This window comes from Elaeis guineensis, chromosome 2, assembly GCF_000442705.2.
Source record: "Elaeis guineensis isolate ETL-2024a chromosome 2, EG11, whole genome shotgun sequence".
In the NCBI taxonomy this organism is placed as follows: domain Eukaryota; kingdom Viridiplantae; phylum Streptophyta; class Magnoliopsida; order Arecales; family Arecaceae; genus Elaeis; species Elaeis guineensis.
The window spans coordinates 34,755,371-34,998,093 of NC_025994.2; the positions used below are offsets into that span (position 1 = coordinate 34,755,371).

Here is a 242,723-nt window from a genome sequence, read left to right on the forward strand (position 1 = left end):
CATCTCAGCTAGAAGACTTCGGCTATACTTCCAAGCTCACTCCACCATACTGTTGACTAACCAACCTTTAAGGTCGGTCCTCTAGAAGCTTGGCATCTTAAGGAGGTTGGACAAATAGGTAGTGAAGCTTGAAGAGTTTAACATCAACTATCAACCTTGAGCTTTCATCAAAGCATAGGCATTGACTAACTATCTCACAAAGTACACTATCCTTGAGGGGCAGAAGTCAGTATGGAGCCAATGGAGCATAAGGCAACAGACTTCTAGATGCTCCATGTCGATGGATTTTTCAACACCAATAAAAGCGAAGCCAGATTGATCCTGACCAATCCAGATGACATCATGGCATAGTATACTCTCTACTTCAACTTTAAGGCATCAAATAATGAGGCCAAGTATGAATCCCTCCTGGCATGTTTGAAGCTTGACCAGGAGCTTAGAGTTTGGCATCTCAAAGCTCAACAACTCCCATATAGTGGCTAGGCAAGTCTGAGGAGTGTGCAAGGCCTCAGCTCATGATAAAGTATCTCCAGAATGTATGGAATATCTCATCCTCCTTTGATAAGTTTGAGATTTTGTAGACACCCAGATCAAAGAATGCCTGGGCTGATATGTTGTCAAAGCTGGCAACCTCGAAGTATACCAACCTTTAAAGGACCACTTAGAGATGGTTGACAAATCGAGCATCAGGGAGGATCCGACCTTAATTCTATCAGTTGTTCTTGAGCCCAGCTGGATGGGCCTACTAGTTCACTTTCTATAAGAGGAAAAACTTCCTAAGTGCAAGAACAAAGCTCAGAGGATCAAAAGCCAAGCTATGCACTATATGCTGCTCGAGGAAAAGCTCTATAAGATATCCTTCTCCATGCCACTCCTTCGACGTCTCTGAACCTGTGAAGCAAAGTATGCCCTTCAAGAAGTACATGAAAGCATTTGTAGAAATCACTTGGGTAGAGCTTATCTTACAAGATCTTACAGTAGGACTACTATTGACTAAGCATTTTAGAGGGTGCAGCTGAGTTCGTGAAGTGATAAAACCAATGCTAGTGGCATGCCAATATTCAGCATCAGACGGCAGCTCTGCTCACTCCAATTAGCTCACCATAGCCATTTTCTCAATGGGGGTTGGACATCCTTAGACCTTTTCATAGGCCACTGATAGAGAAAGTTTCTAATAGTGGCCATCGACTACTTCACTAACTAGATCGAGGCTGAGCCACTAAATGATCAGCATGAAAAATGCTTGAGATTTTGTTTGGGGATCCATCATCCATCACTTTAGACTTCCTTGGATCATCATTGGTGATAATGGCAAGTAGGTTTGTTGCTTCTTAAATTTATTTTGATCATTACAAAGTATTTAAGGGGGTTACTAATAATTTTAGCTTGAAAAAAAAATTATTATATTTCAGAGGCAAAATTATAATTTTACCAAGTTCTGATTCGGAAGCCTCAAGAGCAAGAACACAAGATTTATAATCTATTGAAGGTAATTTTAATATTTTTTAATATGTATTTTGAAAGAAAATCATGTTTATATATTTGAGTTGACTCATGACAAAAAGGACTGAATGGTATGCTGAATTCTTTGGCTGGCACACTCTGTGAGTCGACCCCATAAGTCAAATCCTGAGCATGAGTCGACCCTATGAGTCGACCTCTGTTGCTGTGCAAGCCAAAGATACAGAACTGTCAATTTTTGTTCTGTGCCATATGAGCTGACCCCATGAGTCGACCCCTGTGCATGAGTCGACCCTATGAGTCGACCCCTATGATGGAAAAACTCCACAATGGCTAGTTTTTAACTCATTTTGGCTGCATTTAATGCCCATTTAATATGCTCCAACGGCTCTATTTCAGTCCAGATTACTCTCCACCATCATTTGAAGTTATAAAAGGCACATAAAGGAAGAAATCAATAAGGTTTTGAAAAGGTTCTTCAAGCATTCATTTCAACCCTAAGCAAGAGCCCTCTTAAAAGTTCAAGAAGCTTTTATTTCAAGTTCACCAACCCCTAAGAGCTCATTCAAGTCTTCAACCACCTTAAGAAAAATCAAAAAAGCTTTGTTCTTATTGTGTAAAATATATTTAAAGCTTTATTTTCTCATTAAAGGAGCTACATTTATATTTTCATGTGATTAACTGTTATACTCTATTTTTGAATTGATTTTTTATTTTGGAAGGGTTTCAAAATATGGAAAGATTGATCCAAATCTTGAATTGGATTGTATTGGATTGGCTTGTACCTCAGAAATAAGTGTTCTAGCTTAGAATAGCTAGAGTTGGAGGTTTCGATGTTGTATTCGGGTTGAATACGATTTAGTGAATTTGAATTCTCAAGTACGAGCTTGGAGAGTGGATGTAGGTATAAAGTTGGCACCCAACCACTATAAATCTTTTTGTTTGTATTGTGCTTACTTGCTCTCCTTTTAAATTTTTTTATCTTCTTGCATTCTTGCATCCAACTTCTACACCTTGCATAAATTTTACTCTCCACATTTATCCTGCTCATTGTTAAATAATCCTCATAGTTGTAAGTTAATTTTTAAATTTTTAAAAACTCAATTCACCCCCCCTCCTCTTGGGTTGCATAGCTAGACAACAAGTGGTATCAGAGCTCGGTGCTCTAGTCCTACTTTGATTTAACCATCAAAGAGCTAAAGATCTATGGCAACTCAAGTTGGTGCTTCACTAGCCGAGAGGCAGTCCACCAACCGACCTTCACTTTTCAATGGGTCAAACTATACCTATTGGAAAGCTCGGATAAAAATCTTTATTCAAGCACTTGACTATTATATGTGGAGTATCATAGTAAATAGACCACACACACCCACTAAAATAATTGATGGTGTGGAATCAACCAAATCCAAAAAAGAATGGGATGAGATTGATAAGAAAATGGCTCAACTAAATGCTAAAGCCATGAATATTTTGTATTATACTCTAGATGTTAATAAATTTAATCATATTTCAACATGCATATCAGCTAAGAAAATATGGGATAGATTAGAAGTAACTCATGAAGGAACTAATCAAGTGAAGGAATCAAAAATTAACATGCTTGTGCATAAATATGAACTTTTTAAAATGGAGCATGATGAAGCAATAACTGAAATGTTTACTCATTTTATTGATATTATTAATGATCTAAAAAATCTTAGTAAGTCTTATTCTAACAGTGATCTCGTGAGAAAGATTCTTAGATCTCCAAAGTGACCAAGTGACCGCAATCCAAGAAGCCAAAGATATGAATATCCTACCCTTGGAGGAGCTTCTAGGATCGCTGATGACACATGAGCTAAGTATGAAACAACATCAAGAAGAAGATGTCAAAAAAAAAGAGGATAATCATCCTCAAATTCACTGCTCAACCTGATGAAGAATCTGATGATACAAAAAATGAAGAGCAGGATGAAGAAATGGCCTTCATTACTAGAAGGTTTAAAAAATTTTTGAAGAAAAGAAGATAAGAAATGAGGAAGAGGCCATCTACAAAAGGAGAACATAGCAAAGAGAAGGATAAGGAGCAACCCTTTATTTATTATGAATGCAAGAAACTGGGATACTTTAAGTCTAAATGCCCACAATTGAAGAAGGATCTCAAGAAGTACAAGAAGAAGGCCATGATGGCTACATGGAGCGAAAGTGATAAGTCAAGTTCTGAAGAAGAAGACTCAAATGAACAAGCCAACTTGTGCCTTATGGCATATGAAAATGAGGTAAATACTGAAACTCCTATTGACTTTACCTTTGAAGAACTTCATGAAGTATTTTATGACCTAATTGATGAACTAAAGAAGCTAGGAATAAAGAACAAAGAATTAAAATCAAAGAATCAATCTTTACTAAAAGAAAATGAGAGTATTTCAAATGAAAAATCAATCCTATCTCAAGAAAATCTGAACTTAAAAAATGAGATTGTCAAGTTAAAACCAATGGTTGAAAAGTTCACTTTAAGTTCAAATAAACTTCATATGATACTTGACAATCAAAAGACCATTTATGATAAAGCCGGTCTTGGATATAACCCTTTAAAGAAACAAATTTTTTGAAAAATATCTTTGTAAACTCATCATACAATAAGTTTTCAAATATAACTTACTTTAAATATGATAAAATAGGATATAAATCTTATTCATATTTTTCTAACAAATCTAAAAATTTTAATGTAAAAAAAATATGGATTCCAAAAGGAACCATTATGACTAACCAAAAAGGACCCAAAAAAATTTGGGTACCTAAAGTCAAAACTTGATTCTTGTGTATAGGTGTATCTTGCATCCCAAGAAGCAAATCGAAGATGGTATCTTGATAGTGGGTGCTCAAGACATATGACTGATAATGAATCTCAATTCATCACACTTGATGCTAAAACTGGAGGGATGGTCACCTTTGGAGACAATGACAAAGGAAAGATCATCGGTATAGGTAACATTAGTATCACTCCCTCCAAGTATATTAAAAATATTTTATTAGTAGATAGTTTAAAATATATTTATTAAGTATCAGTCAATTTTATGATAAAGGATACAAAGTTATTTTTTAATCTTCAGTTTGCATTGTAACTAGTCCTATTAATGAAGGCATTAAATTTGTTGGGCATAGACATGGTAATATTTATATGATAGATTTGAATGATCTTTCCAAAATAAACATGCAATGCCTAGTAGCCTTGAATGTCAAGATTAATGAGACTAGTTGGCTTTGGCATCGTAGGTTTGCACATATTAGCATGCATTCACTCTCAAAACTTATTAAAAAGAAATTGATTATCAGCTTACCCAAATTGAATTTTGAAAAGGATAGAATTTGTGCTGCATGCCAAATGGATAAACAAACACGAGTTTCATTCAAATCTAAAAATATTGTTTCAACTTCTAGGCCATTAGAACTATTGCACATGGATTTATTTGGACCCACTAGAACTACTAGTCTAGGTGAAAAATGATATGATTTTATGATTATTGATGATTTTTCTTGTTTTACATGGATCTTCTTCTTAGCACATAAGGATGAAACTTTTCATATTTTCTCAAAATTTTATCGAAAAGTCACAAATAAAAAAAAAATTAATTCAAAATATTCGAAGTGATCATAGAACCAAATTTGAAAATTAAGATTTTGAAAAGTTTTGTGATGAAAAAGGTATTGACCACAACTTTTCAGCACCTAGGACACCCCAACAAAATGGGATAGTAGAAAGAAAAAATAGAACTCTGGAAGAAACAGCCCGTACCATGCTATGTGAAAGCAACCTTCCAAGATATTTTTGGGTGGAAGCAATTAACACGGTATGTTACATATTAAACCATGCTTTAATTAGACCAATTTTAAAGAAAACTCTTTATGAGCTTTGGAAAGAAAAAAAATCAAACATTGTATATTTTCATATTTTTGGTTGTCGATGTTTTATTTTGAACAATGGTAAAGAAAGATTAGAAAAATTTGATACAAAATCCAATGAAGTGATTTTTCTTGGTTACTCCTCTTCTAGCAAAGCTTTTAGAGTTTTCAACAAAAGAACTTTAATAGTAGAGGAGTCAATACATATTGTTTTTGATGAAACTAACGATCTTCCTTCAAGGAAGAATGAAGGTATTGATGATGCAGATCCTCTTATAGAAGGAATGAAGGAGATTACTCTAAAAGACTCAACCATTCAAGATGATGAAGAACATGAAGACAAACAGGATGAAAAAGGTGAAGAACAACACGAACAACCTCTAGGTACAAATGATCTACCCAAAGAATGGAAGTATGATCACAATCACCCCAAGAAACTAATCATTGGTGATCCTACACATGATGTAAGAACTCGCTCTTCACTTAAAGATGATTCAATCATTTTGCTTTTATCTCTCATCTTGAACCTAAAACCATAGATGAAGCTGAAAAAGATTATCATTGGATAAATGCAATGCAAGAAAAACTTAATCAATTTGAAAGAAATAATGTATGGACTTTAGTTTCATGACCTAAAAATTATTCAATAATTGGCATAAAATGGGTATATGGGAATAAATTAGATGAACATGGAAATGTGATAAGAAATAAAATGAGATTAGTTGCAAAAGGTTATAATCAAGAAGAAGAAATTGATTTTGATGAGATCTTTGTACCTATTGCTAGATTAGAAGTAATTAGACTTCTACTTGCATATGCTTACTGTATGAATTTTAAGTTATTCCAAATGGATATCAAAAGTGCTTTTCTAAATGGATATATTGCTGAAGAAGTTTATGTAGAACAACCTCCAGATTTTAAAAATCATGCTTTTTCTAATCATATTTTTAAATTAAATAAAGCATTATATGGTTTGAAACAAGCACCTAGGGCTTGGTATGAAAGGCTAAGCAAATTTTTGCTTAATAATAATTTTTCAAGAGAAAATATAGACACAACCTTTTTCACTAAAAGAAATCAAAATGATATATTAGTTATACAAATATATGTTGATGATATTATTTTTGGGTCTACTAATGAAACTCTTTGTCAAGATTTTGCTAAGCTCATGCAAGGAGAGTTCGAGATGAGCATGATGGGAGAACTTACATTCTTTCTCGGATTCCAAATCAAACAAACAAAGTAAGAAATCTCTATCACCCAAAGCAAGTACACAAGAGAACTACTCAAAAGATTTAGAATAGAGAACCCCAAAGCAATTGGTACACCCATGAACCCATCATGTAAGCTTGACAAGGATGAAGGAGGTAAAAATGTAGACTTAAAATTTTATAGAGGCATGATTGGCTTTCTATTGTATTTAACTGCTAGTAGACCAGATATTATGTTTAGTGTTTATCTTTGTGCTCGCTTTCAATCAAATCCAAAAGAACCACACTTGAATACAGTTAAAAGAATCCTTAGATACTTAAATGATACACAAACTCTAGGACTATGGTATTCTAAGGACTCATTAATTGACTTAATAGGATATTCAGATGCCGATTTTGCTAGATATATATTAGATAGAAAATGTACTAGTGAAACTTGTCGATTTTTTAGAGTTAACTTAATCTCTTAGTTTAGCAAGAAGCAAAACTAGATAGCACTGTCTATGACCGAGGTCGAATATATTATAGCTGAAAGTTATTATGCTCAAATCTTATGGATTAAGCAACAACTTGAAGACTATGGCATCAAACTCAATGAAACTCCCATAAGATGTGATAACACTACTACTATAAATCTAACTAAAAATTTAATTCAGCATTCTAGATCAAAACATATTGAAATTAGACATCATTTCATAAGAGAACATGTCCAAAATAAAGATATAATTCTTGATTATGTTTGTACTGAAAAATAATTGGCTGACATCTTTACCAAGGCCTTAAGTGAAGATAGATTTTATGAAATTAGGAGAGAACTAAAAATCCTTGATCCATCAGCTTAAGTATCTTTCTGATTTCAAATTCTTAATGCCAAAAATTCATTGAACCAAATCTATTGAGCTCAATTCTCATTTTTCTTAAGAGCTCAAAACTATCATTCACATGATCAATATTTGGGTAAACATCCTTCTCTCAGAGTTTCAAATTTTTTCGAAATTATCCCATCATTCTTTTGAATTTTTCTGTGCCATGAGTCGACCCCCAGGGTCGATCCTAGGGTAAACTTGTAATTTTATCAAAACCTTTTGGGCACTCTCTTCTTATTGAGAATTTTTTCTTGAGCCGACTCAGCCCTTCATCTTCTTCCTCCCACCGAACCAAAAGCTCTCTATCCCTTCTCCCTCAAACCAAAGATTTCTCTCAAATATCTCCTCCCATTGATTTTCACTCCTCAAATCATCCGTTAAGGAACCAACTTCCTCTCCTCTCCCTTCCTCATTTGGAGCGGTTCGAGCTTGCCCTAGAATCATGCCCTCTTCTCCAAACCGATGATTTAACTCCTCAAATCCTTGCCTTTTTCCTTCCAAAATCTTTTCCTCTCTACCTCACATTTAGTCTCCTAAGCTCCTTTCAAGTCTTTCTTGACCTAATGGCTCCCAAAATGAAGCTACTGCAGACGAGAAAATCTATTCGCAGGTTGGAAAAGAGTGTGCGCAGAAAGAGATTAGCAGTCGAGCCCTCTCCTGCTCCAATCCCTGCTCCAAGTCCTGCTTCAGCTTCCACTCAGTCCCCAACAGCCCAAGCAAGGTACCTCTCTCTGATCGAAAAGTGGAACCTGAAAAAAATATTGATTTCAAGTTTTTTGAAAAAGAAGGGTTCACTATTGGATCGAAGATTAAGTATCAAGGATGAAAATTTTACTGCTCTTTAAAGAAAAATACTTATGTCAATCTAGTCAGAAAATTTTACTTAAATTTGAGCTATAGCACTGGAACAGTAAAATCTATAGTAAAAGGTATTGATCCAGTATATTTGGGATAGATACTGCATTTGCCTTGTGAAGGCTATACCAATATGAAGCTCCCTATTAAAGAAGAAGGAATTAATGTTATCTTAGGGAGAACCTATACTAGAAGTCTAAATAAATTGGAAACAAAAATTCTTTCTGTTGAGATGAGGCTGTTACATCACTTGGTAACCAAACTGTTTATCCCTATGAGTGGTAGACACGACCTTCTATCTGGTAGAGATATTTGCATTATGTACCATGTGATCACCCAAACCCCCCTGAACCTTCCAGCATTGATGTTTGAGGCCATGAGGGAAACTCTGAACAGGTCCAAGGCTCACTTGCCTTTTGGTATGGCACTCACCTTAGTTTTTAGAAGGTTTGAAATCAATTTTGAGGGGGAGGCATTTGCTAGACTATCTCATTCTGACACCATCAACCACCACACACTGCATGGCATGGGTTTCTCTAAGACTGATGGCGGTTGGACAAAGGGTGTTGTGGAGAGAGCGAAGGATAGAGCAGAGGAGGAGGGACCATCTTCACCTCTTCGTGATCATAGAGCATCCCCAGATATTCAGTTCATATCTGATCATGATATTGGTCCTTTAGAGTCTATGAGGAGGCATGATTCAGTTCCACAGTCAGAGAGCAGGGCACATCCTTCAGAATTCAGACTAGCAGATGATCAAATTGAGATGATATCCCAGTGTGTTGCCTCCATTCTATCTCAGCAGTTTGCCACTTCAGTCTTTGCTCAGAGATTGACAACCCAGGGTGACAGACCAGACTCTGATCCCTCACATTTTTACTATTTTTTAGATGCTTATTGATCAGTCGGTATATATTAAGCATCTTAAGGGATGTATTTTGAGATTGACAAGCAAAGTATTAGACTTGCAGGGGCAAATATTAGCTTTAGCCCATCTCCAATCGTATGAGGATATCACAGAGGTCTCAGACCTAACTGCAGAGGCAGCTAGACTTCGAAGAGTCTTAGAGAGTGGTTTTAACTTCTTGAGAAGAGAGATCAGGGGCTCCAGTGAGAATGCTTCTACTCAGTTCAATACCCTGATGCAGTCTGTATCGAGAGCCTTGGATCTTTTGGACACCATCAGACTTTCTCTTATTGCACAGTCTGTAGCTTCTCAGACTTCAGGATCCTCTCATCCCTCTACTCGTGCTGGTACCTCTATCCATGGCCGAGGCAGACGTGGTCGAAGTCATGCTCGTGGACTTGATCCTACATCTCCTCACCCTATCTCTGATTCTTCAGACTCTAATCCCTCTAGCCATGACCTCTATTAGATCTAAATTAGTTAGTCTTTTATGTCTAGGATCTATCTTATAGGCCTTATATTTATTGGCTAATTAACTCTTGCATAGTTTCTATCCATGACTTTTGTATTTTGAGTTGACTCATGTGTATTGGGACACCTTTTGTATTCAGTCACTTTTGAATATATATATATATCTGTGTGCTTTGACTTTCAATGAATGTCTATGAATGTGATCAAATTGAATTATTTTAATTATGAGATATGAAAAATAACTCATATTAGTACTGAGAAATACTATGAATTATAATATCTTCTAGATGAGCAAATTGATATATCCTTTATGTTTGCTATGTTGAGAGGGAGTAGAGAAATAAGCAATTAAAGAAGGGGGCTAAAGAAGTAAAATATGGTATCAAAAAGGGAGAGTAAAAAAAATATATCCTTTTTATCATCTTTCTTTTCTTTTCTCTATCCTTAAAATCTCTTAAGATATTAATTGATGCTATCAAAAAGGGAGAGTAAAGAAAATTTATCCTTTCAAGATCCTTTAAAAAGAAGAGTAGAGAATCTTAATTGATGCTGTCAAAAAGAGAGAGTAGAGAATCAAAATCGAATTTGAGCAATAAGCAATAAAGAAATGAGCAATAAGTAATAAAAAAATTAGTAATAAGCAAAATTGTTAAGCAAATGTGTCAAAGAATCAAAATCGTCAGCTCCTTTTTTATCTAATTTTTAAAGCAAATGAACTTATAAGCAAATTTTAAATTGATCTTCAAACTGCTTATGATGCATTTCGTTCAAATACTTGGCTATGATATTGAAGTGATGCATCTTCATAAATTTAAAATTCATGTTCAATACTTTATATATGCTTTTGCTTAAATATTTTATCATCATCAAAAAGGGAGAGATTGTTGCTCCTTAAATTGATTTTAATGATCACAAAGTATTTGAGGGGGTTACTAATGATTTTGGCTTGAAAAAAGATTGATTGTATTTCAGGGGCCAAATCATAATTTTATTAAGTTTTGATTCGGAAGCCTCAAGAGCAAGAACATAAGATTTGTAATCTATTGGAGGCAATTTTAATATTTTTGAATATGTATTTTGAAAGAAAATCATTTTTTTATATTTGAGTCGACCCCATGAGTCGACTCATGGCAAAAAGGACTGAACGGCACGCTGAATTCTTTGGCTAGCACACTCTATGAGTCAACTCCTGATTATGAGTCAACCCCTAAGCATTAGTCGACCCTATGAGTCGACCTCTGTTGCTGTGCAAGCCAAAGATACAGAACTATGAATTTTTATTCTGCGCCATATGAGCTGACCCCATGAGTCGACCCCATGAGTCGACCCCTGTGCATGAGTCGACCCTATGAGTCGACCCCTATGACAAAAAAACTCCGCAACGGCTAGTTTTTAGCTCATTTTGGCTTCATTTAATGCCCATTTAATGTGCTCCAACGGTTCTATTTCAGTCCAGATTACTCTCCACCATCATTTGAAGTTATAAAAGGCACTTAAAGGAGGGAATCAACAAGGTTTTGAAAAGGTTCTTCAAGCATTCATTTCAATCCTAAGCAAGAGTCCTCTTAAAAGTTCAAGAAGCTTTTATTTCAAGTTCACCAACCCCTCAAGAGCTCATTCAAATCTTCAACCACTTTGAAAAAAATCAAAAGAGCTTCATTCTTATTATGTAAAGTATATTTAAAGCTTTATTTGCTCATTAAAGAAACTACATCTATATTTTCGTGTGATTAACTGTTATACTCTATTTTTGAGTTGATTTTTTATTTTGAAAGGGTTCCAAAATGTGAAAAGATTGATCTAAATCTTGAATCAGATTGTATTGGGTTGGTTTGTGCCTAAAAAATAAGTGTTCTAGCTTGAAATAGCTAGAGTCGGAAGTTCCGATATTGTATTCGGGTTGAATACGGTTTAGTGGATTTGAATTCTTAAGTAGGAGCTTGGGGAGTGGACGTAGGTGCAAGGTTGGCACCGAACCACTATAAATCTTTTTGTTTGTGTTGTGCTTACTTGCTCTCCTTTTAAATTTTCTTATCTTCTTGCATTCTTGTATCCAACTTCTACACCTTGTATAAATTTTACTCTCCATATTTATCCTACTCATTGTTAAATAATCCTCATAGTTGTAAGTTAAATTTTAAATTTTTAAAAATCCAATTCACCCCCCCCCCCCTCTTGGGTTGCATAGATGGGCAACAAGGTTGACAACTCCCACTTCTAAAAGTTCTACACCGATCTATATTTTGATCATTAGTTCACCTCTATTGGACATCCTCAAGCTAACAAGGAAGCAAAGGTAGCCAATAAGATGATACTATAAGGTCTAAAGATATGACTAGATCAAGTTAAAGGACTTTGGATAGATAAGCCACTATTGACCTAAGGAATAATTCTGATGAATACAAAATATTTATGTATTGGTATTAATGATTTGTTGAAGTATGTGTTGTGAAAAATTTAAAGAATCTAAAATTACTTCAAGAATGCCCAAGCAATTGCCCAAATTAAAGGCTAAGGAAAGTATGTCTTGGAAAGCTACTTTGAGAGAAATGTGATGGTTGAAGCCAAGGGTTAACCCTAAATTTCACATAGATGACTCTAGCATAAAAGATCTCAAGCAGCACAGAACTATATCTCAATCCGAAGTTCTACAAGTCGACTCTCTCAGGACAAGACATACAACTACATTCTTCAGTCTGAATCTCAAGTCGACTCCCTTAGATTGTGAGTCGATCTCTAGTCAACTTTGAGTTGACCTCGAGTTTAGCTTGAGTCAACCCCAAGTCATCTCGAGTTGATCCTAAATTTATCTGAGTAAACTCTACTGCATCTGATAGTTCCTATAGCAGATTCTATAAAAGTTGTAGAATAGTGCAAAAAGCTTCCAACAGCTAATTTTGGGCCTCCAACAGGCAAAAACTCATTTTTGAACATTCTAAGAGCCTTAAATTATTAGATGTATGTCCTAAAAGTCAATATGACTGACATATTATAATAAATCTAGGATATAATTTTATACTTAATATATTGATATGATCAATAAAAGGACAAGTTTTTTTTCATTCAAATGTGATGTGTCCTTGAGTCATCCATGAAATTAATTTTGATACATATTCTCAAGGTGTTGAGAATTAGAGACGTGTATTTAATTCCTAAATACTTTCGATCATAGGACCATCATGAGGATGGTGATAGATCTGGATAAACTAGCGCACAAATCACTTTTTTTGGGACAGACAGGTCTCTAGTATACAGTGTAGAGACACTGGACGATGAGTGCGGATAGTTGTTAGAGAACAACTAGTATTGAGCGTGACCATACGAGAGATCACTTGAATTTCTATTTGATCGTTAGTAATTATCTCGATGCTGTAGTTATGTGATTGATCTTTTGACTTGAGATGGTACTACTACTCACAGTGAGACTGTTGGAGTTTGACTGACACATAAACATAGATCTCAATAAGTTCTTGTAGTAGATATTGACGATAGTTGGTCCACTGTAGGGGTAGGATGTGCATCAAGAAGGATCTATCGATCTTGATAGAGAGGAGTAGTCTTATAAGATATGAGAGGCTAAGATCAAGAGTCTGTGATCAAAACAGTGTGATTGATGAAAAAAAGTTTTCATAGAAGTCACAACTGGACTTGAGCGAATCGAATCTATCATATGACTGAAGCTGAGGTTTGATGATTTATTCAGGATCTATCATCCAGTCGGGACTTACGATAGAGGGATTGAATCACATATTAACTACACCTAGAGGTTCATTTCAATTCTACTAGATTACCACTACATACTGCTAGGTATCACTGGTGGATTGTGAGAGCTCACTAGAATTATTTTGGATGGACAATCCTTGCTGAATTAGAATGAAATTATTTCGATCCATTGAAAAGAGTTTCAATGATATTTTGATAGAGATCATTGTATGTCTCACTACCAAATAGAATTAAATCTATGGGGTCACATAACAAAAGGATTAGGCCTGAAATAAGCAATTGAGCTTATGAAGTATTAATTAGATTTAGAAAAACTATTGAGTTCATGGTAACCTTGCTAGCACATGGTTGGACCTAATTCTTCTTTTCGTTGGGATTACTTATTTGATAAGATAATTCTAACTTAATTATCTACTAATAATCTACATGAATAAGATTTATGAGACTCTAATTGTTGGATGTCTAAGGTTATGGATCATATAAATTAAGAGTGCAAGTCCCTAATTAATTTTCTTGATAGTTATTCTTGGGTGCCACCTTAATTTGATCAAGTTGAGCATGTCCATTGATTAGAGGGCTTTTAGTTCTCCTATGGGACATCTCTTGGATATATTTTGGGGTGTCTAATTATGGGTGCAAGGGCTCTAATTGTTGGCACCTAAAGGGTCCCCTAAAGTAAATTGGATAACTTAAGTTAATAGAAAATCCAATGCAACTAGGACTGTATTATGAGATTGAATAAGATTCAATCCTTACCCCTATTTAAAAGGACCTCTCCTGAGGTCCCTAGAGCATCATAACCAACAGCCCCCATGCCCATAAAAGGTCTCCACACCCTCTCTTCCTCCCCTTTTCTCTTCTCTCTTGAGTGTTCTACACGTCCCTTCTCTTGGGATGTGCATCCCAAGGTGTTCTATGCCCAAGGCGATTGGGTGCCTCTTCTTTGCTGGTTTCTCGTATCTGGTAGTAGCACATAGCAAGAAAAAACTCTAGAAAAGAGGAGAAGAAGAAGATCAATGAAAGAGATCAAGTGTTGATTGCGATCCAGACTTCGTTCAGATTCAGCAAGCTGAATTTTAAAAAAAAAATCAGATTAAAGAAGGATGTTCCAAGCTGATCCTAAGTGGATAATTGTAGAGGCTGGACACTTGTATAGCTAAGAGAGAACCTCTTCTCTTTCAGATTTAGATCTGAAGAAAAAGATTATGAAACAGATATGTGATTTGATCACAATCTAAATTTCAGCATATATCAATTTCAGCATATGAGATAGATCTATGTAGTTTTATATTTTTATGTATGTATAATATAGATTAAAAATATTTTAATCTTATTTTCTACTATGATATTTAAAAAATAAAATTTTAAAATACATATGCATGCACCAAACTCTGAATTCCAACAGTGGTATCAGAGCCATGAATTTTCATATGCTAAATTTTGATATACATATTTTTGAAAAAATTTTAAAATTATATTTTTCTTTGATACATGAGATATATAGATGGATCTTTAAATCTAAAATTTAATTTTAGATGTAATTTTAGAACATAAACTAATATATAATTACATGTATAGATCTGAATTTTGATCTAGAAAAAGTTTTAGTTCATGTTCATGTGATACATAGATGCATGCATAAAATCTGATATTTTTATATCATCTGAATTTTGATTTATATATATGATATATATTTATATATTTAGATCATAAATTTACTTTTAATCTGATCCATGATTAGTATATGAGATATATGATATCATACTTAGATCTGAAATTTTATTTAGATCTAATTTTACATATATATATGTGATATAAATTTGTATGTTAAAATCTAAAAATTATTTTTATATTTTAAATTTTATTTTTATATAAAAAATTTAGATCTGAAATATGATTTTAGAATCTAAAATTTATGTTTATGCATAAGGGTTTTGGTCATGAAAAAATCATTAATTAGGTCATGTAATAGGATTACATTTAAAATTTTTGATTTGAGTCATATGGGTCTAATTCGATTAAGTAATTGATCAAACCTAGTCAATTATTGATTAGAATCAGATCAATTAAGTTAATGATCATACAATTATTGTTGATCAAATTAATTGAATCTCATATGTAGAATCGATTAACCTAAGGACCTAATTTGGCTCATTGATTTAAGCCCGATTTATTTGAGCTAACCAATTCTAATCAATCGACCTATTGGTATCTAAGGCAAGTTAATGAGATATAGTTATTTAATTGATTTCGTTAGCCGACTTAATCAATTTTGATCAATCAACCTATTAGTATCTAAGGCAAGTTAATGAGATATAGTTATTTAATTGATTCCGTTAGCTGACCTGATCAATTTCTTAGTGTCTAAGGAAGGCAATGGAGGGACCCCCACCGATCTCCACTTACCTGACTAATTTGAAAGATTGGGTCTCGAATTAGATTGCTTAGCGGTTTGGTTTAGCCCATGCCAGTTAGATCGATCATATGATAACTGATTAGATGAGACCTAAATCTAAACCTCTTCATAAATATTAAGTCCATAGGTCTTCCATCGTTGTAGATATGCGGGCGTGCTACCGATGTTGATTGTTCTCGATTGGTTACAGTGGTCCAGTTGCATCGAGAACATGTAACCACTCTATTAGCAAAGAGTTGCTCTAGGGTAAGGATGGGGTTGGACCCAACTACTATTAGGTGAGGGATCCAATGACAGCTTGCACCTGCTTATGAACGGTGGGTCGGACTTAGCTAAGAAGTGTGGGCAATAACTATTAGGTGAGCCCACATGACTAAGATCAAGATGCTGCAATATGCTTAGAAAAGTATTTGGACAAGAGTTACCTACGCATCGATGTGCATGTTACCAATAATTGTTAAGTATCGGTGGGACCGCAACACCCACTAGGAATCTTTCATCGCATTAGGGTTTTCATTTTCTTTTCAGAGAGTGGAGGGATCCGATAAATTAGTGAGAGTCATTGTTTGTATCTTAAAGTCCCTAAAAATAAATATAAACATTAAGTACAAAAGTCTAACTTGAATCTCTACCCTCACAGTTAAACAATCATGTCAGTCTCAAACCCTCTAGCCCGCATCTTTAAAACCAATCATTTGATCGATAATAATTTTAAAGATTGGCTTAGAAATCTCAGGATTGTCCTGACCTCAGAAAAGTTAAGCCATATTCTCAATCAGGATCTTGTGGTGCTACCAAACTGTCCTACTGCTGAGCAAAAAACTACTTTTGAAAAGTAAATAGATGAAGACAGTCGGATCAAGTGCTATGTGCTGGCATCCATGTCAAACGAGCTGTAAAGCTAGCACGAGTATATGCCCACTGTTCGGGCCATGATCACTCACTTAAAAAAGTTGTATGATGAGTGAAGCCATACTGTATGATTTGAAGTGTCCAAGAGGCTCTTCAATCTGAAGATGCGCGAGAGGTAATCTGTCCATGAGCAATGTATGACAATGATCAAAGACATTGAGGAGCTTGGAAAGCTCGGGCTTGATATGCAAAAGGAATTACCAATGGATCTGATCTTTCAATCCCTTACTAGGTCATATAGTCAATTCATTATGAATTTTCATATGAACAAACTTGACTGCACTATTTTCGAACTCGTCAACAAGTTGATCACCACGAAGGGTACCTTAAAGAGTTCAAGGGGCACTGTTCTCATTGTGGAGCGGACTTCTTCTTTCAAGAGAAAGTTTACTGTAAAGAAGAAGGTTAAATCTGTGAAGAAGTAGAAGAAAGAGAGCAAGCCGAAGAAGGATGGTCCAAAGGCAACTAAGGCAAAGGAAAAGTATTTCCACTGTCATGCTGAAGGCCACTGGAGGAGGAACTATCCAAAATACCTGGAGAATCTAAAGATCAAAAAGGATGATAAATCTTCTGAAGGTATGCTCGTAATTGAATCTAACCTTACGATTATTTTTACTTCTAGTTGGATATTAGACTCTGGCTCGAGTGCTTATACATGTATACAGGGTCTGATAGAAAGTAGGAGGTTGAGGAAAGGTGACATGATCTTTTGAATCGGCAATAGAGCAAAGATTACTGCAGAGGCCGTTAGCACTTACCCTCTTCGATTACCATCTGGTGTTAAATAAGATTTAAAAGACTGTTATTATGTTCCTGTAGCTAGTCGAAATTTAATTTTTGTGTCTATGCTAGCACAGGAAGGTTTTGAAATTAGTTTCAATAAAGATTTTTATTTTATTTATTTATAAAATAAATTGATTGTATGAGATCTTTTAATTGACAGTCTTTATCACTTGCATATTGATATGAATGTGAATCTAAATGAGCAAATAGTGAGTGCCATAGAACAGAAGAGATCCAGAGATGAAATTAACCAGAAGTACTTGTGCCACCATAGACTAGGCCATATTGGAGAGGACAGGATAAATAGACTAAAAAAATATGGGATCCTTGGCTCTCTTAACCCAGAGTCGTATCCAACTTGCGAATCCTGTCTTCAAAAAAAGATAGCCAAGTTATCCTTTGTAGGACATTGGAGCACGATCTTGGCTCCTCCCACGGACCTTGGGTGCAGCGAAACCAGCAACGAACAAATCTGGAGACTTCTGGACTCGATCAAAGGCCCTTGATGAAATCAGCCTGGTTGCTGTCTTCTTCATCAACCTTTCGTTCCAGATGAAGAATGCCTCTGAAATCACCTCTAAAAAATTCAAGATCTAGTACCCAACCAGATTAGGCCTGGACCGAGGTCTTTCAATTTGCAGATCTTGAATCAGGGTGTTCTAGATAGGAAGAAGGTAGATGGAGACAGACCTTGCAGATCTGTCCTGCTGCAGCCTTTCTGTAGATCTGCTGATGGAGATCTCACCCGTGCCTCAAACGATCTTAGATCAACTCCGGATCTAAGAGGAACTTGTACCAACCTCTTCTCAAGAGATTCTAGATCCTGGACCTAATGTTTGGATGGTTGCAAGAGAGGGAGAGAGATCTGGTTGGCGGCACAAAGGGGGAGGGGCTAGCGCCTCCCCTTGTTTCCTGCCTTTTTGGGACCTGGCGGCAAGAAACCCTAGGGTTTCTTGCTCCTAGGGCATGGAGAATGGCTGGAGAGAGAGGGAGGAGAGAGAGAGAGAGACTTGGGAGAAAGAGTATCTGTATTTCTTGACTTAATCAAACCTATACAAGTACATGTATATATAAACACAGGGTCAAGTGACCCAAACCCAAAACTCCCTTGACCAACTCTATGGGAGATTAGGTTAACCCAAGTCCATGTACACCCATGACTCGACCTAATCTCACCTATCTTGGGCCCAGACCTGGCCCATAAAGAGTTGGTCCCTTGAGGCCCACATAACCTAGACCTCAAGAACCCGAAAGACCCACAGCCGTTCAACCTAGGGCCCAACTAGCCCTAGAGTCTCCATGAAGCCCTCATGAATGATGGACCTTGGCCTTAGCCTTGGTCCTCTGGGCCTTAGGCACACCACCTGGATCACAACTCTTGTAGCACCATCCTCCAGATCAGAGATGAGTCCTCTCCTGCTCAACTCCCTCAGCCCCTTGTCACCCATGTGGCCTAGGCGGTAGTGCCACATCCTGTAAGCCCCCTGCTGGTCCTGTGCTGCAGCTGCTGCATCAGACTCTCCGGTCACCACAGATCCCTCCATGCGATAGAGGTTATTGTCCAACCTCCTGCCTCTCATCACCACTATAGCTCCATTAGAGATATTCAGTACTCCGCTTCTAGCCCTACTGCTGAAGCTGTATCCACTACGCTCCAAGTAGCCTAGTGACACCAGATTCTTTTCCAGCTCTGGGATGTGCTTTACATTTATTAATGTCCTCACAATCCCATCAAACATCCTCACCCTGACTGTCCCTATCCCAACCACCTTGCAAGGATGATTGTCGCCTAGAGTCATTGATCCCTCATCTGTCTTGGTGTATGTAGCAAACCAAGACCTGTGTGGTGTGTAGTGATGTGAGCATGCAGAGTCTAGTGTCCACTCCTCTATGTAATGCCTGTGACCATCTGATACCACAAGTAGATCATCCTCCACCTGCTGCCCAGCAACTGCACTCACTGATTCTAAGCCACTTCTTTCTCCCTTCTTGCTCTTCCATAGTGGACATTCTCGCTTGAAGTGCCCGAACTCATTGCACTTGAAGCATTTCATCTGTTTCTTTCCCTTCCTGGACTTGGACCACCCCCTGGACTTGCTTCTGCCTCTGCCTCTACCTGTCCTCTACCCTACTGCCAAACCCTCCTGGGAGCCCGATCTCTGGTCAACTTTTTTCTTTGCTCATTAGACCTCAGCACCGAGACCATGTCCTCATATTCTAGAGTCTCCTTGCCGTAGAGCAGTGTAGTCACCAAAGAGTCATATGATCCTGGCAGCGAACACAAAAGCAACAGGGACTTATCCTCCTTATCCTGCTTCACCCCGATATTCATCAACACTGTGCATCACTGGTCGAACCTCTGAACGTGGCCAATCACATCAGATCCCTCCTGCATCCGAAGACTGTATAACCTCTTCTTCAGCATTAGCTTGTTGCACATATTCTTCCCCATATACATGGTGTGCAACTTCGACCAAAGGCCCTTTGGGGTCTTTTCTTCCAGCACCGAATACAATGCCGCATCCGCCAAACATCCTCTGATCACCGAGTATGCTTTCTTCTCCAACAATGCCCACTGTCTATCTGTCATTCCCTCAGGCTTCTCATCCAAAGCCTGATCCAGATCTGCTTGCACCAGAAGATCCTCCACCTGGATTTTTCACATGAAAAAATTTTTTTTGCCATCAAACTTCTCAACATCGACCTTCATATTGCTGCCCATGACTGGATCCAAGCCAAACAAGCAATATAAAATCAAGAAGTGTAGAATATACCTTGATGGTACTTTGCTGAAAATTTTCAGCACTTGGGATCTTCAACTTCTCGTGCTTGGAACCACTTTCTCACCATCGTGGCTCTGATACCAACTATGGAGCATGATCCTGGCTCCTCCCACGGACCTTGGGTGTAGCAAAACTAGCAACAAACAAATCTGGAGACTTCTGGACTCGATCAAAGGCCCTTGATGAAATCAGTCTGGTTGTGTCTTCTTCGTCAGCCTTTCGTTCCAGATGAAGAATGCCTTTGAAATCACCTCTAAAAAATCCAAGATCTGGTATCCAACCAAATCAGGCCTAGACCGAGGTCTTTCAATTTGTAGATCTCAAATCAGGGTATTTTAGATAGGAAAGAAGGTAGATGGAGACAGACCTTACAGATCTGTCCTGCTGTAGCCTTTCCTGTAGATCTGTTGATGGAGATCTCACCCGTGCCTCAAACGATCTCAGATCAACTCCAGATCTATGAGAAACTTATACCAACCTCTTCTCAAGAGATTTCAGATCCTGGACTTGATGTTTGGGCGGCTGCAAGAGAGGGAGAGAGATCTGGTTGGCGGCACAAAGGGGGAGGGGCTAGCGCCTCCCCTTGTTTCCTGCCTTTTTGGGACCTGGCGGCAAGAAACCCTAGGGTTTCTTGCTCTTGGGGTGTGGAGAATGGCTGGAGAGAGAGGGAGAAGAGAGAGAGAGATTTGGAAGAAAGAGTATCTGTATTCCTTGGCTTAATCAAACCTATACAAGTACATGTATATATAAATACAGGGTCAAGTGACCCAAACCCAAAACTCCCTTGACCAACTCTATGGGAGATTAGGTTAACCCAAGCCCATGTACACCCATGACTCGACCTAATCTCACCTATCCTGAGCTCAGACCTGGCTCATAAAGTGTTGGTCCCTTAAGGCCCACATTACCTAGACCTCAAGAACCCGAAAGGCCCACAGCCTTTCAACCTAGGGCCCAACTAGCCCTAGAGCCTCCATGAAGCCCTCATGAATGATGGACCTTGGCCTTAGCCTTGGTCCCCTGGGCCTTGGGCACACCACCTAGATCACAACAATGTAGGACATGAGGAGAGGGCCACTGAGTTACTCACCCTGGTACACACCGATGTGTGTGGGCCATTTGATATGCAGGTCAGAGATGGTTATACCTACTTTATTATCTTTATTGATGATCTGTTTAGAAACATATATATGTATCTCATAAAATACAAGTCTGAGGCCTTTCAAAAGTTCAAAGAATTCAGGCATAAAGTAGAAAAGCAGACAAACAAATCTGTTAAGGTTCTTCGATCTGATCGAGGAGGTGAATACCTTAGTCAAAAATTTTTGAGATATCTTAAGAATAACAGTATAGTCTCTCAATAGATGCCTCCTAGAACATCTCAGCTCAACGGGATATTTGAGAGGAGGAATAGGACCCTATTGGATATGGTCAGGTCCATGATGAGCTTCACTGATCTACCCTTATATCTTTGCAGATATGCCTTGTTAACTACCATTCACTTGTTGAATAGGGTTCCATCAAAGTCCGTTCCTATCACACCGTATGAGATATAGTTTGGTAAGAAGCTAAGTTTGGATTATCTCAAGACTTGGGGATGTCTGGTCTATGTCAAGAGACAGATGACAGATAAGTTGGAGGATAAATCTATTATAGCTCACTTTATAGGCTATCTAAAAGAATCTATAGGATACTACTTCTACTTTCTATAAGACCATAATGTAATTGTGAGTTGAAACACCGTATTCCTAAAAAAAAAGTTTATCCAAAATGGTGGCAATGGGAGGTTAGTGGAGCTCGAAGAGAAAATTTTTGAAGAGCCAAGAGCTATAGATCCTCAGAAATCCATAGTCCATGAGCCAATAGTTGATGTTCCTCTACCATCTCATAGATCTAGCAAGGTCTCCTGACCTCCTAAAAGGTACATGAGTATGCTTACAGAGAAAGTAAAAAAATATTCCTTATGAGAGATAAGGGTCATACTGATGATCCTAATACCTTTGATGAGGCGATGTCTGACATCGATTTTGAAAAATGGTTAGATACGATAAAGTCAGAAATTGACTCAATACACTCGAACCAAGTCTAGACTTTAGTGGATCCACCTGAGAGTATCATACCCATTAGGTGTAAATGGATCTACAAAAGGAAGATAGGTGCCGATGGTAAGGTAGAGACCTATAAAGCTAGGCTTATGGCTAAATGTTATAGTCAGCACGAGGGCATTGACTATCAAAAACTTTTTTCGTCCGTAGCCATACTGAAATCCAACCGCACTCTGCTTGTTGTAGCAGTCTACTATGATTATGAAATCTGACAGATGGATGTGAAAACTGCTTTCCTAAATGGATATCTTGAAGAAGATATCTAAATGGAGTAGCCTATGGGTTTCACATCCGGTGATAGTGATCATAAAGTCTGCAAGCTGCAAAGATCCATATATGAATTAAAGCAAGCTTCTCGAAGTTGGAACCATCATTTTGATGAGGCAATCAAATCGTTTGATTTCATAAAAAATGAAGAAGAACCTTATGTACACAAGAGGATCAGTGGGAGTGTGATCATCTTCCTCGTATTGTATGTGAATGATATTCTCCTTATTAAGAATAACATTCCCATACTGACCACAATCAAAAGATGGTTGTCCAAAGAATTCTCAATGAAAGATCTAGGGAAGTGTCCTATATTTTCAAAATAAAGGTTTATAGGGATAGACCTAAACGGATGCTTGGCCTGTCACAAAAGCTGTATATAGAGAAGATGCTGAAGAGGTTCAACATGAAAAACTCCAAGAGAGGTCTGTTACCTCTCAGGCATGGTATTAGTCTCTCCAAGATGATGTGTCCAACTACATCTGAGGAGGTGCAGTGCATGAGTAGGATTCCTTATACCTCGATGATAAGGAGCCTCATGTATGTCATGCTATGTACTCAATCTGATATTACCCTTGCCATGAGTGTCACGAGCAGGTATCAGTCGAATCCAGATGAGAAGTACTGGATAGCTGTAAAGAATATTCTTAAATACTTAAGAAGGATTAAGAATTTATTCTTAATCTTTGAAGGTGATTCTGAGTTGCAAGTCGAGAGGTATACTGATTCAAACTTCATGTTTGATCTTGATGATAGAAAGTCTACATCAGGGTACGTGTTCATTTACAATGGTAACGCAGTTAGCTGAAAGAGTTTTAAGCAACCTATCATAATAGATTCGATCATGGAGGTTGAATATGTCGCTGCTTCAGATGCTGCAAAGGAAGGCTTCTGGTTCAAAAAGTTTGTCATGAAACTTGGAGTTATGACATCGGATCCCATACCGCTGTACTATGATAATAATGGAGCTATAGCACTTGCTAAGGAGCCGAGATCTCATCAGAGATCTAAGCACATCGAGCGGCGGCTTCATATCATACGCGACTATCTCAAAAAAAAATATGTCGAGGTATGAAGAGTAGATACTGCAAACAACGTGGCAGACCCACTGACTAAGTAGTTGAGACAACCAAAAATGAAAGTCCACCTTGAGAAGATGGGACTTAGATTTGTGGCCAATTGACTTTAGTCCAAGTGGAAGATTGTTAGATGTATGTCCTAGAAGCCAATATGGCTGACATATTGTAATAAATTTAGGACATAATTTTATACTTAATATATTAATATGATTAATAAAAAGATAAGTTCTTTTTCATTTAAATGTGATGTGTCTTTGAATCGTCTATGAAATTAATTTCAATACATATTCTCAAGGTGTTGAGAATTAGAGATATGTATTTAATTCTTAAATACTTTCAATTATAGGATCATCATAAGGATGGTGATAGATCTGAATAGACTGGCACACAAATCACTTTCTTTGAGATAGACGGATGTCTAGTCTACAGTGTAGAGATACTGGACGATGAGTGCGGATAGTTATTAGAGAACAACTAGTACTAAACGTGACCATACGAGAGATCACTTGGATTTTTATTCGATCATCAGTGATTATCTCAATGCTGTAGTTGTGTGACTGATCTTTTGACTTGAGATGGTATTGCTACTCGTAGTGAGACTGCTGAAGTTTAACTGACACATAAACATGGGTCTCAATGAGCCCTTATAGTGGATGTTGACGATAGTTGATCCACTATAGGGATAAGATGGGCATCAAGATAGAATCTATCGATCTTGATAGAGAATAGTCCTATAAAATTTGAGAGGCTAAGTCCAAGAGTCTGTGGCCAAAATAGTGTGATTATAGAAAAGAGTTTTCAAAGAAGTTACAACTGGACTTGAGCTAATTAAATCTATCATATGACTAATGCTGAGGTTGATGATTTATCTATGACCTGTCATCTAGTCGGGACTCATGATAGAGGGATTGAATCACACGTTAACTACACCTAGAGGTTCATTTCAATTTTATTGGGTTACCACTACATACTACTAGGTGTCACTAGTGGATTGTGAGAGCTCACTAGGATTATTCTGGATTAACAATCTTTGCTGAGTTAGAGTAGAATTGTTCCGACCCATTAAAAAGAGTTTCAATGATACTTTGATAGAGATCATTGTATGTCTCACTACCAAATAGAATTAAACCTATGGAATCACACAACAAAGAGATTAGGCCTGAAATTAATAATCGAGCTTATGAAGTGTCAATTGGGTTTAGAGAAATCCATTAGGTTTATGGTAACCTTGCTAGTACATGGTTGGACCCAATTTCTCTTTTCGTTGGGATTACTTATTTGATAAGATAATTCTAACTTAATTATCCATTAATAACTTATATGAATAAGATTCATGAGACTCCAATTGTTGGATGTCTAAGGTTATGGATTATATAAATTAAGGGTGTAATTTTTAATTAATTTTTTTGATAGTTATTCTTGGGTGCCATCTTGATTTGATCAAGTTGGGCATGTCTATTGATTAGAGGACTTTTAGTTCTCCTATGGGGCATCTCTTGGGTGTGTTTTGGGGTGTCTAATTATGGGTGCAAGAATTTCAATTATTGGCGTCTAAGGGTCTCCTAAAGTAAGTTGGATAACTTAAATTAATAGAAAACCTAATGCAAATAGAACTTGTATTATGAGATTGAATAGGATTCAATCTTTGTGCCTATTTAAAGAGACCTCCCTTTAGGTCCCTAAAGCATCAAAATCAGTAGCCCCCACACCCATAGATGGTCTTCATGCCCTCTCTTCCTCCCCTTTTCTCTTCTCTCTTGGACGTTCTACACGCCCCTTCTCTTGGGATGCATGTCCCAAGGTGTTCCACACCCAAGGCTGTTGGGTGCCTCTTTCTTGCTGGTTTCTAGCATCTAGTAGCAGCACATAGCAAGAAGAAACTTTAGAAAAAAAGAGAAGAAGAAGATTAAGAAATTAGATCAAGTGTTGATCGCGATCCAAGTTTCGTTCAGATTCAACAGGTTGAATTTTAGAAAAAAAAATTCAGATTAAAGAGGGATGTTCCAGGTTGATTTCGAGTAGATACTCATAGAGGCCGGCTAAGAGAGAACCTTTTCACTTTCAGATCCAGATCTGAAGAAAAAGATTGCAAAACAGATATGTAATTTGATCATAATCTGAATTTCAGCATATATCAATTTCAGCATATGAGATAGATCTATATGGTTTTATATTTTCATACATGCATAATTCAAATTAAAAATATTTTAATTTTATTCTCCACTGTGGTGTTTAAAAAATAAAATTTTGAAATATATTTACATGCACCAAACCTCAAATTCCAACATAAATACCTACCAAATATGTTGAAGAATATAGAAAAGAAGGCAAATAAAGAGAAAACTCAAGATACATCGAGTGTTCATTCAAGAGAAAGCATTTACATTCCAACCACCAAACTCTTGAGATTCCAAAGGAGTTCAAAAAGAAGAAAAAGAGCGTTCCTTATCAAACTTCCTGAATAATGATCTCTTAAGTTTAACAATTTTTTTACTTGCTCTTTAGTAGCCTTTTATTGTGTTCTCAGTTACTTTATTTCTGCGGTAACAAGTTCCAATTAGGATTGAGACTTGAGGAATAGGACAATCAAAGCCTTGAATTGGATTATATCTTTATGCAAGCCTAAGAGTGGCTTGTGAAAATAGTTTTAATTAATTTTTATTCAAAAAATCAACTAGATTTGATTGTGAGATCTAAAAAACAATCAAGCTGTAATCCTTCAGAGATTATGGTGGAATTTTCAAGAGTGTACTTGGAGAGTAGACGTAGGTACTGACTTTGGCACTGAACATTTGTATGTGCTTTTGTTGCTTTCCTTATTGTTATTGTTTACATTTTTATTTCATAGATTTAGTTTATTACCTTCACTGCATATTCGCCTTGCATGGTTTAAATTCTGCACATACTTGTTTCAATTTTTGAAAAATTCAATTCACCCCCCTCTCAGATTATCTATCTGGACAACAACTTACAGCGTCCTTTGGGCCTACCACATGACTCATCATACTCCAACTGAAGAAACACCCTTCAACCTTGTTTCAATTTTTGAAAAATTTAATTCACCCCCCTCTCAGATTATCTATCTGGATAACAACTTACAGCATCCTTTGGACCTATCACATGACTCATCATACTCCAACCGAAGAAACACCCTTCAACCTTATCTTTGATATTGAAGCAATCATCCCTTTAGAGATCAGAGTGCCTTCTCATCAGCTAGACTCCTTCTATGAGCAGAGAAACCCTGAAGATCTCCAAGCCAACCTGGATCTTCTTGAAGAAATCAGAAAATGAGCAGAGATTCAAATGGCAACTTACCAACAATGACTAGCTCAGTACTATAACTCTCAAGTGAAAATCAAATTCTTTTGATCGAGATTTTGGTGCTCAAGAGAGCCAAAGTTACCCAGCCGATAGAATGTGGAAAGCTCTCATCTGATAAGTACCATAAACATATCAATAGAAGCATCAATTTGTACATTAATTTATCTTTATTCTTTAGAAATTGATGCTTCTTTTTGCCTTTTGCAAGAAAGATGCCTACCAATGTAAAAAGCCCAATTCGCAAGTTAAAAAGACTCAAATTGGAGATCAAAAGGAGGCTTAAAGAGCTCCAAAATCTAGCCCAAATCTGATCCAAAATCAAGCCCAAAATCGGCCCAACACCACCCGATCTACCATGGACCGACCACTCCGTCCACAGGACTAAGCATGCGGTCCACAAAATTTCATTGCGGTCTTGCATGGGGCATGGGTCTAGGATGCGATGTGGGTTTGAATGTGTGCAGGTTTGGGGTGCGGTCAGGTGCAAGCACACTGAGTAGGTCTGATCAAAGGCGTGCTTCATGCAGGCGTGAGCATGGGAGCCAGCGAGTGGATGCAAGAGTGCACTTCATGCGGGTGCGAGGATGCGGTACACATGCATGCAAGTGGCTTAGATGCGGCCTGGGATGCAGACAGTGACAAGAATAGAAAGTTTTAGAGTTTTTAAAAGGGATTTTTAAGAGAGGAGTGGCTAGGTTTTGAGATTTGGAAAAAAAGGATGAGCTTCAAGAGGAAAGCAAAAGAGGCATGATAAAAATCTTAACCACCCATCCATCTCAAATCATTAGTCCCACATTGTCTATCCAATTAAACTCCTACCTCCTAGCACCTATAAATAAAGCCCAACCCTCTATCTAGAAAGCATCCAATAATTCCAATCTCCCATCAAGCTCTTCACAAATGATACTGAAGGGAGCAAAGATAAACGAGATGAGCACCATGCAAGGCTAACACTTCTATCCTCAGGGGAATAGGAGAAGTCATTTATATTTCAGATTGCATTTCTTTGCTTATTTTTTCTTGTACTTTGGATTGATGCACTTATTCAATGAAAGAATTATTCTTATATCTTTTGTTTTTATGCAAGTTCTTTATTTATGATTTAATTATTGTTGATCTATGAACAAATCTCCTATAGTTTATACATGTAGGGAAGGGTTATAATCTGAGCGATATGATCCTTGCTCAAGCATGATAAGTTATGAGGAGAGCTTAATCATAGGCACATTTGTTTATCCTATTCTATGAACATACGTCCTGATTGGTTCATGACTAGTGGAGACAGGTTGTGATATAAGGAATACAGTAAGTGCTCGATGAGATGAACTAAGTCAAGAATATATTTATAGATTTAATCTTCAAAGAACTATTAATCAAAGTACCAAATCTGACAATTAAAATGACCAAATCAAAACCCCGAGGCATTCTCTAATCTTAATTCTCTTAAATTTCAGCTTTAATTAGAATTACTTTTATAAGTCTTACTTCAGTTTTGCAAAACCCAAATCTCTTTTACTAAACCAACAAACCTTCTCAAAATGATCACCTAAGATCTCTATGGATCGATCTGAGTCATCCTGTTCTACGAAACTAAGAGTTCGGTAAAAATAGTATCTTTGATTACTCTAGCGATAAAAATGCATCAAATTTTGGCACCGTTGTCAGAGATCATTGGCATGGTTGTATTGACAAAGCATAAGAGAAAAAAATAATATTTTAGTGCTTATTTCTATCTTATATTATCTTACTGCTTTTTAGTTAGATTACTTTATTTGCATAGTTAAGTAGTTACCTTATTTTGTATAAGTAATTTACTGCTTTATATTTTTAGAAATTTTCTGCTTTCTATAACTTAAAATAATTTACTACTTTATATAATTAGTGATTCTTTGCTTTCTAAGTAGATTAGATTTTTTATCTTTTATTTAGATTATATAGTTTTCTTTTATTCCTAACTTTATTTACTATTTTTTAAGAAAAAATAAATAAATAAATTTATAAAAAAAGAAAAAAAATATACCCACCTCATAACTTTTAACTAATATGGCGTAACTAAAAATAAAAAATATATAATAATATTCTTGAACATCTAGTTTGTCTGTATTGTATCTTTATATAATTGATTTAAGGACACTTAATCCAATTAAACAAGATAAGGTAAAAATTTGATCACCCTTAACCCAAAAACCACCACCTTTCATATTGCATTGACCTAAGCCTTTAAGTCAAAATTAGTTAGATGTTGACCCCTAAAGATTTTCAAGCTCACTATGATAAAAAATCTTAAAAGTTGGATCAAGTTATGGTCAGTCAGTTAACTGATATTTAGAAAAGTGGTTTAGGGATAAGATCCTGAAGAAAAGTGGTTCTCTAATTAAGAAACATTATGAAAGCATAAAAAATCTTTCATCGATCTTACACTTACCTAGCTAGTTGATTGGCTGATCTCTGACTTAGAGTGCTCGAAGGGGATCTTGGCACAGTTAGGAGCAATCTAGCTTTAGTTAGCATTTATTTTATGTACAACTTATTTATGATGAACACTAATAATAAAATAATATATTCTTCGTACCTATCTCTTAGATCTAGGATCCTCTAAGCTCTTATCTTTACAATTCTCTCCTCGTCCCTCTTCTTATTCTTCAAAAATAATAATAATAATAATCAGAAGAAGATTATTCTGATCTAGATCCCTTGATTGCATATCAAAATAATCCAATAAATTGGATCCATGTTAGGAATATGGATCTTTACAGTAGAGTGGATGAGCTGTCTCATAAATTAAATTACTTACTGGCTATCAAATATCCTCCCTCTCCATCTTTTCTTTCTGCATAATAAGTTTGCGCAATATGTTTGAGCCCCACTCACTTTGTGAGTGAATGTCTAGCCGCACACCAATTTTTTGAGTCTATGTATGAGCAAGTTCATCAAGATCAAACCTAAATGACCTACAGATTAGAAAATAATTCATATTTTAATACCTATAATTCAGACTGAGGAGCTTAACTAAATTTTTCATAAAAATCACAACCAATGGTTACCTTAGTAACACAAGGACCTACATTCGTGGATGCATCTTATTGCAATATGCCCTACCTACAATATCAGCCTTTTCCAATTAGCTATAACCAAGCTTTTAAGAGAGATTTTAGCAAGCATTAGACAAGCTAGAACTCGGCCATCAGATCCTTCACTCCAAATTAGTGCGCAATATGTTTGAGCCCCACTCACTTTGTGATTGAATGTCTAGCCGCACACCAATTTTCTGAGTCTATGTATGAGCAAGTACATCAAGATCAAACCTAAATGGTCTACAGATTAGAAAATAATCCATATTTTAATACCTATAATTCAGACTGAGGAGCTTAACTAAATTTTTCATAAAAATCACAACCAATGGTTACCTTAGTAACACAAGGACCTACATTCGTGGATGCATCTTATTGCAATATGCCCTACCTACAATATCAGCCTTTTCCAATTAGCTATAACCAAGCTTTTAAGAGAGATTTTAGCAAGCATTAGACAAGCTAGAACTCGGCCATCAGATCCTTCATTCCAAATTAGAGATCCAAACCAGGCAGCCAGCGATCGCATTCAATAGGGAGGAAAGAGAGTTGCGTAGTCAACTCAAGAGTGACCCTGAGGGATAATATCTGGCTAGAAGTTTTCATGTCCCTATAACTTTTTCTGAACAATCGATTATAACTCTCGAAAATGAAATGATCATCGAACAATCCTACACAATCAAAAAGACCGACACAAATAATTCAACTAAGGTAGAAACATATAGGAAAGAATCGGAATGGTGGGATGAACCAATTTCATCATCACCCTACCTACCTATGATCCCATTATCAAGTGCCCTAGAATCACCCATTCCTTTTAATGAGAAGAAAGGATAAATTGATGAAATGATGGAATTAATTGAGATTTTATAAGAATTATAAATGAATAACACAATAGAGAAAGTTACACTCACAATTCTCTCCCAAAATTTGTTAAATCTTTGTCTGACTCATTTTGGGGTAAACAATTTTGATGTAGATGGATATATCACAGAAGTAAATGATCTAGCAAAAATACTCTACCCCAAAACTACCCCATTTTGGATCAAAAAATATGAGCCACGACCTCGCCCCCCCAATAGCTCCCTTGTTAGAATCACCAACTGCTCTAGAATTGAAGCCACTTCCTAACGCACCCACTAAAATTCTATCAGTAATCCTTAACTAGAAAGCCCAACTTGTAGGTATTCTAAAAGCACATAAAAAAGCTATTAGATGGGATATTGCTGATATGAGAGATAACGATTTTAAGATTTTTATGACTGATTTCTTTGTATTCGACACTACTTTCGAGAACTGTCTCCAAAATCTATCTACAGCACTAAAATAATATATAAAGATAGATTTAATATTAATTTAAAAAAAATATCAAGCTTTAGATTAGAAAGAAATTATGCCGAGACATATCATATCCGAGACAGGGATTGGGGTAGATTAGGCTATAGTTGGAGTAATTTCTAAACCACCACCCCCGATCTCAACCCAGCAAATACCATCCCTTCTTGACTTTAATATTTTTAGATTCTAATGCAACATGCTTGCCACAAATACTCTTTTGGTCCAGGATAATCATCGTAGAGCATTCCATGGATGTTTTACTATGATGATAATAAGGCCTCTTGATTGATCTTGTCCTATTGAAATCTTGAGGGACATATCCAAGTTAGTTATAAGTGAAACTTCCTCATAGCGTCCGACGGAAGATGTGAAACTTAGTGCTTGTTGAAAGATAACTCAATTTTTCAGGAATAGTTTTAATAAAAGTCTGACTGAAGACTTTAAACTTAACGATCCTGAGAGGCAATCCAATTTTTATACTTAATTTATCTTTTTAGTTTACTTATTTTTTTTAGGATAGGCAGCTAGACTAGAGGAAGAACCAAAGTTTCAAGACCCATGTTAGACTAAGAACATATTGAGTCAGATGTATTCTTTCCTATCCCTTTTTACATCTTTTTTTTTCATTGAAGATAATGCCAATTAAGTTGGGGAAGAATAATAGAATAATAATAAAAAAAATAAAATTAAAAAGTTCTCAAATAAGTTAATATTTTATGTTGAGGCATCCAATTATGCTCCAGAATCAAGTTGAATCAAGCATTTTTTTAAAAAAAATTGATCACAGCCCAAAGAGTTTGTGAGGTATCAAGAGATTAAGTATTAAAAAAATCTAATGAATAGTTAAGTTTAGAACAAAAATAATTTTTTCTTGAGCATTTCTGATTTGTCATACCAATATTAAAGAAAAGTTTACTTCCTATGGACTTGTATAGGATAACTATATATTTCTTCATAAAATAAATTATTTTATAAAATTAAAAAAAAAAATTAAAAACTTCATGCTGAGTAATCGGGGCTCTTTGCCTAAGCAAGTATCGAGTTTCACCTCAAAAAGTGTGAAAGACAAAGAAGCTCTACTATAAAGCTAGTCTTAACTCATAACCTGTTTGATTCAAGCTAGTAAGTCTAAGGGATATTTTATATCTAGTGCCCTAAAGTCATCTGGTTTGATAGTTATTAGCTGAAGACTCACTACATGGGTCGGACAAAAAGCTTAAGGCATTAAGATACTCAATAGCAATATAACATTAAATAAATTTAAAAAAATCAATAAATAATGGACGGAAGTAACACTATAGTTGCCCATGTAAAGATTAATGATTTAGAGATAAAGATAGGGGCAATTTAGAAAAAATTTAGAAAAGGTTCAATATTCTTCACTTAATTTTCATATTGGTTAAGTACTAATACTTCGATGATGTACCTCACTCTCACTCTATTGAACATCAATGGCTCTTTGAAGAAAATTGCTTGACAAAATTTGAAACTCTAAGCTAAAAGATATCAAACTCTAAATCTTTTCTTTACTCGAGGACGAACAAAGTTCAAATTGAAGGGTGTGATAAGTACCATAAATATATCAATAGAAGCATCAATTTATAGATTAATTTATTTTTATTCTTTAAAAATTGATGCTTCTTTTTGTCTTTTGCAAAAATGATGCCTACCAATGCAAAGAGCCTAATTCGCAATTAAAAGGACTCAAATTGGAGACCAAAAGGAGACTCAAAGGGTTCCAAAATCTAGCCCAAATCTATTCCGAAATCAAGCCCAAAACTGACCCAACACCACCCGATCTACCATAGATCGATCGCTTGATCCATAGGACCGAGCGTGCAATCCACAAAATTTCATCATGGTCTTGCATGAGGGCATGGGTTTGGGATGCGGTGTGGGTTTGAATGTGCATGGGTTTGGGGCATGGTCAGGTGCAAGCACACGGAGTAGATCTAGTCCAAGGCGCACTTCATGCGAGCGTGAGCGTGGGAGCCAGCGAGCGGATGCAAGAGTGCGCTTCATGCGGGCACGAGGACGTGGCAAGCATGCATGCATGCATGCAAGTGGCTTAGATGCGGCCTGGGATGCAGATAGTGATGGAAACATAAAGTTTTAGAGTTTTTAAAAGGGACTTTTAAGAGAGGGGTGGCTAGATTTTTGAGACTTGGAAAGAAAGGATAAGCTTAAAGAGGAAAGCGAAAGAGGCATGAGAAAAATCCTAACCATCCATCCACTCAAATCATTAGTCTCACATTGCCTACCCAATTAAACTTCCTATCTCCTAGCACCATAAATAAAGCCCAACCCTCTACCTAGAAAGCATCCAATAATTCCAATCTCCCATCAAGCTCTTTACAAAGGATACTGAAGGGAGCAAAGGTGAATGAGATGAGCACCATGCAAGGCTAAAGCTTCTATCCTCAAGGGGAATAAGGGAAGACATTTATATTTCAAATTGTAATCCTTTGCTTATTTTTTCTTGTACTTTGGATTGATGCACTTATTCAATGAAAGAGTTTATTCTTATATCTTTTGTTTTTATGCAAGTTCTTTATTTATGATTTAATTCTTATTGATCTATGAACAAATCTCCTACAGTTTATACAAGTAGGGAAGAGTTATAATCTAAACGATATGATCCTTGCTCAAGCATGATAAGTTATGAGGAGAGCTTAATCATAGACACAGCTGTTTACCTAGTTCTATACACATACGTCCTGATTGGTTCATGACTAGTGGAGATGGGTTGTGATCTGAGGGATACAGTTCACGTACGACGAGATTAACTAAATCAAAAATATATTCATAGATTCAATCTTTAAAGAACCATTAACCAAAGTATCAAATCTGACAATTAAAACGACCAACTTGAAACCCCGAGGCATTCTCCAATCTTAATTCTCTTAAATTTCAGCTTTAGTTAGAATTACTTCTATAAATTTTACTTCAGTTTTTTTGCAAAATCCAAATCTCTTTTACTAAACCAACAAACCTTCTCAAAATGATCGCCTAAGATCTCTGTTGATCGACCTGACTCATCCTGTTCTACAGAACTAGAAATTTAGTAAAAATAGTATCTTTGGTCACTCTAGAGCACATCATCATTCAACTAGGAAGGACCATATCATATCTTCGAGATAGCATGCCTCGATATCTATTACCTGGAATATTTTGATGGGACACCCATTCCTCAGATTTGGAGCTTTGTCAATCTCTGACCTTACTATCAATAAGATGTACCATCGAAAACTCTTGTAAACCTCTTAATATGACCTCCTTTTTCTTCTTTCAAGATATCAAGTGTTTCACATCAAAAATTTGGCCCTTAAACCAGCCACAGGTCAAACGAGTCTCACAATGACCATAGGTGAATGCTCTCTGGTATGAGTAGATGAGCCTTGCAATGGCTTTGCAGTAATATTCTCGATGTGTCCTATGATGAAAAGTCTTGAATTCAATAGACCCATACAGGCAAAATAGTCCCGCGATGGCCTTCTAGTTCTATGGGTGAAGATCGATCGAGCCAGGCCACCATGCCTACTAAAGCATTGGTGACCAGGCTTAAAGGCTTAATCCAAGCAACTATGCCTGCTAAAGCCTTGGTGCCCTAACTAGCCTCACAAGCTTTGTAGCCTAAGCCAGGAACCATGCCTCCTGAAGTCTTGGAATCCTAACTAGCCTCATAAGCTTAATGGCCTAAGTCGGATCACTATGCCTGCTAAAGTCTTGGTGTCATAACTAGCCTCCATATATTTAATAGCCCAAGCCAGACCACCATGCCTCCAAAGGCTCGATGATCGAAGCATACAAGAGTGACAGCCTATGCAACCTACTATCCGAGGATAGCATACTCAAGCACCACAGACCATTGTGCCTCCAAAGCCTCAATAACTAAATCGTATCGGAGGAATGATTTGAGTGACCTACCAATTTATACTGGATAGTATGACCCGAGCACATCAAACCACCACACCTTGAATTTTCAATACTTGATCTGCACAAGTAGTACAGCTCAAGCACTCGCTACCATGACTAAGTCTAAATAGAAACTAGCCTACACAAGTGGGACAACCTAAACACCTTGTGCTATCATGCCTTCAAGCCTCAACAACCCACTAACCCACACAAGCGGCACAACTAAACATTTTTGGCAACTACACCAATGCCTTAACAGCTCACCAACCTAGACAAGCAGTTTAGTCTGAGCAAAACCCGACCTTCATGTTGAAGAATTAGATTCTCACATGGCTTGCTCAAGATGGAGCAGCTCTAGTTGAAGCCTTTGCCAGGCAAGAGGTGACTTAGCTCTCAAAGCATGGACAACTAGGAGGCCAAGTGTTTTAGGCAAGCAAATACTAAGGCAACACCTCAGTATGCTTTTGCTAGCATTAGGGGGCAAGGCCTTTGATGACTTCCTCACATTTGACCATCACGACTAATATTGGGAGGCAAGACCCCGAGGACTACCTCAATGGTAAGCAATACAAACAAAGACAAGGCACAATCCAAGCAAACATGCAACACACATTGAAGCGCAACATGTAGAAAGTGAAGTTTCTATTAATCTGTTCTAATTACAAGGTGTTCGAGCACAACTACATCCAAGAAAATAAAAAGCCTAGTCTATGGGAGATCTGCTAGAGTAGTTGATTTGGTTTGGTTCTACCCCACAACAACAAGTACCTTGAGGATAGTCGGATCCCCATGGAGTACAACATCCAGAAGGAGTTCACCCTCGAGCTTCCTTCTCGAACAGATCCTTGATGAGCTTCCGACAACCCGGCTATCTCCCTCTCCGATCTGATCCAAGGAGCCTGCAACACCTCCAATCTCTTCAATAGCTAATACTTTGAAGAAATGTTCATGGCGATTGAAGGCTGATGATGAATCAGCAAACTTGTGGGATGGAGGTTAGTTCGCTCTCTAGTGGTTAATCCCTCTATTTATAATCCACCTAAATGGTTGATATCTGACCTCCCAGCCTTGATCTATTGCCACATGCTAAGTTCTCGGAGCTTCAAATGATGTATATCCAAAGTCAGAAGACGTTCTTCATGGAGTTCATTAATGGAGAATATCACCTTGGGTATCCACTCACATTAAAGGCAACATGACCTTTGGAGCGGAAGTCTACACCCGATGATGAGCCCATAAATCTCCTCTTGGAATTATTTGCTAAACAAGCATAATATCATCCGTCTGCTCTCGAGGACAAATGGTGACCGAGCAATAGTTTGGGATGTACGACCCTCCTATCTTAGCCGAAGGGCATGCCCTAATTGAGCTCAGCTCATTCCACCCAACACACCTATTGGAAAACAAAGATGGTCATCAATCCGAGCAGTCCAAAGCGACTGATCTGAGCAAGTTTGCACCAATCTGAATTCAACCTTCACCTTACTGAGATGCTCTGGATGACTTAAGATACTTGGCTATACTCTAGTTGTTTACATAGGTCGGTTTATTCCGAGTTGTACATTTGGTGTCAAAATACATCCAAAAATATTCATAGATGAATCAAGCATACACAGACAAGATGGAATGGAAGAGAAAATTACTTCATTTAATTCTAAAGAAAAAGTATAAAAATGAGCAAAAGGAATGCTCTTCTGAACTAACAAAATGCTTGAAGGCAGGAGTACAAAAGGACACTTATGATGAAAGAGCTACTGACTCGCCTCCTCATCTTTGTCTCTATCATCTTCTCCCCTTCTTCCTCTTCGCTTCCTCTCTTTCTTTCTCTTCCATCTCTATTAGGGAAGCCTCCTGCCAAGTAGAGCTGAACATAGGCTGGACTTCGGGTCTAAACTCTATTCATTTCTAATCGGGCTTCAGATCAGGCCTATGTAAAAATTTGATATTTTTTGGACCCAAACCCGACCCATAATCAGGTCTACCACCAAAGCATAAAGGAAATGAAATGCAAGTCAATCCAATCAATGAGAGCCATTCATCAACTCTCCTCTAACGAGATTTGAAACCAGTTTTATAAAGCCACATATACTTTTCCTTGGCCTTCTTTGCGAAATTGAAAAGCTTTTTCTCATTTTTATGGCCTACCATTGAGCTTGAAGCTGCTCTGCTTTAGTAGTGGAACCCTCATCCTTGGCAAATTGGAGAGCCATCTAAAGATGGGCAACCTCCTATTTCAACTCTGCCACTTCGTGCGGCAAATCTTTGCAGCCACTTCTCCATCTTGATGAGGACTACCTTGGGCTTGTCATTCCTTCTCGTGGAGAGACTTTGTATCTATATCAAAGTCTAAATCCACCTAGACTATCTCTACATCAACCATGTTTTACATAGTAGCTCCACTTTATATACATATTGCAATAACCATATTTTTATCTTTGCTAAAAAACCAACATGTACAATATGTGTTTTAAAAAGATTAATATTTTTTTTAAAATATAAAAAAATAAAAACCAATATTCTTAAAACCAAAAGGACTGGATGGAAAAAGAGGAAGAGCAGAATAAAGACAAATATAGCTTGACTAACATGCTGGCCATCTCATCTGTCCGCTCTGATGGAATTTTGATTATCGCTACAGAAGAGCATGCCTCATCTGATAAAAATATAACATATTAAAATTAAATATTTAAAAAATAAATTGTATAGGACAAGAAAAGACGATGGCTGCTTTGTTTGATCGAAATATTCTTTCTTTTTTTTTATAGTTGGTAGTCCAAGATATTCTAGAAATACATATTGCTAGAACAAGCTGATAAATTTGTCATTTGGAATAATTTGCAAAGAAAAATAAGATTATGAATATTATTCAAATCCAAATTTCCTTTTGGTATAATGTATTTTTAATTTACTAATATAATTTAAAACATACACAAACAATTAAATTGTCAGAATAGTTTTGTTACACACATTCTCGGATGCATCTAAGTTTGCTGGTAATAAATAATAGCTTTGCAACATGCGATAGTTCAAATATTATATATCTATTGAAGGAAACTGTAATACATTAAACCAAATTTAGCCTTACCATGTCATGCACAATGCAATATAAATGAATCTTTAATTTCTTAGTATTACGAAAACATTATTATTTTAAATTTAGTATTTCTTATTATAATTATATAAATAGTGCCTTAACTTCTCAGCCAAATCATGTTACAAGCAAATACAGAACTATTAGGATTGCAAAGGCAAACTTGACCAATTAAGAAAGAATTTACCCCTCTCCGTAAAAGTCTAGGATCCTGCCCAGACGAGACAGACTCAGATCATGCTCCAAACAAGATGGCAGCCATGAGTGATATGCCATACATATAGCAGCATGCTTGATAGAGCCCATTCAATCATAGCCATAGTGTCATACGGGGATTAACTCTAATCCCCGTATGACATCGTCACAACATTTTTTTTCCTAATCCTCCCCCTGTCCAAACAAAATAACAACAAAACTATATTCATTATCAGGGAAAACAGCAATTGTTCCTTGCACAAAGAGATCATTCCAACTAAACCTACACAAATTTAACCCTCACTAGGATAGCACCTACTTGTAACGAAAATCCCCTCCATACACAAAACTGGGCCAATTTAGCTGACAATTGTTCTGAAATGAATTCTCAAACTCCTCAAGAAAACCACATAACCCTGGTATAAACATAATCAATCTTAAAACTTGACCAAAGGAAATTCCAACCAAGAGTAGGGAAAAAACATTTTGATTAATACATTATTCAGATATTATACAGACACTAATGCACAAATGAGACATAAGGTGGAATGAGGAGCAACTGCTTGCAAAGCTTCAATATGCGGTGATGTCTTCTCTTTTGCGGATTGACCCCTACCAACCGAGGCAGCAAAATTGGCCTGTAATGGTGGTCGCGAGAAGTTATCAACATCAAAATTTCTTACATCCAAGTACGAAGATTTGATAATTCCTACAGCTATTCGTCCGGCAACTATTGCTGGCCCAAACGCTCCTGAACAGCAATAGAAAATGATGAGAAACATGAGTGGCAAGGGAACAATAAATTAATCTTTGGATGGATGTTAACAAAATGAACATTCCGTTTCATGCAAGCATATGAAAGGGCAGATACATGCTCAATTTTCAAAATGACACGTTATAGTTGCTACAAATTTCTTAGGAAGAAAAGATCTAAACCATGGCATGGTCGGCAAATTTGCCTACAATTATGACACAAGCTCCTTTAACCATCTGTCATGTAACGGATCATGACTCTCTCCCTCTCCCTCTGTCTCTGCCCATCTTCCAACCCACCTATTAGTCCATCCCATTATAATTTTCTTTTAGCAAATGCACCTCTGAGATATATGTTTAGCAACAGGGTTAGCCTGCCCAAAATTTCTGGGTCTAGCAGGGGCTGACACCAGGCACATGGTCCCCACTTTGAACACGATTACTTGCGTGCTAACCCTCTTTTATTATGGTTGGCTATGAGGGTGGTTTTTTACTACAGCATTATTCAACAGCTTTCTATCGTCATTACCAACTCAAAATAGCATTCAAAAAGAAGATGCCACAGACCAGGCTTCCATGTCAATCGTTTTCATCATACTTTCGAATAATTTTTCCATAATAAAATCCAATATCCTGCACAAAAGGTACATAAAATCCGTGGGTTTTTGTTGAAGAATCAAACCAATGTCATGCTTCTGGACTAATGTAGCTGCAAAATAAAGTGGTTTATATCCTGATAGAAGAATTTGCTATCTACTGATGACTGTACTTCATTCAATCTAACATACAGCCTACCTAAAATTGATATAACAAGTCCTGATTAATTGAGGCAACTTTTTACCTAACACAGAAAACTAATGCAGTCCTACACGAATTGGACCTACTTGAAGTGATGCAAATCACAATTTGGGTTGGGTTCAGGCACACGGGCAGAACAAAATTCCTGGGCAGGTCACGTTCCACAGCCATCAAGAATAGAGCTCTATCTCTCTCTCTCTTTGATGGTTAGGGTTCACAAACTTTAAAAACATCAGCAAGCAACACATTAATTTCTGGGAACAATATAATCAAGTGTGTCAAAAAATGGATCTTGGTCACTGATAAAGAATACATCTGATAACACATGCACAAGCACACACGCACACAAAAAAAAAGAAAGAGAGAAATAACATACATACCAAACAGAAACTATTTTGGTGGTCCATGATTGGAAAACATGCAGTTCATAAAGATAGGCAGATATTAGAAGCTTATTAAGATAACTGAGCCAACTGATATGCTGAAATGGGACTGTTTTCCTAGGACCATTGTAGGGCTTCAGGTTTATCTATTTCTAATTGGCTGGAGAAATTTTAGTTCATCTTTTGAACCTAAAGGATCTAGACAGGTCAGTTTCATGGAAGTAGACTAGTCGTGGAGTAAAATGGAGTAAAAGCTGATGTGCATTCATACATTGATGGTTCCATCTGGGTCCAAATTGATCCCAAAGTTGCTAGTTCTGATACTAGATAATATTGACCCATCTCTTACTATATTATAAGCAAACTTCAAGCTGGAAATCTCCAGGTTGAGTTTGCCAACATGCTAGTTCTGGTATTAGCTTTTTGACCATCTCTTACCACAACCCAACTCCAAGCGGGATGTCCATCAACCTACTACTACGGCGTGCTTAACTATGCCCATAAAGGCATGCCCCAGAATGTCTTTCTTGCTAACTACACCCAGCTTGGCCTAGGGAAATTCTCTCTCTCTCTCTCTCTCTCTCTCTCTATTTAAAAAAAGAAACAAGGTCATTGTGAATAACAAAATGAGGATAACATTTACCATCTGACGTACCTAAGTTAAATTGTAGAAGATCTTAAAATCATGAACATCCATCTTCCACACAAGCATTGCACATGGTTATTGGTCAGTGATGGTACATGGATGTTTGTGCAAAATTTTTCAGCATACATTATTTCCTAGAAGAGTAAACGTTCTACACCTAGGGCTAAATGGAATACCTCAATTTGAAAAATTATGAACAAAGAGATGTCGGTCAACTAGTTCTTCCATCAGATTTTGACAGCATATGACCGACCTAAAGATTTGAGGATGAGTACACTCATAACCAAACATTCTTTTCAAGAATGTCATTCAACACCTGAGAGATGCATCAATGAAGCTTAGGGTTTCCACAATTCCCCCTCATGTGCATCACATGTCATGTTCTAGTTCCACTAATGAAAAGAAGATAAAAATCCAAATAAGATGGTCTACACCCTAACATACGTATAAGCATAAATTCAAAATATCGATGAAGCTTCTAATCAAGGTTCATCGAACCACTACCAAATAGTATACTGATTGGTCAATGGTATAATACCGTACCGACACATGGTACAAGCTTGCATACCTATCATCTAACCGTTATGCCATTTTCTGTATTTTTCTTTTTGTTTTTTCAACCTTTGGTTTCCTTATTTTTTTTTCACTTATAATTTTGATGATCATAGTTCAATTTGTGACTTTGAAGTTGTTTTGATGCCTTTTTAAAATCAAATTGAAGTACAATTAAAGGATAGTACCCACTCCAATACGACACCTTAGATGAACCATATCCATGTGGGTCATAGCTTATGTGAAATAGGATCCGATGTGTGACTAAGATCCAAATGCATCCCAGATATCGCCAGCTCTACCAATGAGGGGTCAATTTCCTATATGTAACAGTATCCCCGCATGCTCTACCAGGTCATGCACCATGGTCTCCAACCTATGTGGCATGACAAAACTAAGCCACCCTCATTTTCCTTCTATTCTTCTAGGTCAATTTACATGACCATCAAGAAACTCTTTACAGAATTCTTCTATTCTAATAGATTCATTTCTAGTTGTTTGATCATACAATAAAGAATAGTTTTTCAAACAAAAGTTGGATGTGAATTCAAAAGAAAATAAAGTTAAGAAATTACCAATATAATTAAAAAATAATTTAAGAATTCCTTTTATGTATCCACAGAGGCCAATTCATCCTATTTAGAAAGTCACGATCAAAGACCTTAGGTTGCGTTTGGTGCATCATCAGACAATCTTGGAAGGTAACGTGGATTGCCTTCAAGATAGATTGCCATCATTAAATTGCCAATAATGTTAATTACTGTGTTTGGTATATGCAGGTAATGTTGTAGTAAAATTATTAAAAATCTTGATTGGCATATTTGGTATAACAATTAGATTACCGGTAATATGAAATCAAATTTTTCAAAATACCCCTAAAGTTAAATTACTGTGTTTGGTATAAATAAAGGCTGCAATGGCTCTCGCCCGAGACCTCACACCTTGAACACGGCCAAAGCTTTGGTCTGATGCTCCCCCTTGAAGTTCAGCCCACTGCCGACCACCGCCCGCCGACCAGATTGGCCGCAGCCTCACATTTGCCATGGGCAATAAGGAGCACTTCCGTGGCCTAGTCCATGGGGCCTCTGGACGAGATCGTAGAAGCAGGCAGAGGTGGGAGGACGTTGCAGGCCCCTCTTCGTTGTCGTTGCCATCTCCACGACCGTGGGAAGAATGGGAAGAGCCCATCGGGATGGGAGGCAGAGCAAGGTAGCGGTGGGGCTAGCCTTCGTCGGTGGCGCCACCGTGGTTGGAGAGACAGAATTTGTGATTTTTTTAAGGGATAATTTTGCCCAAATTTTTTTTTTGCAACATTGCCAGGTGATAATTTGGATAGCCACTCCTTCCCAAGGCTATCTAGATTGCCTCGTGGAAGGTAATGTAGATTGCCACCCGAAAAGTATACCAAACAGTAATCTAATGGGCCCACTTTAAATTGCCGGTAATCTGAATAGGTTGCTAGCTACCAAATGCAACCTTAGGGCCAAAGATTTAGATCCCAGCGGAACATTCTACGGGACAATCATTCCATGTGTCAAAATAGGCCCATCCCGCTAGCACGCCAGCATCTTGATCAAGACATCTTGGAACATCCTATCCCAAGTGTCGGGACGGACGAGACGGCAATGTCCCATTCCATAAAAAAATCGAGATAGCCTCATCCCACAGGATGTAAAACCTTACTTAGGGTTGTGAATTATATATTGTCCTACCATGTCCACTGCTACCTATCTGGCCATCAGATGCATCAATGTCGAATTGTCATCATCCCTGGTGTTGTGGACTAATCTAGCCAACGGCCATCCAAGAGCAACTGATCTCTAAATTTGTGTGAACAAGCTCCTCAACTCTCCAACATTAATTGCAACTCTCTTTCCTTTTCCTCTCTTGCTAACTAGAGGAGCTACCTTCTTTCCCTAGATACCTCTCTCTGCCTAACTCTACTAGATGGATTGATTATGCCCACTTTTTGAGTAAACCGAGCACAGTGGTAGCCTCTTCTCAACATCTTTGTCAAATTTCTAGAAGTCTCCACATGAAGCCCTACAATCAGATTAACGAAGCACCCTACTAGGGTGCTACATATGTTTTTAATTAAAAAATAATATTTAAATATAAAATATTCAGAAAATTAATTTTGCTTCAGATCAAAGTAGCAAGATGCTATATATATTTTTCTCGACATGTAGGTATGCAAAAAAAACAACTGATTTTTCAAAATTATTTAAAATTGTGCCTAGGTCTCTTTGCACATGATCATGCCTAAATTTAAATTACTGCCAAATTTAGATAGAAAATAGTATGCATACTCCCACACATGCTACCACATTTACATATTTTTTTAATTATTATTTTATTTTTATTATTCAATTTATTTTTATTATTTTTAATCTAAAAATTCATATACCTTACCAAAAATTATGATTTTGGGTGCACTGCATAGATCCCCCATACATCTATAACATATCATGAAATCATGCCAAAATCCAAATTTTGTTATGATCTATGTCATTCTCTAATTTTTTTGCCAATATTTATCATGGAAAAAAAAAGAAACAGAAGGCCCTTTACTTATTTTTGACTTGGATTTGGACCAAAATCTACAAATCTGCCCCCTTCCGATTACTGTGAGTTAAGAGGTGAAGCAAAGAAGGCATGAGAGGCCTTCTCTATCTCCCTCTAAATTATTGAAGTGGGAGAGAGGGCCAAAATGTCTTAAATAATGTTTGCCGTATTGATTGGTACCGATGCATACCAAGCGTATCATACCAAATCGGTGTGTAGAACAAGAAGGTGAGAGTGTCGATACGCCCAACCGGGTTCAATATCGGCTCTATACTGAACGTACCAACACTATAATAGGATGATACCAGTATATGGTATAGTATCGAAATGGCAAATCTTGAACCTGAATCAAGCCGAACCAGAGAATTCAACTAGATTCAAGGTTGTGTCACTTGGTTCAAGCCAGAACCAAGCAGTTTGGATCCTAATCCCAAATCGAAACCATGTACCATCCTAGGTTATGGGCGGTATGATTCAATACACCCCAAATTGTGTAGTTCAATGCAATATAACTCAGTATGCCCCAAACTAGATACTTCAAGGCAGCAATGCCTTCCTTGCATCTAATTGTACCATCCCTTAAATCAAATATATTCCATTTCACCAACACCACCTCACTCCTTGTTGGGTTCCGACCACGTAGGGGAAAGTGATTTTCAAAAATTTTAAAATCAAACAAGTTAATAGCTTTAACAATTAAAACTATTAAGCCGAACCCAAAACCCTAGAATCGAAAAACAAAACAAGCATGCAAAAAAGAATAAATTTTTACTTTCACCAAAAAGGATGAAGTGGCATGTTGTTCTCCACGAGACTCCAAAATAAAAACCCTCCAACGATAACCCACACGGAAGTTAGCCAAGATCCTTCCTAACTGGTGCACTGCCGCAGCCTTGTCTTCTGAAGAACACTGCCGGCTTTGAACCCAAGGAACGAACACACCAAGCCCAGTCGCCTCCAAGCTTGCCACCAGGATCACGTCAAGAAGACACTCTTCAGATGTCTCACAACCTAAGATTTGATTTTTGGCTCCAACATATGGAAAAACCAAACCTAGAGCACACTAGCAACTCTTGCTAAATTTCTCACCACCCTTTTTATAACTTTTGCCACTCAATTTCCCCTTGCCTTTTTTTCAAATTTTTTTCAGAATTTTTCCTATGATTTCCACATCCCTTCTCTCTGGTTTCAACCCAAAAACCCAGCAGCAAAGCCATGTGAGACATCCCATTTAAATAAGGGACCAAGGGATGTGTCATGAGACCAAGAGATGCCAATTTTTGCCGTTCCAACTTCTCACGCGGTGAATAAATTCACCGTGTGAAATTATGGCGCAATAAAGCCTTCACACAGAAGGACTCTCCCTCTTCTGCATGCCATAAAAATCCCATTTAATTTTGACGACAAATCAAAGGACTTCTGGTTTATCATTTAAGGCAACGCGTTAAGATAAGTTCCTTCTTTAAGGACTCCATCTTCACACGATAAAATGAGTAGGGCGGCATTTATTTTTTAGGTGTGGCTTCTGATGGGTGCAGAGAAGTCCTTCACTTGAAACTGTTGCAAGTTAGGTAAGATACCAATTAAGATAGACACAATCCCCTTAGATCAAAGATAACTGGTCTAAGTTAGCTCAAACACTTTAATCTAAACCAATTTAGAAACTTGAGTTAATACAATGTGCTAGCATATCAAATTAACCCATAGAATTTACATTAAACTCTAATTAAATCAGACTAAGACCAAATCCTAAAGTGTGTGACCCATTGGGTTCCAAATCTAACCAGCAGTGGCCCAAGACTTTCGACGTAACCCTAATCCGATGAGATTAGGTCATCCAAAGAGTCCCAATCAATTTGGACCCTTCCAAATTGATTCCAGAATTAAATTCTTTTAATTCTGATGAATCCACAAGTCAAGATTGACGTCTAGCAATGTGTGACAACTATCCAAAAGATTTAAAATTTTGATAAAAAATTACCAAAATACCCTTCAGTGGTAAGTTACCGTGTAATTCAATCCTTCAATCAAACATCCCAAATGAGCTGTGGGCATGAAAATATGTCAAACCCAGTCACTTATCTTTATGTATCTCGATCTGAAGGCGATTCAGTTGATGATACATTAGAAACTCTTTTCTAGTTATCATCCTGCTTTGGTCAAAGACTTCCAAATCATCGACCTATAAGATCACATAGGATGTTCGCTTTCCTTATTAGGAGTGACTGATCCCTTATTGATCACTCACAACCTCCATGCACACTTCACCACATCCAGAACACTCCATACAAGGATCAAAGAAACAAATTAGGAAGTGAACCAAAATATGGATCCATGTACACAAGGTACCATGATGATCTCAGGTCAAAAAATTACTTACACAACTCCCACTAGAGAATCATCAGTTGATATATAAATAAGATTCCATCTGATATTCTCTCAGGTCTATTCAGTGAACTCATTCTCTAATGAACACCCAAATCCTTGTATTAGTGTCACCACACAAGTGGTTGTGAGATCAACCACCCTCCTTTCTGAGCATACATAAGACATGCCAGTCTTTCCGGTATCATTGATCCCCGACGCAATGAACCGACTAAAAATATTTTAGGTCATGGCTATCATGGATTTAGATATCACCGGCGTGATCTCATCACGGCCCTAAAATCATTGCCCAGACCTGAGGTTCATTATAATCTTAAAACAATAAGATGCAGCATACAATAAATCAAAAATATCTATTTTATTAATAATATAAATATCAATTACACGAGTCTGGAAGATAAATTATAATAAACACTATCGCATCCCATATGCGATTGGTTTGTAGGACATTATTCTTTCAATCTCCCATTTGTACTAAAACCAATCGTCCCTATACTTGATACCCACGCTATCAAGGTGGCAGTCAAATTGCTACATTGACAAGGCCTTAATAAATGAGTCCACCATATTGTTCTTGATGTCAACTCGCTCCACGATCACATCATCTTTCGACTATCTCCCGAACGAGGTGGAACTGTCTTAAGATGTGCTTGAATTTATGATGAAATCTTGGTTCTTTAACTTGAGCAACTGTCTCAGTATTATCACAATAAAGGAGCACTGGTTGTTCAATTTCTGGAACCACATCCAATTCTGTGATGAATTTCTTCATCCAGACGACCTCCTTAGCAGCCTCACTAGCAGTAATACTCAGCCTCAGTGACCGAGTCAACAACAATTTACTGTTTGAAACTTTTCCAACTTACTACACCACCATACATAGTGAACACATACCCAGATATAGATTTGCTATCATCCGGATCAAATTAAAAACTAGAATCAGTATAACCTTCTAGTTTTAAATCAGATCCACCATATATTAGAAAAACATCTCTAGTCCTCAAGTACTTGAGTATGTTTTTCACAGCTCTCCAATGATCCTCCCCGAGATCAATCTGAAATCTGCTTACAATGCCCAAGACATAAGCCACATCAGGCCTGGTACATAACATAACATACGTAATCGATCCTACAGCCGAAGCATAAGGAATAGAACTCATTCTATTTCTCTCTTCAAGTGTCTTAGAAGACTTCTTAGAGAGTTGTATGTCATGACCTATGGGCAAGTAACCTGTTTTACTTCCCTCCATATTGAACCTCTTCAACATAAGGTCAATGTACCTAGACTGGGACAAGCCTAGCATCTTTTTTAATCTATCTTTATACATCTTTATACCTAGTATATAGGATGCCCCACCCAAGTCTTTCATAAAAAATTTTGTGATAGCTATATCTTGATCGATTGCAACATCGAGATATCATTCTCAATGAGCAGTATGTCGTCCACATACAAAATCAAAAAGATAATAGCACTTCCACTATTCTTGTACACACAAAGTTCATCCATATTTTTGATGAAACCAAATGATTTGACTGTCTCATCAAAACGGATGTTCCAGCTCCTCGATGCTTGTTTTAATCCATAAATGGATCTATTCAGCTTGCATACCTGATTTGCTCTCCCACTAGAGACATCTCTTTGGTTGAGTCATATAGACTTCTTTCTCAAAATTTTCATTGAGGAAAGCAGTCTTGACATCCATCTACCAGATCTCATAATCATGGTATGCTGCAATAGAAAGTATTATCCGAATAGACTTGAGCATGGCTACCGACGAAAAAAATTTTTCATAATCAACACCTTATTTTTGTCTGAAATCTTTTACCACCAGCCTGACCTTATAGGTCTCTACCTGGCCATCTACTCCAATTTTCTTTTTGAAGATCCATTTGCAGCCTATTAGGGTCACACCCTCAAGCGCATCAAACAAAGTCCAAATTTGGTTGGTATACATGAAGTCCATTCGAATTTCATGACATTGAGCCATTTGTCAGTCACTACTCATGACAGCTTCCGAATAGGTCATGAGATCATCATTCTCAATGATGTCGGATGTATTGTTATTTTCAATGACAAACCAATACCTAAAGGGTATATTACGTACTCTACTTGACCTTCGAAGAGGTATGTGTCGTGGCTGTGCCTCAACAATGGGCACATCTAGTTGAAAACCATTTTATGAATCCTGAATAGATTGTAAGTTTTGAACTTCCTTAAGTTCGACAGACCTCCCACTGCCTCGGATAAATTTTCTCTAAAAAAACGACATGCCCACCAACAAACACCTTTTGTTGAGTAGGGTTATAGTAGTATCCTATACTTTCCTTGGGATAACCTACAAATATGTATTTTTCTGATCTAGCATCCAGCTTATGTCTAACATTTTTCACATAAGCTGAGCAATCCCAAATCTTAAGATGCTTAAAATTGGACTTTTTCTCTTTCCATATTTCATATGGAGTGCTAAAAATAGATTTAGAAGGTATTTTATTTAAGATATACACTGCGGCCTCGAGAGCATATCCCTAGAAGGATAGTGAAAGATCCGTGAAACACATCATGGACCGCACCATATCTAATAAGGTGTGATTCCTCCTTTCCGTAATTTCATTTAATTGTGGAGTATAAGGAGGTATCCACTGAGAGAGTATTCCATTTTGTTTTAAATAATCGAGAAACTCACTAGACAAATATTCTCCTCCTCGATCAGATCGAAGAGCTTTAATACTTTTACCAGTTTGTTTCTCAACTATTCTTTGATACTCTTTAAATTTGTCAAAGACTTCGGATTTGTATTTCATTAAATACACATCCAAACTTAGATCTATCATCAATAAATGTGACGAAATAAAAATATCCACCTCTGGCCTGAGTCGACATTGGACCACAAACATCAATATGTCACTCGCCCTTTCTCTGTCCAGTAAATGGAGTCTTGATCATTTTTCTCATGAGGCAAGATTCACAAGTTCCATATGATTCATAATCATAAGGATCAAAGAATTTATCTCCGAATAACTTGTTAATTCTTGACTCATTTATACAGCCAAATCGGCAGTGCCAGAGATACATGACATTTACATCCTCTTTCTTTTCTTTATATTATCAATATAAAGTACATTATCATTAAGTAAAAGCAACAAAAGACCATTATCAACATAAGCATTCCCATAATATTCATTAGAAAAATATATAGAACAACCATTGTTTTTTGCTTTTATTTTAAAACCTTGTTCCAATAACAATGATACAGAAATAATATTTTTAACAATATTAAAAATATAAAAACAGATCTTCAGTTCTAAAATTTTATCCAAAGGCAACTTCAAAATTCTAGTTCCTACGGCTTCGGCCTGAATGAACTCTCCACTAACGCCGAACAGCTCGAAGTCACCTTTATTCAGACTTTTTATTTTCTGTAGACCCTGCAATGATTTACAAAGATGTAAACCACAGTCGGTATCTAATACCCAAGAATCTAAAAATGAAGTACTCAATGATAAGTTAGTTTGTATCATATACAAACTTTTAGCAATGTTTGCCATTTTCATGGTTGCAAAGTACTCCTTGCAATTTCTCTTTCAGTGACCCTCCTTGCCATAGTGATAACAAGTATCTTTGGCAGAGACCTTCCTCGCCTCTTCTTGGAGATGCCAACCTTAGGATTCATCTTTTTCTTAGAACCCTTTGCTTTTTTCTTATTGATCTTATTGATAAGTACCGGAGCCTTTTCACCCTTGAAATGGCTCTCTGCTGTCTTCAGCATGTTCAGCAGCTCAGACAGACTGATGTTCAGTTTGTTCATATGATAATTTATAATAAACTGAGAAAAAGAGTCAGAAAGAGACTGCAAGATCAAATCCTGACTCAGTTCACTATCCATGACAAAGCCCAGCTGTCCCAGACGAGTGATCAAATCAATCATCTTCAGGACATGCATTTGCACGGAGGTGCCTTCAATCATGCAGGCATGTAATAACTGCTTTGATATCTCATATCGAGTATTTCGACTTTGCTCCCCATATAACTCCTTAAGATAGAGTATAGAGAGAACATCCATGTCTTCATGCTGCCTCTAGAGCTCATCGCTCGAGGCAAGCATGATGCATTTAACAGTCACACTGTCATCTTTCCACATCTTGTATGTGGCCCTCTCCTCCTCGGAAGCATCATCCCCAAGGGAATCTGGTGCAGATGTGTCCAGAGTGCAGGAGCCTTACTCCTGAGTGAGAACAATTCTCAAGTTTCTTAACCAGTCTACGTAGTTAGGTCCAGTCAATTTGTTTGCATCTAGGATGCTTCTAAGCGATAGTGAGGATGCCATATGAATAGTTAATCTACAATAATAAAAACACAATATATGCGGACGACTCATGATGACATTCATAACTAGATTAAGATTTTTATCTAATTATGTCTCCCACTATTTTATCGAACTCATAACCCTCATCTATGTAAGTCGAGAAACATACTAATGTTTCTTAGTGGGATTGAGATCCCTATTCCTCAAACACCTTGTGGATAGCACAACAAGTATTCATGAGTTCAAGAGTAACTCTTTACCAATTGTACCTCTACAATTCTCAACATTTTTCTTTCTGGCCTCTAGATCACATATAGCCTTGTGGATAGCACAACAAACTATAGTGTTCTAGTTGACCCTTCAATCCCATATGGTCATACTTAAACAATGCTGCCCTTGTGGATAGCACAACAAAGCAACACTATTCAAAATATGCCATAAGCATCAAAATACACTTGATCAATATCATATCAATTTTTATAGTAAGCCTTGTGGATAGCACAACAAGCTCACTAAGATCTTGACATACTCTATTAACCAAGTTTGAAGGCCCTTGTAATGTCAACATCACTAATTAATCTAAGTTCGAAATTCAATAAGACCAAATTAGCCAGATCAGTAGGTGGGAGGCTCTTCATAGCTTTCTTAGACACCAATAAAGTTGGCTGGGCCAGCATACGGACCTAATTAGAAAATCACCTATCACACTTTTCTCGACACCAATTGATCTAAAAAATTCGACTTTTGAATTGAAAGTGAATCCCGACATTACAACTTAATATATTTTTAAGAGGGACTTTGAACTGATCTCTGCACATCCTAACTACATCTACATAAAATGTACTTTACATATTATGCAATATGGCATGTAAATACAAATCACAATAGCAATCATGTAATCATGCCAAAAATCAAATAAGGGTACAATTGAAATCATAACATATGACAAGCATATTGAACTAATAAAGCAACCCCTAATTATGCATAATACCCTTAACTATACATCGATTTAAGCATGAAGCTACCATGATAAAATAAATTTTAAATTATCATAAATTCATAATTCTAATAATTAAAATTTAAAATCATGATACATATAAAGTCAAAAAAATATTTTTGAGATTAAAGATCAATGCTAAAAATCAATGCAACATTTTTGGCAATATATAATCAATAACAATTCTATGCAACTACTTTGCACTTGTTTGATCGAATCAGACAAAAGTGGCTCTGGTACCACTGTTGGATTCCAACCACGCAGTGGAAAGTAATTTTCAAAAATTTTAAAATCAAACAAGTCAATAGCTTTAACAATTAAAACTATTGAACCAAATCCAAAATCCTTGAATCACCTTACCGATATCGACAAAACAAAACAAGCATGCAAAAAAGAATAGAATTTTTACTTTCACCAAAAAAGATGAAGTGGCACGTTGGTGTTCTCCACGAGACTCCAAAGTAAAAATCCATTAACGGTGATCCACACAACAGTTAGCCAAGGTCCTTCCTAACTGGTGAGCTGTCGCAGCTTTGTCTTCTGAAGAACACTGCCGGCTTCAAACTCAAAGAACGAACGCACCAAAGCCCAGTCGCCTCCAAGCTTGCCACCAGGATCACGCCAAGAAGACACTTCATGTCTCACAATTTAGGATTTGATTTTTAGCTCCAACATATGAAAAAATCAAACCCTAGGGCACACTAGCAACTTTTGCTAAATTTCTCACCACCCTTCTTACAACTTTTGCCACTTAATTTCTCCTTGTCTTTTTTCTCAATTTTTTTCAAAATTTTTCTATGATTTCCACGTCCCTTCTCTCTGGTTTCAACCCAAAAACTCAACAGCAAAGCCATATGGGACGTCCCATTTAAATAAAAGACCAAGGGACGTGTCATGGAACCAAGGGGCGCCAACCTTTGCCATCCAACTTCCCACACGGTGAATTTAAAGGGACATGTCATGGGACTGTTGGGAATAGTGTCCCAAAGCCAATTGTCAGCCTGTTGATGGTTGTGCTAATTCTTATATTAGTATATGAATTATAAATAAATAAAAATTATTTTAGCATTTTTCATCGCAAATTGTTTCATCTTCTAATGAACTCCTGTGTTGTGATGAAGTCCTTAGGACTATTTAGACTCAACAAAAGAGGATTCGTCGTTTAGTCCTTAAACTGTTTGCGATCAAATGATACGTTGTTACCAAGGACAACAACGTTTATCAAGCATAGGTCGTTGTGTGCCATATGGGTTGGTTGTCCTCTTAACCAAGAAGTGTGGAGACACTGGTATGGCATACAGATGAGATGTAAGGGTACATCTGCACTGAACGTGACCGACTCCGGAGCTATTTCTGCTGTCAAGATTTGCTCCGATGGGATATGGGTATAAATGTCCCTCCGACCTGAGACCGCCACGGTGACTTGCAAGCAACTCACTGCACTTAGGCACTAGACTACCTGAATTTCTAATTCAGTGACGGAAGGATGGTGGGTGTAGTCAAGTACTTGACTTGTCGGTGTGTCAAGATCGGATTGACCACTCCAGTTCAGGAGCTGTGTACAGTCGTGTTTCAATTTAACAAAACCTTGGCCAGGGTAGTCCTAGTGAGGAGTCACAGGACTGTTTGAGTTGAGCACGATTCGGATGATCTAACCAGGGTTGACAGTTTAACCCTGAGTCGTCCTAAACACAGAGGTCAAAAGGGATGAATTATACAGTAACCATATTCACGTAGGTTCTAAGTGTTGCGATTGCGACTATTCGACCTATCCGGACGTCAGGTACCATTGCTAGATGGTCACTTCGATTAGTACAGAAATTGGTTCCTATGCTACCGACTTAGGTTTGAACCTGCGGGATCACACACACTAGAGGTTTCTATCTGATCTGATGGCTGATGAAGAGTCCTAATGCTCGTGGACTATGAGTCCTACGTGTTTGGGACTCTATGATCGAGAATCAGGATTCTCTGATCACGAGTTCCACATATTTTGGGTACCGAGGTCAAAAGTCCCACTGATTTGGGACTCTTCGATCAAAGTTTCATATCGATGGATTTTGATATCCGATTGCCATCGGATTTGGACTCAGTATTTATGAGAGGTTTAATTAGTGATTTGATCACTAATTAACTCAATTTGATTGAGTAATTATTTTTGGATCAAGTCCAATTGAATTGGATTCAGTTGGGTTTGATGTGATTAGGTTAAGTGTTGACCTAATCGTCGAAGTGGTTTGGTCCCTGATTTGATCAGGGGTTGGACTTACTCAATTCCTGATTTGATTAGGATTTTATTGAGCCTAATTAAGCCTAATTAAGTTGGATTTAATTTAATCTAATTGTGCTTAACCTATTTTAATTAGATTGGCTCAATTAGGTTCAAACCACCTTGACTTTTCTCCCTGTGCCACCTCACTTCTTCAGCACCCATTTGAATTCACGAGAAGCAACTTCTCGTGAATTTTCTCCCACGCAGAAGGCATCTCACGCCCACTCTTGTGCGCCAATTTTTGGATAAACTTGATTTGTTAGCCATTCAAATTCAAACGGTGTTTGAATTTGAATGGATAACTTATCCCTTGCGCCTTCTTGCTTATCCATCTTGTGCGCCACTTATCATACACGAGAAAGAGTTTCTCGTGAAATCTTTCCACGCACAAAGAAGCCACGCCCCTTCTCTTCTCACGCTCAGAGTGGATAGGGATAAGTTGGTTTGCATTTGAATTCAAATTCGATTTGAATTCAAGTGTGCAACCACTTATCTTTATCCTCTCATGCGGATAAGACACATCTTGGACTGTTTTAAAAGAGAGAGATGTGGGGCGTGCGTAGAATTTTTCTGAGAGAAAGAAGGGGGCGTACGGAAGCTTTCTGCGTGAGGTGAAGGTCCAAAACCTTCCGAGAGAAAAGAAACGAAAAGAAATAAAAGTGGACGCAGAGTTTTCTTGTGTACCCTAGGGTTTTGGCTTAGGGTTCGGGAAGTGAGAACGTAAGCTACGAGTGTTGTGAGCCCACCAAACTTCAGGGAGAGCATCATCCTCTCTACCACCTTTGCTGACGATCCAGAGCATCCGAGTCGGCAGACATCGATCGAAGGAGTTCGACCAACATCGGCCATCAAAAAGGTGCAGTCACGAACTAGCATTCGTGAGGATCCGATCAGACCGGGAGCTTCGTGTGGACGATCCGCAGAGGCCAGACACGCTGTGTGGCTGCGTTGCAACGATCAGACCCTTCCGACGGTGATCAGATTGCGGCGATCGACTACCCACACAAAGGTATTGTGTTCTGAACACATAACAGTAAATTGTTTACTGTTCCAATTTGAATTTCAAATTTAAATGCATGCATGCTATATATCATATTTAGATCCTAGTGTAGGGTAAACATATATTAATTAATTTAATTAATTAATAATTTTTGCTGTAAAATAATAATTTGAAAAAATTTTAAAATTACCATTTTACCCCTGCACTCAAATTTCGTTTCAAATGATATCAGAGCAGATTCTAAAATATGATATATATTTGCATGCGTAGATTAAGTTGTAATCTAAAAGTTTAAATTTGAAATTTGAAATTCCAAATTTGAAATTTGAATTTTGAAAGTTGTTCGAAATTCAAAATTCAAAAATTTAAAATTCAAAATTCAAAATTTAATTTTAAAATTTGAAATTCGAAATTCAAAATTCAAAATTTGAAATTCAAAATTTAAAATTTGAAATTTGATTGAAATTTCAAATTTGAAATTCAAAATTTAAAATTCAAAATTTGAAATTCAAAAATTTAAAATTTGAAATTTGAAATTTATTTGAAATTTGAAATTCAAAATTTAAAATTTGAAATTTGAAATTTGAAATTTAAATTTTGAAATTGGTATATTTAGATATAATCCAAGTAGCAAGTAATCTAATTGGGTTGGTTGCCATGGTCGTCCGATCATAGGAGAAAAATAGGGTTTAAAGGCCCTCTCCTCCCATTTGATGGGGTTCTCCTATGGGGGTAGAGATGCCGCTGTAATTATATCCCATGCAAATGAAGCAACGAAAGGACTTAATTGTAAAGATTCAATTGTAAAATTTATCATGAATGTGTTAGATTAGATCTAAAGGAATATTCATGATTTATTTTGATTGAGTTATTTTCTGTTATGTAATTAGCAATAGGATTGCTATTTATGAAATGTGCTGATCTATTTGTGAAATGAGTCAACATATTTGGTGAACAGAAAATAAAACCTTTCAAATTTAAAAATTATTTTCGAAATACCAAACCCTGACCCATCAGCCCAAATACTTAATTAAAAGAATTAAGTGTTGTCAAGTTGGTCTAGAATTGTGAATTAAGACCTAAGACAATTGCATAAACTTGTGGGTCAATGGGTTAAATGGACTAGGTCCGTAATTGAGTTAGACCTAAAGTTAGCTTAAAGAAATGGACTAAATTAGAGTAATTGGTCAAATCTAATCAAAAGTTGAATTAGTTTAGATCAAGGACACTCTAGACTCAACTCCAATAGTTGTAGTTGAATGGATCCATGTCTTTAACTAGACCAAGATGGACTTAATTCATGGCTACGCGGTGGAACCCTATTTACTAGATCAAATTAAAACTAATGAACCGGTTGGTGTCTAAGTTCGGCAGTTTGACCAGTGGTTCTTAAGTGGGAGCTACTCACATTGATTCGATCTCTAACGAGTTAATGGCATATCCCCACCACTAATCTCACTTACCTGGCCAACCTGGTGAGTTAGGTTTTGATTAGATCACTTGGTGATTAGGGCTCACCCATATCATTAGGTAAATCAGTGTGACTAATTTAGGTGCTCCTAATGCCGGCTTTAATTAAATCCTTTTTAATCTGACTTGGTGAAGTCAGTAGGAAGATTGAAATTAACTGGTTAATTTCTTCTCTTCTATCCTTTAATAAAATCCTTAAAAATTATTAGGTCCCTAAAATGATTAAGTTATAGTGATAACTAAGTCATAGCCTCCCATTAAGTGAGTGATAATGAGTCCATTAGTTTAATAATCACTGGAGGTCCAAAGGCACCAGACTAATGAAATTATCATTCATAGTATGATAATTTGGTTGAGTCTTTCTGATGGTGGTCAGGTTGGCCGGCCAAAGTCGGGCCTGATCATTTATTGATCCGATTCACCAAATCAAATCATGTTAATGGTTGGACCTAACCAGATCTTTTCAGTGGAGGCCAAAGCCTACTGATTAGGTTCTGGGGCAAAATAAATTACTAGTTGTTTAGAGAAACAACTGGTTATGAACCTATCCATAGATGCACATGGGTTGACCAACCAAAGTTGGGCTCGTGTGTAGTCTGTGTGGATTCTACTACCCCCTAAAGAATTAAAGTAATTTCTCGAATTGGAGGTTGAGACTACCAGTTCGTAAAAATATTGGGCGAAACTTTAGACTAAAGTCCAAATCTTTAGTATTAATAATTTATATACTAATAGAGGTCTGGTTTTCCTTTATGCAGCTATGGCCACTATCCTGTCGCTCCGGTCATTATTAGATAATGACAAGCACATGGGACCTAATTTCGATAGCTGGTATCGAAAATTGAAAATCGTTCTTGAGCATGAGCGGATTTTTTATGTAGTAACGGATCCGACACCTGAGGAGCCAGTCCCGAACGCTAGAGGACTGGTCCGAGACACTTACCATAAGTGGTTCAACGACTGCACCACCGTTCGATGCATAATGCTGGCGGCAATGAATGATGAGTTCAGCCGTAGGTTTAAGAACGCCCAGCCATAGGAGATGCTTCAAATGTTGAGCGACTCCTTTGGCACGTCTAACGATATTAAAAGGCACAAAATTAGTTATGCCATTTTCAATGCTCGGATGAGGGATGGGGCCTCAATCACCGATCATGTATTGTACATGATCGAAATGATTGAGCGCCTAAGTAAACTGGGCTTTCCCTTACACGAGCAGCTCGGTAAGGATGTGATCCTTAATTCTTTGCCCAAGTCCTTCCTCCCCTTCCTTACTCATTTTCGAATGACAAAGCCTGTAGTGAACTACCACAGCTTGTTGGGATTGCTGCAGAACTTTGAGAAGGACCACCAGCTCCATAAGGAGCCGGTGAATGTTGTGGAAGGGTCTTCTTCTGGTCGTCGACCCTTTGGGAAAGGGAAGAAGAACAAGAAGAAGAATAAGAAGGTGCAGTCGCATGCTGGGACGTCAGCACAGGGTCAGACCAAGAAGCGCAAGCCCGACCAGAGGCAGACGGAGTGCTTCTTTTACAAGTAGCAGGGGCACTGGAAGAGGAACTGTCCTCTATACATTACCTCCTTGGACCCGAACAGGCCGAAGAAGAAGCAAGGTAATTATATGATAACACCTTACAACTTTTTCATTTGTGATACTACTGCTTGGGTATTGGATACCTGAAGCCCTTATCATATTTGCAATTCAATGCAGGGTCTGCAGGTCAGTAGGAGATTTGATGACGACGAGAGGTTCCTGAACGTTGGAGATGGAAGCAAAGTTCCAGTTCTAGCTTTAGGAATCATGAACCTTGTAATCAATTCTCGTAATGTAATTCTAAGTGAATGTCATTATTGTCCAAGCTTTTTATTAAATATTATTTCTGTAAGCCTTTTGACCATGTACGGTTATGAATTTTTAATAAAAGAAAACGTTTGCAATATCATTTTGAATGGTGTTACAATGTTTGTTGGACAAATAAATAATGGAATTTACTTACTATCACAGCCTGCTAATGTGGTTCAAACCTCCGATAAACGTCCTAGAATAGATAATGTGTCAGAAGTCTACCTTTGGCACTGTAAGCTAGGTCATATCAATAAGAACAGGATAAACAAGTTGGCTCAAGAAGAAATTCTTGAAGTTGGTGATTGTGAATCACTTGCAACCTGTGAGTCTTGTCTTTTTGGGAAAATGACCAAGTCACCTTTTACTGGAAAAGGTGAGCGAGCCAGTGAACTCTTGGGTCTGGTACATTCTGATGTATATGGATCCATGAGCTCAAGTGCAAGAAGTGGATATTTTTACTTCATAACCTTCACAGACGACCTATCGAGGTATGGGTATGTCTACTTAATCAAGCATAAGTCGGAGTCGTTTGAAATGTTCAAACTATTCCGAAATGAGGTAGAAAAATAAACTGCGAAATGTATTAAAACTCTTCGATCTGATCGAGGTGAATACCTTTCCAATAATTTTCTGACATATCTTGGGGAGAATTGAATTCTCTCTCAGTGGACTCCTCCTGAAACACCACAGCATAATGGTGTGTCTGAAAGGAGGAATTGGACCTTGTTGGATATGGTTCGATCCATGATGAGGTTTGCTGGTCTGCCGATTTCCCTCTGGGGATATGCACTCGAATCGACTTGTTACCTTCTAAATAGGGTTCCGAATAAGTCTGTAACCAAAACGCCATATAAGATATGGATAGGACGTAAGCCAGTACTCTCGCACCTTAGGGTTTGGGGGTGTCCGACTTATGTTAAACGTTTAATTACGGACAAACTTGGACCTAGGTCTGACAAGTGTAATTTCATAGGATACCCAAAAGAGACCAAAGGGTATTATTTCTACCTAGCAGATGAGCAAAAAGTGTTTATCAGCCTTAAGGCAATCTTTTTGGAAAAGGAGTTCCTTGGTGAAGGGACTGTTGCCTCTAAGGTCGAACTTGAGGAAGTTCGGCAAGTGAAAAAATCGACACAAGTAGCTGAACCTGAACCGGATTTGGTTAGATCAGATCCGGAGCCCATTGTTTCTGCACCCTTAAGGCGATCTGGTAGAGTACCACGTCAACCGGACAGATACTATGATTTCTTGATCCGAGACGGCGATCCTGTCGAACTTGATGAAAACGATGAGGATCCGATCATCTACATGGATGCAATGCAGAGACCTGACTCTGAGAAATGGCTAGAGGCCATGAAATCCGAAATTGAGTCCATGAAGGTCAACGATGTGTGGACATTAGTTGACCCACCCGAAAGAGTAAAATCCATAGTGTAAGTGGGTCTTCAAGAGGAAGAGGGGTGCAGACGGAAAGGTGGAAACCTATAAAGCCCGTCTGATTGCCAAGGGATATCGTCAACGTTATGGTATAGACTATGACGAGACGTTCTCCTGTGGCAATGCTCAAATCCATTCGGATTATACTTGCGATAGCTGCCCATCTGGACTATGAAATCTGGCAGATGGATGTGAAGACAGCTTTTCTAAACGGAGAGCTGGACGAAGAAGTGTATATGATACAACCTGAAGGGTTCATATCCACAGATGAGTCTAAGGTGTGCAGGCTACAAAGGTCCATTTATGGACTTAAGCAGGCATCCCGGAGTTGGAACATACGTTTTGATAGGACGATCAAGACGTATGGCTTCGTTAAGAACGGAGAAGAGCCCTGCATTTATAAGTGGGCTAATGGTCCAGTAGTGATATTTCTTGTATTGTATATGGATGACATTCTCTTAATCGGGAATGATGTCCCTGCATTACAGGGAATAAAGATTTGACTGTCGTCATAGTTCTCCATGAATGATCTAGGAGAAGCTTCCTATATCCTAGAAATGAGGATCTATAGGGATAGATCTAAAAGGTTGCTTGGCTTATCCCAGTCCACGTACATTGATACTATACTGAAGAGGTTCAGCATGGAGAATTCCAAGAAAAGCTATCTATCGATAGGCCATTAAATTTCTCTCGAAGAGGGATTGTCCGACAACACCTCAAGAGAGAGAGCGTATGGATAGAATTCCATATGCTTCGGCAGTGGGATCTATCATGTACGCCATAACATGTACACGACCAGATGTTGCATACTCACTAGGAGTAGTGAGTAGATACCAATCTGATCCAAGGGAGAATCACTGGAAGGTTGTTAAAACCATCCTGAAGTATTTAAGAAATACTAAGGACCAGTGGCTTGTTTATGGTGAATCGGACTTGAGACTTATAGGGTTTACAGACTCTAGTTTCCAATCTGATCACGATAACAGCAAGTGTCGGGATTTATTTTTACCCTTAATGGTGGGGCTGTCTGTTGGAAAAGTTCCAAGCAGCACACTGTGGCTGATTCAGTTTGCGAGGCGGAGTATGTCGCTGCATCAGATGCTGCCAAAGAAGCGGTGTGGCTAAGAAAATTCATCACCGAGCTCGGAGTAGCACCCTCCCTTGTTGGTCCAGTTCTGCTCTACTGTGACAGCTCTGGAGCCATTGCTCAGGCGAAGGAACCAAAGGCACACCAGCGGACGAAGCATATTCTGCGCCGCTACCATCTCATCCAGAAAATCATGGATCGAGGTGACGTCGACCTTCAAAAAATCGACGGGAAGGAGAACCTGGCCGACCCATTCACTAAAGCCATTGCGGTGGAGTTCGACGACTTCAAGTCAAAGATGGGTATTAGATACTGCACCGATTGGCTTTAGGCCAAGTGGAAGATTATTGAGATAGTGTCCCAAAACCAATCGTCAGCCTGTTGACGGTTGTGCTAATTCTTGTATTAGTATATGAATTATAAATAAATAAAAATTATTTTGGCATTTTTTATCACAAATTGTTTCTTCTAATGAACTCATGTGTTGTGGTGAAGTCCTTAGAACTATTTAGACTCGACAAAGGAATTTGTCGTTTATTCCTTAAACCTATTTGCGACCAAATGATACGTTACTAAGGACAACAACGTTTATCAAGCATAGGTCGTTGTGTGCCATATGGGTTGGTTGTCCTCTTAACCAAGGAGTGTGGAGACACTGGTATGGCATACAGGTGAGATGTAAGGGTACATCTGCACTGAACGTGATCGACTCCGGAGCTATTTCTGCTGTCAAGATTTGCTCCGATGGGATATGAGTATAAATGTCCCTCCGACCTGAGACCGCCACGGTGACTTGCAAGCAACTCACTGCACTTAGGCACTAGACTACCTGAATTTCTAACTCAGTGACGGAAGGATGCTGGGTGTAGTCAAGTACTTGACTTGTCGGTGTGTGTGTCAAGATGGGATTGACCACTCCAGTTCAGGAGCTGTGTACAGTCGTGTTTCAATTTAGCAAAACCTTGGCCAGGGTAGTCCTAGTGAGGAGTCACAGGACTGTATGAGTTGAGCACGATTCGGATGATCTAACCAGGGTTGACAGTTTAACCCTGAGTCGTCCTAAACACGGGTCAAAAGGGATGAATTATACAGTAACCATATTCACGTAGGTTCTGAGTATTGCGATTGCGACTATTCGACCTATGCGGATGTCGGGTACCATTGCTAGATGGTCACTTCGATTAGTACAGGAATTGGTTCCTGTGCTATCGACTTAGGTTCGAACCTGCGGGGTCACACACATTAGAGGTTCCTATCTGATCTGATGGCTGATGAAGAGTCCTAATACTCGTGGACTATGAGTCCTACGTGTCTGGGACTCTATGATCGAGAATCGGAATCTCTGATCACGAGTTCCACACATTTTGGATACCGGGGTTAAGAGTCCCACTGATTTGGGACTCTTCGATCAAAGTTTCATATCGATGGACTTTGATATCCGATTGTCCATCGGATTTGGACTCAGTATTTATGAGAGGTTTAATTAGTGATTTGATCACTAATTAACTCAATTTGATTGAGTAATTATTTTTGAATCAAGTCCAATTGAATTGGATTCAATTGGATTTGATCCGATTAGGTTAAGTGTTGACCTAATCGTCGAAGTGGTTTGGTCTCTGATTTGATCAGGGTTGGCTTACTCAATTCCTGATTTGATTAGGATTTTATTGAGCCTAATTAAATCTAATTAAGTTGGGTTTAATTTAATCTAATTGTGCTTAACTTATTCTAATTAGGTTGGCTCAATTAGATTCAAACCACCTTGACTTTTCTCCCTGCGCCACCTCACTTCTTCAGCGCCCATTTGAATTCACGAGAAGCAACTTCTCGTGAATTTTCTCCCACGCAGAAGGCATCTCACGCCCACTCGTGTGCCAATTTTTGGATAAACTTGATTTGTTAGCCATTCAAATTCAAACGGTGTTTGAATTTGAATGGATAACTTATCCCTTGCGCCTTCTTGCTTATCCATCTTGTGCGCCACTTATCATACACGAGAAAGAGTTTCTCGTGAAATCTTTCCACGCACAAAGAAGCCACGCCCCTTCTCTTCTCACGCCCAGAGTGGATAGGGATGAGTTGGTTTGCATTTGAATTCAAATTCGATTTGAATTCAAGTGTACAACCACTTATCTTTATCCTCTCACGCGGATAAGACACGTCTTGGACTGTTTTAAAAGAGAAAGAGATGTGGACGTGCGTAGAATTTTTCTGAGAGAAAGAAGGGGGCGTGAGAAAGCTTTCTGCGTGAGGTGAAGGTCCAAAACCTTCCGAGAGAAAAAATGAAAAGAAATAAAAGTGGACGCAGAGTTTTCTTGTGTACCCTAGGATTTTGGCTTAGGGTTCGGAAAGTGAGAACGTGAGCTACTAGTGTCGTGAGCCCACCAAACTTCAGGGAGAGCATCATCAACCTCTCTACCACCTTTGCTGACGATCCGGAGCGTCCGAGTCGGCAGACATCGATCGAAGGAGTTCGATCAACATCGGCCATCAAAAAGGTGCAGTCACGAACTAGCATTCGTGAGCCGATCAGACCGGGAGCTTCATGTAGACGATCTGCAGAGACCAGACACGCTGTGGCTGCATTGCGATGATCAGACCCTCCCGACGGTGATCAGATTGCGGCGATCGACTACCCGCACAAAGGTATTGTGTTCTGAACACATAACAGTAAATTGTTTACTGTTCAAATTTGAATTTCAAATTTAAATGCATGCATGCTATATATCATATTTAGATCCTAGTATAGGGTAAACATATATTAATTAATTAGATTAATTAATAATTTTCTCTGTAAAATAGTAATTTGAAAAAGTTTTAAAATTACCATTTTACCCCTGCACTTAAATTTCGTTTCAGGGACCAAGGGGTGCCAACCTTTGCCGCTCCAACTTCTCACACGGTGAATAAATTCATCGTGTGAAATTATGGCACAATAGAGCCTTCACACAGAAGGACTCCCTCTTCTGCGTGCCATAAAAATCTAATTTAATTTTGGTGACAAATCAAAGGACTTTCGATTTATCATTTAAGGCAACGCATTAAGATAAGTTCTTTCTTTAAGGACTCTCCATCTTCACACGATAAAATGAGTGGGGCAGCATTTATTTTTTGGACGTGGCTTCTAATGGGCACAGAGAAGTCCTTCACTTGAAACTGTTGCAAGTTAGGTAGGAAACCAATTAAGATAGACCCAATCCCATTAGGTCAAAGACAACTGGTCTAGGTTAGCTCAAACACTTTGATCTAAACCAATTTAGAAACTTGGGTTAATACAATGTGCTAGCATATCAAATTAACCCATAGAATTTACATTAAACTCTAATTAAATCAGATCAAGGCCAAATCCCAAAGTATACGACTCATTGGGTTCCAAATCTAACCAGCAGTAGACCAAGACTTTCGACGTAATCCTAATATGATGAGCTTGGTCATCCAAAGAGTCCCAAGCAACTTAGACTCTTCCAAATTGATTCCAGAATTAAACTCTTTTAATTCTGATGAATCCACAAGTTAAGATTGACGTCTAGCAACGTGTCATAACTATCCGAAAGATTTGAAATTTTGATGAAAAATTATCAAAATATCCTTCAGTGGTAAGTTACTATGTAATTCAATCCTTCAGTCAAACAATATCTCAGATGAGCCGTAGACATGAAAATATATCAAACCCAATCACTTATCTTTATATATCTCGATCTGAAGACGATGATTCAGTTGATGATACATTAGAAACTCTTTTCTAATTATCATCCTGCTTTGGCCAAAGACTTCCAAATCATCGACCTATGAGATCACATAGGATGTTCGCTCCCCTTATTAGGAGTGACTGATCCCTTATTGATCACTCATAACCTCCATGCACACTTCACCACATCCAGAACACTCCATACAAGGATCAAAAAATCTAGGAAGTGAATCAAAATATGGATCCATGTACACAAGGTACCATGATGATCTCAGATCAAAAAATCACTTACACAACTCCCACTAGAGAATCATCAGTTGACATGTAAATAAGACTCCATCTGATATTCTCTCATAGGTCTATTCAGTGAACTCATTCTCTAATGAGCACACATATCCTTGTATTAGTATCACCACACAAGTGGTTGTGAGATCAACCACCCTCTTTTCTGAGCATACATAGGACATGCCAGTCTTTCCGGTATCATTAATCCCTGACTCAATGAACCAATGACTAGGAATGTTTTAAGTCATGGCTATCATGGATTTAGATATTACTGGCGTGATCTTATCACGGCCTTAAAATCATTGTCCAAACCTATGAGGTTCATTATAATCTTAAAACAGTAAGATACAGCATACAATGAATCAAAAATATCTATTTTATTAATAATATAAATGTCAATTACATGAGCTTGAAAGATAAATTATAATAAACACCCTATCATATCCCATATGCAATTGGTTTGTAGGACATTATTCTTTCACTCCTAACATATTAAGCCCTACTTCTCTTTAATACTCTTGGAACAATAGTAATCTTACTAATTAGCTTCTTTGTGAAAAATTCCATTAGGAACTAAATTCTTTTAATTCTTCGCATGAATGTAAACATGTATTTTTTTCTGAGATAGAGGATCATTTCATCATATATTGCAACAAAGTATCATAATTCAATGTGTCAAACCTGAAGCATCTGCATTAATTTTGGATGCTGTTCCAAAAGTTGACATAGCTTATCCCGATCACTTAAGAGAGTCTGTCAAAAACAAACCAAAGAGAATTGGAATAAGAAAAGATGTCAGTCAACATAAATGACTTGCAGAACATATCTCATACATTAAAGTCAGCAAACTATATACGAGACAAACCTGAATGGCTTCAGGTGAAGAAAAGTACTGCTGCAAAGTCATTACTGACTCTTTCTGCTGCTGAGGTACACTATCTACTTGAAGATTTTGATTTTGCAGTTGAGCTTGCTCGAGCATTGGCTGCAGAGGTTGCAAAAGGGACTCCTGCTGTTGGGTTTCATAATAAAATTGTAACTGGGGAATAGGGAGGTGCTGTGGAATCTGCAAGGGATTAACCTGTACTTGGATAGAGCTTTGTTGAATTGGCATAACTTGTTCAGAATGTGGTTGTGAAACCTGTAACGGAGGTCCCATGTGCTGAAGCTGAAGACGTGGTAGCTGGGGAGGAGGTGGTGGTGGTGGTCGGGGTTGCATTGATTGAACACTAGTCTGAGAACTAGGGACAAGCTGTGAAAGAATCGATGAGTTCTGTCCATGTTGCAGGGTAGGTGCACTAAACAATGTTCCAGGTACAGAAGCCGGCCTACTTATCAGCAAAGTTGATGTAAATGCCGGTAACGAGTAAGAAGCTATGCTTGCTCCTGGTGTAGAAAAAATTCCTAAACTGGTATCATTTATAGGAGTCGAAGGTGGAGTGAACTGGGCTGCAACACTTCCCTGATTATACAATGAAGCCTGCGATCCAGAAATAGTTGTCGGGGAATGGGTAATTGGAGTTGAAAATGGTGGTGGCAGAGGGGGAAGCGGAGGCATTGGATGCGCAGATGTAGTGGAAATAACAGTCTCCATATGTAACCTACTGCCTGAAACCGAATTCCATGAGAGCTTTGGGTCCAGAACAGGCTGGGCATTTGAAGAAGAACAGTTGCCAGTGGATAAATAATTCTCTGACTGAAGCTGCAATTCAAAGAAAGAAATTCACCACTTCTGAAAAAAATGCAGATGGCATGACTCAACGCAACAAAATTGAAAAAATCCAAAAGAAAGGCTTTTCTCTCTTACATTGAGAGCTCTAACTGTATTAGGGCCATTGAAATCAAATGCTTGCAGTGGATATCCTGAAGGAAGTGGTGGTTGTACATCTCGGACAATGTTTATGTAAGGCAAAGAGTGACCTTGCACAGGTTCAGCAGTTTGAGACAGCACTGAAGAGAAAGCTGAAGGGGGCATTGGAGGCAAAGGTGGCTGGCTATTGGGAAGTTTCTGTTCACCGTACCCTTGAGATCCAGCGGTTGAACAACTGTCAGCAGTCTTCTGTGGGCTGTCCCTATGATATAGACTAGATGGTGGCAACGGTTGAACAGATGATGAGCCAGAACAAACACTAACAAAGTGTGAAGGGAAACTGGTAAGATTTGCTGAGGGCTGTGCATCAAAACCCTTTGATCGAGGAACAGGAGAAACATATTTTGACTCCTCAGATTGCTCGTGGAAGGATGTCTTGTCCGCTGCTGTCAATCTCATGTGTTTCTCTGAAGAAAATTGTTGAGCCACTGGTATTTCAGACTGAGAAATATACCGTCTCAAAAGAATATCTGAATGTGAACCTCCATCTTCAGATGCTGGTGATGTGCCTAATCGAGAAAATCGAGAATTTTCATTTGCATCTCCTTCAGTCTCCTCAACTATTGAACCTGGAGAACTCTCCCCAATGATGAGAGGGGACTGCAAATTATTGTCAGGTTGAGGAAATGGCAGTCTATCATCAGATTCTGATTCCTCATCAAAGACAATATCTATCTCCTGATCGTCATCAAGATCAGTCTTTAACTGCTGAGGTTTATCCAACTTAACAGGAACATTGTCATTTCCAAGGGCCATATTCTTAATTTGTGATGCATCTCCAACTGCAACACCCATGGGATTTTGGCGCTCCCTTTGCCTGGCCATAAACTCATCCACATGAATTGATGGAGGCCTTCCACTCGTAGATGTCCCACGCTGAGAAGAACTAACAATATTTGATCCACTACTTGCACCATCAATATTTCTCTCTCTGGCAACATAATCATCAACATGCATGGAAGGTGGTCTGCTTGTGTTAGGCTTCCTCTGACGAAAGGTGTCTCTACGTGTAGGGCCAGAAGCAACATTGGTTGCAATCAACCCTCGAGAAAACACATTTGATCCAATAGCTTCAGAACCTGTATTGTCCCGTACACATCTACCAGAGCCCTCTACTGATGCCAGTTTCCTCCTTGCAGATAAAGCCGGCACCAATCGTCTGTCAAGAGAAGAATCGGGACACTCCCACACAAACTTCTCAGCAAATCCTTCAAGCAAGTCTTGATTGCCAGCTTTTTCATCTTCTTTTAACTTCCAGACATTGGAAAGGGATAATGCAGCATCATTGTCTGATAACAACATGGTCAAAGATTGCATCAACTGGGATGTCAAAAAAATGGATGGAACAACATCAATGGAGGAATGAGAACCTTCGCTTAGAACAGTGCCTCCTGACATGGATGATGAACCAGTAGGGCTCTGCAGCAGAAACAACATGGAATCTAAAGACTCCTTAACCTGTAAAATGAACTAACTTTATCTTCCAAACTCAAATAATAACAACATGCAAGAAAAGAAAGCATAAATCATACCCGATGCAAATCGATCTTCCCAATTGTAGTAGTTAAATTCTCATCCTCGCTAATCCTCTGCTCTAATTTTTGTATCAAATCAAGCACATCATTTGACTTTTTATCAGAAGAAATTGCAGCACCACCCACATCATTCAAAAGCCCAAAAAGGCACTTCAATATCGAGATTCCATCCAAACTGTTAAGCAAATTTCATAATGTGATTTAACATTTGAAAAAACAATGTGTTGCCATATGTTATTGAAATACTTGGTCATGAGGAAAACCAGTGTTTCATGGACATGCATACAAGAAGCAGAGTTTTGGACACGCATCCAAGTATTTGACTCAGCAGGAGGGAAAAGGGAGATACCAAGATATGATAACACATATATTTAACTAAATTATATATTTATACCTTTAAACATTATGTGTTTAAACATAAAAAGAAAATATTAAAAAATATTGTTTGTTAAGATCTTTTAATATTATATGTTTTCTATTCAAACGTCCCAATTAACTCAAGGATAAAAGAAACATAATACATTGTGAAGTTGTTTCAACACCTACGTCCTAGACCAATCTTGAAAAAGAACTACTTAAGCCTTATATCAAATTAGAGGATAAAACTCATTGTCGGAGGAGTTCAACTCCCTTCCAATCTTTAAAAGTCGTCCAAAGAGCTTCATACATATCCAGGTATCCAATATATATCCAACTATGACATGTATCCAGCACTAATTGTTTTTATTGGAGCTGGAAGTGAGTGTCCAGGTAACACTAGAAAAAATTGATTCTATCGTGTAAACAGATTAAAAAAATTAAATACAATTCTTAAATACTTCACAGTGAAAGGTTCAGAACTACAATAATATACAAGAGAATTGCAAGCATAAATTTTTCTCGGAATACATTATGAGAATATACACAGATATCTTAGCCTAGAACATAAGGTGTGATGTTAGTTGACCTAATGGGGAGACCTAATTGACCCCTAGTATATATTGCACAGGTTAGTAATTGGAGCATTTTGTTTCTTTTATCAGTGCAATGACTGCACAAAAGAAGCAACAGAAACCAAATCCTAGATGTGCCCCTATGCTGCTCTACATCCATCCAGAACATGGAGGATTTTTTAACTTTCACTATTAGGACCAACTTCTTAAATACATCATCAATGTATTACACTCTATCACAAAAATTATTCACAAATTAACATCCATATGTATGGGAGGCAAAGGATAAAGAAAATCGTCATAACTTGACACCAAAAATGTCATTATGCAAAGATAGTTCACTAGTCTTATAGAACAGGCCAACAAACAAATTATCAAGAAATAATGTATTAAAGATTTTGTTTTTAAATTTAACAATAAAGCATTTCTTTTGTTCAAATTGAACAACACTAGAGTATAAGAACAAACCCTGCAGATAGTTAACCCAGCATTTCTTTTGTTCAAATTGAACAGAACTGGAGTGTAAGAAAAAAACCTGCAGTCTGCAGATAGCTAACCCAGCATAAATCTTTTTCATTAATGTATCTTTTTACAATATTCTAGAACGCCCAAGTAAATAATTCCAGCATTGCATCAGAATTCATCAGCTTTTCATATTTTTATTAATCCAGCTCTCTTCAACTGTCAAATTAGTTTCAATACGAATAGGTTAACCACTTTCTGAATCAGGTTCAACTTCGTGGCTGTTAGGAGTCATGTAAGTGGAGCTCCATGCAGCTCAAGTTACACATGTGGACCAACCCTATTGTTTGGATGCATACAACCCAAATTGCACTGTAAATTGAGTTTCTCATTGGTCTACAACACAGAGCTATCTTGTGGTAGGTAAACTCACGGTTAGAATGGCCATAAGACAAGTTGCACCCACATAGATAGGTATTTTAGTTAAACAATAAAAAGATTTTCTTTCTATTCTATCTCAACTAGGTATCTTTTTTTTTTTTTTTTTTAAAAAAAAAAGCTCCTCACCACCAACAGCTCCAATGCTGACCTCTTCTAGAACACTTACATCTTGACGTATGTCAAATGCTCTAACCTAGTGTCCACTTGCAACATGTTCAATGGAGCAGGGATTCAAATCCTAACGGGACATCCTGTGGGATATCAAGATGAGGTACCATCCCATGTGTTGGGACAAGACCGTCCCGCTAGCATCCCAATCGAGATGCCTTTGGACATCCTCTGTCCCAAGTGTTGAGACGGAGCGGGACGGTGACGCATTCCGTTCTATGGGAAAATCAGGACAACCCTGTCTCACGGGATTTAAAACCTTGCGATGGAATGTCAATTAGAGATGCTCTTTTCCAAAAACTCTCCTCCAAATACAACTACAACTTAAGTTGCAATGTAACTTAAGTTGCAATGCAATTTCAACTGCAGGGCTCCAAACAGCCCTTTTTTGTTGTCAATGGCAAAAGCATACCTTTATTTTTCTATGCAGCCATGTGACTTCAATCCTTACTCTCTATATAGTTTCTTCCATGTCAACCAAAATCTGCTACTCAGCATTTGAGTATTGCAAAATTGTAAATTTTAAACAATGTAGCATCTCCTTGGACTATATATTGTAGACACTGGAGAAGATAGTCTTCCAAGGATGAGAAGGAACATCTTCTATATAGCTTTCTTAGAGTTCACAAAAGTGATTCAGTACCCATACAGGCACCATGTTGGCGCATTGCCAGTATGCGTCAATTTCGTGTAGTGACACTACACCCTCCGAACCAAGTATTGGTTCGGTATCGGTACAATATGGTATGCTTGGTAAGGTGTGGTATACCCAACATGATGCGGTAAACTCTGATATGATGAACTTTGGTTTTTGTTTAACCTTCACCAGCCAATGTTTCTTTTGCACGTATTATTTTGATAAACCTTATGTAAAAAGTAACTCAACTTTTAACAAAGATATCAAGATCTGCAAAGGACAATCACATATTCTAAATATGGAATGTAAAGAGACCATGATCCACCTGGCCACTAGCCAAAAGTGTAGGATCTAATCCACCAAAGATCAAGGACACGAACAAACCAAATTATAACAAGTCGCCCAGCTGATGGAACAGCAGTACATAAGAATCTTTTAAGCACAAATCCAGTAACCACTTCTAGATCCAATACATATTTGATGTAGATGACTTTGGCTACAGTTTGTACATATCAAGTATCTGATCAGATAAGTATCATAAACAGTTCTAAATAGAAAATGAAGTGCGGTTTGAGAATGGGATGAACATCATGGTTCAGCGACCGTTGCACTTTAAGCAAGCATATGCAGCATGCTCATACAAATAATATTCTAAGTTGTTCCACCTAATTTTATGATTTCACACCCTTTTTTTTTACTCCAGCATTCTTAGTCCAGAACATTCTAAAATGTTATGTATATGAAAAAACATATGCTTAAATTTAGTTTCGCCACAAAGTCGATGTAAATGAGACCGCTGAAGAATAACTTGATGCACTCCTAAGAACATATAAACATGTGAAAGTTTCTAGCTTTTTAATTTAAGTGTAATATGCTCTGCACATAGGTGAGCTTTACACACAAACCATCTCAATATTGAATACTTGCTACATCTAAGAACATGACAAATGTTGCTACGTGCACATCCATGATAAATAAGCAGCACACATGTTCACGACAGGGTTTATTATTTATATATGCAACAAAGAAAGAATTAAGATCAAACCCTTAGAAACAAGCAACTGAAAAGGTCCAAAATCAAATATGCATGTAAACTCCCTGATGCTAAAGAATATATGCAGTCCAATTTCAAGAAGATGGGAGCATAAAGACCATTGAGACATTCGTGTTTTCTGATGTAATCATCCTTGATCAAATCTCAAGAAACCTTGCAGTTCCTTGTGCAAAGCAGAAAACTATTGCCGAACACTGAATCATAACCCGAAGAAGCTACCATTGGTTTCAATGTGAAATATGTCACCTTTAATCTGCATTTAAATACATTCATACCTTCTTTTTGTTGGATGTAGACATCACATGACGACAGATATGCATGCAAAAGTTTCAAAAATTTTAAAAAGTCAAATGCAGCGGAAATAGAAATTTCATATCTGAATTCTCAACATCATTTTAGGACAACCATTCAGCATAACTTTTAACCATTATACCGGGCAACCTTATATCAGAACAATTTAAAAATTCGGATCAACAATTAGATCTAATCTAACTGGCATGCATAAAGAGATCACATCTCAAATAAAACACCAGGCATCATCATTAATTACAAGATTAAAGATCTAAAAGAAAATCTGAATTTCATACCTTTACGCAGGTAGATCTTCACTGCGATTCGATGATCCGTGGATGTCTTCGAAGTTCCGTCGTAGCCGCACAAGCGTCCGGCCTCTACAGGTATCCACCGAGGCTGATCTGATCAGGAGGTCTCGATCTCACCGGAATGCTAACTCCCTCGCAGAGATCGCTCCCTGGATTATCGAATCGGTTTGATCTTTTGATTCTCTTCTCAAGAGAATCAAAACAATATGTAGGAGGATGATGAAATCAGATCACATCTGATTTCTTTTTTCACTTTTTCTCTTCTCAAGAGAAAATCCAAGATCTCCTGAAGAAGACGAGATCTAATCTCTTTCTTCTTCTATCTTGTCCAACCCTTGGACTAGATCCAAAAAAAGAGAAACGAAAACTTTTGTATCCATCTCATGGACCAATAAGGGGAGAAAAATTAGATCAAATATGATTTTATTCATGTCCAACTCTTGGACATCTTTGGGAGAGAAGAATTTCTGTCCATCTCATGGACCAAGAGGAAGAGAAGAAAAAAAATCAGATCAAATCTGATTTTATGTCCAACCTTTGGACATATAGGAGAAGATGAGGAAGACATGTCCAACTCTTGGACACAAGAGAGAGATAAGAGGTTACCTTCAACAACCAACCTTTGGTTGTAAGAAAGGAGAGGAAGAGGGGCATCCATCCTTTCTCCACGTTGAAAGAAGCCTCGCGTAAACTCCTTTGAACTTCACACCAATCCCCTTGGGCATCCCCTTAGTTGATCTCATCTCTTAGGAAGAGGCACCCCCTTATCCCTATTTAAACTTGGGGTGGTTAGGGTTTGTTGGAGATAGATAAGGACTCCCTTATGCCGCCACCTCTCCTAAAAATTAGGCGCCACAAATTTTTCTCCATGCCTAAGAATATCTCATGCCCTCTCCTTTCTCACCGTGAGACCACATGGGGCGTTAAAACATGTGGGGCGTGGTGCTTCCTAAGACTTGGTCAAAGTTGGTTGAAAACCAAATCAAAGTTGGAGTCCATGTGGATTTTGGTTTCAACATAAGTACTTATTAAGCCCAATCCTATTAGACTCATGAAACCCAATCTGAGTCAAACTCAAACCATATCTAATTAAATTAAATCTGATACAATTTGACTAGGACCCAATTCCAATACTTGACCAAATCAAATAATATGCAACAATTGCAATTAAATCCTCCTATAACTTACTAACTCTTAACAAATCCTCAATATAACTTTTACATTTAAGTCCAATCATCAATCAAATTGATAATTGAGACCACTTGCGATTCGAAATCATGATTCAACAATCCGATCAGTCAAAACCAGTTTTATGTGTGACTCCACAGGTTCTATTCTGTCTGGTAGTGAAAAATATTTTGATCTCCATCAAAATATCATTGAAATTTCTTTCAATAGATTGGAACAATTCCAACTCACCAATTGAGAATTCTTGACCATCAAAATAATTCTCGTTGGTCCCATAATTCACCAGTGACGTCTAGCAACATGCAGTGGCAATCCAGCAGAACCGAAAGATGAACCTTTACGTATACTTATCGTGTGATTCAGTTCTTCTATCGTGAGTCCCGACAAGACAGAGGTTATAGAAAACTCGTCAAACCACATCATCTATCATATGTAAGATTTATTTGACTTGAGTTCATTCATGAAACCTGATGAAAACTCCTTTCTATCATTCATACTGTCCTCGTCAAGATCTTCCAAACTCAATCTTATAAATCATATAGGACTACTTAACTAATAAGATCGATAGATTCCATCTAGATGCACACCCTATTAACCTACAATGAACCTACTGTAGCCAACATATACCTCAAGACTCCGTATGGCTAGGAGATCGAGTTATGGTGCTATCCATGATTTTCGAAACCATCCCGAACCACCCGATTCAGGGCGTTCCGAACCGAACCGATGGCCAAACGATCCGATTCGATCGTGGAAACCGGCATAGAAAAAAATAAAAAAAATTAGTAAACCGCCCGATTCGGACCTAAACCAGGCAGTTCAGCCCGATTTCAGACCGAACCAACCAATTCAACTGTTTTAAGAGGGGGAAAGGCTTGAGAGGAAGCCGAAAGGCTTTTTCTCTGTTATTTCGACACAGCAGAGGCATCTTTCGTCCCTTTTTCATTTCAAGAACAGTCGAAAAACATGCGATCAAGCTTGATTAGAGGTACATATTCGATCCTAGCTCCTGTTCTTCACTTTGCCTCTTTTTTTTAATTAGTAAAAAATAAAAAAACAAGAAAAAACTATGTCAACATTATTTTTTTGTTTGATTTTAATAGTTGTAGATCTATGAAAGATCTACACAATGACACTAAAATCATTAATTTTTAATAAATATATAATTTTTAGAATTAAAAATATATTTTTGGAATAAAAAATTATTTTAAAAAAATAAAATTCGAAAAAAATTGTAAAATCAGATTATGAATGAGGATTTTACGAGCCAACTTGTCAGGACTGTCAATCCAAATATCTGGCCTCTCCTTTGAATTATTTGTTACTTCGTAAAAAGATGGCATTTTTTTGGATACCCATTCTTCCTAAAAACACAATTTGGGATCAAAGAATAGTTTTATTAATCAAAATTTCTCAAAAAATAAAAAAAATCATTAAGTACTTAAAAAAAATAAAATTGGCACACCGATTTGACCAGCATGCCTGCCGTACCGTGTCAGTACAGTAACGAACCGTACCGATTGGCGATCAAAACGACATCCGATATCGGTTCAGAAAATCTTGGTGCAGTCAAATTACTTCATTATGAACAACCGAGGCATCGCAGGTCTAAAAACTAGTCACACCACTACAACATCGAGAATATCAATGACGAGTAGACATCCAAGTGACTTCTCATGTTGGTCATGCTCAATACCGTTGTTCTCTAACAACCACCTGCACTCTCGCTCCAATGTCCCCACACTGTAAACTTAAGACTCATTTACTTAAGGGAAACGATCCATACACCAATCTTATCGGATCAAACATCGTCCCCATGATGATCCTTCAATCGAAAAAAATTTAAAAATTAACCATCAATGACACATACCTCAAATTTTCAATTCTTAAGAATGTGTCTTCTTATTAATTTTGTGGACGATTCATGGACACATACACTATATGAATGGAATTAACTGCCCTAATTAATTAAATCAAATACAAAATTATGTTCTAGAAAGAATTAATGTGTCGGCTTGATTGGCTTCTAGGGCATACATCTAACACTTTTTACTTCTCACAATAATATAAAAAAATATAGTTTATGCTTCTCCGGCCATAGTTTCAGAATTGAGGTACCTCACTAGCATATTTTCCCTTTTTCTCAACCCAAACTATTGTAGCTACAACCTACAAGTGAAATGATCTTCCTTGAGAAAAAAATATTTCTATATCAAATTAAATAGCAAAATGTTTCAGAATGCCTATGCAATATCATAATTGCCTCCACAAATCAAGATTAAAAAATTGAACTTTCACAGACTTCCCTATAATTGCTCTTTGTAACAAATATACTGATGTTAGCAATCATCAGTATTTTCTCTATGTAAAATGGACAAACCAATCTGATTCATCAAGTAAAATTATCACACTTTAACACAAGCTTCCATGACGGTGATATAACTATCTAAAAACACCTACAAACATTCTCTTATTCTAAAAAAATAACAGAAAAAAAGTGAAAGGTTAGAATTTCAAGAAAAAATTTAGTTCTCTGTTTACCAAAAATAGTACAAGAAATCCAGTCCTTTCCTCTATGCAGTGAAGCTAGGATCATTGGTAAATCTTGCATATACAAAAGAAAAAAGTGTACGTGGTAAAGTTTAGATGATGTTCGAACACTATAATGGTAAAAATGATCTAATGAAACTAAATATAATCAATCCATTGAAATGACATGTCTGCAATATAGTATAAGAGGAAGGTAGGTAAGCAAAGAAGAAGAAATTCAACTTACGCATCATTATCCCTAGAAAGAGATAGAGCACTCAAAGACAATGCATGAGCTATTTCAATGACAAATGTCAGTGTACAGTCCTTCGATTCCAGGGATCTCAAAAGCTTCTTGAAGCAACTTAAGAATGGGGGAGGCCACCTCCAGTCATGCTCAGTTGAAGTGGTACTATCACCATATCTCTCATCTCGTTCTGTTTGCTCAAGTGTAGAAGATCGCATTTGTGAAAAGAGGGAAGCAAGAGCACTTCTACCGTGACTGCAGGAAGTTAGTTCCTTGAAAGTCACAAGACATGCTAACAATTCCTTTCCAACTGGCAGAACCTGATAAGAGCAACTTTATCAATCATGATTGAGGAAAACTAAATTAAAGGAAGAAAAAATCTTCAAGAGTTAGCAGAAACAATGAGCAAATGAAAAGAATGTCAAGGTACAATGAGTACTCTATGAGAGACGAACAATTGACTGGAATATCAAATCATGGAGATATGCAAAAGATGGTCACTGCCCACTGCCTAGAAGCCAAATGTTTTGAGCATCATAAATAAGACGAGACCATATCTCATCATTCTAAAGTACATTATTTTTTACATGAATGATAGCAAAACAATGAGGTTATTCTCAAAAACAAAAACATTAAACTGTTTCCACACTAAGAACTAGTGTTAGAATTGATCATGCAAATGAAATATTTCATCATTTTGTGCAAACTGACAGCAAATAACAATGTTACAAGTGTGGAAATAGGCTAAGCAAGGTTTTAAATCCCGTGCGACAAGGCTGTCTCGATTTTTTCATGGAATGGGACGCGCCGCCATCCCGCCCCGTTCCGACTCTTAGAACAGGAAAAGTCCCAAGATGTCCCGATTGAGTTGCTGGCAAGGTTTTCAGAATCATCCCGAATCGGATGGTTCGGGGCGTGCCGAATCGGACCGATGGGGAACCGGAACAGTTCCAGCTTGGAAAGTGGCACACGCCAGTGCCAAAGGAGAGAGAGAAAGAGAGGAAGAAAAAGAGAGAAGGATGCCGTCAGAGGCCGACAGTGGCCCGCTGCGGCAGTCGGAGAGCCGTGGAAGCCTCAGCGGCTCAATTCGCCCGATAAGGCTGTTAAAAGAGAGAGAAAGAGAGAGAGAGAGGGGAGAGTGACTCACCAGAGGGAGGACAGGACGGCGGAGGGGCTGCCGGAGGTTTCCGAACGTCCGTCGTGGCCAGCGGGTGGCAGAAACCATGCAGGTGGAGTCGCAGCCGCGGAACAGGGGTTGTCGCCCCCCTATTCACGTGTCGGGCCTTTTTTAAAAACGAAGATGAACAATGAAGCCGGCAAATGATTTGCCGGCTTCACTGCTTAGGAGATTTTTTTAAAAAAAATTAAAAATAGTGAAGTCGAGAATCGGATTGCCGGCTTCTTTTTTTAAATTTTTTTTTAAAAAAAAGCAAAAACAATGAAGTCAGCAAATGATTTACCGGCTTCACTTAAGTTCCGATTTTTTAAAAAAACCCCGTGAAACAGGAGCGTTCGCCTTGTTTCACGCCCGCAGCACTGTGCGCGTGGACTGCACCATTTGGCGGCCACGATGGCCAGTCGGAGACCGTCCGACAGCCCCTCCTCCGACTCCTTCCCCTCCCTCCTTTTCTTTCTTCCTCTCTATTTCTCTCTTTTCCTCCTCCCAGTTCCCTTCCTTATTTCGGTTCGCGCCGGTCCAGTACGGTATGGATTCGTACCGATTTTGCACAGGTACCAAGTCCGTGAATCTTGGATGATAGGATGTTAGCAGGACAAAACAAGAACATCCCGCTAGGACCTGAATTCTTGGTGCCAAGGAACAATAATTGTTTTAGTGCATGAATGCTAGCAATGACTATTGACATACTCCGTACATAAACTAGTTGTGAGTATTTAAACCTTTAAATAGTCAAAAAAGCAACAAGAATCCACGATAAATAAAGTAATAACAAACATTTCACTATTAAAAAATATGTTAATAATTGGCGATCTAAATTTGGAAACGAGTATGCATTCTGATGAGAAAATTGATGAGCCATCACCATGAAAAGAAAATGACAAAATTCCTCCCCAATTAGTTATTAGCTAAGAAAACATGTTAACCTATAAACAACAGCAATTATAGTGAACAAATACATCTAATTATTATGTCCCATTTGATTTATCCAGATTTCCTGTACTTTTCAATGTATGCATTATTAGTTTATTAAAAGATTTCATATTTTCTTCATCTATCAGGCAACCGGTTGGAAGAACCCTTTTTTCTATCATATATGCTCATTGGCCTGATTAGGTTTAAATAAAGAAAAAAAAGTAATCAACTAATGTTTCAATAAAAATAAATATTCTGTTATCTCAGATCAAGCCTAGTAGTTCTGTTGGTATTAAACAGTATAACCTGTTACTCCATGCATGTAATATGTTTCTTCTCACTACCCTTTGCCTTTTGCATTAAATATGTTAAACTTAGCTTGATGTTTTAGTTTGGACTTAACATTACTAACACAATAGTAAATCGCATTAGCTTCTCACAGATCCTTCTCACAACAAAACTTAAAAAATAAACATAAGAATAAAGTATAGAATTTTCCCCTTTCAACATTTAAGTTAGGTATAGACCACCAATTTAAAGTAGCAAAACGAATGCCTCAGCAATGGGAAGCACCGATCTCAACCTTACCTCCTAGCAGCATAAAATAGGAAAACAAATATATATATATATATATATATATATATATATATATATATAGCACCGATCTCAACCTTACCTCCTGGCAGAATAAAATAGGAAAACAAATATATATATATAACCTCCTGGCAGAATAAAATAGGAAAACAAATATATATATATATATATATATTAGGGGTGCCAGTGCCTTAGGATCTTCCAGAAGTTGGATTTTTTTTAGCTTCTAGCAATTAGCGTGTGAATAAAAGAAAAATGATTGTGAACCTATTCGTATAACAAAAAATTCTTCTCAGACATTTAACTTCCTCCAAAACTTCTTTGTGGATAAACTAGATCTAGACAAAAATAAATCTGGGACACAAACATTTACGCCAACCAGACTGCCATGCTAATTTTATACTAACTAGACTGAGCCATGTTAAACACTTGGACAGTAAACATATTTAGTTTGGTCACATTGACCAGCACCAATTTTCTATAACCAGAATTCGTCCTGTTATCTGAATGAGTCTGGATTTAGAATTATAATACAATGCAAATGATAAAAATACACATCCAAGTAATGTTAAATTGGCTAGCATGGCTAGCGTACAGTTAACCTAATCAATAGTGCTGTAAAATCTTCACAAACACACAACACAAAATGCAAGAATGCTCAAACCAAACAGATTACAAAAGCAATTGTAGGATACCATTTGGCCAAAACAGTTAGTAGTCTTTATCATCCACTTTTATTAAATTTTTCTCATAAATAAAAGTACAACTATTGAGAGAGGCGCATACAATAGCTTCCATGCACAGCTCTAAGCAGCCAATGTGCAGGCATCAAAGGCGCTACTTAGCAATTTGGTGGTGTTTAGGCATACAGGTGAAAGAAGATGAAAAGGGAGGGAAAACAGGTGATGGAGGCAGAAGGAAGGAGTGGGGAAGAAGGGAGCTACAGAGAGACGAACAAGGTGGAGGACGAAGGGGAAGAGGAAGAGGTCTAAGCAGATGGAGAATGAGGATGATAGATGAACGAGGAAAGGTGTTGGAGCAAGATGAACTAGGAGAGTGTTTAGGATCAAATTTGAACCTATTAACTAAAATAGGTTTCAAAATCAACGATATGGTTTCTAATTATAGATCATCTAAGTAGTAAGTGATTGTGATTCACAAAACACTAGCATGAGATTTAACTCAATTATGTTTGAGGTGAAAATATACACCCCAAAAGAAATAATTATGTCAACATATTATAGAGGAGGACAAATCATTATTGATCCATTTCTACAGTACAGTCTTGGAACAAATAAGCAAGTTCAGTCATGCAACAAATAAGTTCAGTCATAAGAATGAGTCATTTCCCTGCTCAAACACCTATGATGCACCCCAACATGCTACATATAAATCATAGCAGTCCAGCCTAATAGCCAAGCATGCACCTATATGCCCCCGCTCAGCACCTGTTTCAGATTGAATACATGCGACATCCACTGGTCCTTGCAACCAACCAAATCCCTTGGGGCAACCGCAGCGCTCGTGCACAACTCCATGCCACAGAAAAACTCTTCCTAACAGTGCTCCACAACCAGGCACTTTTGTGCCATTCTAAGGCTTTGTCCCTTAAGCCAAATACCGCCCACCTAGACACCACTTCCTCTAAAGCCTTGAAATCTATGAACAACCCTATCTTTCCAACTCCAAAAATCCAATTTTGGTGAAACATCTAAAGGCTCAAGGATGAAAAGAAACAGAAGTGAAAAGATGAAGAAAGATGAGGTGACAAGAGAAAGAAGACTCAGTTTTTGTATTTTCCTCCCCTAGCTAAGAAGCACAAATACGATAGGGAACATGGATACGGTACGATACTGATACAAGGATATGATAAATTCTTAAAAATATAGAATACGATACAGCTGGGATATGGTATATTAAATAATATAAAATTAATATAATATTAATATAGAAGCATAAATACTCAACATAAATTTAACATATAAACACAAATCATAACTCAAAAGCACCTATGTTTGAAAAGCATCATTAATGCATAATCATTACAAGCAAAAATTCTAAAAGATTAACATAAAAACACCAATGTTTCAAAAGTCAGCATCAAGAGCATTTATCCTATCCTATCCTCATGAACATGAACAATTGCAATCTCATCTCCTCCATTTCCATCATCAGTAAAAAGTATAATGTTTCAATAAAAAGTTCTGTGTTTGTGAAAAATTAGGAAATGGTGGCGTTTCAATGTTTTCATTAATGGCAAAATTCATTACCCAACTGTATCCCAGCCGTACCCAACTGTATCCGATGCCGAAAAAATCAGAAAAGAGAAGGAAAACAGCCGGACACGTGGTGGGTACGTATTGCACCGTGTCCCCAACGTTTCCATATCGGAAACGTGTCCGACATTGATACGGAAGCCATTTTGCCGTACCCATGCTTCCTAGTCCCCTAATTCTTTTTTATTTTTATTCCTCAGCTTCCTCTACATATTGTCTGGCTCTTACACTCATTAATACTGTGAATGCTGCCCATCATATTTCACAGCTAACTTGCATTCCTGTATATGCTAATAGGGCACTCTATTGCCATGCACACCACCTGTTCATTAAATTGCTAGTCCATATCACATGTAAACTGGTTGTGTGCAGCCCAATTCAAGCTCCCATATGCATTCAATACCCATCATATGCACAGCCCAACTACAACAAAAACTTGACTCCCCTATGAGGCCCAAATTTGGCCTTATATGACGCCCAAGTCAAACTCTGCACAGCCCAAGTCCAGTCCCTAGTACGCCCAAAACTGAATCTATGTCAGCAACCTAGATACAGACCAAACTGCTCCTATTGGTAGCTCAACAGCATCTCCAGCACACAAATCATAGTCAACAATAAGACAGGCTCGTTTACAGCCAAAATCAGTCTATATATGCAATCCTTATCCACCTCAAAAGCAGCCATCATTCGCAGCACAATTCTAGCTCCACGCTTGCAGCCCAAACAGTCCTCTTTGATCCCTCTAGAGCAATCAAAATGCAGTCCATTTATGTTGTCTAAAAGGAGCCCAGTATGGCCCAGACCTACTCCTAAAAACTGGTCATACACAATCCACTTATGCAGCAGCTTACAGTAGTTCATGTGAGCTGTTCAAAAGATAGTTCAATTAGGTTGCATTTGGTGCATTGCCAGGCAATCTTGGAAGGTAATATGGATTGCCTTCAGGATAAATTGCCACCATTAAATTGCCAGTAATATTGATCACTGCGTTTGGTATACACAGGTAATGTTACAATAAAATTATTAGAAATCTTGATTGAAATATTTGGTATGATAATCAGATTACCAGTAATGTGAAATCAAATTCTTAAAACATCCAGATAAGGGGTGTGGGGAACTGCGGGCACTAGGGGGTGGAGAGGGGGCAGGCGCGTGTGGAGCCATAGGGATGGAGGGGACGGGCATGGTGGAGCTACGGGAGGGTGGTGGGGGACAAGGGCGGAGGAGTCACGGACAGATAAAGGGAGATGGAGCCGCAGGCCGGGGGCATACACGGAGGAGGGTGAGGGTTGGGCGATGGATTTTGTGTGATTTTTTTTAGGAATAATTTTGTCCAAAATTTTTATTGCAATATTGCCAAAGAAGTAGTAATCCAGATTACCACCCAAAAAGCACACCAAACACAATAATCTAGATTACCACATTAAATTGCCCGCAATCTGGATAGATTGCCAGCTACCAAACGCAACCTTACAGTTTAGACCTGTTTCCAATGTGGTCTTAAGTCTTAACAAATTTAAGACCATATTCCTTCAAACTGTCCTAACCCAAAACCACAAGATGCAAGCAATGGGCCTATAGCCAATGTGGTCTTAAGTCTTAACAGATCTGCGGCCCTATTCCTTCATGATGTCCTAACCCAAAACCACAAGATGCAAGCAGTGGGCCTATAGCCATGTGCCTTCAAGGTGCTTTAGCCCAAAAGGATACTATTCAAGAATAGGTCCATAGCCATATGCCTTCAGAGTCGCTTGGTCCAAATTAACGAAACTCCAATATTTGAGCTCGCAACCATGTCTTCAAGGTGTCTTAGCCCAAAAGAAAAATTTCAAGAACTGATCCTTGTTTGTATGCTTTTGGGGTGGCTTATCCCAAAAGGAGAATCAAGAAGGGGTCCACAGCCATATGCCTTTGAGAAAGCCTAGCCGAAAAGGAAAATTTCAAGAATGTGCTTAGATCCATATGCCTGCAGGGTGGCCTAATCCGAAAGACTTAAATTTCAAGCATAAGCCTAAAGCTGTGTTCCTTCATGGTAGCCTAGATCAAAAGGTTCAACTTTCAAGATTGGATCCATTTCCATACATTCAGAAGTGGTCCTCAAAAAACAGCATAGAAGTCTCCAAACTGAAAAATAGATCTCTAAGTCCCTAAACTGGAAAAGTTCAAGATAGACATCCAACTCCCTAAAGTGGACAAGTTCGAGATAGACCTCTAAGCATTTAAACTGCACAAAAACAAAATAGGCCTCTAAGTCTTCAAACTAAAAAATAGATCTCTAAGTCCCTAAACTGGAAAAGTTCAAAATAGACATCCAACTCCCTAAATTGGACAAGTTCAAGATAGCCCTCTAAGCATTTAAACTGCACAAAAACAAAATAGGCCTCTAAGTCTCTAACGTGGATAAGTTTAAGATAAACCTTTAGGTCTCTAAATTTGGGATATGTCCCTCGTTAAGCCATATAAATTAGATTGGACAATAATAAAATTACATTTTCAATTTAATTTTCTTAGCATTTTCTTTAAGTATCTGAATTGGAGATGCCCGATTAATAAAGGGTAATTATTAGGGCTCTGAAGCTTGCTAGAAACCATGGACCCACATAAACAACAAGCCTTTTTTGCAATTTGATGCGATCAACTTATAAAATTAACTGGCAATTCCTCATCTCTCTAGACTCCCAAAACTATCACCAGGGCATATTTGTGATCCCATAAATTCTAGCACGCCTGATAAGACTTGGCTTCTCCTCCCTTTCGTGAGATCTCAAGAACAATGCAAAAAAGTAAAGGAAAACCTTTATTAATTGAGTTTTTTTATTCAACAAGAGAATTTGCACTCAATCAGTAATCATTGTGTATGCTAGGAGGATGTCCATTGCTGCTACACCAGCAATCCAACCTACACCATCTGCTTGTGGGCCATGTTTCATGTTTGCATGTCACAAAGTAACATTGAGGCAGGTAATGTTTAAGCTGCAATTCGGGTTGAAACCATCCATGACATAGCCCACTCAATCCTGCTACTGCAACTACAACTCGCGTATGCAAAAGTAAGGAGGTTGTCCCTACTCAAATTCCTATTGGGGAGAATATTATCATGGAAGCTGTTGTTTATGCTACAATTAGTCCGCATCTGCCAACAAGGAATAAGAGACCAAATATGATTATGCCTGTGCCTTCCAAGCAACACTCCACTACGACACTACTCAAAGGTTGTCTACTTTTGATAGGATATGTCCACTAACTTCAACATCCATGAGGACAGTTTGTTGCAACATCATGGGCTTAATAAATACTAGCCCATTCACTTTTACCACAAAAGACATAAACAATGGAGTTTGCAAAAGGTCCTCCTATGCTACGATCACTCAGAACATTGCAAGTTAGTTCATGAAAGAAGACATAATGATATTCATCATTGCACTTATGCAAATGACAACTCTGCTGGGGGTTCAAAGTCTTCTAGAAAACAAGTTCATCAAACCCGTGATCAAAGATTCAGATCCCAACGGAACATCCCGCGGGACACCGAGACAGGACGTCCCGCTAACATCCCAGCATCCCAATCGGGACTGCAGCCGCCGCGGGGTTCGAAACAGAGGCTTTGCCCCCTATTTCATCGGATTTTTTAAAAAATCTAACACGATGAAGCTGACAATGGATTTTTAACCTGACAGCCCTCCGACGGCCTCCTCCGCCGTCTTCCCCTCCTTCCTCTCCCTTCCCTTCCCCCCTCTCTCTTTTCAGTTTCTCTCACGGAGAACCGCGGAGCCCGATAGGCCAGAACGGCCCTTCGACAGCCTCCACGACCCTCCAATGGCCACCGTAGGTGTCTCCACCGACCACCCTCTCCCTCCCTCTCCCTCCCTCCGCCCCTCTCTTTTCCTCTATAGTTCATCACCCGTTTTCATGTCGGTTTGGACCCAATACGATCTAGTATAGGGAGCGTGCTGACTCGTACCACCAGCCAATCGGTACGGGATTCGATTTCGAGTCAGTGATCCTTGGTTGAGACCATAATTTGGTAATGGTCAAGGGGTGGATTTTCATCTCAACTGACATCTCAAAAGCAAAGCAAGTACCAAAACATTATTTGCCTGCCAAATCATCATTGCGTCAATCACCTTTCTCCAATCTTAAGCTAAGTCCTAGATGGCTCTTTTAAGAGTTTTAAATGGGATTCGAAATTTGACTTTTTTTAAGGGTTACATTGCATAATAGACCCTCCCACTAAGGGTGGCAATCAAGTCAGGTTGGGTATAAATAGGTCAGGGTCAGATATGGGTTTAGTCAAAAAACTCTGAACCTAGACCCAACCTGTTTATTTAAACAGATCCGGTTTTAAAATTCGAATCTGACCTGCTTAATAAATAGGTTATCCGATCCGACCGGTTTACGACCCGTTTATAATCTATTAAAAAAATTTAAAACCCAACCGGTTTAATAACCCATTTAAAAAAAATTAAAAAAACCTGAGAACAGTGCAGCTCTACCCTTGCCGCATCTCCGCTCGACCACCTCTCTGGCCTCCGTCCTGGCTGCACTCTTGGCCACCTCCAGCTCCGCCCGACCGACCGCCCTCGTCGAGGTGTCGCCTCCAGCTCTGCCCGACCGAAAGCCCTCACCACGCTCTATCGGAAGGCTCAAAAGGTCATCATCAGGAGTGGGGCCTGTTGGGGAGCTGTCGGTCGGGGGATAGGGCCGCTGGAGCCCCCAAATCAAAATCTCGTTTTCGTTCCTCCTGACTTGAAGGAGAGTTTTCCAGGCCTACAGTAGCGCTGCCATGCTGTTCGTTCAGATGGACGCCTACCGCGGCAGCCCCACCACCTTCGTCGTCATCGGCCTCACCTCCAAGCCCACCCACATCTTCAGCACCCCCTGTTCAAATGTGAGTGGGTCTCCAACAACCCCTTCGCTGCCTCGGTCTGCGCCAAGGCCTACAAGATGCTCCCCGAATGGGGCTACGGCCATGTCCATACTGTCGCCGTCGTCAACTGCACCTTCCCTTCCAACCTCCACCACCCCTCACGTGGATTAAGAGAAGCAAAGCATGGCAAGGGGATCACAGGGTGGAAGGTGAGAGGGGGGAGTAGGGGTGACGGTGGACCACAGCATGGAGGAACACGGACGATGGGGGCAGCACTGCGAAGGCGACGACATGGAAGAAACGCAAACCTCAATGCACAGGCATGGAAGAGGGAGGCAATGGGGGTGAGGTAGTGTCTCAGTGAGAAATTAAGGCCTTTTAGTTTTGAGGAAGGAGAAGAGGAAAAGGGCGAAGCGAAAAGGGGCAAGTCCCATCGATGAAATTTCATGGGCCACAGGTGGAAACGGTCAAAATTGAAACGGGCTCAAATTTGCTATAGCAAATTGAAATGGGCCACCCAAGTATTTTAAATAAAAATTATAAACAGATTAAGCAGGTTGGATAGATGAGAAATTTAAACCCAAACCCGATCTGTTTAATAAATGGGTTAAACAAGTCGACCCATTTACGAGCTGAACCCATTTAAGTCAAACCCAAACATGTTTAAGGAAGGCGAACACGGGTCGGGTTGGCAGATCGGATCATATTTTGCCACCCCTACCTCCCACCCACTCCATGATGGCAAATTGTGGACTTGTACTACAGTCTTCATAAGATCAACATAGCCTCACCATTTAGCTTCAAAAAATAAGTTAAGGTGACTGTAGAACTCCATAGCATTTTTTTCCAGCAGAGGCTCAATTTCTCCATTCTTCCTAGTTTGTGGTGGGCAATTACTTCAAAGAACAACAAAGAAAAAAGATTGTTAACAAGGTTGAAGCACTTAAGCTTCATTTGGCTTGGAAGCCAAAATTTCCCTCAAGTGGCGTGTTGTGACATTCTCTATTAAGCTTACGATCCAAAACAAACAAATAGTTGAGGGGCAACCTATTATAATAAAACCTTCAAATGGAAACCAAATTAAACATCCTTCATTGCCAAGAATACTTAGTCTTTAGGTTGCATTTGGTGCATCGCCAGATAATGTAGATTGCCTTCAAGAGAGATTGCTACCATGAAATTGCCAGTGATGTTGATTATTATGTTTGGTACATGCAAATAATATTGCAGTAAAATTACTGAGAATCTTGACATGTTTGGTATGACAATCAAATTACCAATAATGTGAAATCAAATTTTCAAAATACCCCCATAAAATTTTATGAAATTTTGAACTACTAGGAAAAGTTTGATTTTATTTTCTCAATTTAAATCAAAATTTTTAAAATACACCTGACGAGAGGGGGTGGTGGCTGGGTCGTTGGAGGGGCCGATGGTGGAGGCGAGAGAGGAGAGGTCGATGCCGACGTAGAAGTGGAGGCCATGGCCGGAGATGATAAGGGCATAGGCAGAGGAAGGCAGTCGAGGGTGGCAAGGCCTAGAGGGAGGCGGGTGGAGGGGAGGGTTTTGTGTAATTTTTTGAGGGGTAATTTTATCCAAAATTTCTTTTGCAGCATTGCCAAACAAGTGGTAATCTGGATAGCCACCTCTCCCCAAGGTAATTTGGATTGCCTCCTAGGAGGTAATTTGATTGCCACCCAAAAAGCATACCAAACAGTAATTTGGTGGGCCCACTTTAAATTGCTGGCAATCTGTATAGATTGCTAGCTACCAAACGCAACCTTAATACTCAAGTCATGGAGCAAATCACTTCTATATTAAACAATTCACTGAGCTCTGGGATCCATTATACCCGGGCTAAATTTGCTAGTCAAGTGGAGGCAGCTGCGAACGAGAAGTGATTGTCCTTTACTGCATCCTTGGAACAATCCATATGCTGGCTAGAGAAGTGAATATTCATCGTCAATATTCCATTGACACTATCACAGGGTACAGGCAGAAAGTACGCTTCTATGATGGCTCTTTGGACCAAAATGGAGGGAAAAATAGAAATTCACCCTGAAGATAAATATGTGCAACATACTTGTTCATCACAAAAGGGAAAAAGTTTTGAAGTCTCAAAAACTAGTACCCTTCTACAAACTTGTCTTCTAAATGAAAATAAATGCATGCTTAGCCCCTGGATCCACTTCATTGTAGTAAACTTAATTATCCACTTCAGCTAACTAAGAAAACGTCAAGTGATGACATAATTTCAACAATTTTCTCACCCTATAATTTCATAATAGTGGAAAGACATCAGCGGCCATTGGCCATAAATCCTCATCTATAGAATTAAAAAGTCTTATACACTAAAATAAATGGAGAAAAGGAAAAGGAAAAAGGGAAAATGATAGGATATCTCCTTCCTTAATGTGTTGTAAACAAAATTGTGCCATTATTACATCCAAAATCACATCTCCTCTAACATTCAGTGATTGACTGAAACAGCATTCTGACAATACATGACAAGGACCAGCAACAACGACATCGTCGCATTGATAGAAGATGTGCCAAATGGTATAAAATGGCTTGTGCTGGTAATACAAAATGTTTGAACATAAAACAAAACATCTTGACTGTCCTTATTATTTATGCTATCTTAGGTCATTGCATGAACTGAAAGTATCGAGCCGTTCTCTCAACATAAGGTCCCCAAAATATTGTGGATATCTTATCGAAAGTTGAAGAATGAATAATGAAAAAGGTCCAAGAACAGGCAACTGGAAGGGTTCAAAAGGCATCACCCCCCACCCCCCTCCCCCACCCCCCAAAAAAAAAAAAGGACACGACATTTTGTCCCAGACTCCTAACATGATCTCCACATAAAGCAAATATTGACACTTAAGGCACTGTGGAGGTAAATGACAGAAGATTTCTTTGTAGTTCAGCAAGGCAGTAAGCCATGCTGTTTACCGGGCATGATTCTTCTGCTTAACCATTTATTCAAAAAGAAAATGTGAGTAGCAGTTTTAAATGGATGACTTATGAATGAAACAAACATATTACCACTTAAAAATATTTAAAGGAAAATTACTTCTGAGGAATATTCAACATTGTAAACAAAGCGCACATCAAAAATAATAAGTGATGCATGCTTCGCATAATAAGAAAGAAAATTGGTCCAGAAAAAGAAAAATCATACACCATCCTTGAAATATCAAAAGGTAAGATTAATTTGGATCACATACAAATGCAACTAGCACAAATGACCCTCTCTTTGATTTGAGATATTGAAGAAGCTTTTAAAGCATGCACTTCCTAAAAAACTACATGGCATTACCAAAATAAATAAAATAAATAAATAAAATCACTGGAGTGGTAAGTTACCTGACATAACTTGAGGACATGATGCACAATCAAGGAATTTTCTTCAATAGCAATATTTTCATTTAAATACCTGATTATGAGAGTAAAAACAATTTATATTCTCAAGAAAATGCAAAATCAGAATGAAATACAAAAAATCAGAAGTCAGTTTTGGATTCACTCACTTATCAGGTACTCTTGTTTCATTTATAGACGACTGGGAATTAAAAATCAATGCCAAGGACTTTAATACAGGAAGGCACCAGCTAAAAAATGTGACACTTTTATAACTGCTTTCCAGAATCAGCTTTCCATCTGAGCTAAACACACTGCTAAATCTCTTTAGTACTTTTCCTAAAATTCTGACAGCCCCCATCTTAAATAATAATACCTGGATAAGACAGGAAGTTAAAACAAGCACATAAATGGCACATAGATTAACATGATACAGCTGCAAATTCAGTAACCTTGGCATGAGGATGCTCCAACAGATTAGCAACAAAATGAAGCAACCGAAGCATCTGAACAAAAAAACAAATCAAATGTTAGATCATTTGAAGTGACCATAACAAAAATAACAGACAATTTATCACCTTGAAAATATCCATGTCAGACAGGGATGTTTCATTAACATGATTATCCATCCATAAAACTATTGGTCGTAGAAGGACAACTGCACATTCTGTCCTTCGGCAGGCAACACGAATTATGAAAACACGAAGCATATCTTGTATGACCACCAAAGCCTGAGTAATAATTTAATTGCAACAAAGATTAACATCTAAATAATTTCTTGTGCATAATCAACAATTGATCAACTACCAACAGTTAGAAAAAGGAGGAGCAAGAGAAAGCAACATCTTAAGACAGGACATACAGTAGAGGCAAAATGCAGGACAACTTGTGCAATTCTGTCAAGTTGTGGCGTCAACCGAATGAGTAGCACTGCTAGGTGTTCTGGCTGTAAATACCAGTTGATGTCTCTCTCTGCTTGAGGTCCTAAAATCGACCCAATACTCAAAACTCTAAGAGCACTTAAAGGGGGAATCTCGTATTTCCATAGCCATATACCTTCCTCTGGAAATAGATCACCCTTTTGGTGCATAAAAGTCACATATTAGAGAATGCACTAGTTAAGTAAAGAATCTAAATAATGAGAGCCAAACGATGACTTATCTAGATACTTAAAATTCTGTATGGAAAAAGAAATCAGAAGCTCCAGGAGAGGCTCCATGAAGTTGTTAGCATTATTACCAGTAGGCAGAGCATGCTGCAGGCATCCTTTGGACCCAAGGCTAATGATGAACTAGCCTGAGCACTCTCAAGAAGACAATGAAATAGACCCGGTGTCCAACCAAATATGGGCCAGCATGCAAGTGCTGATGTAAGTAGTTGGCAGACGGCACCAAAACCAAGTGCAGAGCTTGCATATGGGAAAGACAAGTCCACTGCACAAGCTGCTAATTTTGGGCTGCAAATTGAACACTCAAGATTAGAAGAAATACATCAACCATAAAGGAACCAAAGGAAAAAGAAAAACAAAGTACCTTACTTCTCGATGCAGTTGTAGAAGTGCATTAAGCAATTTTTTGTTGCGATACTGCTCCTTTGTTTCCTACAAATGCAGTTCCTTTTTAACTTAAAAGCATACAAAAACAAATAGTGCTTATTAACCTTAATTGTTTAAAAAGCTATCAATTTTTAGGTCAAAGAAACATTTTTCCTACTAACATCACAATATTTTATTTTCAATGCAATAGAGACAGAAAGACAATGGTCCAATTATTTTGTATTGAAATTGCACTCTGCCAAGATAGATCCGATACCTTCATAAAATGCAACTCAAGTAATTTTTGATGATTCTTTTTGACAGATGCCAAAGTTAATAGCCACAAAAATGAACATGACCCAACACACTAGGACAATGGATGTCACGTCGAGTCCCGTTCCCTATCCCCTCCCGGCACTCAGGATTGTGCCCCATCCTCCCACTTGAGATGGTGGGACATCCTGCAGTCCCACAAGGACTTAAATCCGCGGATACAACATAATACAAATATATTGATATGGCAAATCTTTAAAAAATTGGATATGATATGGCTTGGGTACACTACAAATAGACACATTATTTACATATATTTAAAAAGGAACCTGCAAAGCATTAATTCAATAGAATGCTTTATTTCCATCCTGCATACAACATGTATTGGCATCCGATAAATATTGGATATAGTCATGGCATGAAAAATTCCAGTATCCACATACCCTGCAGACAAGTTGGTGTAATTAAAAGACCAAGACTGCTTAGCCTGGTCAAGACACTCGCTAAACCAGAGCTTCTAAAGAACAATTGTTAACCATCTTCAAACACTGGGGACATTCAGATACTAAAATACATATCCTTCTGCAGAAGCATGAATTTCTCAATCTTCGCAAATAACCCAGATTGAAGTTCTACATGCATGGATGAGATATCAAAGAACAGGAAGGAGCACCAATCAGTAATCAACCCCAAAGAGTCATAAAATCTATACGAAGGAGAAATTTATAGTAGTCCATGAATAGGACCAATAACGGCAATATTCTTCATTAAGGAGACTAAAGAAGTTGTGAACTTCGATAGTGGTTGTTATGAACCAATATGTGACTTTTCACTTCAATGCTTTAAGTTTAGAACATAGCAATTTCACAGTTTTGGTGCAGATAAATCAGAACGTGATGAATGCCAAAGAAGCAGTTAGACTCTCCAGTAATTATCACCAGAGAAAACCTAGTTCACAAGTCCTTGATGCAACATAAAAATAAATAAGGTGTAATTATTTGCCACCATGTTTTAGATTCAGAGCATTAGACAAGGAGAACATGCATGCTTATGCAAACACTAACAAAATCATCCATACACATAAATTCCAAGATCGGACTTCTAACATTTAGTTTCTAAGATGAAGTAAAATTTTAGCAACTCGATCAAATTATATTCTTATGAATTTTTCCTGCTGCATGTTTTATAACTGAGAGAACAAGGTCTAAGCAACCATAGAACATGAATTTTCAGAAGCATACATTGGCATCCACAAGAGTCTGCATGGTATCCATGGAACTAAATTGACAATTGCAATACTAAGTAGAATAATGAATATTTAGGGATGCAAATGGGTCAGGTCAGACTAGGTCATGAGTGACACCAACACAACCTGGTTCCTTGATCAAGTTCTAGTATTGGACCCAAGCCCAACCCAAAAGAAGATCGAGTCGGGTCGGGTCCAAGGCCAAAATTTTTAACCCAATGAATCATTTGGATCAGTTTAAGTCCATGTATAACCTGACCAAACCCAAAAACATTCGAGTCCAGGTCAAACATAGCCAACTATATTTTAATTACCACATAGCCAACTACTATTAACCAAACAAAATACATAATAAACAATATTACTCTCAAAACAAATTAGGATATATAAATAATTTTAAACATATTTTTATGTTAAAGATATTGCTCATACAAATCTTAAATCACAACTTAGAGACTCAAATATGTTTGGATCCTAACAGTATACCGAGTTCAAGTCGAGTCAGGTTGGTAAGTCCAAATTTAGTAAACCGAGACCTGATCGGAAAATGGAAGTGGTCCAATTTTAGAACCTGACCCAACCCCACGGGTCCTTTAAAATGGGTTGGATTGGGTCTAAGTGGGATGGGCCGGGTTGGTCGAGATCAGGTCATAGGTCAACCCAACCCATTTGCAGCCTTACGAATATTATCAACCTTGAAGCTTCCAGGGATTTTTAGGAACCAACATCTTCAGCACTTGGAGAGACACAGTACAGCAATATAGCAGCCCATCAGTAGAGATGTCAAAATTTTCTCAAACTAAATTTTATACCTCTACATGGACTACAAATTAGCTTCATTAACTCTATGCAGATTACGAATGTAAGGTTCCTTTTATCATATGTAAATACAGATTATGTAAAATTTCTTCCCATTTCACAAGTTCCTACACTAAGATTTTATATCAAATATATCTACATAGTAAATAGCATTAAAGCAGGGGTACAGCTGCAGGACAGAACAGTATGTGGTTTATTTGGTTATTTGGTCAGCCTTAATTATAGTCAAAGAAGTTGATTCTCCCTGCTTTTTGAACCAGATCAAATTTATCCACTTGATGAGTAAGCCGAATATGGCTAAGTTTGAGCAAATTGCATATTTGACCAGATTTGCACAAATTTTTTAAACTACTTTCTATTAGGTGTAATGAGACATTATTAGGGGAATACCGTTATCATTAGATCCATGGATTGAAGTGCCAATCAGCACAAGTCAATATAACATGACACAAATCATGCCAATGCCTTACCAATACATGTCACTAGCACAGTAGCAGATACATAACGATGCTTAGCACTCCAAGATGCCATTGTGTGCAGGCACTGCCACCATCAACACAGTACAGCTTGGTATGTGTCCTGTTAATGCTAGGCCAGCACAGCTCTGGCACGCAATGACCAGATGTATAACCTTGCTAATTCAAGTTAAGTCTCACTTTACAGCTTATAGGCAACCAACAACTCTAGATTAAAAGTAAGGGTTAGAGAAAACCACATCAAGTTTGGGCTAAACCCAAATCTAACCAACAAACTTGCATTTCTACAAGAAAATTAGTAAAATAAAGATCAACCTTTCGTCAGATCCCTCTCGATTAAAGTTCTCTATAGCCAACCAAACTTTGATTGAAAGGGCTTGGGCTATTGTTTTCTCCACCATGAGTTCTGAAAATAGATAACATCAATTGTTTACACAATAGTATTGTCTGATAAGACTTCAGATGAGATATTGCATTATGATTTCCTATAACAAGCCTTTTGCTAAAACATTAAATTAATTATGATTATAATTAATGTTGCTAACTTCAAATTTTGAAAATGCTTGATGATTATAATTATGATTATGATTATTATGATTATGTAAAAATTTTGAAACATCACACAATTGAACTTGCAATGGATTTATAACACCGATATTGATAGAACATTGCATATTGGCTATGCTTTATAGCCATATACAGCAGATAGGAAAAGAAAAATTAGGAACAAGAAGTCCTATAAGAATATATGACCAAAAATAATAAATGATCAAAACTTACATATAATATTCTCAAAAGGTTAATTAGTAAAACAAGCGAAGGAATCATGAGATCAACTAAGCTCTGTTCATGACTTCGTTCCAATAGCAAATCAGTCGTAGTGTTACATTCTGCACCTTCATCAACGAGGTAATCTGAAGATTCAAACAATAGCCAAAATTCAGAAAAATATAAGTTGGAAGAAAAGAAAAAATTATTCAACGTAAAGCATGCAAATGAAAAGAAATCACATGCCAAACAAATGATATGCCCGGTCCTAAAGGGAATTTTGCATCCAAAACAACATAATCCTAAAACAAATAAAGCATGAAGCTATTCGAGCCAGCTTATATAAAGTTATGGATTGGCAACTAATTGTCAAGTTGAGAACCTAGCATGATAAGATTAAGTACTAATTAGATTTTATGTGAAGAAATATTGCAAAATTTAGACTTAATCTCTTTCGACTAAAATGTGGCACTAGTTGAGCTTAAGTAAATTAAGCAGCAGTCAAATGCGAATTATCTCTAGTGACTTGTGTGTCTTAGGTCGTTGTCAGCAGTCAAATGCGAATTATCTCTAGCGACTTGTGCGTCTTAGGTCGTTGTCTTGTCCGGTTCAATCTTGTCAAGATTCACACGTCTAGTATTTGCATAGAGATTGTTGAGACTTAGTTATTTTAGTTATTTTATGTTGCTTTATTTACTTTACCTATCTTACCCTTGATCAGTTGCTTTGTGCTAGTATTGTAACAAAGATAACTTAGGAAGTTGTCTTTTGTGTGCTTATTATATAAAACCCCTTGGTCTGATAGCTGAATCAAGGCGGCCAATTACTTTCAACATGGTATCAGAGTGGGTTCGCCAAACCCTAGATACCTCCCTCTCTCCCTAGCCTAGCTAACGCCGCCCCCCCTTCTCTCCCTCTCTTCCAAACCCCGACTTCTCCAACTCCTCTCTCTAGCTACTGCTGCTGCCCACCTTCTGCTGCCGCTGCTATCTAGCCTCTCCTGTCGTTGCTACTATTGCAAGCCGTTGCTGCTGCCACCTAAACAAGAGAACAAGAACACGAACAAGAGATCAATTTCCTGTTGCTGCACCTAATCTTCTCTCCTATCTTCCTTGCTGCAGTCCTCTTCAAGCACACAAGGTGTTCTAATTTGGAGGTAGAGTTCTCCCATCTACCTTGCTGCTGTCTTTATCAAACCAGCATCACAAACCCTAGGGTTGCGTTTGGTGCATCGCCATGTAATCTAGGAAGGTAATCTGGATTGCCAGGAAGATAGATTGCCACCTTTAAATTGCCAGTAATATTGATTATTGTATTTGGTACACACAGATAATGTTGCAGTAAAATTACTGAAAATCTTGATTGACATGTTTGGTATGACAATTAGATTACTCGTAATGTGAAATCAAATTTTCAAAATACCCCTAAGTCAAATCTATTAAAAGTCCATATATTATAAATTACACTCAAAATCATCCTAATAAAAAATTAAATTGAGCAAAATATTTATTCAAGTATTCAAAAATCTAGCAAAATATTTTAGCAAAAATATCCATTAAATTGCATGTTAAAATATGGAGACAAGTAAAAAATGAATTCATTATAAAAAAAGGGGCTAGATTTTGTGATGCAAGAGGTTGAGGGGAGAAGAGGAGCGGCTTCACGAGAAGAAAAAGAGGGGTTTTGTTTGATTTTTTTGATGAGGATAATTTCGTCCAAAAATTGTATTACAAGATTACCACAAAAGTGAAAATTTGGATAGCCACCCCTCCCCAAGACAATCCAAATTACCACTCAAAAAGCATACCAAACACAATAATCTGGTGGGCCCAGTTTAAATTGCCGATAATCTGGATAGATTGCCAGCTACCAAACGCAACCTAGATGCTGAGTCTTTTTTCCTAGATAAGATGACTTATTTAATCATCAACAACTCTCTACTCGCTTGCTTTTGATCAAGCATCTCAAGTTATGGTATCAAGTTGCTGCTCATCTGCTCAGATTGTACCTCCTGGTGTATTTTCTTTTTCTCTTGTTCCTGATTCCACAGCCATTTTTTCTGACCCCAAGTGGAGCTCTTTGACTTCTGGTATATTTGCTATTGATTTATTGATCTCTGTTGTGAGTACCATGACCGACGACAAAACTACTTCGCCTATCATTCAGCCGTCTACCCAACAACATGAGATACTCAGATTACAACCATTAAGCTTACTAGGATGTCAAATTTTTTACTATGATCTAAGGCCGTGGAGAAATTTCTGAGTGCTAAAGACAGACTCAACTATATCTATGATGATCTTCCAGACATTACTCATCCAATCAAGAAAAAATGGAGAAAAGAAAATGATCAAGTAATTATCTGGCTTTGGAATAGCATGGAACAGAATATTGCTGCCTCTTCTATGTTCCATGACACTGCTAAGTCCTTGTAGCAAGATCTAAAAATAACTTTTGCTCAAAAAAAAAATCAAAGCAAAATTTTTGATCTATATAAAAAAGCATTCAGCAACTTGCAGAGAGACAGACCCTTAACTGATTATTTCGGCAGCATCAAAAGCATTACTGATGAATTAAATCTTTATCAACCTCTGACCAGCAACTTGAAAGAGTTAAAACGACAGCAATCTGAACTATGTATCTATTTTCCTGCATGGACTGAATCTAGAATTACACTCTATGAGAGATCAGATCATGGCCGAATCTTCTATTCCCTCTATGAATGAAGCCTTCGCTAGATTACAACGAATAGCTAAGGATCAAAAAAAATTATCCTTTGTTCTACCCTTTCCTTCATGAGAAAATTCTGCACTTGCCGAATCAACTTCCTCACATGGCAGAGGTGGAAGAGGCAGCAGTCGAGGCAGGTCTAATGAAACAATTCGTGTCCGCTCTCATTGTCAACAAAATTTGCAGGTTTAATCTAGATGCAAGAAAACTGATTGTGGTGGATCTCCTGGACCTCAGTTACCCACTCCTACCTCCACCAATCCCTCTACCAGTCCCACAAATCTAGTTCAATCTGATCTTGACATGCCTATAGCACTACAAAAATGTGAACAAAGAATCTCCCCTTATCCTATATCCCATTTCACTTCTATATCATATCTGCCCAAGAGTATTAGTTCCTTTGTATCACTTCTATCCTCTATTTCTATACCCAAGATCTTTGCAGAGGCCATTGTTGTACTAGGGTGGAAGGCCGCGATGGACGATGAGACGAAGGCTTTGTTGTCCAGAAATACCTGGACCCTTATTACTTTACCTCAAAGAAAGAAAACCGTGAAATATCACTGGGTGTAAACGGTCAAGTACCAATGTCACGCCCCCGACCCGAGATTGTGAATCGAGGGTCATGACAACCGCCGCATACTCATAGAAAACTTTTTCCATAAGCATGCAAGGCATCTCATCATAATATCTTAAAACAACAGCGGAATAATTAGACAATAATTTAAATCCAAAACATAACGATCTAAATTTCTTCTTTAATATCTCAATAAATTCAACAACAATTCATAGGCTTTACATCTAATTCAATAAGCCTTTCAACCTAAAATAAAAAGTACGAAGATTCTACTTCTGATCACTCTTCCATTCATATCTTATATCATCTTAATTCTTCAACATCTGTAAAAACAGTAAAATAAGAGTAATGAGCTAGACAGCCCAGTAAGCAATGATCACTTTTCAACAGATTTCATCAGGCATTTAAGTAAATAATCATTTATAGAAAATAAACATATAGGGTTCATCAATTCGAAATCAATTTCAATTATGCAACATAATTCATGCCAAATTTATTTCTTTTTCAAAAATTCAAGTTTCTTTCAAGATTTCAATTTCTTTTGTTCTTCAATTCTTTTCGTCAACCATGAGCTATAACCACATTTTTCCTGTGGTAAGGTCATAATACCGCGTATCTGCTTGCGGTAGGCTGCGAATCATCTGGCAGCCATGTCCTTTGGAACCGCTGGTCTCGCTGGCGGTTTGTCGCTGGTCTCTCTGGCGACATGTCGCTGGTCTCGCTGGCGACATAAACCCCAAGACAATCAATTGCCAACGTATATGTCCCCATTGGCAGGGTCCTTTACATAGTCAGATTGTCAATTCATAATGTTTCTTATATCATAATTCTTCATAAATCATATTTCATATTCTAATTTCGATAATAAAATATATAATCATGTTGTATCGAAATCAATCAATATAATGCATCATGAAATCAATATGTTCAATCATGCTTCATCATAACATTTCAAATAAGATATTTTCATAATAAAATACCATTCATCCAATTCATACATAGTTTCACAAATCATGTCAGAAAAATACATTATAATTTGCCGACAAATCTAGAAAAAGTGAAACATTACTTACCTCAAACGCATTCCAATAAATCCACATAATTCTATAAATTTTCTTCCAAAAATTTTATTCGTAGATCATATCGCGATATCCCATGATCAAACATCCACAATCCTATACAGAATCAATTTCAATAATTACAAAAAATACGAATACCATATTTCAACGGTTTAGATTGGGTCCGATCATCTAATTTCATCTAATCAAAATCTAATTAGGACCTAAACGATCCAAAGTTTGACTATCAAATCGGATTCGAAGTGATAGGACCGAGGTTTCTTCATCGATTTCATAAAATCAAGTAGAGAGAGAAAATCAGAGGAGAGAGAATTCATGAGGTACAATTCGAATTAATCAGGTGACAATCCAACATTACGATTGGTCCAATATCTCGATTGGTGAAATCAACGTGATCAAATCAAGTCATGGCTAGATCGGAATCATGGATGATCAAATCTAAAGATTCATGGTCTGATTAAGATGGGTGCCAGTACGCTGTCTGACAACCATGGATCAGGATTCTTCATTAGAATCAGATCAAGACTATTAAAAAAAATTTCTTTATTCACTAACCTTTTTTTAGAGAGAGAATCAATCAAGAGAGAATATTTTAAAGAAAAAATTCTAGAGAGAGAAAATTTTAGAGAGAGAAAACTCATCTTGAATTCTTCAGACAATATGATTCAACAAATCTGATCGATCGGATCAATTCATGCTGAAATTATCATGTAGACAATTCAATAAAATCATGAGAAATAAAATCTAAAAATACATGATCTGATCAAAGTGGATGTCGGTGTACCGTCCGACGATCACAGATCAAAAATCCATCATGAAGATCATTTAAATTCATCATCATTCTTCTCAAAATTTTAAAAATCTTAGGAGAGAAAATATACTAGAGAGAGAATTCTAGAGAGAGAAAGTAGAGAGAGAAAATCCAATTTTAGAGAGAAAATACTAGTTCAAGCTGAAGAGAGAGAGGGAAGAGAGAGAAACTCTCTTTCTCATATTTTATTATTTATATCATTATTTATTAATTAATTTAATAATTTTTCTTTTCTTTTCTTTTCCTTTTCTCTCCTTTTTTCTTCACAGAAGAGGAGAGAAAACCCTATTTATTATTATTATATTATTAATATTTTATGCTTCTTCTTTTTCCCCTTTTTTTTTCTTTTCTTTTTCTTTTTTTTCTTTTTCTTTTCTTTTTCTTTTCCTTCTTCTTTTCTTTTTCTTTTCCTTCTTTTCTTTTTCTTTTTCTTTTCTTTTTCTTTTCCTTCTTTTCTTTTTCTTTTTCTTTTCTTTTCCTTCTTCTTTTTCCCGTGGGTTCTCTGGGGCCGAAACAGGGGATCTTTAATCCCCTCATTGGTTGGCCGACCGGCGGCGCAGCCGGCGTGAGGCAGCCGTCGGCAGGAGGGGAGGCGATCCGGCGGCACTAGGAGAGCCATACCGGTGGTTGGCGGTGACCACCGGCACCGGCAAATCGAAGAAAAACGGACAAAAACAGAGGTTCTTCCGCAACAAAATCCGACGACTCCGGTCGCCGGCGAGCATGCACACCGGCACGGGAAGGAAGGAGAGAAGAGAGGAAGGGGAGGAAAGCTTACCTCGGCCTCCGATGGTCCCGCCGGCGAGAAATCGCGGTGAGTACGATCAAGGGCTGCGGCTTCAATCGGAGGAATTTGGGAGGAAAAAAGGGAAAAAGACCGGTGAGGGATCTCTTAGGAAGGGGAAGGCCTCTTTATAGAGAGCCCTAGGACTCTTGGTGGTCCTAGGACTCCGTTCTCCGAGGTTTGATCGGAGAAGAAGACTCCTACTGGGAGTCTTCTTCCCGATCCCCTGTTTCTCTCTTCTTTTTTTTTTTGTTTGGGCTGGGGGGCTATCACATTCTTCCCCTCTAAAAGAAATTTCGTCCTCAAAATTTTTTTGCTTGAGTCTTTATAGTTTCTTACTTGAATCTCATCCACAAATATTTTAATATTCTAATTCTTGATATAAAATTAATTCTTAAATTATTTCATAAGAAAAAAATCGGTACATCAATATCGATCTGAAACGGAACCATTCATTTTTTTTTATTTATCAAGATCAACATCACAAAGATTTTCAATATTTCAAGATTTCGAAATTATGATCTCATTTTCTGTAAAAATTAATGTTCAATATCTCATGACTCAAATTAAAATCAAATCTATCTCCTGTGAATAGAAGAAGGTCAATGTCTCTGTTCTTGCATAAGAACTTCATTCATCATCATTCATTTATTTATTATTTTTATTTCAAAATATTAACCACTCTTAATTTCAATCCATCATAAGATAGGAAATCATACTTCTATGAATCATATGATGACATCCCAATCAATCAAAATTCAAAAATATTCTCTTATTCGTACTTTCAAAGGTTGAAGATTTATCATTTCAATCTCATTCTCGAACTTTTGGTATTTTAATTCTCGATACAACTTCATCATTAAGTCATTTCATAAAGATCAATATCACCATTGTTGATTGAATCAATATCACTATTTCCTAGTCATCGAAATTTTCTTACTCAAACTCTTAAATATTCTAATTCTTGAAGCAAATTTTATCATTAAGTCATTCCATAATAAAAATCAATAACTCAAAAATTGATCTAAATCAAAACTATATTTTTCTTATAATCAAAATCAATGTCTCTATTCTAAGTATATCAATTTTCTTTATCTAAACATTAACAACTCTTAATTAATCAATTCATTTTTATAAATAACTCCAATCTACTTTTTATAGAACAATCGTCAATATCAATAGATAACCTCAATCTTTTCTATTTAGTCAAAGAAATAATAATGATCAAAAGAGTTCAAACTTCAAATTTTATTATATCTTGGAGCTAAATATTTGAGTATAATAATCTAAGATCAAAATCATCATTCGATAAACGATCTCAAATTTTTTTCTAATAAATAGAGAATTATAAAATTTAATTCTAGGATAGAGAAAATTGATCTCTAAATATTCTAAATCTAAAATCAAAAATCAAAGGTCCACTCATCCTAGAATTAGGATGCTAATTATTTTTGTAGCATAGTAGGTGGAAGCACTACTTTTAAAAATCACATTAGGATATCTAAAATAATTCAAAATTTTAAAATATTATTCTTTCTAATATCAATAAATTTTTCGTATCAAACCATATCATCTATCATAATTTCTTTAACTCAAAAGGTCAACACTCCTGACTTATTCAAAGTAATCCAGATTACCATGCTTCCGCTGCGCACTCTGATCTAACAGTCAAAATTTCTTAGGTTCACCAAAAAAAAGTTTGATCAAATTATTTTTTTATCTTATCAATAGAAAAGATCTAAAATTTCAAATTTCAATTGAAGTCAAAGATTAACTTTCGATTCTCATTCATACTTTTACTGGTGTACAATAATCTTGATTAACCCTTGAGTCCAATATCATATTTAAAACCATCATATAGATTTACTATAATCAATATGAATCAAATCTTAATTCTCATGTCAATTCAATTCGATAAATTTTCAAATCAAAATTTTTATAAGTCAAATCAATGAAAAAAAAATCCTTCGATGCTCCACCAAATTTGGACATAATCAGAGTATATAAAAATTTCAAATCATTATTTTTTTTTCTAAAAATTTCTATCATCAGGATCTTCAATATCTCCATTTAATAGTTGATTCAATTAGGGACCTCATTAACAAAAACAAAGGAACTCCATATCAATTCCTAAATCCAAAATTTCTAAATTGTAAATTCACATGGATCTCTTAATCTGAAATAAATATAAATCAGATCTTTTATCTTAATCTAAAGATATCAATTTTTCATTAACAACCTCAACAATAGTGTCAGAAAATCTCTTGATCAACTTAGATACGAAATTGAAATTTCATACGTATCATGTAGTCTCCAAGAGACATGATAAGATCCATTATTTAGATCTAAGGATAATGATTAAAGATTTCAGTATGATGAATATCTTACAATCTCAAAATCAATTTCATCAATAAGAAATAGACTTCTTTGCAATATCTCCAAATATGTATTCATCCTAATATGCCACTTTATATATGATCCACATACCAAGTTTACTTTCGATAAATATTCCAATCAAGCATCATAAAAAAATTTTCTTAGTCCATCCTGGAACAACATTTTATCATCAAATTTTTATCTTCCAATAATAGTCAACTTCTCAACTAGAAGTAATATCATAGTATTATTCTCACATCGAATTTGAACTTACGATTCACTTGAATAACCAATGATCGAATTAATAACTATAATGCACAATAAAATTTTATGTCAATCCTTTTGTGATTACTTTCGATCAAGATCTAACTAATCATATCATGATCTAAAGATTATCCATCATATTTCAAACTCCATATGTCATAATCTCTTACGATCCTTTTATACACAATCTTAATGTTAAATCAAAAATTATAAAGATTTCTCCCACTACAATCATTAAAGATCTACACCATAATGTCCCTAGTATCTATCCACTTACACCCATTCTATATCTGATTCTATGTTTCATAATTCATCCACCTATGCTCTGATACCACTATAATTGTCACGCCTCCGACCCGAGATTGTGAATCGAGGGTCATGGCAACTACCGCATACTCATAGAAAACTTTTCTCATAAGCATGCAAGGCATCTCATCATGATATCTTAAAACAACAGCAGAATAATTAGACAATAATTTAAATCCAAAACATAACGATCTAAATTTTTCTTTAATATCTCAATAAATTCAACAACAATTCATAGGCTTTACATCTAATTCAATAAGCCTTTCAACCTAAAATAAAAAGTACGAAGATTCTACTTCTGATCACTCTTCCATTCATATCTTGTATCATCTTAATTCTTCAACATCTGTAAAAACAGTAAAATAGGAGGTAATGAGCTAGACAGCCCAGTAAGCAATGATCACTTTTCAACAGATTTCATCAGGCATTTAAGTAAATAATCATTTATAGAAAATAAGCATATAGGGTTCATCAATTCGAAATCAATTTCAATTATGCAACATAATTCATGCCAAATTTATACCGTCCGACGATCACAGATCAAAAACCCATCATGAAGATCATTTAAATTCATCATCATTCTTCTCAAAATTCTAGAAATCTTAGGAGAAATAATCTAGAGAGAGAATTCTAAAGAGAAAAAATAGAGAGAGAAAATCCAATTCTAGAGAGAGAAAATACTAGTTCAAGCTGAAGAGAGAGGAAAGAGAGAGAAACTCTCTTTCTCATATTTTATTATTTATATCATTATTTATTAATTAATTTAATAATTTTTCTTTTCTTTTCCTTCTCTCCTTTTTTTCTTCACAGAAGAGAGAGGAGAGAAAATCCTATTTATTATTATTATATTATTAATATTTTATGCTTCTTCTCTTTTCCTTTTTTTTTTCTTTTCTTTTTCTTTTTCTTTTCCTTCTTTTTCTTTTCTTTTTCTTTTCCTTCTTCTTTTCTTTTTCTTTTCCTTCTTTTCTTTTTCTTTTTCTTTTCTTTTTCTTTTCCTTCTTCTTTTCTTTTTCTTTTTCTTTTCTTTTCCTTCTTCTTTTCCCCGTGGGTTCTCTGGGGCCGAAACAGGGGATCTTTAATCCCCTCATTGGTTGGCCGACCGACGACGCAGCCGGCGTGAGGCGGCCGTCGGCAGGAGGGGAGGCGATCCGGCGGCACTAGGAGAGCCAAACCGGTGGTCGGCGGTGACCACCGACGCCGGCAAATCAAAGAAAAAGAACAAAAACAGAGGTTCTTCCGCAACAAAATCCGGCGACTCCGGTCGCCGGCGAGCATGCACACCGACACGGGAAGGAAAGGAGAGAAAAAAGGAAGGGGAGGAAACCTTACCCGGCCTCCGGTGGTCCTGCCGCGAGAAGTCGCGGTGAGCACGATCAAGGGCCGCGGCTTCAATCGGAGGAATTTGGGAGGAAAAGAGGGAAAAAGACCGATGAGGGATCTCTTAGGAAGGGGGAGGTCTCTTTATAGAGAGCCCTAGGACTCCTGATGGTCCTAGGACTCCGTTCTCCGAGGTTTGATCGGAGAAGAAGACTCCTACTGGGAGTCTTCTTCCCGATCCCCTGTTTCTCTCTTCTTTTTTTTTTTCGTTTGGGCTGGCTGGGCTATCACAACCTACCTAATGGATCAGTTAAGAGACTCAAGTCAAGACTTGTAGCTAAAAGGTTCACACAGACATATGGGATGGATTACCTTGAAACCTTCTCACCTGTGGCTCGACTGAACTCTGTGAGAGTAATTCTCTCTTGCTATAAATCTGGGTTGGCCCCCTTCATCAACTAGATGTTAAAAAAATCTTTTCTCTATGGTGAACTGGAAGAAGAAGTGTATATGGACCAACCTCCAGGTTATATGGTTCAGGAGGACAGAAAAGTCTGTAGACTGCAACGAGCTAACTACGGTCTTAAGCAGTCACCAAGGGCCTGATTTGATAAATTCAGCAAGACCATTGGTCAATATAGTTTTATCCAATGCTATTCTGATCATTCTGTATTTGTATGTCATCGAGATATGGTGTAGTTATCCTTGTGGTTAATGTTGATGATAATATTGTGACAGGGAACAACTTGCAGATGATTATTCAAACTAAACAGTGCCTTAAGGATGCATTTCAGATAAAAGACCTTGGATCACTGCACTACTTTCTTGGTATTGAAGTTGTCCGCACCAAGAATAAACTAAATCCATCTCAACGCAAGTATACCCTTGATTTATTACAAGAGACTGGAATGCTAGATTCCAAACCTACTGAAACTCCAAAAGACTCTAGTCTTAAGCTGACAATTGAAGAGGGTGACTTGTTTGGAGACTGTGCATGCTATAGACGGCTGATTGGCAAGTTGATCTATCTTACCATGACTCGATCTGATATCTCATTCATTATTAGTGTCCTGAGCCAGTTTATGGATGCACCCAAAGTTTGTCATTAAGAAGCTGCATATTGGATGTTAAGATATCTGAAGAGTTGCCCTGGAAAAGGGCTTACTTATAAAAAAAGTGGTCATTGTCAGCTCACTGCCTTTACTGATGCTGATTGGACTGGCTCACGTGAAGATAAACGTTCCACTACAGGTTATTGCACCTTCTTATGTGGCAATCTAGTTATTTGGAAAAGCAAAAAAGCAAAGTACAATTGCTCGTTCCTGCTCAGAAGCCGAATATCGTGGTATGGCTCATACAATTAGAGAACTCATGTGGTTAAGAAATCTCTTGCTTGAACTTAGTTCCTCTCATCCTAAACCTATGGAAATGTTTTGTGACAATCAATGAGCCATCTACATTGCCGCAAATCCAATTTTTCATAAACGGACTAAACATGTCGAAATGGACTATCATTTTGTTCGTGATGCTGTTCTCAAGAAGCTCGTGACTACATTTGTTCACTCAACTGATCAAACTGCATATATATTCACCAACACACTATTCAAACAACCCTCGCAGAGTTGTTGCTTCAAGCTGGATCTGCAAGATCTATATACTCCAGCTTGAGAGTGTTGAGACTTAGTTATTTTAGTTATTTTATGTTGCTTTATGTTGAGACTCTAGTCTTAAGCTGACAATTGAAGAGGGTGACTTGTTTGGAGACTGTGCATGCTATAGACGGCTGATTGGCAAGTTGATCTATCTTACCATGACTCGATCTGATATCTCATTCATTATTAGTGTCCTGAGCCAGTTTATGGATGCACCCAAAGTTTGTCATTAAGAAGCTGCATATTGGATGTTAAGATATCTGAAGAGTTGCCCTGGAAAAGGGCTTACTTATAAAAAAAGTGGTCATTATCAGCTCACTGCCTTTACTGATGCTGATTGGACTGGCTCACGTGAAGATAAATGTTCCACTACAGGTTATTGCACCTTCTTATGTGGCAATCTAGTTATTTGGAAAAGCAAAAAAGCAAAGTACAATTGCTCGTTCCTGCTCAGAAGCCGAATATCGTGGTATGGCTCATACAATTAGAGAACTCATGTGGTTAAGAAATCTCTTGCTTGAACTTAGTTCCTCTCATCCTAAACCTATGGAAATGTTTTGTGACAATCAATGAGCCATCTACATTGCCGCAAATCCAATTTTTCATAAACGGACTAAACATGTCGAAATGGACTGTCATTTTGTTCGTGATGCTGTTCTCAAGAAGCTCGTGACTACATTTGTTCACTCAACTGATCAAACTGCATATATATTCACCAACACACTATCCAAACAACCCTCGCAGAGTTGTTGCTTCAAGCTGGATCTGCAAGATCTATATACTCCAGCTTGAGAGAGTGTTGAGACTTAGTTATTTTAGTTATTTTATGTTGCTTTATTTACTTTACCTATCTTACCCTTGATTCAAGATTTCAGAAATCGATATCGAGATCCGTACCGATTCCTGCTCGATACGATACCATACCGTACCGTACTGACCCATGAACTGTCTGGTTTCGCGCGATTCGGGCCCATACCATACCGAACCAACCGGTATGGTCCGGTTCGGGCCATGTACCGAAAAACCAATCTAAATGGTGCCGGTTCCCCGCTTGTACGATACGGTACGGGATGTACCGACCAATTCGAGCCGGTATGATATACCATGCCCTGGTTAGTTGCTTGGTGCTAGTATTATAACAAGGGTAACTTAAGAAGTTGTCTTTTGTGTGCTTATTATATAAAGCCCCTTGATCTGAATCAAGACGGCCAATTACTTTCAATAGAGATAAACCCTAATAACCAAACTAACAAGAAAACAGGTTAATACATCACCAATAGCAAGATGGATAAAAACGATATATCAAATTTTAAGGCATGCCACATATGTTAGCTTTAGAGAAAGATTTGATCTAGAAGGAGCTGTTACTTGCTCATTGAAAGAGAGAATATACATTTAAACGAAAGCTCTTCAAGGAGGAGAGGGAGGTGGGTCCCACCACATTATTTGGTGATGCATGCTTTGCTTAAAAATTTTCTACTACTAGTCCTTTGCTGCTTAGTTTCTTCTCCCATATACACAAATTGCAGTCTTTTAGTTTAGTTCATCAGTGAAACCCAGCTAAGGGAATACCATAACATAGAAAATAAAAAGAGGGTCATTAATGCCATGAGTTCCCCCAAAGCTTTCTGTTGCAACTCCTTCATATTTTCCCCTCACAGCCCTAAATCGACTTATAAGTCTGGTTTGCTTTACTTTGACTATGGAAGGAAATATGATCTATCTCATTATTAAGCGTTGAATCCCTGTAAGTGTCCTTCCTACTAGCTTGATTCTGGATCTACATATTAATTTCTTATCTTCTTTTTGCTGACTTGAGTCTAAACGGGAAGCGACTGTTTATCATTCTTCTTTGCTAGCTTGATTCCTATGGAATTCCATTGACAAGTTTAAAATAAAAGAAAGCCATTTTGAGATACTTGTTACAGGTAAGTTCAATATTCACTATGGGATGGCTAATTGATGAAGGAGAATCGATTGAAGAGATTGCCTACCCATAGTACAATTCCTTAAAAGGACTAGAGTGCTAAGCTGCCTTCCTGGCTGCACTACTATAATGAATGGCTCAAACACAGGATATGAGAGAGCCCTTTCTCCTATTTCGGAAGGCTAAGAAGTTAGTTCCTGAGAAATAGCAGGTGAAAGGAAAACCCAATCTTTTGCAGGGAAAGCTCCTATAGAATCCTCAAACCCTAGCTCTCTTAGTTAATCTCCTTTGCATACATGCCTGCCTGGAACTTCCTTTACTACAGACAAATTCACATAGAGAGCAAGTTTGACATCTGTCCTTACGATTGTTGTTCTTCCTTCAACCCTGATTCCATGACTTAGCCTTGAGCATGGAGTGGTGGGCATACCAGGAGTGAGGATGGCCTACAAGTTTTTTTTATCTGTTGGGGATTCTTTTTCTTGTACAACAGACAAGGGGCTTTCTCTTCTTTTCAGACCATGAAAGAAGGTGGAGGGAAGAACAAAAGGAATTAGAATTTCAAGAGCGAGGAGTCAATATCTTCATCTTCTCATAATGTGATTTTTCATAAAACATAAATTATTCAATCAAACTCAATATAATGCTTTTAATAATATATTTTTATATGAAGATCTTGATTTTTCCTATGTGCAAAAGTGAATTCATATTTTATTAATTTTATTTTCAAAGAGTACAGCTATTTATAATAAAAGTTCTTCAAAGTTAATATGCATTATGAATACCATAATTTATTTATAAACTTTGTAATTATATATTTCTAACTTAATTTGTTCATTATTTGTTAATTGATAAAAATTAAGACATATCATGTGATACCGTAACATGATGCACCATTATGATCATGCATGATTACAAAAAGCTTCAATAGAAAAAATAAAAAACAAAATTTTAGATGTTTATAAATAATTGATAATATTTATTGTCATCATGATGTCATGCTTTGATTCCGATTAATCCAACGGTTGAACCAGTCACCCATCACCAGGTCCTTTTTTTCACTTCAATGAAAACAATCTGGTTAAAATGGACTAGGTAGAAATGTGGACTTCATGCCTCATGATGGGGCATCAGGTAGATGCTTGGTTGGGCTGCGCCCCCCTCCCCGGAAATTTGTTTTTTTATATAATTTTTTTTCTTTGTAGCTAAGATGAATTTATTTCTTTGTGGAACTTCTTATTTTTCATTTTGTTTTTATTGACATGGTGTATATGAGAATATTGACCAATATGTTATGACAAAAGAAAATATATATTTCATTTTTTAATGTAGTGAATTTTTCTTTGAGATGAAAATTAACAAATTAGTAAAAAATTCAACTTAATCCAAGCCCTAAAATTGATGGGTCAAAGTTGGGATCATAATCTTTGAGTGGAGGTCAATTTGCAATTAAGCAAAGTATTAGTTCAATACTTCAATATTCAGCAATTTTAACTGCAATAAATTCTTCCTGTGTATTTTTCTACACTTTGCCAAATTAAAAAAGACCATCATTAATATGCTCTAGGTTCTCTGGTAGCATCAATCTATTCATACATTTTTTTTTATTTTTTCATAATTTCCTCTAACCATCTAAACAGGCCCTAAATGGTCTCCAAAACTTTTCCCGAAGCACCACTTGGGAACTACATATCATAACAATAAAGTATCATTATTTCACATCAAGTTATAAGGAAGGTATCAAAGTGAACAATAACATATAAGCTTTTTTTTCATAAACTGAAACACGAGCTTCTAATAATACCAAGAATATGCATATAAAATTTAAACTATGTTGTTAATGTACAAATTTCATCATATGTCCCCTGTAATGTATCATGAATTTTGAGCTTAACTCCATCATTAATGTTCAAAAATTGTTGTTCATAATTAATTCACAAAACAAAATATTATTGAATGGACAATCACAACTTGTAATCAACACAAATATCTGTAATGATTGATGCATCTTCATTTACATAGATGTCTTAAAAGTTAAACATATAGTTGTTTAAACCATGGTCTGCTGAACTAGACCGAACCACTCGGTTCACCCCGTACCATTCAAAAATGGTGCAGGGCCAAGTCGGTTCGGCCCTAATTTTTTGAAACCATGCTGAACCACCCGTACTGAGGCATACCACCTCGAACCAAAACATATCGCCCCCATACCATACCGCATCAAAGCATACCGATCTGTATCGAGATAAAAATTGAAAAAAATGATTTGACTCAGTCTATTGAACCAGACCAAACCACTCGATTCACCCCATACTAAGCCGAACCAGCCGCCAAATGACATGGATCCCAATACCGATTTTGTGGACCTTGGTTCAAACACATCTATGTATTAGTAGAGAGAAATTAAAATTGCCTCATGCTAAAATATGAAATGAATAGTTTTTAAAGAAGGTCAATTGTGATCTTTACAGCCTTGTGCATCTTTCCTTGACTGCAAGCAAAGCATCTGATGCCGAGCTGAAATCGAATTGGATACAAATCGGATAACAATATATCCATATTGGTTTTATTTGATGAATACGGATATGGATATGCATATTAGTCAGATAAAAAAATTCATATCCATATTTATTTTAAACGGTCATGGATACAAATGAGATACTGAAGTATGGATACAAATATGGATATAAGTCAAATAATTAAACTTTATGACTATAGAATCAAATATAGTACTAAGTGGATGGTACATCAAGTTCATAGCATATTAATATGGTTATATATCTTCCTTAAATGTTCATGAATGATCAATATGGTTACAAGTAGAATCGGATATGGATCGGGTGGTTTTCTATCCATATTCATATCCACATCTATTTTCTTTGATGGATATGGATGTGGAGACGAATATTAGTCGGATAAACAAATTTCTATCCATATCCAAATAAATTCAAATACGCAAAGGGATTTGGACAGATAATATTTGGCTCACTTTCAACCCCATTTGGATGACATGGCACAATATGCATACTATGCTCATCAAGCCCTTGAACAACAAAAGATTGAAATAGAACATTATAAACCTCAAGAAAAATTATAAGTGGAAAAAAAATCAAAAACACAAAATGAAGAAAAGGATGAGGAACAATTATCTAATTGCCTGCCAAGGTTCATTGTACCGCTTTGAACCACCTGATTCAGGGGATACCGAATCATATTGAGAGCAAATTGGAATGGTTCCACCCCTCGTCCAAAAAATGGAGCGAACCACTAGAACCAAGCAGTTCGGAGCAGTGCAAGTGCGAACTGCCTAGTTCACATGAATATGGGGTCGATTCAGGATCCATGCCCCCTTATTCAATAATTGAGAGGGAGGTGCTAAGAAGGCCCTCCATGGATTCCCAACCCCTCTCTCATTTTTTTTAAAAAATGCTGAATTTCACTGGTTTCACACAAAATCGTAGCTCAAGTTAGGTAAAATATCTCTCCCCATCCTCGTTTCAAGCCTTTGTTTGTTTAAAGACCGCAAATCAGCATTAGAATGGGAAAATAGGTCATGCCAAATTTTTCGATTTGGGCATTATTTCATGACAGTGTAGATCAATGAATGATCTCCACTATGCCATCAAAATCATACATTTTTATTAACTCTATGTTTTTAAAAAAATTAAACATATATTTTCGGATTAAAAATTAAAAAATAAAATAATTTTAGACAACATTGTAAAATGATTAAGGTATGTATGCTACTCTCTATCAAAATTTGGTGCTAGTTTATTTACGTTCGGGCATAATCATGCGCATCATCACATAGGACCAAATTTGAATAAATTTGAAAAGTATTTAGTGTTTTGTGCATGCCCACAAGCTGAGAAAAATACATGCAACATCCTTGATAGCTTGCCACATGGATCCAAGGTCAAATTAATTTTCTGAACATTTTGTATTTAAAAATTAATTTTTATATAAAATAAAAAGATAAATTATAAAAAATATAAAAAAAATTAGTTTTATGTATGAATAATTCATAAGTATTTTCTTAAGTAGAATATTAATTTTTTGCATTATAGTGGAAATTAATTATTTTTAAATAATAAATAAATAATAATGACACAGATAAAATTATATGCAACATTCCTATTAGGGTTCTACATTATAAATTTACCATATTTTTCAATTTAATATTAATTTATTAATTAAAATTAATTTAAAAATTATATAATAAAGTGTAGGAATTTAAAAAATTCATATTACATGTAAAAAAATGTATTAATTATTTTTCTAAGATAATTTCAAATGTGCTCCATAAACTTGCACAAATGGATCCACACAAAGGAGAACCTAGAACATGACATTGGTTGTGATCATGGGGTCATGCTCAAACCAGCACCATTGGAGGTGCACTAGATTGAAGGATAACTAGATTGAAGCAACATCTAGCATGTAGTTACCCTGATATCTCCATATACCAAAAAAGCCTGCAAGAGGTTCGACAGCTTATAAAGTACTTTGCCAGTTATAGGGCAACGAAGCAAAAGCAACTAAGAAAGGGCAACTGTGGAACATCAAGCAGCACAGCTACCATCATATCACTCAAAATACCCAAAGGGCACTAAGGAGTCTGCTTTATGGTGGGGGCAGATTCAAGCTATCATCCAAGCGAGCCTAGATGGCTAGTGACAGCGAGATGAGATTGCCAGGCACAGGGCTCCATTTTAGGCAAAAGCCTTCTCAGTACGAGTCAAGCTCTAGTTTCGGAACCATTAGGGCTCCGAAGTTCATAAGGACCTCCTCAATTAGGGAGGTTGTCAACGGTTAGCATCAATGTTTCGGACCTTTGGCAGCAGGAAAGGGAATAAGGCATCCAAGGAGATTCTGCCAGAGGCCACTATTCACAATTTAGATTCCCACACCTTCCAATATAAAGTCTCAGAGTAACAGAGGATAGACATTATACTACTCAAGGATAAGAATAAGGACATGCAGAGAGCCATTGCACCATGGTTCCACTTAAACTATATCCTGGCTAATGTGGCAAACAATACAACCTACGGATCTACCATCACCTCCATCTAGAGTGTCGAATCCGGTGTGGATCTGTAAGGGCCAAGGGATATCTATGGTGATATACTGGACAACAACAAAGAGAAATTGCATAAATGGATAGCCTCCAACCAAAAATAAGTGGGACACAAATGGATTGATTGTGATGAGTAATGGTTGGACAGGCCCCAACAAGTGGAGGTGGAGCATCATCAACTTTCTAACACACCATGACACGAAAACTTTCTTCCACACATCGACAGATGCTTCCAACCATTGTGCATGATGCTCAATACATCCTCAGATTGATGAATGTGGTAACTAATCAAGTAGGAGACCAAAATATCATGCAAGGATCAATAATAATGGCCCATAGTACAAAGCCATCAGAGAGAACTTGATGGACAAACGGCCAGATATATTCTGAACCCTCATATGCTGCATATGTTGATGGACATCAGAAAGATTCGTAGAGTGATGTTGGTCATGGACTCAACCCAGTCCATCACATGGTTCATCTACAACCACACATAGGTATTGGCTTTGATGAAGAAGTACACATGGGATGATAGTTTTAAGTCAACAGTCACATGGTTCGTGATGAACTACATTGCACTTGATAGCCTCCTTGAGGAGAAAACGGGCTTATGTCAAATATTCATTAGTACCACATCGCAAGGGAGCAAGCATGCCCGAGTTAGCATCAAGGGAAGTTAGATGGAGGGTTTGGTGACAAGACAACAATTTTTGCAGTGGACCCACAAGATCATATAGGCTATCAAGCCATTATATGGAATTCTAAGGGCAGTGGATGGCGATAAAAATTCAAATCCCAGTAGGACGTCCCGTGGGACATCAGGACGGGGTACCATCCCATATGTTGGGACAGAACTGTCCCACTAGTGTCCTAGCATCCCAATCAGGATATCTTGGGACATCCTCTATCCCAAGTATCAGGACGGAGTAGGATGGTGATGCATCCTATTCCATAAAAAAATTGGGACAGCTCCATCCCACAGGATTTAAAACCTTGAATAACAAGAGATATCCCCAGATGAGCTTCCTCTACCACATGATGACTATTGGAAAGCTCAAATTAGAGATAGAGAGGCAAATCCCAAGCATTCCAAGAGTATATTAATACCATCAACCATGGATAGGATTATCAAATAGGTAAGAAATAGTATCTAGCATATAATTTCACTTGTATACCTGTTCGTCATAAACTATCATGTTTTGAGTCCAATTGTTACACTAAATCAATTGCAAACTCTATTAACAGCCTACTAACTAAACCCAAGGTTCCAATACACCCTCCTTAGGATAGATATGGATGTGGAACTTTAGGTTGCCCTGCCCAATGTTATTTATAAGATGGAGCCTGATCCAAAGGTCACTGCCCCATGTTTGGAAGAGTGAGTTAACTTTGTCGACTTTGTGAACTCATGTAAACAATTGACATCATATAACATATATGATGTATCTTTTCCATGGATGAAAACATTTACGGAGGGCTCAGCTAGTTTCAACAGCCCAACAATTGTAGCAAGCAAATAGAAAATGAGTCCAAGTATTTTAAGATATGAACTACAGCTGTAACTTAGATATTATACAATCAAAATTTAGGTGTGTCTAATATGTACTTTTCTTGAATACTTTTGCAGCCGAATGGTATATCCACTTCGATTTGTCATCCAGAAACCTTAGCCACCAATCCAAATCCTCTCACAAACTATCTCCTCCGATGGTTGTGAGCACAATTGGCTTACCTTCGCTCTTATCCACAGCAAACAAAGAAACCATCTCATGTAGAAATACTTGAATGATCTTGCCTATGTCCACTACAACCTACCTCTATGGAAGAAGTGAATTGAAAAGGAAATCAAGTACAATGATCCACTCCATAATGACTTTGTGCATGTTGAACTTGGATCCGATGATTAAATGCTAGCAACCATGGATGCAATCAAACTGAGCCGAGTCGAGTAGCTAGAAGCTCGAGCTCGACTTGATTCAAAATACTTAGGCTCAAAACTCGACTTGAGATTGATCGAGCCCTAATATCCCAAACTCGAGCTCGACTCGATAAAAAAAAAAAAGAAATACTCAAAATCAACTCAAATCGATTTGAATATCAATTGAGCCATACTCGAGCTCATTAGCCCACTAATAATATATGTTGATATACATATATTACAAATAAAAATAATATTAAAAAAATATATAAACTCGAATAAACTCGCGAGCTTTCAAGTCGAGCATTTTGCTACTCAAGCTGAACTCATAAAGCTATTCGAGCTACTTGAGCTCAATCGGAGCTCAATAATAGTCGAGTCGAGCTTGCACTCGAGTCAAACTCAAGTAGCTCACGAGCAACTCGACTCACTTGCACCTCTACCAGTAACAAGAACTAGAGTTGGATAAGCTAAGATCGCCTCCTTGACAAGCTAGTTTCGTACCCAAGGAGGCTAAGGTGAATGCAGATCAATAAGCAGAACAACATATTCCACACTTTTATCCAATAAACCATAGGGGTTAGAAGGGAGCTAATCATCGAACGGCTCCATATCGAAGACACCCATCCAGCAATTCGATCGAGAGATGCTGAGAAGAGGCCACCATAGTATATGGTCTAGTTAGTAGGCCAACAGAGTCAAAGCAAAAAGGCAGCTATTCGGGCCACCAAGAAATACAAAGGAAAGGTAGTTGGATCTTCTTTGGAGAGATTCAAGGAGGAATCTTTTTAATCTGATTTGAAGACCAGCGAGCCATCTGATGACCAGTTGCCCAGATCATCACACAATACCAACAATGAAAGTTCGTCCATTAATGCATCCGGTGGCTAGGTTGGTAATGGGACATAGAGCACCAAAGTTTGACTCACAACCCTAAGATGATCTTCAATTCACCAATGACTTGTAGTTTACTCATACCACACAAAATAAGGACCATAGTGCATGATCTGGTAGAGCCCAGACACCACTGCATATAGAACATGGGCTCCTCATGGTCATTTAGGAGGTGATGCTGCTGTGGTAGATAAAAATTGCATATTTAGAATAGGGCCCAAGACATATCTAGTTCCAAATCACATATTGGATCCTATCTACACTAGCAACCTATGACCCATATGCATATGGATCATTTCACGCATCAGAGTCAAGTGGTTACTATCCTACATACCCTCCATCATCTTTAGAGTTGGATTTTGCTATTGCCATTTTTGGATAGCCAATTCCAAAGTGGTCTTAGAGTCCGACAAATAGGTCCTCCTAAAGTAGCTATCAATGAACCCCAAAAGGATCATGGAGGCCTATTGCAATATGGACCGATTAGAAAAATGGCATAATGATCCTCCAAAGTATGATTATAATCCTGACATCTATAGGTCACATCAGTACTCCACCCAAAGTTATTAAAGGCGCAAGGCGCACCGAGGCACAAAGGATGCTAGGAGCCTAGGCGCAAAGCGCAGACGCATGTCTGAGCAAGGCGAGGTGCACATTTATTAAAAGTAAGATGAAATATGCATAATATGTAAAATTATATAACTACAATCAAAATATCATTAATATTAAAATGCAAATTCATTAAAGTTTCAACACAAAACATGTAGCATACTGCATATGAACATTTAAGCACAATATTGTTCACAATAAGCACACAACAACAAAATAAAAATCATACTAACACAAGTATATAACTAAGTAGTTTAAAATCCTAATTAAAAGTTCTAGCTAATCTCGCAATGAACAAGCAGTAGATGTAATCTCCTAGTAGTCATCATCATCATCAATAATAAGATCATCTTCTTCTTCTTCATCAGACTTATGATCTCCAATGTCTTGCTTTTCTTCTGAGTCCTCTAACTTCTCATCTGCAAGTTCTGATCTTGATGCTCTAGGCCTTGAGAGTAAAGCCCCCCTCTCGATGAAGAAGCATTCGCACTAATTCTTGTGTGATAGGTAGGCTCATCAACTCCAGCAGCCCTAGCAACAGCATCCCAAGTCAAATCATCATTATCAGACACCAACTAAACATCATCATCAGAATCCCCATCCATTCTTCCCACCAACCACTCATTACCATCATCAATGTCCTTCAAAGAAATAGGGTCAAGACTCAAGAGTATCATGCCGATTATATCAATGCCTCAAGGCTCTATTATATTTTACAAATACCAAATCATTCTAACGCTGTTGAGCAAACCTATTCCTCTTTTTGCTATGAAACTGTAAGAATAAAAATATAAAATAATAAATAAAATTATTTGATAATATAACTACATCCAATCTAGAACGTCTTAAAGCTATCACACATAATAATAATAATAATAGAGTTACTTAGTACTTACATGTGAAAACACACTTCAATTTCTTTCACAACCGCTAATACTACAAATGAGGCTACGAACTCTCACTGCAAACTTTTGCAAGTTTGGAGTTAAAGATCCATATACAACCCAACACTCAGCTGTTGATTAAACAAGTGTCAAAGTGCTTTTAGATTACAAAAATAAACAAACGTACAACTAAATCTATAAAGCAAAATAAACTAATTTATTTATCCGGTGATTTTGTCTTCCTTTGCATAACCCCCATGGATATTCCAAAAAGGCTTTGAGCATTTTTATACTTGTTCAGCTCATCTATAATCTTATCTTGCACTTCAACACTTGGAACTAGCCTTTGTATACACTTGTATAAACCATCCATCACTTCTTCATCTTGCTCAATATTGGAGTTTTCATAAAAGAACTCAGGGTTCAAATAAGGCCTGCTGTGTGTAAAGGACGATGTAGTTGAGATTCCCACTGAGCATCAATAATTTTGAAGATCTCCTTGTACCTCTCTTCTCTACCACTGAAAGACTTAGTAATAGTTTCTTTTATCCTATCCATAGCCTCATAGACATATCCCATAGGAAGTTTCTTCACCCCATCCACCAATCGAAGGACACGAACAAGAAACCAGACAACTTAAGGATATAAACAATGTTAGTCCAAAATATAGGCATCAAAACAGTACTAACTGCTCTCCTGGCAGCTGACTCTTTTGCCCAAGATTTGGAGTTCCACTCTTCAGAATTAAACATCTTTCTCAAGTTGTTCTTCTGATTATGCATTGATTGAAGAGTGATGAAGGCAATTGCAAATCTAGTTTTAGCTAGCCTAAGCAACTCTCTTTGCCCCGTGAAACTCCTCATCAAGTTCACAATGCCCGTTTTGCTATAGATGTATCCATTCAAAAAAATTGCCCTCTTCAATATTTTTTTAATTGCTGGAATTTCAGCAATATCCTCCAACATCAAGTCAATACAATGGGCAGCACATGGTAACCAATATAAATTTGGCCTCTTTGCCTCCAACAATCTCCCAGTTCAAAATTTAAAATTTGAATATTAAATTACAATTGTACTAAATTTCTTAAAACTTAAAGATGGAAAAGTTTATTCAAATTGAATTCTACCTGCAGCTACATAATTAGAGGCATTGTCAGTCACCACTTGAATGACATTTGCTTCTCCAATTTGCTCCACCATGTCATCAAGCAATTTGAATAAAAGATTTTCACTCTTCACTGTATGGAAAGCATCAACAGATTTGAGGAATATCGATTCTTTAGGAGAGTTTTTGCAATCTCATCCTTCCAACCTTCTGATATAATCGAGCATCCATACCTTGCCCACTCTTCTTGGTGACCCTTTATCAAATCTCTAGTATACTTAACTTCTTTTCTTAACAAAGGGACCCTAATCTCATGATAACTTAGGAGGTTTCATGCTAGGACCAAATTATCCAATTGCTTCAATTGCAACAGCAAAGCTTGAATAATTCACAGCATTAAATGGAATGTCGGCATCATACATCCACCTAGCCAACTCTCTACAAGCCTTGTCTCTTAATTCTTTTTTGCAAACTTCATTGATAGTAGTTTGCTTTTCCTTTGCCTTCTTTTCTACTTTGAACAACCATTTCTGCATCAGGAGTAAAATACAAATCTATAAGACCCTTCTCTTTTGATTTCTTTGAGCTAGATGCCTTACTACTAGCCATAGAACTTTTGCTTGTACCACCACTTCTTTTACTACGAGGACCAACCACCTGAATTTCATCTTCTTCATCAACACCATAGTCTTCCATAGCATCAAAATCAGGCAACAAATTATCTTGTTTCTTTTCCTCCGCTTTCCTTAACATATAATCTTTAATCTCTTCACAAATATGAGGTGGATATTTTTGGCAACCTCTGGCATTTCAAAACCCTATAACTATATGCTGTTTTGCCCGACAAATCCCTCTTTTAGTCATATTTCCACAAAAATTACAAATAATATCATTTTTGTTTTTGCCCGTTGAGTCAGCCAAATGTGCATACTTCCAAGAATCTTTTTTAGATGACCCATGTGTTAGATTTTCCATGTCAGGGCATGCATGTATGTTTCAAAATTTTTTTTCTAAACATGATAACGAAATAGAAGATTAAAACTCCTTTTAATCTATATCATGCATGCATAAAACATAAACCACAAGAATCTACTTGATATGCTGAAATTGAACATATGCTGAAATTTAATATGTGATCAAATCACATACATGTTTCGCAATTTCTTTCTTCAAATCTGGATCTGAAAGAGAAGAGGCTCTCTCTTAGCCACGCAAATGCCGACCTCCACGGGTATCCACTGAGGATCAGCCTGGAACAACCCTCTTAAAATTGATTTTTATTCTCCAAAAAAAATCAACTTATGAATCTGAACAAGTCTGGATCACGATCAACTGTTTGATCATTTCCTTGATCTTCTTCTTCTCTTCTTCTCTTGCTTTTTCTTCCCTTGATTATGCTGCTACCATGGACTAGGAACTAGCACACAAAAGGACGCCCAACAGCCTTTAGACGTGGAGGAAGAAGGGACACCCAACACTTGGGCATTGATGCTCCACGGGAGAGAGAGGGAAAGGAGAAGAGAGGGGGCATGGAGCTCTCTAAGAGGGGACATGGGCTGCTGGTTGAAGTACCTAGGGACCTTAGGGGAGGTCCCTTAAATAGATATAATGTTTGAATCCTATTCAAAAACAAGCAAGTACTTAATACTAGTCCTACTTGCATTAGATTTTCTTATAACTTAAGTTATTTGACTTCCTTTAGGAAACCTATTAGGCGCCAACAATTGGAGCCCTTGCACTTACAAAATCACACCCCCTTTTGCACCCAAGGGATGCCCCATAAAAGATCCACATGCCCTCTAATAGGTGGAGATGTCCAACTTGATCAAATCAAGTGACACCCAATCAAAACTATCAAAGAAATTAATTAAGGGCTTGCACCCTTAATTTTTTTGATCCAAAACCTTAGGCACCCAACAATTGAAGCCCAATGAATCTAATTCATTTAGATTATTAGCAGATAATTAAGTTTGAATTAATCTTATCAAATAAGAAATTCAAACGTAAAGAAAAAAATTGGATCCAACCATGTGCTAGCAAGGTTACCATGAACCCAATAGGATTTCTCTAAACCCAATTAAGACTTCATAAGCCCAATTGCTTATTCTAGGTCTAATCCCTTTGTTGTCTGACCCCATAAGTTCAATTCTATCTGATAGTGAGATATACAATGATCTCTATCATTGTATCATTGAAATTCTTTTCAATGGGTCGAAACAATTTCACTCTAACTCATCAAGGATTGTCGATCCTGAGCAATTCTAGTGAGCTCTCACAATCCATCAGTGACACCTAGCAGTATGTAGTGGCAATCCAGTAAAACCAAAAACAAACCTCAAGGTATAGTTAACGTGTGATACAGTCCATCTATCGTGAGTCTCGACTAAATGGCAGATCATGAATAAATCGTCAAACCTCATCATCAGTCATATAATAAATTCGATCAACTCAAATCCAATTGTGATCCATATGGAAAATATTTTCCATCAATTATACTGCTGTGGCCACAGACTCTCGGACTTAATCTCTCGAATCCCATAGGACTACTCTTTTCTATCAAGATCGATAGATTCCATCTTGATGCGCATCCTACTCCTACAGTGGACCAACTGTCGCCAACATCCACTACAAAGGCTCATTGAGATCATGTTTATGTGTCAGTCAAACTCCAACAGCCTCACTACGAGCGATCGTACCATCTTAGATCAAAAGATCATTTACACAACTACAGCATCGAGACAATCACTGACGATCAAGTAAAAATCCAAGTGATCTCTCATATGGTCATGCTCAGTACTAGTTGTTCTCTAACAACTATCCGCACTCGTCGCTCAGTGTCTCTACATTGTAAATCAAAAACTCATCTACCCCGAAGGAAGCGATTTGTTTGCCAATCTATCCGGATCGATCACCGTCCTCATGATGATACTATGACCAAGAGCATTTAAGAATTAAATACATCTCTAATTCTCAACACTTTGAAAATATATATCGAAAAGTTAATTTCATAGACGATTCAAAGACACATCATACTTGAATAAAAAATAAATTTGTCCTTTTATTGATCAAGTCAATGTATTAAGTATAAAATTGTGTCCTAGCTTTATTACAATGTGTCAGCCATATTGACTTCTAGGACATACATCTAACATCATGGCTTTCGGAATCCATTTTAACCTCCTAAAATAGGTGCCAAACAATGATAACAAAATCAGGCCCCAAAAATAAAAATCTATTACATAATTGGGTTGGTTATGTGACCCAAAAAAAAGAAAAGAAAAGGGAGAATGTAACCCAAAAAAAACTGTTGCTGTGTTACAAAATCGAAAAAAAAGCCCAAAAAAGTTACTGTAGATGACAAAAAAAAAGAAACGTCACCAAAAAAAGGGAACGATGAGCAATTCGCGGGAACGATGAGCAGTAAAGGATGTCACCCAAAAAAAAAAGGAACGGGGCACGAGAACGATAGCAGTAAAGGACGTCCGTCATCCAAAAAATGGAATGGGTCATTCGATAAGCGGTAAAGAACGTCATGTCGACACCCAAAAAACAAAGAAACGGTGAGAAGAAGAAAGAAGAGAAAGAAAGAAAATAAAGAAAAAAAGTGAAGCCGTACTGTTTGGTGGGGGCTCCAACGGGTGGGGTCATCAATCGATGGCTGTGGGTCATCGATCAATGACCGTGGGTCCTCGATTGCATCAATCGATGAGTGGATTCTCTTCTCCGACGGCTGAGGCAGTGCTCCGATGGCTATGGGTCTTCAATCGACGATCGTGGGTCCTCAATTGCGTCAATCGACGAGTGGGCTCTCTTCTCCGACAGCTAGGGCGGTGCTCTGATGGCTGTGGGTCTTCGATCGGCGACCATGACTGCCCTCTTTTCTATCGTCTCAATCTTTTTTTTCCTTGCATCTGTCTGACTTTCCAAAACATCACCCTTTTATTTCCCTCCTGAGACTAACAGCCACCTCGCCTCAGGCACGCCTTTAGAGATTAGGTCAGGCGTGCGCCTCAAGCGCCTAGATGGCGCCTCAGCCGCCTCGCCTCGAGCCTTTTGCGCCTCAGGCACGCCTTTAACAACTTTGACTCCAAAAGATTTTAGATGTATGCATTCTGTGCTTTTAATACATTAATCAATTCAATTTGCTGTATTGTGTGTTTTTGCTTATAAGTAACACTGGATGGACAAGTCCTAGTTTCATTTCATGATAAAAAAAAATAAGGTTAAAATAACAAATTGGACAACAAACCAAAAAAAATTTTAAGTACAAAACCAACAAAAATATAGAAAAAAAAATGAAAAAAAAAAAAGATCATATGAGTCATGGGTACACCATGGCATACCAAGTGTTGGTAGCAATGTTCACCGAACTGGACAGTTAAGGCCATGCCAAACCGGATCGGTGGGATACCAATCCGATTCCGACATACAAAACGGCAAAGCAGGCTAGCAGCCATCTCAAAGAGAGAGAAGAAAGAGAGGAAGAGAGAGAGGGAGGGAGAGGAGAGGGTGAGGACGAGACCATCGGAGGCCATCCAAGCTCTTGCCAAGCTCGATAACGATGGAGAGAGGGAAAGAGAGAGGGGGAGAAGCTTATCTGATCATCGAAGGCTCTCGGAGGCCTTTGGATGGATGACGACGCTGCCGCGACCTCTCCAACGACCAACAAGCCAGCACCAAGGGAGGCTGAGGGTAGCCAAGGCCGGAGGGCCTCCGCCCTCTAGTTCGAAATAAGGGTTCGCCCCTATTTCATTTTTTTTTTTTTTGCTTTTTATCAAGCGAAGTCGGCAATCCATTGGAGAGCCAACGTCCAGTGAGGTTGAGGGCAACCAAGATTGAAGGAGGGCCTCCGCCCTCCTCTAGTTCGAAAAAGGGGTTCACCCCTATTTCATTTTTTTGGCTTTTTATCGAGCAAAGTCGACAATGTAATTGCCTCGACTTCATTGTATTTTAACCCCTATTTCGAACTAGAGGAGGGCGGAAACCCTCCTCCGACCTCGGCCGCCCTCAACCTCCCTTAGTGATGGCTCGCCGGCCGTTGGAGAGGTCACAACGGCATCACTGTTCATCCGAAGGCCTCCAAGGGCCTCTGGTGACCAGGTAAGCGTCTCCCCCTCTTTCGCCTTCCCTCCCTCCACTCTCATCGAGCTCGACAAGAGCTTAGATGGCCTCCAATGGCCGTCAGAAGCCCTCTCTTCCTATCTCCCCTCTCTCTCTTCCTCTCTTCTCCCTCTCCCCTTCTCTACCACCGAAGGCCCTCTCTTCCTCTCCCCCTCCTATCCCCCCTCTCTCTCTTCCTCTATTTCTTCTCTCTTTTCCTTCTCTGCCCTACCAGTTCAGTCTGGCACGGACCGCTACGGACCAGTACTGAACTGGTCTAGTTCCGATTTGATAGTCCTTGGTCAGTACGATACCAAACTGGTACCATACCATACCACCTACTGACCGATATGGGTCGGTCATTGTACTAGTATGGCAGACCTTGATCTAATCCACTCATGGCAAGTTGAAGACAGCCTTAGATTCAACATCACGTTGCAAGAGTTGTTTGGCAGCATTCTCCCATGATACAATGGTCACTCCACTGGCTTCTGCACAAACTAGGAGGAAACTCAAACCAAAACAATGCATACAAACCATGCAGAAGTCAAAGGAATTTCAAAGCATGAAAGAGAAGTTTATCTATCTCAATCTGTGTCATGGCAATAAAGACCAAGTTCATAAAATGAGAAAACACAAACAGATAAGGATTACATAATCATAACGATAATCATGATTGTCAGCCTTGGCCAAATTATTGGGTAACTTCTATGGGATATTTCCAATTGTTATGTAACCTAACACCCTTTTCATATGACAAACATCCAAAACTTCAAATGAGAAATAGTTTGTGCACAACTGCTAGGATCCACGATCAATTGAAGAGGCAGCAAGATGCGAGTTCAAAGATGGCATGCAAACCCTCCATGAATGGAGTTATATAAAGGAATACGTGCTTAGATAGTACTTGTCAAATAAAACAAAAAAAAAAAAATGGAGAACTCACCATAATTGTTGGACAAGCGCTCAAGCATAAATTTACAATTGACAAGTACCACGTAAACAAGAGTCACAGCACCTTCTTCGAAAAGAGAGGCAGACACAGGCTTCATCAACAAAATGATGATCAGAAATTGTATAACATCAAAAGAAAAAGGTCAACATAAGATATTTAAATAGATGGAACATTGAAACAAATATTCTTACTGTATCTTCTGAAATAAATGCCAAAATTCGAAATGCTGTTGTCAATTGAACTATAGAGGTACTGCAGAGTGTGACTCCATCAAAGTACTTATCGGTGACAAACTTTCCAAGAAGATTATCCACAACTTGAGAATCAGAGTTGTTGGTTGAATCCCCAACAACATTCTCGACATCAATTGTTGGTTGAGCATCTCCACCAGAAGCTAAAACGGCGGCAGCATATCTAAGAAGCCCAATAGCCCCATTTCTGTGATAAACAACGCCAGCATCTATCCATTCCAACAATCTTGTAGGAGCATCCTTTTTATTGGATCCTGGAGAAGAAGAGTGTAAAGCCTTATGAAGTTCTACAGCATGCCCAATCCATGAATTGAGAGAAGATGCAGTTGAATCTGTGACCATGACTTCAAAAATCTCTGCAGCTGAATGGAAGATGGCAAGACTCAGTGGAGAAGTTCCTGAAATTCAGAACTTAATAAGTATTCGCACAGATTAAACAAAGAGCCACCAAGCTGGGGCCAAAAAAAATGAAGCAATAGAACTTAATAAGACAATTGTAGCAAGAATTGACTTATACTCTACCACTGTTCATAGCACTTGGCTCTATCTCTTTGAAAGAACGCAACGCATCTAGAAGGACCAACATTGCCTGTAACATCAAAGAGCATAATTATGTAAACTACAACAGCTGGGCAAAATTTAATGATGTTCCTGCAGGTTAGGCATCAAGTACCATACCTCTGGAAAATGGCCCAGAGTTAACAATGCTTGACGACCAGAATGAGACCTGCATATCAGCTCTAGATGCTTCATTAGCAGTTTAACTTTGAAAAACAAAATATAATGCCAGATCAATCTACCTGGAAATGCCACAAAGCTCCCAAAGTACCCATAAAAGTTCGTCAGAATGAGGAGTTGTTGCAAGCAAGCGAGCAATAGCAGTCCCCTACAGTGAAGCAAAATTACAACAAATAGATAGAAGAACCACATAAGATGAAAGGACCAAAATCCATCCCCATCTGTCTGCATGTACTTATTAATGTAAATATGCATGTATGGTACGCTGTATGCAAGGTTCTAGATTCCATTGCAATTTAATATTCTCATTCTGCCTTTCAGAATTTCAGTCAACAAAATCAAGAAAAAGTAAAATTAGAAAAAATAATTGAAAAATTAAAAATAATCCAAGAAAGAGTATACCACATAATTTTGGTCTAATTTTGTTTTCCTTTGGAACTATTTAATGTATGGTGTTGCTGTATCACTATTCTCAAACTAAAAGTCTGAAATTAAAAAATCAAACTAAAAGTTGGAAATTAAAAATTAAAAATATGTTGAAACCAATTAAGGGCATGTTTGGGAAGGATAAGATTGGCCCAAATCCTATAGGATGTGACAATCCCAAGGATAAAAATTCTATTTTATATCCTAACTACAGTTTGGCTAGATTAATCATGGGATTAAAAACCTATTGGAAGCGGCTAATCCCATTAGAAAAAAATAATCACCTCCATGGATCTTTTTTTTTCCTGAGATCGTTGGACTCCCCTCCTCGTCCAACCATCACGTTCTCTTCTCCTTTCCCGTCGTTCCTTCCGTCACCCACCTCACATGCACCCTCTCCCTCCTCCCACTCCTCCGCCCTCTCTCAGCCTCCTCTCACGCTGCCCATATCTTGCTGCCCTCCTCACCATTGCCGCCACCATTGCTGCCACCGTGCTCCCCTGTTGCCTACCTTTGGTGGCCTTTCTGGCCCCATCGCCGCCGCGGAAACTTTAACCGATGCAACCCCCTGAAAGCCGACGTTTCGACATCCCATTTAATACCGAAGAGGCTCTCCACTCTCTTCTATGTTAGATCTCCTATAAACTTTGCTCATCAAGTGTTTGATCTTATGCTAAAATGAAGATGGTAAACATTAACTATAATGGTTTCTATAATAAAGATTCTGATGGGGTTCGCACCAGCAACTATAATGGTTTAATTCCTGACTTTTCTATGGATAATTTGGTTTATGCTCACCATCTGGCATAACTGGGTTTTCTCTTTTGGAGATTTAGCCTTTTGCCATGGTGGTATAGCTGCATCATCTATTCTCCAACCCATCACAATCTGTTGCTTAGTTGTCCCGCTAATCCTTTCTAAATTTCTGTGGTGTGCCTACAGATGCATTATACTACTGCCTGCATTCCCGGGCCCCTACACTCTTAAAATGTTTCATGTGTCTTCTGCTTTGGGCTTCAAGTTGCCAAGAAATTCATGCTATTGTCTCTTGAAGACAGTATATCCTTGTCGCTGCTTTTCTATTGGCCCATATGATAATTCAATTTTAACACGAACTGATGGACAGAGACTCAACAAGAGCAATGGCTCTTTACCTATAGCCAAAGAATTCATTAGTTTGAGTTCATTTAATATGTTGTTGCTCAATTTAAAGTTCCCAAATGATGTTTCAAGTTTTAAAGATTCTGATGGGAAATGCTCCATGGTATTAAACAGCTCATGCCGGCCTATAATTCCAAAATTGGAGCTTGGTTCCAATGATTATCTTGCTCTATCATTATGATGTCTCATCTTTTATAGGGCACCATGCTTGTATGATATGCTTAATAATTATTGCTTATATTATGAGAAAGTACACTATTCTCAATGCTTTCATACCTATATCTTACATGTAATTTCTGTATTGCTCTTTGCCTTCAACAACATCTTGAATACAGGCTTCTGACATGCACTGAAGAGGTTTACTATCATGTTAGTTTTCTTCTGTTTACCTTTCAAGTCTTCAAATCCTTCCAATGCTTCATACCATGCCGAAGGGTTGAATGCGCTTTGAAATGAATGTACCTTTCTTTATTGCAAATGTCAGCTGGGAGGACTATATGATGCAGTGTCCATCCAGTTTGATGCCTAGTATTGTAATTAAATTGCTAGTGGGTCAACTAAGATGTATCATTGACTTTGTGGGCTTTTTGTTTCGGTTCTGTACCTTTAAACTTTCACTTATATTTCACATACAAACTGCTATCTTTTCTACCAAAAAAAAGTGAGGATGGTTTCTCTCTTTCTTTCTTTGGGTTTTTCACTATATTCTTAAGAAAATTGCTTTGTTTTACATTGCTAGATGATTGTAAAAGAGAGATCTCTTACTAAAATATTTTCTTAATTTTGAGTCCCTATTTAAGTTTATTGTAAGTTCTTTATAACTAAAATTTTTACTTCTAATTCTGTTCTTTTCACTATTGTTTTCTCTAATTTGGAACTAATATTTAATCGATACGCTTTTTTATTCAGTTGCTGTGCTATGGCCAATGCTAGAGCACAATGGAATCCATCTCTTGAAAAGGGTCTCATAGACTTATTACTTGAATGTAATGTTTCTCGTTATCAAGGACAGAATGGATGGACAACTGAAGGATGGAATAGAATAGTAGATAGCTTGAAGAAAAAGTTCCCCAAGTCAAATCTAACGGAGCAACAAGTCAAATAGCATGACGCCCAAATGAAAAGGGATTACAAAACAATAAAAAAACCTAAGAAACAAAAGTGGAATGGCATGGGACCATGTTAGGAGCATGTTAGTTACTAGCCCATTAAGTTTGGGCATCACTTATCAAGGTTAGTTTTATATATGTATGTATGTTATATAATGAGCATTATATATGATAATTATCTTCTCTTAACAGGCAAACCCCAAACTTAAGAAGTGGCAACATAAATCATTCATACATTATAATGCTTTAGCTAGTTTATATGAAGGTATATATTTTTCTTATTTTTTTGTGCCTTCTCGATATTCATTTCTTGAATATAATGCACTAATGGTGAAAATTTTTTGGAATAGAAAACATTGCAGAAGGCCAAAAGAATTCCACATCCATCAGATCTAGAAATGTGGATTTGAGAGAATGAAAATGAAGAACCTGCATCACGATCACCTTCTATTCATCAAAGTTCAAGTCTTGCAGACTCTTATGAAAAAGGAGATGAGCATATAGCGGAAGATGAAGATTTCGAGTGCACACTTGGTCAATCACAGACAGTTACAATGCGAACCACATGTTACTAGCCAACATGCGGCACCATCTATTTCTCCATCGACAGTGAATAGGAAGAAGAAAAGGCCAACTGGGGAGAGAATTGTAGACATAATGGAGAGGTATATGAAATTTAGGGAAGGAGAGAGTAGTAAAGAGAAGTAACAAACCATGGAGATAATTTCTCTATTCCAAAATGCATTGAGGTTCTAAATACGATGGAGGGACTTTTCAATAGAAGAAAAGGCAATGGCAGCTAATGTCTTCATTCAATCATATAATCGAGAAATTTTTCTCTCTCTCTCTGAAGAAATTCGAATTTGTTGGCTAAAGCTTCAAATGCGAAGGTATCAATTTTGATAGATTTATTTATTAGATTTTTAAAAAGTTTAATTTTAGTGTTTCTTTTATTGTAGGATTGAACAACATCGAGAAGAACGGAGAACTATAGGAAAAGTACAACACTACAAGTTCATAACTTCTTTGGTTCTGTGTCTATTTCTTGTTCATGTCCTTAAATTGATTATATAATTGCATTTTATCATCTCTATTATTATAATAAGATCAGCTTGTGTTCATCTTATTTTAAAGTCATAGAATTAAGGAAAAAATGAGGGATAGAGAAGGAATTGGGAAGAGGAAGGAGGGAGGGGGAAAATCCTAATTTATCACCCAAACATAGGATAGGATTATTTATATGAGGTTTTTTTTTTCCAATAGGATTTTTTGTATAATTTATAGGATTAGATCCTATATCATATCATGATTTTTATCCTAGGTTTAAAAATCCTAAATATCCAAACAGGCCCTAATATGTTCAAAAATCATGTTATACATCAATTTAAAGTGTAATATGGCATTCAATTTTATGACAGCAATTTAATTATACAATTTGTAAATATGTTTATACTTACAAAAGTGTACAATTTCATCTTCTTTTTTCAATTTCCTAACTTTGTCTTGAATTTCATAGGATTGAACCCGAAATAGCTTTCAATGTTTTCAAACTTCGCCCCAAAACAAATCTTATAAAATTACTCTTAACAAAATACTTCTTATATTTACATAGCATTCTTATGCAGTTAAAAATTGCAGTCCTGCATAAAAAGCAATTTGTTTGTATCTCATATTTAAAATTCTGATTAATATGAATTATATGCAGAAATCCTAATCTCTTCACCTTTTCTGCTTCACTCATTCATATAATCAACTAGCTGCCAATTTGAACATATTGAGAAAGTCTCTCTTTCTCTTTATAAATATATATAGTATTAACACGCACGCACGTACATCTTCCTCTTTGTGTGTGTGTGTGTGTGTGTTTTGAAGACTTATAAACCACTCTATGAAATTATGGGAAAGAATAATTGATAAACAAATGTAGAGAAGGAAAAAGGTCTAGGTAGGGCCTTTACTCGTTCAGAGGAACCTTATGATAGGGTAGCAAGAAAAGTAATTTGTTAGGTTCCAAGAAAGGTGTACCCAAATGGTACATTGAAAAAATTTAAAAAATACATGCTAGGGCATTAACCAATGTGAGGAGTTATTATGGTACAAGTATTTTTCCAATCACAACTATATTGTATCAACGATCAACACGAAACCATATCATTTTGCACTGGTTTTAGATAAACTAGCTACTAATCAAGGTTTGCCATACCGTGCCGAACCGGCCGGTACACCCATCTCGTACCGGACCAGCGGGGAACCGGCATGATTCGGCCGGTAAAATCGGTACACCGGCGGTACCGAAGAAAAAAGAACGGAAAGTGAGAAAGAGAGAGGAGAGGGGAGGGAGGAAGGTGGGAGCCGTCGGAGGCCGGCGGTGACCGGCTGCAGTCGTCGGAGGGCTTTCGAGCCCCGTATCGCCCAATAGGACTTTCAAGAGAGCAAAAAAGAGAGAGAGAGCACTCGGAGGGGGGGGAGAACCTACCAGACGGACGGTGCCTGCGTTACGAGGCTCCCGATGGCCGGCGAGCCGACGCCGACGGCCTGAGAGCGATCGAGCAGGCGGAGCCCCGGCTCAGGCCGTCGAGCGGGCGGAGCCCCCGAGGCTCCCGGTGGCCGGCGAGCCGACGCCGACGGCCTGAGGACGGTCCAGCGGACGGAGCCCCTGCTTAAGCCGTCGAGCGGGCGGAGCCCCGGGTCCGGGGCTCCGCCCCTTTCTTCTTTTTCGAAACAGACAACGTCTGTTTCGATTTTTTCTTTTTTTTTTTATTTTAAACTTATGAAGTCGGCAACTGGGTTGCCGACTTAAGAATTTTTAAAAAAAAAAAAAATCGTGAAGCCGGCAAATCGTTTGCCGACTTCACTTAAAACCTTATTTTTTAAAAAAATTTGCGAAACAGGGGCGATGCCCTTGTTTCACGCCTGCGGCGCTGCGCGCGTGGACTGCGCCCTCCGACGGCCACGGCGGCCAGTCGGAGGCCGTCCGGCGGCCCCGCCGACTCCTTCCCCTCCCTCTTTTTTTTTCTTCCTCTTTCTCTCTCTCTATTTCTCTCTATTTCTCTCTTTTTTTCTTCCAGTTCGGATCGTCAATTTGGTACGGTATGAAACCATACCGAACCATACCGCCAACCGGCCGAAACGGCCGACGGTACCGGTTCAGTATACCTTGCTACTAATGTTTACGAAGATATACCATGATGTATATTCCTTGCGGATAATATAGTACTGATGCATGAAAAGATAACTGAATTATATACAAATTTGGATTTATGGAGGAAAATTTTACAAGATAAAGGGTTTAAAAACTAGTAAGAAAAAAAGATAGACTGCATGAAAAGTAAATTTACTGAAAAATGAAAAATGAAGATGTAATACAAATGAAGACTGATGGACAAAAAATAACACAAGTTGACTAGCTTCATTATTTGGGATCTATCATACAAAATGTTGGGAAGGTAATACATTAAGTGCGTACCTTAAAGACTCAAGGGAAAATATATAGAACGATAGTAATTAGGGTCGCCATGCCAGAACCGGATCCCATGCTGGCTGGCCGCATGGTTCAATATGCCCCCAAACCGAACCGTACCAGGGCTCCAACCAACACAACAGGGTGGAGGGAGAAAGAAAGAGAGGGAGGGGGAAGGAAGAGAGAGAACCTCTAGTGGCCGTCGAAGGCCTGCTGAGGCAGCTAGAGGCAGCTAGAAGGCCAGTGAGGATAGGAAAGCGAGAAGAAAAGAGAGGAAAAGAGAGGAGGGGAGAAAAAGAGGGGGAAGACGAAGAGAAGGCCTTCGAGAGCACTGAAGGCCCAGAGGCATCAAAACGAAACAAAGGCCTAAGCCCCTGTTTTGTCCCCTTTTTTTTTGGGCGATATCGGTGAAGCCGGCTTCACTGATTTTCTTTTTTTTTTTATATTTTCAGTTAAAGTCGACAATTGAGCTGCTCTTCAACCGAAAATACAAAAGAAAAAGGAAAATCGGTGAAGTTGGCAACTATTGCCAACATCACACAATTAATCACCCAAAAAAAAAAAGGAAACAAGGGCCGAAGCCCTTGTTTTAATTGGGAGGAGGGCGGAGCCCCTCCTCCAGCCTCAACGACGGTGAGGCCACACCGGCCCTCCAAAGGCCTCCGACAACCTCCGGAGGCCTCTGACAACCTCCAATGGCCTCCAAATTCCTCCTCTCGCCCTCCCTTTTCTTCCCTCCCTCTGTCCTCCTCCATTTTCCAATGTGTGCAACGATCCCAGCTGCCCTCCGGAGACTTTGGAAGGCCCTCTCCCTCTCCCTCCTCTTCCCTATCCCCCTCTCTCTTCCTCTCCTTCCTTCTTCCTCTCTTCCTCGCCCGATGTCCCATTTTTACTACTGGAACCATTCCGGCCAGCCGCCAGTCCAATTCGACATGCCCTAAACCGTCTAATTCGAGACAGTTCGGAAATCCATGATAGTAATGCACATAATGTTGTAAGGATCAAAGTCTCAGGCAATAAAGAAAGCACATGAAAAGAAGCCAAGTGTGGAAGAAATGGGCATGTTAAGATGAATGTGTGGTAAATATAGAACAATAGATTAAGAAATGAAAATATTAGGAACCATAAGATTTCTACAAATTAAGGACAAGATCAGGAAATATCAATAGAGATGGTATGGACATGTACAACATAACCTTAGAAGGCTCCAATAAGGAAAGGTACTTTAGTTTGTGCTGAAGGTTGTAAGAAAAGGGAGGGAAAGACCTAAAGGAACATGGATAGAGTTGTGTTGAAGGACATGAAGAACTTTGGAATAACATCAGAGTTTGCCCTAAATATGAATAATAGGTAAATCATGATCCATAAAACCAAACCCAGATATTTATGAAAAGACCAAATGGTTATGGCTATAGCAAATTATTGAGATAAACTCAACTAATATTGGGTGAATAACAGATAAGACTTGGAAAATCTTAGAATTACTTGAACAAGTAACTCACATCAACAAAATGCCACTATGAGTTAGAATTCCTTACTATAACTCAAAAAGAAAAAAAATAACGAAAAATGATTCGAAATTGATGCTACTTCCTAAACATGCTCGAAGTAAAGAATTTTTCTCAAACTGACATAGAAAAGCTAAACCAACATTCTTGGCATGCATGATTACTTTCATCTGAAACAACCTGAAATAACTAAAAACTAGTTTAGTTTTGGCCAAAACTAATCACAATTGGCAAAACCGAAAATCATGGCTCAGTTCTGCTACTGAAACCAATTGATTTTTGACAAAAACTTGAAATCTTAGTTCTACATACATGTTTACATAAACACACATGTATGTATTTATGTATGTGTGAAATATAAACTGACCACTTTAAGATGCAGCTCTATAATCATCCCAACTTCCTGTGGATGACAGAAGAATCCCTTTGACAAAAAAACAGCTGCCTGCCGAAGAGCCATGCATTCTTTCTTACTTGTATCTTCAGCATCTCGAAGAGAAAGAATTATGAGCTCAGTTGCTTCAGGTTGAACAAGTAAGAACGATAAGCCTGGTAAACGAAAAGCAGATTTTATTGATGTCATCTTGGTTATTATCATTAGAAAATGGAGAATCAACACATAGAGAATCAACAATAAGACCTGAATGATAAAAAAGGAGAGAGAGAAGTATGGATTCAATTGATGTGGCAATTTCCATAAACATGTCTGCTGTGCTCCCACTTGCTGACCGTAGTACAGGAGATGACAACAAAGCAACTGACAAAGGGAAAAAGCCTCTCTCCTGTTTCGACAAGGCCAATCAAAAGAATTGCATGATTTAGCATACAGTTATTCCAAATAGCAATTAAAATCAAAATCTGTATGGTATATATTGAACCATAATAGGTGTACAGATTTTAACCAGCAAAAGACTTAGAACAATATAAAAAATCCATCAACGCATAATAAGCAATATTTAGGCATGCTCAGGAACTAAGTGAAAGGACAAAGATGGCATTACTTTGTTTGCTTAAGGGAAAACATATGCAACAATATATACAGCATAAAGAATTCATAGCAAGCCCAACTAAAGAATGACCTATTCTTAGCGTGTATAAAGCCTTTCAGCAAAGCCAAATAGCGTGTACCTCTATAAGCATATAGTATCCTTTATGACTGTAGTTATATAAGTCAATATACAAATATATTATATGTAGGATTGTTTTATAGGTATCATATACACATGTAATATGTGTATATCTGATCACAGGTCCTTCGATATAAAAATATGAAATCTAACAAAAGTCCAGCTGCCCAAGCCCTCATCCTGGACCTATGAAGCACAAACATAGATATGACATGATATGGATACGCCGATACGACAAACTTTGAGAAAGTAGGGTAAGAGACAGTTAGGATGCATCAATAATATACATACATTTAAGGGCTTGAGTCCCGATGGAATGTCCCACCAGACACCAAATGGTGTACCATCCTGAATGTCAAGACAAGACCTTCCCGCCATGTTCCCAGCATCCTAATTGGAAGGTCTTAGGGCATCCCTCGACCCAAGTGTTAAAACAGGGTGGGATGGCAATGCATTCCATTGCATGGGAAAATCGGGATAGCCCCATCCTACAGGATTTGAAACCTTGTATATATATATATATGTGTGTGTATATATATGTACATAAAAGAGCATATAGAAAGCATAATAGGCTATCAAAATGGCATAGTCCATACTTTATACAATAGTATCACCTTTACAAGTTTATGATTTAGTCATTCAAATCCATAAACCCCAATCAATACTTCCTCATTTCATATCAGCATCATAGACTACAAGCGTCACCATTCACCATTTAAAGGTTAACATTAAGAATGAATGTAAACACCCTCCCAATTACTTTTGGAGGTATGGGAAAATATCACACGTGTATCCTAAAAGTATCCAGGGTTTCCTTTAATTTTGAATATTAGGAGATTTAGCACAGTTATAGAACAGGTATCCAATAAGTATTTGGCAAGTATAGGTATCTGATACTCCAATGCAAATTCAGCATGTGATTTTAAGCATCCATGCTTCCTAGTCTTGGACCCAAATCAAATGTAGTAAAATTCTTGATCATCTTAATAAAAATCACGGACAATATTAGCTTTTGTTTTGCACATCCAAGTTGCAGTGTTACACTGCATTGATGGTGAAGCTTTGAAATAAAATTAAATTAGATACTGATTGCTCAGGAAAAATAGTACCCCTTCTTCCATCTTCGATCCTTATTTATTCTCTACAAATTATGTATAATCAATGTTTCTCAGATCACAAATCATGCAATAACTTCAGCATCCAAGATAATTAATGTTTCTAAGATCTCAAATTATGCAATAACTTGAGCATCCAAAAGACTCCATACAATCCATAGGTACCATCTTGTTTTGTTTATTCTCTTATCACTTCACAGCCAGAAAACCCCACTCAAAAAATAAAACTACTTAAGACACCTTCAAGCTATATCATTGTTCCTCCTATTTCCCAAAATATGATATCTAGTCCATCCAAATTCCACACTTCATAATCACCAAAACATAATATAATTGAATATTACTACACTTACTTCCAAGGATTTAAAAAATTGGTGGGTCGTAAATATCATACCATTTTGACATGAATCAGCACCAATTCAGGTGCAAGGATGTCAAAACCAGTAAGACTAGTCAGTACTGACCATACTGGTCCACACTAAGCAGTATCAATCAATACTGACCATCTCAATCAACATGGATGGCTTTTTGTTCTTTTTGATGCTCTCAATCTCAGTATGCAACATCTATATCAGTATCATACCAATGATGTACTGTTCTGGTGGAAAACTGGAATAGGGTTCGTGCCACTATTTAAAACCTTGATTACTTCACTAGTCATATCTCAAAGAGTTGATCATACCGATACCACTACTTCAGGTAAAAATTCAATCAAGAAACATTATCAAACTCCCATTAATCATCCTGAGATCCACAATGCCAACATAAAATAGATTGGAACTAGCCTACTGATTAAGGTTAAGCATGTCCTGTGACTCCTGTCATCTCCAGTTCAATGTGCAGTTTTAACATGCTTCTATAATGTTCTCTGTTATACTTGCCTGCAAACATCATCTTTTTAATCATTCAAGAAGTGATTACGTCTTGTGTCCCTCTAGAACTCTACCTTCTACTACAAATATAGAAGATAGTATTGTCAAAAATCTTGAAGGAAAAACATGGTTCATTAGGAAACTAGACAGCACCAAGTATTATACAAACAGCACGTATAACATATGAATTATTCCACTAAAATATCATTCAAATATTTCGACAAGTGACCCAAATTGCATGCTCCTGTTCTTTCAATTACAAGAAAACAATGATTATGACACATTTATTTCACACTTGTATTGATAAAAAAGAATACGAGACTTGACACCAAAATTATCAAACACATAATAATTAGTAGAAGTTGTAAAGATGTATCAAGTGTACATTCAAAATTTGATAATTATCACATGGATGATCTAACTATCATGAAAAGTAATAGCACAGTACAATAACATATTGCATCCACAATATACTGACCTTTCAAATCATAATTAGGGCACTATTTTGAAGATTAGTGCTTATATACTACCATATTAATTGTTAATTATCATGAAGAATTGAACTTCGTATGATTTTTGCATCATTCAACAGACTGTCAGCAGTATTGATATTTTAATTCCATGTCTAAGTTTTGAACCTTCATCTAGTTTTTTCAAATGGCATTTTAAATTATGCGATTCCAATATTGGCAGAAATCTAAAATCAGAGGATACCAGTCCATGATGTTTCAAGGCCAGAAAACCAAATCAAGAGAGGATTATGACCGTTCTATAGAGGTGCTTGAAGCAATCCTTTTTCTCCAAATGGTTATCATTAAATCTCTTCATGTTTATAAAAGCCTTTACCTGTTATATGACACTAGTCAAAATCAAGTAAAGGCTTGCATATTAATCTAGATTTAATTAAAACTAGCACCTTAGAAATCGAACAAGGTATATTATCTACATCTAAAAATTTGATAATGAAGCTGTTTCTTTTGGAGAATTTGCCATGTTAAAGTAGAAATGCATTGAACAAGAAAATATTAAGCTTAACGAAGGCAAAATGTAGGGGAAAACGCACATTATAATCTGAATTTATAGCATTTGTCACAAATTAGGAAGCTTTCAAGCTGTCCCCACATTCCATGGACAAGTCAGTGTAGATAGGCTTTTCAAAATGCAGGAATCAGAGATAGTAGACACTAGCAAATTAGCATGATTACCTTAAGTAGAGATAACAAATATGTGTCGACGTCCCATCTAGCAAAACTATACTTGCATGTTCTAATATAGTTGACAGTTGCTTTGTAAGACAACAGACCCTCTGATTGGCTTGAAATAGATAATCTTTGTGCAAAAGCCAAAGGAGAAGAATCTTCAATTGGTCCAAACATATTAATCAATTTCTGCATCAAATCTTGTCAGCAAAATATTGCACAGAAATATAGATACAAAATAGCAATTAACACGAGCATTATAACAGGTACACATGCAAGTACTTGTACACGTGTCCACATAGACATGCACAGGATTAGATGCACGCTTAACACACATAAAGACATGGAGTTTAGTCTTCCCAAGATCCAACCCAGCCCCCAGCCGAACAAGACCGCATTATAACTGCAAACGTTCTCCCAACTCAACAAGACCAAACTCCAGCAAAAATATGGACCAAATGAGTCAGGGAGCTCCTCAACCAAACAATACTTGATATGACATGTACGTACATGCAAAATCGCCCAATGAGCAGACTAAATGTATGGTCAAGTGAAATAAAGTAAATAGGTTATTGAACAGCTATAATGAACAAATTATTTAGTATCACTATGAAGGAATCGCTCTATTTACAGCCAACATGCAGGCTCTATTTGAATCAATTAGCATTACTATGAGTTAAGTAGTATAGTGCTTTTTTTTATCATTACATGACATCATATTGACCCACAATGCGAAATTTTCTGCTGGATTTATAATGAGACAAATTGTCACGAGTGTTTCTCAAGATTGGTGCTTAAGCAATTTCTTGGTTATAAGTTGGATACATTCTTTATTTCTTACTACCCACATCAGAGATTTGTCATGTAATATAATTAATGACTATGAATACCTAAAAAACTCCTAAACCCAAAATTATTCATACCCAAACCAATTCTAACCGAATTCCAAAAATAAGGGACAGACTTTGATATAGACGAGTCCTATTTTAACCCAACATTCTTGATGTATCCTATAAGTAGAATCATTAACCTCAAAGAGTCTAGTTTATAAACAGGTTGGAGGTTGCCTCTAGATCAAAACAAATCCAAAGACCAACCTAACCCATTTACAGCCCTAACCACAAAAGCCATCAATGCAGAACTAACCAGAATTTGCTTGAGCTTAGAATTTGCAGCAACAAGTGATTCAATTCCATCAGTACTAATCTGGAAATCAGAAGATAGATTAGCCAATACACATAGCACTGCAGCCTGCAGACAAAAAACAAAGTGTTAGAAGTAGCAGCAAGTAAAATGTCATAAATCACATGATCAATGTTTTTGATGAGTACTAACAAACCTCAAATTTCGAGGCAGTTTCATAGAAATGCAAACGGTGTAGGATATAGGTTACAAGAGAGGCAATATCATGTCGTTGCCTTCCCAGCAACAGCTTCAGTAAATAACAATAACCTTCACTGTTACCAACTGGAACATTCTCATCACCACGTGGCCACCATCCCAGATATCCATCACATCCAATGCCATGCCGAGTAGCATGTTCAACAATACCGAGCAATATTAATGTGATAGCTGTAGAATTTTGTGCCCCATAACAGAATAAATCAACAATTTGCTCCATTCCACCATTATCAACAAAATGAAAGCAACTCTCTCGTGAAGAGCAGAGGACAAGAACAATGCTCCATGTTAGAACCATGTTTTTCATCTGAAAGAAATAATAATTGTAAGATACATCACAAATCTGGAAAAGAAATAGATGGACATGCCTTGCCATTGATCAAACATAATTCTAATGCAAGATACTTGTGAACCAAATGGATGTACCTGAGAAAGCGATGGTAGCTCATCAACTGAAAATTTCCTAAAAAATGGAAAACATTGACTAAACATGTCAACTAACAGTTTAGAAGTAGGCAACTCAGTGTCTGATCCGAGAGTAATTTCATCTTCCATTGACTGAGCAACCCTCATTACAGGATGGCTTTCATAGAGTTCAACAAGCTCTTTTCTAGCCTCAGAAAGAACATTAATAAATTGCTGGGAAACTTTTCTACTATTGTTGAACCCATTCAGCAACTGTTGGTCCCAATAGACTGGGAAGCTGTTATTGTTACCAGTGGCATATGAACAAACAGCTGATACAACAGAACTTGTTAATTTAGAAATTGTGTTCTCATGATCAGAAACTTGACAAATCTTAATAGCTAAAAGCAAAAACTGTTTCATTTCTGCTGGAATGTCAAACACCGGAAAAAGAAAATTCAAGGACTTCAGGGAAGATATGGATTCCTTGAATGTCATCTTAGCCGAGTGCAAAGCTGGTGGTAGGTCTTCAAGCTTCGCCTCTGATGGAGAAAAAACCACATTTGCCAAAGAAGTATCAAGATCAAATTCTATGTTAAATTGTCCAAGATCTTCAGCAGTGTTTCCATAAACAACAAGAGTAAGACCACGATAACATCCCCTAAATACCAAATGATTCGTAACTATAGCCTGCATTATGTTGTCAATGAAGCATATGAACAATCCAGAGAAAACCAAAACCTAGAGATTTAACATAAGAGCAAAAAAAAAATATATAACCAACATCAACAGAAAGCAACATTATTACATATTTAAATATATGAAATCCTCCAATACCCAGATCACTGCATTCAACAATATCAAAATTTCTAGGCTTGATGTATTAAAAAGGAAGAGTCAAGCATTACATGGAAACAAACTTATAACATAACAAAACATTTTGCAGATGACAGTAACATCTAAAGCTTGCTTAAATGGCTAGAGACTACTTACCATTGAGATAGGCCAACTATTCAAGTGTTTGATAACCATTTAACTCATTTAGAAGTTTGAAAGATCATATGGTAATTTCCAATTGAATATATAACATGCAATGCTGCATTCATTCAGTTATTTAATCCATTGATTGATATAACATTAATACATAACCTAAATGGATTTGAAAACATGTGCACTTTTAGTTTAATCTCACTTCTTTTCAGGCTGTTAACAACCCAAAATGTCATGCATGTACAGGTGCATAGTATGCTTAAAACAGTTTTTTTTTAAAAAAAGAAAAAAAAAAGTCACCCTCTTATCTTGATAATCTGATTGGTCAACATGAGAGTATAAGACAACCTTCAGTGACATACTATGCATTTATTTTTATAGTTTTCCACCTTGTTAGAGATATTGTATTCTTGAAAAGCTATGTTTATGTTCATCCATTATAACCAAAACCTTGTCTCTTATGCTTTTTTTCAAAAAACGCATGATAATGAGATCAAGTTTCTCTTTGTTCACGACATGAGAATATAGATCAGGTTATTTACAAATAACTTTCAAATGCTTAACTGGTTGTGTTTAATGCTTTAGTATTTTAATTTATCACGCTGGAAGTAAACATGTGTGTAACATCTACCTCATTTTCTAGCCCCTCAATCTAAGAGAAGCTCGTTTACATGTAAAGAGCAACTGACTGTTTTAACTATCATTCGGTGTTATAATTAACAACTGATATAACTTAGATTTAGATTAAACTTAGGCTAAATTAATGTAAATACTCCAACAATTTATTCAATTAGTATTAAGCAAAGTAGGGTACATGTTTTACAGTTTTTTGCAACTTTCATGCTCATCAATAAGTACACTTTTAGTAGTTTTAGAGTCTTTACTTCGAGCATCTACTAGCCTTATCTACATACTATAGGTCTAGGTTAGTTTAGGAAAGATGTCAAGTCCTTAGGATGATGTTTCAATTTGATTTTGATACACACACACACATATGCACGCATGCACATGCACGCAAAAATTTTGTTAATTTTAAGTCCAGAAGTATCTGAAGATTCGGAACTGCTTTTTTATTACTCCTCCCCCCTCTCTCTTCCTCTCTTTCTTCTCCCTCTCCCCTTCTCTGCCCCGACAGTTCGGCCTGCCATGGACCAATATGGACCCGTATTGAACCGTACCGCCAACTGGTTGGCATAGGGTCTGGTTCCGATTCAGCAGTCCTTGATAGGAAATATCCTAGTTAAACAAGGTGCCCTGTTTAGTAAGCCTCATTATGTCATCAGCAAGATTTGATGATAAGTGAAAGAATGTAAATTCTCCCTCTACTTTCCTCCCTTTGATCCTCATATTTTATTGTATTACCTCTTCTAAATTGCAATCAGATAACTTCCATGTAGCCTTTGATCAATGTAAGTACAACAGCAGCTTTGGTATGCAAGCATTTACATAATAGAGTCAATGCACCTAGGCAAATCGTGCCTAAAACATCAAAACCAAATTTAAAATTATAAAATATGTAAAACAACTAGTACATTGCAATTAATGGACATGGGTATTCAAGTGTCCAAGTGCTTAGCAGGCACACAACGTATCTAGTATGAGTAAATACATATTGACATAGCATATGAATAATTAGGTTTAAATTTCGATACCAAGCCCTGTACTGGTTTTGCCTGGAACAAGACAATACCAGTAATATTACCCACATTGTTGAGATAGGCCAAGATAAGCAATGCCAGCAATAATAAAAAGCAACCAGTACATGAACAATACAGCTTATATGGACTACTGGTACACAACTGTTATGGATCAATAGCATCCTACACCCATAGCAGTAACCTTCGTCTGTTGGAATGGTATGATACCAGTGGTACCATATCAAACCAGCAGTGCTTAGCTCCTTGTCTGTGCTCCTTACTTTCATGAAGTTTGATAAAATTCTTGCTAATTGTTATGTTAGATAACTTTAACAGGGAAATGCCAAAACAAAAGTAGATGCATAATGATGATAACAACATGATATGATGGTATGACATGTCACGAGTCTCATAAGCATCCCAAATGTCCAAGTATCAAACACGTCAAAAAAGAAAAAAGAATTTGGAAATGTCCAAGTAACACTAGTACTTTAAACAAATCAAAGTAAATGAACAAAGATAAATTAAGAAAACAGCTGACTTGGTAACTAGTAAAATAGCAATTTCACCCTACATAGTATAAAAAAACAATAATAAATCAATAAAATACTGTTAAACATTTTAGGTGATTTAATGCAACAAGCAACCCTATCTAATGATCAGTAATCAATATTCATTGGAGAAGACACAAGTAAGAATTAGTAAATCTAGCATGACAGAGATACGGTATGATTGACTATCCTTAAAAATAGTTCGAATTCAACTTGCCTGGTCTCTGTTACCTGCTTTGACGCTCCCTAGAAGTCAAACAGCATATGAGAGCGGACTAGGCAGCTAGGCCCTAACGATGGCCACCTCTTACAATATTACAACATCCAAAGAAAATTAATAAAAAAAAAAAAACTGATTTTGCAATAGAAGAAAGAACCAACATCAAACACACCAAACAGTTTAATTCTGGCCTAGCAATACAAGATTTGGAACAATGGACTTTTAAACAAGTTAAAACCAGAAAACAACTTTGATTACGAAACCACAACCAATTTCTAAGTCAGAATGAGGAAGGAATCTTAACATTGATAGTCAAAAATGATAATTCTGTGACCCGTTCACTTATTATCCTAGTACTAGACTCACATCTAGGCTACTTCACACTTGTTCAAGAGGCTCATAAGGCAAATCTAGGCTATTTCAAACTTGTTCAAGAGGCAAATCCTGTGACCCGTTCACTTATTATCCTACCACTAGACTCACATCTAGGCTACTTCAAACTTGTTCAAGAGGCTCATAAGGAAAATCTAGAGCCTAATACTTGTTATTGTGAGTTCTCTCTCCCAAAGCAATCTTCAATTGTTTTTGACACTCGAGGTAAATCTAGCATACTTGTTTTAGAGGTGACCAATGAGTCAAACAAATATGTACAATTTATAATATGCTGTTTCTTTCCTCCAAAAACAACTACCAAGCTCAAACTCAAAATTTCCAAGTCACTGGTTTACACTCATACACTGTCAAGTTGATTGCCCATCACAACCTCAATCCTAGCACCGAAGTCAGTCTTCTATGTTATCAAACCTAGAACCCTTAATCTTCTTTGCACCCCTAGAGACAACCACACCCCCACACACCGTATTCATCGGACCAACACCAACTCAAGTGAAATATTATTTGCGAAAGTATGGAGGAAAAGATTAAGACGGCATCATCATTGAGAAGCAATCATAATTGCATCCACGGCCACACCTTGATGTAGGCAGAATAGCAAATCTTTTAATGATGTTAATTTTCCCTAACATCGCTCCACAATAGTTCTCTATCATTATACTTTTATACAACCATCATCCACACCCCAAACAAATCATGGAATCACCTTACAACTTTCCTCTCTCTTCCAAAGCAAATGCAACCAATTCAATAGGTAGTGATACACAAAACATAGCCACAAGCATCAAGTCTCGGACCCCCTATTTATGGCCAGTTCTATGAATCATCAATTGCCACGGTCTCCTATTTAGGCTGGTCTTAATGTCACTTCAAGCTTATCCATATTGTTTTTCACAACTTCTGCTCCCATTACCTGAGTTTCCCTCCTCTTCCCATATCTTTCAACCAAGATCAAGGTATCCCCCCTATTGCATGTGCTTGTGCATTGTACCAACTTATTTGATTCTCCATCATTTTATCCTTAATTTGCGCACACTCTATAGCTCCTCAAGTATACTCATTTCACACTTCATTCTTTCTACTTTTACTACACATCAATTTTAGCATTATGATTCTTGCTATGTCCATCTTGACCCTTTTTTTCTTTGGATATAGGTCAATCTTGACTTTTCAAAACATCATTATGTGCAGTTTTGCACCATTCTAAGTTATACAACATTACATGCTCTAATATCATTCTACAACATCCTCTTTAAAGGGCCAATTTATAAGTGAATCATATAATACACAAAAAGCACCTTTTCCACTTCATCCAACCAGCTTTAATTATATAACATGTCTTTATCTATCTTCCATTGTTTGGCACAGGAGGTCCTAGATGACTGATCAATATAAGATATCTTAGACTATCAAACTTGATAAGGCCCTCATCATTGTTTTTTGTTTTCCCAGAAACTATACTCCATATATTTCTGTATTTGTTATACCATATCCTCTGATACTTACATGAATAGCATTAAACTTGTTGTTTTCTTTCTCATCAATCAACGTAACATCTACAAACAATATAGACCACAGTACATCTTTATGAACATTATCAGCAGCATAAAAGAGATAAGCTTAGTCTTGATCCTTGTAATAAGTCTCATACGAGTCCAAGGCAGGAACTAGTATCAACAAATATCAGCAATGTGCATTCCAAACTCGAATGAAAAAGGTTGAGAGTTGACGTTAGGTTGAAAAGAAGTCATAAATGTATGTCAAACTATGAAAGTGGCCAAAGAAGATATATATAGAAATATCAATAGACACTTTCGGCATCCATTCAAATACCTGGTTTTCTAACATCCCATTTTCGAGACCCAATACTTGATTGAAGTATTTTGCCTCTAAATAATGCAACAACAAACTCAATAAAAACACCAATAATTTGCAGGGACTTCTTCACAGAGCAAAAGAAATGCAAAATGAATAAATGATTTTTGATAAGTGTTCTCAACCATCAAACACTTCATCCCACCATGAGATGGCAATGAGCATTATAATCCAACTTTCCATAAAGTAGTTATCAGAGAAAGCATATAGTATTTTCATAAAGAATTTTGGGAACTTCTCACAAACTCAATCTTCACCATCATTAAAAACTGAATTTTTTTCATTTCTCCAAGTACTATTAGCAACATTGTGCACTTCTAATTTTTCATTCTACAAAGAAGGAAAGGAAAAAGGCTGACAATAGCTGTTGTGTTCACTTCTACATGTAACCAGGTTTCCTCCACCCATAGCTTTAAAAGAACAATTTCGGTATGAGAATACATTCTGTTATGCTCTTTGTTCTCATAGTCGATTAGTACTACTCATAAACTTCCAAACCAAAACCCTATCTTATGTACTCTCTTCAGATCTTTGTTTTCAGACTCGACAGACAACATTTCTCCCCAAACCCAAAGCATAAGAACTCTGAAACATAAGGCCATATGGTATTCAAAATGAAGCAAATGCATGAGCATTCAATTAAGATATACATGAGAAAGAACTTAAAACACAGCCAACTGACTTCATCTATTTACAAACTCTGGCTTCATGGATATCGGTAGCCGATAGTTCTCCATAAACTCTTTTACTTGTTCCCATAGCAAGTAGTAAAACACCATGCTAAGTTAAAGGGCTTTCTACAATTTGTGTTCCATTTATTTTTTATCTTTGCAACAATCAAATAGGAGTGATTGAAAGAAGGTATGCAGAACAATATTGAAGGGGTCCTGTTCTGAAACTTAACCTAAATGCCACCTACTAAGTTAACAAATTAGCCAAGATATTTGCACGCTGCATGTTATAATGCAAAGAGTATAGATTTCAGATGTTAAGTAAGCACTTGATGTTGGAATGTTATATAGTCCAAGCTAAAGGGACCTCATGTGCGAGGGACATGGTCTACCTTCAAATATAGTAAAAGACATATGGATGAACACAAGAGATTTAGGGATAAGCAGCTTTTGATTAACTAGTCAGATGGCCAGGATTTAAAACAGCATTTAAGAACTTAAGAAGAGCACCAGGGAGAGAAGTTTGAAATAGGGCTGTGAATATCAATACCAGTACTTGTACGGCAGCAAGGGTCAGTGCAGCAGGCATATTGAGTACCAGTCCTTACCAGTCTGGAATGGTATGCTCCATACAGACTGGTACAGTCTAGTATTAAAAACATACTAATCCCTAACAGGGTTTTTTTGCTCTACCTTTTTCTGAAATTTATATTACTATCAGTTGTCAACAAGCCATAAAGAAATCTGTGAAACCCATCCTTCTAATTCTTTTAAAGTGTCCATGAATTCTTAGTCAGCAAATAGTTAAGTAGAATTACAGTTCAAGCATGCATGATAAGTACTGTAATTTTCTAACCACCTATTCTTTAAATGACTGATCTTCCTGCTCTTTCGAACAAAGTTTAAGCAAACCAATTATCCTATATGTTTGTTGAAACAGCAAATATTAGACAAACTCTGAATCGTTTGGATCATTATGGTTTCACTGAAGGGTGGTTAACCCTTCTAATTCAGGATGTGGGACAAAAACAACACAAAACCAAAAGGTTTGGTGACCCTCATCTAGCACTAGATTCCTTTCAGTTTGTACTTTTTACATCATCAGATACTAACAAGGATTACTCGACTAGGTTGCTTTGGGTTCCCAAGAAAAGGCAAGCAATATGTTTGGAAACCACTAAGCAATCCCCTCAAAATCTTATTCCTCATTATTACGAGTAGAAGAAAAATTTAAAGAAGAGTGCCTTAATATTTTGAACCCCCCTAGCTCCCCTAGTTTGCCCCATGTACATGCCAAAACTCTTGATGATCGTGAACTCCGTATGAGTGACCAAAGAAATTACTCTTCCCTCATACCCCTATTCTTGAAAAGAATAATGGGCTTTGCAATTGTTTATCACTGAGGCAAGCATCGGGATGGAGCAAGGTGGGTGAGGATTTTGGAACATTGGAGTTTTATATTTTACTTTTTTTTTTATTGACTAATGTTTGTTCTTTTTATTGTTTTATAAACTCATACTAGTGAGGACAAGAGAAACAGCAATGGCAGACTATAAATGCATTTTTTTAATTAATATAAAATTTTCATTCTATCACAGTAATTTTCAACATCCATCTGACTAAAAATAACTTCTAGTTAAAAGCTTTATCATATTTGTTTAAGAGATAAACAACAAAAGTACAATCAAACAAAGAATTTATTCACTGACCTTCTTCTATTTATACTCAGAGAACAATAGTGAAAGAAAGTTTTTAAGGTTCATTGTTCTATATAAATGAAATGTGAAATGCAATAGAAGACATATTTGTACAACTGGCTTATTATTGCCTATACTGCTACACAAGCTTTGAGTAAAGCTATGGCACCCCTCTCATATTCCTGTTAACTTCTCCTTGCAGATATCACAAGAGACAATTGTTGAGATTCACGAGGGTCTGCTGTAGTTCATGAGCATGTGAAGGAATAATGCTATGCCATGCAAACACCATGTCAGCAACGAAAAAACAGCAGAGAAAGAGACATGAGAGCGGCATAATAACATTTTTTCAATATGCTCACCTTTGCTCTTTAGCTAAAAACCATTGTAGTAAATTTTCTGGTATAAAATCATATAATCAACCAAACAACAAATGCTATAGAATTCCAGAATAAAAATTTTTCCATGGAAACCATAGCAGCGTCACTCTATTTCTATGATACTTATAATCCCTCGGAATACTTGCCTAAATGTCCAACATGCACTGAATTGTTAAATATCAAGCAGCACAAAAAATCTTTTAAAAATAAGAACATATTTAGCAAGATATTGCGATACCAATATTTGTTCCTTATAAAATGCAATATGATAATGATTATAAAAGTTTCTTAGTATATTGTACACTAAAATGAATAGCTATCCTTTAGCGTGACTCATAAAGCAAATATTCAGACAGACTAGGCAGTCATAGTAAGGAAGTAGAGAACGTGGCAATGTAAAATTTACCTCAACTTCCAAAACATTTGATGAAGAATGTGAGTAGAGGAAAGGCTGGCAAAGACGCCTAAATCGTGCCTCCCCTTCACAGTGGACAAAAACCTCCAAAGCAAATGAAGGAGGGGATGTAGCACTGCATGAGAAATTTTCCAACACCAGCAACATTCAGAATGATTTTAAAATGTCCCTTCAAAATTAGCATATAAAAACAAATCTAGAAAAATGGTCCTTGTTGAGATCAAGATCATGCATAGACTTTGCCTGTTGTAATATCCATAATATATCAAAAATGAAAGAAAAGTCTTCCAAGTCACAGTTTACCTGAAGGACCATGGAGAAGGTGATAACTTCATAGAAGACGACCATACTAACATATTAGGAGGATTTATGCAACAAAGGATTCATGTGCTTATTTAACAAAAGATCCATGCACTTCAAGCACCTAATATGGGTAAACAGGGATTCCAAGTTTAAGCAAACTTTCAAGCTGAATCATCTAGTTTCCAGCAATCTATCATTTGATCTTTAGTAGGTCCTTGCTGTCATGCAATCTAAATGCATTTTCCTACCATCATCACATAATCCTCCTAACATACAGGACTACATGGATGATGGTGATGATAACAACAACATTGATAAGTAGATAATAGATTGGCTACCACAAGTAGTTTTTATTTCTTCAGATTCTGTGTACCTTTTATGCATAAACGTTATAAACAAATAAAAGAATATATAATTCAAAGGATCAATGCTGAAATATATTTTGTATGAGTTCTTAAATTTCTTAGACAATGTTCTGGATGCTCATAAGCATTTGCATGCACAGACTTGCATTCAAAAAAGCATGATTTCCATTAAATACCCAAGCAGACCAATCAGATATTTCTCTGCATGAAAATCTTCATGCCAGTGAATGCAATATTTCGCATGGCATTTGATACAGCGTCAACTATTCTGTAGCACAAGCATGTTGAATGCCTTTTTTTTCTTTTTGTATTTTCTTGATATCCTTGTTCCAGCATACCACCAAAAAATCACAGAAGTTTCAGTCAATAACTTTTCAAGTCAAATATATATCAAATAAAGATGACCCGCCCAATCTACACTGACGGTCAGAAATATGTTACCATCACCATCTTAAACTTTCAGACTAGCACATTATAGATATGGATACAAACAAAAAATAATGCAGCTACATGTGGTTACCGTCTTAATGAGATGACGCTAATAGGAAAAGGCTATAATATTTATTCCCATTAATAAAATCAAAACTTTTGACCACATTACATAGAAGACATTCGCATGCTCCCTTTCTTTCATATGATTTTCCTAAGAAGACCCATATATTTTTTCCAACTACAGATTGACAAGTAAAAGGAAAGGTCAAAGTCATCAATCTAAATTAATCAGAATAACTGTCACCATATATGTCTGCATTTCTGGAAAAAAAAAATAAAGGGGAAAATACTGTCAATCATACCCAACAAGTGATAAGTTTGGGGTAGATGGAGAAGCATTCTGCTCAAGAAACTCACAAGCAGTTATGACAACAGGTTCCGCAAAAAGCACCTGCATGGATATGTAACACATCATTAAAAGTATTGAACAAGAAAAGTAAATTGATAGAGTTTATCAAGGTTAGCCATAGCAGTCAGTACCGTATGGTACCAGGCATACCGTACCATACTGACATTCGATATGCCTAGCTATACCATACCAAACCGCGTATCAACATTGTAATAGGATGGTCCAATATTGAGACGGCAAACTTTAATGACAATTATCCTGATTAACATTCAGAAAATATTTGCACTTTCTTCATAACATAGGTTTACATCATTTATACTGCTCAAAATTCAGGAAAATTTATTCCTTGCATTTGCACATAGAAACTATCAAGCAAATCTTTATAGATGCAGATAAAAATGAAACAAAGATAGAACAAATGGTGCATTAATTATTTAGTAAGCATAACATGTGATTCCACAAAAGATAAAAGAAATGCTCACAGTGCATTTTGGTATCTAGAAAGATTATAATGTTCAGTGATCTTACATGTTTTCTGGAAATGGAGATCGTAATTTGCTATGCTAAGGTGTTTAATGTGTTGAAATCAAGGAAATTCCTAAATCAATGTATTGGAAGTTTCTACTTGGAGTAAGATTTTATGAATTCATCATTCTGACATTGCACGCCTCGAACATCCTTCATATTTTAGTTTAATTCTTTCATACAGAGATATCAACAGGCCATGCCACACCAGAGTTCTGCATCAGACTGGGTCTTTGGGTCACTCCTCTCAAAATTGTATATTTTCCTGATCAGAAACAGACAGTTTGCATTTTTTTTCTTTTTGTGTAAGAAAAAGGCAACCATACTGTAAATAAACAAACACTATCCAAAAAATCTCACTTTGAAAGAAGCTCTCTAGCTTTGAACAACCAAATACCTTCTCCAAGAAAACTTCAACCAAAGAGAACCAGTAGTTTGGATGTAAAGAACAACCAAATATAGCTTCAAAGAACAATGAAAGATGGTATTGGAAAAGAAAATAAATTCTATATGTAAAATGTTGACTATAATTCTACAAACTTAAGATTAATACCTATTATTATCTGTGCAAAGTTAGTGCAGCTTCATAATCATAAAACTAATTACATAAACAAGTGGATTATAAAGGGTATCTTGCACTACATAGAATATCATACATTCCAATGTGCTCGATAATTCTTTATGTTTTTTTTTTTTTTGAGAAACCAGAAGTAAATGGAAAGAAATCCAAAGATTAGGTGCCAAAACGAAAAGAAGAAAATAATGTTGGCATGAGGGTAAGGAGGGGGAGGAGGGGAGAGAGGGAGGTAAAAAAAGAGAGACCGTCTGACCTCATCAACATATTCATCAAGCTGAGAGTGAACAAATGATTGAGCAAATAAGAGACATGGCTCCGGGCGGCCCATTCTCTCTTCTTTAACTCTAGATAGACATAACCTGAAAAAAAAAAACATAACATAATGAAACTAGAGTTTGAAAAAGAAACCCACATGGACAACCAAATCAAAACTTCATATTGATAAGTATTGCATGATATGAATATGAAAGCCTGATTGACTCATCTTGCCCCACCTTCCTTTCTCTCTCCTTTCTAGGAGGAGATTAGCAATGGTACTTATATCTATCAATATTAAGAAAGTTCACCACCCAGATGTTCCATTAACCATTCCTTTAAACCAAGGATCATCCCACAACTAGGAGCTTCTTCATTGTATATAAGTTTATCATCATCATCTAGCCTTTTCCCAAACTATGAAACAAACAATTGTGCCACTTCATTCTATGTAAAAGCAAGGTTTTAAATCCCGTAGGACAAAGGTGTCTCGGTTTCTCCATGGAACGGATTACCTCGTTATCCCGTCCCAACAACCATCCCAATCATGCATCCTGGTGGATATCCTCCATCTTTCTCCCCTTCTACTTTCCTTTCTTTCTTTTTTTCTCTTTCTTCCTTCTTTTCTTTTTTCCTCTACCTTTCTTTCTTTACTTTCTTTTTTCTTTCTTTTTCATCTCCGTTCCTTTCTTTTTTTTATTTTTCTTCTTCTTACCTTTTATTTTTTTTCCTTTTCTTTATCTTTCCTTTCTTTCCTCTTTCTTCCTCTCTCCATGCATGAATGGGTTTTGGAGTCCAGATTCCGTACGAATACCATTTTCTCATATAAACGGGATGGGGCGGCCGGGATGCCTACCGTCCTGCAGGGACGTAAAACCTTGTGTAAAAGATTTTTATGAAAAACAAAGAGAGAAATTTATTTATTTACAAATATTCTCTTTCAGGTTTCTGAAAAGCAACCAAATATGTATTTTCAAATGGCTTTCCCACAAATTCATTTTAATAAAACCTAACAATCATACAGACCCTCTATGTGGATGACCTCAACAAAAAACAGTCTACAAATTTCCCAAAAAAGGAGGAAAAAAAGAAAGAAAGAAAGAGAGAAAGAAAAGCTTTACCGAGCCCAAAACAAAAGGCTTAATCAAAAGACTAGGATTAACCAAGACAGAATAAACTTGTGTAAACTCCTTAGTTTTTAGGAATTCTCAAGTGATGACACTTTTTAGACACTCAGAAATGCAAGATATGGGAAGATATTTCTTGGCACTCCAAAAATGGCCCATCCAACTAACATCAACTTAGAGGCATAATTGTCAAAGAACCCAAGCAACCCTAAGCATTGGACCCTCCCGTAGCCTAGGCAATAGACTAAGTGATTAAGCATGGACAACAGAATTCTCAAAATTTACAAAATAATTATATGTCTGTATAATCCAATTTTAGGCTACAATTTTAGGATCAGCAGTGCTGTCATTAGGGTCCATGTTACTCTCTCTTATCCATCCATCGCCTTCACTTAAAGTTCACTCCATGAATTCAGAGGCCCAGACCCTGGAAGGAAAGAAAAGAGGGAGAAAATACTGTTTTCATGCTAACTAAGGGCAAACAGATACATACAGAGGAAGGATCAAGAAACCAATATGAAAAAATAAGATGAAAAACTTCTTCAGGAAAAGGAAAACAACCGACAAAGAGGCAACACTGACGGAGCAATAATAGGTTAGTCACAAGAAGAAAGAAAACAAACATACATAGGAAACCACGCAACTCGCATGCACCTACTGATCAATCTTTTGGACCAACATCAAAACCTTACTCAGATCAAGATCATGAATGAATTATTATCGATATATGGATATCAATCTAAATTTACAACACAAACAAAAACCCAGGAAAATTAATATTGTAGAAACCAAGGATCCCTCGTCGTCTCCCAGTTAGAGTTCGCAAAGAAGGGAAGTAAGATTTTAAGGTATAAGTTCATAGGTTATTTTTCCCAAAAAACAAAATAAAGCAAAAGACAGGAAAAAGGGAAAAGAAAAGAGACACACTCTTACCCCAGCGACACCCAAATAAGTCCGTTCAGAGAGAGAAATTTACCGCAAAGAATCGAAGAAATGGAGTCAGATTTCGGGAAAGAGGAAGATCAGAAAGATTTCTTAGGAGCTTCGCATTATCATCTTCATGATGATCTCCGCTTCCTCCATCATCTCTCGCTGGTTTAGCGTTAGGCTTCCGGGTGAAATAGGGGCGTGGGTGCCGAATTGAGACTGGAGAGCTGGATGGCAATGGATAGGATACCCGCAAAATTTGCAATCTTCCTACCGAAACGCGTCCAAAACCCGATTACGAAATTAACCAAAAATCCCAAAGCCGTGCCATTTAAAATTGGCATACCCACTGGGTTCATATTATCATGAGAACAGAACTCCATGAATTGAAAATTTTGTGGCCAAAGAAGAATCCTTTCGATCAAAAATCCCCGAAACCTACAAAATGTCATACCTCTACCAAGATGAAGCTCTCAAAACCGGATCGACTCACACTGCTACAACCCGCACAAAACCCCCTACACTTGAGCAAAAACCCCAAACGCTGGAGCCTAGGAAACCCCTATGCTCTCCTTCCCCACAGATCTCCGGAAAAGAGAATGGAATGAAAAGAAAAAGAAGCGAAAAGAAACAAAAAGATCAATCCAAGGTTTTACCTTCTAATTTTTTCCGTCTTCCTTTGTTTTCGTTGATTTTTCCTATGTTCTCCCCCGATTTTTCCTTTTTTTTTTTTTTTTTTTTTTTTTTTTGATACTCAGGAGTCTCAATCGGATGGAAGGCTTGGAGCGGTGGCCGAATGGGAAAGCTTGGACGATGGCTAGGGTTTAGTGTTCGTATTTACATAAGATTCTCGGTATGGATACATTATCAATCAAATCATCGCCATTTCCAAACCAAGCTTTTTTTTTATTTTTTTTGGTAAAAAAACTGCGCCTTAAGGTGCTAGCTAGCACGTATATAATCGAGTTTGGAGTCTTTTTCAAATAAAATATAATATAATATATAATAAATATATAATATAATAAATGTAAAAAATTTAGTAATTTATTAAAATAATTTAAATATTAATATTATAATATACTAATATTATAATGTAAAATAACATTTTATTACTAAGTAACATGAAAAAAAAAATATTGCATCTATAAGACTTTAAATGTAATATAATATGATGTAATTTTACTTTTAATAAGTTCATAATGATAAAAATATAATAAAAATTTATAAAATATTTGTGTATTCTAATGACTTGCATCAAATACGTATAGGACATAATACTAAAGAAAAGTATTTCTAAATATTAACAATAGATCTATTAATAATATCATTTATTTTTGTATTAATTTAGTGGTATGGATGAAAAATACTTTATTTAATATAGTTTAATAAACTAATAAGCCTCTTATTAATTATATTATATTATTATATTTTTGATAAAAAATTATATTAAATGAGAGCCTTACTTGCCATCCAAATTAAAAGTTTTAATCATAATTTTATCAATATTGGCATGATGTGGCAAACAGGAGCTCTGTAAACATAAGTCTCCATTATAATATATATATTAGCATATTACTTACATAATATGCATTATCCAGATAGACAATCCAAAAAAAAGAGGATGAATTAAATTTTTTAAAAATTAAAGTTAATATATACGTAGCCAATACTCGACTAGGTGTAAATATAGTAGAAATAATAAATTAAAGCAATGAATATGCTAATGCAATTGAGAACAAAATGAAAAGACGCACAAACATAAAAATTTTATAGAGATTTCGTGTCAAACTCAATACTTACATTTATTCTTGAAGATTTTTTTATAAAATTCCGCTATAATTGCTTCAACATTAATTATTTTACTCGATCTCGAAATGAAATATGGTTGATTTTGCCAATTAAAATCAACTAAAATTACTCTTTAAGTCACTCATAGACTTGTACAATCAATACAATCCAATTTAAGACTTGAATTAGTCTTTCCCTCAAGTTTTAATTTCAATTGAAACTTGTTATATGAGAATTAAATGAGTACGAAGGAACACAAACAAAAGCTCTTAGAGAGCAAAAAAAGAAGCCGATGAAGCTCAAATAAAAGTCATGGAAAAGGCTTGACAATTAATATGCTTTTCTTCCTCTTTGAACCATCTAAAAGCACAAAAATATAGTGGTTGGGAAGTAATGCACTCTCTTAAATGAACACTTGATATATCTTAAATTTTTTTCTTTGTTATCTTTATCTATCTTTTTCAATGTATTTGACATATATTTAAGGCTCTTCAAAGATCTAAAAATCTATTTCTAGCCATTGTAAGGTTGAAACTAGCCATTAGAAATATTCTATATATTTCTAAAGCTTTTACAAAATTAGTCGTTAGAGTTGTCAGGCATAATAGAATCAACTCGCAACAACTTGGAGTCAACTTTAAGTTGACTTGATGTCGAGTCGAACTAACTTAAGATCAAATCGAGAACAGATCAATTTTGGCACCTCTCTGTCTTATCTAAGAGTGTCAACTTGCTTGAACTTGGGTCCAACTTAAAAGTATAATTAAGTTGGATCATAATTTGAGAGAGTCAGCTTAAAAACAGGCTGAAAAAATAGTGCTTTTTATTTTGTCCTAAGAAAGTCAACTTATAGAAATTTAAGGTTGACTTGTAGTTTTGTGTCATTTGACATTTTGCAAGTTAGAGTCATCTCATTAAAATTTGTGGCTGACTCTTAATTTCCAACTTCATTTTTCTCACAATATAGCTTCTCAAATTTGTATCCCATGGCCTCAAATACTAGCAATTGTTTTGATATTCTTAGATCAAATCAGCCTTCTGAAATTTTTTCAACATACACTTCAATAGATTATTAGTTCCATCATATACTCTAATATTTCATATTCATCAAAATCATTTCTTGGGGAAATACATCTTTTATTTGAAAAATATACCACCTTGAAATATTATTTTTATCAATTAATAATTATTTAGAAAATAATATATTTTATTAATATATAAAATATTTGTTTCATTGATGAATATTTTTATTAGTCTTAATAAAATATAATTTTATTAATTCATTAATATGTTATTAAATATTATTAATATACTAGAAATATTATTAGTAAAAATTATGATCATTTGCTAAAGTATATTATTTTTATTAACTTATTATTAGTAATATCAATATTATTAATTTATTAACTTTATTATTTTTCCAAAATATTATTATTTTTATTAGTATATTAAAGTATAATTTTCTAAACCTATCGCCCATATACCTTTTTTAGAAGCCATCTAGTCCAGTAATATACATTATCAGGTCATAGAAACAATTATGCTTTCATCTGGTTCTAATCAGTTGAATTTAATATCACTTTCAAAAATAGATCTATATCTTAGTAAGATGTACTTTTTATCTAATAGAGAATGATTTATATATAATTGGATGTGATGCTGGATAGATTAAAGCATCTTCATTTTATTCCTCATGGCTCTTCGCTACTCTTCAACACAGTCCAACCTTCTATATGGGTATAATTTCTTCCTTCTTAATATTCCTATTCAAAAGATCGACAAAGAGCAGCACATGAGGAGTAGGAGAGCCAAAAAAAGTACTTATTTTAGAAGAAACATCTTCCTCTTCTCTCTTTATTTAAATTAAGATTCAACATTCTTTTCATTCTCACTTTCTCCATTTATGATATACACCTTTATGATGTTGTTGAACATTATTAATCTTCTAAAAATATTATTTTTATTCAAATATATTATTTTTATTAAAATATAGTATTATCAATATCATTAACATCATTAATTAAATTATATTTATTAAAATATTATCATTAATAATTAATAAATTGAAATATAATCTTTTGGACACGTCGTAGATAAAATTTCTTAGTTTTGTTTAAAAAAAAATTTCTGGTAGTTACTATCGCTTCCAAAGTGATGGTATTCACTATCACCATTGTTATTATTATTCTCTTATCCATTTATTTTAAGACATTTTTTTCAAAGTGATAGACACAAAAGATTGCAGTTGTGTAGTATATATATAAAAATTTAAATTAATAGGAAATTATAGAATGGACCACATCAAATGAGATTAAAAAAAAAAAATTCAATCCATAGCCAATGCAACATATCATCACTTTGGCTCATTAAAAAAAAGAAAGAAAAAAATGTCCAACCGTAGGTGCTATAGCTGGTTGGCTCTACAAAGCTTTGTCAATATGATAAATTCACTATATCCCTTGTAATTCATATAATGAGTGTTGGGACTATCACAAAACCAATCATTCTTCACTTTCTCCTAAACTACAAAAGACCTCACAAAACCTTTGCATAAAATTAAAGTACGAAGCATTGGAATGCCCTTTCCTTTTCACTAAACTACAAAAATATCCTTACAAATGCTTTTACATAATGAACGATGCATATATGATGGATAGAGGTTCTGCCAATGCAAAGCTTCCGATTATTTATTTATTTATTTATTTATTTATTTATTTATTTATATATATATAATACTACATATAATGTGAATATATTAACACTTGATATATTTATATAAAACATCTTAGAAAATAAAATTATTTTATATGCACTTTAATTATTTTTAAAAAATATCAGAGAAAGGGTAAATTACAATGAAACCTCTTCAACTTTTCATGATTTATATTTACACCTCAAAGCTTGATGTTTTCGAATAGACCTCAAAATTTAGGGTTTAGTTGTGATATATCCTAGATGTCCATCTCCATTAGAAACTACAAATATTCGATTGTCATGCGAAATAACTTTAGATGTTATATTCCATAAATACTCTACTTTTTTGGATTAAGAGAGGGTTTATTATTTTTGGTGAGAATGGAAGAGATCATGGACCATCATGTTCTTAGAAAATCGTTACAGTTTCATACGTATAGTTCAAAACTTTTTCTAGATATCTATGCAGCGAAAATAAATAAATTAAAATAATTTTAATTTATTCACGTACCATATCAGATCTGAAAATTGTAGTAAAGATCTTGATACGAATATGTACCCACGATCTGATATCTGAAACAGAAAAATAAACTGTTAGAAAAATAAAATGGAGATTGAATCTCCATACCTCGGATACTGTGGATGTCTCAGGTTCTGATCGTAGCCGCGCACACATCCGCCCTCTGCTGGTATCCACACGAAGCTGCTTGATCAGAGCACCAAGATCATCGGTGTGTTAGCACCTTGCAGATCTCGCTCCTCATCCATGGATCTTGATCTCTTCTTCTTGATCTTGAAGAAGCAGATCACTGTGCGAACTCTTTCGCACAAATCCGACGGGATCTGAACCAGATCTCTATGAAGAGAAGAAGAACCCTTCTTCTTCTCTTTTTCTCTCTCTTTTTCTCATCTTAGATCTAATTTATCAGATCTAGGATGTGGAAGATGCAAGGAAGAAAAGAGATGGAGGCATTAGGAGAGGAAGTTGGTGGTAAGAAAGAAAGGTTTTTTCACATCTCACACACACCACCCTTCTCCTCTTGAATTTTTGTAGCACACACAATGCCTTCACGCCCCATTAAGAGATAAGATCAAATCTTATCTAAATAAGGGAACCATGGCATGAAAAATAGGAAGGAAATAAATTGTGCATCAAAAGAAATCGGATGAAAACTTCTCACACCAATCTCTTGCGCACCCCATTCCTTTCCATGATTTTGTCGCACAAAATAATTCTTCCACGCCCCAACAAATCAGACTAGGTAGTTATCTTGATAAGGCATCTATTCAAATTAAATTTGGATACATGTCTTAAAAGAGAGAGAGAGTCCTAGAAGGATGGGGCGCCAACTATTGGCGCCCCCTATCTCTTCACGCGTGCTAACAAATAAGGGGCGAGTTTCAACGTGCACCCTTCTCTACTTGGCATGAATTTTGGGGAGAGAGTCTTAAGAGATTAGAACTCTTCAAATTATGGTTCATCTGGTTCAAATAGAGCCTCAATCGGATTCAAATCGAGTCCGAAATGAGTCGAATTCGAAAAGACTGTCAAGTCTAATTCAATCAGGCTTGAAATCCAAATCTAATTTGGATAATTGAACCCAATTAATATTAAATTAAATTAAATTAAATCTGATTTAAATTAATTAAGATTTAATTCATAATTTAATCAATCTCAAAAAAATTATAATACTTACAATTAAGTCAGTGCGCTAACAATTAATAGCTGTCAAAACTGTAACGCTTACAAATTAGCAATTTCTAAAATTCAAACTATCAATCCAATTGATAATTCAAATATAATTCAAGTCATTAATCAGATTATACTCTTTTTGTGTGTGACTCCTCAGATTCTATTCTGTCTGGTAGTGAGACATATCGTGATCTCCATCACAGTATCATCGAAACTCTTTTCGATGGGCTGAAATGATTCCAACTCACCTCAACAAAGATCGTTGATCCAAAAATGATCTTAGTGAGTTCTCACGATCCATCAGTGACATCTAGCAACATGTAGTGGCAATCCAGCAGAATAAAAAAGTAAATCCCTAGGTGTAGTTATCGTGTGATACAATCTCTCTACAAGAATTTCGATTGGACGGAGGTCATAGAGAACTCATCAAACCCCATCATTAGTCATATGCTAGATTGGCTCGATTCGAGTTCATTTGTAAATTCTGTGAAAACTCTTTTCTAGTATTCACATTTACTCTGGTCAGAGATTTTCTGAACTCAGTCTTGCGAATCGCATAGGACTTCTCCTTTTCTACCAAGGTCGATTGATTCTATCTAGGTGTATCCTACTCCAAACAGTAAATCGAACCTACATAGTCAATATACACAGTAAGGATCCATATGGCTAGGATCAAGGGAACGTGCAGTCAAACTATATAGCCTCGCTGCGAATAGCCAATACAGTGCAGGTCAAAGGATTAGTTACACCACTGCAGCATCGAGAAAATCACTAACGAGTGAGTAGACATCCAAGTGATTTTTAATGTTGGTCACGCTCAGTGCAAGTTATTCTCTAACAACACATGCACTCTCATCTCAGTACTCTACACTGCAGACTCGAGACTCATCTATCCTAAAGAAGGTGATCTGTGCATCGATCTCGAATGGATTGATCACTATCTTCCGTGATGATCTTTCGATCGAAAGTATTTAGAAATTAACCACTAATAATGTATGTCTCAAATTCTCAACACCTTGAGAATATACAAAATCATCTTTATTAATTTCTAGGATAAATCATGGATACATAAACATAATTGGTAATTAAGACTGCCCAATAAGTACAAAACATGCTGTTGCCCAGCTATGCAACCCAAGAGGAGGGGTGAATTGGGTTTTTAAAAAATTTAAGCTTAACTAATTACTTATGAAAAGTATTTGTTAAAAGCTTGATGAATGAGGAGAAAGACTTTAGTTCAAGATTAATTATCTAAAGCAAGAATGCAAGGATATAATAAAGAAATAAAGAGAAACAATAAAGCACACCACAAATACAAGGATTTATAGTGGTTCGGTGCCAACCTTGCACCTACATCCACTCTCCAAGCTCCTACTTGGGAATTCCAATCCACTATACTTGTATTCAACCCGAATACAAACGTCGGAAACTCCGATACTAGCTATCCCAAGCTAGTCTACTTGTTTTCCGGGTACAAGTCAACCCAAAATACTCCGATTTCAGGTTCGGATCAACCTTCCCTTGTTTTGGAAATCCTCCAAAAAACAAGAACAAATACTCACAAAGAGTAAAATAGCTTAGAGCACAAATTAATACAATAACAGCTCCTTAAATGAGCGAATATAACAATAAAAATACTTTACTCAAATGAAGAATCTCCTTTTTGGATTTTCTCAAGGTGGATGAACGCTTGAATGAATACTTGAGAAGAAGATGATCTTTGATTGAAGACTTCTTGAAGGCTTTGAAAGATCTCTTGATCAAGGTTGAATAATAGGCTTGAAAAATCCTCTCTTTGAATGCTCTTGCTTTTCTTTTTCACAATCTCTCGTGTATATTGTGGATCCTCTCTCTTTTTCTTTTGGGTATTTCGTTGATCTCAGGCTTTCTCGTGTAGATTTTGGATCCTCTTGTATATATGTTTGATCTCTGTTATTTCTTTCACCATTTGAAACCTTTTATAACCTTAAGAAACAAGAGAAAACATATTAGGCAGAAAAAGAGCCGTTAGAGCATTTTAAGGGAGCATAAAAGATAATTAAAACGGGCAAAAAACTAGCCGTTGCGGATATTTTCCGTCGCAGGGGTCGACTCATGAGTCGACTCATGCTTCAGGAGTCGACTCATGAGTCGACCTCTGTTGCAACAACCAGAAAATGAGTTTCTGCAATTTTTGACCTAAAACTGCAGGGGTCGACTCATGAGGGTCGACTCATGCCTGGGGGTCGACCCCATGGGGTCGACTCACAGGGTGTGCCAACAAAAAAATCTGCATGCCAATCAGCTCATTATGCCATGAGTTGACTCACGGGTCGACTCATAATTTTCAAACATGCATAACTTAAAAAATATAAGTCCAAAAATAATAAAATTTTCACCAATAGATTACAAATCACTTGTTCTACCAAATGATACTATCAAATCAGGATTTTAGTAAAATTATGATTTTGCCCTTGAAGAGCATAAGGACTTTTTCAATTTAAAATTATTTGTATCCCTTCAATCTGCTTTGTAATCATCAAAATCAATCTAGGAGCAACAATCTCCCCCTTTTTGATGATGACAAAACACTTGAATAAAAATATTTATGTGAATGCATTAATTTCAAAAGAATGCACTATAGGTGTATATGCTTGAAAAAAGTATGATTCTTTTGGCATGTGATATAAATGGTCATATGCAAAAATAGTTTGTCCATTTTCTTAAAGATTTGAAAAGAGTATTAGATCATTTTGAGTTTAAGATGTATCAGAGCAAGAGAAAAAATAAATTTTGCAATGTATCAGAGCCAGAAAAATAATTTTTTTTACAATGTTATCAGAAAAAATTTTACAATGTATCAGAAAAAAATTTTGTAATGTATCAGAGAAAATTTTATAATGTATGAGAGAAAATTTTACAATGTATCAGAGAAAATTTTTACAATGTATCAGAGCAAATTTTTATAATGTATCAGAGCAAGTTAAAAAAAAAATTTAGGATGTATCAGAGTAAGTTAAATTTCTTAAGATGTATCAAAGTAAATAAAATTTCAAAAGATGTATCAGAGCAAGTTTGAATTTTGAAGTATATCAGAGCATATTTAAATTTTTTAAAGCAAATCAGAGCATATGTAAAGAAGTAATTTAAAAATTACTTATTTGCATTGTACTTAGCATTGTATTTTTGATATTGTTCTTTAAATTTTCAATTCATTCATTAATTTCTCATAATTTGGTTTTGATGAGTTGCTTTTTCATACCAAATTTTTGTTTAATTTCTCAAATTTTTGTTTAATTTCTCCCCCTTTTTGACATCATCAAACATGGTTAACTCTTCCTTTTTCTGAAACATTCTTTAATTTCTCCCCCTTTAGAGTTTATCACAGATGTTTGCTCCCCCTTAATATAGCAATTATTGACAGCAAACAACAACAAAGAGAAGACAATATTTCAACAAGGAGAATATATATAACCAAAATATGATCGTCATCATTACAAAAGGTAGAAATATAAGTAAAAAATGATACCATAAAACCATAATTGTTTCATTACATAGTTCTTAATATAAAAGTCAACCAGCTAATTGTCAATACATGGCCCAAAATACAGATCCTAGAACAAGACACTAACACCTAGGATCTAGTAATGATCATGAGAAGTCATGGATCGGAGTCATCAGATATGAGATGAGAAGCTGATGGATCAGAAGTGCGTCCTCTACCCCGTCTGCCTCTGGCACGAGTAGGAGAGCGAGATGAACTGGGAGGCTGAGAATGCTGAGAGGCTAAGGACTGAACAGAGAGGGTGAGTCTAATGGAATCAAGTACGTTCAGTGCTCTGAAAACAGACTGTAGTAGAGCAGTGAACTGAGTGGTTGCATGCTCACTCGATCCTCGGATCTCTTTCCTCAGTAACTCATATCTACCTTCTAGTGCTCCTCTGAGCCTGCCAGCCTCTGCAGTGAGGTCTGTGACCTCAATAGTTGACTCCTGTGGCTTGGGATGGGCCAAAGCAAGGACTTGCCACTGCAAGTCAAGAACTCTGCCAATCAGTCTCCAGACTATGTCCTCAAGCTGCTAGATCCGGATGGACTGATCTGATATCATCTGAAACACAGTGGAGATGTGGGGAGTAATGGTCTGATCAGAAGAGGTGGCTCTTGGTGCAAAAGAAGTACTACTCCACTAGCTAGACAGCAAAGAAGCCACACGCTGTGATATATGCTCGATCTGATCGTCAGCCAGTCTGAACTCTGAATGAGGTGCTCTGCTCTCTGGCTGATACACTGGTGTGGGCATCCTAGTAAACTCTGAAGGGCCAGCCTCTGTATCAGGAATAAACTGGATATTTGGTGATGCTGCCCTGAAGTCATGGACAGGAGATGATGGACCTTCTTCTTCTACTCTGCCTTCAGTTCTGTCTTCAGCTCTATTTTCAGTTCTCTCTTCAGTTCTCTCCTCAGATCTCTCCTCAGATCCTTGATCCAACCACCATCAGTCTTTGTAAAACCCATTCGGTGCAGGGTGTGTTGGTTGAAGGTGTCCACATGAGAGAGCTTAGTAGAAGCCTCCCTCTCACAGCTAACTCCAAACCTCCTAAATACTCGAGTAAGGGCCATACCAAAAGGCAAGTGTGCCTTGGATCTGTTCAAAGTCTCTCTCATGGCCTCTATCATAAGTGCAGGGAGGTTCAGGGGGGTCTGAGTGATGACATGAAATATGATACAAACATCTCTGCTGGAAAGTAAATCATGTTACCACTCCTAGGAAAGAAGAGCTTCGTTACCATCTGATGCAGGATCCTCATCTCAATGGACAAAATCTTTGCTTCCAATTTATTTAAACTCCCTGAATAAGTTCTCCCTAGTATAACACTGATCCCCTCTTCTTTTACTGGGAGTTCCATATAAGAGTAACCTTCACTAGGCAACTGAAGTATTTTTCCCAATATCCTAGAATCCAAGCAGATATCAATTCCCTTGACTGTTGAAGTCACTGACCCATCTCCATAAAGTAGATTCTGGTAGAATTCTCTAACTAGGTCAACATAGGTGACTTCCTTAAGGGAGCAGTAGAAATCCCATCCTTGGTTTTTAATCTTACTTGCAAAAGTAAAACCTTCTTTCTCAAAGAACCGAAAATCTATATTCTTCCCGGTTTCGACTTTTCTATCAGACAGAGGATTCACACTGGGGCTTAGAAAGGATTGAGAGGGACCTTGAGCAGATACTGAAACTGGAGTGGGAGCAGTTGAAGACTGAGCATGCCTTTTCTTTCGGATAATTTCTTCAGGCTCACGGATTGACTTTCTTCTTTGGGGAAGCTTCATCTTTGGAGCCATATCCAATTTTGTAGCAGGTAAGAAGACTTGGAGGAACACTTGAATGAGTGGAGGAGGGATCACAAGAGAGTGAAGAAGGATTTTGGTGGAGAAAAGAAGTGGATTTGGGAAGATCGGTGAAGTGCTAGGGCACGTTCCAACCGCGCCAAACAATGTGAGAAAGCACAAAAAATCCTTTCCAAGGTGGCGATTTTTGGTGGAGAGGAGGAGGGAGAAATGCCTCGAACTAGATCCTTGGATTTGGAGCAAAAGGAATTTGAGAAGTCGGCTTTTGGAAGGAGGAAGATGAGAGGAAGGGTCGGCTCACGAACAGTAACCCATATAAAAACAATGAGCCCGTTGGAAGTTGGTGGGATTTACAAGTTTGCCATTGAGTCGACTCATGGGGGTCGACTCATGAAGTTCAGAAAATCAGGAAAAATGTGAATAAATTCCAAAAAAATTTGAAATTTTGGGAGAAGGAGTTTTGCTCAATGATAAGTTTTTAGAATGATAAATTTGAGCTTTTGGGATCAGGATAGATGTTGGAAATTGAGCTCTAAGAATTAATTCTTGAAATTGAGAAAAGTTTAGGCATATGGATCTAGAATTCCTAGATTTCTCCTAATTTCACAGAATCTATCCTCACTAAGGGCTTTGTAAAGATATCAGCTAATTGGTTTTCAGTGCAAACATATTCAAGAATTATATTTTTGTTTTGAACATATTCTTTTATAAAATGATGTCTTATTTCAATATGTTTGGATCTTGAGTGTTGAATTGGATTTTTAGATAGATTTATGGCACTTGTGTTGTCACATCTTATTGGTGTTTCATTAAGTTTGATTCCAAAGTCTTCGAGTTGTTGCTTAATCCACAAGATTTGAGCACAACAACTTCCGGCTGCAATGTATTCGGCCTCAGCCGTAGACAGTGCCACCGAATTTTGTTTCTTGCTAAACCATGAGATTAGGTTAACTCCAAGAAATTGGCAAGTTCCACTTGTGCTTTTTCTATCTAATTTACATCCAGCAAAATCAGCATCTGAATATCCTAATAAATTAATTTGTGAGTCCTTAGAGTACCATAACCCTAGAGTTTGAGTACCATTTAAGTATCTAAGGATTCTTTTAACAGCATTCAAATGAGATTCTTTAGGATTAGATTGATATCTAGCACATAAGCAAACACTAAACATGATATCAGGCCTACTTGCAGTTAAATATAATAATGAGCCAATCATACCTCTATAGTATTTTAAGTCTACACATTTACCTTCATCATCCTTGTCAAGCTTACATGAGGGACTCATTGGTGTGCCAATTGGTTTGCAGTTCTCCATTCCAAATCTTTTGAGTAGTTCCTTGGTGTACTTGCTTTGGGTGATGGAGATTCCTCTTTTGATTGTTTGATTTGGAGTCCGAGGAAGAAAGTGAGTTCTCCCATCATGCTCATCTCGAACTCCCCTGCATAAGCTTAGCAAAGTCTTGACAAAGGGATTCATTAGTAGACCCAAAAATTATGTCATCAACATAAATTTGTATAACTAGCATATCATTTTGATTTCTTTTAATAAAGAGGTTGTATCTACATACCTCTTGAAAAACCATTATTTAGTAGAAATTTGCTTAGCCTATCATACCATGCTCTAGGTGCTTTTTTAATCCATATAAAGCTTTATTTAATCTAAAGACATGATTAGGAAAAGCATGATTTTCAAATCCAGGGGGTTGTTCTACATATACTTCTTCAGCAATATATCCATTTAAAAATGCACTTTTAACATCCATTTAAATAATTTGAATTTCATAAAGCAAGCATATGCAAGTAGAAGTCTAATAGCTTCTAATCTAGCAACAGGTGCAAAGGTTTCATCAAAATCAATTTCTTCTTCTTGATTATATCCCTTAGCAACCAGTCTTGCTTTATTTCTAATTACATTTCCATGCTCATCTAATTTGTTTCTAAAGACCCATCTTGTGCCAATTATTGAATAATCTTTAGGTCTTGATACTAAGGTCAAACATTATTTCTTTGAAATTGATTAAGTTCCTCTTGCATAGCATTAATCTAATTATGATCATTTTCAGCTTCTTCAAAAGTTTTAGGTTAAGATGAGATACAAAAGCACAATGATTAACTACATCTCTAAGTGAAGAACATGTTTTTACTCCATGCATAGGATCACCAATAATTAACTCCTTAGGGTGGTTGTGAACATACCTCCATTCCTTGGGTAGGTCATTTGTACTTTGAAGTTGTTCTTGAATTTCTTCACCTCTCTCATTTTGTTCGTCTTTTTGATCCTTGTCTTCTGGAGTTGCTGAATCTTTCAGAGTGATCTCCTTCATACCTTCTATTAGTGGATCTGCATCATCAACACCCTCATTCTTCCTTGAAGGAAGATCGTTAGATTCATCAAAAACAATATGTATGGACTCCTCAACTACTAAAGTTCTTTTGTTGAAAACTCTAAATGCTTTACTAGTGGAGGAGTAACCTAGAAAGATTGCTTCATCTGATTTTGCATCAAATTTACCAAGTTTTTCTTTGCATTATTTAATACAAAACATCGGCAACCAAAAACATGAAAATATGCAATATTTGGTTTTCTTCCTTTCCAAAGTTCATAGGGGGTTTTCTTTAAAAATTGTCTAATCAAAGCACGATTTAAAGTGTAACATCTGTGTTAATTGCTTCCGCCCAAAAATATCTTGGAAGGTTGCTTTCACAAAGTATGGTACGGGCCATTTCTTCTAAGGTTCTGTTTTTCCTTTCAACTACCCCATTCTGTTGGGATGTCCTAGGAGCAGAGAAGTTATGGCCTATTCCATTTTCATCACAAAAATTTTCAAAATCTTGATTTTCAAATTCAGTTCCATGGTCACTTCTAATATTTTGAATTGAAAACCCTTTTTCATTAGTGACTTTTCGATGAAATTTAGTGAAAGTATGAAAAGTTTCATTTTTGTGTGCCAAAAAGAAAACCCAAGTAAAACGAGAGTAATCATCTATAATTACAAAGCCATATCATTTTCCTCCTAGATTAGTGGTTCTTGTTGGTCCAAATAAGTCCATATGTAAGAGCTCTAAAGGTCTAGAAGTTGAAACAATATTTTTGGATTTAAATGAAACTCTAGTTTGTTTACCTAATTGGCATGCATTACAAATTCTATCCTTTTTAAAATTCAATTTTGGCAAACCGAGAACTAATTCCTTTTTAATTAATTTTGAAAGAGAATGCATGCTAATATGTGCAAGTCTACGATGCCACAGCCAACTAGTCTCATTAATTTTAGCATTCAAGGATACTAGGCATTGCATGTCTAATTTGGCTAATTCATTCAAATCTATCATATAAACATTGCCATGCCTATGTCCTATAAATTTAATGCCATCGTTAACAGGACTAGTCACAATGCAAACAGATGATTCAAAAACTACTTTATACCCTTTATCACAGAATTGACTAATGCTAAGTAAGTTATGCTTTAAACCTTTAACTAATAAAATATTCTCAATGTATTTGGAGAGAGTGATACCAATGTTACCTATCCTGATGATCTTTCCTTTGCCATTATCTCCAAAGGTGACCATCCCTCCATCCTTAGCATCAAGCGTGATGAATTGTGATTCATCACCAGTCATGTGTCTCGAGCATCCACTGTCAAGATACCATTTCCTGTTTCCTCCTTGGGATGCTAGACACACCTGCAAGCAAAGGTCAAGTTTCTGTCTTAGGTACCCAAGCTTTCTTGGGTCCTTTTAGGTTAGTCAGAATGGTTCCTTTTGGAACCCATATTTTCTTTATAGTTGTGTTTGCAGATTTGAGGCATGTGTATGATTTATGTCCTATTCTACCACATTTGAAACAAGTGATATTTGTAGACTTGTTACTTGAATAATTTACATAAATATTCTTCAGAAATTTTTGTTTCTTCAGGGGTTTATAGCCAAGTCCAGCCTTATCATATATAGCTTTCTGATTATCAAGAATCATATTTAGTTTGTTTGAACTTAAGGTAAACTTATCTACTATAGGTTTCAGCTTGTTAATTTCATTTTTTAAGTTTTGATTTTCTTGAATCAAGGTAGATTTTTCAATCGAAAGATTTTCAGCTTATTTCACTAAGGACTGATTTTCCAATTTCAGTTCTTTGTTTTTCTTTCCTAGTTTCTTTAATTCATCAATTAAATCATAGAATGCTTCATGCAATTCTTCAAAAGTAAATTCACTAGTGGATTCAGAAGTTACCTCATTTTCGTGTGCCATAAGGCACAGGTTGGCTTGTTCTGTTGAAGTTTCCTCATCGGAGCTTGAGTCATCACTCGCACTCCAAGTCGCCATCATTGCTTTCTTTTTAAACTTTTTGGGACCTTTCTTCAGTTGTGGATATTCGGATCTGAAATGTTCCGGCTTCTTGCACTCGTAGCATATAAGGGGTTGATCTTTCTCTTTCTCTTTGCTTTGTTCCCCTTTTGTGAATGACTTCTTTCTCATCCCCTATTTCCTTTTTCTTAGAAACTTCTTAAATCTCCGGATGATGAGTGCCATCTCTTCATCCTGTTCTTCATCTTCAGTGTCATCCGTTTCATCATCAGGCGAAGCTGTGGATTTGAGGGCAATGGTTCTTTTCTTTTTGACTTCATCCTCTTGATGTTGCTTCATGCTAAGTTCATGAGTCATCAAGGATCCAAGAAGCTCTTCTAGAGGTAGAGTGTTTAAGTCCTTTGCTTCTTGGATGGCAGTCACCTTGGCTTCCCAAGTTCTTGGCAATGACCTGAGAATCTTCCTTACATGCTCACTGTTAGTATAAGATTTGCCAAGACTCTTCAAACCATTAATTATATCAGTAAAATTAGTAAACATAGCAGTTATGGACTCATCATGCTCCATTTTAAATAATTCATATTTATGCACAAGCATGTTTATTTTAGACTCTTTTACTTGATTTGTTCCCTCATGGGTTACTTCTAACCTATCCATATTTCTTTAGCAGATGCACAAGTAGAAATGCGATTAAATTCATTTGCATCAAGTGTACAATAAAGAACATTCATAGCTTTAACATTTAATTGTGCCAATTTCTTATCAACCTCATCCCATTCTTTCTCGGATTTGGTTGACTCCTCACCATCTATAATCTTGGTGGGTGTGTGAGGACCGTTCACTATGATACTTCACATATCATAGTCGAGTGCTTGTATGAATATCTTCATCCGAGCTTTCCAATAGGTGTAATTAGACCCATTGAAAAGTGGAGGTCGGTTGGTAGATTGCCCCTCGGCTAGAGAAGTACCGACATGGGTTGCCATAGATCTTTGGCTCTTTGATTGTTAGATCAAAGAAGGGCTAGAGCACTGGGCTCTAATACCACTTATTGCCCAGCTATGCAATCCAAGAGGGGGGGTGAATTGGGTTTTTAAAAAATTTAAGCTTAACTAATTACTTATGAAAAGTATTTGTTAAAAGCTTGATGAATGAGGAGAAAGACTTTAGTTCAAGATTAATTACCTAAAGCAAGAATGCAAGGATATAATAAAGAAATAAAGAGAAACAATAAAGTACACCACAAACACAAGGATTTATAGTGGTTCGGTGCCAACCTTGCACCTACATCCACTCCCCAAGCTCCTACTTGGGAATTCCAATCCACTATACTTGTATTCAACCCGAATACAAACGTCGGAAACTCCGATACTAGCTATCCCAAGCTAGTCTACTTGTTTCTCGGGTACAAGTCAACCCAAAATACTCGATTTCAGGTTCGGATCAACCTTTTCTTATTTTGAAAATCCTCCAAAAAATAAGAACAAATACTCACAAAGAGTAAAATAGCTTAGAGCACAAATTAATACAATAACAGCTCCTTAAATGAGCGAATATAATAATAAAAACACTTTACTCAAATGAAGAATCCCCTTTTTGGATTTTCTCAAGGTGGATGAACGCTTGAATGAATGCTTGAGAAGAAGATGATCTTTGATTGAAGACTTCTTGAAGGCTTTGAAAGATCTCTTGATCAAGGTTGAACAATAGGCTTGAAAAATCCTCTCTTTAAATGCTCTTGCTTTTCTTTTTCACAATCTCTCGTGTATATTGTGGATCCTCTCTCTTTTTCTTTTGGGTATTTCGTTGATCTCAGACTTTCTCGTGTAGATTTTGGATCCTCTTGTATATATGTTTGATCTCTGCTATTTCTTTCACCATTTGAAACCTTTTATAACCTTAAGAAACAAGAGAAAATATATTAGGCAGAAAAAGAGCCGTTAGAGCATTTTAAGGGAGCATAAAAGGCAATTAAAATGGGCAAAAAACTAGCCGTTGTGGACATTTTCCGTCGTAGGGGTCGACTCATGCTTCAGGAGTCGACTCATGAGTCGACCTCTGTTGCAACAACCAGAAAATGAGTTTCTGCAACTTTTAGCCTAAAACTGCAGGGGTCGACTCATGAGGGTCGACTCATGCCTGGGGTTCAACCCCATGGGGTCGACTCACAGGGTGTGCCAACAAAAAAATCTACGATGGCTATGGACCATTATCTTTGCAGTATAATATCATAGCATCCAATGGTATGACATCTAAGTCTACAACTATTATAAGAATCAGAATGCATCTCGCACATTTATAGCATATTCAGCTTCCACTGGTCGATTATTTGGAACCCTTCCAATAAATCAAACCAATATAACTTAAGAATACATGTTGATGTAGATATTCTACTATCAGCATTAGCGTATCATCCCACTCTTAGCTCTAACTTTTATTCAAAGATGAGGAATAATCCCTTAGTACTTCTCAAGTACTTAGAGACATTTTTACAGCAATCCAATGCTCCCAGTCTGGATTCGACTAATATCTACTCGTGACTTTCACAGCAAGATATACTAAGTCAAGTACATAGCATGGCATATACCTATGCCCAAGAGGATAACGGATCTCTCTTGAAAGTTTCAACGTGGAACCCTTTCAGCACCTCTTCTATGTATTATCTGTGAAAACCAAACATCTTTTGAGATCTATCTCTACAGACCTTTTATTTCCAAAATGTTTGACCTAGGTCTTTGAAAAGAAAATTTTATATGTAACTATATCATAACCGATGTCAGCATGGGACCCTCCCACTGACCTTCATGTAACTATATGATTCCTCATATCATGTCATTGTAGGTTTTAGGATCATCCTTATGTTCCCAATCTCTCTCGAGAAATACTTTCTCTGAATCCTTTGTAAGAATAGCAAATACCTTTCTAAAGGATGGAAGATCCTACTAGATATACGAGGTGGAGGAAGTACTACATATACTGACTCATCTTAAATAGATTGTATAGGTCCTGTTACTCATTGTTCTTCAAAGATTTCTCTTTGATTTCATCCTCCTATTATTTTTAAGAAAACAGTATGATTGCTCCAATCATATTGTAAACCATTGGGAAGAGAAAGTGATATCTCAAATACCTTTTGGGATACCCTATAAATGAGTTCTCACAAATCTATCCTCTAACTTATCCATCATATCATATCTCATATGATGTGGTGAAACCAACTTTAGAGAAAACTTAATTTAGATTTCAGAAATTAAATTTTGTTCCTAAAGAAATAATAATTGAGCTAGTGATATTCATGATGGACTGGACCATATCTCATATAGTACCATCGCTTCTCATAGATACACCATTGAGCTGAGGTATACAAGGAGAATTTCATCATGACACTATGCCATTTTCTTTAGATAATCAATAAATTTTCTATTTGATATTGCATCCTCAATTCGATCGAAGTACCTTTAGAAATTTTTTAATTTATCTTTTTTACTTCATATCTGAATTCTTGGAACCATTCAAAGTCTTTCAGATTTGTATCTCACATACATATCTATACCATGACTGCTCATCAGTAAGGATAATGAAGTAGTGATAACCTCCTAGTCTGGCTCATCAAATAGACTATACACAATATATGTGTACTAGGATAAGTATCTCAATGGTCTTAATCCTTTAACCCATAAAGGACAGCTTGGTAATTAATCTTCAAAGAGATGATTCACAAACTAGATATGACTTAACAGTCAATAAGCTTAAAAGTTTATTTTTTCTAGTTAGTAAATCATTTCTTCTCATACATGACCAGCTAAAAGAACCATCTATATACTTTAGGTTATTTGGTTTTAGATCTCTCAGACCCAATGGCATTCACCATTTTGCTCAAATAATTTTTCAAATGCATCACTATACAAATGATCAAGAATCAAATCCAAACAGTAATCTTCGAGATTAGGTGCCCACAGCCTCAGTGCAACTTTTGCACAATTACCGACTCAAAAGAGTCACTTCAACTTACCTCGATCCTCTTCCTTCTTTAGAACTTATGTTAAAGTGCGTAATATGCACTAGAGTCTAATGAAAAAGGGAAAACTGTAAGATTAATTTTGAGCAATTTGACATACTTTTCAAAAGCGTGTCAATATTTCTTTAGGTTCTCCAGGTATGTACCTCTGAACTTTTCAAGATCCCTTAGTTACCAGCATATCGACCAATTCAGTTAAGGTGCTATAATATTTATTCATATAATAGTTTCATAAACTATCCATATAAATCAAAAATTGCAGGATCAAATCCATCAATAATTTTTTATGCATGGTCATGTCGAGCTTTTCAAGCTCTTCAATATCCTCGAGCATCGAATGAACAAACTATCCATTACGCATCTTATACATTATGTGACTCTGATCATCTTACAACTATTGCGGATGAATCAACATGTCATTGACAGTCTACATGTCCTTATGCATATATTGGATTTCATTAACTATGGAATCCAATTTATAACATCTAACCTAATTGTCAATGTTCAACCATTTATCAAGTATAGCTCGTTGACTATGGATGGAACAAGCTGATGATATTGAGTTAACCTGATCAAGAACAGGGCTTAATTTTTAAAAACTAAAAACTATTCTTAGATTTCTGAGCCAGAATATGTAATTAATTTCAGTTAAGTGGTAGATATCTAGAATTCGAGCTAGAGTGCTGGAAGCTGAAAGAATTGATCATAGAGAGTAAAAATTTAATTAGATAATTGTACTTGTAATAGTTTATTCTAAAGACTTTAAAAATAAATAAAAATTTTTCACTAATTTTTCGAGTCTCTCACACTCCTCGGATGGAGAAGCGAAAATCCTAATGCGATCATAGGTTCTAGTGGGTGCTGCGGTCCCATCGATGTACGACACCTCATCTAACAATTATTGAGGCACGTATATCAATGCATGGATAACTCTTTATCCAGATACTTTTCTAAGCATGTTGCAGCGACTTGATCTCTAAGTTATGTGGCCTCACCTAATAATTATTGACACATTTCTTAGTTAAGTCCGACCAACCGTTCACCAGCGAGTGCAAGCTGTCATTGGGTCCCTTACCTAACAGTTATTGGGCCCAACCGCATCTTTACCTCGGGGTATCTGATGTCAATAGAGTGGTTGTGCCTTCCTGATGCAACCAAACCACTGTAACCAATCGAGAACGATCAACGTCAGAAAAGGCACCCGCATCTCTACAACGGTAGAAGATCAGTAGACTTAATATTCAGTGAGGAGATTTGGATTCAGATCTCTTCTAATTAGTCACATACATCTGATGTAATAACTAATCTGATTTGGATCAGCATATTTCATGTCTGACCAACCTAGTCGGTATGGATGAACTCGGGTCAACAAGTAACCTAATACAAAACATAATCTCGCAAGATGGCCAAGTAAGTAAAGATGAGTGGAGGTCCTCTCGTTGCTTTCCTTAGATACCAACGAATTAGCTAGGTCAGACAATGGAACCAATTAAATAACCACCATCTAATATTTGCCTTAGACATCAAATTGGTTGATTAGAATTAATTAGATTAACCTATAGATTCAAACTCGAACCGCTGAGCCAAATTCGATCTTGACTTAATCAATTCACATCACATGTGAATCAATTTGACCAACTATAACTAAATTCAATTTTGAGTCCATTTGATCTAATCCCAATCAACTCTTGATTAGGTTCAATCAACTGTTCAAAATCGAAAATGGATTCTAATCTGATCTAATCAATGACTCTAGTTGTAGTTTAGTCTCTAAACCTAATTTGTTCAACCCATACCCGAAGCCCATACCCGAAGCCCATGTTTTATGCATTAAAATTTAGATCTTAAATTCATAATTTTAGATCTTATAATTTCAAATCTTAATTCTTAATTAAGTATATTATGTACATGGATTTGGGTTTAGATCTTAAAATATTTTCTAATCTAAACCATTTATATTGTATCTCATACAAAATGATTGTTTGCATAGTCAAATCGATTCATCGTGATACATGAATCGATTTGTCACAGTGTGTCGGTATACACTGAGACAAATAGAAGTCTATCAATCTAGAATGTATAATTGAGTCGGTTTATCAACAAATGAGCCGACCTATCAGGGTCTTGAGTCGACTCCAACAAAAATGAGTCAACCCACCAAGCACTTGAGTCGACCCAATTGAAAATCGAATCGACTCCACAGGCATACCAGTCACAGTTTCATGCTCTCATGCAAATAAAGCCTAGGATTTTGGATCTAAAATTTTGCAGAAATTAAGTTTTAAATCGTATGTCATACAATATATCAAATATAATATTTTAATGATCTAAAATATATAAAAATATATGCATAATCTGATTTAAATTAAAAAATATAATAATTATAATTTTTCGTTCACTGTTTATCTATATAGAAAATATCACAGCCGGCACCCCTACATGTCATAAGAGAGAACCCATCAAATAGGCAAGAGAGGGACTTTGATCCCTTCATCATCTTATGATCGAACGGTCATGGTGACTATCCCAATTCGATTACTAAGCTACGAAAAATTTAATCTAACATATTATATATGTAATTAATTAAAAATCAGATTAATATATCTTTCACATATTATATATATGAACCATAACATTAAATCCATACATGTAGAAAAAATTTTAGCAAACATACTAGATCCAAATTACATCCTAATTAAAATATTCAGATCTAAATCAATTTCAGATCTGAATAATTTATAATTTATTTTAGATCTAAAGTAATTTTAGATCTAAAATAAATCTGTAATCATATTATAGCATGTAGAAAAATTAGGTCTAACTTTAATCGATGTTCTACATCGTTCTAGGATAACTATTTAGCATAATAGGGTTATGCCAGGGCGACTTTATTTCAGAATGATATAGATCATCAAATTAACATTCAAATCTAATTTCTATAAATCAGATATCAGATCTGAGGAAGTTTTATGTTCGTATCAGAACCTATGCTCTGATACTACTGGTAGAGAATGCTACAGTTTCATACGTGTAGTTCAAAACCTTTTCTAGACATCTACGCAGCGAAAATAAATAAATTAAAATAATTTTAATTTATTCACATATCAGATTAGATCTAAAAATTATAGTGAAGATCTTGATATGAACATGTACCCATGATCTGATATCTGAAACAAAAAACAAACTGTTAGAAAAATAAAATGGAGATCGAATCTCCATACCTCGGATCCTACAGATATTCCGAGTTCTGATCATAGCTGCGCACGCATCCGACCTCTGCTGGTATCCACACAGAGCTGCTTGATCAGAGTATTGAGATCACTGGTGTGCTAGCACCTTGCAGATCTCGCTCCTCATCTATGGATCTTGATTTCTTCTTCTAGATCTTGAAGAAGCAGATCACTACGCGAACTCTTTTGCGCAGATCCGACGGGATCTGAACCAGATCTCCATGAAGAGAAGAAAAATCCTTCTTCTTCTCTTCTTCTCTCTTTTTTTGTCATCTTATATATGATCTCTATCAGATCTAGGATGTGGAAGATGCAAGGAAGAAAAGAGATGGAGGTGTTAGGAGAGGAAGTTGGTGGTAAGAAAGAAAGATTTTTTCACATCTCATGCACGCCACCCTTCTCCTCTTGAATTTTTGTCGCACACACACAATGCCTTCACACCCCATTAAGAGATAAGATCAAATCTTATCTAAACAAGGAAACCATGACGTGAAAAATAGGAAGGAAATAAATTGTGCACCAAAAGAAATCGGATGAAAACTTCTCACACCAATCTCTTGCGCACGCCCATTCCTTTCCATGGTTTTGTCGTACAAAATAATTCTTCCACACCCCAACAAATTAGATTAGGTAGTTATCTTGATAAGACATCTATTCAAATCAAATTTGGATAGATGTCCTAAAAGAGAGAGAGTCCTAGAAGGATAGGGCGCCAACTATTGGCACCCCTCATCTCTTCACGTGTGCTAACAAATAAGGGATGAGTTTCAACATGCACCCTTCTCTACTTGATGTGAATTTTGGAGAGAGAGTCTTAGAGAATCAAAACTCTTCGAATCATAGTTCATCTGATTCAAATAGAGCCTCAATCAGATTCAAATCGAGTCCGAAATGAGCCGAATTCGAAAAGACTGTCAAGCCTGATCCAATTAGGCTTGAAATCTAAATCTGATTTGAATAATTGAACCCAATTAATATTAAATTAAATTAAATCTAATTAAATTAAATTTGATTTAAATTAATTAAGACTTAATTTATAATTTAATCAGTCCCAAAAAAATTATAACACTTATAATTAAGTCCCTGTGCTAACAATTAGCAGCTGCCAAAACTGTAATACTTACAAATTAGCAGTTTCTAAAATTTAAATTATCAATCCAATTGATAATTCAAATATAATCTAAGCCATTGATTAGATCATGCTCCTTTTGTGTGTGACCTCTCAAGTTCTATTCTATCTGGTAGTGAGACATACCTTGATCTCTATCACAGTACCATCGAAACTCTTTTTAATGGACTGAAATGATTCCAACTCACCTTAATAAAGATCGTTGATCCGAAAATAATCTTAGTGAGTTCTCACGATCCACCAGTAATATTTAATAATCTGTAGTGGCAACTCAGCAGAATAGAAAAGTAAACCTATAGGTACAGTTATCGTGTGATACAATCCCTCTATCGAGAGTTCCGACTGGACCGAAGTCATGAAGAACTCGTCAAACTCTATCGTCAGTCATATGCTAGATTGGCTCGACTCGAGTTCATTTGTGAATCTTGTAAAAACTCTTTTTCAGTATTCACACTTATTCTTATCAAAAATTTTCTGAACTCAGTCTTACAAATCGTATAGGACTTCTCCTTTTCTATCAAGATCGATAGATTCCATCTATGTGTATCCTACTCCAAACAGCAAATCAGAACCTACATAGCCAACATACACAGCAAGGACCTATATGGCTATGGACTAAGAGAACGTGCAGTCAAACTATATAGCCCGCTACGAATAGTCAATACACTGCAGGTCAAATGATCAGTCACATCACTGCGGCATCGAGAAAATCATTAATGAGTGAGTAGACATCCAAGTGGTTTCTCGTGTTGGTCACGCTCAGTGCAAGTTGTTCTCTAACAACCACCTGCACTCTCACCTCAGTGTCTCTACACCGCAGACTCGAGACTCATCTGTTCTAAAGGAAGGTGATCCATACATCGATCTCGAATGGATTGATCACTGTCCTCCATGACGATCTTTTGATCAGGAGCATTTAGAAATTAATCACTAATGATGTATGTCTCAGATTCTCAATACCTTGAGAATATACAAAATTATCTTTGTTAATTTTTAAGACAAGTTATGGATACATAAACATGATTGGTAATTAAGACTGCCTAACAAGAACAAAACATGCCCTAGAGAAAAGTATGTGTTAGTCAAGATTGGCTTATAGGACACGCATTCAACACATGTGACTTCCTCTCCATTTCTGTTGCTCCTTGAATTGATTTTGATGATTACAAAGTATTTGAGGGGGTTACTAATGATTTTTGGCTTGGAAAAAGATTTATTATTTTTTAGAGGCAAAATCATAATTTCATCAAGTCCTAACTCGAAAGCTTCAAGAGCAAGAACAGAAGATTTGTGATCTTTTGGAGGCAATCTTGTTATTTTTTGGATGTGTATTTTAAAAGAAAATTATATTTATAAAATTGAATCGACCTCATGAGTCGACTCATATCAAAAAGAGCTGAACGATATGCTGATTTTTTGACTGACACACCCAATTGAGCCGATCCCATGAGTCGATCTATGTGCATGAGTCGATCCTGTGAGTCGACCTCTATTGCTGAATATGCCAAAATTACAGAACAATCATTTTCTGTTCTATACCACAGAAGTCAACCCCATGAGTCGACTTATGTGTATGAGTCGACCCTATGAGTCGGTCCCTGTGATGGAAAAACTCCGTAACGGCTAGTTTTTCAGCTCATTTTGGCACATTTAATGCTCATTTAATGATCTTCAATGGCTCTAAAACTATCCAGATTACTCTCCACCATCAAGTGAAGTTATAAAAGGCACTTAAAGGAGAGAATAAAATAAGGTTTTAAAGATTCTTCAAGCATTCATTTCAGCCCTAAGTAAAAAGCCCTCTTGAAGTTAAAGAAGCTTTCAATTCAAGTTCACCAACCCCTCAAAAGCTCATTCAAGTCTTCAACTACTTTGAAAAAAATCAGAAAAGCTTCTTTCTTATTGTGTAAAATATATTTAAAGTTTTATTTGCTCATTAAAGGAGCTAAATTTGTATTTTCGTATGATTAACTCACATACTCTATTTTAATTTGATCTTTAGTTTTAGAAAGATTTCAAAATATGGAAAGATTGATCCGAATCTTGAATCAGATTGTATTAGATTGATTTGTATCCGAGAAACAAGTGTTTTAGTTTGGGATAGCTAGAGTCGGAGGTACTGACGTTGTATTCTTGTTGAATACGGTTTAGTATATTTGAATTCTCAAGTAGGAGCTTGGGGAGTGGATGTAGATGCAAGGTTGGCACCGAACCACTATAAATCTTGATTGTTTATAGTGTGCTTACTTATTTTCTATCTTATTTTCTTTTCCTTCTTGCACTCTTGCATCTAATATCTTCACTTTGCTTAAATCACTCACTTCAACTAACTTGCCTTTTATTACTTAATCCTTATGGTTCTAAATTAATTTTAAATTTTTAAAAATCTAATTCACCCCCCTCTTGGGTTGCATAGCTGGGCAACAAGTGGTATCAAAGCCCGATACTCTAGCCCTACTTTGATTTAACCATCAAAGAGCTAAAGATCTATGGCAACTCAAGTTGGTGCTTCACTAGCCGAGGGGCAATCCATAAACCGACCTCAACTTTTCAATGGGTCAAATTATACCTATTGAAAAGCTCAGATGAAAATTTTTATTCAAGTACTTGACTATGATATGTGGAATATCATAGTAAATGGACCACATACACCCATTAAAGTAATTGATGGTGTGGAATCAACCAAATCCGAAAAAGAATGGGATGAGGTTGACAAAAAAATCGCTCAACTTAATGCAAAAGCTATGAATATTTTATATTGTGCTCTAGATGCTAATGAATTCAATCGTATTTCAACTTGCATGTCAGTTAAGAAAATATGAGATAGATTAGAAGTAACTCATGAAGAAAATAATCAAGTGAAGGAATAAAAAATTAACATACTTGTGAATAAATATGAACTCTTTAAAATGAAGCATGATGAATCAATAACTGAAGTGTTTACTTATTTTATTGATATTATTAATAGTCTAAAAAGTCTTGATAAGTCTTATTCTAACAGTGATCTCGTGAGAAAGATTTTTAGGTCTTTACCAAAAACTTGGAAGGCCAAAGTGGCCGCAATCCAAGAAGCCAAAGATCTGAATATCTTACCCTTGGAGGAGATTCTAGGATCGCTAATGACACACGAGCTAAGCATGAAACAACATCAAGAAGAAGATATTAAAAAGAAGAGGACAATCGCCCTCAAATCCACTACTCAACTTGATGAAGAATCCGATGATATAAAAAATGAAGAGCAGGATGAAGAAATAGCCCTCATTATTAGAAAGTTTAAGAAGTTTTTGAAGAAAAGAAGACAAGAAATGAGGAAGAGGCTATCTATAAAAGGAGAATATAGCAAAGAGAAGGATAAGGAGCAACCTCTTATTTGTTTTGAATGTAAGAAGCTGGGATACTTTAAGTCTCAATGTTCACAACTTAAGAAGAGTTCCAAGAAGTATGAGAAAAAGGCTATGATGGCTATATGGAGCAGAAGTGATGAGTCAAGCTCCGAAGAAGAAGATTCAAATGAACAAGCCAACTTGTGCCTTATGGTACATGAAAATGAGGTAAACACTGAAACTCTTAATAAATTTATCTTTAAAAAATTTTATTAAGCATTTTATGATCTAATTGGTGAACTAAAGAAGCTAGGGATAAAGAACAAAGAATTGAAATCAAAGAATCAATCTTTACTAAAAGAAAATGAGATTATTTCAAATGAAAAATTAATCTTGTCTCAAAAAAATTTGAACTTAGAAAATGAGATTACCAAGTTAAAATCAATGGTTTAAAAGTTTACTTTAAGTTCAAATAAACTTCAAATGATACTTGACAATCAAAAGGCCATTTATGATAAAGTTGGTCTTGGATATAACCCTTTAAAGAAACAAAAACTTCTAAAAAATATCTTTGTAAACTCATCATGTAACAAATTTTTCAATATTACTTGCTTTAAATGTGATAAAGTAGGACACAAATACTATACATATTTTTTCTAACAAATCTAAAAATTCTAATGTGAAGAAAATATGGGTTCCAAAAGGAACCATTGTGACTAACCAAAGAGGACCCAAGAAAACTTGGGTACCTAAAGTCAAAACTTAATTTTTGTATATAGGTGTGTTTTGCATCCCATGGAGCAAATCGAAAATGATATCTTGATAGCGGATGCTCAAGACACATGACTGGTGATGAATCCCAATTCATCACACTTGATGCTAAAGATGGAGGAATTGTCACATTTGGAGACAATAGCAAAGGAAAGATCATCGGTATAGGTAACATTGGTATCACTCCCTCCAAGTATATTGAAAATATTTTATTAGTAGATGGTTTGAAATATAATCTATTAAGCATCAGTCAATTTTGTGATAAAGGATATAAAGTCATTTTTGAATCTTCATTATGCATAGTAACTAGTCCTATTGATGAAGGCATTAAATTTGTTAGGCATAGATATGGTAATGTCTATATAGTAGATTTGAATGATCTTTCCAAAATAAACATGCAATGCCTAATAACCTTGAATGCTAAGATTAATGAGACTAGTTGGTTTTGGCATCGTAGACTTACACATATTAGCATGCATTCACTTTCAAAACTTATTAAAAAGGAATTGATTATCGACTTATCCAAATTGAATTTTGAAAAAGATAAATTTGTGATGCATGTCAATTGGATAAACAAACAAGAGTCTCATTCAAATCTAAAAATATTGTTTCAACTTCTAGGCCATTAGAACTATTGCATATAGATTTATTTGGATCCACTAGAACTACTTGTCTAGATGGAAAACAATATGGCTTTGTGATTATTGATGATTTCTCTCATTTTACATGGATCTTTTTTTGGCACATAAGGATGAAACTTTTCATGTGTTCTCAAAATTTTATCAAAAAGTCACTAATAAAAAAGATTTTTTAATTCAAAATATTCGAAGTGATCATGGAACCGAATTTAAAAATTAAGATTTTGAAAAGTTTTGTGATGAAAAAGGTATTGACCATAACTTTTCAGCACCTAGGATATCCCAACAAAATGGGATAGTAGAAAGAAAAAATAGAATCCTCGAAGAAATGACCGTACCATGCTATGTGAAAGTAACCTCCCAAGATATTTTTGGACGGAAGCAATTAACACGGCATGTTACATATTAAACCGTACTTTAATTAGACCAATTTTAAAGAAAACTCTCTATGAGCATTGGAAAGAAAGAAAACCAAACATTGCATATTTTTATATTTTTGGTTGTCGATGTTTTGTTTTGAATAATAGTAAAGAAAGACTAGAAAAATTTGATGCAAAATCTGATAAAGCTATTTTTCTTGGTTACTCCTCTTGTAGCAAAGCTTTTAGAGTTTTCAACAAAAGAACTTTAGTAGTAGAGGAGTCAATATATATTATTTTTGATGAAACTAACGATCTTCCTTCAAAGAAGAATGAAGGTATTGATGATGCAGATCCTCTTATAGAAGGGATAAAGAAGATCACCCTAAAAGACTCAACAATTCAAAATAAAGAAGAACATAAAACAAACAAGAGGATGAAGGTGAAGAACAATAAGAATAACCTCAAGGCTCAAATGATCTATTTAAAGAATGGAGGTATGATCACAATCACCCCAAAGAATTGATCATTGGTGATCCTACACATGGAGTAAGAACTCGTTCTTCTCTTAGAGATACATACAATCATTTTGCATTAGTTTCTCATTTTGAACCTAAAACCATAGATGAAGCTGAAAAAGATTATAATTGAATAAATATAATGCAAGAAGAACTTAATCAATTCGAAAGAAATAATGTATGGACTTTAGTATCAAGACCTAAAAATTATCCAGTAATTGACACAAAATGGATATATAGAAATAAACTGGATGAACATGAAAATGTAATTAGGAACAAAACAAGATTGGTTGCAAAGGGTTATAATCAAGAAGAGAGAATTGATTTTGATGAGACTTTTGCACCTGTTGTTAGATTAGAAGTAATTAGACTTTTACTTACATATGCTTGCTTTATGAATTTTAAGTTATTCCAAATAGATGTCAAAAATGCTTTTCTAGATAGATATATTGTTGAAGAAGTTTATGTAGAACAACCTTCCAGTTTTGAAAATCATGCTTTTCCTAATCATATTTTTAAATTAAACAAAGCATTATATGGTTTGAAACAAGTACCTAGGGCTTGGTATGAAAGTCTAAGTAAATTTTTGCTTAATAATGATTTTTCAAGAAGAGATGTAGACACAACTCTTTTCATTAAAAAAATCAAGATGATATCTTAGTTATACAAATATACGTTGATGACATTATTTTTGGATCTACTAATGAAACTCTTTGTCAAGATTTTGCTAAGCTCATACAGAAAAAGTTCGAGATAAGCATGATGGGAGAACTTACATTCTTCTTCGGACTCCAAATCAAATAAACAAAAGAAGAAATCTCCATCACTCAAAGCAAATATACAAGAGAACTACTCAAAAGATTTGAAATAGAGGGTTTCAAAGCAATTGATACACCCATGAGCCCATCATGTAAGCTTGACAAGGATGAAGGAGGTAAAAATATAGACTTAAAATTTTGTTGAGGCATAATTGGTTCTCTATTGTATTTAACTGCTAGTAGACCAGATATTATGTTTAGTATATGTTTTTGTTCTCGCTTTCAATCAAATCCAAAAGAATCATACTTGAATGCAGTTAAAAGAGTCCTTAGATATTTAAATGGTACATAAACTCTAGGACTATGGCATTCTAAGGACTCATCAATTGACTTAATAGGATGTTTAGATGCCGATTTTACTGAATGTAGATTAGATAGAAAAAGTACTAGTAGAACTTGCCAATTCTTTGGAGTTAACTTAATCTCTTGGTTTAGCAAGAAGCAAAATTCGATGGCACTGTCTACGATCGAGACCGAATATATTGCATTCAGAAGTTGTTGTACTCAAATCTTGTGGATTAAACAACAACTGAGGACTTTAGCATCAAACTCAATAAAACTCCCATAAGATGTGATAACACTAGTGCTATTAATCTAACTAAAAATCCAATTCAGCACTCTAGATCAAAATATATTGAAATTAGATATCATTTCACAAGAGAACATGTTCAAAACAATAATATAATTCTTAACTATGTATGTACTGAGAAATAATTGGCTGACATTTTTACCAAGGCCTTAAGCGAAGATAGATTTTGTAAAATTAGAAGAGAACTAAGAATCTTTGATCCATTAGCTTAAGTATCTCTCTAATTTCAAGCTCTTAATGCCAAAAAATTCATTGAACCAAATTTGTTGAGCTCAATTCTCATCTCTTCTTTTCTCTTAAAAGTTCAAAACTATACTTCACATGATCAATCTCTAGGTAGATATTTTTTTCTCAAAGTTTCAGATTTTTTCAAATTTCTCCATCATTTTTATGAATTTTTCTGTGCCATGAGTCGACCCCCAGGGTTGACCCTAGGGTAAATTTGTAATTCTGTCAAAATCTTTCGGGCGCTCTCTTTTTATTGAGAAATTTTCTTTGAGCTGACTCAACCCTTCTTCTTCTTCCTCCCACCGAACCAAAAGCTCTCCCTCTCTTCTCCCTCAAATCGAAGATTTCTCTCAAATCTCTCTTCCCATCGATTTTCACCCTTCAAATCGCCCATTTATGAACCAACTTTCTCTCCTCTTTCTTTCTTATTTGGACGATTCAAGCTTGCCCTAGATTCTACCCCTCTTCTCTAAATCGGTGATTTATCTCTCCAAAATCCTTGCTTTTTCTTCTAAAATCTTTTCCTCTCTACCTCTCATTTAGTCTCCTAAGCTCCTTACAGGTCTCTTTTGTCTAAATGACTCCCAAAATGAAGCTACTGCAAAGAAAAAAATCTGTTTGCGAGTTGGAAGAGAGTGTGCGTAGAAAAAGAATAGCAGCCGAGCCCTCTCTTGCTTCAATCCCAGCTCCAGATCCTGCTTCAGCTTCTACACAGTCCCCAATCAGTCCAAGCAAGGTACCTCTCTCTGATTGAAAAGTAGAATCCGGGAAGAATATAGATTTCAAGTTTTTTGAAAAAGAAAGATTCTCTATTGGATCAAAGATTAAAAATCAAGGATGGGAGTTTTATTGTTTATTAAAGAAAAATGCTTATGTTGATTTGGTCAGGGAATTTTACTTAAATTTGAGTTATTGCAATGGAACAATAAAGTCTACAGTGAAAGGTGTTGATATTATTCTTGATCCAGTGCATTTGGGACAAATCCTGCACTTGTCTTGTGAAGGCTATACTAATATGGAGCTCCCAATCAAAGAAGAAGAAATTAATATTATCTTAGAAAGAATTTTTACTGAAAGTTTGAATAAATTAGAAGCAAAAGCTCTTTCTATTGAGATGAGACTGTTACATCACATGGTAACCAAACTGTTTGTCCCTAGGAGTGGCAGACATGACCTCCTATCTGGTAGGGATATTTGTATCATGTACCATGTGATCACTGAGACCCCCTTGAATCTTTCTGCTTTAATGTTTGAGGCCATGAGGGAGACCCTGAACAGGTCTAAAGCTCACTTGCCTTATGGTATGGCACTCACCTTGATTTTTAGGAGGTTCGGAGTCAGTTTTGAGGGAGAGGCAGTTGCCAGATTATCTCATTCCAACACCATCAACCGTCACACACTGCACCGTATAGATTTTTCAAAGACTGATGGCGGTTGGTCAAAGGGTGTTGAGGAGAGAGCAGAGGAGGAGGGACTGTCTTCACCTCCTCGTGATCACAGAGTATCTTTTGATATTCAGTTTGTGTCTGATCACGAGGCTAGTCCCTCAGAGTCAGTGAGAAGGCATGCTTCAGTTCCACTGTCAGGGAGTAGGGTACATCTTTCAGAGTTCAGACTTACAGATGATCAAATTGAGCTGATGTCCTAGCGTGTTGCCTCTATTTTATCTCAGCAGTTTGCCACATCAGTCTTTGCTCAGAGGTCAACATCTAAGGATGACTCAGACCAGACTTTGATCCCTCATATCTCTACTATTTTTCAGATGCTCACAGCTCAGTCTGTACGACTTGAGGAGCTTGAGGGATGTGTTCTGAGACTGATGGGCAGAGTTCTAGATTTACAGAGGCAAATATTAGTTTTAGCCCATCCCCAGCCACATGAGGACATCACAGAGGTCTTCAATCTATCTGCTGAGGCGGCTAGACTTCGAGGAGTTTTAGAGAGTGGATTTGATTTTTTGAGGAGAGAGATCAGGGGCTCCAGTAAGACTGCCTCTACTCAGTTTAGTACCCTAATATAGTCTGTGTCGAGAGCCTTGGATCTTTTGGACACCATCAGATTTTCTCTTCTAGCATAGTCTGTAGCTTTCCAGGCTCCAGGATCCTCTCGCCCCTCTACTCATGCCGGTATTTCTATCTGTGATCGAGACAGACGTGGTCGAGGTCGTGCCCATGGATTTGATCCTACATCTTCTCATCATATCTCTGACTCTTCAGATTCTGATCCCTCTAGTCATGATATCTATTAGATCTAGAATAGTTAATCTTTTTTTTATTTTTGTCTAGGATCTATCTTATGGCCTTTGTATTTTGTTGGCTGATTGACTCTTGGATAGTTGTTATCCATGATTTTTATATGATTTATGTATTTTGACTTAATGTATTCAGTCATATTTTGATATATACATTTTTTATGCTTTGAATTTCAATGAATGTCTTTGGATTAATGTTTATGAATGGGATCAATTAAAATATTTTAATTATGAGATATGAAAAATGACTCATATATGTGTGATAAAATATCATGAATAGCAATATCTTTTAAATGAGCAAATTGATATGTCTTTTATAATTGCTATAGTGAAGGAGAGTAGTGGAATAAACAATGAAAGAGGGGGAGTAAAGAAATAAAATATGGTATCAAAAAGGAGGAGTAGAGAAAATATGTCCTTTATGTTATCCTTTTTTTCTCTCTTCAAAATCTCTTAAGATCTTAATTGATACTGTCAAAAAGGGAGAGTAGAGAATCAAAAATCGAGATCGAGCAATAAGCAATAGAGAAATAGAATCGAGAGCAATAAGCAAAATTGTCAAAGCAAATGAGCAAAATTATCAAAGCAAATGTGTCAAAGAAACAAAATTGTCAGCAATTTTCAAAGCAAATGATCTAATAAGCAAATTTCAAATTGATCTTCAAACTACTCATGATGCATTTTATTCAAATAACTGACTATAATATTTAAGTAATGCATGTTCATAAATTTGAAATTCATGTTCAATGCCTTATATATATTGTACTCTGTTTTTGCTCAAGTATTTTGTCATCATCAAAAAGGAAAAGATTGTTGCTTCTTGAATTGATTTTGATGATTATAAAGTATTTGAGGGGGTTATTAATGGATTTGGCTTGAAAAAAGATTTGTTGTTTTTCAGGAGCAAAATCATAATTTCACTAAGTCCTAACTCGAAAGCCTCAAGAGCAAGAACAGAAGATTTATGATCTTTTGGAGGCAATCTCAATATTTTTTAGATGTGTATTTTAAAAGAAAATCATGTTTATAAAATTGAGTCGACCCCATGAGTCGATTCATGTCAAAAAGAGCTGAACGGCACGCTGATTTTTTGACTGGCACACCCAATTGAGTCGACCCCATGAGTCGACCCCTGTGCATGAGTCGATCTTATGTGTCGATCTCTGTTGTTGTGTACGCTAAAATTACAGAACAGTCATTTTCTGTTCTGTGTCATAGAAGTCGACCCCATGAGTCGACTCATGTGTATGAGTCGACCCTATGAGTCGACTCATGCGACGGAAAAATTTCATAACGACTAGTTCTTCAGCTCGTTTTGGCACATTTAATGCTCATTTAATGATCTCTAACGGCTCTAAAACTATCCAGATTACTCTCCACCATCAAGTGAAGTTATAAAAGGCACTTAAAGGAATGAATAAAATAAGATTTTGAAGGTTCTTCAAGCATTCATTTTAGTCCTAAGCAAAAAGCCCTCTTGAAGTTAAAGAAGCTTTCAATTCAAATTTACCAACTCCTCAAGAGCTCATTCAAATCTTCAACCACCTTGAGAGAAATCAGAAAAGCTTCTTTCTTATTGTGTAAAGTATATTTAAAGTTTTATTTACTCATTAAAGGAGTTAAATTTGTATTTTCGTGTGATTAACTCACATACTCTGTTTTGACTTGATCTTTAGTTTTAGAAGGGTTCTAAAATGTGGAAAGATTGATTCGAACCTTGAATCAGATTGTATTGGATTGGTTTGTATCCAAAAAATAAGTGTTCTAGCTTGGGATAGCTAGAGTTAGAGGTACCGACGTTGTATTCTTGTTGAATACGGTTTAGTAGATTTGAATTCTCAAGTAGGAGCTTGGAGAGTGGATGTAGGTGCAAGGTTGGCACCGAACCACTATAAATCTTGGTTGTTTGTGGTATGCTTACTTGTTCTCTATCTTATTTTCTTTTCTTTCTTGCACTCTTGCATCTAATATTTTCACTTTGCTTAAATCACTCACTTCAACTAACTTGACTTTTATTACTTAATTCTTGTGGTTCTAAATTAATTTTAAATTTTCAAAAACCCAATTCATCCCCCCTCTTAGGTTGCATAGCTGGGCAACAATTTCTCTTTCTTTTTGTTGGTTGAGAGTCATCTAGTAAGAGGTGAGGATTCTTGTTCTTCTTTAGTATAGACCTTCCCCACTCTTTATTTTTTGCTCCTTTTTTTTAATTTGATAATAAAGTAGATAAATAAGATAGGAGGTTTTATTATTATGTTATTGGTGGTTATCTAGTGAGAGATGAGGATTCTTCTTCTTGAGTATAAATATTCCTCAATCTCTATTTCTTGCTCATTTTTTTATTAATGAGAAAGTAAGTTAGTAAGGTTGGATGTTTAATTATTATGTTATCGACGATTTTCTCTTCTCTCTTACCCTTTTTATACTCCATCTGAGGATGTGAGAAAGAATTTTTAAAAAAGAAGAGTTAAGATCCATCTTTTTTTAGATCTCCTAATTTCTTCCTACCAATATAGTCCCCATTATAATGTGATTTTATTCTCTTACTTTACTCACCAACCTCCTTAATGTTTTTCCTAAAAGAACACACTCTAGTTACTATCTTTAGGTTCCTTTGTAATCTCATGGCATCTCAAAGGCAAACAATCACCTTCGAATAAATTTCTCTGACAAAGGGATTAAATTTCCCCATGAGTGCTTGAGTTCACATTTCGAAACAAGTTCTAAACCTACTATTCCCACTGATTCTTGGAATGATGAGTCTGTAGATTAGCACATATCACAAGAATAATAGTAAAGCTTTCTCTATGGAATTTAGGCTATATGAGCATCTACAACATCACTCATCGAGAGAGATGAACTGAGTTCTTCATCTTGGCATGGCCCATTTGGATGTCTTTAGCCTACATTATGCGACAATTGGTGATCTAAGAGCAGATATACCTTTATTTGTAACGGTAAAAGGTTTGATTTGAGTTAAAAAGAGATTTCCTAATATAACTCCTTGTTTTAGGGTTTTGACTAATAAAAATGATGTTTTGACGCAAGTTTTTTCTTAAAAAATTTGGATTTCAGAGATTTTATAGTCTACCTTAAGGTTTTTTCCATTTGCTGTCTGAATTTTTTGAGTTGATTTTTCAAAGTATATTGGAGGAATCAATTCTTCTCGGATACAATTTACATTAGACCCAAAATCTATTAAGGCTTTATATTTAAAACTATATCCTCCTTTTAATTTAAATAAGATTTCATAGAATCATTTTTGTTTTATATATTTATCAATTGATCCTAAGAAACCTTCAAAGGTATTTTCTTCACTTATTATTAGGGATTTTTCTTTCCAATATATTTTAGATAAGGGTTCTTTTTCAGTTATTTCTTCAGTAGGATTTTCTTTAAATGTTTTTAATTCTTTCTTAAGTAGGATTAATTCATTTTTTATAAGAACTTACTCTTTAATTAGCTCATCTTGATTAGATTTTCGAGTTTTATGTTTGATTTACCTTAATCTTTGGAAAACTTCATCCATAGTATAGAAGTTCTGGGTGTCTACAAGGGTTTTGGAGGCTTTGGATTTTTGAGTTTTAATTAGGGTAAAAAATCTTTCCATTTGATTCTATCGATCTTCAAGATTTTTTAGGAAATCAATCATGTCAGCTATAAACTATTTTTTATTAGATAGTACTGAGATGGTTTTATCACTAGTATGGTCTTCATCACAATAAGAACACCCTTCAGAATTATTAGATTTATATTGTGATTCTAAATCCAAATTGTTGATTAGGTCTTCTAATTTTTCTTTGATATCTTTCAAAGTTTTTTCCTCAAATATTTCTCTGATTTTTGTCTTTAAATTTTTATAGCATTCGCTTGCCAAATGTCCTTCCTAATTGCATTTGTAATAAATTAGAGATCTTTTCTTTGAATTTTCGGTCTTCTCTCTACCCTTTTTTGAATGAGATTTAGAGTATGATTTCGAAGAGCCTTTTTGTTTCCTTTTTGAAGATTTTTTTTTCATAATACTTCTTTTTGTATTTTTTTTAGATTTTCTCTTGTATGATTCATCGAATTAGAATCCAAACTGGTAGAAAAAATCACCTAATTCTTTCCTTCCAAGTAGCTTCTGCTTCTTTAACTAATCTCTGATTTTTAAATCATTACATAATTCAGATTCTACCAGTTATACCTTTTGGGCTATCTTTTCTATGTCTAATTACTTATAATTGATACTGCCATCTCTTTCATTTCTTAATCTATTTCTAACCTTTTTCAGTAAACAAAGGAGGTAATCTTGATATAAATTTTTCTTTCCAAAATTCCTAATTTGAGTTAGAGAGTTGATAAAGTTTAGAAAAATATATATCTTTATACCATCTAAAATTAGACATGGTTTTGCATTTAAGATTGATCGGTTGTTCGCTAGTTTTTTTATATATGTCTACACAATCTCCTACAAAATGATAGAAAATATTTAATATTAAGGTAATTACATTATCAGAAGGATTTTTTAGAGAAGAAGTTCCATCAGGCTCTCTTTTGATAGTAGTCATGATCTCATATTTTTGATGAATAGTGAGATAGTTATCCCACCAACCTCTTAATTATCCTGAAAAGCTGGATACTATCATTGTGATGATATTTGGCTCATTTTCTTGAACTCTACAAGTATTTACATACATCATTATTAAATGACACATAGTAATAATTTGATATTCTAAGAATCCATCCAGGTTCCATTCCATTAGGCTTTGTTGGGTGGATGTCTGGCCAGGACACTACCTTCCAAGATCTTTTCGGTACTACGCGATGCAGCAGGAAGAAAAAAGAAATAAAACAGAAAACAATCAAATACGTGAATCAACTAAAAAGGCTTGCCTCCATGGGGCATGCAAACTTCACTATGAAAATGAAATATTACAAGAGATCTCACCCTCAACCCTCGTACACCCAATTTCTCTCTCACAGAAAGTTTTTTCTCACAAAAGATCTCTCTTGGAAGACCCTCTTGAACCTCTGAAGTAATCGGTGTCTGCTGTCCAAGAGTCCTGCTCCTTCTCTCAGGGTCCTCACACCTCTCTCTTCACGAGATTAGTCTTTGTTGTGCCTCCATGCGAGATCACGGGTCCTCTCTCGTGAAAAACCAAGCTCAAAGACCACACGGCCACTGTTTCACATATACAGGCCCTTTTAAAGGCCTTAAACACATCTTAGATTAGGATTAGGAATCCTAATCAAGCTTAAAAACCTCTCCGACCATTGGATCAAGACGCAAGCCACCCACACCCTCCGATCGCATGTCGGTCCATGGAATAGTATCATGGACCGTGCGAAATATGTAGAAAATACTCACATGGTCCATGCGCATGATCGTGGACCACCCGGTCCATGGTGGACTGGGTAAACAGGTTCCTAGCAGCACACTGGGCCTGGGCTGGCCCTTTCGTGGGCCTGGGCCGCACCCGTGCATTGTGCGCCTGGGCCTGGGCTGTGCCCCGTGCACTCGGGCCTGGGCCAGCCTGTGCGCTCCGCACGCCTAGGCCTAGGCCGAGCCCGCTTGCTGGGCCGTGCCCTGCACGCGCCCAGCCCGCACGCTGGCCGCACCTGGGCCGCGCACCACCGCGCATGGCCACATCATCATCGCTCGTCGGCTCGCTGTCAGTCGCTGGCCGTCGGTGGTCTTTCACTGCATCGGGTTCTATGCCGACTTCGAACGCGCATATCTCCTCCATCTGAGCTCTATTTAGGATGATCTTAGTCTCGTTGGACTCTATTTTTCATCGCAAATCTTGTTGTGGGCTCAATGTGGATTGAATTTTGAGTTATTAAATCTTAACAATCTCTATCTTGACTCAATATTCGGTCTCCTCCTAACTTCGAGAGCTTCTGGATCTCCTCATCCCATGCCCTAGGACAATCGCCTGCTGATCATGGATAGACAAACATGAGAGTCGAGCCAGGCCACTGGATCCCATGTCCGTCATATGCTGCACTCTTCCTGATCTGAGATCTGCTTGGGGCATCATGCTGCGGTAATAGGAATCTCACCTTGCGACATCGCTCTCGTCCTTCTGAGTCTCCTCTCTCATACCCGATCCACCTCCACCTGGAGCTCCACTTCACTCTGGGCTCCGTCTGGCTCCTGAAGCTCCATCTCACACTAGACTCTCCGTCAGATAATAATATCCTCTCTTCCCCTTCTTTCCCTTCGGAGCAATCCTATCGTCATGTAGCACCTTCAGGATTCCTTCACCAGCTACCATTTTGTAGTCTCTCGAATTCAGTCCGCTTAGTGAGATAATATTCCATCTGAAATCATATATGTATCAGACCTCTCTCAATCTCCTCACTGCACCATCATGTGTCCTCCAACTGACCATCTCGATACCTCTGATCACACAGCTCGATCCATCCGGCAGATAAACAGTGCCCTCACTGTTCTCCAGAGAGTCAAACTGCTTCTTTTTGCAACATACACGATGAGTGCATGCAGAATCTAAAATCTACTACTGAAAAGAAGTAGATACCTCATCAGATATCTCTAAGACATCTCCCTCTGAATCACTGAAGGCCGTTGTCATAGCAGCCATCATCTGATTTTTGAGTTGAGGACAATCTCTGACTAGATGTCCCAACTCCTCACACCGATAACACTTGATCTTGCTCAAATCTCTCTTAGACTTGGACCGCCTCATCGTAATCTCCTGTCACTCTATCTACCACCTCCTGCTCCTCAAGAAGTCACCAAAACTGAGCTACTGCCACCTAAGCTCGAAGCCGGATTCTTTCTCCTGAGAATCTTGTTCTGGAGTATCGTCATGGTGACCATGTCCATCTTGATGGTGCTCTTCCCCACTAGAAGAGCAGTCACCAAGAACTCGTACGAAGGAAGAAGCGATGCCAGCAAAATCAGCACCCTGGTCTTCTCCTCAACATTCTCACCAATGCTGAGGAGGTCGGTGAGGATTTTCTGGAAGTGGCTGAGATGCTCTGTCCCTCAGCCATCCACAGTTGATAAAATTACTTTCAGAGGAAGAGAGTGTTGGTGAGAGATTTTGTCATGTATAACTCCTCGAGCTTTAACCACAGTACCATCGAAGAAGACTCGCTAAGCACATAGATCATCACCTCATTCGCTAGATACATACGGATGGTACTCACTGTCTGCATCTATAGCCATTTTCAATCCTGCACCTCTATGGTGGTCGGCTTCTCATCGCATAAGAGAGCATCGATCAATCCTTATTGGATGAGCACGTCCTTCACCCTTGCCTGCCACAAGGAGAAATTGCTCTATCCATCAAATTTGTGTTCTCCATCTTAATTGTTTCTGTCTTCTTCATCTTCAATTTTGCTTACCACCGCTACAATATGTATCCTTGTACCATCTCATTTTGATACCACTTGTTGGATGGATGTTCGGTCAGGATACCACCTCTCAAGACCTTTTCGGTACTGCACGGTGTAGCAGAAAGAAAGAAGAAATAAAATAGAAAATAATAAAATACGTAGATCAGCCAAAAAGGGCTCATCTCCACGGGGCATGTAAACTTTACTATGAAAAGAAATATTACAAGAGGAGATCTACCCTCAACCCTCATACATCCAATTTCTCTGTCATAGAAAATTTTCTCTCACAAAAGCTCTCTCTCTTGGAAGACCACCTGAATTCTTGAAGTGATCGGTATTCGCTATCCAGGAGCCCTACTTTTCTCTCAGCATCCTCGCACCTCTCTCTTCATGAGATTAGTCTCCGCTGCACCTCCACATGAGATCACGGGTCCTCTCCCGTGAAAAACCAAGCCCAAAGACCACACGGCCACTGTTTCATGTATACAGGCCTTTTTAAAGGCCTTATATACCTCTTAGATTAGGATTAGGAATCCTAATCAAGCTTAAAAGTCTCCCCAATCATTGGATCAAGACCGCAAGCCAACCACGCCTCCGATTGCACGTCGGTCTACGAAATAGTACCGTGGACCGTGTGAAACACATGAAAAATGCTCACGGGTCCATGCGCCAGGTCGTGGACCACCCGATCCATGGTGGACTGGGCAAACGGGTTCCCAGTGGTGCACTGGGCCTGGGCCGGCCCGTGCGTGGGCCTGGGCCACACCCTTGTGCCGCATGCCCGGGCCTGGGCCGCACCCCGCACACCCGGGCCTGGGCCGAGCACACCCAATGGGCCGTGCCTGCGTGCGCCCAGCCCGCATGCTGACAGTGCTTGGGCCGCGCACCGCCGCCGCTCTATTGGCCCACCACTGGCTGCCGATAGTCCTCCACCGCTTTGAATTTTATGCCGACTTCAAATGCGCGTATTTCCTCCATCCGAGCTTCGTTTGGGATGATCTTGGTCTCGTTGGATTTCATTTTTTATTGCGAACCTCGTTATAGACTCAATATAGATTGAATTTCGAGACATCAAATCCTAACAGACTTCATCCATCAAATTGTACAGAGGTTATATCAAGATTTTCTTCTAATTGTAAGTCTGCATAAGTTGGTCTGGGATAATAGTTCTTTATCCTATGGGCCTATCTTAAGGGTTTATAATCATAAAGTCTGTTTATCTCCAAACTATTCTTCTTTCTTGTATTTAAGATTCGATTAATTTCTCCTTCAGAGTTTTTTGAAAAATAACTTTCTTCATCTTGAGAAGTATATGGTTCTTCAGAAGATTCAGCAGATAGATGACTCATCATATCTTTAAGATTGAGAGTAGTTATTTTAGCACTAATTTGACTAATAAATTTCTCAAAAAAAGATAGTCCTAATTTGATTTTTGAAGAGTCTAACTCATAGACATTAAACATGGACAGAATATTCCTTGAAGAAGAAGCCTTTTCTCCACTGCTGAATGGCATTTGAACTTTTTTATCTTTAGGTTCCCAGAAAATCTTCTAATAATTTTCTCAGCTTCTTCTCTTTTCTCTAAAAAGATATTTTTAATTCTTTCGATCTGTTTTTCTATAGTATTAAGAGCAAGATTAGTAAAATTTTGTTGTTCAATAATTTGCTCAAGGTGTTCTACCTTAGGAGTTTCTTTCAGACCGATAGTAAACATCTTTACAGGATTAGCACAAATTCCTCCATCGGTCAATAATGGTTTAAAAGATGGATGTATTAAATCTACATCAAGACCTCTTTCATTTCTCTATGCTTTAGAAATGATTTTGACCATAGCAACTTGTGGATTAGATCTTATGTCCTCAAAATGGCTGTCGAACCGGTCAAAGAAGAAGCTGTATCTCTTTTCAGTTTTCATTTGACTAAATCAGATGTCTCTAATAATGTTTCGCTCTTTCTTACTAAAGGTATCAAAGAACCACTATTTTCCATCTCTATTTTTTTTAAAATCAAATTTTTTTAGTAGTTCTTTATCTATCTAGAATTCGACAGAGCCAATCATATTTATTTCAATTTTAGATCTTAATGACTCATACATGGCATATGCAATATTTGAAGGTCTTGAATGATCTTTTTCCTTTTTAGAAGTAGATATATCGACATAGAAATTCTTCTATCTATAGTAATTCTCTTACTAGTAGAGAAGTATACTTCTATATTTCTATCTGGAGTTTCTATGATTCTATCAGCTTCAAAGTTTTAAACTTTCTTAGGTTCTATAACTTGATCTAGAGTCCATTTTTAGATGGATGTTCGACCAGGATACCACCTCTCAAGAGCTTTTCGGTACTGTGCAATGCAGCAGGAAGAAAGAAGAAATAAAATAGAAAATAATTAAATATGTGGATCAGCCAAAAAGGGCTCACCTCCACGGGGCATATAAACTTCACTATGAAAAAGAAATATTACAAGAGGAGATCTCACCCTCAATCCTCGTATACTCAATTTCTCTCACACAGAAAGTTTTTTCTCACAAAAGCTCTCTCTTGGAAGACCTCCTGAACTCTTGAAGCGATCGGTGTTTGCTGTCCAGAAGCTCTGCTCCTTCTCTCAGCATCCTTGCACCTCTCTCTTCATGGGATTAGTCTCTGCTGCGCCTCCATGTGAGATCACGGGTCCTCTCCCGTGAAAAACCAAGCCCAAAGACCACATGGCCATTGTTTCACGTATACAGGCCCTTTTAAAGGTCTTAACACCTTTTAGATTAGGATTAGGAATCCTAATCAAGCTTAAAAACCTCCTCGAACATTGGATTAAGACCGCAAGCCACCCACGTCTTTTGATCGCACGTCGATCTACGGAATAATACCGTGGACCATGCGAAATACGTGGAAAATGCTCACGCGGTCCACGTGCCAGGCCGTGGACCATTCGATCCACGATGGACCGGGCAACAGGTTCCCAGCGACACGCTGGGCCTGCGCTGGCCCGCATGTGGGCTTTGGCTGCACCCTTACACTGCGCGCGCCCGGGCCTGGGCCGCGCCCCGCACGCCCAAGCTTGGGCTGGCCCACCCGATGGGCCGTGCCCTACCTGCGTTCAGCCCGCATGCTGGCCGTGCCTGGGCCGCGCACCACCGCCGCTCTGTCGGCCCACTGCCGGCCACCGACAGTCCTCCGCCACCTCAGATTTTGTGCCGACATCAAACACACGTATCTCCTCCATCTGAGCTTCGTTTGTGATGATCTTGGTCTCGTTAGACTCCATTTTTCATCACGAACCTCATTATGGGCTCAATGTAGATCGAATCTCAAGACATCGAATTCTAACAAGCTTCATCCATCAAATTATACAGAGGTTATATCAAGATTTTCTTGTAATTGTAAGTCTGCATAAGTTGGTCTGGGATAATAGTTCTTTATCCTAGGGGCCTATCTTAAGGGTTTATAATCGTAAAGTTTGTTTATCTCCAAACTATTCTCCTTTCCTGTATTTAAGATTCGATTTATTTCTCCTTCAGAGTTTTCTAAAAAATAACTTCATCTTGAGAAGTATATGGTTCTTCAGAAGATTCAGCAGATAGATGACTCATCATATCTTTAAGATTGAGAGTAGTTATTTTAGCACTAATTTGACTAATAAATTTCTCAAAAAAAGATAGTCCTAATTTGATTTTTGAAGAGTCTAACTCATGGACAGAATATTCCTTGAAGAAGAAGCCTTTTCTCCACTACTGAATGGCATTTAAACTTTTTTTATCTTTAGGTTCTCCAAAAATCTTCTAATAATTTTCTCAGCTTCTTCTCTTTTCTCTAAAAAGATATTTTTAATTCTTTCGGTCTATTTTTCTATAGTATTAAGAGCAAGATTTGTAAAATTTTGTTGTTCAATAATTTGCTCAAGGTGTTCTACCTTAGGAGTTTCTTTCAGACCGATAATAAACATCTTTACAGGATTAGCACGAATTCCTCCATCAGTCAATAATGGTTTAAAAGATGGATGTATCAAATCTACATCAAGACCTCTTTCATTTCTCCATGATTTAGAAATAATTTTGACCATAGCAACTTGTGGATTAGATCTTATGTCCTTAAAATGGTCGTCGAACCAGTCAAAGAAGAAGATGTATCTCTTTTCAGTTTTTATTTGACTAAACCAGATGTCTCTAATAATGTTTCACTCTTTCTTACTAAAGGTATCAAAGAACCACTATTTTCCATCTCTATTTTTTTTAAAATCAATTTTTTTAGTAGTTCTTTATCTATCTGGAATTCGACAGAGTCAATCATATTTATTTCAATTTTAGATTTTCATGACTCATACATGGCGTATGCAATATTTGAAGGTCTTGAATGATCTTTTTCCTTTTTAGAAGTAGATATATCGGACATAGAAATTCTTCTATCTATAGTAATTCTCCTATTAGTAGAGAAGTATACTTCTACATTTCTATCTGGAGTTTCTATGATTCTATCAGCTTCAAAGTTTTGAACTTTCTTAGGTTCTATAACTTGATCAAGAGTTCATTTTTTTGGCATAATTATTTCATCCCACTTTAGTCTTTTAGGGGTTATACAATTATTTTTCGGATTGGTAATAAATAAAGTAGTTAATCCTTTTGAAGTAGTTAATTTTACCCCAGGACTGATAGTGGTCATAGTTTTATAATAGACTTTGTAAGTAATAGATAAGTTCTCTGTTCTAGTTTCATCTCATATCCTGAAATAATCAGATTAAGAGTGAGACAATTAAGGATATTTGGGTCTGTTAATGAAATAGAGAAATTGGAGCCAACATTAAAGAATACTGGACCATTATTCAAATTAGCTTTTATGAGTTCTAATAGAGAATCATCAAATTCTAAATTTTGACACTCTTAAACAGTCAAGTGCTGAAGTCTTAAGACCCATTCATATTAATGGCTTAATAGCAACTTGGACAAATTCTATATGCAAATATTTATATCCTGAAGGAATTTCTTCTAAGTCCTCTCAATTTAAAAGGTGTACATTTCTTGAGTAAAACTAATAGAGAGGGTTTTTTTTTATAGTCTTAATAAAGTATTTATTTCTAGAAAAAAAGTGTCTTATAATATATTTCACTAATATTTACCTTAGGCATTTTCCAGTTATCTAAACTATCCTCTAACTCCTTGAAGCATACGGAAAATTTATTTTTTATAGACATGATTCTTGTTAGATTGCACTATGGTTTTGTACGTGTAGTTTAAAATTTTTTAAATCTTTGTGCAGTAGACATAAATAAATTAAAATATTTTTAATTTAATACATGTACCAGATCTGATTTGAAAATCATTTTTAGAATCTTGACACGAACATGCTATCTTGATCTAAAATTTGAAAAGAAAATAATCGTCAGTAAAATAAAATTGGAGATCAGATCTCCACACCATTGGATCCTACAAATGTCCGATGTTTCGATCATAGCTGTGAACATGCTCGGCCTCTGCTGGTATCCACACGGAGATATCTAATCGGAGCATCGAGATCACCGATGTGCTAGCACCTTATAGATCTCGCTTCTTGATCTTGGATATGTATTTCTTCTTCTAGATCTCGAAGAAGATGATCACTGCACAGACTCCTTCGTGCAGATCCGATGGGATCTGAACCATATCACCAAGAAGAGAAGAAGAATTTTTCTTCTTCTCTCTCTTTTTTTCTCTCTTAAATCTAATCTCTATCAGATCTTAGGCATGGAGGTGTAAGGAGGAAAGAAAGGAGGGTCATATAGAGAGAGGTGGAGCGATGAAAAAACTTCTCTTAATATTAGTGCATGCCACCCTCTTCTTACTTGATTTTTATCACACAAAAATCATCAATTTCCTTACATGCCATGTTAGATAAGAATCTGATTTAAATTAGATCTTATCCATATCTGGAAAGAGAGGAGGAGGGACGGTAATGAGGAAGCAGAAGAGATCTCATGCAACCTTGCGCACGCCCACTTTTCATTTTAATATTTTTATCACACAAAAATATGAGGCATAGCTCCTCTTTCAAATAAGAAAAAGATTGTTAGATGTATACTCTAGAAGCCAATATGGCTGACACATTATAATAAAGTTAGGACACAATTTTATACTTAATATATTGATTTGATCAATAAAAAGATAAGTTTATTTTTCATTCAAAGATGATGTATCTTTGAATCGTCCATGGAATTAATATTTTGATATATATTCTCAAAGTATTGAGAATTAGAGACATATATTTAATTTTTAAATACTTCCGATCACAGTATCATCATGAGGACGATGATCGATCCGCTGGGTGTAGTCAAGTACTTGACTTGTCGGTGCGTGTGTCAAGATAGAATTGACCATTCCAGTTCAGGAGCTGTATACAGTCGTATTTCAATTTAACAAAATTTTGACTAGGATAGTCCTAGTGAGAAGTCACAGGACTGTTTGAGTTGAGCACGATTCGGATGATCTAATCAGGGTTGATAGTTTAACCCTGAGTCATCCTAAACACAGGGGTCAAAAGGATGAATTATACAATAACCATATTCACGTAAGTTCTGAGTGTTGTGATTGTGACTATTCGACCTATCCGAACGTCGGATACCATTGCTAGATGGTCACTTCGATTAGTACAGAAATTGGTTCCTGTGCTACCAGCTTAGGTTCGAACCTGCGGGATCACACACATTAGAGGTTCCTATCTGATCTGATGGCTGGTGAAGAGTCTTAATGCTTGTAGATTTTGAGTCTTACATATCTGAAACTCTGCGATCGAGAATCAGAATTCTCTAATCACGAGTTTCAGACATTTTGGGTATCGGGGTCAAGAGTCCCACTGGTTTGGGACTTTTTGATCAGGATTTCATATCGATGGACTCTGATGCCCGATTGCCCATCAGATTTGGACTCAGTATTTATGAGAGATTTAATTAGTGATTTAATCACTAATTAACTCAATTTAATTGAGTAATTATTTTTAGATCAAGTCCAATTGAATTGGATTCAGTTGGGTTTGACCCGATTAGGTTAAGTGTTGACCTAATCGCCAAGGTGGTTTGGTCCCTGATCTGATCAGGGGTTGGACTTAGTCAATTCTTGATTTGACTAAGATTTTATTAAGTCTAATTAAGCTTAATTAAGTTAAGTTTAACTTAGTTTAATTATGCCTAACCTATTTTAATTAGGTTGGCTCAATTTGGTTGAAACCACTTTGACCTCATTTCCCTGCACCACCTCACTTATCTGCGCCCATTTGAATTCACGAGAAACAACTTCTCATGAATTTTCTCCCACACAGAAGCCTTCCCATGCCCTCCCTTGTGTTCCATTTATCTGGATAAAGATTGGTTTGTTGGCCATTCAAATTCAAAGGATGTTTGAATTTGAATGGGCAACTAATCCATGCGCCTCCCACCTTATCTTGTGCGCCATTTAATCTACATGAGAAAGAGTTTCTCGTGTAAATTCTCCATGCACAAAGAACCCACACCTCCTCTCTTCTCTCGCCCAGAGTGGATAAGGATGGGATGGTTTGTATTTGAATTCAAATTCGATTTGAATTCAAGTGAGCAACCACCTATCTTTATCCTCTCACGCGGATAAGACGCGTCTTGCACTATTTTAAAAGAGAAGAGAAGGTGGGGCATGCATAGAATTTTTTAGAGAGAGAATAGTGGATGTGAGGAAGCCTTGTGCATGAGTTGGAAGTTCAAAAACTTTTGAGAGAAAAGAAAAGAAAAGAAACAAAAGTAGACACAGGGTTTTCAGTGATACCCTAGGGTTTCTGCCTGGGGTTCGGGAAGTGAGAAGGTGAGCTACGAGTGTCGTGAGCTCACCAAATTTTAGAGAGAGCATCATCAACCTTTCAAGTATATTTGCTGATGATCTAGAGCCTTCAAGGAGTCGACAGATCAAGATCGAAGGTGTTCGATCAGCATCGACCGTCGAAAGGGTTCTGTAATGAACTAGCATTCGTGAGGAGCCGATCAGATCGAAAGCTTCGTGTGGACGATCCGCAGAGGTCAGATATATTGTGTGGCTGCATTACAATGATCAGACCTTTTCGACGGTGATCAGACTGTAGCGATCGACTACCTGCACGAAGGTAATGTGTTTTGAACACATAACAGTAAAATATTTACTATAGAGAATTCAAAATTTCAAATTTAAATGCATGCTATATATATCATATTTAAATCTTTATGTAGAGTTAATACATATTAATTAATTAGATTAATTAATAATTTTCATTATAAAATTATAATTTTAAAAAAAATTTAAAATTATCATTTTACCCCTACACTGAAATTCACTATAAATGGTATCAGAGCAGGTTCTAAAATATGATATACATTTGCATGCATAGATTAAGTAGTAATCTAAAAGTTTAAATTTAAAATTTAAAATTCAAAATTGAAAATTCAAAATTTAAAAATTTAAAATTCAAAAATTTGAAATTCAAAAATTTGAAATTTGTTTAAAATTTTAAATTTGAAATTCAAAATTTAAAATTCAAAATTTGAAATTCAAAAATTTGAAATTTAAAATTTGTTTGAAATTTAAAATTCAAAATTTAAATTTAAAATTTGAAATTTAAATTTTAAAATTGGTATATTTAAATATACTTGATCCAAGTAGCAAGTAGTCTAATTGGGTTGGTTGCCTTGGTCATCCGGTCATAGGAGAAAAGTAGGGTTTAAAGGCTTTCTCCTCCCATTCGATGGGATTCTCCTATGACGGTAGGGGTGCCGATGCGATTGTATCCCATGCAGATGAAGCAGCGAAAGGACTTAATTTGTAAAGGTTCAATTATAAAATTTATCATGAATGTGTTAGATTAGATCTAAAGGAATATTTATGATTTATTTTGATTGAGTTATTTCTGTTAAGTAATTAGCAATAGGATTGCTGTTTATGAAATGTGCTGATCCATTTGTGAAATGAGTCAACATATTTGGTGAACAAAAAATAAAACCTTTTAAATTTGAAAATTATTTTCGAAATGCCAAATCCTGACCCATCAGCCCAAATACTTAATTAAAAGAATTAAGTGTTGTCTAGTTGGTCTGAAATTGTGAATTAAGACCTAAGACAATTGCATAAACTTGTGGGTCAATGGGTTAGATGGATTAGGTCTATAATTGGATTAGACCTAAGGTTAGCTTAAAGAAATAGACTAAATTAGAGTAATTGGTCAAATCTAATCAAAAGTTGAATTAGTTAGGTTAAGGATACTCTAGACTCAACTCCAATAATTGTAGTTGAATGGGTCCATGTCTTTAACTAGACCAAGATGGACTTAATTCATGGCTACGCGATGGAACTCTATTTATTAAGTTGATCAAATTAAAACTAATGAATCGATTGGTGTCTAAGGTAAGTTCGGCAGTCTGACCAGTGGTTTTTAAGTGGGAGCTACTCGCATTGATTCGATTTCTGACGAGTTAATGGCTTATCCTCACCACTGATCTCACTTACTTGGCCAATCTGGTGAGTTAGATTTTGATTAGATCACTTGGTGATTAGGGCTTACCCATGTCATTAGGTAAATCAGTGTGACTGATTTAGGTGCTCTTAATATTAAATCCTTTTTAATTTGACTTGGTGAAGTCAGTGGGAGGATTGAAATTGGCTGGTTAATTTCTTCTCTTATATCTTTTAATAAAAATTCTCAAAAATTATTAGGTCCCTAAAATGATTAAGTTATAGTGATAACTAAGTCATAGCCTCCCATTAAGTGAGTGATAATGAGTCCATTAGTTTAATAATCATTGGAAGCCCAAAGGCCTGGTGCTTATTGACTAATGGAATTATCATTCATAATATGATAATTTGGTTGAGTCTTTCTGATGGTGGTCAGGTTGGCCGGCCAAAGTCAGATCTGATCATTTATTGATCTGATTCACCAAATCTAATCATGTTAATGGTTGGACCTAACCAGATCTTTTCAGTGGAGGCCAAAGCCTACTGATTAGGTTCTGGGGCAAAATTAATTACTAGAAGTTGTTTAGAGAAACAACTGGTTATGAACCTACCTATAGATGTACATGGGTTGACCAACCAAAGTTGGGCTCGTATGTAGTCTGTGTGGATTCTAGTACCCACTAAGGAATTAAAGTAATTCCTTGAATTGGAGGTTGAGGCTACTAGTTCGTAAAAAAACTGGGAGAAACTGAAGACTAAAGTCCAAATCTTTAGTATTAATAATTTATGCACTAATAAAGGTCTGATTTTTTTTTATGCAGCTATGGCCACTACCCTGTCGCTCCGATCATTATTAGATAATGACAAGCTCATGGGATCTAATTTCGATAGCTGGTATCAAAAATTAAAAATCATCCTTGAGCATGAGTGGATCCTTTATGTAGTAACGGATCCGGCACCTGAGGAGCCAGCCCGAATGCTAGAGGGACGGTCCGAGACACTTACCAGAAGTGGCTCAACGACCGCACCATCGTTCGATGCATAATGCTGACGGCAATGAATGATGAGTTCAGCTGCAGGTTCGAAAATGTCCAGCCATAGGAGATGCTTCAAATGTTGAACGACTTCTTTGGCATGCCTGACGACGTTGAAAGGCACAAAACTAGTTGTGCCATTTTCAATGCTCGGATGAGGGATGTGGCCTTAGTCACTGATCATGTACTGTATATGATCGAAATGATTGAGCGCCTAAGTAAACTGGGCTTTCCCTTGCACGAGCAGCTCGATAAGGATGCGATCCTTAATTCTTTGCCCAAGTCCTTCCTCCCCTTTCTTACTCATTTTCGGATGACAAAGCCGGCAGTGAACTACCACGGCTTGTTGGGGTTGCTGCAGAACTTTGAGAAGGACCACCAGCTCCATAAAGAGTCGGTGAATATTGTGGGAGGATCTTCTTCTGGTCGTCGACCCTTTAAGAAAGGGAAGAAGAACAAGAAGAAGAAGAAAAAGAAGGTGCGGCCGCATGCTGGGACGTCTGCATATGGTCAGACCAAGAAGCGCAAGCTTGACCAGAGCATGGTGGAGTGCTTCTTTTGCAAGAAGCAGGGGCACTGGAAGAGGAACTATCCTCTATACATTGCCTCCCTGGATCCGAACAGGCCGAAGAAAAAGCAAGGTAATTATATGATAACACCTTGCAACTTTTTCATTTGTGATACTACTACCTGGATATTAGATACCGGAAGCCCTTATCATATCTGTAATTCGATGCAAGGTCTGCAGATCAGTAGGAGATTTGATGAAGGCGAGAGATTCCTGAACGTTGGAGATGGAAGCAAAGTTCCAGTTCTAACTTTAAGAATCATGAACCTTGTAATCAACTCTCGTAATGTAATTCTGAGTGAATGTCACTATTGTCCAAGTTTTTTATTAAATATTATTTTTGTAGGCCTTTTGGCCATGAACAGTTATGAATTTTTAATAAAAGAAAATATTTACAATATCATTTTGAATGGTGTTACAATATTTGTTGGACAACTAAATAATAGAATTTACTTACTATCACAGTCTGTTAATGTGGTTCAAACCTTTGGTAAATGCCATAGAATGGATAATGTGTCAGAAGTCTACCTTTGGCACTGTAGGCTAGGTCATATCAATAAGAACGGGATAAACAGGTTGGCTCAAGAAAGAATTCTTGAAGTTGGTGATTGTGAATCGCTTCCAACTTGTGAGTCCTGTCTTCTTGGAAAGATGATCAAGTCACCTTTTACTAAAAAAGGTGAGCGAGCCAGTGAACTCTTGGGTCTGATACATTCTGATGTATGTGGATCCATGAGCTCAAGTGCAATAGGTGGATATTTCTACTTCATAACCTTCACAGATGATCTATCGAGGTATGGGTATGTCTACTTAATGAAGCATAAGTCGGAGTCATTTGAAATGTTCAAACTATTCCGAAATGAGGTAGAAAAACAAATTGAGAATTATTGAAACTCTTTGATCTGATCGAGGAGGTGAATACCTTTCCAATGAGTTTCTGACATATCTTGGAGAGAATAGAATTCTCTCTCAGTGGACTCCTCTTGGAACACCACAGTATAATGGTGTGTTTGAAAGGAGGAATCGGACCTTGTTGGACATGGTTCGATCCATGATGGGGTTTGCTGGTCTGTCGATCTTCCTCTGAGAATATGCGCTCGAATCGACTTGTTACCTTCTAAATAGGGTTCTGAGTAAGTCTGTAACAAAAATGCCTTATGAGATATGGATGGGACGTAAGCCAGTACTCTCGCACCTTAGGGTTTGGGGGTGTCCGACTTATGTTAAACGTTTAATGACGGACAAGCTTGGACCTAGGTCTGACAAGTGTTATTTCATAGGGTACCCAAAAGAGACCAAAGGGTATTATTTCTACCTAGCTGATGAGCAAAAGGTGTTTGTCAGCCTTAAGACAATCTTTTTAGAAAAGGAGTTCCTTGGTGAAGGGACTGTTGCCTCTAAGGTTGAACTTGAGAAAGTTCGGTAGGTGGAAAAACCGACACAAGTAGCTGAACCTGAATCAGATTTGGTTAGATCAAATCTGGAGCCCATTGTTCCTGCATCCTTAAGGCGGTCTGGTAGAGTACCACGTCAACTGGATAGATACTATGGTTTCTTGGTCCGGGATGGCGATCCTATCGAACTTAATGAAAATGATGAGGATCCGATCACCTACATGGATGCAATGCAAAGATCTGACTCTGAGAAATGACTAGAGGCTATGAAATCTGAAATGGAGTCCATGAAGGTCAACGATGTGTGACATTGGTTGACCCATCCGAAGGAGTAAAACCCATAGGGTGTAAGTGGATCTTCAAGAGGAAGAGAGGCACAGACGGAGAGACCTATAAAGCCCATCTGGTTGCCAAGGGATATCATCAATGTTATGGTATAGACTATGACGAGATATTTTCTCCTGTGGCAATGCTCAAATCTATTTGGATTATGCTTGCAATAGCTGCCCATCTGGACTATGAAATCTGGCAGATGGATGTGAAAACAGTTTTTCTAAACGGAGAGCTAGACGAAGAGGTGTATATGATAAAATCTGAAGGGTTCACATTCATAGATGAGTTTAAGGTGTGCAGGCTATAGAGGTCCATTTATGGACTTAAGCAGGCATCCCAGAGTTGGAACATACATTTTGATAGGACAATCAAAACGTATGGCTTCGTTAAGAATGGAGAAGAGCCTTGCATTTATAAGTGGGCTAATGGTCCAATAGTGATATTTCTTGTATTGTATGTAGATGACATTCTCTTAATCGGGAATGATGTCCCTGCATTACAGGGAATAAAGATTTGGCTATCGTCACAGTTCTCCATGAAGGATCTGAGAGATGCTTCATACATCCTAGGGATGAGGATCTATAGGGATAGATCTAAAAGGTTGCTTGGCTTATCCCAGTCCACATACATTGGTACTATGCTGAAGAGGTTCAGTATGGAGAATTATAAGAAAGGCTATCTACCGATAGGCCATGGAATTTCTCTCGAAGAGAGATTGTCTGACAACACCTCAAGAGAGTGAGCGTATGGGTAGAATTTCATATGCTTTGACAGTGGGATCTATCATGTACGCCATGACATGTACACGGCCAGATGTGGTATACTCACTAGGGGTAGTGAGTAGATGCCAATCTGATCCAGGGGAGAATCACTGGAAGGTTGTTAAAACCATCCTAAAGTATTTAAGAAATACTAAGGATCAGTGGCTTATTTATGATGAATCAGACTTGAGACTTATAGGGTTTACAGACTCTAGTTTTCAGTCTGATCACGATGATAGCAAGGGTGTGTCGGGATTTGTTTTTACCCTTAATGGTGGGGCTGTCTGCTAGAAGAGTTCCAAGCAGTACATAGTGACTGATTCAGTTTGTGAGGCAGAGTATGTCGCTGCATCAGATGCTGCCAAAGAAGCGGTGTGGCTGAGAAAATTCATCATCGAGCTCGGAGTAGCACCCTCCCTTGTTGGTCCAGTTCTGCTCTACCGTGATAGCTCTGGAGCCATTGCTCAAGCGAAAGAACCGAAGGCACACCAGCGGACGAAGCATATTCTGCGCCGCTACCATCTTATCCGAGAAATCATGGATCGAGATGACGTCGACCTTCAGAAGATCGACAGAAAGGAGAACCTGGCCGATCCATTCACTAAAGCCATTGTGGTGAAGGAGTTTGACGACTTCAAGTCGAAGATGGATATTAGATACTGCACCGATTGGCTTTAGGTCAAGTGGAAGATTGTTGGGAATAGTATCCCAAAGCCAATCGTCAGTCTGTTGACGGTTGTGCTCTTTCTTGTATTAGTATATGAATTATAAATAAATAAAAATTATTTTGATATTTTTCATCACAAATTATTTCATCTTTTAATGAACTCCTGTGTTGTGGTGAAGTCCTTAGGACTATTTAGACTCGACAAAGGAGGATTTATCGTTTAGTTCTTAAACTTGTTCGCGACCAAATGATACGTTGTTACCAAGGACAACAACGTTTATCAAATATAGGTCATTGTGTGCCATATGGGTTGGTTGTCCTCTTAACCAAGGAGTGTGGAGACACTGATATGGTATACAGGTGAGATGTAAGGGTACATCTGCACTGAACGTGACCGACTTCGGAGTATTTTTTGCTGTCAAGATTTGCTCCGATGGGATATGGGTATAAATGTCTCTCTGATCTGAGACCATCACGGTGACTTACAAGCAACTCACTGTACTTAGGCATTGGACTACCTGAATTTCTAATTCAGTGACGGAAGGCTGCTGGGTGTAGTCAAGTACTTGACTTGTCGGTGCGTGTGTCAAGATGGGATTGACCGCTCCAGTTCAGGAGCTGTGTACAATCATGTTTCAATTTAGCAAAATCTTGATCAGGGTAGTCCTAGTGAGAAGTCACAGGACTGTTTGAGTTGAGCACGATTCAGATGATCTAATCAGAGTTGACAGTTTAATCCTGAGTCATCCTAAACACAGGGGTCAAAAGGATGAATTATACAATAACCATATTCACGTAGGTTCTTAGTGTTGCGATTGTGACTATTCGACCTATCCAGACGTTGGATACCATTTCTAGATGGTCACTTCGATTAGTACAGGAATTGGTTCCTGTGCTACCAGCTTAGGTTCGAACCTGCGGGGTCACACACATTAGAGGTTCCTATCTGATCTGATGGCTGGTGAAGAGTCCTAATGCTCATGGATTTTGAGTCCTATGTGTCTGGAACTCTATGATCATGAATCAGGATTCTCTAATCATGAGTTCACACATTTTGGGTATCGGGGTCAAGAGTCCCACTGATTTGGGACTTTTTGATCAGGGTTTCATATCGATGGACTCTGATGTTCGATTGCCCATCGAATTTGGACTCAGTATTTATGAGAGGTTTAATTAATATTTGATCACTAATTAACTTAATTTGATTGAGTAATTATTTTTGGATCAAGTCCAATTGAATTGGATTCAGTTGGGTTTGACCCGATTAGGTTAAGTGTTGACCTAATCGCTAAGGTGGTTTGATCCCTGATCTAATCAGGGGTTGGGCTTAGTCAATTACTGATTTAATTAAGATTTTATTGAGCCTAATTAGGCTTAATTAAGTTGGGTTTAACTTAGTCTAACTGTGCCTAACCTATTTTGATTAGGTTGGCTCAATTAGGTTGAAACCACTTTGACCTCATCTCCCTGCGCCACCTCACTTATCTGCGCCCATTTGAATTCATAAGAAACAACTTCTCATGAATTTTCTCCCATGCAGAAGCCTTCCCATGCCCTCCCTTGTGCACCATTTATCTGGATAAAGATTGGTTTGTTGGCCATTCAAATTCAAAGGATGTTTGAATTTGAATGGGCAACTAATCCATGCACCACCCACCTTATCTTGTGCGCCATTTAATCTACACGAGAAAGAGTTTCTCGTATAAATTCTCCATGCACAAAGAACCCACGCCTCCTCTCTTCTCTCGGCCAGAGTGGATAAGGATGGGATGGTTTGCATTTGAATTCAAATTCGATTTGAATTCAAGTGAGCAACCACCTATCTTTATCCTCTCACGCGGATTAGACGCGTCTTGCACTATTTTAAAAGAGAAGAGAAGCTGGGGCATGCGTAAAATTTTTTAGAGAGAGAATAGTGGGCGTGAGGAAGCCTTGTGCGTGAGTTGGAAGTTCAAAAACTTCGAGAGAAAAGAAAAGCAAAGAAACAAAAGTGGGCGCAGGGTTTTCAGTGAGTATCCTAGGGTTTCTGCCTGGGGTTCGGGAAGTGAGAAGGTGAGCTACGAGTATCGTGAGCCTACTAAATTTTTGAGAGAGCATCATCAACCTCTCAAGTATATTTACTGATGATCCAGAGTATCCAAGGAGTCGGTAGATCATGATCGAAGGAGTTCGATCAGCATCAGCCATCGAAAGGGTTCTGCAACGAACTAGCATTCGTGAGGAGTCGATCAGATCGAAAGCTTTATATGGATGATCTGCAGAAGCCAGACACACTATGTGGCTGTATTATAATGATCAGACCTTTTCAACGGTGATCAGACTGCAGCGATCGACTACCTGCACGAAGGTAATGTGTTCTGAACACATAACAGTAAAATATTTACTATAGAGAATTCAAAATTTCAAATTTAAATGCATGCTATATATATATATCATATTTAGATCCTTGTGTAAGGTTAATACATGTTAATTAATTAGATTAATTAATAATTTTTACTGTAAAATTATAATTTTGAAAAAATTTTAAAATTACCGTTTTACCCCTGCACTGAAATTCACTACATGATCCAGATAGATTGACGTACAGATCACTTCCTTTGAAGTAGATGAGTCTCTGATCTACAGTGTAGAGATACTGAGTGATGAGTTTGGATAGTTCTTAGAGAATAACTAGCACTGAGCGTGACCATACGAGAGATCACTTGGATTTCTCCTCGATCTTCAGTGATTGTCTCGATATTGTAGTTATGTGAATAGTCTTTTGACTTGAGATGGTATGACTGTTTGTAGTGAGGCTACTGGAGTTTGACTGACACATAAACATGACCTTAATAAGCCATTATAATAGATGTTGGTGATAATTGGTCCACTGTAGGAGTAGGGTGTGCGTTAAGATGAAATCTATCGACCTTGATAGAAGGGAGTAGTCCTATGAGATTTGAGAGGCTAAGTCCAAGAGTCTGTGGTCACAGCAGTATGATTGATAGAAAAAGTTTTCATATGGATCACAATTGAACTTGAGCTGATCAAATTTATCATATGACTGATGATGAGGTTTGATGATTTATCTATGATCTGCCATCTAATTGGGACTCACGATAGAGGAATTGAATCACATGTTAACTATACTTTGAGATTCATTTTGGTTCTACTGGGTTGTAACTACATACTGCTAGATATCACTGGTGGATTGTGAGAGCTCATTAGGATTACTCAGGATCGACAATTCTTGATGAGTTAGAGTGAAATTGTTTCGACCTATTGAAAAAAGTTTTAATGATACTGTGATAGAGATCATTGTATATTTCACTGCCAGATAGAATTAAACTTATGGGGTTACATAATTAAAAAATTAGATCTGAAATAAGTAATTGGACTTATGAAGTCTCATTGGATTTAGAGAAACCCTATTGGGTTTAGGATAACGTTGCTAGCACATGGTTGGACCTAATTTTCTCTTTACATTTGAATTTTTTATTTGATAAGATTAATTTAAGCTTAATTACCTATTAATAACCTAAATAAATTAGATTTATTGAGCTCTAATTATTGGATGTCTAAGATTTTGGATCAAAAGAATTAAGGGTGCAAGTCCTTAATTAATTTTTTTGATAATTTTGATTGGGTGTCACTTGATTTGTTCAAGTTGGGCATCTCCATCTATTAGAAGGCATGTGAATCCTTTATGGGGCATCCCATGGGTGCAAAGTGAGGTGTGATTTTGTGGGTGCAAGGGCTCTAATAGTTGGTGTCTAATAGATTTCTTAAAAAAAGTTAAATAACTTAAGTTATAAGGAAACCTTATGCAAGTAGGACTTGTATTAAGTACTTGTTTGATTTTGAATAGGATTCAAACCTTATGTATATTTAAAGAGACCTCTCCTAAGGTCCCTAAGTACTTCAACCAGCCGCCCATGTCCCCTTTCAGAGAGCTCCACGCCCCCTCTCTCCCTCTCTTCTCCCTTGGAGCATCAACGCCCAAGTATTGGGCATCCCTTCTTCCTCCACGTCCAAAGGCTGTTGGGCATCCTCTTGTGTGCTGGTTCCTAGTCTATGGTAGCAGCATAATCAAGGGAAGAAAAAGCAAGAGAAGAAAAGAAGAAGAAGATCAAGAAAAGGATTAAAGAGTTGATCGCGATCCAAGCTTTGTTAAGATTTGCAGGTTGATTTTTCTTGGAGAAGAAAAATCAATCTTAAGAGAGCTGTTCCAGACTGATCTTGAGTGGATACTCATAGAGACCGGATATTTATGTGGCTAAGAGAGAGTCTCTTCTCTTCTAGATCCAGATTTGAAGAAAGAAATTGCAAAGCAGGTATATGATTCGATCACATATTAAATTTCAACATATATTCAATTTCAGTATATGAAGTAGATTCTAATGGTTTATATTTTATGCATGCATGATATAGATTAAAAGGAGTTTTAATCTTCTATTCTGCTATCATATTTAGAAATTTTTTTTTTGAAGCATACATTTATACCCCGACATAGAAAATCCAATAAAGATATGATTTTCTTCCCTTTTAAATGAAATTCAAATAGGAAGGATGAAGTAAAAGGAGAGAGAGTTTCTGACAAGGTGGGGCACCAACTATTGATGCCTCCTTATTTTTCATGTATACAAAGAAGGAGCACATGTTGAGCTCTTCTTTCTACATGAGATTAGGAGAGAGTCTCAAAAAATCTGGACTCTATATGTCATGGTTCATCTGGTTCAAATGGGATCTCACTTAGATTCATATTGAGTCTGAATCAAATCGAATTTGAAAAGCTATCAAATCTAATCCTATCAAGCTTGAAATTCAAATCTGATTTGGATAATTGAACCCAATCAAATCGAATTCGAAAGGCTATCAAATATAATCCTATCAAGCTTGAAATTCAAATCTGATTTGGATAATTAAACTCAATTAATATTAAATTAAATCATACCTAATTAAATTAAATCTGATTTAAATTAGTTGAACTTAATCCATAATTTAATCCACCCCAAAATAAATTACAACATTTACAATTAAATCCCTGCACTAACAATTAGTAGCTGCCAAAACTGTAACACTTATAAATTAGCAATTTTTAAAATTCTAACTCCTAAAAATTGATAAGTTCTACTAGTACTTTTTCTATCTAATCTACATCCAACAAAATCAGCATCTGAATATCCTATTAAGTCAATTGATGAATCCTTAGAATTCTATAATCCTAAGATTTATGTACCTTTTAAATATTTAAGAATTTTTTTAACCGTATTTAAATGTGATTTTTTTGGATTTGATTGAAAGCATATACATAGATAAACACTAAACATAATATCTGGTCTACTAGTAGTTAAATATAATAAAGAACCAATTATGCCTTTATAAAATTTTGAGTCTATATTTTTACCTCCTTCATCCTTGTCAAGTTTACATGATGGGCTCATGGGGGTACCAATTATTTTGGAGCCCTCCATTCTAAATCTTTTGAGTAGTTCTCTTGTGTACTTGCTTTGGGTGATGGAGATCTCTTCCTTTATTTGTTTGATTTGAAGTCCGAGAAAGAATGTAAGTTCTTCCATCATGCTCATCTCGAACTCTCCCTACATGAGTTTAGCAAAATCTTGACAAAGAGTTTCATTAGTAGATCCAAATATAATGTCATCAACGTATATTTGTATAACTAAGATATCATCATGATTTCTTTTAATGAAAATAGTTGTATCTATATTTTCTTTTGAAAAGCTATTATTAAGCAAAAATTTACTTAACCTTTCATACCAAGCCCTAGGTGCTTGTTTTAAACCATATAATACTTTGTTTAATTTGAAAATATGATTAGAAAAAACATGATTTTCAAAATTGAAGGTTGTTCTACATATACTTCTTCAGCAATATAACCATTTAGAAAAGTACTTTTGACATCAATTTGAAATAACTTAAAATTCATAAAGCATGCATATGCAAGTAAAAGTCTAATTGCTTCTAATATAGCAACAGGTGCAAAGGTCTCATCACAAATAATTTTCTCTTCTTGATTATAACCCTTTGCAACCAATCTTACTTTATTCCTAATTACATTTCTATGTTCATCTAATTTATTCCTATATACCCATTTATTGTCAATTACTGGATAATTTTTAGGTCTTGATTCTAAAGTCCATACATTATTTCTTTCGAATTGATTAAGTTTCTCTTGCGTTGCATTTATCCAATTATAATCTTTTTCAGTTTCATGTATGATTTTAGGTTCAAAATGAGAAACAAATGCAAAATAATTGTATGCATCTCTAAGTGAAGAATGAGTTCTTACTCCATGTGTAGGATCATCAATGATTAATTTTTTAGAATGATTTTGATCATACCTCCATTCTTTGGGTAGATCATTTGTACTTTGAAGTTATTTTTTGTTGTTCTTCACCTTCATCCTCTTGTTTGTTTTTATATTTGTCTTCATTTTGAATTATTGAGTCTTTTAAGGTGAGCTCCTTCATCCCTTCTATAAGAGGATCTGCATCATCAATACCTTCACTCTTTCTTGAAGGAAGATCATTAGTCTCATAAAAAATAACATGTATTCACTCTTCTACTACTAAAGTTCTTTTGTTAAAAACTCTAAAAGCTTTGCTAGAAGAGGAGTAATCAAGAAAAATAGCTTCATCAGATTGTTAGATGTGTGCCCTAGATGCCAGATCGGCTGACACATTTCTGTACAAATCTAAGGGCAAAATTATAATTTTGACTATAAATGAATAAAAGGGTTATTCTTCTATCACATTATGTACATTGTGTCTGTGATACATCATTTGAGTTAGTGAGAATGTTAATTCATATTTTCAAGAGTTGAAAATTTAAGGCATGAATTTACATAACTAACTCATAAACTGCTCCTGACCATAGGATCATCACGAGGATGGTGATCGATCCGGAAGGTTGGTGTACGATCGCTTCTTTAGGGTAGATGAGTCTTGAGTCTACGATGTGGAGACACCAGAATGAGAGTACAGGTATTCGTTGAGAATGAGAGTACTGAGCGTGACCACCTCGAGCAGCCATAAGGAAGTCTACCTTCTCATCGATGACTAGCTCGATGCTGCAGTTGTGTGTCTAGTTCTTTGACCTGAGGTGCATCGTCGGTTCACCTTGAGTATGTTATAGTTTGACTACACCATAACTCGGTCTCCTAGCCATCCAGAACCCTGAGATGTATGTTGGCTGTAGCATATTCATTGTAGAAACCAGATCGCATCAAGATGGGATCTATCAACCTCGGTAGATGAGAGGAGTAGTCCTATGGTGATCGAAAGATCGAGTCCTTAAGCCCATGGCCATGGCAGAGTGAAATAATGGAAAAGAGTTTTCCATTAAGATTTTACATCGGACTCGGATCGATCGATTGATTCATATGACTGATGTTGGGTTTGACGAGTTCACCTTAACCCTAATTCAGTCGGAACTCATGATAGAGGAACTCAATCACACAGGTAGCTGCACTGAGAGGTTCATCTTCAGTTCTGATGGGTTGTCACTATATACTGCTAGGTGTCACTGGTAGATTTTGGAAGCAATTAGAATGATTTTGATGATCGATCATTCTAATTGTCTGAATCGGAAGAGTTCTGGTCCATCGAAAGGAGTTTCGATGATGTCGATGATGAGATCACGACATGTCTCATTACATACAGAATTGAATCTAACTAGATCACACAAACAAGGGTTAGGGTCTGGATGTCATTAATTGGCTAGCCCAATTGATTTGGATAAGATCCAATTAGGTTCAAGGAAATCGTGCTAGCACTCGATTGAGCCTAACTTTCTCCTCGTGTAATCTTTTCTGTCTCTACTGAGCCAAATATGATCTGGCTCATCCAAAAAATCTAAAGAAGTTTCTCTCAGTCTAATTGAAGCTTATCTAGCTCAAAAAAGACTTGTCTTAATTCATGAGATGAATTTAAGACAACACCTGCTAATTTCTAGCACCTGCCAATTTCATTTTAGGACATCTGTCAAAAGTTGACATATGGATCTTAAACTGAAAAGAACTTATTGAAGGATTTTTGTAGAGTGTCCATATGCCTAAACCTAATCAAATTGGGTGCCATAATCAGATTATGGCATGAGTCCAATTGGATTTAAGTGGGCGCTCCAAATGGATAAGAACCAAAGAGTCCAGATAAACTTGGACTCTTTGGCGCCACTCTATTTGTGCTTATCCAATGATGGAGCCACCTATTGGAGATAAGGTGGGGTTCTTATCTGATATGATCAGATGATATCACTCCACTAATCAAAATTTTTTCAAAATTTATTGGAATTTTTTGATTGGTCGAATGATGTGGCACTGCGCAGCATATAGAAATTATATAAACCCTGCTGCACCTAGGGTTTCAAGGCAGAACTTGTTTTGTGCAAAAAACCCATTGGCTGCTACCCCCTCCCCTCTTCTCCATATCCTCCCTGCTCTCCTTTCTCCCCTCTTCATGTCCAATAAGTTGGACGTTCATCTAGCATAGGTGCAAGGCATGGTGACGCCTGGAACAGAAGGCTGCAGGACTTCTTCGATAGGCTGCTGCTCCAACTTCAGGAAGACTTTTGAAGATCTTCCTAATCAGATTTAGATCTGATTTTTGGAGCATAGAATCATGAGGAGAAGACATTTTAGATCCTATCTAAGTGGATACTGGTAGAGGCCAGACACTTGCGTGGCTACATCAGAACCTCAGGCAGTGCTGCGATCATCTACAGGGTAATTAGATTACCTTTGAGGTATGTCTATGTTTGTCATACTTTTAGATTTAATTTTAAAATTAAAATATCAGATAATAAAATTAGATCTAATAGAAATTAGATCTGAAATAGTATAGGATAAAAATTTAAAATTTATTCCATCCCAGATTTGATGAAATTTGGAAGATCCTACACAGGAAAAAGGCAGTTTTTCCTCCTTCAAGTGGTATCAGAGCTAGGTTGTTGGCTCTATTTCAGATCTAATTTAGATCTAATTTTAATTTTAATTTATCTAATATTAAAAAATTTTAGATGTCACATCAGATATGATAGGATCTAAAATTAAAATATTTAAAATTAAATCTAAGATGATCTAACATGCATGAGATGCATGACTAGACTAGGATTAGTTGAATCCATGAATAGTCTTAAGTTTTATATTTTAATGAGATTAAAATATGAATTAAATCTAATTTATTTTTTATTTTTTTGATGTTATAAGTGTTATAATTAGATTAGAAAATAAAAAATAAAATTTTAATTTTTCCATAAAATTAATCTGTTACATGCCTAGACTAGTTGTAGAACTGATCTAGTAACTTATCTAGAATAGATTTAATTTTGAATAGTTCAATTTAAATCTTATTTTTTAGATAGTACATATGATGTATCAGATCTGAAAGTATGTTAATTAGATTAATTTTTGATACATGAGATGTATGCAAAGTATGTATTAGTTAGATCTTAAATTGTATATGTGATATGTTAATTTAGATCTAACTAGTTTTGTAGTTAAATTTATATTTCTGGTTAAGGTGTTCCTCATGGCCGTCCGGTCATAAGAACAAAGTAGGATTTAAAGGCCCTCTCCTCCCATTCAATGGGGCATTCATATGACGTGTAGGGGTGCCGCGTGTTCATCCTTAATCAGAAATCAAAACTTACTTTTTGCAAAACCCTAGATCCTGAAATCCTGGGATTTATTTTACATGCTTTGTTTATGAACCCAAACTTAATTAATGTATTGAGCTTATGAAATTAAGTTAGGTCTAAAATTGAGAATTTCAGATCTAAGACATTTTCATAAGATTGGGTTCGGGCTTGGGTAGCTCAATTAGGTCTAGCGGTTGATCAAACTGAATCAAGAATTGGTTAGGTGGGATCATGAAAGCTAATAATTGACCAGCCTAATAGGATTAAGTCTGGATCAAGGTCGAATCACATTTAGATGTGACTCGATCAAGTTAAGACCTAATTTGGCTCAGTGGTTAGAGCCTGGATTGTAGACTAACACAATTAATTTTGGTTCGACAATTTGGTGTCTAAGGTAAGTTGGGCAGATGCGATCGACTGATTTTTAATTGGGAGCTACTCGACTCGAATGCGTTCTTGTCGAGTTAATGGCATATCCCTTCTACCGGTCTCACTTATCTGACCATATATGTCGATCCAGTTCTGATTTGAGGTGGCTAACAATTCGAGTTAACCCATGCCACTAGATTAGTCATAATTGTTATGACTATGTCAAGTCAAGTTTAAAGAGACCTAAATCAAATCTTCCTAAGAAAATATTAAGTCTAGGTCTTCCACCATTGTGGATATGCGGGCCCTTCCCGGAGTTGATTGTTCTCGATTGGTTACAGTAGCTCAGTTGCACCGGGAAGATGCAACCATATCCATTAGGCATTGGATGCTACGGATTAGAGGATGGGTTGTGCTCAATATTCCGGATACGGTGAGGGACCCAATCAGGAATCTAGTTCGTGCAAATGGCAGATTTGGCTTAACTAAGGATTGGAGCAATATCCCGGATACGGAGAGCTTCATGAATTAGAGATCAAGTTTTGGGTGCACCATGATTAGAGAATCATTGGACAAGAGTTGTCCACTCATCGGTTGACTCATCACTAATAACTGTTAGGTGAGGTGATGAGCCAGTCGGTGAGACTGCACCACCCACTAGAAATCACTAATCACAGAGATTTTCACATCTCTACCAAAGGAGTGTAGGGATCTGAGAAAATAGTGGGAGCCTGATTTATTTAAAAATAAAAACCCTAAACAAATTGGTTGAGTCTGATTACAAAATCTAACTAGAAACTTTTGACTCTCTACAGGAAACATGTCTGCCTCAAACCCCCTGACCAAAATTCTAGACACTCATAGACTGACTGGACCAAATTTTAAGGACTGATTGAAGAACTACAGAATTGTTTTGGGTTCCAAAAAATTGACTCATATCTTGGATCAGGATCCACCTGCCATGCCAGCATGTTCGACTGCTGAACAGAGAGCGTCTCTGGAAAAGTGGATGAACGATGGTAACAAAGGCAGGTACTACATGTTGGGTGTAATGTCTGATGACTTGCAGCGCCAACATGAAAATATTTTGACTACCCGTCAAATGTTGGCTCACCTACAATAGTTGTTTGATGAACAGAGTCGCGCGGCCAAGTATCAAGTCTGTCAAAGACTTTTTAAGGCCAAGATGCGTGATGGGCAATCAGTCCAAGATCATTGTTTGACAATGATCAAGGATCTTGAGGAGCTTGAGAAGCTTGTTATCATCTTAGACAAAGATTTTCAGATTGATGTGATCCTTCAGTCCTTGTCCGATGCATATGGTCAGTTCATCATGAACTTTCATATGCATAAGATGCAATGTACCTTGGCCGAGTTAATGAATATGCTGGTTACGGCTGAGCTTTCAATGAAAGGTTCAAAAGGCTCAGTTCTTACTGTGGAGCGGACTTCTTCCAAGAGAAAGTCTATGAAGAAGATAGGACCGAAGGTGGATGGCAAGAACAAGAAGATAGGACCGAAGAAGAAGGCTTCTGAAAAGAGAAAGTGTTTCCACTGTCAGTCAGAAGGCCATTGGAAGCAGAACTGTCCTCAGTACCTGGCCATCCTGAAGAACAAGAAGGATGGTCCTTCTGGAGGTATGCCCATTATCGAATCTAATCTTACAGTTTCTTCTGCATCTAGTTGGGTGCTTGACTCTGGTTCTAGTGCTCATTTGTGCACTTCTATGTAGAGTCTTGAGGAGAGCAGGAGGCTGAGGGATGGGGAGATGATCCTACGTGTCGAGAATGGAGCAAGAGTTACTGCTGTGGCCATAGGAACCTACCCTCTGCGATTACCGTTAGGATTAGATTTAGTTTTAAGAGACTGTTATTATGTGCCTGCAGCAGCAGGAATTTGATTTCTGTTTCATGCTTAGCACAAGAAGGCTATGTGATTAGCTTTCATAAGGACCATTGTAACATTTTTTATGAAAATAATAAAGTTGCAAATGATTTTGTTATTAATGGTCTCTATCAGTTACATGTTGATATATCTATTTTTAATATTGAGCAAAATGTGAATGCCATAGGAATTAAAAGGCCTAGAGATAGTCTAAATGATAAGTATCTGTGGCACCTAAGGCTAGGTCATATAGCGGAAGACAGGGTTAATAAATTGGAGAAATTCGGGCTACTGAGTTCGTTGACTTTCGAGTCATATCCAGTTTGTGAATCATGCCTTCAAGGCAAAATGACCAAGCTCCCTTTTGTGGGACATGGGGAAAGGGCCACAGACCTATTTGCCCTGGTACATACAGATGTGTGCGGCCCATTTGATGTGCTGGCTAGAGGCAACTTTGTCTACTTCATTATCTTTACCGATGACATGTCTAGGTACGGGTATGTGTTTCTAATGAAACACAAGTCTGAAGCCTTTTAAAAGTTCAAAAAATTCAGATATGAGGTAGAAAAACAAATAGGAAAGCCCATTAAGGTTCTTCGATCAGATTGAGGAGGTGAATACCTTAGTCGAAAATTCCTAGACTATCTTAAGGACAATGGCATAGTCTCACAATGGACTCCACCTGAAATGCCTCAACTCAATGGGGTTTCAGAACGGAGAAATCGGACCCTATTAGATATGGTCGTTCCATGATGAGCTTCACGGACCTCCCTGATTTTCTTTGGGGATATTGTCTCATGACAGCAATTTATGTATTGAATAGGATTTCCTCTAAATCCGTTCCTACCATACCGTATGAGATATGGCATGGTAAGAAGCCAAGTCTGAATCATCTCAGAATTTGGGGTTGTCCAGCCCATGTCAAGAGATAGCAGACGGACAAGTTAGAGTTCAGATCTTTTAAAGCTCGATTCATAGGATATCCTAAAGAGTCATTAGGATACTATTTTTATATTCCGAAAGACCACAATGTGATTGTGAGTCGAAATGCTATTTTTTTTAAAAATCAGTTTATTCAAGATGGTGGCATCGGAAGAATAATTAAGCTCAAGGAGAATGTCTCCCAAGAGCAATGAGCTAAAGAACCTAAGGAACCCAATCAATTAGAACCAGTCCTAACACAACCTCTTCCACCTCGTAGATCGACTAGGATTTCCCGTCCTCCTGAAAGATACTTAGGTACCATACAAGAGGATGTAGAGAAAATATTCCTCACGAAAAATGAGATTCATGGTGATGATCCCAAGACCTATGACGAAGCGATATCAGATATCGATTTTGAGAAATGGTTAGAGGCAATGAGATCAGAAATTGACTCGATGCACTCAAACCAAGTCTGGACCTTGGTAGATCCACCTAAAGGTATTGTACCTATTGGGTGTAAATAGATCTTCAAGAGAAAGATAGGTGCAGATGAAAATGTGGAGACATTCAAGGCTAGGCTCGTCGCGAAAGGTTATAGTCAGCACGAAGGTATTGACTATCAGGATACCTTCTTGCCCGTAGCTATGCTAAAATCCATCCGCACATTGCTTGCTGTTGCAGCCTATTTCGATTATGAAATATGACAGATGGATGTGAAAACGGCGTTCTTAAATGGACATCTTGAGGAAGATATCTATATGGAATAGCCGCTTGGATTCACATCCAGTGATGTTGATCACAAGGTCTGCAAGCTGTAAAGATCCATTTATGGACTTAAGCAAGCATCTCGGAGTTGGAATACTCGTTTCAATGATGTGATCAAAATATTTGGTTTCATCAAGAATGAGGAGGAACCATGTGTGTTCAAAAAGGTCAGTGAGAGCACAGTTGTCTTCCTGTATTGTACGTGGATGACATCCTCCTAATTGGGAATGACATTCCCATGTTGATCTCAGTCAAAATATGGTTGTCTAAGGAGTTCTCTATGAAAGATCTAGGAGAGGCATCCTTTATACTAGGTATTAAGGTCTATAGAGATAGACCAAATAGGATGCTGGGACTTTCACAGAAGATGTACATAAGGAGGTGCTAAAGAGGTTTAGCATGAAAAACTCTAAAAGAGGTTTATTGCCTTTTAGACATGGCATTCATCTTTCTAAGAAGATGTGCCCTAGCACACTTGAGAAGATTGAATGCATGAGCAAGATCCCTTATGCTTCGGCAATAGGAGCCTCATGTATGCCATACTATGTACACGACCTGATATAGCCCATGCTGTGAGTGTCACAAGCAGATATCAGTCGAATCCAGGCGAAGAGCACTGGACTTCTGTGAAATGTATCCTTAAGTACTTGAGAAGAACTAAGGATATGTTTCTACTCTTTGGGAATGGAGAACTCCAGATTCAGGGATATATAGACTCAGACTTTATGTCTGATATAGATGATCAAAAGTCGACATCTGGGAGTCTGTTCATTTGTAATGGTGGTGCAGTTAGCTGGAAGAGTTCCAAGCAAACGGTGATTGCAGATTTCATCATGGAGGCAGAGTACATTGCTGCATCGGAAGCTGCGAAGGAGGCATTCTGGTATAAGAAGTTTGCCGCAGAGCTTGGAGTGATGTCAACAGATGCCATACCTCTTTACTGCAAAAATAATGGCGCCATAGCCCTAGCTAAGGAGCCAAGGTCTCACCAGAAGTCCAAGCACATCGAGCGGTGATTCCATCTGATCCGTGATTACCTCGAAAAAGATTATGTCGAGATCAATAGAGTCGACTCCACAGACAATGTGGCAGACCCGCTGACTAAGCCATTGGGCCAACAGAAGATCGAAGCCCATCTTGAGAAGATGGGACTTAGATATGTAGCCAATTGGCATTAGGTCAAGTGGGAGTTTGTTAGATGTGTGCTCTAGATGTCAGATCGGCTGACACATTCCTGTACAAATCTAAGGGCAAAATTATAATTTTGACTATAAATGAATAAAAGGTTATTCTTCTATCACATTATGTACATTGTGTCTGTGATACATCCTTTGAGTTAGTAGGAATGTTAATTCATATTTTCAAGAGTTGAAAATTTAAGGCATGAATTTACATAACTAACTCATAAACTGCTCCTGACCATAGGATCATCACGAGGATGGTGATCGATCCGGAAGGTTGGTGTACGATCGCTTCCTTAAGGTAGATGAGTCTTGAGTCTACGGTGTGAAGACACCGGAGCAAGAGTACATGTATTCATTGAGAATGAGAGTACTGAGCGTGACCACCTCGAGTAGTCATAAGGAAGTCTACCTTCTCGTCGATGACTAGCTCGATGCTGCAGTTGTGTGTCTAGTTCTTTGACTTGAGGAGCATCGTCGGTTCACCTTGAGTGTGTTATAGTTTGACTACACCATAACTCGATCTCCTTGCCATTCGAAATCTTGAGGTGTATGTTGGCTGTAGCATATTCATTGTAGGAACTAGATCGCATCAAGATGGGATCTATCAACCTCGATAGATGAGAGGAGTAGTCCTATGGTGATCGAAAGATTGAGTCCTTAAGCCCATGGCCATGGCAGAGTGAAATAATAAAAAAGAGTTTTCCATTGGGATTTCACATCGGACTCGGATCGATCGATTGATTCATATGACTGATGTTGGGTTTGACGAGTTCACCTTAACCCTAATTCAGTCGGGACTCATGATAGAGGAACTCAATCACACAGGTAGCTGCACCGAGAGGTTCGTCTTCAGTTCTGATGGGTTGCCACCATATACTGCTAGGTGTCACTGATGGATTTTGGGAGCAATTAGAATGATTTTGATGATCGATCATTCTAATTGTCTGAATCGGAAGAGTTCTGATCCATCGAAAGGAGTTTCGATGATGTCGATGATGAGATCACGACATGTCTCATTATCATACAGAATTGAACCTAACTGGGTCACACAAACAAGGGTTAGGGTTTGGATGTCATCAATTGGCTAGCCCAATTGATTTGGATAAGATCCAATTAGGTTCAAGGAAATCGTGCTAGCACTCGATTGAGCCTAACTTTCTCCTCGTGTAATCTTTTCTGTCTCCACTGAGCCAAATATGATCTGGCTCATCCAGAGAACTTTAGAAAGATTTTTCTCAATCTAATTGAAGCTTGTCCAGCTCAGAAAAGGCTTGTCTTAATTCATGAGATGAATTTAAGACAACACCTGCTAATTTCTAGCACTTGCCAATTTCATTTTAGGACATCTGTCAAAAGTTGACAGATGGGTCTTAAACTGAAGAGAACTTGTTGAAGGATTTTTATGGAGTATCCACATGCCTAAACCTAATCAAATTGGGTGCCATAATCAGATTATGGCGTGAGCCCAATTGGATTTAAGTGGGCACCCCAAATGGATAAGAACCAAAGAGTCCAGATAAACTTGGACTCTTTGGCGCCACTCTATTTGTGCTTATCCAATGATGGTGCCACCTATTGGAGATAAGGTGGAGTTCTTATCTAATATGATCAGATGACATCACTTTACCAATCAAAATTTTTCCAAAATTTATTGGAATTTTTTGATTGATCGAATGATGTGGCACTGTGCGGCATACAGAAATTATATAAACCCTGCTGCACCTAGGGTTTCGAGGCAGAACTTGTTTTGTGTAAAAAACCCATTGGCTGCCACCCCCTCCCCTCTTCTCTACATCCTCCCTGCTCTCCTTTCTCCCCTCTTCACATCCAAGAAGTTGGATGTTCATCTGGCATAGGTGCAAGGTGTGGTGACGCCTGGAACAGAAGGCTACAGGACTTCTTCGACAGGCTGCTGCTCCAACTTCAGGAAGACTTTTGAAGATCTTCCTAATCAGATTTAGATCTAATTTTTGGAGCATAGAATCATGAGGAGAGGACATTCTAGATCCTACCTGAGTGGATACTGGTAAAGGCCAAGCGCTTGCGTGGCTACATCAGAACCTCAGGCAGTGCTGCGATCATTTACGGGTAATTAGATTACCCTTGAGGTATGTCTATGTTTCTCATACTTTTAGATTTAATTTTGAAATTAAAATATCAGATAATAAAATTAGATCTAATAGACATTAGATCTGAAATAGCGTAGGATAAAAATTTAAAATTTATTCCATCCCAGATTTGATGAAATCTGGAAGATCCTACACAGGAAAAAGGCGGTTTTTCCTTCACAGATTTTGTATCAAATTTTTCTAATCTCTCTTTACCATTGTTCAAAATAAAATATCGATAATTAAAAATATAAAAAAAATATAATATTTGATTTTCTTCCTTTCCAAAGCTCATAGGATATTTTTTTTAGAATTGGTCTCATTAAAGTATGGTTTAAAATATAATATGCAGTGTTAATTGCTTCCGCCCAAAAGTATCTTGGGAGGTTGCTTTCACATAGCATGGTATGGGTCATTTCTTCAAGAGTTCTATTTTTTCTTTCTACTATCTCATTTTGTTGGAGTGTCCTGGATGCTGAAAAGTTGTTGTCAATATCTTTTTCATCATAAATTTTTTTAAAATCTTGATTTTCAAATTCGATTCCATGATCACTTCGAATATTTTGAATTAAAAAATCTTTTTCATTAGTGTTGGTGCAGAATTTCGTCAAAGCCGGAGAAATTGGAGTTGAGATGACCGTGGCCACCACCAAAACCTGCAACGGAAGTCTAAACCGGAGTTGGAGGTGCTCCGACAAGATCCTCCGATGCTCAAGTCAGTACTCCACTTCAACAAAAATGGAGATAGAGTTTAGAGCTTAGAGAAGAACGTATCTGGGGGTCTCTTTTTATAGATAGAGAGCGTAACTGATTGACAGCGACGTCTGTAACCGCATGGTAGTGGGTCGTTCAGAGCCACACGGAGTTTGTTACGGAGAGTAGTGGCGTCAGAGGCCGTTCAGGGCTACGTGGAGTTTGTTACGGAGAGTGGAGTGGTGTCCGTTGTCGCGACTTGCCAGAGAGTGGTGGAGCCACGTAGAATCTGTTGCAGAGAGTGGAGTAGGGTAGTGGCCATTGTCGTGACTTGCCAGAGAGTGGTGGAGCCATGTGAAATCCGTTACAGAATGTGGGGTAGGGTAGCAGTCATTGTCGCGACTTGCTAGAGAGTTCGGATCTGTCGGTTGAAGCTCGACTGGGATGTCTGATGGAGTAGAATAGCTCTCTATCTCATCGATCTAGGAGAAGTTGGATGTTTTTGAGGTTATGACGGATCTACTGTTGTTGGGTGTCTAGAGCACTGATGCTGCAGGCGGGAACCATCTGCTGTAGAAGCTCGGACGGGGACTTTCTGTTGGAGAAGTCTGGTTTCATGAAGAATCTGGCAGAGGGTTAGCCGGTGGTGGACTTCGGATGGTGTTGGAGAGGTTCGTCTGCTGGAGGAGTCTGGGGATCCTGTGGAAGTCTGGATGGCATTGTTGAAGTCTGGCTGACACTATTGAAGGTTGATGGCTGGGGAGGTTTGACAGACATCGGAGGTGATCGATCGTTGTAGAAATCCACTGCTGGAGTCCATCTATTGTAGAAGCTCGTCCGAAATCCATCCGCTATGGAAGTTTGGATGGAGTTTGGTTCTTGCAGAAGGCTGAAAGGAGGTCGCTTATTGTAGAAGCTCGATCGAAGATCGGTTGTCGTGGAAGCTCGGAGTAGTGACCTGGCTGGTGGAGCCTGTCCCATTGTAGAAGCTCGTCTGGGATCCGGAGTAGATATCTGAAGTAGACCGCTTGCAGTAGGAGTTCAGAGTAGATTGCTTGCTGTAGAAGTTTGGCTCTCGCAGGAGCTCGGATGGAATTCGAAAGGCGATCGACCGTCATAGAAACTTGGATGGAGTCTGGTTACTGTAGAAATCTCGTTGTCAGAGAAGCTCAGATATTGATGAAGTCCGAAAGAAGTTTGGAGTAGGGCCGTCCATGGTCGAAAGAAGTCTGGATGGGATTCAGAGAATAGTTGATCACTGTAGAAGATCGGCTGATAGTGAAGTCCAGAAAGCCTTTGGAGCGGCCCGGTAGATGAATGGAGAAGCTCATTGTCGGAGAAGTCCGGATGGTCGAGAGAGTTCAGAAAGACGTCGCACAAGGTCGGAAGCCGGTAAAGCCCTGGAAGGGTCGGCCTTTTGCAAACTTCGGTTGGGGGTATTTTATATCCAACATCAGTCCCCCTACTTTCGAGTTCGGGTTCCGAATGAAGAAAGTATAGAGAAATTCTCACAGTCGAAGTTGCCTCCCTTGATTTCCGCACTCGGTGGTTTCCAGATATTTTGGCGTTTGGCGCATTGATGCTGGAGTCTTTTCAAATCAAGGCGATCCGAAAAGATTTTTTTAGAATTTCCGCTGGAGTGTGGCTCTAGGTATGGTGCAATAATGATTTTATCAACTGTCAGCCATTTTCAGCAGCCTGTCATGGTGAGTGGGACACGCAGCGAGTGTAGGTCGACCAGAGGAGATCCGCAATCATTATTGCACCGGCCCTGTTGCCTATTTAAACCCGCTCCCCCCTTTCAGGAATTTCACTTTGCCTCCTGTTGGTGCCCTTCTTCTTCTTCCCCGAGAGCTCCATCCCTTTCAGCCTTAGGCGTTCTTCGAGTCGATCCCCTTCTCTGCATCTCTGCACTTCTCGAACCAGTTTAGGTTAGTTCCAGAACTCCCCTCTTCGCTTTTTCTTTTGCTGTTCTTCTTCTGTTTTTCTTCTGTTACATTCCGCCTGTTCAATTTTTTGCAAGCATCCCATCTCTTATTTTTCTTAATTTTTTCAGGATTTTTAGGATTTTTTCTCGATCCATAATGTCCTCCAGCACTTCTTCCTCTAGTAGTTCTAGGAGTTCGTCCGTCCCAGCTCCTGAAAATCTCAGTTCTGTAGATGAACCTCATTCGATCTTTGTACCAGACACCATCCCCTGCTCTCTGACTCTGGAGGAACTCTCACTGATTAAGATTCAGTATGGGGTTCCTCCGAAGTACGAGCTGGAGCTTCCCGGACCAACTGGCCGGGCCAGCGCTCCTCCCCCTGGCTGCTTCTATTTATACCAAAAGGCTTTCCATGCCAGACTTCGACTTTTGCTTTCGTCTTTTGTCATCACTCTCTTCCGCTTTTTAAACATTTCTTTAGTTTTTATAGCGTCGAACTCCTTTAGATTTTTGATAGGATTTTTTTCCCTCTGTTGCTTAGCCGAAGTCCAGCCAACCCTTTCTCTGTTCAGAAATTTCTATACCTTCAAGCATCACCCTTCGGCAAAGGACTGGTGGTACTTCTCCCCCCAGTTCGATAGAAAGAGGTTGCTGAAAGGTGCCCCCTCTTCTATCCACAACTGAAAGGAGAGGTTCTTCTATGTCCGATGCCCGACCTTAGAGCTGGGATTACCCCCTTGGGGCTCTCTAAGGGATTCCGTCCGTCAAGCTTCTAGCCTGGAAGGGACGACCTCGAAGGCTCCAAAAGCTCGAGGCCTATCAAGCCCCCCTCCTCTCTGAACTTCTGAAGGAATAACTCTTGTTCAACATCGGCCTGAGTCCTCTTAACCTTGCCGGTACCATTATTTTTATTTTATTTTATTTTTTTTGCTGCTTCTCCTTTCTCTTATTCTATCTCTGAGTCGTGTTGATCTTCTTTTATTACAGACATGGACGCAGGCGTGGCTCAGAGGTTAGCCCAGGGTCTCAAGACCCACAAGAGAAAAGGTACCTCGACTTCGAGGTCGGCGAAAAGAGCCAGGACAGAAGAGACAAGCTTGGCTGCACCTGCTTAGGTGGCCGTTGCCGTCGATGCCCCTTCCGACGTCGAATCTGAAGTCCCCCGAGCCTCTTCAAGGAGCCCCCTGGTCGAGGATCCCGCTCCAGAGGCTCGTCCTGAGGGGGCACCTGGGGCTGAAAGGAGAAGGAGAAAGAAGACCCTGGCCCGCAAGAGCCGTAGCTGCAAGACTGCCGTCGAGGGGGCCGGCGGCTCCGAGGAAGATCTAGAGGAAAATCCCTTCAACAATAGGGATTTAATAAAGAGGCTGGTCGAAGGGTGCATTCTGTCCGAGGTCGTCCAGAGGATCATCCTTGCTGATCTTGAGCTGCGGGTCTGGGACTCTCTGAGATCTTTTCTTAAAGTAGGTTAATTCACTTTTTTCTCCTTCTTACTTTTTTACTTAATTTACTCCTTAGCCTTTATATTGACTCCCCGACCTCTCTTGCAGATTGGACACCAGCTCGTTGCCAATGTCGAGGCGGTGAAGATCGCCAAGAGAGAGGTAGCTTGGGCGGAGGAAGGTCGCCTGGCTGAGGCCACCCACCTCGAGGAGAAGATCACCGAGGTCACAAGTCTCCAGGAGGCACTGCAAAAGGAGGGACAAACCTCGTCCGATCTGAGGACCGCCTTGGAGGAGGAGAGAAAGAAGGCAGAGGCCGAGGTCTCCGAACTGAAGGTGCAGGTTTCTGAGCTGAAAGCGCGGATCCCATCCCTGATCTTGGAGGTAGGGGCCCGAGCAGTGGAGTAGTTCAAGGCCTCCTCCGAGATGGAGGATCTACAGGTCCAGTTCGGCCAGGATGCCTTCATCAAGGGTTTCGAACTCTGCCAAGAGAAGATGGCCAGAAAGTTTTTTGAATTGGACCTCAGCTTCCTGGATGAGGTGTCCGATGATGAAGCCGGACCTTCCGAAGCCACTGCTGGTCGTCTTCCAGCCAGGACCTCTTCGATCGCTGCGGCCGCCGCTACCGACCTTCCGAGGGCACCGAGCCCCTTCACTTATGCCCTAGAGGTCAGAAACCTCTAATTTTGTATTTTTCCTTTGTGATGATTTTTCTTTATTCTCTTGTACTTAAAAATTATTTAATCAATGAAATCGGATTCTTCTTTATAGAGAGCCCCCTTTTTTTCTTCTGCATTCTTTTCCTTCTCTTTTGTCTTCTTGCACTAATTTGAGTCGTGGTGCTCTTGTCTCCCAACGACAGTGCCCTGTCGAAGCTCTTCACCTGCCACAGGGGATTCCTTTGAAGTCGATGATTCGAGACCTCAGAAGAAAAGTTCGTCAGTTGACGAAGAAATCCAAGAAGCTGGAAGATGAACTTCATCGACTGAGGGAGAGCCATTCAGAGGTCACTGCAGAGGCTACTCACTTTTGAGACCTCCACAAGAAGGGTTTCATGGAATACACCCAGAGAAAGGCCGACTTCATGGCGGAGCTTGAGGAACTTCAAAAATATACCAGCGATCGATCTTGGACTTAGGCTTCCAAGATCAGCTCTCTTGAAGTTGAGCTAGCAGTTGCACGAGAAAAGATCGACCAGTTGGAAGGGAGCTCGTCCTGGCTCGCAACTCAGGCCGAACGCGACTGAGACTGGTCGATCAAATTCTCCGACCTTCAAAAGTAGCTGCAGGATACTGAGGTGAACTATAACGCCTATCGGGTCAGTTGGTGCGGGCAGGTAGAGGACTACCGAAGGAAGCTCAAGATGGCGATCGATGAAGTTGCCCACTTTCAGAGGCAGTTGTCTGAGAGAGTCCAGTCTGTCTCTGCACAAGGCTCCGACGAGCTTTGCTCCTTGAGGGGGACCATGGCAGAACTGTCTGTGACCCTTGGGCGGGAGGAGGCCGAACTGCAGCGGCTGAAGATTCAGCTGGTCCACGAGCAGCAGACGGTCAAAGATGCTGAGGCAGAGTCTGAGGTCTTGAGGAAGAGGCTTCGGGAGTCGGAGGGCGAAAGCCTACGTTCCACTAGATGTACTGGGAGATGCTGCTAAGAAAGATGAAACTGGAGGAAGAAGTCGAAAACTTAAAGCAATCCCTAATAAGGACTGGAACCGAGAGCTCGAAGTCGGAAGAAGCTGAGCTTCCTTAGAGCCCCTTTTTTTTATCTTTTATCCTTCCATGTATTCTTTTTCTTTTCTTGTCATTTCTCTTTTTTGGCCTTCAAGGCTTTGTAGTGTACACTTCACTAATGAAATGAAAAGAAAATTTTCCATTACCTTATCTATTCTTGTATTAAGTTGTCATTTATCAAACTTCTTTTGTCTATTTCTCCTCGGCCTGTGTTGAGTTTCCTCTTAGCGACTGAGGGTTTTTGATAGGAATATCCTTTCTCATTGAGACGAGGTCCCTTGTGTCTTTGACGTAGTTTGTTTTTCACTTATTGCTGATGTAGTTCGTCGCCTTCCCTTTTTATCTCTCTTTTTCTTTTTATTTGGATGAGGGTTTTCCCTTTAGGTGAGGGTTTTCCCTCTGCTCTTAGCGGGGTTGTGGGGATGTAGAGCTGCTGAGGAGGCTTTTCTCCTCATTCGATTTTGATCGATCAAGTCTTGGTTTGTGTTAGGACGAGGTTCTCCTCCTGTCTCTGACATAGCCAATTTCAGCTTATGCTAGGACGAGGTCTTCCTCCTGTTCCTAACAAGGCTGTGGGGGCACATAAGGGCCGTTGCGAGGGTCTCTCCCTCCATCCGATCTTTAAGTAACCGGGCCTTCGACTTTGCTCATGTTAGGATGAGGTTCTCCTCCTGTTCCTAACAAGGTGGTGGGGGCACATAAGGGCCGTTGCAAAGGCCTCTCCCTCCATCCGATCTTTAAGTAACTGGACCTTCGACTTTGCTCATGTTAGGACGAGGTTCTCCTCCTATTCCTAACAAGGCTGTGGAGGCATATAAGGGCCATTGCAAGGGCCTCTCCCCCCATCTGGTCTTTAAGTAATCGGGCCTTCGACTTTGCTCATGTTAGGACGAGGTTCTCCCATTCCTGACAAGGCTGTGGGGGCACATAAGGGCTGTTGCAAGGGCCTCTCCCCCATCCGATCTTTAAATAACCGGACCTTCGGCCTTGCTTGTGTTAGGACGAGATTTTCCTCCTGTTCCTAACATGCTTAATTTCGATTGTATGAGGGAGTTACTTCCTATCGTTATAAGCTCATGCTAAAAAAAAATATGCAAATATGAAACTTTTATTTAAGACAAAGTTATTGGTAATACATTCGCAGATTTTCCAAATTTCATGGTCGCGGAAGGTCTGCTCCTCCGAGCTCTTTTATATAGTATGTTCCGATTCGGACTACCTCCTTGACTTCATACAGGCCTTCCCAGTTCAGGACAAATTTTCTTTGATTCTGAGTTGTGAGACAGCGGCTCGTCGAAGTACCAGGTCCCCCGCTCTGAAAGCTTTGCTTTTGACCCAAAAATTGTAGTAGTGGGCTACTTTCTGCTTGTAAGCCGCCATCCGAACTTGAGCTGTCTCTCACTTTTCTTTTAACAAGTCGAGGTTGGTCTTGATATCCTGTGGGTTGCACTGCTCGTCGAATGCCATGACTCGCACCAATAGAAGCTTGAGTTCAATCGGGATCACGGCTTCTGTCCCGAAGGCTAAGGCAAAGGGGGTCTCCCCTGTGGGCAATCTCTGAGTAGTTCGGTATGCCCATAACACATAATAAAGCTTGTCTGTCCAAGTTCTCTTTGCTTTTTCAAGTCTCATCTTGATTCCTTGCAACAGAATCCTGTTAGTCACCTCGGCCTCATCGTTTGCCTGCGGATGGGCTATCGAAGTGAAGTTATGGGAGATATTTAGATCCTCACAAAATTCAACAAACCTTGCTCCAGCAAATTGCCGCCCATTATCAGTAATGAGGGTTCTGGGTAAGCCGAACCTACAGACAATTGACTTCCAGATGAAATCCTGCACTTTAGCTTCTGTGATTTTTGCCAAAGGTTCAGCTTCGACCCACTTGGTGAAATAGTCTATTGCTACCAGGAGGAACTTCCGCTGTCCGGATGCCATGGAAAAAGGTCCAAGGATATCTATCCCCCATTGCGCAAACGGCCATGGGGTACTCAATGGTGTAAGTTCGGAGGCAGGTTGCCTTTGGATATTTGCATATTTCTGACATCGATCACACCTTCTGACATATTTGACGGAGTCATGGTACATGGTAGGCCAGTAATAGTCTTGTCGGAGCAGTTTGTGGGATAAAGATCGGGCCCCCAGGTGACTTCCACAGACTCTCTCATGTACCTCCCTCCAAGCGAAGTCGGCTTCAGAAGGCCGGAGACATTTCAGGAGGGGCAAAGAGTACGACCTCTTGTATAGCTTGCCTTCGTAAAGGATATATCAGGAGGCCTGGTTCCTAAGCTTCCGAGCTTCTTTTGCATCGGAGGAAGAATCCCATCCTTGAGGTATGCAACCAGTGGGTCGATCCAGCTGGATTCATGGCTGATCTCCATCACAAGCTGTGATTCTTCCATACTTGGGCACTTCAGAACTTCGAAGAAGACTTTCTTAGGCAGTTCAGCCAGAGCCAGTGTAGCCAACTTGGAGAGAAGGTCGACCTTGGTATTTTCTGCTCTTGGGATCTGCCTGATGTCGAAGCTGTCGAAGGTAGAGATGATCTCCTTTACCTTTTTGAGATACTTGGCCATACTGTCCTCCTGAGCTTCATAATTTTTACTGACCTGTCCCACTACTAATTGAGAGTCACTGTAGGCTTGAAGCCGATTTACTTCTAATTCTTTGACAATCCTCAGTCCTGCAATCGGAGCTTCATATTCTGCTCCGTTATTTGTCGCAGGGAATTCGAAGCACAGCGCATACTCTGCGATAATTCGTCAGGGAGATCTGTGCCTGACATGTAGGAGGAACCGTCCATGTAGAGGGCCCAAAAACCATCAGGGAGATCTGTTCTTTCTTCAGGGGAGTTCGGCTGGAGCCCTGGGTTGTCGGCTTCATCTCATCCAAGTTCGGCCACTTCGGGATAGTGCATTCCACCATGAAGTCTGCTAATATCTGGGCTTTTATCACCAGCCGAAGTCGATAGTTGATGTCGAACTCCGTGAGCTCGACTGCCCATTTCGCTATCCTCCCAGAGGCATCTGCTCGATGCAGAATCGCCTTGATCGGCTGGTCGGTGAGCAGTGTTATGGTGTGTCCTTGAAAGTAAGGTCAGAGCTTTCGAGCTGCAATCAACAAGGCGTAAGTTAGTTTCTCTAATTTAGTATACCTGATTTCGGCGTCTCTCAATACTCGGCTTATGTAGTAGATCGGTCGTTGAATTTTTGCTTCTTTCTTAATCAGAACTGCTGCGAGAGCCACAGGGGAGACCGTCAGGTACAGGAATAACTCTCTAGATTCAAGCTTTGTCAATAGTGGAGATGAATCGAGGTAGTTCTTCAGTTCTTCGAATGCTTGTTGACATCCAGTGGTCCAACAGAAGTTCTTCAGCTACTTGAGAGTCTGAAAGAAAGGTAGGCACCGCTCGACCGATCTTGAGATGAAGCGATTTAAAGCCGCTACTCTCTCAGTAAGGCGCTGAACTTCCTTTATTGACTTTGGGGCGTCATTTCCTGGATGGCGTGAATCTTTTTCGGATTTGCTTCGATCCCACGCCCCGATACCATAAAGCCCAGGAATTTTTCTGAGGTTACTCCAAAAGCGCACTTGGCTGGTGTTGGTGCAGAATTTCATTGAAGTCGGAGAAGCTGGAGCTGGGATGACCGCGGCCACCACCGGGACCTGCAAAGAAAGTCTAAACCGGAGTTGGAGGTGCTCCGACAAGACCCTCCAATGCTCAAGTCAGTACTCTGCTTCAACAGAAATGGAGTGCTCGAACGAAAATTTAGGCAGAGTTTCAAGATAGAGTTTTTTTGAGCTTAGATAAGAACATATCTGGAGGTCCTTATTTATAGATGGAGGATGCAACTGATCGACAGCGACATCTATAACCGTCTGGTAGTGGACCGTTCAGGGCCGCATGGAGTTTGTTACAGAGAGTAGTGGTGTCAGGGGTCGTTCAGGGCCACGTGGAGCTTGTTGCGGGGGGTGGAGTGGTGTCTGTTATCGTGACTTGCCAGAGAGTGATGGAGCTGCATGGAATCCATTGCAGAGATTGGAGCAGGGTGGTGGCTCTTGTCGTGGCTTGTCAGAGAGTTCGGATCCATCAGTTGAAGCTCGGCTGGAATGCCCGATGAAGCAGAATGGCTCTTCACATCATCATTCTGAGAGAGGCTCGGATGTTCCGAGATCGCTGACATTTCAGGCGGGAGTCGCCTGTCGTAGGAGCTTGGATGGAGATTTTCTGTTGGGGGAGTCCGGGAAAGTCCGTCTGGGATTTATCTGATGTGGAGGCTCATCTGAAGATCGTCCATCGGGAAAGTTTGATTTTATGGGGAGCCTGGTAGGAGGTCGGTCGGCGATGGACTTCGGATAGTGCGGGAGAGGCTCGGCAGACATCGGAGGCGATCGGCTATTGCAGGGACCCAGCTGCTGGAGCTCGTCCGGAATCCATCCGCTAGAGAAGTTTGGACGGGATCTTGTTCTCGCAAGAGGTCGAGAGGGGACCGTCCATTGTAGGAGCTTGGGCGAGGACCAGTTGTCGTGGAAGCTCGGAGTGGTGTCTCGTCGTAGTAGTTCGTTCAAAATCCACTTGCTACGGAGTAGCTCGGCTGAAGTCTATCTGTAATAGAAGTTCGGAAGAAATTTGTTTATAGTAGAGGCTTGAATGAAATTTGCTTACAGTAGACGTCTGGGATAGCCAGTCTGCGGTAGGAGCTCAGAGCAGACCGCTCGTAGTAGAAGTTCGATTCTCGTGGGAGCTCGATTAGGATAGTGCGGGAGAGGCTCGGCAGACATCGGAGGCGATCGGCGATGGACTTCGGATAGTGCGGGAGAGGCTCGACAGACATCGGAGGCGATCGGCTATTGCAGGGACCCAACTGCTGGAGCTCGTCCGGAATCCATCCGCTAGAGAAGTTTGGACGGGATCTTGTTCTCGCAAGAGGTCGAGAGGGGACCGTCCATTGTAGGAGCTTGGGCGAGGACCAGTTGTCGTGGAAGCTCGGAGTGGTGTCTCGTCGTAGTAGTTCGTTCAAAATCCACTTGCTACGGAGTAGCTCGGCTGAAGTCTATCTGTAATAGAAGTTCAGAAGAAATTTGTTTATAGTAGAGGCTTGAATGAAATTTGCTTACAGTAGACGTCTGGGATAGCCAGTCTGCGGTAGGAGCTCAGAGCAGACCGCTCGTAGTAGAAGTTCGATTCTCGTGGGAGCTCGATTAGGATTCGGAGGGTGGTCGACCGTCGTAGAAACTCGGGTGGAGTCTGTTATCGTAGAAATTATATTATCGGGGAAGCTCGGATGCTGGTGAAGCCCGAGAGAAGTTCGGGGTAGAAACTCAGGGGGTCGGTTGCTGTAGAAGGTTGGCAGACAGTGAGTCCCTGAGAGCCTTCGGGGCGGCCCAATGGATGAATGCAGAAGTTCACTATCGAAGAAGTTCGGATGATCGAGGAGGTTCGGAGAGGCACCATGCACAAGGTCGGGAGCCAGAAGAGCCCTGGAAAGATCGGTCCTTTACAAACTTCGGCCAGGGGGGGATTTTATACCCAACACCAGTCCCCCTACTTTCGAGTTCAGATTACGAATGAAGGAAGTATAGAGAAGCTCTCACGATCGAAGCTATCCTTCTCGACCTCCGTGCTTGGCAGTTGCCAGATATTTTGACGTTCGGTACGCTGGTACTGGAGCTTTTTCGAAAAAAATTTCTTCTTTTTGGAATTTTCATCAGGACGTGGCTCTAGGTATGGCGTAATAATAATTTTGCCAGCCGCCTACCATTTCCAATAGTCTATCAAGGTGGGTGGGATACGCGGCGAACATAGACCGGCCAGCGGAGATCCGCAATCATAAGTGCGTCGGATCCCGGGGTCTATTTAAACACGTTCTCCTCCTTCATGGATTTCACTTTGCTTGAGAAAATCCCTCGGTTCCCCTCTTCTTCTCCGAGAGCTCCAGTTTCCTCTAGTATCCTTCCCGGCCTTAGGCATTGTTTGAGTCGACCTCCATCGTTCTCGCTGTTCCCCTATGCTCATGGGGTGGATCTAGGTTAGTTCCGAAACTTTCTGTTGTTTTTCCATCCTTTCTTCTTCGTATTCTATTTATTTAGCTTTCTCGGAGGCTCGCCTGCTATTTTTTCTAATTTTTCAGGATTTTTGTGGCTTCTGTTTGATCCAAAATATCCTCTGATATCTTCTCTTCTAGCAGTTCTAGGAGTTCGTCAGCCCCAGTTCTCTATAGTACTGGTACCGTAGATGAACCCGTAGCTAGGATCGAACCTTGTCCGGCCTTTGTGCTGGACACCATCCTTGGCTCTTTGACTCTGGATGAACTCTCACTGATAAGAATTCAGTATGGAGTTCCTCCGGAGTATGAGCTGGAGCTTCTTGGGCCATCTGACCGGACTAGCACCCCTCCTCCTGATCGCTTCTGTCTGTACCAGGAGGCCTTTCATACCGGACTTCGACTCCCGCTGCCGCCCTTTGTTGTTGCTCTCTTTCATTTTCTGAACATTTCTCTAGCTTCATCGTGCCGAACTCCTTTAGGTTTTTGATAGAGTTTCTTTTCCTTTGTAGTTTAGTCGAAGTTCGGCCGACTCTTTCTTTGTTTAGGAACTTCTACATCTTCAAATGCCATCCCTCGGCAAGAGATTGGTGGTACTTCTCCCTCTAGTTTGGTAGAAATGGGTTGCTGAAAGGCATCCCCTCTTCCGTCTATAACTAGAAGGAGAGGTTCTTCTACGTCCGATGCCCAACCTTAGAGCTAGGGTTACCCCCTTGGGGTTCTCTGAGGGATTCTGCCCGTCGGGCCTCTAGCTTGGAAAGGGACGACCTCGAGGCCTCAAAAAAGCTTGAGGCCTATCGAGCCCCCCCTCCTCCCCAAACTTTTGAGGGAGCAACTTTTGTTCAACGTCGGCCTGAGCCCCCTTAACCCTGCCGGTACCTCTCCCTTTTTTGTCTCTCTCTTTTCTTCTTTTTTTTTTATAGTACTTTTCCTTCTTATTATTCCATCTTGAAGCCATGCTGATCTTCTTTTATCGTAGACATGGACGCAAGCGTGGCTCGAAGGTTAGCCCAGGGTCTCAAGACCCACAAGAGAAAGGATGCCTCAACTTTGGGTTCGGTGAAAAAAGTCAGGATAGAGGGGACAAGCTCGGCCGCACCTGCTCCGACGCCCATCGTCGTCGAAGTCCCCTCCGACACCAAACCTGAAGTCCCCCGAACCCTTTCACAGAGCCCCCCGATCGAGGCCATTTCGGAGGTTCGTCCCGAGGGGGTGCCTGGGGCTGAAGGGAGGAAGAGAAAGAAGACCCTAGTCCGGAGGAGTCGCAGTCACAGGGCTGCCGCCGAGGGGGTCGGCGACTCCGAGGAAGACCTGGGGGAAAATCCCTTCAATAACAGGGACTTGATAAAGAGGCTGGTCGAAGGATGCATCCTGCCCGAGGTCATCGTGAAGATCGTCCTCGCCGATCCCGAACTACGGGTCTGGAATTTTTTGGGATCTTTCCTCGAAGTAGGCTAACTCACATTTTTTCTCCCTCTTGCTTCTTCAGCTTATTCTTCAGCCCTCATATCGACTCCCCGACCTTTCTTGCAGATTGGGCATCAGCTCATCGCCAACGTCGAGGCGGCGAAGATCGTCCAGAGGGAGGCAGCTCGGGCAGAAGAAGGTCGTCTAGCCGGGGCCGCCCGCCTTGAGGAGAAGATCGTCGAGATCCGGAGCCTCCAGGAGGCACTGAAAAAGGATGGACAAACCTCATCCGATCTGAGGATCGCCTAGGAGGAGGAGAGAGGGAAGGCTGAGGCCGAGGTCTCCGCATTGAGGGCGCAGGTTTTCGAGCTGAAGGGCAGGTTTTCGAGCTGAAGGTGCGGATTCCATCTCTGGTCTCGAAGGCAAGGGCTCGAGCAGTGGAAGAGTTCAAAGCCTCCTCCGAGATGAAGGATCTAAAGGTCTAGTTCGGCCAGGACACCTTCATCAAGGGGTTTGAGCTCTGCCAAGAGAAGGTGGCTAGGAGGTTTCTCGAATTGGATCTTGGCTTTCTGAACGAGGCATCCGATGATGAAGCCGGACCATCCGAAGTCGCCGCCGATCCTCTTCCAGTCGGAACCTCGTCGACTGCCATGGCCACTGCTGACGATCTTTCGGGGATGCCGACCCCCTCTACTTCTACCCCAGAGGTCCGAAACCTCTAGTTTTATATTTTTTCTTGGTGATGATTGTTCCTTCATTCTCTTATACTTGAATTTATTTGATCAATGAAGCCGGATTTGTCTTTACGGAGGATCCCCTCCACTTTTTTTCTCTTCTTTTTTTTTGTATCCTTTTTCTTCTTTTTATTTCTGGCATTAATTTGAGTCGTGGTGCTCTCGTCCTCCAGTGACAGTGCCCTGCCGAAGCTCTTCCTCTGCCGGAGGGTATTCCCTTGAAGTCAATGATACGAGACCTCCAAAGAAAAGTTCGTCAGTTGACAAGGAAATCTAAGAAGCTGGAAGACGAACTTTGCCGGCTGAGAGAGAGCCACTCAGAGGCCACCGCGGAGGCTACTCGCTTTCGGGACCTCCACAAGAAAAGTTTCATGGAATACACCAAAAGAAAAGCAGACTTCATCATGGAGCTTGAGGAACTCCGTAAACGTGCCAGCGACCGATCTTGGACTCAGGCCTCCAAGATCAGCTCCCTTAAAATCGAGCTGGCGGCCGCACGGGAGAAGATCGATCGATTGGAAGGGAGCTTGTCCCGGCTCATAGTCCAGACTGACCGCGATCAAGACTGGTCGAAGAGGTTCTCCAACCTTCAAAAATAGCTACAAGATGCCGAGGTGACTTACGACACCCACCGAGTCGGCTGGAGCAGACAAGTAGAGGACTACCGAAGGAGGCTCCAGATGGTGACTGATGAAGTTGCCCGCCTTCAAAGGCGGTTATCCGAGAGAGTCCAGCTTGTCCCTGCACAAGGTTCTGATGAGCTTTACTCCTTGAGGGGGACTATGATGGAACTGTCCGTAGCCCTTGGGCGGGAGGAAGCTGAATTACGGTGGCTGAAAGTTCAGTTGGTCCATGAACGGCAGGCAGTCAAGGATGCTGAGGCAGAGTCTGAGGTCTTGAGGAGGAGGCTTCAAGAGTCGGAGGACGAGCGCTGGCGATTCTACCGGATGTTTCAGAATATGCTGCTGAAAAAGATAGAACTAGAAGAGGAAGTTGAAAATTTAAGACAATCCATAGTGGGGGCTGGAACCGAGAGCTCGAAGTCGGAAGAAACTGGGCTTCCTTAGAGCCTTTTTTCCTTTTCTTCTTCTTTATCTTTTTGTTTTTTGGCCTTTAAGGCTTTGTAATGTGTACTTCACCAATGAAATGGAAATGAAATTATCTGTTATCTTGTCCATTCTGGTATTAAATAGTTGTTTACCAAACTCCATTTGTCTTCTGTCTTGTTTGGCGTCGATGTAGTTCGTAATCCCTCGCCGATTCTTGCTTTGAGTCATCGTTTGTGAACTTCTTTTGTCTTTCGTCTTGATCGATGCCGACGTAGTTTGAAGGTTTCTGGTCGTTGCCGTGTCAATTTGCCTTTAAGGACCAGAGATTTTCGACAGGAATTTTCTCTTTCGTCGAGATGAGGTCCCTTGTGCTTTTGATGTAGTTCATTTTTCACCTATCGCTGGTGTAGTTCATTGCTTTTTTTTTCGCTTCCTCCTTTCTTTTGTGTTTGAGTGAGGGTCTTCCCTCTGCTCTTGTCGGGATCGTGAGAGTGTAGAGGAGTCATTGGGGAAGCTTTCCTCCTTGTCGATCAATCGAGTCTTTGCTTGCGTCGGGACGAGATCCTCTCCTTGTTTCCGACAGCCGATTTCAGCTCGTGTTAGGACGAAGTTCTCCTCCTGTTCCCAACAAGGCTGTGGGGGCACATAAGGGCTGTTGTAAGGGTCTCTCTCCCCATCTGATCTTTAAGAAACCGGGCCTTTGACTTTGCTCATGTTAGGATGAGGTTCTCCTCCAGTTCCTAACAAGGCTGTGGGGGCACATAAGGGCCGTTGTAGGGGCCTCTCCCCCCATCCGGTCTTTAAGAAACTGGGCCTTTGACTTTGCTCATGTTAGGACGAGGTTCTCCTCCTGTTCGTAATAAGGCTGTGGGGGCACATAAGGACCGTTGTAAGGGCCTCTCCCCCCATCCGGTCTTTAAGAATCTGGGCCTTCGACTTTGCTCATGTTAGGATGAGGTTCTCCTCCTGTTCCTAACAAGGCTGTGGGGGCACATAAGGGCCGTTGTAAGGGCCTCTCACCCCATCCAATCTTTAAGAAATCGGGCCTTCGACTTTGCTCATGTTAGGATGAGGTTCTCCTCCTATTCCTAACAAGACTGTGGGGGCACATAAGGGCTGTTGTAAGGGCCTCTCTCCCAATCCGATCTTTAAGAAACCAGGCCTTCGACTTTGCTCATGTTAGGACAAGATTCTCCTCCTGTTCCTAACAAGGCTGTGGGGGCACATAAGGGCCGTTGTAAGGGCCTCTCCCCCATCCGGTCTTTAAGAAATCGGGCCTTCGACTTTGCTCATGTTAGGACGAGGTTCTCCTCCTATTCCTAACATGCTTAATTTTGTTTGTATGGGGGAGTTATCTCCTGTCGTTATAAGCTCATATCAAAAGAAAAGAAAAAAAATGCACGAATATGAAAAAAAATTTTATTCAGGGCAAAGTTGTTGGTAATACATTCGTAGGTTTTTCAAACCATATAGCCGCGGAAGGTTTGCTCCCCGCCGGGGTCCCCCGAGATGGAGTTGATAATCCCAATTGGAGGTCGATCTTCTGGCTGCTCCTCCCTCCTTGGTGGTTCTGGCTGCGGTAGGGCCCTAGGCCGATCTTCTCTTCTTTCAGATCGGCGTCGAATGAATCTGTCGAGTCAACCTCATCTGATGAGCTCCTCGAT

At 37.8% G+C, this 242,723-nt stretch overlaps 1 protein-coding gene and 1 pseudogene across 10 annotated transcripts; one reads left to right on the top strand and one right to left on the bottom strand.

The window, feature by feature from the left end:
- Positions 1–38,851: 38,851 nt before the first annotated feature.
- On the bottom strand, positions 38,852–154,800 carry LOC105035049 (protein virilizer homolog). 10 transcript variants are annotated; one of them, XM_073251725.1, is made up of 32 exons: positions 154,436–154,603; positions 154,031–154,251; positions 152,167–152,787; positions 151,926–152,031; positions 150,524–150,612; positions 149,053–149,176; positions 140,254–140,922; positions 139,766–140,134; positions 139,573–139,677; positions 138,433–138,615; positions 134,754–134,895; positions 134,481–134,662; positions 126,512–126,597; positions 126,390–126,438; positions 126,234–126,300; positions 125,652–126,109; positions 125,452–125,551; positions 95,106–95,239; positions 91,510–91,577; positions 91,217–91,433; positions 90,840–91,055; positions 90,556–90,708; positions 90,430–90,483; positions 90,148–90,353; positions 89,984–90,053; positions 76,786–77,105; positions 68,523–68,700; positions 68,361–68,448; positions 66,928–68,279; positions 65,986–66,822; positions 65,802–65,873; positions 38,852–39,406 (listed from the first exon to the last, which is right to left on the bottom strand). In XM_073251725.1, the coding sequence occupies exons 4-32, from the start codon at positions 151,998–152,000 to the stop codon at positions 39,386–39,388; spliced, it is 6,684 nt and encodes a 2,227-aa protein (XP_073107826.1). In that variant the 5' UTR covers positions 152,001–152,031; positions 152,167–152,787; positions 154,031–154,251; positions 154,436–154,603; the 3' UTR covers positions 38,852–39,385. The 10 variants fall into 10 exon arrangements, with proteins under 10 accessions (XP_073107826.1, XP_073107830.1, XP_073107831.1 ...); XM_073251729.1 differs by lacking the exons at positions 152,167–152,787; positions 154,031–154,251; positions 154,436–154,603 and adding an exon at positions 154,638–154,800 and having other exon boundaries at positions 65,986–66,186; positions 66,262–66,822; XM_073251730.1 differs by lacking the exons at positions 152,167–152,787; positions 154,031–154,251; positions 154,436–154,603 and adding an exon at positions 154,638–154,800 and having other exon boundaries at positions 65,986–66,105; positions 66,202–66,822.
- Positions 128,849–130,048, top strand: LOC140855529 (uncharacterized; annotated as a pseudogene).
- Positions 154,801–242,723: the final 87,923 nt, after the last annotated feature.

Excerpts from the sequence above, each read along its gene's own strand:
- LOC105035049 (XM_073251726.1), bottom strand. The coding sequence starts at position 152,000 with ATGGGCCGCCCGGAGCCATGTCTCTTATTTGCTCAATCATTTGTTCAC. Across the intron at positions 90,484-90,555 it reads CTGACATGGATATTTTCAAG|ATGCTTCGGTTGCTTCATTT; the intron begins GTGATAAATTGT and ends TTTTTTGTTCAG. Across the intron at positions 66,823-66,927 it reads ATACAGTTAGAGCTCTCAAT|CTTCAGTCAGAGAATTATTT; the intron begins GTAAGAGAGAAA and ends TTTGAATTGCAG.